Genomic DNA, 275,980 nt, shown 5'->3' with positions numbered 1-275,980 from the left:
GCATAATAAAATCTAAAGATAAAATAATGTTTTGGTTCAGGCATTAAAGGGTTAACTACTTAACCCACACACCTTGCTAATTTTTGATATTTACATTTACATTTAAGGCATTTACCAGACGCCCTTATCCAGAGCAACTTACAGTCAGTAGTGACAGGGACAGTCCCCCCCTGGAGACACTCAGGGTTAAGTGTCTTGCTCAGGGACACAATGGTAGTAAGTGGGATTTGAACCTGGGTCTTCTGGTTCATAGGCGAGTGTGTTACCCACTGGGCTACTACCACCCTACGTTCTGGTCCACTAGGACCCCCAACTATGAATACAGTCTTTCTTTTCACTCTGTTGTAGTTTCTATACACAAGTAAGACAATAAGAAGGTTACAAGTTCATATAAATATTCTCTAAAGAGGAAGGTCTTGAGCTGCCAGTGTAAAAAACATACTATAATAAAAAAATATTAAAGAAAGAAAAGTTTTTTCCCCATTGACATTTTTCTCTTTTCAAAAAGGTGCGTGATCTGTAAGTCAGACTGACTTATTTCAAAGCGTCGTTCTTGACCAGATCTTCGACTGCAATTTATCTTTGTACACCTAACTGTCTTGCCGCAAAGCCTGAAAAAATAGATTCTTGGACTAGAATAATAAACGCATTCTGCTGCGACCCGTAGACCCCACCAATGCAAGCAAGATATCAAACTGTGCTTAAAGTGTCCAGAAATGCCGTTGCAATGGCACACATGGCCTTCCATATGAGGTGGCCATTCGGGTGGACAGGAATAAGCGTGAGGTGACCATGGCCACCCCACAGACCCACCACTGTGCGCATGTCTACGTGTCATTGGCTACGGAAGCACGGAAATGAACATTTGTATATAAGAGCGCAATATTTTACAAGAGACAGAATAACATCATATGTCACAGACACATTTCTCATTAAGTAGCATCTCAGAGAACATTTTACTCAATCAGACTTTATTGAAGGATCACATTACTTACAAATAGCAATAAAAGGTGTCTGATGATGACACGACCAGGTTTCTTCAAAAGGCTCTTCAAGATTTTGGTTGTTCCAGATCCTTTGGCAGCAAATGCTGCCTCCCTCCTCTTATTTCATTGTTCATACCATAGGGAACCTCAGGAGACTCCAAATAGCATCTCCGAAATGTACAGGAGCACAGGCCTGTTTAAATACGTGTGTATTCTCCTAATAAGAATTATTGTAAAGGGGATACAGGGCGCCATCTGTAGGTTAGTAATGGAACTCTCCACTCCTCTCATCTCCCCCACTCAGGTAAACCAACAGCTCATGAATACTGTGTATTAATATACAACTATTTAGAATATATTACTTTATATATGTATGTGTGTGTTTTGTATGTATATTCCATCTCAGTGTCTGCGTACATTTGACCCACTTCTCTCCGCTCACACCTCTCTTCTGGGGGCCAATCAGCAGACAGCGTTCGCCCCTCCAGAAGTTCCTGCTCGCACTCAGGAGAACCAGCCCCCCAGACGAGGAGTTCGGTCCTGAAGGCGGAGGAGCTGACTGGGGCCACGGCAGCTTGATCAGGTCATCTGTCCCATGCGAATGGTGGGAAGCCATCTCTCAGACCATTTCCGTCAAGTCAAGTTTGATTGATAACGTGCACGTCCCTCATAAATTCTATTAAAAACAACTTTGCACCATACTATATGACATTATTAGACATCTGAAGTATGTGTGGTGAAATTTACAAATGGCAGCTATTCATTTTAAATCAGAATGTTTGAGGAGTGGAGTTTGAGCAAGACACTTAACCCTGAGTGTCTCCAGGGGCATTGTCCCTGTCACTACTGAATGTAAGCCATAAATGGCAGAAATGTTAATGCCCTAAACGGTTTGTGACTTTGGATTATACATTAAATGACCAGTGCTAATATTTAGTGGAAAATTTCGAAAAAAATCTAAATACTTAAGGTATTAAGTGATCTCATGGCAATAACTCTTTCATTGCACCTTGCACACTCGCACAATGTAATAATATATTGCCCCTTAAAAAGCCCGTCATTTTCCAATCATCATATTAATTAACATAAGTGAAATACAGTGATTGTCATTGTGAAACACAGCACACGGTGGCACAACGAAATGTCTCCTCTGCATTTAACCATCACCCTTGGTGAGCAGTAGGCAGCCAGGACAGGCGTCCGGGGAGCAGTGTGTGGGGACGGTGCTTTGCTCAGTGGCATCTTGGCGGGTCGGGATTCGAACCGGCAACCTTCTGACTACAAATAAAAAAAAGGAAGAGAGTTTATTTGGCTGCTGTTATGTTAAAATGCAAGATTTCGTTTGGAGTGTAGACCTTAAGAAACATTGTTCTTATATCTGACAAAAAGTAAAAACGGCAAAAAGACCGCACCCGGTGCAGGTCCTCTTGCCATCACAAATTGGCAAGAAAAGTAGGAATCCTGAATGGCACCGAGTGTGAAAATGAACCAGCCCTCCTGCTTGATTGTGGGAGCCTGACATGATGTTTCATCGTTCCCCTGTGCTCAGACGACAAGACCTTTGCATGGAAATGAAACGTGTCATCTTTGCCCTTTACAAGTACTGCCTCTCCAGAGCCTATGACGTGGAAAGCGCACTCGGGGTGTCAGCGCAGAGCTGACAAACTCTCACCTCCCTCCGACCAGAAAGCTGGCGGTGTGACCGCGTTCACCTCCGAGTGGGAGGTGACAGCAGCAATCCAGGCCTGGCCAGTCAATCATGATCGATTCTGATCGGCCACAGAGGCTAGGACGCTGGGTATTTAAAGTGAAGTGATTGTCACATGTGATACACAGCAGCACAGCACATGATGCACACAGTGAAATTTGTCCTCTGCATTCAACCCATCACCCTGAGTGAGCAGTGGCCATGACAGGCGCCCGGGGAGCAGTGTGTGGGGACGGTGCTTTGCTCAGTGGCACCTTGGCGGGATTCGAACCGGCAACCTTAACCGCCAGGCCACCACTGCCCACTATTTGTAGATGAGTTGGCTTCGGTCTGGTGACTTGACTCATCAATTCATTCCCACGTGCGCTGCCGCCCGAGTGTCACTCGAGCACATGGCTCTGTTGACTCGCTCTGCGCGTGGCCACATCACCCGGCTCAAGCACTTGAAAGGCGCCGCTTACCTGGAACCCCTCTGGGCGCCGCGTTCCTGGAAGGCTCCTGGCCTGGTGCAAAAACATGTTGTTTTTTTTTCCCGTGAATTGAATAGGGGCGCGGCGCCTCCACGTGGCGCCACACAGGCTCAGGTTCCACATCATGGACAACATGCAGCATTCAAAACGTTTCTAAATGGGCTACGGTGTTTTTGCACCGTCTGCAAATGCTAGTAGCTCATTTATTCACGATGCAAACGATCTTTTCCGATTCTTTGTTGCTTTTGTGCGTGATACCAACCTCACTCTATTCAGCCATTAGTTGTCTACGTTCCTTGTCCGGTTTTCTTCATGTCTTCGAAACGTCTTGTTTCGTGACTGATTGGCCAACGCGTACGTGAAAAACCTATAAATATATTTGCTCTGTGCTTGGAAGATTGTTTAGTAGTTTTAAATGTTACAGCAAGCTTTAGCCTTAAGAATGAATTGTGATTAGTTGTGACTAAGACAACTCATAATTAATAGGGTGAACTCATAATTAATAGGGTGAACTCATAGTAATAATAACCATAATGTTAATATTCTTTTTTCTTTACTGGTAGTAATATTAACTCTGCTATTAGCATTTTAATAGCTAATAGTTATTTTTTTTTCTTCATTACTGTGTCATGGTCTTTTTCCATTGAGAAGGTGAGTCAGAGGGATCCATTACCGTCCCGGACGCCAGGCAACAGCGGAGCCCGGCCGGGATTCAGGATCAGCTGAAGCGCTGCGGAGATGGATGCCGAGGAGTGCACACCACGCTGCCGCCGGGCAAACACCTTGCATAACAGCTCCGCCTCGCTTCGTGACCACTGACCTGGTCTACCTGGTCCACTGGCCCTCAAACGTAGAGCAAATCTGAAACTGTTTGGCTCTTCGAGCACCACAATTAAATGCCAAATTTATTCAACAACCACAACACTTCATGGAACTCTAATACACTCCAGCACTTTCAATCACTTTCAATCACTTCTGGACTCAATCCCCCCACAATTTTTTTACTTAATTTTTACTTTACTTTGAAATTTGCACACATTCACCCTACCTGTTACACATATTTTATGTTTTATGTTAAAGACATAAAAGTGTGATATTTGGTTATGTTTGCAATATTTGCATACTGGTTCATTGTTTACTTGCAATATTTGCAAAACTATGGTCTGTAGCAGTCGCTAAAGCATTTCACTGTATATCATTCAGTGTATGACTGTGTATGTGACAAATAACATTTTTACTTGGAGTTTATTCCTGACATGAATATTGTTCATTATTGACTGATCGATCCCTCGCAGATACATGCACCACTTTCTGACGAAAATTGTTGCACTTTATTCACTGACAACGTGCAGTTCCATACAAAACGTAGGAAGAAATTCAGCACATTTGATGCACGTTGGTTGGATGCGATCTCCTGCAGACGTAGAGTAAACAGGTGCACCGTACGTGCACCGAGTGTGAAATCCAGCACGAGAAGAGTCTAACTACTACTGCGTGGATGGCGTGGAAGCGTGGTGGCAAGAGCTGCTGCCAGGCAACAAGGAAAAAGCAGCGGCTGGTGTTCTCCTTGCACCCTCTCTTCTCTCCTGGATCTTCTGCCCAGAGATGTACAGTGTGGCTGCATGTGGCTGCATGGGCGATGCTAATTGGCTCTGTGATGGAACAGGTTTTTTTTTCTAGGATGAGAAGGTCTAGACGATGGATTGATAAGACAACCTCGAATTCCTTTTAGTCTTCTGCGCAACTGAAATCAAGGAATGGAACCGGTTCTCTAGGCAACGTTCCTTCGTTCCTTCCTTCCATGAGATGAATAAATGCATATGAAAGAAAGAATAATGAGAGCATGGAGAGAGAAGAAAAGAATGATTGGGAGATACATCTAGGTTACGTTGAAGGTCATAAAAGCACTGGAGGTCTGTTCTCTGTAAGTATTTCTTTTCATCTCCTTCATGGAGCTTTCACTGGAAGCAGGCTCCACCAGGCTCACAGTTTGAGCTGGAGGCACAACATGGACCCGGTTGACCACCCTCTTCCTCAGCGCACAGCCGAAGGTCTTCTGGAAGCCTTTGCGGAAGTGTTTGGACACCAGTGCGTAGACAATGGGGTTGAGGCAGGAGTTGGTGTAGGCCACCAGGTGAGACAGGATGCGGAGGACGTAGGTGGTGTGGTTCAGGGGAAAGTGTCCAAACCACATGCACAGGATCACCAGGTGGTGGGGCAGCCAGCACAGGCAGAAGAGCACAGCCACGATGATGATCATCTTGGTCACCTTCCTCTTGGCTCGCCGAGACTCTGACATGTTCTCCATGGGGTCCACCGCAGTCCACAGGTAACGGATGGTCCGTGCGTAGGTCAGCCCCAGGATCAGGACAGGGATGAGGTACCCAAAAACGAAGGTGCACACATCCATCACACGCCGATGGTGGATATCCCAGGCTGGGATGCAGACGGTGGTGCCGTCAAGGTCCATCTGCTGGTAGTAACTGAGATACGGGCCCGAAAAGACCAAAGACAGCCCCCACAACACAGCGATGGTGGTCAGTGCGTTTTTGGGTGTCCGCATCTCCCGAGAGCGCAGGGGATACCGAATGGCCAAGTACCTGGAGCAGAGATACATAAGCACATGTGTTTCAGCCTATATTTACCGTTTAATTCAATTTAATACAAAAGCATTATTAGTAACATAACCTTACCTCAACACTTCAAATAATGGGAAAAAAATGGTTTAGCCAAAAGTTCACGCCCTAAACCAGCCGCAATAGCTCAGTCGGCAGTGCTTTAGACTGAAGATCTAAGGGTCTCTGGTTCAGTCCCAGTGATTTGCCAGTGCTAATTACGCGGCAGTGGCGGCCTAGCGGTTAAGCAAGCGGTCCCGTAAGTGGCCGCCCACTGCTCAGGGTGATGGTTAAACGCAGAGGACACATTTCGTTGTGTCACCGTGGGTTTCATTTACATTTACATTTACAGCATTTATCAGATGCCCTTATCCAGAGCAACTTACAATCAGTAGTAACAGCAACTTAGGGTTAAGTGTCTTGCTCAGGGACACAATGGTAGTAAGTAGGATTCGAACCCGGGTCTTCTGGTTCATAGGCGAGTGTGTTACCCACTAGGCTACTACCACCCTTCACTTTCACTTATTGCCATAGCTGCATTTGTATGAAGTGTTATATAAAGTGAATGTAACACTTATATAAGTGCGCATGTGTGTGAATGTGTATTTACATATATCAATGTGAACATGTATGCATATATTAAAGGAAATCTACTCCGAATCTACACATAAATAACCTACTCAGGTTCTTTTTTAAACCATTATGCACCTCACTGCACCTTGTTGCTTCTGTTATGTGAAGTTACTTATCATTATTTATTCCTAGTGCGATATACAGAATCTGTTGTGTCCAGTGTGACTGTCATACGTGTCATACGCTGCTCCGCTGCGATTTAAAGGTTCTTTGAATTGAATTGAATTGAACATTAAATTTAGCCAATTTGAATGATTCAATAAAACCATATCAATGAACTAACGAGCTCATCGACATAATTATTACGAATAATATTAAACGGTGAACGGTTCAGATGATTATTTTTTTCAGCCGTATTTTGGCAATTACTTTGCATGAATTAGTCCGTGTCTGGTGGGACCCACCTGTCCAGCGACACCGCGGCCAGCGTGAAGATGCTGGCGTACATGGTCAGGTAGATGACGAAGTGCACGGCCCTGCAGGCCACGGGTCCGAACGGCCACTCGTCCATGGTGTAGACGGTCGCCTGCGGCGGCACGCAGAAGACGATGAAGCCGAGGTCGGCGACGCCCAGGTTCAGGATGAACAGGCTGGTGCTCTTGGCGTTCGCCCGGCCGCCGCGCAGGAGCACCGCCAGGACCAGGCAGTTCCCCGCCGCGCCGACCAGGAAGATGACGGAGAAGAGCAGGGAGAGGACCACCGCCTCCGACCTCCAGTGGTCCTGCTGCGAGAGACTCATGTTCGGACTGAGCCTCCGATCATCTCCACCCGCCCCCGAGAGGATCGAGTGGAGGGCGTCTCCGATCCACCCAAATCCGCCCGAGTAAGTAGGTTTTTTATATTAATTATCCTTCAATTAAATCACACACAGTCATTAATTGCCATCTACGTCTTGCTTTTGCATTTACAGCATTTACTTATCCAGAGCAACTTACAGTCAGTAGTGACAGGGACAGTCCCCCCCCTGGAGACACTCAGGGTTAAGTGTCTTGCTCAGGGACACGATGGTAGTAAGTGGGATTTGAACCCGGGTCTTCTGGTTTACAGGCGAGTGTGTTACCCCACTAGGCTACTACCACCCTTTTCATTGCGTCCCGCCTGCTCTGTTGTGTGTGGATGTAAATATCGGAGATAGAGTAACTTTGTGGAAATTCGTCTTAAACACTGCAAAGGTCAAAAGGACGTGTGACCCTCGTATTGAGCTGGGCGCGGGAACAAAGGAAGCGTGGGAGGAAAAATGGCGGTAGATGGACATGTACGATGCAGGTTAGATTTACCGTGGGCAAAAAAAACCCTCAAAAGACCCCAATCACTTCCATGTCCAAATGTCCCAAATGACTCTGTGAGATGGATGGTGGTACCCTAGTGAGTAACATACTCACCTATGAACCAGAAGTCCCAGGTTCAAATCCCAGTTACTACCAATGTGTCCCTGAGCAAGACACTTAACCCCGAGTGTCTCCAGGGGGGACTGTCCCTGTCACTACTGATTATAAGTCACTCTCGATAAGGGTGTCTGGTAAATGCTGTAAATGTAAATGAGATGAGGCTGAAGGGCAGAAGCAGATGGTGCTGACCCGCTGGACGGGGCCATGGAAGGGCAGACACCCGGCCACAACATTTACAGGTAATTGCTATTAAGTTCATCCACGCTCGAGGTTTCTGGTGCTCTGTGGGTTTGGAGGCTGGGGGACGGGTCCAATCGGTTTTCCTGAGCCGGTTCAAGGTAAACCACAGGACTAGCTGCAGCCAGAAATGTCCTACATTTACATTTACATTTACATTTACATCTACATTTACCGATTCTTTCAGGGTGGTAGTCACGGGTTCAAACCCCACTTACTACCATCGTGTCCCTGAGCAGGACACTTAACCCTGAGTCAAGGCTAAAATATTCGGTGTGCCAGACGGTGTTTTCTTTTTCCAGTGTCGACGTCACCGTAGCACCAGAGCCTGTAGACTTACGTAGCACAGGACAAGGTGTCCAGGGTTGGATGGGTCTTAGACGATTGTTCCTGCCCATTCCGGGGTGGGAGAAACTCCCATTTCTCCCATTATCCAGCTGGCCATAAAGTACCCTTAAACTACACTTAAATGGGCGCTTAGGTTTACGGCACATATATTACAAGCTAAAATGCCAGGTTTTGTCATGTAAACAAATGAAACATTATTTCAAATATTTCTCAGATGGAATGTGACCTGGAGCAAAAAAAAAGCACTACAGGCTGCCTGCGTAAGTGTGCACACACGTAACAAATCCAAAGTTTTACGTGCTTTGTTGAAACACGGTCATGGGACAGTCGTGGGACAGTCGTGGGACGGGCAGGGAAGCAGCACCAGAACCAGGTAGGACCAGTGGAGCTGCAGTGGCCCCTCCAGAGTCGGTCCATGACCAACACACGTCGTGTTAGTACGTTCTGTCTGTTGACAAGAGTTGCGTAGCTGCGTCATCTTTTGCTAGGAATTTTGACTGATGTCCACCAACCCTACTGAACCCGGACTGCTCCGCTCAGCTACAGTCTTATGTGACCAGGAATGACAGCGCAGAGGGACTCGAGCTGTCTTCCCATTCTTCAGATGTCTGTGAAATAGACGACCTTGAGCTTCATAAGATGCTGCGCCTGGCGGATTCTATCAAAAGGTCACGTTGCATACCTCAGAGCACACTCCAGAGCTTTCTTCTTTTACCACTAAACCCTGAACAATGACTGGACTCAATTAAAGAAGAATTTGCAGGGCCGATACGACACGTATATGCCTCAGTTTTCCTCAGAGATGCCTGGTTTATTCAAACCACAAATGCAATCACGATAAAGGTTGCACTGATGCACTGAGATGTGTGCTGAATAAGGATTTTGATTTCATACTTTAGTAATTAATTGTATTATAATTGTAATTACAAATGCACGCGAACAATATAGCAAGATACACAGTCATTCAAATTGCAGATTGCCAGTGCTTTAATTCAATAATTCCGATTGGTCAGTCGCATATTGCAAATGAGCCAGGTTATAAAATCACTGTCTCTTATATGGAGCCAGTAGCTCATATGCAAAGAGACATAAAATAATACAGTCAATATTCCATGGAGCCTTAGACAATAAAGCATTTGTTGTTGGCAAAGATATATTATGGGGCTGCACTATTAATCACAATCACGATTTTGGCTGCCAGGATTAAGATGATCGTCGACAATGGTTACATTAAAATGACCAACCACCAGGGGGCGGCACACACATGTAAGAAAGTGTCCTTGATTTGTGGAAAAAGTTGTCAACCCTAATATATATATATATATATATATATATATATATATATATATATACACACACACACACACACACACACACACACACACACACACACACACACACACACACACACACCATAGATATATAAACTAGATATCGCATTAAGCATCTAAGCATGCGTCTATACCACCGTCATATTCTAAGCCCATTGAAACAAATGCCAGATACGTCTCTAACAATGAGCGAATGAAGAATCAATGCATAACATTTCATAAGTAAAGTTTTATTTTATCATGTTGTATGTTACGAAATTTTGTTTTCAACAAATAACGTTATTAATGTTAAAGACCAGAGCATCTGGCTTGTGGGAGTTTTAGTTACTCAAAGTCTGTCTTTCCACCCCCTCCCCATAGTAAAGACACATAGTTAGTTCATTGTCTATAGTTCTTGAGAAATCTATACAAAATTTTTTATAATAAAAATAAGCAGGTAAATGGATGTTCATCTTTCAAATTAAATATGAAAAAGTATTTTCATAGTGACCTGCCTTCAATAAAAATGTTCAATAAAAATGTTATTTATCTGATTGATAATCGTGATTAATAATCATGATTACAATATTGATCAAAACAATTGTGATTATTATTTTGGCCATAATCATGCAGCCCTTGTATATGAGCACTTATAATTGTATGTATTGAAAATTTTGAAACAAAGTGAACAACTGCAAGTTCTTCAGTGTATCAAAACACTCGTTCACTTATTACAATTTGAATATTGAAGTCTTTGTCATAATTGCAGTGGCATCAGTAATTTTATTTTGGCTTTTATATGTTTTAAGAGATGACAGAAAAAAGACCAATCAAATAGTTTACAGCATTAAAGTTTAAACGTTAAAATGTACAGTAACTGTGTTTACAATTGCTGCAATCAGTATCAAGTTGAAGGCACTTCGACTGCCCTCTAGTGGCCAATCAGGCGTAGTGTATGCGATTGTGGGCTATGTAAGAAATAAATATTGTTGATCTTCTTCTGTAGTCAGGAAGGATTTAATAAGGTGACATTGCCTGACAAATATTTCACCATTTGAATATTTTAGTTGTTGAATTTAACTATACGAGTGATTAAATAAATTCTTCCATGTGAAGCCCTCTTTTTGAATTCAATTTAATACAAAATTCAAAAAGCATTTTCATCATCATCATCATCATCATGGAATTAAATATTTTAATAATTATATATTTTTAATTCTACATAAATTTATATATTTTGCTTGTAAAGTTGTCGGTTCACTCTCACCACAGAAAATCCACTAATTTTTTTGTCTCACGTGCTCCTTCTTTCCAATAAATGAATTCACATGCTAAAAAATGTCATATCTGGCAACCCGAGTAACCTCTCATTTCTTCAGTTACAATCAAAACATTCAATGTTAATGTCATTTAAAGCCTCCTGTCTTAACCGAGATATTTTGGAGTGGAGATCAGGTTCCAGTTCTGTCCTGTCAACCTGGGTTCCGCTCCTCGACCCTCTGTCTGATGCCCCTTTACTCTGACCCATTTCCCCCAAGCAAACCCCGTCCCAGACAGGCATGTCATTCCAAATCCCCCTTCTACCTCCATGAGGCACGTTTTTCCACTGCTGTATTTAAGCACAAGGACACACACACACACACACACACACACACACATACACATACACTGTGTATTCATGTGCACTTAATTTAGCTCCAGCTTCCTTTTTTTTTTTTTATCTTGGAGTACCCGACATTTCCTTCTGAATGCAGTAAGCTAACAAGTCAGCTGACAGCTTAATAATAATATTTTAAAAGTTCATATTGTTAATTATAATAATCATTTAGAAGCCACATTAGCTTATATAGCTCAGCTGTTTTTATTGTGTTAAAAAAATATTATTTTTAAATAGATTTAAACAATAATTTCATAATAAAGGAACAGAATGGAAGCAGCAATTGTTATTAAGGTATACTAGTAATTTATAATATGTTTAAAAAAACTTTTAAACGCAATTCTGAGAATTAGCAGGACCTGAGAGATCAGCCCAGGCTGGTGGTTATAATGTCCGCCAGTAAGGGGCGCCACCACCTCAGTGAAAGGGGACTGAAGCTTTAATGATGTGACCATGTTACTGATCACTACCTAACTCGTTTAAACAATTAGCTGTTAATGTTACACGTGCACCTTCCTTTCAGCTGTTTATGTATTTAGCGCAAGTGGCGTCCCACTGAGATTATAAACTCTTCTGCACGAGAGTCCTGGCTTAAACGTTACATCTGTTTATAAAGTGCTCTAATTACTGGCCATAGAAACCCCTATAAAGACCCAAATAAGCAGACTGGGGATAAAATCAAGGCAGAGGCAGTTCGGGATCAGACTAACATTAAAATAATGAGCGGAGGTTAACGGGGGTTAAGACTAAAATACCGAAATGCAGGCATTTTAAAAAGGGGCTTTAAACAATGCGGCGCAGAAGGCCATGATTTCATCCAGCACGGGACCTTAGAAGGGAAAACGAGGTCTCCGGGGTGCGCTTCGGTGAGGATTAGGCTTTTAACTGGCTGATGAAGTCACTTGAGCAAATATGGGGGACCTTGGAACTTAAAAAAAAAAAAAAAAGTCTGGGATTGCAAGTAGCCTAGGTGGTAGAATCCCAGCAGGCAACACACTCGCCAATGAACCAATCAAACCCCACCGACTACCACTGTGACCCTGAGCAAGATACTTAACCCTGAGTGTCTCCCTGGAGGGGGGGGACTGTCCCTGTAACTACTGATTGTAAGTTGTGTGAATAAGGGCATCTAATAAATCCTGTAAACGTAAATCCTTCTATTTACATTTCTTATCACTTCCTCTCGAAATGTAAAAGTAACAGATCTTTTTTAGCAAGGTGTGCACATACACACAGAGAGAGGCAGGAAGTGACATCACTTTGTTTAATTTAGACTTTGATCAAACGATCAACTGAGACAGACTTTAAGAACAAAAAGGTGCAGCTTGACTTAATATCCAACTTCACATTCAACAGTATTTATGAAATGATGCTGAAGTAACATTAACATGCATCATGAAAACAACCATAAGACTGTACAGTGCAGACTCCCCTAATTCATCTGTGGGTAATAATCTAATCATTTCAGATTTTCAAGGTTCAAGTCACGGTGGTTGGAGCCTAGTGGGTAACACACTCGCCTATGAACCAGAAGACCCGGGTTCAAATCCCACTTACTACCATTGTGTCCCTGAGCAAGACACTTAACCCTGAGTTGCTCCAGGGGGGGACTGTCCCTGTAACTACTGATTGTAAGTCGCTCTGGATAAGGGCGTCTGGTAAATGCTCTAAATGTAAATGTCTTGGAGATGCGTTAGGACGTAATGAGGACTCTGACTTCCAGGTCAGCAATGGGGCCAAGATGAAGAAAGGTTTCATCTGCGCAGAGCGGGAAGGTTTATTTCAACACCGGCATTATTATTTGAAGTTTTTTTTATGGTGAGCAGCGGGACCAGAGCATGAATGGCAGTGGCGCTGAATGCGCCACACCCCCCTCAACCCACACACCGTGGCCCGTTCATTAAAGCACGAGTCCAGGCCGCAAGTGTCAACACTCAGCGAGAGGCTGATCGAAAGCCATGACGTCAGAACATCTGCTTTTCACAACGAGAGCGAGGGAGTAGTGCTCTCTCTTATGTTAATGGGCGAGATACGCAAAACTGTGCCATACTCTGCCATGACGTGGGTAAAAACGGTCCCCGTTCTGCCTTAAAAGCCCCGCAAAAAGTCCCCACTTGACATTTGTGATCGTCCCACACGTTATGAATAGCGTGAGCTTTTTAATAATGCTGCGCGTGTCCAGCGGATAACGTCATCGCTCAGAGTGGAAGAGCGCAGAGAAGGAGTGTTTCATTATAAACCTGTGCCATTAAAAAAAATGGCCCTGGCAGGGTCCCACCTTTGGCTTTCAATATCCTTCTTGGGGCTTTTATTTTGGTGGGATTTTTGTAGACGATGTTAAATCAGCAAAACATCAGCACCACCGGCAGACTTCAGGTTCCACTGTCTATTCATTAAAACTGTTCATTTTTTTTAGAACCTGGCATAGATCTACATGCACCAGATATGCTACATCTATTGCTGTCCTCACAACTGATGGCCTATTTGTGTTGTATGGGAATTCTACATGAAGTAACATCGACAAGATGGTTGGGATGAGAGCAGACAGTCTTCTACTGTACAGAAAATGTCTGAAGCGAAATGGAGCTGATTTAGGGACAGTCCCCGTTGAGACACTCGGGTTTACAGTAAGTATCTTGCTCAGGTAGGAAATGGTAGCATGTGGGATTTGAACTTGGGTCTTCTTCTGCACTGGTCTGGTCATTTCTCACAATAATTCACCCATCATTAACATAAGAAAAAAATACCAGCGGTCTCTTCTAGCAATAATGGGGTGTTAAGGTCATGTGGTGCTCCGCTCCTTCTCAACCTTGTAATTAATGAAAAGGTTATAGTACCACTAACTATGACAATAAAATACGCTTTCAGTAGTTCAGAAATGAAAAAGAAAATACTGAACAATAGTGGATATTTGGTGTCCAGACGTAGAGTGGAGCTGACAAAAAAAAAAAAAAAAAAAGTGCCGTTAAGCGCAGAGGTCACAAGGTCAGGTGTTCGTGCATGCAGGTGCTTCTGGGAGCTTGGGAAAGCACTTTGACGGGGGAAACTCACATGGCTGCGGCGAGGCCACAATCACGCAAGCTGCGTGTGGTTTCAGCCTCGCCGCCAAGACCTCTCACTCTTCGCATCTCGGCTTCTCCCCCCCCCCCCCCCCCCCCCCCCCCAGCCCTCTCTGTTACAAAATACAGCCCCATCAGCCCCCCCCCCGTCCTACGTCCACACACAAATGGTTTGAATAAGGGTCCTGCATGACTGGGCCATGGCTTCAGATGAAATCCCGAAGACTGATAGTTTACTTAGCCTAAATACCCCCGATTAGACGAATTGAAACATTGTTGTTGTGCGGTGGAAACTCAAGGACCTATTGGCCGATCCAGTTAACCCCACTCCGGAAAGGACGGGCTTGCCGGCTTTCGTCATGCTGGAACCGCAGCGTCTGGCCTCGCTGGAAAAGAAATGAGAGCAACAACGGAACATCAACAACGCACCCAAACAAACACGCGAGGGATGAAATATGAAATGGGACGGGGGCGGGGCCGGGCCGATTGGCCGACGCGGCACACGCTACGGCCGGCTCCTGTAACTACTGGAAAAAGCCGCCACGTAACTTTTTCCTTCCCGGCCCCTCCGGCCGGCATCCATCAAGCCCCGCGCCGCTGCCGGGTTACGAAACAGTCGGCCGAGCGCCGGCTAACCTGTGCGGGGTCGCTTCGAAAACGAAAAACAAAGCTACGGCGCGCTGGAAACGAGTAACACACGCCGGACTTACTGGAAGGCCCCTTTATTTGGGGCGACGCCCAAAAATACCCACCTGTGCCAGAGACCCTCCACTGTGTTCCTAAACCGGCGTGAATAGGTCACAAAATGTGGCATAGGCGGGTCCGAACGCCGGCACGGAGCCAATCAGAACCATTACACCGATGCTGGGAATGTTTCCTCACGAACTGGAGCATCGTCTGTTGCCATAACAACAACTACAGAACTTGTTCTTCGCTACATTTACGTTCTCAGTACAACTGACATAAATAGACTTAAATACTCAAACAACGGAGAATTTGGACACATAAACTTCATTAAGTAGCACATAAAGTAATACATTTCAAAAGTTTTGCTAAATATTTAACAAGATTTTAAAAAGTTAAAAGATTGCCACAGCACACGGTGCACACAGTGAAATTCGTCCTCTGCATTTAACCCATCACCCTGAGTGAGCCGTGGGCGGCCATGACAGGCGCCCGGGGAGCAGTGTGTGGGGACGGTGCTGTGCTCAGTGGCGCCTCAGCGGATCGGGATTCGAACCGGCAACCTTCTGATTACGGGGCCGCTTCCTTAAGCGCCGGCTGACGATGTTGGAGTAATGTTGGAGTAGGATGCTGACCAATTTCCACAAAACGGTCCCCCAAGAAGGAGAAGCTATATAACCTATATATATATTGAACCTATGTAAAAATAAAGGTTATAGATTCTGCAATAAAGGGGGGATTCTGAGCAAAACTTTTGGCGACCTTTGACCTACGGAAAAAGAAGCAAGGGCAGCCAATGCCACGTGATGGAATTTGCCTCGGCGACTCCACTTCGACTGATGTGATCCGGTCCGATGCCGTACAGCTGCAGGTGTCTCTGGCCGACTTTCGCCCTGATCGAGGCGATCGCGGCGATCGCGGCCCCGTTCCCAGCCAGCCGGCGCTTTGAACTGCCGATGCCACGGCCCCGGGAGCCCTGAGCTTGCACGGATTTGGCCGGCTCCTGATTTACTGACGCAAAATTACACTGCTTCGACGGCGATGTTAAAAAGCACCTGCACGAGTCAAGACCTGGCAGGCGTCCCTCCTCGAACATTTTTCTTTCCTGCCTTTCCTTGCCTGTAAAACGCTCCCTCTTTTGACTGACAGGCGAACCCGAGGCCCGGGGGGCGTCAGGGGCGCCTGACAGCGCCCGGTGGTGCGACGAGGCGGGGAAAGGAAGGCCCTCGGGCCTCGGCGGTGCAGGAGCAGCGTTCTCACGCTAGCCGTATGCTGATTACCGGCCCGCTCATCTGAATCGCTTCATTCGCCGATGATCACAACCAGAGCCCCGTTCCAGTGACGCGTCCAGGGTCCACACGTGCAGACTGGAGTTAACGTCTGCGATCTCATGTCACACCTAAAGCACATAACCTGAACGTTATCCTGCAAAAGTGAGCGGCGAATCGCAGCACTCAGAACACGAGGCCCGTCCTCGCGTCGGCTTGTCTCCTCATGTCAGACATGTGAACACGCCCCAGAGCTCCGTTTTTCTTCCCTCCACAAATGCCGCAGCCACACGCACCGGATCGTGTCTCTCAGCAGTAAATCACTCATCGGCCCCTCCACTGCAGGGCCCACATGGTTCACCGGGGCAGCTCCAGCTCATGAACTTTCCCTCCCAGGGCCGAAGAAACCAGCCCACCAGAAGTGGGTTGCTGCCTGTGGATCAACTGTTGCTCCAAATTGGAATGCACATTGGGTGAAACTTTACAACGTGCAGTGCATTTGCAGTACATGCATTAAGCGCATTATAAGTGCATTATTTGTACTGGCTAGCATATAGGGCCTCAACATGCATGTGTATTACGTGCTGTGCCTGCCATATAGGGCATCAATTTTGTCCATGAAACCCTGGAACACACCAATAAAAAATGCATAAAATAAAAAATTATGTAAATCATGTTTGTATTCTCGTGCATGCTCTTTCTCAAATTTTTTTTTTTCTGGAATATTATGCATAATATTATTATGCGTGCAGTTAAAAGCGCATGGCAAACCAGTATATACACAAAGCATATAAACACATTAAATAGAGTGGCCAGCATATAGTGCAAGAGCGTCTATGTGAGAACATTTTACGTGCTACTGGCAACGGACACCGCGCCAGAGGTCCAAACCCCTCCAAAAAACAACAACAACTGAAAAAGAACAAAAAAAAAAAAAAAAAAAAAAGAACAAGTAATGAGTTTCCTTTTCGCCGTGGTTCTCTCAGTTACACTCTTTTCCTCACAACCAATTAGCCCATAAAACCTAAGTGCCTGTGATCCCATCCAAGGCCCTTGGCCTCAGCTATGCTTCTAGGAAGCGCCGTCTTATGAACCCCGTGAAAGGAAATCGTTTGCGCTTCCAGAAATTGCGCGGCTGGAATTGCGCGAGAGTTGAATTCTGCAATCCTGCATCATTTATGTCGACATTTTCCATTGTGTCATAATAACGTTTGTGCCATTTACGTGGTCCCTCTGAGAAGATGTCTTCTTCAATTTCTTTGAAGTTAACCACTAGTACCCTCGGTTTATTCACTGACTCAGTTGATACCCGAGACAATCAGAGTCTCATCAGAATCATTTAAAGAAGCACTCGCACCGTTGCCATGGTATTTTCCCGACTCTGCATGGAACTCTCTGTCTAATAAATAAAGGAGTGCCCGGATAATTCCGGCACTTGCTGTTTACCCACAACAGTCCACTGTCCACGGGTTACTCCTGCGGCAGTAAACAGCGCCCTCGGCGTCCATATTTGCGGAGACGCCGTTCCCTTTTTGACCTGAAAGGGAGATTTTCCATCGGGGGTTTCGGATCGGAAAAGACATACGTGCGCTCCTCGGGTCCGTAACGACTCCTGGAGAGGAGACGAGAGGACCGACTGCAAGGGACGAGGAGCCCTCACGGCAGTCACATCCACGGGGGTAACTGTGCTCGCGGTGCACTCGGTGACCCCCCAACCTCCCCTTCCTTAACCGAATCGCATGCAACCCCCTTGCTCCCGTGTTGGTATGGAAGAATATATAACCTTCCTGCCGGATCCGGCGCGGGCCGTTTTTCCACCCTTTTTAATGAGAGTGACAGGCCGCAATAAGGAAACGCTGAGGCGGGAGGGGGGATATTTATAGAAACAGCTGGAATGCGAGCCCCCCTAATTGTGCTTAGTCTATGGCTCGCTGCTCTAACTCTGTTTTTGCAAAGGCCCGAGGGTGACGAAGGAGGGAGGATAGGAGTAAATTGTGACACGGGGGTCAACTCCTGGTGGTCCTCTGGCGTTTTGTTCAAGCGTTCTTAACGGCCCTTTCGAGTCCCAGGCGGCTCCTCAGTATTTGACTTCAATTTAAACACGTTTCTGTTCCACAGATCACCAGGGCTCTCTTCATATATCGCCGTGCCGCTTTACAGTGAAAGTGAAGTGAAAGTGAAGTGATTGTCATTGTGATACACAGCAGCACAGCACACGGTGCACACAGTGAAATTTGTCCTCTGCATTTAACCCATCACCCTTGGTGAGCAGTGGGCAGCCATGACAGGTGCCTGGGGAGCAGTGTGTGGGGACGGTGCTTTGCTCAGTGGCGCCTCAGTGGCACCTTGGTGGCTCGGGATTCGAACCGGCAACCTTCTGATTACGGGGCTGCTTCCTTAACCACTAGGCTAAAAAGTGACCGGCCTCTGGTACCTACGCGACTGTATATCGGCCGATCTGCATATACAGAATTTACCAGATGCCCTTATCCAGAGCGACTTACAATCAGTGGTTACAGGGACCATCCCCGCCTCAGGGTTAAGTGTCTTGCTCGGGGACACGATGGTGGTAAGTGGTATTTGAACCTGGGTCTTCTGGTTCAAAGGCCTGTGTGTTACCCACTAGGCTACTACCACCCTTGTAGAACCTTTCACTATCCACATCCACTCTCCATTCCAAATCTATGAGAGGGCGTTTGTCTCACTGGTGTTAAGGCGAGACTACTTGTCTGCTGTTACCCGTAGAGAATAGGAATGCCGCGCTTTATTAAGAGGCTCGCAGTCAAATGAACCTACAATCCAAGCGGAAAAACTGTGTCATCTCCTCCGGAACCTTCTCGCAGGAGCTTTGTCACTTTGCATGCAACTCGCGTTGCACACCCACATCTGCGGCACACAGGTCGGCCGTGGACGCTTCCAGACGCAGAGGTCACTTTTGTTTGCATTTCACCGTGATGACAACAGCGCGCTTTAGTCTTTTCATGATCACTTGCTGTAACAGACGTGCTAGAGGTTCCTCCCTTTGGGTGATCACACACACATCACGCGTCTGTTTACAGCAGAAGGTCCCGCACGGTTGTCAAGCCCTAAGCTGCCGGGAGAAAGAAAGACTGCATGTTTTGTATACAGAAGCAGCGTGCCGCTGTTTACGTCCCCGCAGGGGGTGTCCACGCCGTCCCAACTTCCAGATCTCCTGCTGTCCCATGTTTTGAACCGTACTTCACTTGACAACATGCACATATGACTCTCACATAAAGCCTGTCTATCAGCACATTGAGGAATCTGTTACATTAATATCCTAATGACCTGCTGCCTAATTTTGACCTTTTATAACATCTCATGTCTCTGTTTGTTAGGATCGTAACCCTCATTGTCCATATCTCCAACATGGCATCACACCAGCTACCAGGCTAGCGGCGCATTAAAGGTGCAACGTGTATGACTCTGCTGCAAGGAGAAGAGCATACAGTAGGTGGCAGTATTTTACACTGAAAGTCTGTCCACTGTAGCATGAGAAGCATAGAAATAAGCAGACCCCGATGTAAACAACAGATTTATTCCCTTTCAAAAGTGCTCACTATCACCATCACAGTTGCATTACATGCTCATTAAATATCTCTGCAATGGAATGATGTAAAAGTGATTTATTTGCATAAAATAGTTCATCATTAGTTAACAAATGCATATATGTGGGCAGTGGTTGGCAAAATGGATAAGGAAACAGCCCCATAACCGGAAGGGTCACAATCGTCACAATCACTTCACTTAAATTAATAGAAAATAATGAACTTGCCTGATACTGGTAAAAAAAAATGAGTAGGTCACATTACCATTTTAACTACACAATGTCACAAGATGATGAGCATGAAAGCAACAACAAAATCCAAGAACTCTCACACCGTTTCAGCAGAAAATAAAACTTCTGATAGCTGGGTGGACATGAACATGTGTCATTTAGTGTCAGGAAAGTGCCAGTGCAATGAGGAAGTGACTTTGGCATTTCCTGCTCACCACAGTGCTTTGGTCCTCCATGCGCTCATAACATCCCTCGATATAAAAAGGAGTATTATTTCGACTTGTACTTTTTAAAAGCCCATATAATTTTAATGGGAATAAATCAAAAACAAACACAGACTATATTTTTATAGAATGAAATGATTGCACAGTCATTTTTTAATGGTTTGTTCTCAGACCTCCTGGTTAAAATGGCCCTCCTCCCAGCATTTTTTCCACTATGATGCTACGGGGCCCTGAAGGGTAGACAGGTTGAGGGGCCAGTGGCATTACCGGCGAACCAGGCGAGCTTGACGGCATTGTGGTAGATTTTTCTTTGATTGATTACTAATAAGTAATTCTATCGTGGATCTGGGTCACTCTGCCCCAGAGGATCTAAAGATCTTCTGTGCCCCTCCTCTCTAAACGAAAATCAGAGTCGGCTAATGCCAATAGCCAATAATATTATAGCCATACAAAAAAAACACTATGTTTTCCTGGACGCAGCACAAGCAGCACTCCTTCTCTTATAATTGTAGTTATTATTAGTATTTGTTTGGTGGAGGGGCTTGCGGTTCTTTTAAAACGTTTCATTCTCGTTATATTCTCTTTGATGGGATCAGCTCAGGTCACAGAGCTGCACGGCCCAAAATATGACTTCAGCAGGGTTCATCAAGTTCAGCGACTTAAAAGACTCCATGCCTTTTTTTCCCCGATTGCTTATCACACCGCACCATAAAAAGACAAGGGTAAGCTGGTTCAGGGTAGGTTTTAGATCACCAAACTGTTGCCATAATTAGTAATTAAAGTACAAATAGTCTCTTAAATACTTTTTTGATTGCAACTATTTTTTTTTATCAACAAAAACTAAACAACTGCTAAAAGTCGGCCATAAATCCTTGGTGTTTATCACACCAATATCACATCAATAACCAATCGGCCAAATTTGAATATATTTAAAAGCATTATCCGGATCACTGGGGGTGCTCAAACCACACCCCATTTCTCAAGTGTTAATTGCAACCAGAAGACACTGATATACTTGACAACCAACCAAATTCTTCTCAATATTTTCTCGAATTGTTTTCATTGAGAGTTGGCAATATGAATTACTGACTAGCATTACCTGTTCGTACACGTATTTCGTACACGGCTGTTGGTGAATGAACAAGAATGGAAAAGGAACCATGTAAATAATGTCAGCAGAAGGGTTTGTGTTATTCAATCTCGCCATTGTCCGACCCATAAAAAAAAAAACCCCAGAGACCCATTAGAGGACCGCGGTGCTGCATCCAGCCCTACACTGGTTCTGCTACCTCTCCTGGGGTTATGGTCACGAAAGACGCCAGGTGCAGTTCTATGAAAATAGAACGTACATCTGAACATGACCTGCACAGGATACATCTGAACTTGGAGAACATGGAGAAGAGGAGCACGCCAGTGGAGACAGGGTCTTGGGTCTTGTTTTCATGTGGCATGTTGCAGACCAAATACACACTTTCATGGTAAATATAATACCTAATGCCTCTGTGAGCATCACACTGAAGAATGGTTTGAGGAACATGATTAAGAGACCAATTCATGGAAACCTCACCTCACATCTAACAGGACAACGTCTTAAAAGATACTAGATACCACAAGTCACCTTTATAGGGCTTGTGAAGGACATGCATGAGCTGGTCCAAACATTATTTGGAGGTACGATGAAGACATGAATTATAATCGCATCTAATAAATACAAATGAATTAAACTGAAAACCTTTCACAACAGTAAGCGATTTGTTTAGCTTGGGTTTTCAGACAGGTTAAGATGAATCTGTGGGAAGAAAGGTAGAGATCTGATGCAAGCCCTGGGCTTTTGTGGTGCCAGGCTGAACAAATTACCACCTGGTGCCACAGCATCCCACGCTGGCCTCTGCGAACCCCCCCCATTAGACTTTGTTCTTCCTGTACGATGGTCAAAAATGAAGTCATTCTCTCCAATAAACAAAAGCTGGTCAAAGCAGCCAAGCAATAACTCCCCACACCTAACTGTGTACTTTCCTCCCACGTCAAATTTTTTTATTTGCAACTTCTACATTTTGTGAATTCGCATTTGGCAAGGCACTTTAAATTTTGGTCAAAAAAGTCTCCAAAAACAATAAAAAACGAGCAAAAAAAAAAAAGCACAAAAGCCTGAGTGCAACCTGAGTTGCCGGCAAACACACCTAGTCAATAAAACGCTGTCATTTGCTCTTAAATTATCATTAGCAGAGACCCATTAGCCAGCATAATCAGAGCCTGCTCCAAAGAGAAGGCCTTTCACAAGGCTCGTCCTTTAAGGATGGAGCGATAGAGAAATCTGCGGCCAGCACTTACAGCAAAAAGCCACAAAAATCTCATGGCCGGGATGATGCCAAAACGCGTTCTTAACCCCCTACGGTTGATTCGTGGCAAAAAAAAAAAAAACACCGCAAACACTGAGTTGAAAACACTGCAACGATTTGTGCAAAAAAAAAAAAACAAAAAAAAACATAGAAAGAAATCAAGAGGATGACACGACGACCTATTTTTCCAGAGGCGCTTGATTTCACAGACCACCTCCAGACCCCGGAAAAAGACGGCCCACCCGGGACGCGCGGTTATTCAACGTCTCCTGTTTTTTCCGTGTTTACTCGGCTTTGCCCAGCGAGCTCTCGTGGGCTCGGCCGGGGAGGCCGGGTGCGGAGTGGCCAGACTCTGTTGACTCAGTTGCCTCGCTCAAGGCAAGACAACAACCCCTGAGGTGGCGGGCGGCGGGCCCTCTCATCCTGACCCCGGCACCACGGGGGACTGCCCCCGAAGCTGGCCGCGCCGGCTTTTGCCGGATCCAGGGGTTTTCGACCAGCCCGTCGTGCAGCTCCACGAAACGCTCTTGAAGGACTTTTTTTTTTAAAGGTGACCTTTGACCTCATACCCACCAACAACCGAGTACTGTGGTTTTCTGGTCATGTCTAATCTAGATTTAATTTACACTCTTGACTACATACTACAGAAACATTGGTGAAATGAAGGCATAGGACAGATTTTTTTTGTAGTCATATCTGGCCATAAAGATTTTTCACATTTCTTTTACTAAAACCACCCCACATAAGAACTAAAACTAAACGCTATAAAACATAAAATGTTTCATGTTCTAAACAAGTGAAATTGTGTTATGCAACTCGTTGTTCTCGCTGATGTTATTGCCATAAAGAAAATGTCCAGCATCGCTCACTTATTTTAAACTTTTGAGAAACGTTTCCCACTCTGGTAAGAAAATCTGAATCACTCCTTGCCCTTAAATTGACATTTTTTATGGTTTTGCCCGTGGAATTCTGTATATTTCCAGTTGGAAAAGAGATACTTCCTGAAAGCCCCTCTGTTAGTTTATTCAGCACTGTAACCACACTCACGCTGTGGGCAAAAAAAAAAAAAAAAAAAAAAACAGTGCAGCCAGACCCTGGGTGTCACCCCGTGACCCTGTCCACCTGGCACCAAAAAAAGCCTTGCATCACAGATACATAAAAAAAAGCGACATATGGCGATTTGGAGATGGATCAGGTCTGAAATCCATCCAGGACTACCAGCCCTTAAACCGATCCATTCGTTCAGCTGGGCAAGGCCTGGAGTGTCATCCTCTTTATTTGCATCGTTGGCACCATGAGGACAATGCTGAATGACATTGCACGTAGGTAGCTCCAACCAGTCACGATAAATTGTGCGGCTTCGATGAATTTAGGATTCATGACCAGCATACAGGCCGGTAGATGCACCCAGTTGGCTTGTTAAATGGCAGGTGAGATTTTATTTTATGTTTCAATCATGCAAAGGTGACCGAATAAGACTAAAGTACAAGTACGTCAGGATCAGGTGTACTCACCAGGAATTCAGTTGTCAAGATGTTGGATGGTAGCCTGTTTCACCAGTGGGAAACCAATGATGGTGGACTGAGATGGCTGGAATTACCAGCTGGTGCTCTACTGAGGAACCCGATGGTGGTCGAGTAGGTCAAGTAGATGTCTAGGCCATGAATGCAAAATAAGTAAAAAAAAAAAAGTGAGGCAAAGTACCATCACCCTCGGGGATAAAGATTAATAAATGTAGGAGTAGGTGCGTGACATGAAGCTTTTTATCATTCGATGCAAAGGTCCTCCTGGATACTTAATTGTTTACAGATTACAGATCGGTAGTAGCCTAGCGGGTAAGACACTCGCCTGTGAACAAGGTTCAAATCCCGCTTACTACCATTATGTCCCTGAGCAAGACACTTAACCCTGAGTGTCTCCAGGGGCGGGGACTGTCCCTGTAACTACTGACTGTAAGTCGCTCTGGATAAGGGCGTCTGGTAAATGCTGTAAATGTAAAATGTAAATGTAATATTTGCACGTACGTTTGACCTCCATTAACATCAACTAATTGCCGGATCAGTGATCCTCTGGAGAACCACCAGGTAGCAACCTGAAATGAATGCTCAACAATTTAAACATTTTTATCTGCCTTTAAAGGGAAATCGATAATTGAACGCGCTCCTAATCGATAATTAGAAAACAAAATGACCTAACCCTGCTGAATAATCATAAAGGAAACGGTTTTTGGGCCGCTTGAGCTCTGCATTCATGGAAAATGATGCAAATGATGACATCCTGGATCGGCCCTGATCATAGTCTCATCTTATTTCTGATGTGTCTGATTGCCTTTAATTAGCACGGGATCCGAAACAGATCGTAAAAAATCCGGTTTCTGTTGTCTGGGTGGAAACGACCGGGGTGGCATTTTTTCCACCAGCTCGCTACCAGAGGGCCGGAGAGCGGCTTTATGGACAACATGAATCACATGTTTGATTCAGCCGCGTGATTCAGCCTCGGAAATAGTTTCCTTTGAGACATATTGAAAACAGCACCTTGAGAAAGTCCGAGGGCGAAAGCTACGGCCGCGCCGCGCTCGGCCCCCGGCTTCGAGGAGCCCAGCCCGCCCTCGTCGAAAACAGCTCCAGATGTTCCGCTCTCATTTTTCATGCCGCGCTGTGTGTTGATAAAGACCAAATCATATTTAACTCCAAATGCCATCAGCGCGGTTTATTAATGGATTTTGGTTGCGGGGCGAACACCTTGATTAATGTAACTCGAGTTCAAGTCCCATTTTGTGCGTTTACTGAGCGGGGGGAGAAAAATGTGGCTTTAACTTGCAGGGTTTACGATGGGGACAGAGCGGTGACACAGGCCTCGCACGAACGCAAGGACATAAGACATAAAAAATAACACGCAGCAAAGCACAAGCTGAAAGGCCAGATCAATGTCCTTGCGGGAGCCCATCATTGATCTGGACTCAAGCTGTACCTCACAAAGGAGGTCATTCAGCTGCCATCCTAAAATGAAAAAACTACAGGAAGTTGGGATCACTTTTTATTTGATTCATTTGCATTAAAATAAATTCCACACTGACAACTCGACGACGACTGACCCAGGTTACTAAAGGTCGTGAACAAAGGCTTCACCAGCCACAGGCAAAAGACAAATGGAAGCCATGTAGATGTTACCTCACATGCCGTCTGTGGATGATTACTGCCTGACTTTCAAAAGATGCCCAAATTTACGCCTTCCAGGCTGTTAGTCAGCACCCCCCCCCTCACGCAAATTGCACTTCGTCAGCCTCCCTCTGGGTGAAATGAGGTCATGCAGCGCAGGATCTGATAACGGTCACAATGGATCCCACCAGCACCAATCGGCATCCTGGGAACGAAGCGCAGAAATGGCGGCGCACTTCCTCTCGCAGCTCGGTGTCCTGCCGTTGCTGGGGAGGGCATTCCTGGACCTCAGCGGTGCCGCATATTAATGAGCAGTGAGTAACGATAAGGCCCTACGTGGACGGAGCGCCCATTGCTGGGAATGCTGCCTTGATTTAGTATTCCGGAACGTACCTGATACGGCCACATGAGCCAACAATTGAAGTGTGAGTTTGGGTCACGGGGTAGTAGGAGTAAGATTTTCATCGGGCACCAAACTCATATTAACTAGAGTCAACCGAATTTAAGTGAAGTGATTGTCACATGTGATACGCAGCAGCACAGCACACGGTGCACACAGTGAAATTTGTCCTCTGCATTTAACCCATCACCCTGAGTGAGCAGTGGGCAGCCATGACAGGCGCCCGGGGAGCAGTGTGTGGGGATGGTTTTTTTGCTCAGTGGCACCTCAGTGGCATCTTGGCGGATCAGGATTGGAACCGCTAGGCATCCACTGCCAGTAAAAGCATCAGTTGCGCTCCTAGACAACTGAAGTAGGGCAACATGGTCTCCATGGTATCACAGACCTCATAAAATCACGACCATGGACATTTAAGTAAAAAAGAGACATTATTAAAGTGGTCACCTTCATGTGAAGGCTGAGAGAGACAGAATAATGAACTCAGACAAAGCTCCTGCACCGCTGAATTTTACACGTCATTCTCTTGTGATGAAACATGGGCAATCTCTTCTACCAAAACACAGCTGTCTAATGCTAAACTGTGTGTTCACATTTTTTGGTATGTATGGTTTATATTTTCTGCATTTTTATTCTAGTCTATTTGTTCTGTGTACTGTAAGTGCTGGACTTTTATGAGTCAGCGTTGTGAAATCTTGACCCTAATCGTTCTTTAAAGTTGTACAGAGATTAACATTAAGGGCACTACTTTAAAACTGGTTCTAAGTGCATCACTGAGCACTAAACGTGGGATTTACGTGAACAGATAAAAACCAAGAAAGAACTGCTTTGTAGTTAAACGTATCTTGAAGAAGAAAAACTACCCTTTTCATTAACATGTAAATATTTTCATCACCCAGGACACGATCATAAAAGGGGCGGAGCCGATCAATACGCCACATTGGTTCTTTGTTACTCAAGCTATTTATTTATGGAAATCCCGAAGACACCTTTGACCTTCCACCAGTGAACAGGCCCTAAGCTTAGCATGTAGCACTGATCTTAGCGCAAGTTTGAAAACAGTGCTGGGCGGAGCAGGATGATTGCTACTTCCTCGTTCTTGATGAAGCCTGAGCCGATCAATACGCCACATTGGTTCTTTCTTACTTCAACTATTCCTTTATGGAAATCCCGAAGACACCTTTGACCTTCCACTAGTGAACAGGCTTAGCATGTAGCACTGATCTTAGCGCAAATTTGAAAAGAGTGCTTTAAGTGTGTAGTGCAGAACCACACCCCTTATCATTTGGTATTGAGTCCTTTCAAACAGTTCATTTGCTGTGAAACTCTTCAGTCAGACTTTTCGTGCCTTGTGGGATGGGGTCATAAAAAGAGCAACATGGCCGCGTCCGGCCGTTTCTGTTATCTTGTTGCCGTTAGTTCTCTCAGATGAACTAATTCCGACAAGACTCTCTTGTTTTTGTTCTAGTGAGGCTTAAGACTATCCTGAGATAAAAGCTAAATCGGTCGCGTCCTTGATCTTCAAAGCCGGGACGAGCGCAACCGCTGGCAAGTGTGACAGAGCAGATTAATAACGCCCGTGCGGGATTATTTGCACACGAATGCCCAAAACGTTCCCCGAATTTTCTGTCAGCGTCACGAATGAGCGCACGCATCCCAAGACCCTCACCGGTCCAAATACGTTCACTGCGAATTTATTGAGTTTAGCAGACAGCGCCGGGCCTTGTTCCCTTCAGGCTCGGCAGCCACCTGTGTTTGGTTCCTGCGTTCCACCTGTTCCACGCGGAGCCTGGAACAGATGTTCCGAGACGCTGCGCTCGTGTGATTCCTGCAATTTCATGGGCGTGAGCCAGTCTGGCGGCACACCTTGTTTTTCGCTCAATTAAAGCGTTTCCTGCATTTACATGCAACGCTTTAAACTGTCCTGCTAAAACACAAGTCTTGCGTCTGCAGAAAGAATGTTCGTTTTCAGGCCAAACGGCACCACAGATCCGATGAGCAGACAAGGCCAGCAAACTGGATGACAACATATCAGATTTGCCGTGTCTTGGTGGCTACCTGTCTTTTGCCTGATCCTTATGTCGTCCATTGAAGATAATAGTGTATTAAAAGTTTTAATTGTTTATCTTTCACTCTTTTATTAATGTCGTTTGCATTGTTTTAGCACACATGCCGCTGTTTGACTATAACACTCCCCGATCTGGCCTGGCTGCCCGAAACAAATGTCCCAACCTTATTCCTACTTACTGGATCTGCTCAAATGTGTGCTTGTGTAGGACAGATTGGGCAGAAAGATGCAAAAAAGTGAGTGATGCACACAGTTAAATTTGTCCTCTGCATTTAACCCATCACCCTGAGTGAGCAGTGGGCAGCCATGATAGACGCCCAGTGTGTGGGGACGGTGCTTTGCTCAGTGGCACCTCAGTGGCACCTTGGCGGATTGGGATTCGAACCGGCAACCTTCTGATTACAGGGCCGCATCCTTAACCGCTCGGTCACCACTGCCCCAATCTAGGCCACCAATGCATGTCAGGTATGGACTCTGGTGTCCACGGAGGCACCGTGTCGTGAGATGCTCCTCCTACCTTGACCATATAGGGATCTGCCTGAAGAGTTGAGGAGGTGACGGCGAAAACCTGAATACAGGTCAGATCCAAAAGAATCCACTTAGGTGGTGAAAGACAAACAAACGGCACAGAAATTGCGGAAATCCAGGACACATGTCCACCGACACACATACAGCTCAGCCATATAGTGGACCACGCCGGTGTCATTCCAGCTGGGTCTCGTTCGAGTGGTTCTTTATTATTATTTTCATAGATATTTCCCCTTTGCGGTTATGTTAATATCTGGAAATGTGCTCGCGCCGCCGCTGCAGAGCCTCGGCGAGTGTTTGTGCGCGCTGTGATGAAGGCCGTCTGGCGCGTCTGGGGCCGAGCCCTTCGTGTGGGGAGGCGCACGCAGCACCGGTGGCGGACTTTCCAGGAATATCTCAAATAAATCAGGTGTGACAGGCGAGTGGAAAAGTCCGGAGACTGCCATGTTCACCTAGTTTTTTAATTCCACTTTCCAAACATTCTTTTAAACAGTGAAATTAGCCCCCCGCCCGCCCACCGCCCCCCCCATTACCACACAGCGCCTCTCTTGGCAAAATTAAAAAGAAAAAAGGGGGGAAAGAAATGGCTCAGTCAGAAGGCATGAAATCAGATATAGTCCGCCGCTGTTTTCGCTCTTTTTCCTTCTTCCAGTAAGGGTCTGGGCAAAAACAGGGTCCTCAAGCAGGTTCTCACACACACACACACGCACACACACACACACACACGCACACCTTGTATGTTATTCTCAGAAGAGCGCCAGTTAGCCTGGGATGGCCGACTGTCCAGAAAAGCGCCTGGAAGTTCGTTTTAATTGTGGCCATTAGAAAAAAAAAAAAAAAAAAGAAGGTGGGAGTCGCGGACGGACGGAGAGAGTGTGTGAGCTCATGGTTCCCTCGCAAAAAAAGAAAATCGCAAAAAAAAGAAAAAAAAAAAAGAAATCCTGCAATATTTTTAGCCCTGGACAGACGTTCCGCGGTCGTTTCCTCGGCCTGCGGGGTGCGTAGCGGACATGGCGGGGTTCACCAGGGTCCCGACCACGACTGCGTAACGGGAGATTAGCGCCTGCTTATTGGTGAGCGTCGGCCCTCTGGCAGATTAGCCGTTTAAATGTGAGATGCGAGAGGAACCATTGGCCTGCTTTGGTGTTCCGAGCCTCTGAACACTTTGGGACACTGCGGCCAGCGCAGAGGCCTTCGTGGCATCAGACCAGGAAGACCACACCAGGAACTGACTTGAGGCCTCGAGCGCGGCCTCTCCCCGGTGTGTCATGCTCAGTTCATGCAGGTGCTCGCCGTGCCTTGTTTAGTTGAAATGTCGGAGGCTCGACACCTGCAGTATCACCCCTGAGTCAGTGGATGAAGTTACAGGCCTCCAACGGACGAGCATGCGTCACCTGGCCATGGTGCGCCTTCGGGTCGGTGGCAGGCAGACAGATGTTGCTCGTGAACTTGGTGTGTCTCAAAGTGTCATCAGCAGACTTGCATCAAGACACAGAACTACTGGCAGAGTTCATGACAGACCGCAACGATTACCAGAACCTAAGGACCTGTGTACTCAGACATCTTATGCAACTGCCACGCAGCGGCAGGCCCGTTTACGAGATGCGAGGTGTACCAGGGTTTCCAGACAAACCATTTGCAATGACTCCACGGCTTTGGCTTGAATGCCAGACGACCATTGCAGGCGACTCCACTGACACCTAGACGCCGACGTGAACCCGTCCCTGCCGTACCACACCCCCACGTGACCTGGCAGAACTGCGTGTAGCACTTGTGGAAGAGTAGAACGCATTGCCTCAGAACAAAATCATGAGGTTGGTGAGGAGCATGAGATGTCGCTGTCATTGCAGCAAATGGTGGAAACACCCGCTACTGACATGGTCAATTTTTGTTATTTGGGGCCTTCCCTGTTATTGTCTAAATATTTGGTGTAAGAAATTTTAAACTAAAGAAGCTCCACCTCAATTCCAACTTGTCAACATACAGGTTACTGTCAAGCAGGCATCAATGTGCCCAGTAAAATGCACATCACAATCAAAGATGGCCCAACTTCTCACATCTACAGACATCTACAGGCGGGACATTCTGGGAAAGGGATTTTATTAACACAGAAATAAACAAGGCGCGATGGCCAAAAACGTGGAACACGGGGAGAACAAAAACTTGCCCACAAGCGTGTGGCGACTGCCAGAACATAAACTATACTCATAAGACATTGCCAGGTCACATTCCCACAGCAAGTTCACTAAAATGTCATCGCTGCAGAGGGGCGGAGTCAGAGGCTTTTAACAGCTGTCCGGATTGGGCACAGGTGATGTGTCCAGGTGCCGTCAATCCTGACACTCTGACCTTTCTCAAGCATTGAGAATGTATGGGTGACACCAAGCTGCCTTGTTACCCCTGAGCCCCAACCATACATGGTTTTCTGACATGGCAGTAGCAGGACAGGAGAAAAAGACACATCACGAAAACAGGGGATTTACTAATAAGAAAATCACATTATGCAGGATATGGTACAAAATATACTGTAGCGTCGGGTGTCAGAAGGAGTAGTCGGCTTGCACAATTGGAACAGATCCATCTTTATTTGACCCATTGATGGACTTATCAAGGTTAAGTCATCTAACAACCTGCACCTCACAACACGTTCCCCCAAGCCCATTACAGCGACATGTCTTCTTCAAGACAGTGGGTAACTCTCCAACTAGCGCGTCTAACTAAAGCCGGGCACGTAGTGCATTCTGGGAATCATGCATAATTCCTCAACGATACAATACAAACATAAGTTGAATGAACACAGAATAGACAACAATCAGGAAATTGCGACAACACCATCATCAACAGGAAACTTTGGATCAGTGCGTGGAGCCATAGAACCCCACCAAAGTCAGGACCATGTCATTTTCTTACACCAGCCTCCTCAATCAGTTCCACCGACAAATCTCCAGCCAAATTTGAAATACATGGGCATTGTTTTTGCAGGAATATTGACCGTGGGACTGGCGGGAAGAGTTGGACGGACGGTCCAGGGGGTGGGCAGCAGCGTTGACTGGAGAGGGCCTGGAGCACAGGACAGCTGTGAAAACAGCCCGGCCTCGGTGCGATGCGAAGACCTGGCGCCGAGCACGGCCCGTGTAGTCCGGCGAGGCTACAGGTGAGGCTCGGGCCCTCCGGGGGCAGAAGGTCACATCCTGTTCATGCACCGCACATGCCAGGCCGACTTTGAAATCTACACATCGGCCATGGCCATCTATCAAAATGTAATAAAGAATCAGAAATGCCGACTACATATTTTTAAAAGATCAAAGAGATATTTTAACGGACCAGATGCCTGAATTTTTATTATTAAAATGTAAATACCATCTCTGAATGGACACCAGCAATGAAAACAAATCTCACCAGGCCGATGTTCTACAAGAAAAAGCACCCTCAACTCATCAACAAAATCATTTTTAGTAACTCATTTTGCTCTGAAACCTTGACCTCAGAGTCTAAAATAAGCCCCAACAAGCAGGGAGAAAACAAACCGCGCGCCAATCCAAATGAGCGGCCAGCTGCCGAAACACTGAGGACTTGGGTGACTAGCATCAGTCATGCCACCTCCCAGCAGGAACACAGTCAACAAGTCTGACAACGATTCGTTTAAATTAGGAAAATATGCATATGTGACTCACCATGGCCACACTCCACTGTGTGACCTCTGGGGTCACATAAGTGTCAACCCTCACTGAGGGTTATCTTCATCCAGCTTCGAACCCAGGTCTCCAGGGTACCTAACCTGGCATCAGCATAGCACTTGTCCGACCACAAAAAAAACAGTTCTCCCAAATCTTCTTCATAATCTGTTAAAATGACCCAGAAGAACCAACAGCTGAAATCATCAAGCAGCATCAACCTTCATCCAGCTTCGATCCCACGTCTCCAGGGTACCTAACCTGGCAACAACATGGCACTTGCTCAACCACAAAATAAACAGTTCTCCCAAATCTTCTTCATAATCTGTTAAAATGACCCAGAAGAACCAACAGCTGAAATCATCAAGCAGCATCAACCTTCATCCAGCTTCGATCCCAGGTCTCCAGGGTACCTAACCTGGCATCAGCATAGCACTTCTCCAACCACAAAAAAAACAGTTCTCCCAAATCTTCTTCATAATCTTTTAAAATGACCCAGAAGAACCAGCGGCTGAAATCATCAAGCAGCATCAACCTTCATCCAGCTTCGATCCCACTTGCTCAACCACAAAATAAACAGTGCTCCCAAATTTTCTTCATAATCTGTTAAAATGACCCAGAAGAACCAACAGCTGAAATCATCAAGCAGCATCAACCTTCATCCAGCTTCGATCTCAGGTCTCCAGGGTACCTGACCTGGCATCGGCATAGCACAACCACAAAAACCACTTCTTCTCCCAAATCTTCTTCATAATCGGTTAAAATGACCTGTAGCTGTAGCACCGGCAACATTACATAACTTTTCAGTTTTACTAGTCTATACTCTACTGGTTGCCTGGCACCTGCCCTGCTCCCTGTCTTCTGCCCAGTGTCGCACACCGCTCTGTCCTGACGGAGTAAGAGGTGATGGACATTGTGTGAGAGTTATTTCCTCTTTCCAATTATTTTGTGGTCCTCTAACTGTTTAGAAGATGATCATAATGCCACTCTGACCCCTCAAAATGCCTCTGACCATACGTTTCGCCAGTTATCAGACACCTGTGGTATCACCAAACCTCCACCCTTCACCATGCAGGACGTGAACCTACGAGATGAGCCCATATGCTCTTGATTTGGAAGCATTCTGAGCGCCGGTACTCACTGAAAGGAAGCCCGCGTTCCACCGACCGGGCAAACTTTGTGCACCTTTGTTCGTTGCAGCCTATTTTTATCCCCAAATGTCCCCGTCCCTTTAATGAGCTACCTGCCACGTAACGAGGGTCCACGGATTCAAACGTCCCGCAGGGAATCGGTTATCATTTTCCACGGCTGCACACTTCAGTGCATTTCTAACCAGCACTCCAGCCGCAGCTCGACTCGTTAAGCGGCGTGTAAAAGTCGGCGCTCGCATTATTCTTTATTTAATTGTTTTTCTGTCGAAAATCGTTTGTTTTCCCGCGAGGGAGGGGAGATTTCGGAGAGTTTATTGAGGGGCAGACGGGAGGCCTGAGCGGCTTGTGATTGGCTGATGCGGGCAGCCCGGTCGTAACGCCGGTGCCTGAGAACGTCCCGGTCCAGACCTGTGTGATGGAAAAAAGAGACCTGTGACAGAACATGTGTGTGTTTGTGTGTGTGTGTATGTGCGAGGCATCTGGTTCTGATCTGCTGCTCGTATTGAAACGCGAAGGGTCTGGACTGGTCATGTGGTCTGCTGCGACTCGTGGACGGGAAAGCGTTCGCGTGCAAGCACACACACACACACACACACCTTTTACATCCATTTCATTCAGAAATGGCTTGGACAGGCGGAGAGCACGCACTCGGTGTTCCAACGGGGTTGAAGGAACACTCACCGGCCCAGAATGCAAACAGCAGTCAAACAAACACCGGCAGACCCGAACGCCGGGTCGAACTTTAGCTCGTGAACTTGTGGGAGAAACCTCACGCCCAAGTAGCAGATCCGGCGAGAGGCGGACACGCAAGCATGGCTGTTTCTGGACGCAGCTGTTGGGACTCGTTTCCGTCCAAACCTCTGCAGATGTGTCCTAACTAGTAGCAGAGCGGCCTGTCAAGGCGCGGCCCACCAACACACAAACACACCCACACTGGACCGTCACCTCCGCTTGTGCGTTATCTCGTCACGCGTGCGTGTGGTTTGTGTACGGATGGGGCCGCATTTACGCAGCATACGATGGACTCTGTGGACGAATGACTGAATATAACATGTATTGTTTGTATTGAGATCCACCCATCATCAGTTCCCGATTGATTTGCATGTCGAAGATGGCGAATGTGGAAATCACACTTGCTGATGTTTGCTGAGCTACGCTAGGCTATGCTAGTAGGGTGGTAGTAGCCTAGCGGGTACCACACTCGACTATGAACCAGGAGTCCCAGGTTCAAACCCCACTTACTACCATTGTGTCCCTGAGCAAGACACTTAACCCTAAGTTGTGGTGTGCTAATTGTGCACACACTTGAGAAACCTTGGTTTAAGGATTGCACGTTCAGGTAGAGATGCCATTTACATTTACGGCATTTGGCAGACGCCCTTATCCAGAGCGACTTACAACGTGCTTTCAAGTTACCATCGATGAAGAGATCAATTCCGGTTCACCCCCAACTATGAATACATCTATTTTATTCACTCTGTTGTAGATTCTGTACACAAGTTCGACAATAAGAAAGTTACAAGTTCATCTAAATATTCTCTAAAGATGAAGGTCTTGAGCTGTCGTTTGAAGGTGCTCAGTGACTGAGCTGTTCTGACCTCGAGGGGAAGTTCATTCCACCACCGAGGGGCCAAGACGGAGATGAGTCTAGATGAGTGTCCTCATACCTTCAGAGATGGAGGGACCAGGCGAGCAGTACTGGAGGCTCGGAGTATACGAGGTGCAGTGTGAGGTGTAATAAGGGCTGTGAGGTAGGATGGTGCTACTCCATGTTTGGCTTTGTAGGCCAGCATCAGTATTTTGAACCTGATGCGTGCAGCTACTGGGAGCCAGTGGAGGGAACGTAGCAGAGGGGTGGTGTGGGGGGATTTGGGAAGGTTGAAGATCAGTCGTGCTGCTGCATTTTGTAGTAGTTGTAGAGGTCGGATGGTAAATAGTAGTACATAGTAGATGCCAACATGGTCCAGTCGATGTGTTGTCCATGCAGTCCATCCTGCATGTTGAGAAGTGTTGGAGAACTTGGATCATCTCTACCCTCTTGTGGTTTTTGCACATGTACAATGACACCATGCTGTGATGTCTGTGAGTGTCTTCTTGTTAGTGAAACCAGACCTTCAGACTGCTGGACCAGCGAGATCTGAACATCAGGACGCTGGAGGCAGACATCAGGGCCACTACAATCCCCCCAAAAATATTTTTATGACACGAGTGGAAACTATGCACATTCCACAGACTCCTGATGGCAACCAAAAACCATCTGAAGGTGTGAACCAAACCTTCTGCTTCACCCCCAACCCCCTCGTTTGGGCACCTTCTCAGCCCCGACTTTGACCTTCATGTCCTCTACGTTCCCTCGCAATCTCTCTGTTTCTCCAGCATCCCTTGGCGTCACTCTCTCTGGGGTCAGCTCGTCATTAAGCTCGCCCACCAGAATGTGGAAGAGCTCCACTTCATGCAAGAGGAAAAGCCGCAGGTCTGGAGCGTGTCCAGCGCGCCTCCGCGTCCCCCCACTCTGCAGAGCAACTTACGGACCGCTCTCGATTCCGAAGACGAAACCCCCCCCACCCGAGTGAATGGAAACTCGACGACTGCTCACTGTCTCCCCGCTTCCCCTAAACGGCGGCTTTCAGGATGCTGGCGGGGCGCTACAACTTTATCGGCTTCCTCCGGCCGAGGCCAAAACCTCCGAGTTGGACGCGGGCCGGAGCGCACGGTGTCGCGTGCGGTCGGAAAGCAGCGGCCCTCGCCACGCGCTCGCCGGAGGAGAATTCCCCGTCCTGTCCCCCCTCCTCCGGCCTGTGGAGAGGGGCTAGTCGGGGGTCGGCTGCGGGTCGGACCACACCGCGTGGAGTCGTCCCGCGCACCGTAAAAAGCGCGTCCAGACGCCAGGGGAGGAAGCTGGCGAGGCCCTCGCCTCCGAACCACCGCCGGCGACACGCTCCAGCGTCCGCCCCGCCGTTAACCCTTCACTCGACGCTGCAGGTACTCGCTCCCGGCCAACACGCCCCGCAGCCAACACGAGAACTATTTTTATGATTTTATTTCTTATTACGTTATTTTTTTTATTTGTCTTGTGACTACAGCGATGAAGAATTTGCTTTTTCCCGAGCCAAGAAATATATAACAAAATAAAAATAAAATAAAGGGCAGTTAGCAGTTGTAGACGTTTCGCTTATACTGATTCCTGACAGAATAAATCAAATGCAATAGCCTGGCATTAAAAAAATACAGATTTAAAAAAAAAATTGAATTAATCCTGAAATAACAACCTGAAGTGGGTTATGGGATGAAATATCTGTAATTGCTGAAGGATCATTATCCCATTGAAAGATGAAGGCAAGGAATGAATTACCCCCCCCCCCACAATATTCTTCGGCCACGGTTGAACGAGGAACACGAGCGAACGAGCAGTGCTTAATGAGTGCCGCTTGTCTCCCGCACCGTTCTAGTGGGCAAGATTTACCGTTTGGTTGCAAGTTGAAAGCCGCGGCCACAAATGGTTCGTTTAGAAGAGGTGGACAGGAGAAGTGAACTGTACCCTTATTACCGTCTGAAAAGCTGGTGTGTGTGTGTGTGTGTGTGTGTGTGTGTGGTTTTCTGTGTGCGTTTTATTGCATGAAACGAACAGGACAAGAACTGGAACGTCCTCAAAGTGTTATTATTTTATTCTCATTTTCTTATGCACCTTTGCAAGAAAAAGGCTCTGGACAGATAGATCAATACTTTATTGATGGCAAAGGGAAAATCTGGGAATTTGGGGAATTTCGTGTGAAGATCAGAAGGTTCAGGCAAGGCAGACTGTGTAAGATTAGACTACAGTCTGGTTCTCAATAGTTCACGACAATACATGGCAGAAGAATGTGGTAGTAGCCTAGTGGGTAACACACTCACCTATGAACCAGAAGACACGGGTTCGAATCCCGCTTACTACCATTGTGTCCCTGAGCAAGACACTTAACCCTGGATAAGGGCGTCGCTCTGGATAAGGGCGTCTGATTAATGCTGTAAATGTAAAATGTAAATGAATGTATATGTTTTCTAGTCTATATATATTTTTGCAGTAATTTTTTAAATGCACAATGTGAATCTCCAGCTTGAACATGTTTCCTAAAGCACACATATCCAGTCACCCCGGTCTGCCACTAATCCAGTACTGCAGCAGCGGTCAGCTAAAGCCAATAAACACAAATATAAAAACTGCACACATTGCACAGACGAAAATGGCCACTGCTATTACATTGTCCGTCCATCGTGAACAAAGAACAAAAAAAAAACGTGAAATTGCAGCTTTATGTTTTGCGGCCTGCCCTGTGCACCTCTAGAGGCGATGGGGCCTTTCTGCAGCACCAGCTCCTTCGAGGCCCGAGATAATGTTGAAGGTACTGCGCCTGGTTATTAACAAGCAGGTAGTCAATGGGCAAATTTAACAGCTACTGTTGGAGTTCCGTGTGACTCCAAGCTCTTGTAGCTCCAGTCCTTGTGTAATAATGACGAGTAGACAAAACGTTAGGTAGAACGTTCTGGTGGTAGTGGCCAAGTAGATAACACACTCGCCTGTGAACCAGAAGGCCCAGGGTCGAACCCCACTAACTACCATGGTAGTAACAATGTAGTAACGTAGAAACTTAACCCTGAGTGCCTCCAGGGGGGGATGTCCCTGTAACTACTGACTGTAAGGTGCCCTGGATAAGGGCGTCTGGTAAAAGGCATAAATGTAAATGTAAGTTTAGTACGACTATCACTACTCAACATAGACACGCAGAGTCAAACATGAACGAGCATCAAGTGCTCATAAAAAAAAAAAAAAATTACCATATTTATTAAGTCTCCAATCATTTATTTAAACATAGTACGTGGTAAGATTGTTTAGCAAAATTGTTGCTTGAGTCAAAAATAAATTGGTTTGGCAAAATGGTTCAGCAGGTGGCATGAAGAACGTTTCAGAAGGCAAGATGGCTTCTGAACACTGGCTACTTCGTCCACAATTTAGCCCGGCTCACAGACCATAAGCTTTGTCCTTTGATCCGTGTTTAAATAAGTAAATCACTGAAACTGAATGCACGGCAAAAGGGTCCTAGTTAACATCCAGAGAGATACCTTTGGCTACGCTTCAAAAGTCCACTGTTGGAACGTTAAGAAACCACTGATAGGCTTTCGCGATAGAGGTTATTGACAGCCGTTGCTGTTTGTCAGTGGATCAGGTAAAGGGTCACGAGGAGCGAATTTGCCCAAACATAAGACAGACTTTTAAACGTACTTGTTACAAAACATACAATCCACTATTTTAGATGGATTTCCTGTCTTTTCCATGTGGGTCAGTAAGGTCAAGGATATCTTCAGCAAAACCAACGTCGAGATGAACAGAAACTTCATATAAAAACAACGCACACTTACTTTTTGCACGCTGTGCACCGTGTGCGTCTTGTGCGGACGAGCGTCCTGTCTGCAAGCAGCACCACTGTATACACCGTGGAAAGGTCAGCCACAGGCCCACTGGACCGCCGAACGCGTGGCCGCTCTTCATCGCTTTGAACAAGGTCACATGAAGAGGAATTACAGGCCAAAAAGTGATTTATCGGACAGGTGGTGCCCTCGCGAAGAAATGTTGCACAATTAAGCGATATAAAGTGTACTGTGGCAAAATATCATGGAAAGTATTAGCCGCACGGAAAATATTACAGGTACTTTGGAATCAGAAAGATATTGTAATAATCGAGCGCGTTCTGTGTTCGTGATGACAAAAAAAAAAAAAAAAAAAGAACTCGGCTCCAGACTTTCTCGCACACACACACACACACACACACACACACACACACACACACAAAACATGTTCCTCTAATGAGCTGGTTTGGCTGTGGGTGAATTATGGGCAGGAGCAGGGGCTGTTGCTCCACACGTCCAGCGCAGAGACACGCCTGTGCCAGAGGATGGCGCTCTCCCCGAGGTCAGGCCCGCTGTTTGTTTGCGGCTTGGTAACGGGCGGGTTGTTAGTGCCTCGTCTCGTCGCCCGTCCTTCATCCCTCGGGATTTGTTCTGGATTCCCACATTACGTCACGTCGCGGACAGGCAGAGCGAAAGTGTGGGAGAGGTGTGAGAGGTGGGTGGGGGGCGGGGCCTGAGGAAGAGGAACAGCGGCATAAGAGAAAAATTGGGTAATTATCTGCAGCTGCTTTGCTTAGCAGGGGGAAGGTGTGTGTGTGTGTGTGTGTGTGAGTGTCAGGAGGATATAAATCTGTAACCACATCAGAAATTGTCCATAAAATTTACAGCTTAGGAAAACCACGTGTGTGGCTCCGTTTTACACACATGAAAGCGTCTGGGGCTTCTTTAAGATCGCTCTGGATTACACGCGAAGGCCAATTGGACCTTCAGCTCGTTTCGTTTATTCCTTTGTCTATTTATTTAAGACGCACAGCGCACTCATGCCACACTTGGTATTTTTTATATGCCAAAGTGGCCCCTGTGCAGCGGCCAGCGCCACAAGAATTACCTTCAGTCCGGTGAAAAATTTCAGCCTGTACCCAGTCGATCAAGGTAATGGAGCAGCAGGACTGGGGCACTTATGAGATCCAGACATAGGACAGTTCCCAGAACACAAAAAAAAAAACACAAAACAATATTGCGATAATGACGCCATCGATAGAGGTGTGCCATGCAAGCTTTTATGGAAAGGAAAGCCCATATAAATGGAAGTGGTCGTGAATGTTGAAGATGAATGGGAACACAGTTAAAGTCATTCATTAATGAATTAAACACATGTCCATTTGGTAATAATACAATCCGTATAAATTTCTAGATTGTGTGCATGCACGTCCAGGTAGGCTTGACCTGAGTTGACATACAAACGGTTCATGTGGTGGAATCCTTTGTACGAGCTCCACAGATGATGAAGAATGAACCCCGTGACCCGGTGAGGAAGAATACTGTTTCTGACGTTTTTTTTTTTCAGGCAATCTTGCCCTTTCAAGTACCTACGCTGAACCTATGACATTTGCAGCATTTACCAGACGCCCTTATCCAGAGCGACTAACAATCAGTAGTTACAGGGACAGTCCCCCCCAACCCTGGAGACACTCAGGGTTGAGTGTCTTGCTCAGGGACACAATGGTAGTAAGTGAGGTTTGAACCTGGGTCTTCTGGTTCTTAGGCGAGTGTGTTACCCACTAGGCAACTACCGGTGAAGATGGTGCATTGACTGATCAGTGCACCGAGAAGGCAGTTCCTCTGTCAATCGCCTGTAAAGAAGACCCTGACATGCTTGACCTTCCCTACCAGGAACAGTTTTAATTTACAGCATCTAGCAGGCGCCCTTATCCAGAGCGCCTTACGGTCAGAAGTTACAGGGACAGTCCTCCTGGAGACACTCAAGGTTAAGTGTCCTGCTCGACCGAGTGTGTTACCCACTAGGGTACTAACACTAGGCTAGGTCTCACGCTCCTTCACCCTCCTCAAGATACTTTGCATCTGAAATGAAGCTACTGCCTGCTTCCTCTGCTGACTTGACAGTCCAGAACCTGTTTCTCCGACCACCTCTCCACGCGGCGGTGGCCGTCCCATGTGTCGGGCTGTCCTCAGGATGATCCCCCCAACTAAATGGCGTCAGCGGCCAGGAGGAGGTAATCATCGTGTTTGTTGTGGCAGGTGGGCCCGAGAGCAGCGCGCCGTGCTGGATATGCAGCTGCAGGGGACCCGGGCCGCCCGAGCTGCCGCCTGAGGCCCGCGACCCCTGACCCGGTGCGACAGAGGGATCGTACGGGGGGAACAGGGCCAGAGGACGGGACGAGTCGAAGGAATCCGATGAACTGTTGCTACACAAATTACCCTCAGCTTTGGTTTTCCACAAGGGGGAAAGGAACTGTGAAAATGAAGGAAAAAGTCCATCTCCTAATACCAGAACTGAAGAGCTGCAGAGTAAACGGCGGTTTTCCAAGCCATGATACGTCTGAAAATTGTTTAATGTTATTGACATATTGGCAGGAGCAGGACTGTCATGTGAGCAGAGACACACACAAAAAAAAAAGCGAGTGAGGGCAGGAGGGAGGGAGGAGGAAGACGGAGAGCAGAGTGAAGAAGAGAAGGTTTCCAGGCAGTGTGGTCGGCCTTGGCTCCGACGTTTTCCCTGTGGCTGACCTCCACGTGTCCTCGTCTAGGGCACATTTCATAGTTCATCTCAGGATAGGAGAGCCCTGTCGATACGGCCATAAAGCGGCAATTGAATGAAGACAAAATTCTAATTTGAGGTGTGTGGCAAATTTTTTCAGAATCTGTTATCTGTCGGTTGTCCAGGCGCGGAAATAAACGAAGCGTCTCAGACGAAGTACGGTGGCCACGTGGTCCATGTCAGTGAAGACAGGATTTTTAAAAGGACCTGGGGGTGATTTCACCAAAGAGATTGCGCTGATTGGTCAGTCATTATTAGTCCCGTTAACGTGAAATAGCTGCTTGAGACTCTCGATTGGGGGGTGGTAGTAGCCTCGCCTATGAACCAGAAGACCCAGGTTCAAACCCCACTTACTACCATCGTGTCCCTGAGCAAGACTCTTAACCCTGAGTGTCTCCAGGGGGGGGACTGTCCCTGTAACTACTGGGCTCTGGATAAGGGCGTCTGGTAAATGCTGTAAATGTAAATTAAAGAGATAAAACAACATAAACACCTGAAAAATTTATCAAAGCAGATGAGCCCCATCAACTCTTGACTAGTTTGTAAAACTGAAATTGATCAAATGGAATCATGGAGGATCAAAATGAATCCTGGAGGAAATTGCTTATGTAATGACTGAAACAAATTAAGACACAGAAAGACATAAGATCGATATAAAATAGCACGATATAAAATAAGGTTTGTAAAATTACTCCTGGTATGAGCATTGCAAATAGAAGACCTTGAGGAATGGGTGAGCTGCATTGTCCATGATGGGCTAAAGTCTGGACTTTCTTCCTGTCTGCCACTTTCATGAAACCACCGCAGCACTGGCCAAAGACAAACATGGTGTTGCCGGCTCTAAAAAATCTACGTTAGTCTACCTAGGGAGTACGGCCTGGAAGCTAACATGCTAACAAAGATGGCAGAGAGGCAGCTCCAACAAAGAAAAAAAATCTGTGAGGGGTTCTGACGGTTGAGGGCCTTAGAGAGCTAAAAGGGATGAAGAGGAAGAAGAAGGGAAATAGAAAGTGTAAATGTATGTGAATTTGACTAGCTTCCATAACATAACACTGATCTGTCAGTCTAGCCATCTAGCTGGCATCAAACGCGGTACTGCTGGATGTTTTACGGCCTTTCCCAGCTTGCAGGGTGCAATCTATCTATTTCCAGATAACTCAGATCTTTGTGTCTGACCTCCTCCTTGCGCTTTACGCTAATAAAAAGAATCAAAAGACAGTAAGGATTTTACATTCATCTGGTATTACTGTAGGTTATAAATCAGCCCACAGCATGTACAGTAATTGGTCGTAAATTTCAAACAGAATTTTTCATTTTACGTTTATATGCAAACCTCAGTAAAACAAACCCATGCAAACATTCGTTTCCACAATACTTTAAAAGAGAAAATTGGTTAGCACAATTGCGCAATAGCTTATCGGCGACGTTGCATTAAAGCGGCATTCAAAGTTGTTGCATTCGACCACAACAGACGGCGAGAAGAAAGCATGGAAAAAAAAAAAAGATGACTGGAAACATTTACATGGCCACTCCTCACCACTGTTCCTAACGACAAATACACCCCGCCGCACTTTCCAATGCTCGAATGACAAAAGGAGAAAGCGGAGCAGGATGAAGAAAATTTTATATCGCCTATGAACCAGAAGACCCGGGTTCGAATCCCACTTACTACCATTGTGTCCCTGAGCAAGACACTTAACCCTAAGTTGCTCCAGGGAGACTGTCCCTGTAACTACTGATTGTAAGTCGCTCTGGATAAGGGCGTCTGATAAATGCTGTAAATGTAAATGTAAATGTAAAATGTCTGGATCTCAGGGACGTCATCAGTGATGTACTGTGGAAACACCTTATTAACCAGTGAAATTCAATGCGTTTTCTTTATTTTCGTGACCATTTACTGGTAGATTCTCACTGAAGGCATCGGAACTATGAACGAACACGTGTGGAGTTATGTCACCTCCACAGTCCCCGGACCTGAACCCAATGGAGATTGTTAGGGGTGAGCTGGACCGCAGAGTGAAGGCAAAGGGGCCAACAAGTGCTTAGACACCTCTGGGAACTCCTTCAAGACTGTTGGAGAAGCATTTCAGGTGACGACCTCTTGAAGCTCATCGAGAGAATGCCAAGAGTGTGCAAAGCAGTAATCAGAGCAAAGAAACTAGAATATAAGACATGTTTTCACTTATTTCACCTTTTTTTTGTTAAGTACAGAACTCCACACGTGTTCATTCATAGTTTTGATGCCTTCAGTGAGAATCTACCAACGTAAATGGTCATGAAGATGAAGACAACACGTTGAAGGAGTAGGTGTGTCCAAACCTTTGGCCTGTACTGTATGCATGTTGTGGTATTAGCGCAGTGTGCGTCTTCTGCCAGGCAAAAATGTTGCATCACAGCACAGAACGTCCATATTCGTGGAAGGTTCCCGTCACAAGGCCAACAGGGGGAGACTTTTAAATGCTTGTTATTGACTTTTGATGCTTCTCTGCAGCATCAGAGCAAAAAAGGGTGAAAAACTCGTAAAAAAAAAGTCAAGGGGAGACGGCAGCCAGCGCGGAAACAAGCGAGGAGTAAACAGAGGAGCGAAGGTAACGGCTGAAGAGAATAGCAGAGGCCGTGTCAAATCATTAAAGGTCCATTAGACAGCACACTGTAAACAATAGCCTTATCTTGGGCGAACACACACACACACACACAAAATCCCGCGGAACTCACGACAGGTCGAAATAACCGCTCAGAAATGTATGTGGGCGTGGCATTAGTGAATTGGTGAACGCCACGCCCCGAGAACTGGTTCAGTTGGACAGCCCTGTTTCCCACGCGTTCTGATTTCATGCAGTATTCCAGATTTTCCCAAGAAAGAAAGTGATGAGGAGCGGGACGGAGCGGCGAAGAATTTCGGCAGCATCGCGTTCCAGGAAAGAGGCAACGCCGAAACGGCACGGCATGTGTTTCCACTTCGGAGTCACCAGAATAACCTGACTTAGATAGTGTGCTGGGGGCAAAGCTTTAAAAATAGAAGCCTCCTAAAACGGGCTTTCGGGCCTTTTTTTCCCAGCAGGCCCTGCCCCGGGTGCCAGGAAAAAGTAAACAGGGGGCCAGGCCAGCACCTTGAATCGCAAGAGGCGCAAAGTCCAGCACCTGCCGTCCCCACCAAGCCGTAAGACCACAGCTAAAACGCCTCCCCCCACACGGACTTTTACTGGCTGGGGTTGTAAGGCCACCGTCGGTGTCCTCAAGTTACCTTTTGCAAAAATACTTTACAGCGATAATGAGCATTGGTTCTTGTGACATAAAACGTCTCAATTACTTTGCCAGGATCTCATATGTCTCTGGTTGTGTTAATCTGCTCGTTTTTTGGGGCGCAGGGGTAATACATTATGGCGAATCCAAATGCCGCACTGTACCGAATGAGGCTGATTAGGCTAACGGTTAATGCTGCGACGCCCAGAAGTCACGTGGGACGGGACTTTGACCATGGAAACGTGCCATCTGACTGGTCGAGGTGAAGAAATCGCTCTCGCTGGGCTCTGCTGGTTTTCTCCGTTATGGCGCCATACAAGGAGAACACGTCCCCGTCGGATTACGCCGTAACAATCCTGGAGCCGAATAAAGAACGTTTGCTTTCGTTTAAAGAGAGGAGGTGAGTGATTTCTGTGAAATGACAATGTTCTACTACATGACACACTTCATGGCCAAGGCTCCCTATTTGGACTGCTGCTTTGGTGCAGTGGTGGCCTTGCGGTTAAGGAAGCGGCCCCGTAATCAGAAGGTTGCCGGTTCGAATCTCGATCTGCCACTGAGGTGCCACTGAGCAAAGCACCGTCCCCACACACTGCTCCCCGGGCACCTGTCATGGCTGCCCACTGTTCACTCAGGGTGATGGGTTAAATGCAGAGGACAAATTTCACTGAGTGCATCGTGTTGCTGTACTGCCGTGTATCACATGTGACAATCACTTCACTTTAAAAAAACTTTGCTATGCCCTTGGTTATTTTAACTTTCCAGGTCTGGAATTAAATGTGGGCTCGTTTAACTCATTTAACTCAGGACTACCCCAAAAATGTGTGGCTGATTCGAATCTGTCAGATATGAATTCATGTCTGAGTAGGGTTCAATTATCAGATTTGTATTTATTAATACATACATTTAAGCCCCTTCCTTTTATATCTACTTTGTATGTCTTTGCCCCCTCTTTGTATTAATTAATATGCCTAATTAATGAAACTTTTGGTCAAATTTGCTTAAGTGCATTTTGACACCATGCATCGAGGAGACAGAAAAAATGGAGATAAAAGTAAACCATATTTCTTTATTCGAATACAGACGGTTGACGGTCTAGGGCAGTGGTGGCCTGGCGGTTAAGGAAGGTTGCCGGTTCGAATCCCGATCCGCCAAGGGGCCACTGAGGCGCCACTGAGCAAAGCACCGTCCCCACACACTGCTCCCCGGGCACCTGTCATGGCCGCCCACTGCTCACTCAGGGTGATGGGTTAAATGCAGAGGACAAATTTCACTGTGTGCACTGTGTGCTGTGTATCACAAGTGGCAATCGCTTCACTTCACAAGAAAAGTCTCTCGTGCGGATGCAGCCCAATGATTCTTGCATCTGTTGCCTGCCATTCCCAACCCCTCTCTTTGCAAATTGTTTTTCGATTAGTGTCTTAAATGACTTAAAAAAAAAAAGCACGAAGGCAATTCCTCGTTCTCAAACGCCACAGATACGTTTACACTGTAGCGTGCTTTCGCGGGACATTCTTTCAATCTGCAAGGAAGATCGAGTTCTGTTCAGCGCGTCCAAAGCAAGCGAGTGAAACCCCGACCGCAGAGACACTAAAAGGAAAAATGGTATTTTTAGTGCAGCCTTATATTTACATTAGGCCACGTCCAAATCGATGGTGGCGGGGGGGGGGGCGGCTTTTTATCCTTTTTTCGTTAAGTACTTCAGAAAAACACTTGTGAACCTGGCTGGATGGAGGATAAATTAAATGTTAAAAAATGCCAGCGACCCTCGTATATCTGCACATCTAAGCAAGGAACGACCTGGCTGGATCGTGAATGTGCACTAATTTACACGTAATTAAGCATATTCGGACCCCATTACCGCTCACCAGAGGTGGTCAAGCGGCCCAGGGGCTTTAACCCAGGCCCGGGGACGGGTGTGGAATGTCTACAGTCGCTGCTTCGTGTTTTAGGCGGTGGGCCTCCATTCATGCTCGAGCATTTGAGTTCTGTTAGCTTTCACTGGGAAATGTAATCAGATGGGATTTTGAGCCGAAGAAGATGAAAGATAGGAGGGGGGGGGGGGGGGGGGGGTTGAGGAAGGATGGAAAGACAGAAATGTGAAATGCAACATGGAAAAATGGGGCTGGGATGGAAACACGCTGCCAGGAGCCAAGTGGTCAGGTCTCGTTGGGGCGCTGTCTGTTTCCTCTTGAGCTGCTCGCTTCGATTAGCATCATGGAGGCGCGCTACGAGCTCTGACACGAGAATCCGCCGCGAGCTCGAGCTGGAACTCACGCCGGCTTCTGAGCTCCAACGTGAACGTGTGAGGCCTTCCGATCGCGTGAACGTGCCTCCACGTCTGGGTGTGACAGGAAGGCCTCTCCTCTCTCGCCCGCTGTCACATGATCGGTTTCCGACCAATCGGAACCACTCGAAAGGGTCTAGTTATCTGACAAATCAAAATTCACCTTATTATTTTGTTGTAAGCCACCACATTCATTAAATGGGGCCAGATCTGCAGACCACATTTACATTAACAGCATTTATCAGACTTACAATCAGTAGTGACAGGGACAGTCCCCCCCCCCCCCCCCCCCCCCCCCGGAGACACTCAGGGTTAAGTGTCTTGCTCAGGGACACAATGGTAGTAAGTGGGGTTTGAACCTGGGTCTTCTGGTTCGTGGGCGATTGTGTTACCTGCTAGGCTCCTACCACCCATCTAATTAGGTTTAGGGGTAAATCGGGATTTAAAATATCCCGACGCGCCCCCTCCCGTCGCTCAGAACCAGGAAAGAGGACGTCAACGCTTTGAACCTCGGATACTGAGGACTGGTGACGCGCAGCCTCGCTGTCGACGTTGCGTAACTTTGGGAGGTTAAAATTAGAAAGCGGCGCCACTAAAAGCCGATTTTGAATGATTCACGTGTGAGGCTTCGCCCGGTGACCCTCGGCTCCCAGGGTGGCCTGCCAGGTGCGTGCATCCCGCCTTGCTTCATCCCGTCGCTTGTTTGTTTGCTCGTTGGCGGGCTTGTCGGGCGGTGGCCCCGCGGACTTTTAAAAGAGGGACGGATGCTTTATGGGCCATTGGGCGCAAAATGTCCAGCGCAGAGAGTGCAGGTCAGTGAGCCAGAGAGACGGCCGCAGGTTCTGTTGCGTCTTTAAGGAAGGCTGAGATAAGAGCGAGACTTCAGAGACAAAGTTAAAGAGCCCAATAAACATGTTTCAGGGGCGACGAATACTCATTCTCATTAAAAAAAAAACGAAATAGAGGTTCAAGTATGAGCAGTGGTACTTTTTGGTATTATTTGGAAAATTCGATTAATCGCAACGCATTGCGAGCGTTACTTTAATATATGGAACTGAATGCTGTATCGACTGTGTCCGTTTTCGTATCGTCCTTTTGACTTTTTAAACCCTAACAACTTAGGAGCAAAAATATTTTTGAGCCATCATGCATCGCACTTATCATGCCAGTTCTTTTCATTCAAAATTATTATTATTTCTCCTTTTGTCCTTTCAGACTGTCGTGATGATTCAGGCCGGGACTTGAACTCCATCCCGGGACGCTCTGAAAATATAAGATAACACGTTAAATGAATTAAAATCCCGGTTTCTCCGCTCCACTTTTCCTCTTTTACTTGTCACCCATGTAACCGTGTGACATTTGTGAAATACTATCAGTTAAACGAGGGAAGAAGAAGAGCTCTAAAAGGCCTTTCTGGGACTTTCTAAAAGCCTCTTCATATTTTTCTGGCAGGACGGGTGAGAATGGCACCTGAGAACCCAGCAACTGTGTTCTGTTATCGCTGGTCCATTTCCGGATGAGGAATGTCGAAGAATCTCAGTCGGCAGACGCGGCTGTGACCGAGGGGGTCAGCTCTATTTTGAAAAATATGTCACTTTGCTTCACTGGAAGCTGAGAACCGCGACCTCTTCGGTGAGAATATTTTCCCCGCGAGGGAGAATGCGTGTCGGTTAACCAGTAAACGCATTTGGTCACGCCAAAACCATGACGGGTTTTTATGTTGTCCATCATGTTCAGCTTCATACGGCCGCCTAACGCGCGCACACACACACACACACACACACACACACACGCACGGATGTGACAGAAGTCAATCTGCAGCCCTACAGACTGTAATTGCCTCTTCGCTCAGACCCGTAACCCAATATGGCCTCCCTTATTGTCCCCACTTTAACAAATTCCTTTAAGAGGCTGAGGCGGGACGGCTTGTGTTTCTTTGTTTTCATTTCCCATTTCACCAGCCAACGTTATTACCCGCTGCCCTTCCTCGGCGTCCAGTCATAGATGAAGGCGACAAACACAACTAACCTTTCGAATCTTTTCCTGCGGTCTACGGCCCACCATAAATCAATTCAATATATCGATATCAGTTTTTTTTTTTTAAATGTGCTTTCTCACCAATATACAGTACAGGCCAAAAGTTTGGACACCTTCTCATTCAATGTGTTTTCTTTATTTACATGACCATTTACGTTGGTAGATTCTCACTGAAGGCATCAAAACTATGAATGAACACATGTGGAGTTATGGACTTAACAAAAAAAGCTCAAACAACTGAAAACATGTTTTATATTCTAGTTTCTTTGCTCTGATTACTGCTTTACACACTCTTGGCATTCTCTCGATGAGCTTCAAGAGGTCGTCACCTGAAATGCTTCTCCAACAGTCTTGAAGGAGTTCCCAGAGGTGTTTAGCACTTGTTGGTCCAGCTCACCCCAAACCATCTGGATTGGGTTCAGGTCCGGTGACTGTGGAGGTCAGGTCTCCACTTTTTGTTGAGTACATAACTCCACATGTGTTCATTCATAGTTTTGATGCCTTCAGTGAGAATCTACCAACGTAAATGGTCATGAAAATTGAATGAGAAGGCGTGGCCTGTACTGTATGTCCAGACTAAATTTCAAGAGGTCAACTTGCTTGAAGGACGAAATACTAAAAACGATGAAGCGTAATCGCCATTTTTCTTTTCATGAACGAACTGTGCACACCACTCCAAACTACCCACACACACACGTGCAAAACACCACACATCCAACTACTCAACGCAATGCTTCACATGATTCCTCAATTTCCTCAAGCAAAAAAAAAGATCAAAAAGGTGCAGATGTGCACGTTGTGTGTGGAAACGACGCGCGACGTCCTGCTTGGTGTTTTAGGCGACTCCGCCTGGTTCAGCGGTAAACAAGTGAACAGGGGCCGTGAAGATCGTATCTAAAGTGCCGAAAACGTTACAGGACAGAGCGTGTGGCGCGGTGAGCGACTCGGAAAAACCAACGAACCACAGCGTGTCACCGACACACACGCGCGCACACACACACACACACACACACACACACCTTCTTTGTCCTTGCTGCCCGTCACTCGGGGAGGCGTCAGCGGGACGGCGGGCAGGCCAGGCCGCGCTGGTGCTCCGAGAGACGGATGTGTGTACGGGTACGCCTCACGCAGCTCGGCACAGGTAGGCGCTCCGCTCGATCCCTCTCTCTTCCCCGCTGCCCTCCGGCAAAAGAAAAGAAAAGAAAAAAGGAGCCCGGGGCCGAGTGTCGCGCGGCGAGTCCTTGCTCCGCGGGTGTTTGCTTGCGAAGCGTTTGGCCGCATGGGATCGAGCGTGGGATCTAGCAGGTGGAGGTCTACGAAATCCACAACGAACCCCGTATCCAGGATGCTGAGAAACGGGCAGGTTAAATCGCGTCAAACTTTCATTTCACAATAGCGGCATTAGAGGCGTCGGTTTACAGACCGGGTTTGTCCGACGTCCTCGTGTGGCATTCCAGGATTAACAGCAGCACGGGGAGATCAGATTGAACGTGTAGACCCGTAAACAGAAGGCCCGATCTTAGAAAGCAGTCACCTTTGAAACCTACTGGGCCGGAAATCTGAGAACGTTACAGATTTTTGCCCATTCATAATCTCACATTTACATTTACATTTAAGGCATTTGGCAGACGCCCTGATCCAGAGCGACTTACAACGTGCTTCCATGTCACCATGGATGAAGTGATCAGTTCCAGTTCATTAGGACCCTCAACTATGAATACAATCTTTTTATTCACTCTGTTGTAGTTTCTGTACAGAAGTCAGACAAGAAGAAGGTTACAAGTTCATCTAAATCTTCTCTAAAGAGGAAGGTCTTGAGCTGCCGTTTGAAAGTTCTCAATGACTGAGCTGTTCTGACCTCAAGGGGAAGTTCATTCCACCACCGAGGGGCCAAGACGGAGAAGAGTCTAGATGGAGGCATTGAGCAGTCATGTCTTGTTGTCCTGGTCTTGGTCTCCAAATTGTGGAATTGACTAGGACATCTGACCTTTTCCTAGAACAGGTTTACTTTAGGTTTCTTGTGAATGAATGATGTGAAGATGGACTTGGTCTCGCATCCCTCGGTCTCATGCTCACCAACAGACTTCCAAGCCTCGATCTTGATCTGGCCTCATCTGCCTCAGTCTCCTTTAAACTCGACCTTGGTCTTGGTCTTGACTTCACCAGGTCCCCTCTAAAGTTTGGCCTCAACTCCATTCCCCCAGGTTGTGGCCTTGACCAGGATCCTAAACTGTTGGATTGAACAAAAAGCTTTATAAACTTATCCCCAATATGGCTGCCTCAAAACCCCATAAGTCTTTGCCAAACCTTTGGAAACATGGTGTTCTTCTAACCTTCTGAACGCTCTGGTGAAACATTAGCCACAGCACCTTGTTCTGAATCTGAACAGGTAGGGAAGAAAACTCTGGAGACGCTGAAGGTCACGACAGGAACCAGATTTGCCTCGCACGCGCAAGGTTAGACGCCGGTGAACCGTGAGCGGTCGTGTAATGGGCTTGTAAGAGCCTGGAGCAGTGCAGGAGGTGGCCTGCCCAGCGCCGGTCAGGGGTCAACCTAAACAGTTTGGTTTATTAGTAGCTAGAAGGGCAAATGAAGCGTAGACAACATGGAGCTACCAGAACTAACCCCCCCCAACCGCACACCCGCACGCATGACTACACATGAGAGAGGTATGCAGCCCACAAGTACATTACATTTTTACATTTACAGCAGTTATCAGTCCCCCCCTGGAGACACCCAGGGTTAAGTGTCCTGCTCAGGGACACGATGGTAGTAAGTGGGATTTGAACCTGGGTCGTCTGGTTCATAGGCGAGTGTGTTACTCGGCCACAGTGTGTTACTACCACCCACAGTACAGATATAAACTGATGTCATTGATAATTTACAATAGCTTTATTATATGATCTTATATACCATTTTATTTCAATCTTTACTTATTTGTCTCATTTTGATGTGAAAATGATAACTGATCAGTGGAAATCCCATCAATCAGCAGCATTAGTATCATTAGTATGAAAAGCATAACATGCGTTTATAGATTTTTATCGTGGGTGTTTTTTGAGTAATAAACATTCCTGTCTCCAGAGCTCAGCACCTTCTAGACTGGTGTTGTCAGAAGTTCCCACACAGAACAAGTCCCAGAAAAAAAAGTTGGAAGCTGCAAGTGTATATTTGTGGAGCCAGTGCGATCGGCGGGGAGCGTGACCCGCCTCGGCCTCGCCGTTGCTGGTGTGTGAGAGTGCGCCCGTGTTGATGTGAAGCCTGTTATCCTGTTTTGTACACAGTCTGTTCTCAGACCAGTGCAGCCGCAACAGGTTCTCTTTACTGTGGAAAAAGTTGCTCTGTGTGGTACTAGGTCGTCATCCTAGCACACAAAGGGGGGGTGCGAGTCATATCGGTGAAAATTCTGATTATTTTTCACATAGAATAACTAGTGCAAATAGTTGTGTTATGATATAATATGATATTCTCTTTACTTTTCGGACTTACTTATTATACACAGTATTCACATTGCATATGTGTGCTAATTTAATCATATGACAATATTTGCATTATACATACATACATTACACATTAAAGGCATTCATCAGACACCCTTACAATCAGTAGTTACAGGGACAGTCCCACAGGAGACACTCGGGGACACATTGATAGTAAGTGGGGTTTAAACTTGTGACATCTGGTTCATACTGTTTTTCCCACTAGGCTACCACCACCCCAAAAAACTTGCATATTGTAGATGTTATTCCCAATAGTTTTCCATTTTTTTTTTAACCAGATGTCCAGGAGTTTTGAGGTGTTGGGAGGCGGCCTGACCAAACCTTCTTTGTGGGACGAACAGTGTCTCTTTCACCATACATTTTTCCCCCAGCATACACACACAGCAATAATTAGGCCGTCTAATAATTTGCATGTATTTAGCATGTAGAATGTAATATTAATGTGCATCCTACATATAAGATTCCTTCAAGCAATTCATCTGAAGTTACCATGATCCATAATTAGAACAATTTAGTCGTCCTAATCTGGAAACCTCAAACCCACCATATTTGGCCTATTTTCTGCCGAAAACATACGTATGAAGTACGATTTATGTGAATGTATGAAATCCTCCTACCATGCGTTTTACATTTGCATATTAACTGATAACAATGTAACGGTGTTTCTTCTATCATTAACAACACAAAAACGGTACAGAGACCCACACAGACGAGCGTGGTCTGATATGATCCCACGTGGTGACGAAATTCATGCCGAACTGCGTCTCATCATGTTTTTACAGTCTCATAATCTTGACATTTTACAATAGGCCTGATCTGATCATTGTGTCCAGGCATCAAAGGATGGTGTTATCAGAGCTTCCATACAGGGTTGAGGGAAGGGACGTGGCCTCACAGATCACATTCCCCGCCCTGGCGGTGGGGTCGAGGGCCTTTTCCAGGCTCGTTTTGCCGCTGCCTTGGCCTGATAGCAGCTCCTGGGTGGAGGGCCGCTTTACGCAGAGGATGCTAGCGGTGGTTTGGCCACGGTCGGACTGTCCACTGGCCAGATTCCCAACCCGAGACCGATTGAGCACGGTGACGCTTCCTCTACTGGCGTCCGGACAAAGCGCTGGTCTCCTCCCAGGGAAAATGCCACCACCGCCCTGTTGGACAACCTCAGGCCTCGCCCTGAAGCCATTAGAGCACTTTATATCTGACCAGACAGTGGGAAGCGGCGAAGTGCATAGCGGAAAGGATACCGGTTACTAAGGTAACTGCTCCATTATGATACACCATGCTGTACTGACACATGGGATGAGGGACTTGCAAAAAATAATGATCCTAAATATTGCCGGAAATCAAGGCAGGAGTACCAAACCAAAAAGGGGGAAAAAAACATGAATCAAATAACAACGGAAACCCACTTACGGACATTACAGGCATCTGTTCTGGGCTCTGAACGGAATTAATAAAAGATGTTCGATAGGAAAGGGGTGGAGGGAAGAGGTGGAGTATGGGCACATTTTGACTGATACACGGACGGCATTTATCTCCAAATTGCTTCCATTGACGGCTATAGGAAAAAATCAGGTAGGAAAAGGGTCGAGCCAGAAGCCGGGTGAAGGCAAGGTCACTTGATGCCTCCCAGTAGATGTTGAGCCGAATGAGCTGATGGCTCTCTCGGAACTCGGAAGAGGGAAAAATCCACATGCTGCATTGGAGTAACGTTGCATTTCTAAAGGCCATTTAAACGTTTGCTCGCGTGCAGGTTACTCACAGTCTTAAGAAGCCCAACAACATAATTTCATCAACATACGCACACTTTGAAGGAGATGAAGAAGGGATGCAAAGAGCTGACAAATCAAATAAAAATGATGCATGCATGGAAAACTTGGCAATAAATTGAGCACCACTCGATATCTGGCTGCAAACCTACAGAAGACTTGTCAGTTGATCACAACAAGCCAGAAACATTTCATGTCACCCCTATTTTGGACTCCAAAAGCAATTATTCCAAACTTTAATGAACAGAAAGCCGACTGAATGAATCTGAAAGCACACATTTTATTAGTCTAAGTGAAATGTTGGTTTATGTGGTGACAGGGACATGTCACCACCCCCAAAGTAAGATTGCGTCTGTTCTATGCTCTGCGCTGCACTCTCCTCACAAACTACCATCAGTAGTAGTGTTGTTTTCGTCAACGGAATTTATGACGAAATACACGTAAATGCTGCTCATGTGAAGATAACTATAACGAAATATATCATGTAATGTTGTTGACAAATAAAAACGAGAGAATATAATTTACAAAATAAAAAATATACCAAATTCGTCTCTTCATTTTCATTGACAAAAACAAGACATGACATCATTTCTTCTCGTTTAATTGCATTTTTATTCCTGTTTCCTGCGCATCCCATTCGATACTTGTGAAACTTGTGACGGTTTTAACAGATGAGTGGGAGAAAATGACAAAGCGACTTTTGGACGTTCTTTCTTTACCATGAAGTGGAAAAGAACGCAGAATGTTTGGTCGAAAAACATGGAACAAATGTAATAATAAGATAACTTTGTTTTAATTATGACACGGGTTTGACAAAAGAAAAGGGTTTGTCTGTTTTAAGTACTTATATTGTACGTAATATATTGACTGTGTTAAACAGAATTGCATTACTAATAAAAGACACTAAAACAACATTTCCATTGATTAAAACTAGACTAAAATATTCATGGATAATTGTGACTACAATATGACTAGACTGCTCAGATTTTTAGTCGACTGAATCCTGACTTGACTAGAATGGGTCTGGACGTGACTAAGACTGCTAAAAACTAACATGACATCTTGACGCAAAGACTAGACTAAAGCTAAAATTTTGACAGGCTGCCAAAAACAGCTATAAGCTGCAGGTGACGTGCTGGTCCCACATAGCACAACACCCCTCGATTAACAGGATGAGTGTGATTGGGTGTTTGTCCCCTTTGCTGGTCACAATCAGTATTTGGGCAGAAAGGCCCTGAGAAGTTGGACAGTCAAGGTCAATGTTCTTAGTTGTAGTTTATATGTTTACAGAAGTCTGAGACAAACCGTGACCAAACCCCCTACACAAGTCTGTGTGCATCCACAGAAGATCAGAACAGGGTGTGGACAACACCTCAGTGTATGACAGTTGTACAGGTCTACCGCATCAAAATACCGGACACTTCTATCTGCTCATTCAGACCAGTGCCGTCTTCAGAAGGAGTCTGAAGTTCAGCTGTAAATTAGCATTTAAAGAAGTGGACTTATAATCGGTCAAGGGGCCACTGAGGTCCCCTTGATCAAGATGCCATAAAATATTGTAAGTAATTCTTACATTTACAGCATTTATCAGACGCCCTTATCCAGAGCGACTTATAATCAGTAGTTACAGGGACAGTCCCCCCCTGGAACAACTTAGGGCTAAGTGTCTTGCTCAGGGACACAATGGTAGTAAGTGGGATTTGAACCCGGGTCTTCTGGTTCATAGGCGAGTGTGTTACCCACTAGGCCACTTCTGTGTATCTTTTTGCATACAGCCTCAAAAAAATACTACCTACAGTCAAAAATGATTAACAAAAAAAAATTATAGAAAGTTTTTCATATGTGCTACATATAGCTGTGATTTGCTTGATCTTCTTTATGTTAGTATTTTTTTTTTAAGTGAAGTGATTGTCACTGTGAAACACTGCAGCACAGCACATGATGACACAACGAAATGTGTCCTCTGCTTTTAACCATCACCCTTGGTGAGCAGTGGCGTCCTGGAAGCAGCGTGTAGGGACAGTGCTTTGCTCAGTGGGGATTCGAACCAGCAACCTTCTGATTACAGGGCCAGTTCCTTAACCGCCAGGCCACCGCTGATATTGAGGTTTTCAAATTCCAATTGTGAGAATCTCACAATTTGCCCGTTGCCCCTCACAGATCTTCCACGATGAGATCCGGCAGCACGCAGTACAGATCAGTGCGGTGCGGGGATGACGGCGTCGGCGTGAGACGGGAGGATGGACGTCTGTACAAGAGGCGATGTCACATCCGCAAGGACGGGGGCTGCAACATGGTCTTCCGCCACATCCCCGAGGGCTGGCTCCTCTACGTGACGGACATCTTCACCACCCTGGTGGAGATCCGCTGGCGTGTCATGATCCTGACCTTTGCCCTCTCCTACATCCTGTCCTGGCTGCTCTTTGGGATGCTCTTCTGGATCATCGCCCTGAGCAACGGCGACGTGAAGGAGCACGTCAGCGAGCCCTGCATGTACAGCGTGCACAGTTTCACCGCCGCCTTCCTCTTCTCCTTGGAGACCCAGACCACCATTGGCTACGGGTTCCGGGGAATGTCGGAGAACTGTGCGCTGGCGATCATGTTGGTCACGGTGCAGGATGTCCTCAGCGTCTTCATCGACACCTGTGTCATCGGCATAACTGTGGCCAAGATGGCCTCGGCACGCAAGAGAGCGCAGACCGTGGGCTTCACCAACTGCGCGGCCATCAGCATGCGCAATGGCGCCCTCTGTCTGTCATGGCGTGTTGGCGATTTCCGGCGCAACCACATGGTGGAGGGTACTGCCCAAGCACAGATCATCCGGACTCTGGTGGACCCCGCCAGCAAACTGAACATCTCCTACAAGGACCTGCGCATCGAGGAGAGCAACGTCATCCTGGCCACCCCAACCACCATCGTCCACCACATCGGCCCAGACAGCCCCCTCTACAGGACGGGCCTTCAGGACCTGCGGCGGGAGGACTTCGAACTGGTCGTGTCCTTCACCTACACGGACGACACCACGGGCATCCTGCACCAGACCCGGACCTCCTACGCCCCCGGCGACATCCTGTGGGGGCGCCACTTCCAGGAGATGCTGCGGGTCTCCAAAAGCGGCCACAGGGTGAACTACGCCCTCTTCAACAAGACCACCAGGGTCGCGATGCCCACGGTGAGCGCGGAGGAACGCGACCGGAGGCGGCCGCCCAAACGCCCGCCTGACGCGGCGACCTTTGAACTGGCCAATGGCAACGCCAATGCAGAGGACGACAAGGCAGCAGACGCCGATGGCCCACGGGACACAGAGGAGAAATAACGGAGGCCCCGTCGAATTTCAGCATTAATTACCGCAAACGCCGAATCAGCCCTTCATTTACCAAATGACATATTTTACAAAATTCCTATTTATGTGCGGCACCCATGTCTGGTCTAGAGTTGCAGTGTGCATTATGAACCGAATATTTCCTGCAATAAAAACTGTTCATATATAAAACATTTACTTGCGTTTTCTTTTAACCCTACAGTCACCACCCAACACACTTGACCCTTCTGCACACAAGTTAAAACTAGGACAGAGAGAGAGAGAAAGGAAGAAACCTTGCGAAGGGGTGATACAGAGAGGGACACAATGGTAGTAAGTGGGATTTGAACCCGGGTCTTCTGGTTCATAGGCGAGTGTGTTACCCGCTAGGCTACAACCACCCTAATTTGATGATTTGTCCAAGAGGAGAAAAAAAAAGTCCTACAGTCGTAGTGGTGGAAAAGTCCATAGTGCAGTATAGTGGACATCTGTCCATGTTTGGAGGTACTGGACTGTGCAGTGGAGGTTTTAGTCCAGTGTCACGGTGTACATTACGTGTCCATTATAATGCTGGTGGTCTGAAGCTTCAGCTGTTACGGTGCGTGGTGGCTGAGGTTCGTTCCATGCCGAGTTGTCTCGTCAGTAGTTCATTGCCAGGAACCCGGATCCCTCTGGTGGTCTCTTCACTGGAGTCTGGAGGTGGTCTACAGACAGAAGCATTTACAGCGTTTATCAGATGCCCTTGTCCAGAGCGACTTAGAATCAGTAGTTAAAGGGACAGTCCCCCCCTGGAGCAACTCAAGGTTAAGTGTCTTGCTCAGGGACACAATGGTAGAAAGTGGGATTTGAACCTGGGTCTTCTGGTTCATAGGCGAGTGTGTTACCCACCAGGCTACTACCACCCTAAGCAGCGGCAGATGTTGACATTGTACGGCCGGTACAGAAACAGTACCCCTGCAGTCATGGTTCTGAAGTGGAGGCGATAAATATTGATAAAAAAAATGGGTCTGGACGCCGAGGAATTGTAACAAGCGCCTGATCCCGTGCACCTCGTACCCCACCCTTCACCTGCTCTCAGAACACAGAACACTTTGATGCATGATTTGATTTTTGTTACGTTTGAAGCATAAAAGGAATCGCCTTTAGAAGGAAAGGGGCCAATTAGATGGTGATGACGACCAGATGGCCAAAGAGACGAGTTTGGTCCGACGGATCCTCTGGTCCAAGAACTCAAGTTACACCTTGTGTTACACTTCACTCGCCTCGATAAGTCAGAACAGTCGAATTAGGGCTGCCATTTACGTTATCAAATTTGGAAAATGAATAAATAAAATTGCAGCACACGGGTGGATTGTGGAGGGGGCATATGAGGTTAGGAACATACTGAACCAGCTCTCCTCAAATGGCAAAAAAGAAACGTGTCCCACCCACCATGGAAAAATTGTAATTTTTTTCCCCTCCTTAATTGCAAAATTATTTTCATGTCCCAGCACAACATGATTTAAATTACTTTTATTTCAACAAAACAAACGCAATTTTTGGTTCTGGAAAGGAGGCGTGGCTGAAAGGAGACGGAACGCATTCTGATAGGTCAGACCGGACGGCCCGCACCCGGCCACGCCCGCTTTAGCGCGCCACCTCGTGGCTTTCAAATTGGCCGTGAAGAAGTAAAAAAAAATTATTTTTCTTAAATATATATAATTCAAATTAAACCTAGAACCGGTTCAGAGACGGCACATTTCCGATCATTATGACGCTGCTCTGATACACAAAACAATCATCATAATAGTATTAACAATCCTATGGTTTAGATTTTTTTTAGCATTATTAATTTAGTTTACCATCGTCTAATTTCAATATTAGTCCGTTTATTTATTTTTCAGAGTGGGATAAGGACCCTCCCGGGGACCTTCTGGACAAGCGTGATAAAAAGTTGGACGTTAGAATATTGCGCCGCATCCGTCCTGTTTACCTAACCTTTGCACGGCCGCTCTGAGTTGTAAACGCGCGTTTTCTCCTCCCGCGCTGTTTATTTGCTCTGAACGATCATTAAAAATAAAAAAAAAATGTAAAAAAAAAAAAAAAACCCTCCATCCGCTCGCCTGTCTCTGGTCTACCTTCCTCGCTCTGCTCCCATTGGCCGGCCGAGGCGCGATGGGCGGGGCCACGGCCGGGGGGGCGGGGCCGCGGCGGCCGTGCGCGGTTTAAATGGCTTTGGCGAGGCCAGCGGCGGCGCACATTGTCGAGCGCGGTTCCGACGGGGACGGACGGTGGCGGTGGCGCGGCGACGCCGGACGCCGACTGGTGGGATTTTACTGCGGCCGGCTCTCTCCTCCTCCTCCTCCTCCGGATGACGGGACAGGTGAGGTCTTTTAAACGGCTTCCTCTCTGCTGCACGGCGACGCAAGAGCATCGTTCGTAGATTTAGACTTTTTTTTTAATCTGTTAAATTTTTTTGCGCAGAACGCGCTAAAAGAGAGTAAAACTAAAGGAAAAATGGGTATTTAAAGTCATTGAGGTCTTGATCTGGATGAAAGTTGGGTTTCCGCTGCCCCGCACCTGTCACCATTCGTCCCCGAGAAAATGTGGCGTCCGAAGGGGGGCTTCGGGTTGCGCCGTGACCCGCGTCCTCCGTCAGATGGTCCTCTGGGGGGGTCAAGCAATAAATAATCGCCAACAGAAAAAAAAAACAGCGCCTATAATGAGTTTCCGACTCTTATTAATTATTAAGCATGAATTAAAATCGTGGAAAAGACGGTGAAAGCGTTGAAGTTCGTTTCGTGCAGCCTTTCTGGACCCCAGTGAGCACCCAGTTCTGACATTTTTTCTCACTGTTAGTAGGTGATGCTTCCTCGCCATCTCAACACATCTTTTGTGGCCCAGCGTGCTCTTACTTTACTTTACTTTACTTTACTTTGCAGACGCTTTTATCCAAAGCGACTTACAGGAGGAAGACACCAGCAATTCTCGTTCGATTTCTATAGATTTTGAGTTTACAAAACTTAAGAGCCCTGATAAGTCCGAACTTGTCAGGAAAAGAACATGCTCTGGAAATGGTAACATGTATATGTGCAGTGTGTGTGCATGTGCGTGTGTAAGTGTAGATTCGTCTGAAATACTTTTTGAACAAGCAGGTTTTCAACTGCTTCTTAAAGGTGGTGGTAGTCGTCTCGGCTAGTCGAATGGAGCAGGACAGGTTGTTCCACCAGCCAGGGACAACAAAGGAGAACAGAGTCGATTGGGATCGGAGACCCCGTGAAGAGGGAGTTTTCAGTCTCGTTTTGTTTGCAGATCTGAGAGGGCGTGACGGAGTGTAGCTCTTGTTCAAGTTGTTATATCACACAAAAAAAAAAGACCTTTATCAACGACCCCGCAGATGCAATTCCATTTGTGTGTTACGAATGCAGGACGACAAGGTGTTTCTCTCTCTCTATCTATCTCTCTCTCTCTCTTTTCTTTATTAAGTTGCACCTGAATGTCTGAGATTCCCCGCATTCGAGAGCGACGCCTTAAAAATAAACGGCGAGGCCGAAACTCCTGGGCGCCGGTTGCCAGGGCGGCGGGGTCTACAACACGAACCCGAAGCACATGAGTAATGAGCGGCGTTTAACCCGGGCGAGGAATCCCCCCGGCGGACGAGATGAGATGATGAGGCCTCCCGGGACAGGGCTGCAAGTCAACAAGTCCTGCCTGGCCGGGGAGACGTCTTCATTACACGCCGGCGCGTTCGCTTGAGCAGGCCGCACCACGTCTATGTCGAGACCGGAGAGGGTGCGAGCAAATCCACGCGAAAAGAAAAAAAAAAAAAAACCCAAAAAGGTTTTTCCCCTTGAAGAGAAAGCAACTCTTTCAGACCCGAGATGTGGCCCACGAAACAGACGTGATAATTAAATCACAGTCACAGGCCATAAAACGAAGTCATTAAGACCCCAGAGCGTGTTGGAAAAAAAAAATGAATTAAAAAAAAAATGGTTTCCGGAGCCCCGCCACTCTGCGGGAAGGTAAAGAAACATTTTCCATGGGCGTTAATAACGCGTCGGTGGGCAATAACCCCGGCACGGGCGGGTTAAATAAAACCCGACACGTCCAAATTGGCGAAACTGATGTGTATGTAAATGTATGCATGTCGCGTAATTACTCTCGAGGACGGAACATCCGGTACCGCGGGCCTCCTTCGTCGCACGCGTTCGAGATAAATGGACCCGAGTCGGGGAAAGTCGTATTTTTTTGGAACTCGGTCCTCGGCGGAAGGCCGTGAGCCTCGGCCGGTCTAACTCCTGTCTCTCTCTCCTGTCTTTTTGCGTTTCCCCCTCGTCCCTTTTTTCAGGACACCGGGTTGATGAGGTCCAGGCGCCCCGTGCGAGAGGACTGAACGGCCGCCCAGACCTTCTAGCCGAACCCCCGAAGGCCGGGCCAGGAGCAGCGAGACGCCCCGGGGCCGCGTCTTGGAGCCCCCTTCCCTTTTCTCGCTGGTGTGGGTCCCCGAGAGCGCTTCGAAACTGTTTCTCCAACGCTTCTTCCAGAAACTCAGACTGTTTTCCAGAGCAGAAGCAGCACAGCCCTCCCAGGCAGAGGTGATGGGAAGTGTGCGGGCCAACCGCTACAGCGTTGTGTCATCCGAGGAGGACGGAATGAAGTTGGCCACCATGGCGGTGCCCAACGGCTACGGCAACGGCAAGGGCAAGGTGCACACGCGGCACCAGGCGCAGAGCCGCTTCGTCAAGAAGGACGGCCACTGCAACGTGCAGTTCGTCAACGTCAGCGAGAAGGGCCAGCGCTACCTGGCCGACATCTTCACCACGTGCGTGGACGTCCGCTGGCGCTGGATGTTCTGCATTTTCTGCCTGGCCTTCCTGCTGTCCTGGCTCTTCTTCGGCTGCGTCTTCTGGCTGGTGGCCATCTTTCACGGGGACCTGGAGAACAACGGCCCGCGGTGCGTCTCCAACGTCAGCACCTTCACCGCCGCCTTCCTCTTCTCCATAGAGACGCAGACCACCATCGGCTACGGCTATCGCTACGTGACCGAGGAGTGCCCCATCGCTGTCTTCATGGTGGTCTTCCAGAGCATCGTCGGCTGCATCATCGACGCCTTCATCATTGGTGCCGTCATGGCTAAGATGGCAAAGCCCAAGAAGCGGAACGAGACCCTGGTGTTCAGCCACCACGCCACGGTGGCCATGAGAGACAACAAACTGTGCCTGATGTGGCGGGTGGGGAACCTGAGGAAGAGCCACTTGGTGGAGGCTCACGTGCGGGCGCAGCTCCTGAAGTCCCGCACCACGGCCGAGGGCGAGTTCATCCCCCTGGACCAGGTGGACATCGACGTCGGCTTCGACAGCGGCATCGATCGCATCTTCCTGGTGTCGCCGATCACCATCGTTCACGAGATCGACGAGGACAGCCCCTTCTACGACATGAGCAAGCACGACCTGGAGAGCGCCGAGTTCGAGATCGTGGTCATCCTGGAGGGCATGGTGGAAGCCACGGCCATGACCACCCAGTGCCGCAGCTCGTACCTCGCCGGCGAGATCCTCTGGGGCCACCGCTTCGAGCCCGTCCTCTTCGAGGAGAAGAACTACTACAAGGTGGACTACTCGCGCTTTCACAAGACCTACGAGGTGCCCAGCACACCGCTGTGCAGCGCCCGGGACCTCGCCGAGAAGAAGTACATCCTGTCCAACTCGAACTCCTTCTGCTACGAGAACGAGGTGGCCCTCTCCAGCAAAGAGGAGAAGGAGGGGGCCAACACGGGGGTCCTGGCCCCGGAGGGCATGCACACGGACACGATGACCGACCCCGACCACAACCAGGCCATCGTGCCCCTGGAACCCCGACCCCTGCGACGAGAGTCCGAAATATGACTTTTAAACACTTTCTTTTTTTTTTTGGCTTTTCTTTCGGCGGACCTGGCGCGAGGTTTTTGCAGACACCCTCTCTTCAGAAAGGCACATTATGCGGAACTGGGCCCCGGAGGGCGGACAGATTCGAGTTGACGGTACTGCCGTGGGGGGGGAGGTTGACCGGGGCGTCCCGCCGCGGTGCACGACATCGGATGTGAAGCGGTTAACCGAGCACTCGAGTCTAATTCTTCTTTAGTTGCTTCTGTATGACTGACAGCGGAGCGGGAGCACGGGGACGGCCGTGCGACACTTGAAAAGAGCAGGCGTGTCTCTCTCCCTCTGCCCGGCAAGACTAGAACAAAAAAAAAAAAAAAAAAAGAAATAAGAAAAGTCAGATTTGGGATATTTTATCAGTGTAGTAGCCCCGTTGTTTTAATGCTGCTATGGAAAGATAAAGAGGGCCTACCGAGATCTATTGCGTAATCCAAAGGCAGATATGGAGTCCAGTAGGAACGTTTCGTACCGTCAGCTGTGACCCCCCCCCCCCCCCCCCCCCACCCCCGCACACTTGCACATTAATTGATCCCTGGGTAAATAAAACCCCCGACGCGGTTTCACAAGTCGTCGTTCTTGAAATGGCAAGGAGGGGGAGAAAAAAATGCAGCCGTTGGGGCTTTTCTTACCTCATCCTAATTGGGATTTTGAGCGAGATTCCCAGATAACAAACCCATTTTGCTGTTAAGTGAGCTGGTCTCGAAGAAACCCGATGCATTTTGCGCTGATTAGTTTGACGTTTGACACCTAGGACACGTACTATGTTGCGTGCAGCAGTCCGATTTATTTTGCTTTTAGCAAGCGGGACGCAATATGAACAATATGTTTGAACCATGTTTGGAACGGGGAGAAGAGAGAGAAACAAAGAGTAAGAAAAGAACGTGTGAATGATTTCGATAAAAGTGCTGCTATGGTGCACATTGTGGGGTTTTTCAATACAACACTGAAGCCAAAGAGTATTAGTTTTTCGCATAAAGACGCATTTGGTAGTTATTCTAGTAGGCGTAGCCCATAAAAATGAGAAAATAAAAAAAGCTGCCAGGTTTGATAAAACCTTTTTTTTGGTAAAAATTATGTACAGAGATGGCAAGAAACGTGCAAGTTAGGCCGTAATTCAGTGTTTAAATCAGTATTCTCGAGACGTAGTTAGAGTGACAGTGGGCAGTGTTTGAAATGACATGGACCTGTATTCAATCTGGTAACCTTACGGTGAAAAAAATCGATCTATTTTGACAGAAATCGGTCTTAGATGAGCTTGTGGGTAGGAAACCGGTGTTGTTAACTCCAGACACACCTCCCTGGTGTTTTTTCTTCTTCTTTCTGTATAAAACTTTCAAAATCCTGAATAGCCTTGACTTGACTCCAGTATGGCGAACGAATGTCATATTGCGGGACACGATTGGACAATCAGATCTCGGTAGCAGAACTCAGGGCCGTGGCTGCACGTGGAGCACGTACCCGTGATATCGCGCGTCCCGTCCGATCTCATCATATCAGCTTCTGACCAGGGCCCATGCCAAAGATGCCACCTGACCCCACGCACCCACACACACGCCTGCAGACGCCAGAGCACGGGGGTCTCCACAGCCCTCTAAAACTTGGGGACGTACGGAAAAAGACACACGCTGACCGCAAAAACGCAGTTTTGTTTTTCTTTTTCACTAGAAACATATTTATCACGGCATGCACAGAAATATGACAGATTGGCATTTATACTGAACTGAGAGAGTAGCATTATTTTTCCAGTGGAAATATTTTAGAGAAACGAATGAAGCACTATACACCTGGTATGTGCTAACCTTTTTTTTGGGTTTCAGGTGAATAAAAGTGCCCCCTCTGCAAGGCCCTCAGGCCACGCTTTCCCCCTTTACTGTAAATACCCCTGTCCGGTTGCAGTATTTTTGTATCAGTCTTCCTATACTGCAAAAAGCATTGGAATGTACAGATTTTTATATTATGATTAATATTATTGATATTATTAATGTAATTATTATTGTACATGCTATTTTATTTCTTCTTTTTTTTTCAATAAAACATCAGTGAATGATCAAATGGATGTGCTCATGTCCCACTTACATGTAAGTCGCCCTTATCCAGAGCGACTTACAACGTGCTTTCAAGTTACCATCGATGAAGAGATCAGTTCTAGTTCATTAGGAACCTCAACTATGAATACAACCTTTTTATTCACTCTGTTGTAGATTCTGTACACAAGTTCGCCAACAAGAAATTTACAAGTTAATCTAAATATTCTCTAAAGAGGAAGGTCTTGAGCTGCCGTTTGAAGGTGCTCAGTGACTGAGCTGTTCTGACCTCGAGGGGAAGTTCATTCCACCACCGAGGGGCCAAGACGGAGAAGAGTCTAGATGAATGTCTTCCTCGTACCTTCAGAGATGGAGGGACCAGGCGAGCAGTACTGGAGGCTCGGAGTATACGAGGTGCAGCGCGAGGTGTAATAAGGCTTCCTAAGGGCCACTTTCTTCATAGACACTTTCTTAAATTTCATTTAAGACAAATTATGCAAGGCTGTCTGACTAGTAGTCATATTTCTGATAATGATCATGCAATTTCTGTGATTAAAATAAGAACAAGAGATAATTACACATCTGGAAGTGGATTGTACGTATGCCTTTGTTACATTTATGAATATTCAACAAGACATTTCCTGTCTGTCCAAGCTCATGCTTATTAAAGTACATGAAACACGCCTAATGGAGCCCGAACATCTGCGGCTTCTCTGTTCCTGAAACAGCGCAGACGCCACATTAGCGTGCGCTAAGAGGATTAATATCGACCCTCGAGATGCCCCGCGTACTTTACTAAAAAACCCCGCCCGCCCCGCAGAGGACACCTCCTGCTCTCAGCAGGCACTCCATCAAGCGTTCCGGTGTGTTCCTCGCACGAGCGCAGACCGACAACAGTATTTACATTAGCCGGCGCGGCCCCGGCACACGTTATTTCATTTGCCTGACAGCGGGAACGGTCCAGACTGGACGCAGAACAAAGAAGCCAGAAGATCGGCCACAGGTGACCTGGTGCTGGAACATCGGCGCGCTTGCACTGATGGAAGGCCGCGTCACGGTGAGGAACCCTAGTTTGTTGGGAAGGGGACATGGAAACGCTGCCGATGACGTCTTGGGCCTCGAAGGTTTCGGGTTTGTCGGGTTAAAGCTGGAATCGAACCCAGCTTGAGGGAAAAGGCTGAAGCTAAGATCAACCATCACAGTCCGTATAAGTGATTAAGTGTGTGTGTGTGTGTGTGTGTGTGTGTCTCTTCCTATTTGTCATAATTTGATTGACTCTCATGATGAAGACAGAACAAGGGAGCGAAATTAGCATATATAATCTATATAATATAAAATAATTCACATTTTAAACAGGACTTAAACAGGAACCCATATGTTACGCACCTCCAGCGCTTAGATCTTCGGTTGTCTTCATCCTCTGCCAGGTCTTTTTCTACGAGTGACAGGGTCCTGCATGTCACTAAATGGTCATATGATTAAAAAAAAAAAAATACTGTGCCAATGTTACACAAGGCTCCAGGAAGCAGGTGGATGAAACCTCAGTTTAAGAGCTTGTCCTTGTCTTCAGCGAACCTGTTGATCCAGCGATTGGAGCAGAGCAACAATTATGAAGCTCGAATTATGTTGCATCAACAGAACGTGCCGCACCGTAATCGCTCTTCATCAAATGACAGAAAGTCTTCTTAACATGATGAAATGTCATGATTGTAATAACGGCCAGCAGTACTGCTACAGGATCCCATGTGTGATTGTGTGTATCAGTATGTGTGTGCGTGTATTTTGCGTGTGTGTTTGTGTGTGTGTGTTCCTGGGAAAATAAAGGCTTAGGAGGAGTCCGTTTCCGGTCACACCATGTAATGTTCGATTTATTTATTGAATTATTAATTCTGACGCTGCGATCAGGAAAAGCACATTGAAGCTTTACTTCCTCTGCGAAAGGAAAAGTTCTTTTCCCCCCACATTGTTAAGCGAGCCCCATATAGCTGCGTAATTGTATTCCCCCTCCCTTAGTGTGTACCCAACAAATTGAATAACAAAATTTAAGTTGGTATAGAATTTTGTTTAACTCTTACTCCTTTGATCCTATAATTCCATATGTAAAAATAGTAGATGCACCTCGGGCAATGTTAGACCCGCATATAATGCGCCCATAACATGCACCATCTTGCATTAGTCAGCGACTTGGGTGTTGGCAATCGCTTTATAGGCTCCTTGCTGTGATCTGACAAGTGCAAACAATACAGAGGCTTCAGGACCCCGTCCAGGCAGCACAAAACATCCCCAAGCCAGACTATCCCCGGAACACCCTCGCAGAAGCAGGCCGCCTGGGAACCTCGGCTGGGACTCACACCCGAGGCCAGACGGAGTCTTCCTGCTTCACACGGACACGAGCGCGGTCGTATCTGTGGACGCCAGTGGAGAAGAGGGTCAAGACCCCCCCTTTTCTCTACATTTATATATATATATATTTTTTTTTTACATCAGTGCATTCTGCAGAAAATGTGCTTGAGGGGAGAAAGGTTAGAGAGTTCGCGTTTGTCTTTCAAATTTTAAACTGAGAATTACTAATTACCAATTACTGGGGACATTTTACAAATCAATCCCAGTTTTCATTGATCATTATTTACTACTATTGATTTGCCTCGATATTAACGGGAGGTTAAATCTTCAAGGGGCAGGAGCGCTTCTTCATGATAACAGCATGTTAACATCGACATCCACGGCAAGCAGCATGGCCAAAGGGTAGAAATAATTACAGTATGCAAATTCCTGAGGGTACAGCAGATGTCCATTTTCAGGGTGCTAAGCAACCGGTGCAACCTCCGAACGCAGTATTCCTGCACACAAATAAACAAGATAGCTCAGGGCGTCCTGCTGGGAAGGTTTGTGTATGGGGAAAACAGTGCCGTCTCTGTCAAAATGCCTCTGTTTTAACACTCTTCTGCTGAGAACAAACCCCAGTCCATTAAAAGAAGAGCCATGGACTGGGAATGAGGTGTGTATTTACAGACCCATTATGTAAATGAGGTCTAAGCACGTGTCTGCATAAAAAACTGATAATATACATCAAATTAAAAAAATATATATATGTTATAGTAGTTGCATGTTGTCAGTGTTTGGGACTTTTGAATTAGAAGAGTCTTCCAGTGTCATCCTTACATGTTCCAACCACAGTGCAGGACACTCTCATTCTACAGACTATAGGGTTTCCACAATCCACAAATACATAAAAAGCTCATGCCTCCTCCAATAAGGCTTTGACTGCTCTTATTGAGGCATCCAGAAAGATTATAAAACACCTTTTTGGTCTATTGGTACCTTTCAAACTTCCAAAGCAGAGCCCCCTTCATCCGGCCCCCATGGTCCAAGTTCCTTTGGCATATATATACATCACATATACTTGGACTCAAGGAGTAGATTTTGGTAGATTTCGATGGTCAAATGTCACTATCATGATACATACCTGTATACTGTGTGGAGGCGTGGCCATTACAGCTCTTGTTTAATCTGTGCATGTTGTATAATCGCCACAAGCTGATGTGTGCAACTTTGGACCAACAGGCTGAATAAATGGTGGATTTGTCCATGCGCTACACTGAACTTCTAAAGCCTCACTTTGATGCTCAGCCAACCGCTTTGATGCCAGGCCAAAACATGAAAAACTGTGGCTGAATCGTGGCCGTCATAGGCACGGATTTCACAATACAGAATTTCTTCCCTTCCGACAAGAGATGTTTTTCTAATTCCACTTTGGTTTCAGTGCCTGTGTATGCCATTCCTGCAAAGCCAGGTTTAGACCACTGTCACAGAGCACACTGGGTATTATTTGGCAATAGCCCTTTTTTGGCACAACATGGGGTATGGGGGCTTTCTTCGGTAAAGGGCATGCCAAAGGGCAACAGAAATGACAGTCACAAAGGGGAACAGAGTCCTCTTACAGAGTTAGTCTGAGCCCTTATCTTAAAAAAGGTCCAGCAACCCACCTTACGTCATTTACTGTCTGAAAGAACTTCATTCCTGACCAAAAGGAAATCAATTCTGCTTTGGTGGTAAAAAAAAATCTAGACCTTCAAAGAGGTTCGTGTCGATGCTTGAGGTAGCGCGGCCAGGGTCCCTTTTGGAAGAAAGTGAAGAGCGACTGGTAGAAGGCCGAGTGGCAATTAATGATTATGAGCATGCAAGCCAAATGGGGGGTTAAATATGATCTTGTGCAAACCTTGACTCCAAAACAGACTCCAAAACATCTATATACAACATATAAAACATCTTAACTGATCCTGGAGGTGCAACCAAACAGACAAACTCTGCAAAACTAATATTGGTATCTAAAGCAAAATGCTTACACTGTGATTTATTACATTCATTGAATATATTGAAATGGTGGTGGCACCTACATGTGCACACCGCGCTGTATAAGACGTGGTATTTGGGATTCTGACCCCCCCCCCCCCCCCCCCGATGCCTGACTTCTAGGCTGGCGCCAGTTCAGTCTGGTAAAGGCCTAAAGGCTTCCTGTGAGGGAAAAGTTTTGGTGGCTGTCCTGAGACATGTTGAAAGCTCCTTGCAACTTTGTCTGCTCGGCACCAGAACAACCAGTTCCGTAGACTTTGGCATGTGATAAAATCCAATAATGCAGAAATGTGCAAATTTTGTCACAATATAAAGTTTTTTAATTTTCTAAAGGCTTGCGTACTATATATACAGGCGATATAGAGTACAGTGATTAGGTCTGTAGACAAGTCTTTAGGAAGTAAAGTGTGTGTGTGTGTATATATATTTTTTTTTTTTTTTCACCAAAATGCAGAACAGCTTGATTATTAGAGACCACACACACGGGAAGTCCAGTCTATCTGCAAACCCCACTCATACTAAAGTTCTGTCACACACAATGGTTCTTCCTGTTTGGAAATGCAACGCCGTCGCAAAAAGCAACCTAAGTGCATCAGAGAATGACGGCTGTGACATCCGTGAGACAGAATTGCTGGTTGGGAAGTGTGGACAAGGCCTTTGCTGATCTTACTCGGTGCTGCTGTTCATCTTAAAGTCTGCTTTTACCTGGAGACACAGGTGTGTATGCACGTGCACAGTTAGGGTGGTAGTAGCCTAGTGGGTAACACACTTGCCTATGAACCAGAAGACCCAGGTTCAAACCCCACTTACTACCATTGTGTCCCTGAGCAGGACACTTAACCCTGAGTTGCTCCAGGGGGGGACTGTCCCTGTAAATACTGATTATTAGTCACTCTGGATAAGGGCATCTGATAAATGCTGTAAAAGTAAATGTTAACTCGTTAAACACATTTATTTCAGCCAGTTACAGACTTAATGCCCCTTTAAAAACGTCTCCATTTACACCAAATACGAGCTGTATTCCTCTTTGTTTATTTCTTTTGCAGAGCGCAACACTGCGCCACCCCAGAGGCGCCCAAATATAGCCGGGATTGGCGGCTGCTCGACATGACACGTATGACACTGACTTTGATCAACCAGTAGTGGTCCTGAACGGATGACTGCGAACAGGATCCGGCTTTCGCAACCCGAGCTCACCGCCGGGGTTTAGCGCCCGACAAATGCTCCTCGCCATGCTAACATTTATAGCACCGCGGCCTTGGGTGAAAGGGCTTTGACCCTTAACACGACCCACGAGAGACAAGCGAGAAGCAGAAACGCTGCGAGCACAGCGCTAATCTTCCTCTTTCACGAGCCAGTTGGAGCAATCCGAGTGATATGGTGTGTCTGAAAATGGACGCTGAAGACAGAAGCCACTTACATTTTCCATCCCCACAATAACTTGGCAAGGCTGTAGAGCAAAAACAATATTTATTGAGAGCACCACACTGCTTCCAGCTGATGAACAAAGCAGGAAATGGAAATATATCGCCTCCTAGGTGAATAGGAACTCATTGACAATACAGAACAAACTGCAGAATTTTGATGAGTGAAATAAAATGCGAATTACATGTCACCCTAGCAATATCTCCAGGGGTCAACTACATCAACTACAACTACAGGGACAGTCCCCTTGGAGACACTCAGGGTTAAGTGTCTTGCTCAGAGACACGATGGCAGTAAGTGGGGATTGGACCTGGGTCTTCTGGTTCATAGGGGAATGTGTTACCCACTAGGCGAATACCTCCCTACTACCACTCCCAACCTTTTACACACATCAAATACACCAATTAAAAGAATAATAAAATGATTAAAATGATCTGCAATGTTCAGCTTTTTAAAAACCAGGCTTTCTTTTTTTGTGTGCATGCTACAAGTGCTAAACTAAGAGGGAAAGGAAATGTGCAGGTTTGAAAAATAATCGAAAGCTTCTAGCCTCCGTTTCACCTCCTCAGCATCCATTTTTACATCTCTCGCGATAATTAAACCATAATTAGAATTGCAAATTACCTTGATGGCAACATGAAACCATGTTTTAAGTCGCTCTGGATAAGGGCGTCTGCCAAATGCCACAAATTTAAATGTTAACAAATGGTCCTGCAGTGGCTAGAACTGGCAATAGGTGAAAAGAGGGTTTTGGTCATTCTGCTTTACCATGAAAGAGAGCGGCGGCACAGACGTTCGATTCTGGAATTCGTCCCCTTATGACGTCATAAGGGGGAAAGGTTCCCTCCCCGTTTCTCATGCTTTGTCCGGCCAGAGAAATTCCCACCCATCACCCTACAACATTATCTCCACTGACCATTATGGGTTGAAAACGTGTGAAGCTTTGCAGTTGCTTGGATGTAAAAATGAGGACACAAATGTTTTTTTGTTTTTTTTTCTGGAAAAACCACCGACACAACTTCCTGTTTGCACCAGACAGGATCCATGTGGGCCTGGATAAAAGTGGCTGTAATTCTGCACCAAGACTGAATTTCGGAAAGAGATGGGGACATAAAAAGGGAAAAAAAATCATAATAATGGACCGCACCTTTAATAAAAACAAATTTACAAGCAGCGAATTATACAGAAAGGATAGGTACTATAGACCGGAAGTGTGTGTTTGCTGACTGACCCGAGGCCAAGATTTACAGCTCTAGTCTATGTAGCATACAGGATTATGCAGAGTTTTGATTATTCTTTTGGATGTGTTGTCCCCCGTCCCCCCACAATAACTTCCGCCCCCTCAAGGGCCTGCATCATCCTGTTGGAAAAGTGTAAATTTGTTAGGTAATACACTCCAACTTTCAGAGTACTAGGGCAACAACGAGTGGGTAGATAACAGCAGACTGGTAGAATTAATAATTCAACAAGCACATTTCTGCATCAACAAATGTCCAAAAGAAGGTGGCTAAAGTAATGGGGACAAGGAAGTCCCTCCCAGCAGCTGCACTGGTAATTTATACCAGCTCCAAATCCAAACCCAACATTCATTTCTTCAGTCAGGTGAGCTCGAGCCACGATATCAGTGGACGAAGCCGCGACCCCCCTGTGACCCCAGTCAGGGCTGTAGCTGGTGTACAGCAGGCACGGTTGCAAACTGCACCCCGGGCAAAGCCCCGTGAATAACGGGCGAGCGCAGACGAGCCATTCAGAGACAGGAAGCACAAACGCCACAATCTGCTGACTGGCTGCCAGGACGGACCAAAGTCTAGGAAAGAGCCGGGGATCAGAACGCATAGACATGTTATTTCTGGGAGGCCGCTTTTTTGCGTAACGGTGGGGCAGCCACGCCTGCTGGAGGTATGTTGGAACTATGCGACCCGCTTACAGCTGATCAACATGGGGTCATTAATGTAGAAAAACACACACATTGAACGTCACAAAGCCGCGCATTGTCTCAAATGTCTGAAATACCAGAATAGGAAGTGAATGATGGGGCATGAAACATATCTATATGAGTGAGGGTGGTGGGGTTGCACATTAACAGCTCCATTCAGATTGTGGATTAACTGCCGTTGCATTGTGGGTAGTCTTCCCATTGAAATGTGCTGCGGAGGCCAGGTCTTTAAGCCCCCCGCACCACAACTGTTCAGAGATGTTCATGAGCCACAGCAGCCAGTGCAGACAGGACCCAGCAGGCTGGAAGGGGCGGGGCAACGGTTCGGCACTGGCAGGCTGTGCCGCCGACAGGTTACGTAAATCGCTGTGAAAACATGAGCACTGATTCACAGACATACAAACACACTGGCGGGTCAGAAAGACTGAATATGTATATGTGTATATATATATATATATATATATATATATATATATATATATATATATATATATATATATATATGTGTGTGTGTGTGTGTGTGTGTGTGTGTGTGTGTGTGTGTGCGTGTGTGTGTATATATATATATATATGTGTGTGTGTGTGTGTGTGTGTGTGTGTATATATATACATACATACATACATACATACATATATATATATATATGTGTGTGTGTGTGTGTGTGTGTGTGTGTGTGTGTGTATATATATATATATATATATATATATATATAGAGTGTCTTTACATGAAATAATCTGGCCAGCCTTTTCCCCGAGTTGCTCGCAATCATTAATTACAGACACAGTCACCCTGGTGCAGCTCAGGGTTAACTGGTCCTTTGGTTCATAGGCTGCTTTATTGCTTTGTTTTGTTTCATGGCTTGGGTACACCTGACCCCTTTGACCAGGGTTCTCCACGTAAGGACCTAATGGTTTGTTCTGATTGGCCACAGGGGCCCCTGTAAAGTAAAGGAAAGTGCGTGGCATTTAGGTGAGTTGAAGAAGAGTCAGCATCCTGGCACCCCAAACGTCCCTGTTGCATAACCTATAATACGGGGGTTGCCTGTTTCATGTGACATTTGCAGTAAAAAAGAAAAAAAAGTTAATTTAAGAAATGTGTGCTGTCGAGGACTCTGCAGTGGAGGCCTTTTCCTCGACACCCACCCACTTCCATGCCTTAATGAGTCCCGAGGGAGAGCTGCGGTTAGCAGCAGTCGAGACGCGGCCAGAGCACTGCGTGTACTGCGGAAACGCTGGGCGGTCGCGGACACTGGGCACTGTTCTGTTCTCGGTTCCACGCCTCGCGCTCTAGTGGGAACAAACCTCAAATCGAACAGCCAGACAGGCCACACACTTCATCATCCCTGGCTGGACTGGGAATAGCGTGCTGTGCCTGTGAACCGTGGGGCATCCAACCAGATGCATCATGCGGGCCGTGACCTGCAACCAATTTTCACCGATAACCCCTCCCGAAAGGTGCCCTGAGATTATGTAATAGACAAAAAGTTGAAGATTTGCCAAAGCCATCTCATATGCGCTTAAATGTGACAACTATTTAACAGAATAAGGGTTTTCATAGCCTGTTCTTGACAAGCAAATACTTCCCAAAATCCAATCTGGCAACATTGCGCATGTCTCCCTCCTTCCTCCCGCGTTCCCCTTTGTTTTCTTTGCTCATACTGCCATATGATGTCTGTTCCTGTCATCTCGGGACCACGCCCACTACCAAGCCCCAATGCGTTTATATAGTGCAACAAAAATATCATTTCTGAGCTACTGAACACTGAGGTGGGAACCCATGGAAACATGACAAGATCTGGACTTCTGAGATTGGGTTACAGTTGGTAGGCGGGGTCCACTCGTCAGACATGCTTTTCATTATCATATAGAAAAATATATACCGTCTGCCTCGGGAGGATGTTATTCATCGCCATGGTAGCGTTGCACTGGACGGCGGTCAAGTGGTCAAGCGCAGGCCGTACATCAGGGCTGGTGACAGGCCTGTGGTCTGGGAGCGTGCCTGGTGGCCTAGACGGCTGTGCGTGTTGCTTTCAAGCACAGCAGCAGCCAATTTGGAGCCACTATCATCATCATCATCATGATCATCATCATGGAGACGTATTCTTTGCCTAATTCAATCTGGCCACTCGGTCTTATTTTAGAAAATGACACAAGCTGTCTTTAGCAAATTAAAAAATGGTCAAACAAAGGCATGAGGTTGTCACATCTCAAGATTACATGAAAATGAATTATTTAGTTGGAACATTAACTTTTTGCTCCACCATTTATACCTGGAGCCAACCTTCCCGGTCGTGAACCTGTCAATAACCTTTCGCATATCTGCATCAACACGGGTATTTTTAAGTACTGGCCGTCATCCACATCCACGTTGTTCGGTGAGCCCTCAACCCCAAGCTCCGCGGCCTGGGTGCCTGTGGCCCTGACAGCTGAGAGTGCCATCAGCCAAGCTGGCAACGGGTGGAGCCAGGACGTCAGGAATGTCAGAAACAATGACCTGGGCTTTTTCCTTCTGTGGAGGCTTGACATTCCGCTGGCCGGGGCATCGTCGCTGCTGCAAAAAGATATTGTCATGGGATATTGTCACCATGGCAATAGTTGCCAGATTAGCTTATGTAGTTTCCAGCATTCACAGCAATGAATGTAACTTTGCTAATGTTCGGAACTGCTTGATGAAGACGGGTCAACGCATCACCTGCGCTGTTCTAGGGGCTTACATGCATTGCTGCACCACTATTTGACTCAAACTACCCTCATTTTCTTTCTTCCTTCAAGCCACCCATTGGAGCTTAAAGTGGACTTTCGGCTGGATGATAGAACCTTCATAAATAAGTTTTTATTTAATATTAGCCTATATATACAGTACAAGGCAAAAGTTTGGACACACCTTCTCATTCAAGGTGTTTTTTTTTTTTTTCATGACCATTTACGTTGGTAGATTCTCACTGAAGGCATCAAAATTAATGAACAGTTATGTACTTTAAAAAAGTGGAGACCTGGCCTCCACAGTAGGGGTGTCGAAATTAATCGTATAATCGATGCATCGCGATGCTGACGTGGACGATATTGCATCGATGCAGTGCAGAGCATAATCGATTATCATAATGATGTTGCTTGGTGATTTTCTGTTGGTGAATCTCGTTAAAAAGTAGTGCAGGTAGTGACTGTGGCGGCCTGTTCTACAGAATACAGTGCCGTTCCGTGTCGGAGTTTTACGCTGGGTGGCATGGCGACCATGACGTATTTTTGCGGGCGACCAATAGAATCCAAGCGGGGGTGTCTTCTTTCCGCCACTTCGAAACAGACACAGGAATGGAGGAAAAGCTGATCTTTCTCTGAGTGTTCAGAGATCTACAACACAACAATATCATCTTACCAGGATTTACAAAAACACGCATATTTTTCGTGCGTTGAGCATTCAGTTGCATTAAAAAAAAAAAAATTCTGTAATGAATACTATTTGGAACTAAGGTGTCAGAATTATTTGGACATTACACGTACCAAATATTACTGCTATATTAGTATATAGCATGTTTAGTGCAGAAACATGAGCGAGTGGGCGCTCTCACAATGGAGTTGTCTTTGACGCTTTGACGTACTTTCTCTGGAAATGTGAACGAGTGCTTCGGCAGAATTAGGAGAGAAAACAGCGCATGTACACGCTAAATGTGCCCTATGCGCTTGTGCCTTGGGAAACTTTCGTCTTTGTGAGTATTGATGTGTTCATAAAGCATGCAGATATGTATGGGAATCACTTTTTGGTTGTTAAAATATGACGCTAATGTAATGCAATGCGCATGTGTTTAAGCTAGTTAAGTGTGGCATTGAAACGTGTGTATTAGCTGGTAATTTCTTTTTCCCTTTTTGAATGTTTCAGTTACAATATAAGAAAAGAGTTCTTCAGTAAAAGCAAGAAAAGCAAGCCTCTTTTATTTGTTCGCTGGCTGTCTAGCTTCACATGGTCACGTGTTGTGAGGACGTAACAAGTTTTTCTGCTCTGGAGCAAATCAGAGCGTCCACACGGGCGAACGAGACCTTAACATCATGTGACCATGTAGAAAATGTCTGGGATGCATCGCGATGCATCGATATCGAGGCACTGATAATCGTAATCGAATCGAATCGTGATACCAGTGAAGGTTCACACCTCTACTCCACAGTCACCGGACCTGAACCCAGTTGAGATGGTTTTGGGGTGAGCTGGACCGCAGAGTGAAGGCAAAGGGGCCAACAAGTGCTAAACACCTCTGGGAACTCCTTCAAGATGTTTGGAAAAGCATTTCAGGTGACGACCTCTTGAAGCTCATCGAGAGAATGCCAAGAGTGTGCAAAGCAGTAATCAGAGCAAAGAAACTAGAATATAAAACATGTTTTCAGTTATTTCACCTTTTTTTGTTAAGTACATAACTTACGATTCATAGTTTGATGCCTTCAGTGAGAATCTACCAATGTAAATTGTCATGAAAATAAAGAAAACACATTGAATAAGAAGGTGTGTCCAAACTTTTGGCCTGTACTGTATGTGTGTGGGTGTATATATGCATATATATTTATACCAAGATAATGAATAGCAATGAATAGCAAACCTGCACTGAGGGATTTCATCTGTCAGGGTTCTGCTGAAGCCCATAGAGACACACTGTACCAGAAATGAACGCTGATTCCAGCAATGATCCAGATTTTTTGCTGTTTTGCTGGTCATCACAGACTCTCAGAGACGCGCAGGTTCGTCAGCAGGCCTGTGTTTACCCGCCTCTGGGTTAAATAACTCGAGCTAAATGACACTCTTTTCCCGACAATACCCAATGTCTGAGCGCCGTTCCCCCGTCTTCTTCTGCACTTGTTTGAAATCCATGCCAGCGCTCTATTCCACATTGGTAAATAAGAATAATAGTGGAAAATTTGACATCATGCTGCCTCTCCCGTACGTTAAAAGGGGTATCTAATTTCTCCAGCAGTCTGGCGCTGGTGCAGAGCCGGGCGGCCGTTACTTGAAGAGACCGCAGGGCCGCCTGTGTTTGCCTTTGCTGTTACATGCCCTGCTGCCTGCTGACAAAATGCCCAAAACGGCTGCAGATTCATTCATATAAACAGAGGAAGGCTGTGGGTGTGTGCGTGTGTGTGTGTGTGTGTTACAGTAGTTTGGCCATGCAAGGCATAAAGAATGGGAATCAAGAAGGAACGTCAGAGCCATAATTCAATTCTTCTTATTGCTCCGGTTCCTTATCGGTTCTTAAACAGTTTAAAATACATTTCGTTTCGTGGACAGGTAATATGACCTGGTTCAAAAAAATGCAGGCCCAGTCGGCACGATAATCCTGTTTAATACAAAGACGTAAATGCCCACACGTGACCAGAGGAAGTGAAAAAGGTGCCGGGATTACGTAGGTTTACAGTAAAGAAGGCAGTCATAGGCCATTTTTAGCCTTGAAAGCAGTTCTTTTATTAGTCAATCTTGTCCTGTACATGGTTGCAAATGCCACCACGCCTTGGACCGATTTCTCCACTCCATGATAAAGGATGAAGAATCGAGGAGCCGATAACTTCCAATGCTTTACAAATTTACAAAAGTGGTTCTAAATCGGATCCGGGCTTCGATTGCCAACCTTAATAAGGCCGGGCCAATGAAACGATACGTATATGGAAGCATTGGGAGTAACAGTATAATTCACTAAATCACTTTCATTCAAGGTGTTTGGTGAATTTGTGAATTTGACCTTAGCCAACGTGCCCCGCCCCAGAAATCCATGACCCCCCCCTGAAACTTGATTATGCTTTATAAGGATGTTGCACAGCAGGGGGTCTAGAATGTTCTTTCACTTGGTCACAGGTGAAGGAAAGCTGAACCCTGTCATACAGACCAACTGAGGTCGTACAAGGTGACAAGCGATGAAACCCAAACCCCATGTCCAGACAGGCTGAACTCTGAAGAGCATGTGACACATGGCCTTCCTTGAGCATGTGTGTGTGTGTGTGTATGTGTGTGTGTATTTTGTCTTTACCTACCTGCTGGCCGTGTCAAACACGTAATCCCGGCACCTTTCTCACTTCCTCTGGTCACATGGGGGCATTTACGTCTTTGTATTAAACAGGATTATCGTGCGGACGGGGCCTGCATTTTGTCACCAGCAGCAGCTGGGATGCAGTGTGTGCGCGTTTGTGTTTGTGTGTGTGTGTGTGTGTGTGTGTGTGTGTGTGTGTGTGGCACATTGACCAGGATCACTCAGCTATGGCAGCTCTTCTGTGCCACTCTCCTCGAATGCAAACGTCCTTCCAGTTCTGTCAGACTAACTCGGGTGAAGATAGATTGATCCCTTCTGACAGTGCAGGTGGTGGGTGGGGTTTTGAAGGGGCGTGTCAGCCGATTGGATGGATCTATGACGGGATTCTATTCTCATGCAGATGGATTTCACTGTAGACGCAATTTACGTGCCCGCCACAGCTGACATATCCCAGCATTCTCCACTCGTTGTGTTTGCCCATCAGGGTTAATTGCGGTTTCGAGGGCTGGAGTACGGCTGTTATTTGCCGTCACCTTACACGCCTGTCATTTGTCAAGAATCACAGGGCTCACACCGTTATTTACGATGCCATTACCGCGGAAGAATTACACAAGCAAAATCATGACCAGACGGCTAGAACTGGGGTGTTTGAAGGGAAGTGAAGTGACAGCAGCACAGCACACGATGACACAACAAAATGTGTTCTCTGCTTTTAACCATCACCCTTGGTGAGCAGTGGGCAGCCATGACAGGCGCCCGGGGAGCAGTGTGTGGGGACGGTGACATTAAATTTACCAAATAAATAACAATAATCATAATTATTCATGAAGCACCTTACATACAAAATAGATTATAATCAAAACAAATAAACGCAAAAAATAAAATGATTAAATAATAAAAAAGCAGCAGTAAATTAACATAGTATAGTAAATAATAACAAAAGATGTTGGACTCTTAATCATGGACATGCAGGAAGGAACATGCTGAACTTGCCATAGTCTCAGCTAAAGCATTCGCATTTACTAATCACACAGGTTCTTTGACCCGATTACTTATTATATAGAAGTTTGGTGGCCATAAGTGAAAGTGAAGTGATTGTGGGCGACCATGACAGGCGTCCACCGCCCACCGTATGGGGATGTATGGGGACGGACAGGCGCCCACCGCCAACCGTATGGGGACGGTGCTTTGCTCAGTGGCACCTTGAGGGATCGGGATTCGAACCGGCAACCTTCTTATTATGGGGCTTCTTCCTTAACCGCTAGGCCACCCACCATAGAATGTATGCTCCCATGGAACACAAATAGGACGCTACATTTTCCTATTGACTTGGGTTAGACCAGAGTCCATGTCAGCGGGCCCTCCGTCTTGTTTTACAAACTGATGCGTTTGGCAAAGCGAAGGGGTCAGGAACCTGAGCCACGTCCGTCTGATCAGCCCCAAAAAAACGGCCAACATCGGCCCTCCACGGATCAGGTTCCCCACGTCTGGGCTGAACAACTTTTGTTCTAATGACCGTTTAAAAATGATTTGACTGTGGGAGCGCCCTGGGACCCCGGCACTGTGGAAGTGTGTCCATTGTTATAAAAATAAACCCTTATAGTCGCTCTGATAACATAAGTGTAAACCCCTCCAAGCAGGCAAAAATAAACGGCGGTTACGTGCTGTTCTCGCGCCATTGTACAAGACTTTTATTAATAGCACGCGGCCTTGATAACCTCCTCAGAACATTTGCACATGCCTCGAATGCCAAATTTATCAAAAGTTTTTCTTGCGTTTTTCAACGTATGTGAGCCGGATGCTAGCGCTCTCGCTAACGCTTCCTGCCACCTTCTGTTCTCAAATGCGGCCCCTGGTCGTGCAACGGTCTTTCGCCGGTGTTCGGGGAACCGGCAAGTTCCGTCCAGAGACTTTTCCCAGTTCTATTAACTGGGACGGTGCAGAACAGTCAAGTTGGGGAAAAGTTCTGGCAAAAGTTCTGGTTGCAGCTCGAGAAGAATCCAATTGGGAGCTGGTTTTTGGGTCACGATTTCCAAAAGGGAGTGATATTTTGCTGCCGTTAATGATTTCCAGACTAAAATCGCTTTAAACTGATTGGCCAGCGCACATCCTAACAGTTTGGTACCAATCAGAATGTGCCAGTGGCAAAAGACAATCTAGGCACTTCGACTAATCTCATACAACCACGTACGACGAGTAAATTATTCACAACTAAGTCTGCAAATGGAGCCGCGAGGTGACTGGAGATCCGTAGATGCTGATCTTGGGCCGCCAGCACCGCATTAGCATTATTGAACGTGTCCATTCCTCCTGCTTTCAGTGGATGCAAAGATGCTCCAATATTAGAGGAAATAGTGCGGTTCCGATGGCGGGAAAGTGTCATATATTTGTTGGTTATATTTGTTGGTTGTGTTTGTATTAATATGTATTCTATATGGGAATTTGTGATGGTCCAAGTTGCTGGCAATAATATCAAGGCATTATTATTAGAATCTTTACACTTATGCAACAGAGAAAGGAAAAGTGTGCCAGGAAGAGGAAGGAGGTGTTTGGGGTGAATTCGGGTGGTCGGGGGGGAGGTTGGACAGAGGTCAGAGGATCGGGGGAAAACAACAGCTGCGTGGAGGATGGCATCAGGACAGGGAATGAGCGGCGTGCTGGCAGAAGGCTGGCGCTCGCCGCCATTCTCGCGCCTCTTGATGCATCCTGAGCACATTACGGCAGACCAGGGTGGTCGAGAGAGACGAGGGGAGAACAATATCCGCAACTTTCCTTCTTGTATAATTCCGCAGCGGCATATCTCAATCTGACGGCAGCATAAACATCACCGATCCGAGATCAGAGAGCATCCAATGAAAACACCACACACACACACACACACACACACACACACACACACATTGTACTGCTGATATGGTGACATAACGCTTGCCAGGGCAGTGGCAACAGCCTTGACCCACACCAGCTGTGAACAGGGGAGGGGACAGAGTGAAAAAGAGGACAGGAAGACAGAGAGCTGGTGTGGTCAGGATATAAATACATGAGGAAAAATTGGTTTTAGTAATGAGGTGGTGATCAAGCGAAAGGCTGCAGTTTGTGGTCATGTCAAGCATAAGCGTCATCAAACGTGACATCTCAGGACAATTACAATTATTTGTTGTTAGATTATGTCGTAAATACATTGTGTATTCAGGTGTACAAATGCATGTGAAGGCTTTTTCAGTGGTTATGTTCTTTATGCACCACAAGTCAAAAAACGTACTCTATGGAGGCTTTGGAAAACCTTTATTAGGGTCATCATCATAATCAGGAATTAAGGAAAAGCACCAACAACTTCCTGTTTTGACACCAAGGAAGAGGAGGACCCAGGTGCAGGTGCTTTGTACAAAAAAAAATGTTTATTCAATTATGGGATGAATAAACATGTAGGATACTGCTTTGGGGAAGTGGAAATGGAAAAGGAAAGGATCACTCACACTGGGGACATTCCAACAACATTTATTTCTTCACATATTTAACCCATAGTCACATACAGTACGTCTCAATGGGCTTTGACAGGCCCTACAGTTGACACTCCCCCACACTCGACCCTTCTGCACACAGGGAAAAACTCTAGGAGAGAGGGGAAAAAAGAAAGGAAGAAACCTTGGGAAGGCCTGAACAGAGAGAGGTGGACACACACATCCACGGCAGAAATGGAAAACCCAAACTCTCAAAACCGTTTTTCACGCACCAACACAAAGACCCCCTGAGTTACACGAACTCAGACGTGACCAGGACTCCCTAAATCCGCTCGGGGTCTGCGGGAATTCACAGGGCAGACCGCGGCCACGCCGGCCCACTGGCCATGAGGCTTACATACACACCACAGACTCACACACACCACACACACACACACACACACACACACAACCGGAACACTGGTGCAGGCACGCCTTTAATGGAGGGAACCCAGGTGCAGGGGATCGGGAAGGGGCATGGCCAGCACTCATATACCGTGGGACCGGCAATTACGCCCAGCTCACGCTGGCTGCGGAGGATGATCGTTACTGTCCCCATCGTCCATCAAGGAAAAACTGAAAGAAGCAAAGAGTGTGACATCACAGCATTGTTTTTTTTTTCTACGTAGCCTCACACATTATTTCATAGTCTTGAATCTTCAGTTTTCGACATAAAAAATGTTACATTTCATAATTTACTAATAAAAGACAGATAATGATAATGATTTATTTTTTCCTGTTGCCTAGCGGTTAAGGAAGCAGCCCCATAATCAGAAGGTTGCCGGTTCGAATCCCAATCCGCCAAGGTGCCACTGAGCAAAGCACCGTCCCCACACACTGCTCCCCGGGCGCCTGTCATGGCTTCCCACTGCTCACCAAGGGTGATGGGTTAAATGCAGAGGACACATTTCACTGTGTCCTCTTTCACTTCACTTTACATATTACAAAATTATACCAGAAATGATGGGAATCAGAACTGGTGGGAATCAGAATTGGTGTCTACAAGAAAAAAACCTGAAGAGCCAATTAAATTATGGGATGAATAAACATATTGGAATCTACTTTGGGGAAGGGGAAGTGGAAGTGGAAAACTGATCACTCACACTGGGGACATTCCAATTTACTAATGAAAGAAAGGTGTAATGATGTACACTGGACTTTCCTTTTTCCTGTTGCAAATATTACAAAACTATACCGGGAATTATGGGAGTCAGAACTTTCCAGACTTGGTCTCTATAAGATTGAATGAACGACCCGAAGAGCCGTCATGCAAAGTTCCACAAGAGTAAACCTTGACCTTTTGAACATGGTCGGTGTCACAAATTTAGGCTAAGTGTGATCATTTATTTTTAATGTGTATTACTCTCACGGATCCCAGACAGAAGATATTTTTTTATTGCTGGTCCTTTATTGCTGCCACTTTCCACCGGGACGAGTTGCTTTTGAAGGCAAGCGTGAAGGAGCCTACACAGCGCCCACCGCCTCCATCATCATCATCATCGCTATAAACCAATAACGCTGCGCAAAAGAGTGCCCCGCCCCCTCGGCAGGTCTACCCAACCCAATTATGGGGGCAGTTTTTAGCTCAGACAGCGCCATGGCGACGGCTCACAGACAGAGGCGGAGGAAACACAGAGTACTACAGGTGAGCTGGTGTAAACACACACACACACACACACACACACTGGGCATCATGACAGTGTGGAATAAAGGGGGAAAAAATCTGTTGGTTCTTGATGAAGCGGGGGCCACTTAAAGGGCCCCGGCAAGATAAACGATGACAGCCCAGTTCTCCGCGTGCCCCATTAGCTCCGGCGCGCTTGTTTGCATCTGTCACCTGACCCGGTGCCCCTGCTGTCGCCGACCGCTGGCAATAACCAGCACCCCCCCCCACCCCCGCGCTGCACCCGGCGCCATGGTAACGTGGGCGTGGGAGGACGCGGGTAAACATCTCGCTCTCTGCGGGCCCTGCCCGGTGCCCGCGTGTTTCAGAGGGCCTTCTGGAGGCCGGACTCACCGGTCAGTTTTGGTTAGACCGCAACGATTTACATTTACAGTTATATTTACAGCATTTATCAGGTGCCCTTATCCAGAGCGACTTACAAGACTTACAATCAGGAGTTACAGGGACAGTCCCAGCCCCGAAGCAACTTAGGGTTAAGTGTCTTGCTCAGGGACACAATGGTAGTAAGTGGGGTTTGAACCTGGGTCTCCTGGTTCATAGGCGAGTATATTACCCACTAGGCTACTAGCACCCAGTCGGTGTACTGAGTACTGACTGTACTGAGTTATCCGAGTCGGAGTATGGGGCTGGGGGGACGCTACAGATAGACGTCAGGGCTTTCAACCAACCCACAGACGGTGTGGAGATGCCCACATTTGTGAAATCAATGAAGACCATGTGGTGTGGGAGAGGAGAATAGAGTGTGTAGAAAAAACTCTTTCTCCCTCCACACAAAGCACTGTATTCAACCACTCCAATTTGATGTTACCTGGCAGAAAGAGGTATGGCACAATAGAGGTTAAAAATGTACAGTTTCTAATTTATTAACACCGGTAAATAATTATTGTAGTTACATGTGAATATTGAATGTAAAAAGGTACCAAGGTTGCAGAGAAAATAAACATGAGAAGAAAGAGTAAAGAGGGAGAAGAGAAAGAGAGGGGGAGAGAAAGTCTCAGAAGCCTTCCGGCTTCCGATGGAAAACCCCCTGAGCAAGATAGCTCAGAGGTCCCTTTTTCCACATGTGAGCAGACTTTTATACCCCTGGCCTACAGGAACAACTTCCTGTACAGGAAGTTGTCACTGACCAATCAGAACCTGTTGTTTCTGATGTCACGCCCCCGGTGCCTCCCATTTGGGGAAGACAAAGAGGGTGGGCGGTCCTGACGGCTGATACTTCACACGTTGCCATCGGACAAAAGTAAAAACCGGGGTGTCGAATCTTCACCGTCGACACAGGAATGTCACACCTCCCCCTGCAGACATCACGGAACATTCCCTCCTGTTACCTGACGTTCAGCCCCATTCTACCGCAGTGCTTCCCGAGGATCCTCCCGTTTCAACCAACCACGTCACGCCGCCAGAAATCGGGGTTGGTGGACAATGTGCCACGCACCCACCGATCTGATGTTATCGAGGGCCCCGTCGCCGGGGAATGGAGAGTCCAATTAGAGACGGAGAGCGAGAGCGAGAAACAGGAACAGGCCCTGTGATCTCAGCCGAGATAAGGGAACGCGGCCGAGTGCGTCCTGTGTGGTAAGCGGGGCCGAGGAAGTGGGTTTCACTCCGTGGCACGACACGATCAATGCCAACGCTTGTTCCTACCCTCTCAACCATGTCCCTGCCCCCATCCTCCGTCCACGGCTTCATCTGATACGGGAGATAGGATTCAGTGTCTGATGTGGAAAAATAAAGGGTTCGTCTTTAATTAAGCTGCACGCAGGGAGACACGGCTGATGTGGCCGGGCAGGATTCCAGCCGGCTTCATTACCTGAATCACAGGACAGATTACAATGGACCAAGAACAGAATACAATAAGGTTTTATACTGATTAGTATTAAATACCCGGCCTACAACTAAAGATCACAACATGTCCTGGTCCTCTATAGCCTAATTAGCACAAGTTGATTAGAATATTGTAAAAATTATATATATACTTTGCACAAAACCTCTGCTCTTTTTACTTGTTTTTTTTTATCTTTATACAGACTTTCACTCATTTGCACACCTTCACCCTACCTGTTACACATATTTTATGTTAAATACATAAAAGTGTAATATTTGGTTATGTTTGCAATATTTGCATATTAGTTTTCATTGTATACTTGCAACCTTTACAATATTGAGGTCTGTAGCAGTCGCTAAAAGCATTTCACTGCATATCATACCGTGTATGACTGTGTATGTAGACAAATTAAATTTAGAATTTATATGCAATACATTACTCATAATAATTATTATACAATAATAAAAATATTGTTATAACTGTGCCTCTGGTGACATTTCATGTTTTCTTCATAAATTAATTTCATTTTTTTTTCTCTCAAACATATTTTTATGGACTTTATGCAAGAGAAAGAAAAAAAATACAATGCAATTTAATATAAAAAATTATGAAAAAAGTAATTTAATTTAATATCCTTAATTATGCACCTGGTGACCTTTCACTCTTTCCTGATATAAAGCAGTCGGGACACATCAGTCACACAGGTGCTGGGGACAATATCTGATTTACCCACCATGCATTAGCCTTGTGTTCTAACACGTGAGTATTGAAGGGCTATGAGCACATGCTTAGAAAAATGCAAAGAATATGAATATGGACATGCATAGGACTTTTCTGTGAACCTTTCACTCATCAACACCAGACCTCAGTGGCCGCAGCAACAGGTGAAAACAAGGACAGCGTGGACCAGCGCCGGCCCAGGCGAAGCGAGCACCGCCAGGGACGAGGCAAAAAGGCACTCCGAATCTTCCGTCGCCCTGGCGACCGGCCTAACCCCGTGTTTGAGTGTCTGTCTAATGAAAGATAATGAGACATTCAGCGAAGCCACGAGATTAAGGCCGAGCGAGTGGAACACTTAAAAAGCGACGGCGGGGAATGAAAAACAAGCTCGGTTTGATCAAATTTGGACCCCTTCATCGCTGGGAGCCGCCGTCTGCTTATATAACAACAGGTCCCGGACTACACCTCCATATTTTATACATCCCCCTGCCTCACTACAGTGAACCCAGCTGGCATTTCCGCTTTTATTCACGGGTGAATCACCAACATGGCCAAGGCTGAGTCGCCGATGAATTCTTAAAACTTTCCCAGTTTTTCATGACGAACATAAGGGCATTCTTAATTTCCTGTTACTTCTCATTGCTGCTTTAGCTGTCAGTACATATGTAGGACTGGGCTGCATGAATGCAATCGTCCCCAGCAGTCCTCCTTCAGTAAAGTGAGAACTCCAGACGCTCATTGTATTTGTGGGGAAACTCAATCTGTGGTTTCCTGCATCCATTATGCTGAAATACTATAGTCGGTTCACTGCAACGCCGGGACATGTTACTTTTGCTGGGACGTTGTCCCCTGTAAACCGTCCCCTGCAAACAGACCAAATGCCTAAAAGTCAGTTTGACTGAAGAAGTCAAAATTTGGTATAAACTGCTGCAAGTCAAGGCATGCGAAAGAAATAAAAAGACAATAAAATACAGGATGAAAGGTTGAGAGAAGAACACACAAACACCATGCATTAAGTAATGCATTCAAATACACAAATAAAAAGTACAAAGAAAACAACATAAAAAGTGATTATTAAGTGTAATTTCATGAAAAACTATGAACAATAAAACATCTCAGCAAAGACTTGACATATAAAAAGACACAGTATTTAATGAACAATGGCCAAACACGTATAGGTTTGGATTTTTTTTTGTTATTGAAGCTGACATTTTATCCTCAGACCACTTGGTTTGGCAATTGCAGCACCACAGGCTATTACTTGTAACCCGCTACCTAATTACTTGTTCTGCAGTATTGATGTTACCACCATGTCCCCTCCAAAGAGGAGATGCACCTTCTATCTGCGCAGGAGCCTTCAGTTACGCTGAATAATGCTAATTATCTGAGTGGTTATATATTATGCATGGGAGCTTGAATCCGAACTGTCACGGTGCCCATTCCGCCTCCCTGCCAGCAGGGGGAAGCAGATGAGGACGAGATCGGCCCTCTCTATCAATTCTCGTCGGCCATCTTGAATCCTCTCGACTCCTTGCCGGCTTGAGTCTTAAAAGCGAAACGTGCAATTAGTTTTTTTTTTAAATGGACTGACTGCCATAATAAATATATATCCTTATGTCTGGAGTTGTATAAGTGAGTTAAAGTGACAGTGTGGGCGAGAAGAGACGAAAAGTGAGATGGGTGTCATCAGCTTATGGGTAGAAGCGGTGTCTCAATCTGCTGATGATGGGGGCTGGAAAAGCTAGCAGTTCAGTCCTGGTGAACACTCTTGAATTTTCTGGAGGAATCTTAGAACATCAAAAAACAAACAATAAGCATCAATAAACCTTCTTAGATCATAATAATCTACCGCAGAAAGACAAACGTTCTGCACATGCTAAACGCTCTGATGTTGAGCCTCTGAAGCTAGCCGGGACTCAGCAGTATCTCAGTTGCCTGGAAGGAACCAAAGGAGCTCCATAAGCCGCCAAAGACTCATTTTAAAGACAACGTGGCCTCGCAGAGCAGACAAAGACCTTAATTGGAGCGGCCATGGGAATTGAGGCGGTGTTACGCAACCCTTGCTCCGGCCCGCTTGTTCCCAAGCCCTCCTTTCTGCCGTGTAGCCTGGAAAACGCTGAGCGGGCAGTTGTCATTCTAAGGAAAAGGGCCGAGGGTTCGAGCAGGAACCGCTACAGACAGATTCCTGTTTCCTATCCGAATGGCCGTAGTCTCGTAAAAAAAAACGACGCGAAAGATGCTTTTCAGAACTATACTGACGCAGTATTGGCGGGGTCACGAGCATGAACGGCCTTCGGCTCAGAACGGCATTCGGCTCAGTTGCGTACAACAATTCCTGGAAGACGGGCGTCCGCCGCGGGGTCGCCCTACCAGCAAGAAGAGCGGCACTTTTTTAACGAGTGCCCGAAAGCCTTGTTTTAAATCTGTGTCCGATTTCAGGGCCAGCTGTCTCGACTTTCCAGCAGCCGCTCCGACCTCCCCTCCCTGGCAACTCCCCGGGAAGCCCGCAGTGAAAATGGGCCGGGAAGGAGAGAAATAAATAGTTTCCCTCCCTCCAGCCTCGTCTCTCCCACAGCTGTCAGGCCAAGCAGCCGGACGGCTTTGGGTCCGATGTGGAAAAACCCAAGGGTGCGAGAGAAAAAAAACCCCGGACCCCGCGCAGACGCCGGCCCTCGTTTCCTGTAAGTGACACTATTTCTGTGTCACTCGATGACTTTTTTTTCCCCCCTACTTGTTGTGTACAGAATGCACCTGACTGCACTTACACGCAAAATGGCGGGAAAACCCAACCGCAGAGCAACAACGTTTCTAAACACGAACTTCCAAAATACGGCGCTGCCCGTAGCGACCCGTCCAGGCGCTCTCGGCAGAGTGTCACACTCCTCCCCTGGGTCACCCAAGGCCTTGGATGCTTCCACGGAGGACAGCTGTGGTCTAAATATACGAGCCCACATCCTACCTTCAGGAAAAAGATAGCAAGGAGGTCCGGATTTGGCTCCTCCCGCCAGTTTCCTGCGATGCAAGCGGCACTTAGCCACCAGAGCTGTAGGCAGGCCCAGTAATCAGGAGGTTGCTGGTTCGAATCCCAGTCCGCCAAGGTGCCACTGAGCAAAGCACCGTCCCCACACACTGCTCCCTGGGTGCTGCAGTGTTTCTCAATGACAATCACTTCCCTTTCACTTCACTTCAGAGCAAAACACAGCAGGCACAGGGCACCACGTGCACAGTCATGTCGCTCCACCCGCAGATCTGCTCCATGATGTATTCATCCAATATAAAGATATATAGAAAATTAACAGTATTATTATGATTATTTATTGTAAAGAAGCATTTGTACAGGAAATGCAGTTAAAAATGCAAATAAAACACTTCATTCGAAACAAAGGATAAAAGTAAAGCAATGAAATGTAACATTTATTATAAAATGTAATAAAAATGAAGACATTAACATGAATGATTTTTAAGATTATAATCGTATAGCTGGAGCTGTTCCGGGACCCTTTGGAATCGTTTCCTTTCAACAAACGAAACGCTGCATGAATGCCACATGGCCGCTCATCACAGCACGGTCACTTTCCTGTTCCCATTTAGCTGCTGATGCAATGCCACGACAAGAGCTAATTGCATGAGCGGGCCAAATATAGGCCCTCCGGACCCTCTGCTCCTCTTCACCTTCACAGCTGCTGTAATGTATGTATGCACCGATTTGTTTTTATTATTATTATTATTGTTTTTATTGCAAATCACGTGCATCGCTGCTCTGAATAAAAACCTTGGCGTTTCCAATCTGGACTATTTCAGTAGGTGATGCCAATTAGCATCATCTCCCAATCATGTCCTAATTGGCCTCCCACTGAGCCTCATGTGTGGGGGGGGGCGTGTCTGTTCTTGTCTGGTTAAAGGACAACACATAGCTTGCAGTGTCTTTTACATGAATCGTTTAATTACATAAAATGAAAAAATGATTTATTAAGCATGGGCTGGATTTTTTTCAACAAGTGATATTAAAAGTGAATTCAGGACACTCTGATTGGCCGGCCACAAGTTAAGCTGAAAATAACCTCAGTTGGCCCAGGGGCCTGACTGAAAATTTGAATTCAGAGCTTCACTTTTTGTTCAGGAGTCCCCAAGTCAAATGTGTCATAATGCAGTGTGTGTCCTCTATACGTTGAAAGCATAATTAAAATGCTGTTAGACTACATTTGTTTACTTTAGGTCACTATTTGGCCACTGTGTGACCAACCTCCTTCTGCCACCGCAGTTTGTAGCCGCCTCTCCGGACTTCTGAGCAGGTGTGAAACGGGCCATCCGGAGCGATGTTGTGGAGCTGCGCGCCCGTAAACAGTGTCCCTCTTCACATCGCCGCCGCTCGCCCAGCACCTGGTTCCACCTATTGTTCTCAGCTCCTGCTGAAGGCAGTGTGACAGTGCTGCAGGACTGTCCCCCCCAAGGCTGTCTGTGGTCTCACCCAAGCGCACAGTATCCGTCATCACTGTGATTTGTAACGGTCCCCCCCAGAACGAAGGTCTGTTACCTGCAGAGCAACGTTGCCTACACCCCCCCGGAAACAAAGACCGTCCTCCATGGGGAGCAGAGCACCTTGCAAACTACAACATGGAAGCTCAGTAGGTGACGGCTCACCACTTTTCCTTCATCCAGAAGACTTGGCTAAGGTCGCTTTTCCATACCGATGGGCATGTTCCGCTGAGATGGTTCTTTTGGGCCATTGCATTGGAAAAGGAAGCATTCCTAATTATTAGTATAATACAGCAATAGATGGAGTCTTTTTAACAGAATATCAATAAAGCTCTTAATGAAGTGCACTAGTCTTCAAACAAATTACTGTATTTTTTTTTTATCAATAATAACCTATTGCCACATGGATGTACTGGATCATGATCACAAACAAGCCTCAAAAAATACCGTGTGGTGGTGCAGGGTATTGCGAGGGGACAATTGAAAGACAGACAGGGAGACAGATGAAAGCCATGATGGGAGCTGGGACAGGTAGACAGGGCAGAGGGCGTGTTGCCCCTTATATAAGAAAACAGTGTTTTGATCACCAAAGAGTTGGTCAATTAACAGAGATTAATTAAAAAAGTGGCATCACTGGTGGCACAAAATACTGTACGGTCAACACTCAACATAAAAGAAACGTCTAATGTCATATAACAATACACATATTGTCTTTATTTACATAAATATTCTCCTGTTTGTCATGAAATCCATATTGCTAAAGATGTTTTGCTCTCTTGACATTACTGCAGAAAAAGGTTGCAGCCAATCTGCACATGGCCAGCGTCGGCTTACCCAACCAGGGCCACAACACACCCGTCTCATTAATGCCAAGACTCCACTAAACAACTCCGAGGGGACCGATGAAATATTCTCAGCTCAGTGGCCCTCGGGCGCGTGGCCAGGGCCCGATCCCTGCCCACGAGGACACTAATGAGACTGTATTTGCGGCCCAGGAGGTATCAGGTTTTTTTTTCCCTGATAGCCGACCTGTCATGAGCAAACTTTAGGAGAAGGTCAAGCCTGTCGTCAGCCCATAAATCGAGCCTGCTGTTATCTGTGCCACTCAAAGACGACCTGACCACCTTCAACTTCAAGTGTACACAGGTTGGGGATAACACGTCCCAAACAACTGGTAATCTGGTCTTCGGACGAACTTTCTTCCTCTATAATGTGTTTATTAGGACTAAAATGAGCTGGGAAAACAGTGTCCTACACTACAGGATGCAAGGCTCTTTTTATTTGATCTTTTATCTATTCTCAGGGTGGTAGTGGCCGGGTGGGTGACAAACTCACCTATGAACCAGATGAGGGCACAATCACAGTCAGTCTGAGTAAGATGAGCGTCAGCACAAAAAATTCCATACTTTATCAAACAAAACTCACTTAATAAAAATGTGATAAGCGTACAGGCGGATAATTGTAAAAATGTAAATATGTTTACAATAATTACATAATAACACGTGTAATTAATTATTCTAAATTTTAAAATGGGATATATACACATTACTGATTCATTTATTTAATTTGGGCACATTAAGCGCATTATGAAGTAAGTCAGCATTCATGTCATATTGAATTAATTCATTATGTTTTTTGATTTGTTATAGCATCCATAAGACAATTGTCATTATCACTTTCCAAGGAACAACAAATTTAAGGTGTAAACTCAGAGTAAGTTTAAAATAAAATATACAAAAATACAAATTGCACTGGATAGCATATTTTATTATTTCATTATTGATGTATTTATCTATTTACTTTTGGCACTCACAGCCCTCCATAGGTTCATAGACAAAGATCTGTGCAGATATTTCATAATTATAGCCCACACCAACGATACATTCATTGGGTGCAGCACACTTTAGTATAAACTGCACTAAGCCTCAGCCGCTGTTCCGGAGGTCGGGTCGGGTGGCGGCGTGGTTACGATTTCTGTCCCTATTGTCCTAACACCGCGTGGTTCTGATGTGGGTTAGGGAGTAAGGGCGTGTGTCTCTCCCGTCGTACGTAAACAAGCCGGCCCTTTCGTCCTCCGAAAGATCCTTTCACACACTTGCGGAACCCGGCCTGTCCTTCGCGCCAACGCAGCGTCTAACAATGCAAGCTTAACCGTGAGGTCAAAGGTCGTTAGAAGCACTGGAAACAGATATGTGATTATTGTCTCGTGTGGGGGGTTCGAAGAGCTTGTGGCATCTCGAACGGGGAAAAAGATGGACAAGCTAGTGGAGCTGTCGGGTGACATTTTGATGTTCTTACATCGATTTGCCGGCTTCTAGAATTACGTGGCCGATGGAAAGAACACGCCGCCGCTGCCAAATGTTTGACTCTGTGCTCCAGGCGGAGTCGCCGGGCAGAACTCCTCATCCGGTTTGTGAATGGAATCCGCCGGGATGGGGAGGGCAGGGGCAGGAATAAATTCACACCGGCTCCCCGGCCTCCCGCGCCTTTTGGCTTCCTCCCCTCCCTCCGGCTTTTAAGAAAACGTGTTCGCCGCTTCCTCCGGGCCCCTCGAGCGGCTGCCGAGGGGAATTCCTCTGTGTTCCATCGAGCAGAGGGCCCGACCTCGCCCCGAACTCCCAGTGTAGGGCCGCCCCGGCCGAACGGGAGCTCCCCAGAAAGCCCCAAATAACGTAAATCACCTGCTCAAACCGAATATTTATAATTCCCCCGGCGAGGTGGAGGTTTTTTGGAGGTAAATCAGACAGTAGATTACGCCGCGTTGCGTAATGCGACAGGGGCGACCACTTCCCAGAAAAAGGTTTACTGGGGTAGATGTCCACGGGTTCAGGGGCCCGTCCCCTGGGTCTAACTGCGGGCTCCGTGGCTTTAGGGAGGCTAAAGAGCAAGTGCGAGGAACGCCGGGTCCCCAGCAGGACGTGCAGAGGCTTCGTCCTGCAAGCTCGCCATCTAGGGGGCACAGAGCGGGCATCACAACTGTGGAACTGGACCAGGAGGTTCGGTACATTCAATGTCCCCTTAGAAGGAACAATTTGCACCAAAAAACAAACAAAATGTTTGTATAAAAGAAACTTTTTATTCATCTTTTTTTTTTTTTATTTAAATCACACAGAACAGAAGGGCATGGGCCGGCTGTGGGCTGGGCGCAGCAGGTGTAACTTTTTTTTTTTTTCTTTTTACTTACATGCATTTTAAGTCAGTCTCTAACTGGGTTTTTTGTGGGCGTGTTATTATTATTTAATGGCAAAGTACGCCTGTGTATGTCCATATGCTGATGTCTTTGTACATGTGGATGTGGGTTTCTGTTTGCAATTTGACTATTCAGTTGTTACTAATTATTGCTATGTTGGTTTGGTGTGTGTGTAATGTGGATTCAACCTCTGTGGTGTATGTATATTGATGATTATTGAACAATAAATACAGGAAACAGTATGTGTAAGTAACAACTTCTAACCCCCACGACATAAGAGTCTGTACAACGGCCGATAAACACGATACGGAATCGCGTGATGTTCTCCACTACTGGCAGCGGGGGAACAGAGAAGTAAAGTGAAGTGATTGTCACATGTGATACACAGCAGCACAGCACACGGTGCACACAGTGAAATTTGTCCTCTGCATTTAACCCATCACCCTGAGTGAGCAGTGGGCAGCCATGACAGGTGCCCGGGGAGCAGTGTGTGGGGACGGTGCTTTGCTCAGTGGCACCTCAGTGGCACCTTGGCGGCTCGGGATTCGAACCGGCAACCTTCTGATTACGGGGCCGCTTCCTTAACCGCTAGGCCACCACTGCCCCAAAGCGGTCCATCCGTCATCGCACGCCGGCGTTCGTCTCATCGGCACCCGCAGCAGGAACGGCCCGCGGTAAACCGGTTTGGTTTTGCCGTTGGTGCATCCCCCCAGACACACACACTGGAAGCTATTTATTCGGTGTGAGAGTTGTAGTGTGTGTGTGTGTGTGTAAATACCGGCATTTGCACCATTGTCTGTGTTTTCAGACAGGCAACAGCAGCTGCACCTGACACAAGCATTGTGTAGATGTGTGTGTGTGTGTGTGTGTGGGGACAGACCTGGCACAGACAGTCGAGGATGGCAGGGCTGCCTCTGGCACCGGCACCGTCACGTAGCCTCCGCCTCGCTGAAGGCCCCGCCCGGGTTGCGGTGTCCCAGACACAGGAGAGAGGCTGGAGCCTTGCTGGCAGTCTGCCCTCATTTCCTTAATTATGTCGATTATTGATAATCTATATCGGATCAGTGCCGCCGACGAGGGAGACGGATCTGGTGGCAAGGGGTCGACCAGTGGTCCCAGCAGAAGTTTCTCTGGAATGGAACCCAGCAGGGACGGGTCCAGGAACGGTGGCGTGTCAGTCATCTCGAGCTCTTACATCATAAGCTGTTTTCGTTTAATCAAGCCATGTAATGCGATCAGACTCGTAATTGGCCGGACCAGTGGTCAAAGGGGTAGGAATGTCTTCGTCTCCGGACTCCATCGTCCAGGGACGGTCACCATGTGGACAATCCCACTAAATTTAGCCGTATGAACCGCCCCTCAAGCCACTAAGACCATCACCAATCCAACACCGGCCGTCTGCTCGGGTCCTCTGAAGAAAACACAACGCTGAGCACCCACCCTGTTGTTCTGTGGTGTGGAAGTGGCGAGTGGGAGGGGGGCGCTCGCAGGAAGCACTTGTTGTGCACAGGATGGACCCTAAACACCCAGCTCCCTCTCGGTTAATAACTTTAACACTTCGCCTTCCCCGGGCCGCACACAACCGGGATGCATTCACTTCCTGTTTCGTAGGCCGCTTCCTCTGTGGTTAGAGCTGTGTGTGAGTGTGGGAACGTGTGTGTGTGTGTTCGGGGGGGGTATTTAACCCTTCCCCGTCTGACATCATGATGCATGACATCAGCTGTGGGGCTACTCCACTATCAGGAGTGAAAAATTATGAAATTTATAGTCACTGTTTGAACAACTGCTGCTGAACGGTGTACCACAGAAACAGATCAGTTTCATTATTATCTGATCATCGTGTTTAATTCATGAAAGTAATATATTTTGTCTGCAGCTCAGATTATTAATTGTTTGGAGCCAAAGGGTTAAAGTGGCACATTTTTTATTATTAAATTACGTAGAACGAATGACCATTTTCAATATATTTTTGATATTTTTAAAAATGCACTAGAACCCCCCCCCCCAAACAAAGAGCAAAACAAAAATAAAATGTATAACAAATATTAAAAAATGCTCCAGACACAACTGGAGCATCTTATACTAGACGAGGGGGGGGTGATTTACTCAGGATGGAAGGAGAACATGGAGTCTATGCTGCTCTGCTTGTGGAGGACTGAAAGGAGTATCACCCCTGGGGTGGTAGTAGCCTAGTGGGTAACACACTCTCCTATGAACCAGAAGACCCAGGTTCAAATCCCACTTACTACCATTGTGTCCCTGAGCAAGACACTTAACCCTGAGTGTCTCCAGGGGGGACTGTCCCTGTAACTACTGATTGTAAGTTGCTCTGGATAAGGGCGTCTGGCAAATGCTGTAAATGTAAATGAAAAAAGGGGTTATTCTTTTTTTTTTAAGGGAAAACTTTATGCTCACAGTTAAAACAATAATAAATAAAATCATTCTTACATTAAGTTCATCTTTATTTGACCCCCATTCATATTCACTCCATCTGAAATAAAGCACACATACTGTGTGTGTGTGATAACTAAAGATTTAAATAACACCACACATCACACAATGGGAATTAAAACATCCTCCAGGATTTTTAAAAACCTTATCAGATAATGGGTTGTAGAAAATCATTATTATTTCATTTTGGAGCAAAATAACACAAATAAAAAGGATGTAGACCATTTCAACTTCATAATAAAATATATAATGATAAGATATAAGTCCCTTTTTACATTAGAAATAAAACTGCATTTACATTTTTGGTAATAATTGAACATAATAAGGGAGGGGGAAAAATCCATAATGCTAAAGGCTGCAAGTGCACACTGTACACAGATATCCAGTCCTTCCACTTTCTACACTATGCTCAAAAAAACAGTCTCTCTCTCACACACACACACACACACACACGTAAACAATCCGAAGGTGAGAGGGAGGGGGGTGCAACAGGATGTTGTTCGGGATTTGTGTCCTGTTTTCTTCCCCTGTCCCAAAAGAGCAACTTCAATGCAGGTGCACCAGTCGGGAAAAAAAAAAAAAAACGCCCCGCCCACAGACCCCCGACACCGCCGAGTTTCCATAGGCCTGCTTATCTGTCCTCAACTTATTTAAGGAACCATATGAGGACACACACACTTCCAAACACAGTTCCAGAGTAACTCTTATCTTTCCTCAACCTATGTGAGAGCTGTGTGTTTTCTATTACAAGCGACACAAACACACACACACACACACACTGCTGGTATCCCCTTGACAAAGCCTCCTATTGTTCTGGGAATCAGTTTCTCCCCAGATCCCCCGGACCCGGGCGAGACCCTGCGAATGTTGGGCAGCATTTGGGATTTTCAGCCATCACATCACCCTGTGACATGTGCTTGTCTTACATAAGGCCGGGTTTCCACGGCTCGACAAAGTCAAAACTAACACCCGCCCGGCGTTCTCATGTCCCCTCGCTATGCGCCCATTATATTTGCCCGGCCTTGCATGAGAACCGGAGGATTTTTGCACAAGGGTCCAGAGAGGCCCGAACATCACGGGTCAACAGGCGCTTTGTTCCCCCGATAAATTTATAGTGAATGTTTAGAAAAGCCGCAGAGACATAAAAAAAAAATGTGCATTAAGTCTTTGGTTTTTTTTTTTTTTTTTTTGCTGGAGGCGGAAGGGCCACAACGGCTGCTTTTGGTTACATAAAGGCATAAACGTCGAAAAAAGTGTGGGTTCAGTTCAGGTAGATGTCCATAATGAACTGAAAGCCTCCCCTTTCTCCTAAGGAAAAAAAAAAAAACGAGAAAGAAAAAGGAAGGAATAAAGGAAAAGAGCAGTCGAGAACTGTGTTTCATTACAAATCATTCTCCAATTTTTAAGTGCACTCATAACAGTTTCCATGACATCATCCGCTGTCAGAGCGGGCAGCCAGTTGCATGCACCATATCGGGCCGGGGGTACAGAGCCCCACGCAACGCAAACGTCCCGCTGGGCGACGGCCGGACAACGGGGGCAAGGCCGGAGGGCTCGGAAAAAAAAATAGTAATAATACATGCAAGAGCGACCTGAAAAACCTGAAAATTGTTCCTGGCTCAGTTCGAGAGAGCAGCAGAGAAATGGCAGTAGTGGGTGGTAGTAGCCTAGTGGGTAACACACTCGCCCATGGACCAGAAGACCCGGGTTCGAATCCCACTTACTACCATTGTGTCCCTGAGCAAGACACTTAACCCTAAATTGCTCCAGGGTGGGACTGTCCCTGTAACTACTGATTGTAAGTCACTCTGGATAAGGGCGTCTGGTAAATGCTGTAAATGTAAATGGGAAGAGAGAGAGAGAGAGAGAGAGGCCGTTCTCAGTGGCTCCAAGGACACAATTCCAGAGTCGGTTCATCTGAAGAGAGCAAGGAAGCCACGATCCGCCACGTGCATCCATGATGAGCGAGAAAACGGGCCCTCTGAACGGTCGGGTTAGCAGGGAAACCCGGAAAGTTCAGCTAACCAGCCAGTTTGGCGGCCATTTCCCCGCCGCCAGGTACGAAGATTCACTGCACCAAAGACTCGTCACACCAAACCAGCCTGCAGATCCACCAGCGTTGGGTCAAAACCACTGCGCTCAAGCATGCATCATCGGCGGCGGGCAGTGCGCAAAGGAAGTAAACAGTGGTAGCGGCCATGGCCACTTTGGAGCTACTTCAGGCCTTATAAACTGTGGCTGCGTACCGTAGTGGCCTGAAGGTCCTCAAAAAGTGTCAATTTTGTAGGGCGCCAAAATGTGTACTGAAACAAGTGTTTTTAATAGTCTCATATGTAGAAGGCCAACTGATATTTGCATCGATGCGGTACGCGGTCGGGAATTTGCAACAAAGAAAGGTGCGGTTAGCGTGCCGAAACGGACCCTTTTCCAACCGGCGCGTATAAAAGCAAAACAAGGGTCCCTGACACCAGCTCAGGTTGACCTGACAGGAAGCCAGAAAGTCGGTGTGGCGAGGAAATGGCCCGAGCTGCTCACACGGTGACACACGGAGGCCGACAAGACAGGTCGGGGGCAAAGGTCAGATGAGCTCAACTTACAGGCAGATGACACTCGTGTGGCGGAAAAATCCCAGCCCCCTCCGACAGTCGCTTCCTACTCCTCGCCGGCCCGGGGATCAAAAACGCGTATTTTTAGCCCCGAAAAACATAAAGGTTCCTTCCTTTTGTAAACACGTGTCCAACGCGGCAGGCTCGTCTTAAAACCGAACTCCCCGGGGGGGGGGTTGGGACTCTCTCTCTCTCTCACACGCTCTGATGTGTGAGGAAGGAAGATGTTTGAGGCTTCTCTGACTAAAATTAGCGCCTACGGCCCAAGTTCAGAAGGAAGGGATGTGCGTCAAAACAGTGAGTGTGTCAGGACAGATGGTCCCGAAAAAGGGGCCACTGCCGGAGAGGCGAAATGGGCCCTTGGGGGCCGCAGGTAGCAGAGAGGAGGTGGAAGGGTCACAGGTCAACGTTTCCAGCTCATAAAAGTGCAGCCAAAACACACCGAGACAATGTGGTGCAGGTGGAATGGGTTCCGCCATGCTGCTGGGTGATCTGGAGTCTATCCTGGCAGTCCCACATCCGCCACAGACCTAACCTGGGTTCAGAAGAGGAATGGGTCGATGGCTGGAGCGGCGTGGAAGAAGATGCAGCCAACGTGAAGTCAAGGCGCCTGCAGGAACCAGCAAACTCTTTTCATTGTTGTGGTTTCAGCCAATCAGATTGCAGAAAATCCCTCAAACGCGTAGGTCCCTGGGAAACCTCACGTTTTTTTTCCCAGGATGCAGTAGGACCTTCGGACACACACTTTCTCTCACAGGTCGTTCTGATTTATATGCTTAGTTTCACTCATCAAAGCTTCGAAGTCTTGTGAGGTTTTTTTTTTTTTTTTTTTTTTCCACGACATTATAAAGGTTCAGGGAGTTTAGCCCCTGTCCCCCATCACCCTGCCACCACCACTACGTGACCAAAAGAGATTCTTGGATTATAGCCACCAATGTGGTTACCTTCAGATGCATTTGTTTGAGATCCTAAATGTATTGGTATGAATGGTGGATACCACGTCCACTCTAAAAACAACTACCATAAATCACATGAATTAACATAATGATGCTACAGTGATGCATTCACAGTCGAGGCTCTTCCTGCAATTCTTCATCCTGGTCCATTATTTTCACAGGTAGTGTGATCACTTGGTTTCCAGTAAAGTCGCTGCTTCAGCACAAACATCCTCCACTACTACTATTACTGGCAGATGATGAAGTTCTTGGTGGGAATCGCTAATAGTCTGACCACAGCTGGACCGTGCTTCATATTTAGGCAAAATCGAGTTTGTTCAGATTGGAAGAAGATATGGAAGTGATAGTTTTGCATAATGGACATATAGCTGGAATGGGTGGTAGTAGCCCAGTGGCTAACACACTCGCCTATGAACCAGAAGACCCAGGTTCGAATCCCACTTACTACCATTGTGTCCCTGAGCAAGACACTTAACCCCTATGAATGGTAGCTAAAAGGTCTCACGTGCACCTTCTGATCAATATTGCCTTCAGTAGACACTAGCATGGTGCCATATTAATTAATTGATAATTCCCAAAACCCTATTACCAGCAACTGAAGGGCAAAACAGAACCTATGATCTCACCAGATTTAAATATATGATCATTTGAAACACTCAAGACAGCAGAACCCTAACAATATATGATCTTGAACAATGAGGTGCAGAATGCACTGAATCTTAAAAAAGAAGCTTTGTTAGGTTTTGAAGTCAGCAGCATTATGGAATTAGACGAACAATGTCATCCCAACTCATAGTCTGAAGAACAAGAAGTTATTAAAAGTGGCAGGAAGCATTCACGAAATGAAGACATCTGAGCACCTAAGAGGAGCGCCTGAACACCACAACCAGTCACTCCAACTAACTAGGGGTGAGGAGAGCCTGGCAGGGACAACACAAGTCGCAAGACAATCACTTCACTTTACTTTACTTTAAGACTGACCGTCCGAGCCAAACTCCCATCTAGAAGTCCTGTGGGGCGGGGGTTTAATCCTCCATGCAGCCACTGCATCTGAGGTTCAGTAGGATTTTAGGTCCATGATTTCAATGACAAAAATACGACAATTGTAAAGCATCTCTGGTAGCTCATCTACTGAGGTTCCAAGTCGGTAGAACAGTGACCAAAACTCCACACAGCGTCAAGCATCATGCCGGAGTACACAGTTACCCATCTGTTGGGGCACCAAAGTGCAACAAGCAAGAAACAAAAGGTGGAGGCCTTGATGTCTACTGGTTGATCGAAGACATCTTGCTGCCAAAGGCTAAGCTCTTAGATTGTCTCAACTCCGCCTACAGAAAAAATTCATACTTCCCATAACATTTAAGTTTGAGGTTGTAAGGTGAGAAAATGTGAAAAGGTTAAAGCGGTGTGAATACTTTTTCAAAGCCACTGTAGGTAGCAGGTTGACCTTTCTGGTACGGTACAATATCCACCGCAGAGAGGAAACAACACTAAAGTGGAATTTAAAATGGCTCAAGAGCTAAATCTTCCTGGGTGAAATAAGCTATGCTTTCATGCTTATAAATGGAAGAAAGACACTTGTCTTGATGAAAATATTAATGGTCAAATAAGCAGCATATAAAATGGCACTATGAGATCGGAAGAGGGAATTATTTTCAGCGTCAATGGCCGCAGTTTAGCCAGTGTGGCTAAAGTCCCTTCCAAATTTCTACCAATCAGTATTGTCACGGGGCAGAGGACTTCCCCCAGGCCACTCTCTGAGCATGGCCATCCTCAACATGCTTCGTGCAACTCTTGTCATGAGAAATCTCGTCAAAGTGAGATTGTACTTACAGCAGTGGGCAATAAATTAAATCTTTTCCAAAGGTAAAAACTAATTGGGTAATTTGGTGAAATCATTAGTCCATCCCCAAAAATGTGCTTCTGGTCATGGGTTATTACATCGTTTCTTTGCATTTCCTGAATGACCATTTACAAAAACAAGGCCGAAGGTCTCAAAGCAGCAGCCAGTGGCGTCGCAGTGACCATTTTAACCAGTAGGGGGTGGGTATTGGCAAGGACCTCACGATAAGGTACACGATACATAGATCACGATATGATTATATCAAGATATATTTTGATACTGTACATATCACTGAAAATGTAAAATCAGAGCTGATATACAAGACCCTGCGATCTTGTACGATCTGTGTCAATCACATTACATTAATAATCGGCCAATCCATAACTTTGGACAAAAATATCTATATTTGAAGTCCTTATATCGATACAATATTGCTGTATTAATATTTTCTAACACCCCTATTAACCAGATAGTGCAGACAGCAGCCATGATCACCATGACAACCATGATTTTATGCCCTAGAGAAACAGCTCAGTTGTAAAGGCTTTATAACAAAGTTTTTGTCATCGTGATGCACAGCACAGCATCCTCTGCCCCAGTGGTGCTACCACCTAAAAAAAATATTCAATCCTTTATAAAACAATTTTAAAGTCATTATTAACAAATATATTATTACATTTCAATTACTGCAATATGGTGGTATTCTAGGCTGAATTAACTGGGCTCGACCTTTAACCTGCATTGCCATGATTTCAGTTGTTTACTTTTTCTTTTTGTACAGCATTCGTACCAACCCAAATTGAGGTCAGAGGTCACCTCATGCAGTCCTACCTTCACGTCTTGCATAAGACGTAACGGAGAAACTCACTTTTTAACGAATGACGTCTGCTGCCAGTGAGGGTCTCATGTTGGGAGCAATTTCTGGAGTAAATAATAAATTCCTCCCCAGATTATGATGCCACTGCAGTGTTGAGAGAACTCGTCATTTCAAATGAATGTCTTTGGTTGAGACAGTAAAGCGCACCTGCACAGTAAACCGCTCTTGTGCTTTATAAAGACTTTATAGCATTTCAGAGTAGCAGAAACAGCTGAATACGAAGAGACAGATTGAACACATTTCCATCAAAGTCCAAGGAAAATTGAAGCAAAAAAATAATAATAATAAAAAAAGTTTTTTTTTTTCTCTTTTTTTTTTTTGCAGGGGTGAGACGATGAAAAGGCACCACGCAGAGAAACATCATCTCAAAACACACACACACACACACACAGTCAGCACTACATCATCACTTGCTGAACATTCTTGCCGGTGCTTCTCGGCGTCGGGCGGGGTTCTTTGCAGCGTATGGTGAGGTGTGAGCGTGACCTCTGTGCCGAAAAATTGTTTTAATGCACTACCTATACTGAGTGGTCACACAGGCCTGAAGCATAACAAACACAAACCCAACATTTCAGACTTTCCCGTAAAAAAATAAAAAAAAATAAAGAAAGGAGAAGCTCGGATTACAGCATTCCACAGAAACAGTCTAGAACAAACAGCATTTGGGAATTTTTCTTTTTTTTTTTTTTTTAAGTATCTTTTGATTTTAATGTTCTAAAAAGAGGCACAAATCAGGCTTGGGAGTCACAGTGAGGCTTTCAGAGCAGTGTGCGTGCGCACCCACACACACACACTTTTTCTCATTCACACACACACACACAATTCAACACAGACGGCGCACACAGATACAGAAAAGCACTAAAAACAATGTCAAGTTTGTTTTTTTGTTTTTTCTGAAAAGGGAAAACAGCAGTTACAGTAAATACAGAAACTGCAGACCACCTCAAAGGAATAATAATTATAGTAATAATAGTAGTAATTCGAAATCATCAGAATCATGTTTCCAGTTGCTCTACAGCGTGAGGAGTCCTTACTTGGCTCAGGACAGAAGAGTTGGTGAAGCAGCAGTTCAGGTGTCCCTCTCAGAAACTGCATACATGAAGCGCTTTCTCTCTCACGCACACTTTTACCAAAGCAGGGTCTTCAATCTCAATTCGATCTCAACAGGTCTTCAATTTGTACGTATGTTCAGGTAGGGGGTTGTGTGTGTGCAGTGTTGTCAGCAGCGTTATTGGCTGCAATAGGTCTCTCTCACTCACTCACACACACTCTTTCAAACAAAAGTGCACACAGCTCACAGGAGGACATGTGTTTCATCAGAGCCCCACCCACTCCAACAGTGTGTCCTCTACTGGCGTTCCGTAAGCAGACCTGTTAAATACTTACAGGAGAACATCTATACACTTCAGATTATATATATAGATCTTCTATAGCATCTTCTGACATCTCCGCAAAACCACATTCTGTTTTTAACTAAAGAAGTTATGACGACAATAAATTGATGTACACACACACACACTCACACAGGGCTGTCAATGTGTACTGGAAAATGTCCAGATGGTGTAAAGGTTCTGATCCAAGTTGAGATTGGGGAACTGTGATAACCACACATGCATACATTTTTATATATATATATATATATATAAAATGCGTAATTGCCACGCCCACCCGCTGTGTGTTAACACTGACAGCCTAGCCACCGACAGAGAGGCAGGCTTTAGTCTCTTCATACCACTCAAAAGTCAGTTTGTTGCTTTCCATAGGTTGGGTCCAATTTCAATTCATTTCTCTTTTTTGGTGAAAGGGTACCGCTTCTCTTCTGGCAATAACGTCAGCGCTGAAGAGAAAAGGAGGCGATCCTTAACCGAGGATGATCTTGACAAAGCTAGCGACATCGGTTTCTTTGGACTCGTGGTGGGTGAAAAAGGGAAGTTGCTGTGATAGGATAGAACAAATGTTAGACAATTAAGAAAAAAAACATCTAATCACTGGTGAGAGGACAAGAACGAAACATGTCTGGAAAACCCATAATTCAAGAGACTACATCTACTACAGCTATTAACAATAAATGTGGCACCACCGAAAAAAGTTTTATTTCATTGTTATTTACAGTTAGCACCATTAACTGTAAATGAAACCCTATGCAAGCAGGGATCCAACTAAACCCTAAATCACAGAGAGATGAGATTGCACCCGCGTCTTCTTCAGCACTTGCTATGACAAACTTGCTTTATTATGGGATTGGCATTAATGTAAAAAAAAAAAAAAAAAAAAAAAAAGTTATACACTATTCATGCAACCATATGCGACTCATGAAAAGAAGTCACATAATAAACTTACTTACTTATTTAAGTAATAATAATAATAGTAATAGACATACCATTGCTAATATTGTTGTAATATGCCATTATTACTACTTTCAGAACTACAACAAATTTTGGATTTCGTCTGACATCTTGTGGACATCACACGCCACTACAGTAATAAGAAGAACTCACCATGAGCTCTGTGTAGGTTGGCCGGTCTTTGGAAATCTTCCTTAAGCTGTGGGAGAGAAAAAAAAAAAAACTTGAAATTTCCACCATACATACATACATACACAAAATTCCCTACCATACATGCATATAAATAAATAAAGAAATAAAATAGAATAAAATAATGCAGGGTGGTGAGGCAAGGGGGAACCAATGCTGCTAGCCTGACCTGGCTGACACGAGGACAGGATATATAAATATGTTTCCTCTCCGTTTTCCCATCACCAGTAGACTACAGCGGCAGTTTTTTCCTTTTGTGCATCAGACGGATGTTGACTATTCTATTGTGTCGCTCTGACAAGGAATACATTTTTTTTTTTTTTAAAGTTGTCTATATTTATACATCGGCGTTGAACGGCTAGCCTTCCTTCATTACGGGGGGGGGGGGGGTTGACTAATCGGTGTTCATCCGAAAATGTACGTGCTGCTCTACCAACGATCAACGACGCAAGCAGGATTCCCTTCCTGACCCACAGCACAGCAGCCCGAGGTCAGCCAGCGCTTCCTTGTTGTGATGCAAAAAAATTTGGCACGTGACCTTTCACACAGAGTTCTGTGATTAAACTTTTATATTTGAAAACTGTAGACCCCAACGTAGACTCGTTGTGAAGATGTAATAAAAAAAAAAAAATAAAAAAAACCAATGGCCCCTATTTTTTTTTTTTAAACTAAGAGTATAAAATGGCTTCACACAGGTTGATAGTGCCGGTGGGAAAATGGACAGTGAACGCACCACTGGGAAGTGAAGTCGACGAACTCCGGGGAGAAGCGGCCGGCGGGAAGTTGGGGGGACGGCTCTTCTACCACCTGCTTCAGCTGCTGGAAGGGCGTCCCCCAGGAGTCGTATGGAAAGCGCAGAATTGCCAACTCAATCTTATTTGCATAAAAAAAAAAAAAAAAAAAAGATCATTACCATCATTAAAATACACATAAAACATAAACCACATTTCTAATAACCACTGATAACCTTAAATTACTAAAGACAAGGCACCAAAAAGTACTAGACAATATTTCTCAAGTGATATTGATCATAATATACTGTAAATTATGCAATAATACATTGCTTATCTTGCAGATATTACTATATATAAACATTTTGTTTGTGATAAACAAAACTATTTGGGTGTTCACACCAATTCAGAATGTAAATATGAAGCTGCTCTTAAGAACAGTATATTTAAATAAATGTATAAGTCTGTGTTTTTTGTTGGTAGCCAGTTCAATTTCCACATTAAATTTTGATACGGGTCGTTAATGAAACATCATCATTTCTAAATGTAGACTTTGTCCCCTTTACCTCAGGTGATACCATGATATTGTTATAATCGACACCACAGCCCATACAATTAGCAACGGTAGAAAGACACCCATGTCGAAGAAACGTGTGAAAGTGCTGAGGAGCATTGACCCACCATGGTGATCCCTAAGCTCCAGATGTCGGACTTAACGTTGTAGCCTTTCTGGTTGGTCTCTGGGTTGATTCTCTCGGGCTGCCGGGGGGGTTAAATGAGAGAAATAGAAGAAAAGGCCACGATCACTACAAACAGATCGCGAAATACACACAGTACACCCAGTTGGAAGGATCTACGTGATTACAGGCTGCTTATATAAATGTTGGTTTTGTACAGTTAAATGTGGCGCCACACTGTACAAAAACATATATATATATATAAAAACATTTTTTTATTATATTTCTCATATTTGTCAAAAGAGAAATCCTGATGCAGAGACATGCATCACACAATGAACTTCACTTTAAAATTCGTGTGCTTCTCACCGCCATGTAGGGCTTGCAGCCGGCATCCATGGTCTTCGCCACAGAATCCACCAGGTAGCCGCTGATGCCAAAGTCACACATCTTCACCTGTCCCTGTATGTTGATCAGCACGTTGGAAGGCTTCACGTCTGAAATTAGAGATACAAACTGACCAAAAACCCACGAGCAAGGTAACAATCTTGCAAGGTAACATACATTTACATTTACAGCATTTATCAGACGCCCTTATCCAGAGCGACTTACAATCAGTAGTTACAGGGACAGTCTCCCTGGAGCAATTTAGGGTTAAGTGTCTTGCTCAGGGACACAATGGTAGTAAGTGGGATTTGAACCCGGGTCTTCTGGTTCATAGGCGAGTGTGTTACCCACTAGGCTACTACCACCTAGGCTACTACCATCTTATAAGTATCTCCTTGGTACATAAATGTAAGAATATTGGTGCATTCGTACATCTACATTTACGGCTTTTTTTTTTTTCAGCTTTTACCCAGACCGACTTCCAATCAGTAGTGACAGGGACAGTCCCCCTGGAGACACTCAGGGTTAAGTGTCTTGCTCAGGGACACAATGGTAGTAAGTGGGGTTCGAACCCGGGTCTTCTGGTTCAGGCGAGTGTGTTACCCACTGAGCTACGGACAAGAGCGACTGCTAAATAATTTTCAAACATTAATGGAAACCTTTTTGTTTACAATACAAATCTCAACAGCAAACAAAGGAGAATTGGTGGAAATTAGTATTATAATTAAGGAAATTGTAAAACAGAATGAAGTTTATGTTACTTTGGTCACAGGACAACAGGTTGCGCCATCTAGTGGTGCCTCCTTAAATTACACTCTAAATTTAGAGTTTGGGTTTGTCTATTTATTCCTAGCTGAAAAAGCTGGCATTTCTTCAGATGTCACCAGGAGATGCTTATGATCAATGATGCCCAAAATTTCGTCTGTGACGTTTGTGCGCATGGGTGACGGAATGCAGTGAAAGACTACGCGCACTGCGGTGACATGCAGATCTGCTCAAGCTGCGATGCCTCCGGGCCGCTCACCTCTGTGTATGACGGACAGCTTGCTGTGAAGATGCTCCAGGGCTTTGACGATCTGCGGAAGAAAGCGGACGTGCGAACGTTACGTGACCAGGCGGTCTTTTCGTTTGTAAATCCCAGCAGGGCGTTGCAGCGTGGAACAGAAACATCCATTACTGTACTGAGCAAAGCACACAGATGGCGGTCCACTTATATTAACAACTTGTAAAATGTGACTAGAACTATTATGCAACAGACTTTGTTGGTTGTTGCTGAATTAGTGCTCAATTCACACTTTCACACACGAAACATTTGTGACTTCACATCACTGACGGCAGGTGGATCTTTTTGGTTTTTGACCAGTATACCATTTTCAAAATTAGAACATACAGCAAAAATATATAGCTTGATTAGTCATTGCACAGAGACAATTTCAAAAATATAATTACAAAATACCTTCTCAAAATTTTGTCTCCATTTGAATGGACCAAATATGATATGTTTTAGCATCCATTTTAGTGAAATATATTTTATAATGATATTTCATTTTAGTGTTGCTGTATTTTTATTACCTCAAGTGGGCAAAAGAAGTAAAGCACTGTGATTTAATACTATTGGTGGATTTTGACTTTTGAAATTCCCCATTTGAATCATAACGCCATCATACTAATTAACTTTATTAATCCCAAAGGATATTGCTTCTGTGCATTTAACCATCACCCTTGGTGAGCAGTGGGCAGCCATGACAGGCACCCGGGGAGCAGTGTGTGGTGACGGTGCTTTGCTCGGTGGCGCCTTGGCGGCTCGGGATTCGAACCGGCAACCTTTTGATTACGGCCACCACGGCCCCGTTTTAATATATGGATATTGGATTTTGGATGCAACGACAACATGTGCATTCTGCTTCATTCACTGTTACATCTGAGGTCATGGCTGCCAGTGCACAGACGCCCACCACCTGACGTCTTAGTCACATCCGCTGACACGTTTTGCGCCGTATCTGAGAAACCACTCACTCCACACGAATGACTGTAGGTGCGAAGTGAAAGTAGATGGAGGATCGAAAGTGAACGTGTGTGCGGTTGGACTGTTGCTTACAGACACGGCGATCTTGCCCAGGATGTCCTCGGGTATGGTCATGCCCTTCTCGATGACCTGCCGGTAGAACTTGTCTAGGGACGTGTCCATGAGCTCCATGCAGATCCACACATCGCCCTGGCAAAGGCAAAACGGACTCCGATGAGACGGCGGGAGAGCAGGTGGCGAGGGGAAAGGGGGGGTGCATTCTTGACACAGATGCTGACTCACAGGAAGCCAGTTTCCCCTTTTCACTCTACTGTGGAATATCCTGTGTAAAAATCCCCGAAAGGCACCAGCATCCGCACATCATAAGACACACTGCACCAACGGCGGAGCGGCATGCGATTAAAAACTATTTATTTCGCAGTGGAATCAGCCTATTATTCCAGACCACGACTGTGAGCGTTTTGCATGTGTCTGCACTGGCCACTAGAGGGCACAGTTTGACATAATCCTTGCTGCTGCGGTTTGATTGGCTGAAAGGAATCTTGGGAGTTCCAATAATAACATTATTTACGGTCTCAATCACTTGCTCTTGCCGGAATGACACTGCTTAGGAACTTAATGTCTATTGTGACAAAGGGTTGCAGCAGGGGGGGGGGAGAGACTGTCCCTGTTACTACTGACTGCAAGTCGCTCTGGATAAGAGCATCTGATATATGCTATAAATGTACAATGGCCATACATGAGCATCAATGGAACTGCTGTCGTAACCTACTGAACCTAACCTTCAGGCTCATGATGAGACCAAAGCTCAGTATAATATAATCTGCAGTGTACCGAAGTGCAAGTAGTAATTTTACGCATGAACTGTAACGTGTTGTAACTACAACGCCACCACCGGACACATTACAATCTTTGTAATAGGAATTAAGAGTGCCTGCTGATCGGTTACAGGGTTGTACCTCTCTGAAAAGCGCCCCGTAGAAAGTGACCGTGTAGAAACAGTCCACGGTCCTCATGGAGATGTCCAGGTCCATGAGCAGCCGCTTCTGCTCCTGAGTGTTGACCGTCGCTCGGATCCTCTGCAGATGGGGTGGACAAGTTCAAGTTATGTGTCATAGCTATAACTCACAGAGATTTATTAACAGCCTAGAGTAGATCCATATCATCTGAAATAACAGATTTTGGAGACCACAAGGGTCTACAAGCTTCATTATTAAAATCATTATTAAGGCTGATTAGTATGACACTGGATCATGACCCCAATCAGAAAAGCTCCATCTTGTGGTGATTCCTGATATGAATCCTGATTTGATCCTCTATAACAAAACTGACAGATGACACAGGTCTCAAAACATGAGGAGCAAGATTACAATTTTGATGTTAATGTCATCGTGTGTGCTCCCTATAAATAAAAAGCATCTGCAATCTGCATACTGACGTTCCCATCACAAGCGAGAACCAGACCCACCTTCACAGCCATGATGACCCCGCTGGGCACATGTCGCATTTTGTCCACCACGCCATACGCCCCCCGGCCCAGCTCGTCTATCTGCTCGAGGTCATCTGCTTTCACCTCGAAGTTCTGGACGGGGGGGGGAAACAAAATGAGAACTGAGCACTTCACTTAAAACTTCCTGTCAAAGATGCCGAGCAGGTAACATCAACTGAAACAGATTCCATTTTCTTGGTCGCATATTGAGAAATCCTTGTGGACCATGCATAAACAATAACTATTATCCGAATGCTAAATAAACCGTACGTTATTAACACACACTCACTCCAGGCGCAATAGTTTCTCACATTAAAAAAGTGCAAACACACACACACTTGCATATTTAATGCACGTCCTGGCAATTTAACACACAACACAATACGCTGAAGAGCCAACGAGATGTGGTTCAGGCCAACTTCCTGCCAGACAGAGGGAGAAGCACTTTCTAACTAATAATGTGTCATGTGTCCTCTACATGAAGGTCTTTCAGCCGAACTACAAACTTATCGTGTTCTTATCTCCACCCCCGAGCAACCCTCCCTGCCCGCGACCAGCACACCCTTTCCAGATCGCACACACACACACACACCGCACATTTTTACCTTGTTTTGCCTTCGAACCGTTGACAACACACCGCAACAACATTGCAGCCTCTTTAGTCACTCTCAAATATGCGACCTGCACCCTCGGAGCTTCATGCCTGGGCCTGGCCCTGGCGCCATTCTCGACTGGAGGAACCCGGCCTGGGTCCTCAAACGTTCAACGTATAACATCTGCATAAAACCCTCAGAAATTTCACGAGGACGCCATACATTGATACGGGCAGATCTCGGCCCTGTCTGCTCCTACTGGGCCGATATAATGGGCCGTACGCTGGCATCAGAGGATATCTACCTTAGTACAACTCAGCGGGCCAAAGTGCCTGAGATCTTGAATGATCTTTTATTGTTATTTTAAACGTGGGTGCCATCCTGTTACAAAGAGAAAGGGACCGGAAAAAAAGTCTATAAACCTGCCGTAGGAAGGAGGGGAGGGACTGCGTAGAGAGAGAGAGAGAGAGAGAGAGAGAGAGCCCTCCCCTTTCTCCATACCCACCCACCCACAGAAAAAAAAAAAATTACTAATGCACCAACATATTTTCAAAAATAGCACACTAGTTTCTGCCGGACACATTCTGACCGCCAAATGACTACCCAGAACCGCCAGCACACAGACGTATCGGACATTATGTCATAAACACATTAGCCAAGGTCAAATTTAATTACTGTAAAATGAAGCAGCTTTCGATTGACACTATAGGCTGCATGGTCTGATATTTGATGAGACATTTTGTGGAATTCAAACCTCACCAGTTTCAGAATCGTGCAAATATGGGGCGTGTAGCCTAGTCACATGACCCAAAACTGAAACCCTGTCTCACTGTCGTGGAGGTAACTTCTACACACAGGATCTGCACATACACATATATGCAGATATTTGTGTGTGTTTTATATATATATATATATATATATATATATATATATATATATATATATATATATATATACACACACACACACACACACACACACACACACACACACACACACACACACACACACACACACACACACACACATATATATATATATAAAAATTCTGAAATGTTGGGTGTTGTACTGAGATCCCGGTCATTTAAACCCAGCGCAATAATTAATCCTTTTCCATTAAGCCTCACTTATTTATTTATTTTGAACAAAATTCTGAAGAAAAAAAAAAAAAAAAGTTCATTCACTCTTTTTTAAAATTATGTAACGTAAACCGCGCCAAATATTGTGGGCAGCGGCGGAGCTCGGCGAGCTTCTTCAGTGGGCAGCGCACAGAGCTGAACGCCGCAGGCAGAGACAATCAACGGCGCTGTTTTTACGGCTACAGAATGACGTTCGTCATTCAAATATTTGACTTGAGGAAAAGACTCTGGACTTTCGGGTCCCCGCGACACCGAAACAAACCAAACTCAGGTTAACCTTAACGTAAGGGTCAACCTGAAGACGGGGCTGACGACGGAAGAGCGCGGCATTCCTCCCTGCCTGCAATCAGAAGCACCCGGTACCGTGGCAGTAATGTGCACCCGAGCGCTTTATACAACGCCGCGCCAATTAATAGCTTTTACGTCCAGAACACGACACACACACGCACGCAACACAACAAAAAACGAGACACACACACACACACACACACACGGCGAGAGTAACGTTAGAGAAATACAGCAGGGGCCCTGTTCATTTCTGCCCAGCAGCGCGGCTCATTAACAGCTGGCGGAGAACCAGCAGCACGTCAGCAGAAGCCGCTCTGGGAACGTTAATATGTCACAGCAACAGGCGGAGTTCTCTCGCTTTTTTTTTTTTTTTGGACAGGCCTCGGGGGCGGAGTCTATATCGTTAAGTTTACCTTGTCTCCAATAGTAACGCAGGCTTTGGAGTCTAAATCTCTTGGGGGTCTAATAAAAAAAAAAAAAAAAAAAAAAAAAGAGGGGACAAAAAGTTATTAAAATCATATGATGCATGACTTTCATATATCATATAACCGTAATTGCACTGTAACACATAACTGCCGATATCATTACACTGTGTCATGTCTAACTATTATTTACATTTCAACAGTTAAGTTACTGTGCAGTTCTATTAATCTCCACATATATAGATTTTTAAAAATGTATATAGTAAATTTATCAGAATTAATCGTAATCAGCAATTAAACGCAACTTAAACCGCAACATGTACCTCATGTTAACTGAAACGTATGATGCATCGGTATTCATAAATCAATAAATTCATCTTACGTAGCTGCTGGAGGCGGCTGCTCAAACACCTCCTTCGGGATCTTGAGTACCGGCTTTGGCTTCTTACCTGAAAGGGAGAAAAACGTGTTTCCAAACGGAACTCACACGCTCGTATCAAGAAACCGGCTCGATCGTTTTTTTTTTTTTTTTTTTTTGGTCCTCCCCACGTTTCCAACCCAACACGTCCCGGACGAGGCTTACGGCTGGAGAGGGCAGGACGCTCCAGGTCCTACGGCCGGGGGAGACGGACGCGCCGCGAGCACTCTCCCCCGTCTGGGCGCCCCCGCCGACCCGCTTGCCGCCGGGTCTGCGCCGCCATGGCAACCGTGTGAGTGACGGCTGGGCGCTCAGCGAAGGTTTGGCCCGATAGCCACGATACAGACTAAATACTTCAGGACGGTCGCCGCCAGGAACTATTCGACTAGTTTTCCCGTAAAATTAAACCGCATTACTGCGGCTATTATTATATTAATAACCTGATCAACATTATTTCATTTGATTGCGGACTTTCGGAACGGTTCCTGGCGATGTTCTTTTAATGGCATCATTGCTTTACAATGCTCCGTCGGAATAACCGCACGAGTGGAGGATTGTGGGTAATTTACCAGCCTGTGAAACTGACCAGTGACGAGGAGCAGACGTAATATGACAAATCCACAAAACCGCCCGCATGTCCAGTCCAACCGATCCGTCCAAATTCCAATACCTGTCCAGAATCCCGTGAATAACCCGTCTTACTGTAGGGAGGAGACTTAATGCCATTTACAGGCTCAATATAATAAAAACACAGTCCGAAACAGCAAATTAACTCCCCATAATTCATGATGCTTCTAGATGCGCCGATGCTGCCGTCCCACAAAATAACGCTGCAACTAGCAAGATGGGTGGCAGTAGCCTGGTGGGTAACACACTCGCCTGTGAACCACAAGATCCAGGTTCGAACCCCACTTACTACCATCGTGTCCCTGAGCAGGATACTAAGTGTCTCCAGGGGGGGACTGTCCCTGTAACTACTGATTGTAAGGCGCTCCGGATAAGGGCGTCTGGTAAATGCTGAAAATGTAAATGCGATATTTTATTGTGGGCCTGTTGCGATACCAAAACTTGATGCCACTTTTTACTTTAATGTTTTTTTAGCCAAATAAAAAGCACTCCTCAGTTCTGACGCCTTATGAACTCGAATGAACGTCGCGCCTAAGCTGCCGGCTCCACAGCTGCCTGAAACCAAAGCAGCTTTGCTCCCCTGAGACGTCCGGGGAGAGGGTCTCGGTATCGTTGTGGTTTCTGGAGACCATTTCAAAGTGAAGTGATTGTCACATGTGACACACGGCAGCACAGCACACGGTGCACACAGTGAAATTTGTCCACTGCATTTAACCAATCACCCTGAGTGAGCAGTGGGCGGCCATGACAGGCGCCCGGGGAGCAGTGTGTGGGGACGGCGCTTTGCTCAGTGGCTCCTCAGTGGTGGATCAGGATTCGAACCGGCAACCTTCTTATTACGGGGCCGCTTCCTTAAACGCTAGGCCACCACTGCCCCAGTCTTTTCCGCGAAATAGTGTAGAAATTTGTAATATACCCCTGAAGAGATTATTACGAAGGGTCCCAATTCCTTGATTGGTGGAGGACAAGCCACAGCATTTCAGTTTTTTACATACAGACTATACAGCAGGTCACTGAAAATACTGATATAATAATAATATTTTTTAAAAAAAGGCTTCTGCTTCCTATTTCTCTGCAAGGGGACGCGTTGTTCATTAACCCAATACAGGAAGCGTGGCTCCATCACGTTGCCATGTCAACCCTGACCTTTGACACGCAACCGAGCCTCCGGGCACATGCTTCCAAAACCAGTTCTTGTCATCTGAAAGCGCCGCGCCCGGACTCCTCCCAGGAGCATTTTACGCAGACAACAATGGGCTGAAAACGGACGCCGGGGCGAACAATGACCCACAAAACTTCACGAGCCGGCCAGTGTTTCGGCCCCAAAGGGCAGTCATTCAAGACCGCTTTTGTGTCCGGGCAGCCCGAAAAGATTCTGGACAAAAAAAATAAGTAATGTCATTTTATTAAACAAACCCATAGACGTCCACTTTTATTATCTCCGGAGGCCACTGGCTCCGACACTGAAAGTGAAGTGATTGTCACTGTGGAACAATGTCCACTGTATTTAGCCATCACCCTTGGTGAGCAGCGGGGCAGCAGCGTGTGGGGACCTCGGTGGCTCCTTGCCGCCTCGGGAGTCGAACCGCCAACCTTCTGATTACGGGTCTGCTTCCTTACACGCCAGGTCACCGCTGCCCAACAACCATTTACGGATGAAGGTGACTGATTTCATGATTCATATTTACGTTCAGAACGATGACCTGTAAGGCGTGGCCAGCGGGTAGCGAGAGGAGGGAGAAAAAAAAAAAAAAATCTTTTAACTTAGTAAATAATGAGTCCATCCTACATCCTACCATCCTAGGTGGTAGTAGCCTAGTGGGTAACACACTCGCCTATGAGGAAGTGGTGACCTAGCAGTTAAGAAGGTTGCCGGTTCGAATCCCGATACGCCAAGGTGCCACTGAGCAAATCACCGTCCCCACACACTGCTCCCCGGGTGATGTCATGGCTGCCCACTGCTCACCAAGGGTGATGGTTAAATGCAGAGGACACATTTCACTGTGTGCAGTGCTGCTGTGTATCACATGTGACAACACTTCACTTTACTTTTATGAACCAGAAGACCCAGGTTCAAACCCCACTTACTACCATAGTGTCCCTGAGCAGGACACTTAACCCTGAGTGTCTCCAGGGGGGGCCTGTCCCCGTAACTACTGACTGTAAGTCGCTCTGGATAAGGGCGTCTGGTAAATGGCGTAAATGTAAATGAAAATCCTACAGCATGGTAAACAAACCCCGCCCACTTTCATACATCCTACTGGTAACACCGTATGGATGCTCAACTCGCCCAGCAAGCGCGAAACAATCCGGAAATTAGGGGAGGAAAAATCACTTTATAAATATATATAATATTTAAAATGTTCTGCGGGTGTGTACACTGACATCACACACCCGCGCCGGGATGGAGGGAACTCGTACACAGTAGACGAAGACGCACGAAGACGTCTCTGCCTCTGCCGACGTGACGCGGCATGTTTGGAGGCGCGAGAACACGAAACCAAACACACGCTCGCACGCTCAGGTACGTCCGCTCACCAACCGCCACGCGCGGCTCGGCGTACCAGTTTAAAGCCCTTCTGATAGCGCGTTGGCTCGGGCTTCCCATGAGCCTCTTCAATGAACCAGAAGACCCGGGTTCGAATCCCACTAACCACCACTGTGTCCCTGAGCAAGACACTTGGGAGACTGTCCCTGTAATACTGATTGTAAGTCGCTCTGGATAAGAGCGTCTGATAAATGCTGTAAATGTAAACACTCGCTCACTCCTTTAAACCCTCTGTTCACCGCGGCGAATAAACGGAACGCGGAAAGCCCGTTGCCGCAGCGGCCTGTGTGTGAGAGAGAGAGAGAAGACCCATGGGTGGAGCGAGCGAGGGCACGATCAACGGATGATATAATTGAGGTCCACGGCAGGAAAAGCCAACGTGTTGCGTTGTTGGGTCTTTTTTTTATATATTTTAAACAGCTGCCGTGTCTCCCGATGACGCGTGCAACTCGTGCTTTTGTCAAATCCGTAGAAACGACGATTCCGGTTTTCAATACGCAACTCATTTGCAACTTTTTTCCTACACCAAGAAAAAAAAAAAAAACTTTGAGGACAAATGACAGAGTCCACACCACAAACTTTGGCAGCACAGGCAGGCCCATTCCTGTCCTTCCCTGGCCCCCCTCTTGTCCTCTACACGGAATGCCAACAATTCCAACGGTTCTTCCGTGGAATTCCGGACGCCCGGAGGAGGAAAAGCGAACTGCAGCGAGATGAAAATAACCCCCCGGCTGCTCTGACCGCCCTGGCAGCCCGCGAGATATTCTACCCCTCCGGAGATGACGGACCCTTTTGGACCACAGCTGTCGGGACACTCCTTTGGGAAGCGCGTTGTCCGGCTCGGCTTCCCGGGGGCCGCTGCGATTCTGCCGGGTTACACCCGCCCGGTCCGGATCGAGCCGCCAACAGGAGCGGTCCGCGTCGAGACCGGGCGGAGAGATCCGGCAAACTCGGGAACTATTTGACATGATGTCCCGGAAAAGCCTTTCCATGTCTGCCTTGGCTGGGGCTCCTGGAGATGAGCGGGGGGCCGTAGTGTGGCGAGAGGAGGAAGGAGGGGTTAAAAAAATAATAATAATTAATAATAAAAATAAAAATTCATCTAAAGGAATATTAGATGTCGAGCTGTGGACATTCAATCTGTACTGATGTCCTCCGCCGGGCTCCTGAGACGAGCATGCGAAAGGGGCCATGTTTTATTCAGGGCCAGGCGCTAGCGGCTCGAGAGACGGGCCGCTTTAAAGATGCAACGGGTGCCTCAACGCGGACGTTTCGAAACGGCAGCTGCCGTAGCAGAGCTTCGCCGCGACGGCGCCAAGTCAGTTCGGGTCCCGGTCGAAGTACAAGCTGCAACCGGCGCACCGATTCTCCACAGACTCCGCTCCTAGCAGGCATGCTAACGCTAGCATTGCAGCCCGCAGAACGTTGCGCCCGCCGATTCATCGAAACTTAAATCGAACCATCGAGGAGTAGAAAAATGTTCGGGAAAAATAGGTTGTGCAGCTTCAAACTTGCGTCATAACCAAAATGGTACCTTTTTCCACGACAAATTCTGATTCCAGTGTCACGGCCGCTTCCGAGTTCGGCCGCTTGAAATGAAAACACCGACTCTACGCGTTTCCTTCAATTAAATAAAAAAAATCCCCAAAATGTGCTTTAATAACGGTAAAATGTCAGGTAAAATGTGTAGGTGGTTTAGCGGTTAAGGAAGCGGCCCCGTAATCGGAAGGTTGCCGGTTCGAATCCCAATCCGCTGAGGTGCCACTGAGCAAAGCACCGTCCCCACACACTGCTCCCCGGGCGCCTGTCATGGCCGCCCACTGCTCACCAAGGGTGATGGTTAAATGCAGAGGACAAATTTCACTGTGTGCACAGTGTACTGTGCTGCTGTGCATCACAAGTGACAAACACTTCACTTTATCGCTTTATCAAATTAGCCGCGACACTGATTTGAGGACACGAGGCCCCGCCGCATTCGCTGCGCTCGCCCCGGTGCTTTGCGCAACCGCGCTTCGGGGCAGGGGGGCTTTAATATCCACCATATTGCGCCGCCGCGGTGACGGCAACAGCGAGTTATTTATCGCCTCCAGCCGAGCGAGGGAACGAAAGTTCAACTCCCGTCCCGGTGGCCTCGGACCTGCAACGGACGCGGCGAGGGGCGGGGCCAGGGCCGCTGCAGAAGCAATTTGTGGCACGGCGGGGCGCTTTATACCGTATCGATGGCAGGGAGCTGCGTCAATCCCGTCTCCGGGGCGGCTTTCGCTTACTGCACCGTGCATCTGATGCGATTCCATGCTCACGCTGGGACCATTTCGCAAAAAAAAAAAAACACGTCGACTCTAAATTTGCCTCCGGCACACGGCAGGCCTAATATTATCCACCCATGTCAGACTAAGGACGTTCTCCTGGGAAGTCCTTCCGGCATTCCACAATCCGGCAACCAGAAATACGGGCGTACGTGCAAAGTCGGAGCGAGCGGGGCGGGCCGAGACAATGTGGTGGACAACCTACCTTCACAACCGGTACAGGCCTAAAAAAAATATTAAAAAACAGGCCGTCGAAACGGCAAACTTATTACCGCACACGCAGCAGGCGAACGTGGCGATTGTGCAGCAAGGAGGCGGAGGAGGACGTACGAGGGTCAAATGCGCCAGGGCGCGGAGGGTCGGCATGCAAGTACATATTTTACCGTATCAAAGGCAGAAGTTCAAATTTGCACAGCAGGCCATGGTTCAGGCAAGCCCAGTGGGGCTGCGGTGACCTCGTGGTTAAGGAAGTGGCCCCCGTAATCAGAAGGTTGTCGGTTCAAATCCCGATCCGCCAAGGTGCCACCGAGCAAAGCGCCATCATTTATCAGACGCCTTTATCCAGAGTGACTTACAATCAGTAGTTACAGGGACAGTCCCCCCCCATGGAGTGTCTTGTTCGGTGACACAGTCGTAGTAAGTGGGATTTGAGCCTGGGTCTTCTGGTTCATAGGCGAGTGTGTTACCCACTAGGCTACTACCACCCGTACCCCACACACTGCGCCTGTCATGGCTGCCCACTGCTCACCAAGGGCTACGGTTAAATGCAGAGGACACATTGCGTTGTGTCGACGTGTGCTGTGCTGCAGCGTTCCACAACTTTCAGTGCAGCCTGGTGCCTTCGACCTCTGTTGCTGCACGATATCAGCTGGAATGAACACTCTCCAGCTCCCATGACCCCGCCTCGACGTGGGCGCGGCCGCAGGTAAACACGGTGTTCACCTGTGGGCCCAACTGCGGCAACATCCTGCACGGCCACTCCCAACACTTCCTGCATGGCGCCCCACATTCCGGGTGCATCGCCCACAAAACTGCGATGCGTTTCGTGCAAACTTCTTCAGGGCCACCGGTTGATCGGAATGTTAAGGCCCAAGGTGCAAAAAAAAAAAAAAAGTGCCATGCAGGTTTTTAAAAAAGGTGAAAGCGTGACGAACGCACGTCCGTGTGCGCGCCACGCAACCTCGTCCCTGCAAGCTTTTTATTTTCTTAAAGGGCCATCATTTCCCGACCCCGTTCGAGGCGGTAGACGTTCGCAGCAACGACGACAAAAACGCATTATTTTTAGCGCTTTATTTTTTGCACGCACGAAAGCTCGCTCGACGAGGCATCCGAATCATTTTTTCCATTACGCGCCGTGACAGCGTAAAACTGCAACTCTCCTTCTGCGACCCCCCCCCCCCCCCCCCCCGCCCTCGTCTTCCAGCGACGTCCACTTGATAGCGTGCGACTGGACGTGGAAATGCATTCCTCCTCGCAGACGATATCTTGCGAGCAAAGTTTACGATGCACCCTGCAATCTTGTTTGCAAATCGGGGGGGGAAATGCATTCGTTCCCATGCACGATTATAGGGTGTTTGCACACGCTGAATTTGCTCCGGTGACGGGGGGGGGCGGCTTTGTATTTTTAGACGGATCGTGTTGGCGTTGCACAATCAATTACACCGCGTTGATTAGTTCCCGAACACGAAGAGAAGGTGAACGCGATCTCCCGGGGCATGCAAATTACGCCTATATCTGCAACTCCGGGGAGCGTCGCCTTACCAGGAACTCTGCAAAAAAGGGGGCAGATCTTATACAGGAAATGCAACTGACCCTTTCAAAAAAAAAAAAAAACACACATCAAACTTTCAATTGCATCGGGCGAGCCCGTTCTGCAACCATGCACTTTGCAAAGAATGCAACCCCGAGTGCATTTCGTTTTTTTTTTTTGCACGGATCGCTTTAATAGACTTACCTCCCTTTGGCATGGACATTTCCCCTTTGCTGTTGTTGGGGGGAGGGGAGGCACAAAAGACTTTGCCTTGTTTCTCACTCCCTCCCTCCATCTCCCTCGCGCCGGAGCTTCGGCGGGCTTGCTTTGCAACAAAGGTGCAAAATACAAGCCCGATTCCGCATGCACTTGGGCTGCCTGGTCGCCGAGTCCGCTCGCTTCCGTGCACGGGGTGCAAAGGGAGTTGCGCGCGGCGCAAATCTGCCGGGGAACCGGGCCAATTCCTGCAATTCGCTCTGCAAAGGGACCTCGGCGGCACTTACATGATGGGCCGAGGCTAGCAGCTGAGCGCTCCTAACTTGGATCAGCGCGAGCCCCTGCGAAACGAACGTTCTTCCGACTCGCCGCGCGGGGGGCGCCGGGAAATGTAGTCTTGGCGCGAAACGAGGCCACGCCAGCGCGTCTGAAACAGCGGCGAGAAAGTCCGGAAAAAAGGGCTATTTAACTCAAAACGGCAACCGTCGAGCCACAAGCAAGAACTGACTCCATAAATGAATTCTGAACATTTTTTTTATTCCGATTGTAATATTCAAATAATGTGACATAAGGGATTTCATAATCATTGCGTAAAATATGCATATATCAGATATCTTTGTTACATGTCCGAATTAAAATGCGACGTTTTTGCGTTATGAATATGATCAAGATGTCATCGTGTACGTATGCTTTATGTGTCTCATAATGTGTGTTAAGATGGAATCTAAACGTTTAAAGTTTCTGTACTGACGTCACAGTGCGCCATACACTGACGTCACAGTGCGCATGATTGGGCGGGTACCGTAGATGTCTGGCGTTAAAATCAACCCCCCACCCCCCCAATACTAATACTAACCGAAATACTAATTTCACTCATTTCTCCCACAACTGCACTACAACTGCAACAATCTCTAAAAATATTTTTTTTTAGTTGATGGTAAATCAATAACCAAAAAAACATGAAAGTGAACAAAAAAGTTTCTGACCCTTGAATGTCCCAATTCAAGCCGATGGGAGGAGGGTCTTGGTACACGATGTTGTTTTACTGTGGTGAAAAAAACACGTTTTTGTAGTATCGCGACAGGTTAACGTGCTAATGCAGGGATAAAGTACCGGAATCGCGGTCATGGGCCCGATATTAACGAAATAGCACCAGGTGACAGGGACTCTGCATTCGCGCCATGTGAGCGTCTCCCAGGGTTCCCACGGGTCAGGGAATAACTGGAATAATGCGGAATTTCGTCCAGGAATTTGATCATTTGGGCGCCGAGTCAGGGAATTTAGTTAATGGCGTATAATGCAAGTGGACTAAACCCGATCTTTGTTTCAATTTCAAGATATTTGGCTTGAAAATGATGAGTTTTGAATTGTTAAAACCCAGACGTTAATTTGGAAGTTTTGGGAAGTTTGGCAAGTCTGACTTGGAGTGGGAACCCTGGTCTCCGCCGAGATGAAACACCGATATGGATGTAATGCTACTAGCTGCGAGTCGGGGTTCAGTTCTTTGCGGCGATGAGGCCTTGGTAGAGGGGCTTGATGACGACGTGGAAGTGGAGCGAGCCGTCGGTCAGGTACTCGGACGTTTCGGCGTCGACGTCAGCCTCAGCCAGGAAGTCGGTGGTCTCCTCGGTGCTCTGGTGAAAGTTGTAGATGTGGCGGACCACGGCCGTGCCATCGTGCCCGGAGGACAGGATCAGGGTCTTCTGGAAGGCCACACCGGCGAAGTCTGCGCCGGAGGTCGCGGGCGTGACGATGACGCGGGGTTGGCCTTTCGTCCGCGTGCTGAGGGGAAGCCACCGCGGCGAGAACAGCGCGTTCCACGTCACGCGTCTGCCGGCGTCGTGGCCGCTGGGGCCCAGCTGGGTCTGGAACGTGATGCTCCGGTCGTCGCGGGCGGGGCTACCGACGACCCACGGGGAACCCCAGGCCGGGGACAGGTAGTTGCGTGGCGTGAACAGGCTGCAGTTGACGTGGAGGAGCTGGGCGAGTTGCAGGGGCGGCGCCGAGTGGAACTGGTACGACGCGTACAGCAGGCTGCGCACCGACTCCTCGTGGCGCAGAAGCACCGGCGAATGCCGCTGTATCCGGAAGAGATCTTGGGGTGGAATCATGGCGTAGCGCACCGACTGAAGCAAGGTCTCCGCGGTCAGGCCGTCCGGCCGTTGCTGCTCCATCCAGGCCTCCAGGGCCTCAAAAAGCTCCAGTTCCTTCTCCAGAACCAGGTCGGAGCTCCGAAGGAGCGTCGCCAGGAGCTCCGCGCCGAACCGGAGCCACTCGCCGCTCCGCAGGACGGACGAGAGGTTCCACGAGAGGCGCCTCAGGCAGCTGTGCCTCAGGGCCTCGTCCTTGGCCCGCGCCGCGTACTCGTACCACGCCGCCACGCGGCCCACCGGCAGGTCGCCGGCCACGCGCCGGATCATGTGCTGGACCAGGCCCTGCCGCAGGCCCCAGACCCCGTACTTGGTGGCCAGTTTAAGCAGCGGGACGGCCTGGTCCGGGCTGAAGGACATCTCCCCACAGTACAGGTACCTGTATGGGCACGGGAGGAGATGTTATCGCTGGAGGATCTCAATCATAAAAATAAATGCGTGGGATGGCGCTGCGCAGCTGGACAGAGCCGGATAGGCTCGGCGAAGCGGCGATCAATGCACTGCTTCGCTTCCTGCTGATGAGGCTGGCTGGATTATTGATCTCTGTATGTCAGGCATTTCTCGTTTCTCACCGCTAGAGGGAGCACTTGCCGTTTCTTTCGCTGGAAAATCCGATTTGGTTTTTGTAATTATTGAATTGAAAGCGAAGTGATTGTCATTGTGATACACAGCAGCAGCACAGCACACGGTGCACACGGCGAAATGTGTCCTCTGCATTTAACCCATCACCCTTGGTGAACAGTGGGCAGCCATATTTTTGTGAGAAATTCTGTGCAGCATGGCGGGCCAGGCTTTTACGCAATATTTTAATAATCTGATTTAATAAGCATACTTAATATCGGAACTATTGTAAATATTAAACATAGCACATTTGATTTCGAAAGCAAATAAGGCTTTTTTGCAGTATTAATATTTTTGATGCGCTAAAACAGCAAATGGATGTAGCAGCAAACACCAAATAAGGGTCTGCTTGCTCACTCAGCTGCAATGTCCACATAATAATAATTGATATAATTTAACATAATTGATGAACACGGCTTTGTTTAGGTGTACACAAGCATAATGGATGTAGGCAACTTGTGATTGTATTGATTGTGAAGTCAGACATTTTTAAAATAGATGAGTTACTAAAAATATGTTTTCTAGGGATTAGAGAAGCCGACGTTAACTATAGAGGAACAGTTCACGGGCCACCTACACCAATCCCGTAAACCGACCCACTTTACTCTCACCTGATGAACTGGTCAAAGACGGCCGTGCACTCTGCGCTCTCCCAGACGACGAGATCGGTGGCGTCGCGACTCTTCAGGAGCCCCCGGAAGACCTCGCTCTGCAGGGCTAGGACCAGGCTGTGGGCCCGGACCGTCTTGGCCTCGTCCGAGCCGAGCGCCTGGACCTGCAGAACCACGTCACTGCCGTTGCCCTGCTGCAGGAGGCCCTCCAGCCGAGCCACCAGGCCCAGAGAGTGGCTGAGGGTGAACGTCCCGCCGCCAGGCGAGCTGTCAGCTTCAGGACGGCGGGACAGAGCGAGGGAATAAAGTGGAGAACATCATTAAGACTTCCTTACAAATTACGCCCTGGAAAACATATACTGTCCTGAGGTCATCGGTGATATTCAAAATTAAATTAGTAGGAAATTTAGCGCATTCTGGTTCCTGCAGATGCCACACAATGTCACTTCCTTTTACATTTACATTTCCACATTTACAGCATTTATCAGACGCCCTTATCCAGAGTGACATATAATCAGTAGTTACAGGGACATGTCCCCCCCCGGAGCAACTCAGGGTTAAGTGTCTTGCTCAGGGACACAATGGTAGTAAGTGGGATTTGAACCTGGGTCTTCTGGTTCACAGGTGAGTGTGTTACACACTAGGCCTTTTACAGACCCACTACCCACTTCACTGACAGTGCGCGCCATTCACCGCTTGGGCTGGTTCTTCCTGAAACTGCCTTCACCTTCCTGTCTCTGAATGCCATTAAAGGAGAAACAGCCAATCAGTGAGCTGCGTTTGCTCCCCAGTTCTGAAGAACCCACCCCCCAGGGCTCAGGCCACAAAGCATGATTACTAATAATTTTACATACTGCTGTAAATTTCAATTAATCCGGGAAGCTAATTAACCATAAACCCTGGGTTCTTTGCACATTGGGGCTTACAATGTCCCTCACTGTTCAGCCATCATAGAAAAAAAATCTAATTATATATTGACTGCATAATTATCCTGGATTAATTAATGGTTGACCCACTAATTGTGTTTCATTTTGACATTCCGTCTGCTTATACATACTGCGTATACATTTTGCATATGCTGCTAATAGATTTGTTGTTCAGTATATTGAGCTTAGTTTGCATCTGCATTACTATTAATTTTACTATTATATAATAAAAATGTCGATATATCAGTAATATAAAAAACAATCAACGTGTGTAATGTGAGGAAAGAAAGAAGCAGTTAGTGTATGTAAAGGAACTTTTTTCTGTTTTTCACCAGTGAGAAGCAAACTCCATGCTGTACCATCATTCTGTCATTGAACTCGTTATTAAGAAAACTTTCAGAAGTTGGAAACGAATAAGTAAAAGTAATATTCTGAAAACGAAGTTGGAGATGCCGCTTACCTCCACCAGCCGGTCCAAAATGCAGACAGGCCGCCAGCAGCAGGGCAGCAGGGCACGCCTGCCCACAGAGCCTCCGTCCATCCGCCCCCATCCCGTCCCAAGCTCTCCTGCCGCTCTGCTGTCTCGGCGTGTCTCAGGCCCCAGACTCGGCGTGCGTGTGCTCGTCTAGTTATTGTGTCTGCCGGCGTGGGCCCTGTCCGGTTTGTGATGCGAGATAATGTAGGGCACGCGGTTCTTTAGTGCCATCCGCAATCGATTGGCAGGGCAACGCGGGGCTGTTGCCGTGACAACCGCTTTCATCCCGTGTCTCTGTCAAGTTCTCGCGTGCAGCAATCGGCAGGGGCTCCCAGCTGGAGATGAGAAGCAGCGGCTGGGGTACACGAGTAGTCATTTACCATCAACTGGGATCATCATAGATCCCAAGATGCAGAGGTCTGGGTACTCCATCTCGAAACGCGTGGTACCGTGAACAGTTAAATAGCAGGACTAGCGTTAGATGAAGGTGACACGTTTCAACTCCCGACAATTACAGGCACAGACAGGCACACGGTTAAACGCCCCCTTGGTAATGGAGGAACTCCTCCATTCAGCCTCTGGTGAACTTTTATCATTTCACCATTATTGCAGACAATGTGATGCTTGCTTCCACAATTTGCTGGTCTGTTGACATGTTTCTGGTTCCACTGGCACGATCGATCCACCCCCCATCCTAAAGCCAGCTGCACGGTGCCCCTCTACTGTATATATATATATATATATACACACACACACACACACACACACAATCACAACACACAGACAAATTGACAGGATAACAAGGAGCAGTGCAGAGCCACAGGGAAATGAAGCGATATTGAAGCGTTTTTTATGTACGTCCGTGACGCTGGGGACCGGCCGGCGAGTAACTCTGTGTGTTAAACAGCAGATCCTGCTGCCCGAGGCCTGAGCATATTTAATTAGCGGCCGGAAATCAATGCATCCCTTTCGCTAGTGTATGTTTTTCACTTTGTGTGTGTGTGTGTGTGTGTGTGTGTGCAACTCTAGGCACAACCGTAATCTTACACGTCATGGCTCAGCTGGATCCGTCCCACAGCAACAATTCCTCTGTTCCTACTGTATACGAATCTCACCGGTCATTCCTGGCCCCGGCCAGGCTGCACCGTGTCACGGTATTGACACTCGCCCGTCAGTTTCCCTGCTCTGTGCACCGTGTGCTCCTAGCTGACGGCGCTGGGCCTTTTACTCCATGATATCAAATACCCAGCTGCCCTAAAGACACAGCTGTCTGACCCACAATTATATCTGCAAGATCATTTTATATAGATCTATTATTACGGCCCGGCGAATAATAGAAGCGCTGATCACACACAAACTACAGAACCCAATCCCATAATGCAGACTTTTTACAGAGAAAACGGTCACATGTGTCATGGAGGGTCGACCTCTTAATACATGCAGCATGTATTATGCCCATCTGAAGTGGAAAAATCCTGGGGACCTGGTTCTGAGGTCTCGGCCACAGGGGGGCAGCACTGAATAACTTTTGAAATGGGACCTTTCCTTGCCCCCTGTGTACCTTTGGAGGCCACCACCCTCGCCCGTGAACTTTTGTTAGCGTCCCGCTGGTCTACTGGGGCGTCAGGAGGCCAGGGCAAGAATGTCTGAAGTAGCGGAGTAGATGTCTGAAAGGAAAATTAGGGATAGGAAGCATTTCATTGTGGATATCTGAAATGTTTGACTAGGAAGAATTCAATAGTTGATATCTGCAATACGTATCCATTCTAGCTATTAAATGTTAAAAGCACTTGCCATAAGAAACAGGAGGTAATCTTTCCCTTTATGATGACAAAAGGGGACCAATTCCAGATCCGACCATCTGAGCTGCCACCCTCTGAACAGAGAAGCACTCTTTACACCTATCGCCATTTCTAACCACTGCTGGACCATAGAGAGGCCAGGGGAACTCGTATTAATGTTGAATAATTTCAAAAGGGGAAATTTTCATAATAGGGGACCTTCAAGTAGCTCTTCTATCCTTCACTCGTTATCTGTATTAATGGCACCAGTTTCCAGCCAACCAACAACCATCCATCCATCAGTGAGAGCATTAAAGATGAAACTTGTCTGGATCTGCCAGCATGACAACGATCCAAAATACACCGCCCAGGTAATGAAGGTGTGGCTGCGTAAAAAGCTTTACAAAATTCTGGTGTGGCCTAGCCAGTCTCCAGACCTCAATCCAACACAGAATATGTGCCCAGTGACAGCCCCAAAACATCAGAGCTCTTGATGAGATCTGCATGAAAGGAAAACCAGCCACAGCGCAAACCCGGTGAAGACCTACAGGAAACGTTTGACCTCTGTCATTGCAAAGTTTTGAGGTGAACTTTTGCTGTTGACCAAATACTTATTTTCTGCACCATTATACATATAAATTCTTTAAAAATCATTCAATGTGCTTTCCTCACAGTCTCTCACAGTTAAAGGGTACAGACCTCTCTCATATTTTTAACTGGGACAACATACTTTGCCAACATACTATGTTGATGATTCGTGCTATACATTTACATTTACATTTAAGGCATTTGGCAGACGCCCTTATCCAGAGCGACTTACAACGTGCTTCCATGTTACCATTGATGAAGTGATCAATTTCGGTTCACTAGGACCCCCAACTATGAATACAACCTTTTTATTCACTCTGTTGTAGATTCTGTAACTAAATTAGACTATAAGAAAGTTACAAGTTAATCTAAATATTCTCTAAAGAGGAAGGTCTTGAGCTGCCGTTTGAAAATACTCAGTGACTGAGCTGTTCTGACCTTGAGCGGAAGTTCATTCTACCACTGAGGGGCCAAAATGGAAAAGAGTCTAGATGAGCATCTTCATTTTACCTTCAGAGATGGAGGGACCAGGCGAGCAGTACTGGAGGCTCGGAGTATACGAGGTGCAGTGTGAGGTGTAATAAGGGCTGTGAGGTAGGATGGTGCTACTCCATGTTTGGCTTTGTAGGCCAGCATCAGTATTTTGAACCTGATGCGTGCAGCTACTGGGAGCCAGTGGAGGGAACGTAGCAGAGGGGCGGTGTGGGGGGATTTGGGAAGGTTGAAGATCAGTCGTGCTGCTGCATTTTGTATGAGTTGTAGAGGTCGGATGGTACATAGTGGTAGACCAGCTAGAAGGGAGATACAGTAGTCCAGTCTTGAGATTACTAAGGACTGAACCAGTAGCTGGGTGGCCCATAGATAAGGATGGATTTATCTGATATTATAGAGAAGGAATCTACATGAGCAGGAAAGGTTGCTGATGTGAGTCGAGAAGGAGAGTTGGTTGTCTATTGTTACTCCAAGGTTGCAGGCTGTTGTAGAAGGAGAGAGCTGTGAGTTGTCCAGGAAAACAGCAAGATCCTGGTGTGGTGAAGAATCTGCTGGAATGAATCTTAGTTCAGTTTTGGTGGGATTGAGTTTGAGGTGATGGGCTGCCATCCAAGATGAGATGTCGTTAGACATGCAGAGATTTTGGAAGCAGCATGTAGGTCCGAGGGAGGAAAAGAGAAGATGAGTTGTGTGTCATCGGCATAGCAGTGGTAGGATAATCCATGTGAGGAAATAAACCTCACCAAGTGATCTCGTGTAGAGGGAGAAAAGTAGAGGACATAGCACCGAGCCTTGAGGGACACCAGTGGAGAGTCTACGTGAGGCAGAGGTGGATCCTTTCCAAGTCACTTGGTAAGATCGCTCATCAAGGTAGGAAGCAAACCACTGCCATGCTGAGCCCCGAATTCCAAGCCTCTTCAGGATTGACAAGAGAGTCTTGTGGTTAACTGTGTCAAATGCTGCAGAGAGGTCAAGGAGAATAAGAACCGATGACAGTTTTGCCAATCTGGCCGTAAGTAACAGCCAGAAGGGCCATCTCTGTAGAATGAGCTGTTCTGAAGCCAGACTGGTTAGGATCCAGGAGGTTGTTCTGTGACAGATGACGTGATAGCTGATTGTAGACACAGTGCTCAAGGATTTTATAAAGAAATGAGAGGAGGGAAACTGGTCTGTAGTTGATGATGTCTGTAGGATCAGCGGTGGGTTTCTTTTGGATTGGAAGAACCCTGGCTGTTGGTACATAGCCAGATGACATTGAGCTGTTTATTATATAAACAAAAACGGTATACTATTACAGGAGGGAAAAAAAACTGGCAGCGGTGGCGTAGCGGGTAAGGAAGGTTGCGGGTTCATGCCTCGACCCGTCGAGGTGCCACTGAGGTCGCCTGGATCAAGGTACCGTCCCCGCACACTGCTTCCCGGTCACCTGTAATGGCTGCCCACTGCTCACTAAGGGTGATGGGTTAAATGCAGAGGACACATTTCGTTGTGTGTATCACAATGGCAAAAATGGGCACTTTCACAGACAGCAAAGTGCACCTCTTTTTTACTGCACAGGAGGAAAGATTTCACTTCGGTACTTCTGGAGGCTCGTGTTGCCTTGTTGGCAGGAGGGAGGACAGATGAGCTCCGTGCAGCCCCAACCATTGTGAAGGAGTCGGAAGGGATATCGGAGAAGAGCGCGTTTTTGTCGACAGGCACAGCTAAAGGGCCACGGGGCGAGAAGTGATGTGTCTGATGGAGGCTGGCAACCCATGCGGAGGAGCAGGACAGACTGAAATAGCTCGGGGAAGAGGAAGGGACCAGCAGACGCAGCCAGGTGTTCTTACAACAGAGCTGAACGCCGATTTGTTTTTAAATGTCCATAGTCCTGGACAGATGTCACTTGGAAAGGGAGTCACCAAAAAAAGCCCTGTCCCCTTTGCATTTCAGCCTGGACGTAGGAACATGTAGAAGATCTGCAAGACGTTAGGACGTTTCAAAACCAACAATAAAACCTTAAAATCAGTTCCAAAATGGGCAGGAAGCTGATGCATGGAAGTTAAAATTTGAGTAATATGGTCATGCCACCAATGAATGAGCATAAGGAGATACAGATGCACAATCATATTGATGGACAGGTGCATATTTAGCATTTTTATGGAGGCCATGGCATGCGTGTTTATCCATCTCCATCTAAAGCATTTACCAGATGCCCTTATCCAGACCGACCGACTCGGTAGTTACAGGGACAGTCCCCCCCTGGAGACACTCAGGCTTAAGTGTCCTACTCAGGGACACAATGGTAGCAAGTGGGGTTTGGACCAGGGACTTTGTGGTCTTCTGGTAGCCCACTAGGCTACTACCATCCCCCTATGACTGCTTGTCTTTACAGTTGTGTGTGAACCATATTCACAGATGATCAGTCTTCGCTTAAACACACCCCTCCCTGTGTAAACAGGACCTGGTCTAAGAAGATCTGCAGCACCACCAATCACCATCGTGGATTTGGGAATTGGGACAAACAGACCCCCCCCCCCCCCCCCCCCCCCCCATAAAACCATCTGCTGGTGAAAGTTTGTCTTTGTTAACCACAAATGTCAAAATGTGTTATTCAGAGCGCGACCGTTCATACGATTTTAATGGACGGAACGTGCCGATGCTTATGTAAAGCTGCTGACGACACTGTGTTTTTTAGAAACATTTTATATCGTACAGGGATGTCTTTAACACCTTTCCTTCTTATGCACATGAAATACGCGCTTATTAACATTGTTTTAGCGAATGCACGTAGCTTGAACACAGACTCATATCGGAATGTTCGTGTTAATCATATTGTATGTCTGCCAGGAGTGAGAATATGAGGCTATATTTGGAGGGTCGTTGTGATTCCGGTCACAGATGGAGACATGCTCCACAGCACGGCCTCATGGGAAGGCAGGTACAGCTCTTTGCAACTCTTTAATGATCCCCATCGTTCCAAGTAGAATGCCATTCCACTCCTCCATCTGCGCTTTCTCTCTTTCTTCTTTTTTCTCCGTCTACCTGAATGCAGCCACTGATTAAATCCTGCAAGTTTGCTGCCCCTTCTGAGGCTCCGCCCCCTCTCTCTCTCTCTCTCTCTCTCTCTCTCTCCCGCCTCCCATTCTCTCCTCTCTTATCTTCCACAGCTTCCCTGCTCCTCCTCTCACTCTCACACTGGCCGCAGTGATGTGTGTGCTGCTGAAAGCGCCCAACTCATCTTCCTCCTCCTCCTCCTCCTCCGTGTGGGACCGGCTCTTGGTGGGCAGCGGCCGTTGGGGAACCAGGGGCCTGACTGGCAGTCAGATGGGGACACGAGCCTGGCACTGAGGGGTAGGAGTGATGCATCCACATGCAAACGCACATTTATCATTCAATCTTTCAAACAAAGAAGCAAAATGTTTATCTTTTTTCCCCTATTTGCATGAACATCTCCTGCATATTTCATATTTAACCAGACTGCCTAAAATGAGTTAATCTGTCTTTTACAATCTGCCAAAACTGACATATAATCTTACACTCAAGATGTATATGGTTTGTTATACTGGATGTGGTTTTCACGATAATTTAGCATGCATGTTGTACTGGTTACCGATGCTTCATTGGCCAGCAAGTTCCCCGCTGGATTAATGTTTAATGTTCATCCTTGGCCGACTGCATTCGCGCTATTCAGACTCAGGCGGATGGAGGTATGACGGACAGATCAGCAGGTAAAAAAAAAAAATGCACCCCTCGCTGCGGCCTACTGGGTCACGCCACCCTAACATGTGTTGGGACAGAGAGAACCAGAGAATTCTGGGTTCAGATTGTGAAATTAACATTACATTTAGAGCATTTATCAGACGCCCTTATCCAGAGCGACTTACAATCAGTAGTTAAGGGACAGTCCCCCCCTGGAGCAACTTAGGGTTAAGTGTCTTGCTCAGGGACACAATGGTAGTAAGTGGGATTTGAACCTGGGTCTTCTGGTTCATAGGCGAATGTGTTACGCACTAGGCTACTACCACCCTGTGGTATAAAATCCTCCTTGAGGGCAGTGAGATTGTGTCTTATTTAGTTTAGTATCTTGACGTTTAAAGAAAGAAATGACCACTGTTGACCGTGACTCAGGTAATGCTCAAGCCAACTTGAAAAATATGGTTTAATTCAAATGACATTCTTTCACAATTAATGTCCCAAATATCACGGATGTCTTAGTTAAAATAGAATTTACTTCCCTGGTGTGACTGGACATTTATTTCTGTGCCTTTGTCCTTGAGCCCAACGCTTCTTGTTTCGGGTGCACCGGCTCGGCATGAATAATTGAGCGCTCTGTGGGGCCAGAAGACAGAGTCTATTTCAACCACACACACCGTGGACACACTCAACGGGGCCGTTGAAACAGGGGCTCTCATTGGGTGAAGGCCCTCTTTCCATATCTGCCAAAGGGCCCAGGCTCATCCTTAGACTGCGCCTTTCAATAAGACAGTCAACGATTGACAAGGAGATCCCAGAAGGACTCCTGCAGACAAGAATTTCCCTGTTCTAAAGGATAAAAAACGAGCCACGGGGGAAACAAATTGCCCCTTCTTGTTTTTATAGGCGGGTGAAGGCTGTGATGGGAAGCTCTTGCGCCACGTTCTCCACATTATTCAGACTAAAGGATCAGCTATTGCAATATTTACATTTACAGCATTTATCCAGAGCGACTTACAGTCAGTAGTTACAGGGACAGTCCCCCCCTTGGAGCTTAGGGTTAAGCGTCTTGCTCAGGGACACAATGGTAGTGGCGTTTGAACCTGGGTCTTCTGGTTCGTAAGTGAGTGTGTTACCCACTAGCCTACTACCATATTTCTACATTTAACGAGTATTTAGAGGCTTAGAGTGTTCAGGAACAAGTCTGCACTGCACATCTGACCAGATTCTATAGACAAAGGTCATTTGGTTATGGCTATTCCTATTTCTGGGGCATATCACCTGACTCCAGACTAGACGGTTCCAGAATATTCCTGAATATTCTCCATAGTTCCTGGCATCTTTGTAGGAGAAATGGCGTTATTGATTGGAGGGGCTTGGATTCATCAGGTCTGCCTGCGCCTGTTGCCCCAGACAGGGAGGTCAAATTTCACCGTTCCCCAGACTGCAAAAGAACCCGAACCAGTGCATTTCGAGCACAAGGGCGTGTCTCGAAGGTCAAAAAGTTTAAAAAACTCCTAAACTTATTCAACCCTCGGTCTGCCTTCGGTCTCACATTGCAGAAGGACACGGAGTAAAGAGGAAACGGTATATTTTTCACGTTGAAGAATCATCTGTTCCCGCCAGGCACAAAAAAAAAGCCCCCATGAGCAAACTTATGAGCTGACAACCTCGTCCCTGCTCTCAGGCCAAAACCACCCTTAGTGGAGCGCAGCAAAACGACTGGCTTACGAAAGTGTCTCAGAAACCATGGCGCTCTATCGTGGGATCAAACAAGTGGTGGGAGAGCCCCCCAACAATCAGATAGGAAGTAGGGAGCTTTATAAAAATAGCTTATTGTTTCGTCTGTTTGTCCCGCTATCGGACAATGATTTAGGAGACTTGTTCAGCACAAATGTCAATGAGGTCAAGATCATTAAAATGTGTTCTTTTCCCATCAGAAACTTCTAGAATGCCAATACTAATTCCCATTGTGACACAAGTAATTGCATTAATCCAAGGCCCTGGGAAAAGAGACCGATCAAAAATGTCCCCCATTCGTCACGTCCGGTCCGCTCCCTGGCGTCCGGAGCAAATCCTGATCTGCGCTGTGCATTTTTTAATGGCCTCGCCTCGCTCATCATGCTCTGTTACCTTCCCGGGGAAAGGCTTTATGATGCGATATAAAACAGCCATTCTTTGGCACGGGTTCTGTTTGTAGAGAGGGGTATTTAACCTACATTTGCGCCGCAGGGCTCGATTTCCAGGAGCGTTTCTGTAATGGAGCCAACGTTCATTAGGGTTATTAAGCTCTTTATCTGAGACGCCCGGCTTTTGGTCATTTGGTGGAGTGCCGAGGGCAAACACACACCTCGCCGGTGACGGAGGCGAATGGGTGGGCGGAATTAAGGCGAGAGGCGTTTCTCGGCGGCCCATCTGTTGTTGTGCGCCCGCTGCTAATTGACTCGGACCGGCCACAATTCATAACGATCATTAACACAATGGCTGCGTTCCGAGCAAACTCCATTTCCCGACCACTTACCTCGCTGACCCCTTTTCCCCACAAAGAGGCGAGTGGCAGCGGCTAATGCACTGGCAAGTCACCATCTGTGAGATATTACTAAATAAGACTTCCCCCAAATCCCGTCTCGTGGCTGAGGGGACGAGCGTTGCAATTAGCTCGAGGCGGTTTACACACGAGTGGCCGTCACCGACTATAAATGTGCGTTTAAAGATGCGCTTTTATTAGCTTTAATCAATCGCCACATGTTCCTTTTCCGCCCAGATTTCTGCTCCGTGCCTTCACAGGGCTTTCCATAGCCCTTCAACGTGAAGGAGTGGGAAATGGAAAATAGTTCTCCTCGCGCACGTTGCCAAATTCGTCTCGAGGTCTCATTTGGGAAAAGCCAGCAGCGCCTTTTTCTAAAAGGAAAACGGTTTTCTTTTCACAGGTTGTACGCTTTGCATCAGCACATGCTAAGCATGCTAATCTCTGTACGTATGGCACCTGAGTTTATTACAACAATTTGTCTCTCTGGACACGTGACACAGGTGAAACGTCATGGTCATGATCCACCGGCCCAATGTGACGGCGCCGAGCCGCCCAGAGGAGGCCCAGGACCAGGAGGGGTGGCAGAAGTCGGAGTGTGTCCTGGGCTACGTCCCTGTGATCTACTACAGCGCCCTGCTGTGTGTCGGTGTACCGGGTACGAGCACCCCCCCCCTTGCACAGTTGTTGGACATTGTGATTGTCACTTGTGATACACAGCAGCACAGCACACGGTGCACACAGTGAAATTTGTCCTCTGCATTTAACCCATCACCCTTGGTGAGCAGTGGGTGGCCATGACAGGCGCCCGGGGAGCAGTGTGTGGGTACGGTGCTTTGCTCAGTGGCACCTCAGTGGCACCTTGGCAGATCAGGATTCAAAGGGGGCCGCTTCCTTAACCGCTAGGCCACCACTGCCCCAGTGCTTCGCAAATTTTTATATTTTGAGACCCTGTGTGACCCTGAATCATCTAAGGGTCTAACATCAGTAGTCAGTAAGGATGGAACCCCCCTTCACTCACACAACACGCAAGCCAGAGAAAACCGGCCCTGGCCGGTTCATGGCCGTCTCCTGGTGAACTAATTAAGTGACCAGGGTGCTTATACACATACCAACAGCCATTAACTGAACATCACTTGTGTTAATGACGAAAGTAAATCACAGGCCGACCCGGTCCCTGGCCTAAGCTGAGGGCAGCAATAGCTCTGATTTGGTATTGATCCGACAAGCTCGGGGATGAGAGGGACTCTGGGACGGACGAGGTGTTGATTGCTTAGTGTTCCGTGGCCCTGGGCTGACCTTTGCAGTTACCCTGGAGACAATCAAAGATTAGTACTCTCTTGTGAGGATCAAAAGCCATCTTTAGGTTGTAACCCGGGCTGAAGATTATGGGGAGCTGTATTGAGGTTGTTGTATTTGTTATCTTCTCCTTCTGCAGTGAACATCCTGACCTTGGTGGCTCTCTCTCGTCTGGCCGCGCGAACTAAGAAGGCGCTGTACGTGTACCTGATGGCGTTGACCAGCTCAGACATCCTGACGCAGCTCTTCATCATCTTTGTGGGCTTCCTGTTGGAAACGGCGGTGTTCCACCGGGACGTCCCCGCCCTGCTTCTCCACGTGGTGAGCGTGCTGGAGTTTGCCGCCAACCATGCCGCCATCTGGGCCACAGTGCCCCTCACCGTGGACCGGTACGTGGCGCTGTGCCACCCACTCCTCCACCGGCAGATCAGCTACCCGGAGCGAGCGCGCCGCATCATCGCAGTCGTCTTCAGCCTGGCGCTGGCATCGGGCGTGCCCTTTTTCTGGTGGTCCGACATGTGGAGGGCCAGCCACTCCCCCACGGCGGTGGACAGTGCTCTGATCTGGACCCACGTGACCATCATCTACTTCCTGCCCTGCAGCATCTTCCTGGTGCTCAACTCGCTCATCATCCTTCGTCTGAAGGAGCGCCAGCGGCAGCAGGAGGGCCAGGAGGACATCGGGCAGCACTTGGGCACGCGGAAGAGGTTGGGCAAGACCACAGCCATGCTGCTGGCCATCACCTCAGTCTTCTCGGTGCTCTGGGCCCCTCGTACCATAGTGGTCATCTATCACCTCTACGTGTCATCTGTCCACCGGGACTGGCGGGTCCACCTCGCCTACGACCTGGCCAACATGCTGGCCATGCTCAACACGGCCGTGAACTTCTTCCTCTACTGCTTCGTCAGCAAACACTTCCGCTCAGCCGTCCGGGACGTCCTGCTGCTCCGGGGCGGCCCGCTGAAGCCCGAACACGCCCTGCGCCACGCCCAGGCCCACGCCAACGCCTCCAACTCCTCCATCTCCAGCAACACCAAGCGCTCACAGCGCTACAAGATGCCTCTGCCAACCCACAGGTCCACCGAGGTCATGTGACTTTTTAACCAGCCAATCACACACATCGAAGCACTTACAGTACCACTCCTGTGAAATAATAGTGTTAAATCGTGATTTTTATGCAGTAATACCAAAACCCTGAGAGATAAGTACCAGTCCAATTATCGTTAATTTTAATAAATTAAATTACGATTTCACTTTTAAAAAGTCGAACCTCGGGTCTCACAGCACAGATTTGGCTTTTATGTTCATGTATGCTATTTATTCCTCTGTGGAATACAGCCATTTATGTGCGATGTGAAGACGTCTGTCTCTCTTGTGAAAAGTATTCATTTTATACGACAATCAGTCGTTGTACGTTTGTGACGGTAAACGTAGAAGCTCGATACCCAGGAGGTGGTGGCACCAATTCAAGTGGAAGTCAGGAACAACACCTGGATGAGGTACAAGGCAAGATATTTAGTACTTAATAAATTCACAAATATTAAAATATTTTCCCCACAACGCAGGACTGTAACAAAATCTTCTTTGTATTTCCGAAATGGGAACACTAAGGTTGCATGAAGGGGGGGGTTTGTTGAGCTTGAAGTTTAAAGTGCGTGCTTTCAGCTATGGAGTGGACAGCAGTCAGAAATCATCGTCATTTCATAATAAATATTACAGACGAATTTCGCCACTTGAAATGAGGATCCCTAAAATCTGCGAACGCTTCGCTTCACGCCACTAAAACTGCACTCATAATAAGCCGAAACACACAAGAGAATCACGTTGACCCCTCCAAAGAAATCAGTCGAGAGAAGGTTTAATATCACATATCACATATCATATCAAGGGGCAGTGGTGGCCTAGCGGTTAAAGAAGCGGCCCCATAATCAGAAGGTTGCCATTTCGAATCCCGATCCGCCAAGGTGCCACTGAGGTGCCGCTGAGCAAAGCACCGTCCCCACACACTGCTCCCCGGGCGCCTGTCATGGCTGCCCACTGCTCACTCAAATGCAGAGGACAAATTTCACTGTGTGCACCGTGTGCTGTGCTGCTGTGTATCACACGTGACAATCACTTCACTTTCATTTCACATATAATATTACATATAAATCTCTGGCATGTGATTTATAAAAAATAATTACCTAAAACATTTGAGACAACTAAATAAAAAGGACCATTCGGCAGCCATAAATGGCAAGAACATCAAGGCACTGATGCTTCGTGCTCAGACCGATCTGATGGATTTTTAACCAGCATTGCGATCGATATACAGTATTCGCGGTCTGTCGCAGCGCCAGACCTAATAAAATGCGGAACACCAAGCACCAGAGGTCGAACAGTGAGTGGACGCGCCGAGTGCACCCGACCGCGCCGAAAAGCGGCCCTTCGCCTGGACGTCGACGGCCGAATCGCAGCTGCTGTTTACTCTTCATGAAATGTAACTCAGCAGAGCTCTCAATGAGGGCTTGTTGTTCGAGCAGCGGGACGAGACCACCGACCACCCCCCTCCTTTAAACAAACACTCTCCCCCATGCGGCTTTAGCCCCGCTGAACAAACGGACCATCAGACAGCCTGTCGGCATTGGCCAGTATATTTCCATCAGCCGGAGAACCCCGAACGCAATCACAGACGGACCGGTGACAGCTTCTTTGTACCATGCTGAACGGAAATGTGTCAGGAGCGTCCGTATTCCTCGCTATCACACCTTCCTAACGCTTTATAGTCCAGGCAACGAAACATTCGACAATCAGATCAGATGCTGAGTTCTGTTTCTCATGGCAACGGTCGATGCGGATGGTCATTCGAATTCTTTTTATCAGCTACAAACGTGCCTGCACTATGCTCTATTTTAGCTGGATACGCAGGTTTTACCGCAAAGTCTGTGTCTGAACTCGCAGTTTTAGTCCAGTATATAAATTGTTTACGGCGCTGGGAATTCGTGCACATTAGTGCTCGAAAGCGTCTTTCATTTATTTACAGAATTTGGCCTGTGAAGTGACCTGCCTGCGGTCTGCACGAGTCGGCCGTTAACAGCATTCAGAGAAGTGGATCATCATTCATCATCATTTTTTAATCGCTGCTGAAAATTAATTATAATAACCATCAATGGGCTATTTTTTACATTATTTTCACGGTGGCACCGTGATTCCCTATAATTTGGGCCAGCTGTCCCAAATGAGCTCATGGCAATATTCGGGGTTTCCTATTGGCTCGTTTAATAACTCATGTTAACAGTCGTACCATGTTGTTGCATCACTGTACTGAAAGTGAAGTGAAGTGACACTGAAACCCCAGTGAAACCCACAGTATGCCAACACCAGTTTATACATGGGTTCCAACCTCTACGCCTTCACAGCATTTACCAAACGTCCTTATCCAGAGCGACTTACAATCAGTAGTGACAGGGATGGTAGTAAGTGGGATTTGAACCTGGGTCTTCTGGTTCATAGGCGAGTGTATTACCCACTAGGCTACTACAACCTTACCACCCACTAGTGGGAATTTTTCATGGTTGCCCACTGTGAGGGGTGAGGGGTTTAATGCAGTGAACACTTTTTGCTGTGTGACCCATGTGCTGTGCTTCAGGGTATCATAATGACAAAAACAATCACAGTGGTTGGCCTAGCGGGTCTTGTTTGGAAGCAGAATTTTCATTCTGCTTCACCATTCATATTCGCTGAACCGCTGCCTTGCTGCTCAGTCACATCTCAGTCGCTTTGTTACAGCAAATGTATAGATACTAGGGCTGTCAGTTGATTTAAATTCAGACGCTTACAATCAGTAGTGACAGGGACAGTCCCCACTGGAGACACTCTGGGTTACATGTCTTCCTCAGAGACACAATAGTAGTAAGTGGGGTTTGAACCTGGGCCTTCTGTTTCATAGTCATTCCCGCTAGGCTACTACCACCAAGGTGAATGGGATGTATGCATCATTAATTGCCTGCAGTTCCATGTGTGTTTTTACAATAAAAACATGCAATTGGGGGAAAAAAGACATTATGTGAACGACTGGTGCATTTTTGACACTTTTTAAAAATTAATCAACTGATTGCGTGTAAGGTCACAATAAACTATTAAAAATCTTTCACAAACATATTGTATTGGCCAATCAGTAGGGTGTATTATGGGTATTATGTTGCCGCTCCTGTGCTCAATGCATGGCAGACACGACCATCCTCAACAAAACACCGAACGTCACCAGCGTTCATTTAAGTTTTTTTAATTAATCCCCGCAATGAATAAACAATCTACATTTCTAAGTTGCTTATTAGAGAGAAACATTCAGTGAATAAAGGGTTTGTGTGTTTGTCTGCTCCCGACGTATAATCTGAGCTTCGCACACAAACCTTGTTCTGGCACATGGGACGTGTGAAGCAGATTCAGTCCAACAACGGCTCCACAGGATGTTAACTCACCTTCTGCTGGAGCCGACGCTTTGCTGGCATCCTTAGTGTCACGCCCGTAATAAAGCAGCGAACAGAAATGAAAAATGTGCAAAATAAACAAAGAAATGCTTGCCAGCCTGTTCACCGGAAGACCGGCTATATAGATACAGGTGTGTGTGTGTGACTAAGTAAAGTGTAAAGTGAGAAAAGTGAAGTGATTGTCACATGTGATACACAGCAGCACACGGTGCACACAGTGAAATTTGTCTTCTGCATTTATCCCATCACCCTGAGTGAGCAGTGGGCAGCCATGACAGGCGCCCGGGGAGCAGTGTGTGGGGACGGTGCTTTGCTCAGTGGCACCTTACCGTCAACCTGCTGATTACGGGGCCGCTTCCTTAACCTCTAGGCCACCACTGCCCCAGGGTGCATAATGAAATAATTAACCATATGAATAAATAAGAGGTTTTTAAATATATATATATATATTTTATATTTTTTCATGGTCATCACTTGGTCAACACAACAACACAGATTATTTCAGAGCCCTTTTATTTCATTTCAACAATTTTTACTCCAAAACGTCCTTTTTTCAGAACCAGCCTGTCAATCAAGAGAGACAGGGCGGTGCTATAGTTGTGTGATTGGCTGCTCCTTTGCTCGGACATAAGTGTCATGCTTGCCACCCATCCCCCGGGCCGCCAGGGGGCGCCAAGGCAGCCCCGACCTCAACAGCATAAATGGCGGAGCAGAAGAAATGCGCGACGCGAACCCATGCACTGAACCACATCTCCTTTGCTGTGAGCCGTAAACCACGATTGCAGCTTCCTTCCTCCACGACTACCCTGAAGTCGGGCACAGCCGCGCCCACTCACCCTCGCTAGCATACGCGTATCCCCGGTCCAAGCGCCAACACTCTGAGCCTCTGACGTGGGTCCTCGTTCCTGATAATAAGCAATAGAACTTGAAGGTCTTCTGCTGGAACACGTTCTCCTATGCAGCTAAATAAAACTGGGAATAAGGCTACACGGATAATAACGCCCTTATCCAGAGTGGCTTACAATCAGTAGTTCCAGGGACAGTCCCCCCCTGGAGACACTCAGGGTTAAGTGTCCTGCTCAGGGACACGATGGTAGTAAGTGGGGTTTGAACCTGGGTCTTCTGGTTCATAGGCGAGTTCTCGGCTACTACCACCCTACTACCACCCATCATGAGAGAGATACGAAAATCGATGCTGAAGCCTCTGGCGATTCTTTTTTAAACCCGCACATTTCCGTCCTCTAGACTCTTCACCAAGCAGACCGGTCCGGGCTCCTGCGGTTCTTTTTCATCGTACATATAAACCAGCAACATTTGGTACGGTCTTATTTATCCATATGATTTTATTTCATTATGCCATATTTATTTCATTTTGAAGACTTTGGAGTTCCATACATAAACACCTGATTCATCAAATTATATATAAGTTAATATTTAATATTTATATTAAATTGTACATTATATTTATTTCATTGCAAATTATTTGAACTTCATGGGCAAAAAAAATGGAAAACTATTTAAAACAATGCAAAAGTACAATACAAAAAAGAAAGAAAAGAAGCAAAGCAACAAAATAAAATTACTACATAAACTCTGCTTTACTTAAGTACTTAATGCCAACATTTACTTTAACGTAATGAAACATTGTAGATTGCTGACTGTGAAGTTTTTTGGATTTACATTGCCCTCTTGTGGTCTTCACAAGCTACATCAAATTGGCAGAGAAAATATTTGAAATCAAATTTAAATGACCTAATATACCCATAAAAGAATACACCGATGAAATAATGTTCCAGTCAATAGACGATGCAATATGCACACATTGCTACAACATTATTTCCTAATACAGAGAGTATTTGTGAAGAGTGGCGTGGTGATGACGGCACACCGCTTTCTGCAATGAAGGACATCGTGGAGGACAGTGACCATCCGGCAGGAGACAACAAGTGCACAGCACGTTTTACCGCAGACCATTCAGCACACAGTAACAGGATGGGGCTTAATCCTTCTCTCGGCAAGAAAAATGAATGTGCAATGCTGCAGCACACATTGCTTAACTTATACACCTACGTTACTCAACTTTACTTGTACGGAGATATTTATTTCGTTCCACCATTGCAAGTTAAAAGTGGTTTTTGGTACGGTTGCACTAGTTTGTCTTCTGTGTTCTGTTCGAAGGCTTATATGTCTTGTCTGTAGAGATAGCACTCAATTAAAAATATCATTGTGCTTAATACATTTTACTTCAAGGAAAGTCACGATTTGAAGGGATTTCCCCCCCGAATGAAAAACCCTGTGAAATGGGATTCCATAAGCCCGATCTACATGCTACGGGCGATAAAACTACAACCAAATTACAGCCCATTTGAAATACCTATGGTGCTCTAAAAAGTAATCATGCAGTTTTTAAAGCTTTTAAGCTCATTTAAACAAGCATGTACCAAATACATTAACTTCAGAAACCCCAGAACCAATTAGTTAATTATGATTTCAGACCAATGATAAAAATGTCCTGTAAGTACAAAGGAAGACAAAAAGGCAATTAAAGGCAGTTTAAGGGAATAAGCATCACCGTGTTTTCATCGAATCGCCCATTACACCCTGCAGCAAACACATTTGGGTCAAGATGTTAAAAAAAAAAAAAATCACAGCTATTCTTGGTAACCATGAGTCCTGGTTCATCGCTGGAGCAGCGAAAACCAGGTCAGAATATCTCGATTCGGTCGCTCTGCTCAAGAGCACCCATGAAAACATAGACACAAATGCAATGAGTTTTAAATCGGTCCCACTTTATTTAATATAGTTTCTAAATCATACTAAAAAAAAAAAAATTCAAGTACTCAAACCTGTACAAAAAGTAACCGTTTCAACGCTATTTAAATTTAGAAACAGTATATGTATATATAGTAGATTTCATGAAGCTTGTGCAGTATGGGTCAGTCGCTGCAGTATATACACTTGCCCCCACAGGCTACGCTCTATGCACTAAAGTGGGAGTGGGACAGACGCTGTAATAAAGAGTATTGCTTTAAACCCCCCTCATTCCTGTCAGAGGGGTCCACAGGGTACGTAGGGAGCGTCCAGTTCCCCTGAGACCTACCTGTGCCCATGAGAAGCAAACATTTACAGCATGTGAATATTATTAAAAAACCAAAAAAAAAAAAAAAAAAAAAAACCTGCAGTATACCAACATTCAGAAAGGGGACAGACACACACACACACACACACACACACACACAGTCTCTATGATCTGGGTCAGAAAGAGAACAGCAGTGCGGGGAACGGGGAAGGGGGGGATGGGGAGTTGGTGCCGTCATTTTTTGGCCTTGCCCCCCTTGGGCGAGTTTCGAGGTGGTGTAACCGGTCTTCCGGCGCCGAAGCTTCCTCCGCCCCCATAAGAAAAAAGCTTCTTATCGGCCGGCTTCAGGATCTACGGAGGAAGTCAAAAGCGCGGTTTTAGGACAGGTCACGTGACACTTGTTCAGGAAGAGACATTGTGTCTACCCAAGGCTGACAAAATATCCACCTATTTCCTTAATTTCGTCTCTGCACAGAAATGACAGAAGACGGAGGTTAAACATCATGTACTCAGGATCTTACACATTTTCAGCCATGACACTTCAAATACTCGAAAGAAAATTGTGAAAAAGGCAACTCATGACTACGCTAAAAAGATGAAGTACTACCAGGGACGAGTAAAAGGCCGGCCGCCCCATAAATGGAACAGAGGACATTATGCACACGGACCTGGAAGGAGCACATGAGCGTCTCGTCCACGCTCATCATGGCGCCGGCGTTGTCGAACTCCCCGCAGTAGTTCGGCGCAGAGAAGAGCGTGACCAGCTGCCGCTTGGCGAAGAACTCGTAGCCGTCTTCTACCACCTGGACAGCCATTTAGAAAGATGTCCTTAGAGACACATGTAGAGCAGTGGCCTCCAACCGGTGGAACCAAACTGGGTTCCCTGGAGCTCCGACTTGCCTGATGGGCCCTGCAGATGAGGTCCATGTCGTGTCTGTGGAGGAACTTTGCCACCACGTCCGGCCCGAAGGTAAAGGAGACCCCGCGGTCGTTCTCGCCCCAGCCCGACACGTCTTTGTCCGGATCCGCCCACAGAAGGTCGCACAGCAGGCCCTGGTCGGGCACGTCGGTGGGCCGCATGACGCGCCGAACTTGCTCCATGGAGTGCAGGTCTGGTGACAGGCCTACACGGCGGTGACGGGCCGAGACAGAGGGACACGTTCATGGGCGCGTGGGCGACTGTCCTCTACAGGACAAGCTTTTACCAAACGCTCACCTCCGTGACAGCAGAAGATCTTCTCGTCGACGATGGCTGCCACAGGCAGACAGTTGAAGCAGTCGGTGAAGGTCTTCCACAGCTTGATGTTATACCGCCTCTTACCTACAGGAAGCCGGCGAAACGTTTAGAATGAGGAGGTCTTAGCACGAGACCAATTCAGGGTCACGGTCACTTACACTCGTCGTAGAAGCCGTATATCCTGTTGATGGAGGCACACTCGTGGTTGCCACGCAGCAGGAAGAAGTTCTCGGGAAACTTGACCTTGTAGGCCAAAAGGAGGCAGATGGTTTCGAGCGACTGTTTACCTCGGTCCACATAGTCGCCCAGGAACAGGTAGTTGCTCTCAGGCGGGAAGCCGCCGTACTCGAACAGTCTCATCAGGTCGTAGTACTGACCGTGCACGTCACCTGAGGGGTCGGGATAGGAAAAGGAGGAGGAAATAATAATAATAATAATAAATTGCCGTCTTGTGCCTGCGATTCAAACAGTTAAATTTTTTTTTTTTTTTTTGTATTCACCACAGATTTTGAGCGGCGCCTCAAGCTCCAGCAGGATGGGCTGGCTGAGGAAGATCTCCCGGGATTTCAGGCACAGGCCGCGGATCTCGTTCTCCGTGAGCTGTACATTCTTGCCGGGCCTGGACCCCTTCACTGTAACAGACAAATTTTACTGCGGACCCCAAATTAAAAATAAAAAGTTCCAATAAATTAGGTTTGATCTTATTTCACCAGGCTCAACAAAATAAAATAAAGTGAATAAATAGCTACTTTTGTGCATAATATATATATATTATAAAAAGAGAGAGTTGAGAATGTCCGAAGTACACTTCATCCATACTATTTAATATTAATGCTGTCAAGTTTTGGCACGGAGAGGATGCGTCGTAGATTACAGCACCGTTCAAAAAATAAAACTAAAAAAAAAACCTTCAGTATTAAACATAACTTCCGAGTTTAACGCTTTTCACTTCCAGACGGCGGTCTTGGCGCGACGCGTCGCGAGTGTCGGGTAAACGTCGACCGCCTGGGGCCATCTTTACCGAGGGCGCCCCGCCGCGCTCACCCTCGAGAAGCCGCTGGATGATCGAGTCGATGTTCAGCTTGTCGGCCTCCGCCATCGCAGCCGGGCTCCGGGCCGCTCGTCGCACCGAAACGCCGGCAGTACCGACGACCGGCTAATCGGCTAGCGCGGCTAGCGGCGGCGGCGGCTCCCGCCGACGAGCGAGTGTTTCCAGGCGACGAGCAGAAAGTCGTCCGCCCGGCAACCGGTGAGTAGAAGGTCCGGGTCCGTTCACGGCGTGGAAAGATCGACCTCGCCTGCCGCGCAGAGCACTTTCTTCTCGGGTAAAGATTTGTTTGAAAGTTTGGCGTCCCTCGTTTCGATGGGATAAGAGCCGGAGGCGGGGCGAGAGGCGGGACTAGGACGCGCGTCCGGGCCGCGATTGGTCGCACGCAGATCCGCCCACGACTGGTGAAATCCGATAATAAATTGTTTTGTTTGACGCCCGTTGCTTCCGGCACACGTCAATCAAATAAGAATTAATTTCATTTGAACAGCATCCGTTCACATTTCCCGAATTTCTACCAAATTAACGAATTATGTAGCTATGTCTTATTACCATCTATCCTGGAAGAACAAAATGTGAGATCATGAATGAAATCCTATGTTATATTAGCTTTTGAAAAAATGATACAAGGTTAAACATTTATTATTAAGTAAACAATGATAACAAATAATACTTAAATAACACTAGAATGCATAGAATGACGTCTCTCATCCTGAAAACGTAATCCTGTTGAAACGTATACATGAATACAAATTTGTTGTTTTCAATAAAGTATTTTTTAGCACATCTGATAAAAATACATGAATGGAGATTAATTTTTTAAACAAACCAAATGTCAAGGTTATACTGACGGAAGTCCTAACATGTTTTAGGGAGGAAAAATATGTGTAAATATTTTGCAACAATTAGATAAAAATAATACTTGCTCATTAACCTAATATATGATTATACTCAACTTAACTTAATTAAGTGTTATTAATTTGCAGCGTGGACACTAACAAAGTAAATGTAATCCGTTACTGTACTGTACACTGACATGATGTAATATTCCTTACCTTTATTCAGTGGTGTAATAGAATGATAGACGCGAACGAAACATGACATAAAAATGGAGAAAACGCTGAGGTCCAGCATGCCAGAACATTCATGGCCTTTCGTGCCTGCCTCATCCCCATATGATTTCGTCTTACAAGAACTCCCCATCTCATCTGAGGAAACACATACAGGAATTATTTAATTCTGATGGAAATTTCTGATGGTTGGTTCTTCAACAAAGCTAGCTAGATGGGTTTCCCTAATGACAGTAGCAGGCTAAAGGTATTTTGTATGTATAGAATAATAATATTCACATCCATAAATAAAACCAGTAAATAATAATCTATTGTTTAATTCATAAAATATGTCATGTTTTTGTATTCTTGAAACAATAATCTTTTAAGGATGCAGTGGAGCATTGGCAGAAGACATTCTAAGGATGTGATTCTATAAAGACCATCTTAAAGATTAATTCAACAATAAAATAGGACATAGTTAAATCACATTAAAAGTACAGTAATTTGGGGTTGGTGTTACAGTACCAGCTACATTATAACATCAACACGAACAGACCTGCACATCCTGGATGATCAGTTTTCAGTGAAAGCCTTCATACACGGTTTTGGCTGTTCATAGCTGACATCCAAGAGAGCCATTGTTGCCTTGTCAGCAGGTTACATCTTACGTGACAAAGGACCGAGCCAGTCCTCAGTTACCGACCCTGCAGGATTCATAATGCACACTGGACTGGACACCAGTCCAGACGTATACTCTCCATGTGTTCCAGACAGTTTGGACATTGATAGATTTGCCTTGCCTTGAATATGCCTGATTCTTTAATGTGAATGATGAAAAACTGATCAAAACTCACGAATGTTCAGCACAATGATCTTACTTTGTAAAGGTCCTTTATTTATCAGCAAGTTACAAAGGCTAGAACAAAGGACTTAACACATTTTTAAAGGACAAAAATCTTTCAGGAGCCATTAGTTTTTGTTCCCTTCTGTGTTCACTTCAGCCTTTAGTTGCAGGTCTATAACATCCTGGATTATCACTATAGGGAGGGGAAAAAATGAATTAAAATATGAGGGCAGTGGACTGGGCAGCATCACAGAACATTCACAGAACACCTTAATTACCGCTCAGTCTACATACGGTCCAGAAACATGCCCCCTCCCTACCAGATGGAACTAATACTAATCAATAAATCCCATCACCACACCTTCAGAAAAAAATAAAGACTCACTGTCCAGAGTAGTTCGGGCAACACAGTGGTTTTCCAAACAGTTACTAACTTCAGACATGAGGGTTGGGAAAAGCACAGTTTCCAGTTCTAAGGAGCAAAATGGAATTATCTCAGATGCACGGTTCATGGGAATACTTCCTTATGCAAAGCAGTGAGACTCGTTTGTCTAATGAAACATATCAAATGTATAAATGCTGGCATCATAAAGCACAAATGTAGGCTCATGTGCCATTAATGAGAGCTATGAAAACAGTCATTAGGATAAGAGTTTCACACTGACCTCTTTCCACTGGGTCATAAAAAAACCCATTTTCCTGCAGGCTGGAGTAGACTGACGGCAACAGGTCGCTCAGGTAACTTTGGGCAAAAGCCCGGGCCGCCACCTTCTCTGCGGTTTCCTTCTCTTTTGCAATGACTATGCGATGCTCTCGGATGCACCTTTCCTGCATTTTACAAGATGGACAGTGAAATAGTACATTAGTCCAGGTCGATTCATATATATATATATATATACACACACACACACACACACTCACACACACAGATGAGACTAACTAATCCCACACCTTACAATTAAAGCAAATAAACTAATAATGAGCTACGCCATCGTAAACCCTATTTGTGCTAAATATAAATAAGGGCAGGATTGACTCAACAAAAACAGGTAAAGGAAGTGGACCCATGATTGGAAGGTTGTCGGTTCGAATCCCAAGTCATTGAGGTGCCACTGTGCAAAACACCGTCCCCACACATTGCTCCCCGGGCGCCTGTCATGGCCGCCCACTGCTCACTAAGGCTGATGGTTAAAAGCAGTGGACACATTCCGTTGTGTCACCGTGAGCTGTGCTGCAGTGTTTCACAAAGACAATCACTTCACTTTCACATTTACAGCGTTAATCGTACGCCATTATCCTGTTCAATGTATTGAATTCGTAGTCAATGTATTGAATTTGATGTATTGAATTCGTATGTCTTTATCGGTGTTAATATTGTGCACGCTGTGCTGCGTTTTGGACTGGTTATCCAGAGCAACTTAAAATCAGTAGTGACAGGGACAGTCCTACTGGAAACACTCAGGGTTAAGTGTCTTGCTCAGGGACACAATGGTAGTAAGTGGGGTTTGAACCTGGGACTTGGTGGTCTTCTGCTTCACTGGCAAATGTGTTGCCCACTAGGCCACTACGTGATCATCTAACAGGGTAAATAAAAAGAAACACAGGGCGCCTCTCACCTTCTCCTCACGGCGGCGCCGCTGTTGCTCCTCCAGCCTCTGCACCTCCATCAGCTCTATATTACGCAGCTGATGGAAGGCCTGCTGCTGGGCCCTCAGGCTGGCCAGCTCCTCTTCCTCCATCACCTCCAGCTGTGCCTGTTCAACCGTCTTTCCCACCAACACCTCCACCAGCGGGCGCACCTCCATGTCAAAGTCGAAGAGCTGCACGAAAGGAACAGTCAGGGCTTCAGAGAGTATTTGGAACAAATGAAATGTTCGACATTTTTCCATGAATCCTATATTAATGCAGGTGGTAGTGGAGGTCTTGGTCTACCGTGTGTTGAATTGAACTTGTATCTCCGGACAATAATAAATTTTTTTACATGTATTAATTTAAATAAGAGTTTAAGATGCTCGTTTCTGGAATGAAAAACATGTTTTTACTTCTCCTTCTTCTATCTGGGTGGCTGCGTCCTTCCCAGACTTGGCGGGGACAAACAGGGGCGTGGCCGGTGTGTCTGTGAATGCGTTGGTTTGGCACTCGACACTGGCCTCATCAATCCAATTGCTGAGTTCCTCAAGATACAACTCTAGAATAATAACCATAATAATAATAATAATAATAATAATAATAAAGTGTGCCATGGGTCACAGTACGATTACATCATGATATATTGTGGTATTGTACATATTGCGATATTGTACAATTAATAGAAAATGTAAAAAACGCAGCTGAAATACAAGATGCTTTGATCTTTACTGTTGCTGCACGTTTTTACGATTTCATTCTGCCTGAAATGCCAGGCAGTTATTCAGAGTACCCAGCCATACAGCGCCATCTACAGGAGTGGAGGTTGTAGTCGCACGATGATTCTCATCTCATTGGCTGTGTGAGTTGGGTGAATGGAGGAGGCTGGCTACCTGTCTGGATGGTGGCATGCCTCCTGCCCTCCACCGGATCGGGGCTCCGGGTTCGTAAAAACGCGTCTTTGACACGTTTCCTCCTGGCCTCTCGCACCCTCTGAAGGTCAGTCGTGTCCAGCTGATCTGTCTGTCAAACACTGACCATCATCCTGCTGTACTGTACACGCTGGTTATTATATATATGCGAAATGCAATATGATTAAGCAGAAGAAAAGCCTGAAGTGGCTCGTTAACTCACAAGAGGTAAGGCGTGTTGGGCATAAGTGTTTCCTCGCACCACGCGTCGGTCATACATGACGTTGCCATAATTCACGCGAGCCTCGTTTCTGTTTCACGTGGATAAAAGGAGTCAACTTACAGAAGTCCGTAGAGAGCATGCATTTTCACACTTTTCGAAAGTTGTTATCTCTTAAGATCACGACTTAATTTTCTCACCATTCTCACCTCAATCAATTTGAAAAAATATTGCCTTATATCGATTTGTGTCTTTTTTTTTGTTTTTCTCATGCATGCCCGAATACAGGGGCGGCGGTGGCCTAGCGGTTAAGGAAGCGGCCCCGTAATCAGAAGGTTGCAGGTTCGAATCCCGATCCGTCAAGGTGCCACTGAGCAAAGCATCGTCCCCACACACTGCTCCCCGGGCGCCCGTCATGGCTGCCCACTGCTCACCAAGGGTGATGGTTAAATGCAGAGGACACATTGAGTTGTGTCACTGTGTGCTGTGCTGCAGTGCTTTACCAAGACAATAACTTCACTTTAAAAAAACATAAATGTAACGTGTAAAGATGTAACTCCCCCCCCAACTTGACAACATCATGTAGGATGCTTGGATATGCTGGATATTTCAAACAGGACACACAAGACAAGACAAATGTGCAAAATGTGCAGAAATCAGGGGCATAAGGCTGGAAATGTATTGTTGTTGAGTTTATCAGTTTTTTGGTGATGGCAGTGCATTGAGAGCTCTGACAGAGATAACCTGTACAGAATTTAAGTTTTGGTTTTGGTTAGTATAGTGTGTGTGTGTATATAAATATATATATATATTTTTTTTTTATTATTACACTATGGGGGGTCTGTGTGAAATATTATTTTAATACACGGTATACTGTGTATACTGTTGTACTGACAATAAACCGATCTTGAATCTTGTATCTTGAATCTTGAATACATAACTCGCCGCTAACTTAACAGAGGTAATAAAAAATGCGTTCATCCATGATGCTAACCAAAATTAGTTTTATAAAATAACCTCCAAATAACAACTTGTTATATCGAGATAGCAAAAAAAAAAAAAAAAGAGCGAAATTGCACGTCCTCCACGAACTTCCGGATGTATTACTTTAACTGAATTTAAAAACTCACTGGTCCACGGCGGGGTCGCGGTATTTGCTGCGGTTCTGGAGCGGCCTGGGTCGGCTGGAGAAGGTGTACACCTTCTGAGGTGACGCCATGGCCTCTCGACTCATCTTTCACCAAACGTACCCCAGATTCTCCCCAGATGCGGGCGCTTCGCTGTCGCCGTGGCAACGGGCGCCGTCACCACAACTTCCGGCTCCACTCTGCGCGCGCACGTAATGCACGTCACCGTCCGCGTCACCTGTGAAAAGTACACACTCAATCCAATGGATCAATGCGAATGTGTATATGTATGTAAAGACCAAAAACATAAGATTTACATGAATATAATGTTACCCGCTCTTATTTTGATAACCCCTTTGTGAGCGGAAGTACGGTAACGGAACTGAGCTTGAGGTAGGACAGAAGACGCGAGGTAAAGCAGGAGAGGCTCAGTGGGAACGCAGAGAAAAGGACAACCGAAAAAGTTGAAAGCAATAAATCTAGCATCAGTTGATAAGGGAACAAGGTTTGTAACGATGACTAAAGTATATTTGAGCAACTTGTAATGTTTGTGAGAAAAGACGTGATTTGTTATGTTAAGGGAAAGAAATATGCTAACGTAAGGTGCTGTGCATGACGGTGCATGTGATTGTAATTATTGTTATCTGCTCTTGCTTAGCTCTTACGTTGGTTGATGACACGGACGGCTTCAATAAATCATCATTTGACCATCAGTTCTGGCCTTCTCAATATTGACTGACTGCTACAATGTATATATGTAGAAATGATTAGTCCTCTGCTTACTTATTGTAATTCTGGTTAACTTTTACAGCATTTATCAGACGACCTTATCCAGTAGTTACAGGGACAGTCACCCCCTGGAGACACTCAGGGTTAAGTGTCTTGCTCAGGGACACGATGGTAGTAAGTGGTAGTAAGTTACCCACTAGGCTACTGCCACACTAATACGTATTAATGATAAAGTGGTGACTGTCCTGTATGTCACTAGCACAGCCTCCTCTTTTCTTCACCCATCACCAAGGCGATCAATTAGGCTGAGATTCCCCTTCAACTTTCTGCAGACCCTCTGTCTTTTGTTTTTTATTTTCTGTAAAATGTGAGAGCTCGGCAAGTGCTTGTACTGTTCTGTGGCAACCAGGCAAGTCTGATCCATATCCAGTTGGTCGATATCCAGATATTAAGAGGGCTGAGTAACAATTTTATAGTTAAATATAGATAAATCAAATCTGTCCGCATAAATCAGATTCTGGGTTTTCAAGTCATGGTAGTTTATTGCCATATGTACAACGTACCAAGCACAATGAAATTCTTACTTGACTACCATCTCTACAGACGTATAGGACATCTAACAGGACACACAAGACATACTGGCACACAAAACTACAGTTAAATATTGTGTGTTGAATAGTCTTACAGCGCTGGGGTAAAAGCTGTCTCTGTGCTGCGAGTCTCCTGTCTACTGGCAGAAAAGTGAAGAAATTAGGCACTTTTTCTTTTGGAGACACCATGTGGCGTAAACGTCCTTTATTGCAGATCAAGTTTGACTGCATTTGCAGACATCTGTCACGGCTGCCGTTCCACCACCAAGGCCCCAGGGGGCGTACAACCCAGACTCGCCAAGTATAAAAGGACTGCACACACCCGAAGACACTGTGAACTCATCATCGAATCTTCTTACGTTGCTGTAAGCCTTATCTAGATCTGATCACTTCCTGGACAACCGACCACAATTAATGGATGGTCTTCACCTGCTCTTGTTTGCCACCGATGATCTTTGACCTTTTCTCCCCTCATGACACTGCTTCTGCAGCATCCAAGACGGCGTGCAGCATCCGAACGTTCATGCGATGTCTCCACAGCAACGCATGACACGCCCCCGACGAACTGTGGGCTCACACCGGACACCTTCTGTTAACATCAATATCTCGATTTGATGTGTACACTTCACAGCTGGTGCATTAGATCTGCTGAAAAAGTTCTTTGACAAAACTGATGATATAAAAAATAACTTGATCCACGCTGTGGTGTCCAGAGGACGGATTAATAAATATAGTTAATTTTAAAAATAGCTATTTTGATTGTGGAACTTTAATGCATTTTAAACTGCACCTTTATTTGGACAAGAAGGAAATGCACAGCTGGCTGCAAAGTCTTGGTAGGTCCGTACAGCCACCGGGTCTCAGGTGGTGGAACCAAACTTGGAGTTCGTGTGTATTTTGTAGGCTCAGACCATTGTGTCCCTGAACAGGACAATATAACCTTTGTTATGTTCAGTAATATTTCCTATCTGTAATATCATCTATTAATGCACCGTTCCATTTTGCACAGCAATATTTGCACTTTTTTTACTTTGCACATTTATTATTCATTTCAGTAGTTTAGACAACAATGATTTCAGTCATGTTTTACATGTTTTAGTTAAATGTTACTCTTGCACTGCCTGTGTCCCCCATTTGCACTTTATGTTGGCCAGTTTGTCTGTCGCACATGTGCACTTTATGTCACTTTGTCACTTTTTATAACTTTGAGAAACGTTATTTGGTTTCACTATGTACTCTCTAACATGTATATAGCCGAAATGACAATAAAGCTCAAATAGGCCAAATGGTTTTATAGAATTGTCTGTGCCACAAGTCTGAGCAATAAATGGCACGGGAAATAAAATTGTTTATGAAATCCTTCCCTTTTGACCCCCTGAAATTGTTACTCTTACCTGTCTTCAGAACATGACCAGAGCCTTCATTTCAGAGTATTCTATAATATTTTTCAGCGATAAACGTGATAAAAAGAGATTAAAAGCAATAAAAGTGATCAACCATCTCTTTCACAACTGATTGTAAGTTTTTTTCTGGATAGGGGCGCCTAATAAATGTGAATATATGACCGTTTTAATGGTTGTCAGTGGCAAAGAAATTACAATCTATTAAACGTTCGACGTCAGAAGTGAAATTAGACAATGAAAACACAGTAAATCGCTGCACTTTTACTTTTTGTAAGTACACTTGAGGAAAGGTACGTATGTACTTTTACTGAAGTGTAAATTTAAATGGGTGAAGAGTGTGTTTTTTTTTTTTTTTTCGCTCCCGGAAGTGACGTCACGAACATGCGACGTGGTCGAGTGGCGACTCACTCTTCGGCGGCGGCGCAGCATGGCGTGTTTTCTTTTGTCGCCTAGAAACAAATGCCGCGCCCGTGTCAGTTGTATGACACGTTAATGCCGCAATAATATCTCGGGGCCACGCGAAACACGACGACCAGTCCGGCCATGAAGCTGCTGCATAAAGACATCGAGAAGGACAACGCCGGGTAGGTGACAGCGCGTTGTCGCGTTAATGTTAGCCTGACGTGTAATAGCGTGTGTTTTTATCGCTTTAAAAAATACATTTACGGCATTTACCAGACGACCTTATCTAGAGCGACTTGCAGTCAGTACAGGGGACAGTCCCCCACTGGAGAAACTCAGGGTTAAGTGTCTTGCTCAGGGACACGATGGTAGTAAGTGGGGTCCGAACCTGGGACTTCTGGTTCATAGGCCAGTGTGTTACCCACTAGGCTACTAAAAATGTTGATAAATTAAAATTCGTTGAGGTGTAGGTTAACATGGATATGTAGTGCTGGTGGAATAAGTGCGGTTTGCAGGCAGGTGACCCTGGTGCCGGACGAGGCGGAGGACATGTGGCACACCTACAACCTGCTGCAGGTGGGCGACAGCCTCCGGGCCTCCACCATCAGGAAGGTGCAGACCGAGTCCTCCACCGGCAGCGTGGGCAGCTCCCGCGTCCGCACCACCCTCACCCTCTGCGTGGAGACCATCGACTTTGACTCCCAGGCCTGTCAGCTGAGGGTGAAGGGGACCAACATACAGGAGAACCAGTATGTCAAGGCAAGAGACCCGGCTATTCCCACTCAAAATGGCGGCGCCTGGAAAATGCCGATTGCGTCTGTAGTCACGCCGCCGCTGTCTACCCTGTTCTGTTTCCAGATGGGAGCCTACCACACCATTGAACTAGAGCTCAACCGGAAGTTCACTCTGGCCAAGAAGGTCTGGGACAGTGTCGTGCTGGACAGGATTGGTAATTCTTTATACATCATATGTGCAGTGCGGTTACTAGGGATGCACCGGTCCAACTTGATCTCGTACCGATCGTGTTCGATTTAATGAATTAACTCAGATTAAAAACTTTTATCATCCTTAAATACTTGACTTTTGGGGGCCAAAAAAACATACAAAAACAAACACACAACATACATATATACAGTACAGGCAAAACGTTTGGACACCTTCTCATTCAATGTGTTTTCTTTATTTTCATGACCATTTACATTGGTAGAACACATGTGGAGTTATGTACTTAAAAAAAAAAAAGGTGAAATAAGTGAAAGCATGTTTTATATTCTAGTTTCTTTGCTCTGATTACTGCTTTGCACACTCTTGGCATTCTCTCGATGAGCTCGAAGAGGTCGTCACCTGAAATGCTTCTCCAACAGTCTTGAAGGAGTTCCCAGAGGTGTTTAGCACTTGTTAGGGTCCAGCTCACCCCAAACCATCTGGATTGGGTTCAGGTCCGGTGACTGTGGAGGCCAGGTCTCCACTTTCTGTTAAGTACGTAACTCCACATGTGTTCATTCATAGTTTTGATGCCTTCAGTGCGAATCTACCAACGTAAATGGTCATGAAAATAAAGAAAACACATTGAATGAGAAGGTGTGTCCAAACTTTTGGCCTGAACTGTATGTTATTTTAGCATTATATTAGCATCATGTTCGAAAACATGCGATTTCACCAGCGTTATGATGTTTTTGAGTCATTATCTGAGCAACATCCCATAATCGTATCAGACCGGTGCATCCCTAGCGATTGATCAGATTCAGTCCAATTGTTTCTTGGTAGTTGGTAGAGAGCCGATTGGGCCTGTTTCTGACCCACAGAACAGGCCTGTGACCCCGCGCAGAAGGCGGACGTAGCGGCCGTGGTGATGCAAGAGGGCCTGGCCAACATTGTTTTGGTCACCCCTGCCATGACCTTGCTCCGGGCCAAGGTGGAGGTCACCATCCCGCGCAAGAGGAAAGGGAGTTGCGCCCAGCACGAGAAGGTTCGGACTGCAGGGACATCATTAAAGCACAGCGGTTCCAGAAAGGATCTGTGATGTGTTTAAAATGTAATAGCTTATTCCAAGCGTGTACAATTCTGTAATATGCTGCGTGATTTTATGATGCTGTTGTGATGTAGGCTTTGGAGCGGTTCTATGAGGCGGTAATGCAGGGGATTCTGCGTCACATCAACTTTGACGGTGAGTCTCACGTCTGCCAGCCGACTCGCTCTTGCGTTATTCTTTACAATGTAATTTCTCCAGGACGCGCAGTTTCTGTGTCTGTAGCTTTAAATGCTAATGAGGACGAGAGGGGCGGGACGAGGAGGAGAGCGGCCTATAGAAGTTGAGCGGGATTTCGCGGTAATGACGTCATCAACACTCTTCACCAACCACAATGTTTGGTGCGGACATGAAGTCATGTAACTTTTCCCCTTAAGAGGACATATGAGAACCGTCTGAGCTGCCGCTCTCTGAATAGCCAAGCAGAATGGCCAAAGCTCTCTTTACACCTATTGCCATTTCTAGCCACTGCAGGACCATAGACAGGCTGGCGGAACCTGTATTAATGTTAAGTAATGTCACAAAGGGACATTTTCTTGATGGGGGACCTTTAAGTGTCTTTCTCACGGACACAATGGTAGTAAGTGGGGTTTGAACCTGTGGCTTTGTGGTGTTCTGGTTCATAGGCGAGTGTTTTTTTTTTTTTTTTTTTTTTTTTTTTTTTTTTTATTTTACCCGCTAGGCTATTTTTACCCGTCCATGCGGTTTTTATAGTTCACTCTTCTTTTTTCATCCTTCAGTTGTCAAGTGTGTGCTGGTGGGCAGCCCGGGCTTCGTGAAGGACCAGTTTATCAGCCATCTCTTCAAGGAGGCAGTCAGACAGGACAACAAGGTCCTGCTGGAGAACCGGCCTAAGTTCATGCTAGTGCACTCCTCCTCTGGACACAAATATTCGCTCAAAGGTGAATGAAAATGAATGCATTTCCTCTGGCTCTTAAGTGCAAATATTTGCATTAGTTAAGGTATTACCAAATTTTATGCTTGTATTGTAGGAACATAAAGGAGTACTTTGTTGTAGCTTCAAAATTTAAATCTATAAATGTGAAACTTGACTATTGTTGAGCGTACCCCAAGCCTTTGTCATAACATTGGTAATATTTGATCCAGTAAGTGTTTGATCAGTAAGTTGAAATTGTGTTGGAGTTTAGGAAGTGACTTGATTTTTTTTATTTTTTTGTCTACTGACAGAAATCTTGTCTGATCCTGCGGTGACCAGTCGCCTGTCTGACACCAAGGTCTGTTCCCTGCGGGTTAGTCCCCCCCGCTTCTTACAATTCAGCCCGCTGACCCCCTGATTCCCTGTTCCGCAGGCCGCAGGAGAAGTGAAGGCCTTGGAGGATTTCTACAAGATGCTACAGCATGAGCCCGACAGAGCTTTCTACGGGTGAGATATTTTTCGCCACAATCCATTACGGCCGATGAAAGCGGTGCTTTATCAGCCAGTAAATGTGTTTCACCAAAGCAGGCTCTTAAATAAACTCTTTTGCTCGTGGTTGCAGGCTGGCTCACGTGGAGAAAGCCAGCGACGCTCTGGCCATCGATATTCTGCTGATCAGCGATCAGCTGTTCAGGTGGGTGTCTGGCTCACGGGTAACCAGGAGACCCCCCCCCCTTCATTTTCCCATGAAAATGACCATTAACATCAAATGTTTGTCACTTTGGAAACAAATAATCCAGAGAAAGAAGAAAAAAAATATTAGCCCCCTGGCCATTAAAAGTCAAGAGTCACCAATCTTTTATAGTAGTTATTTATTACGTTGGAACAGGTCTGCCGAGGGACTTTGGACTGTTCTTCCATTACAAATTGTACTAGCTGGTCCAAAATGCATGGTTTCCGATCATGGATCTTCATTTTCAGCACCTGCCACAGATTCTCAGTAGGATTCTTGGTTTTGGTGTCCTTGAGGAACCGTTGGACTCATTTCGATGTGTGTTTGGGCTTATTGTCTTGTTGGAAGACCCAGCAATGAACTAAGCCTGAACTACGAGCAGATTATTGCATGTCATCATTTTCTTTTTTTCATGATGCCATGCACCTGAACAAGGCTGCAAAACCGCTCCACAGCACCATGTTTAACTGTGGGAACTGTGTTCCTGAGGCTGAAGGTCTCTCCCTTACTTCACCAAACATTAGCAACATCCACGTTGCCCGAACAGTTCCAGTTTAGTCTCATCAGACCAAAGCACAGACTTCCAAAACACTTCTTTACCTTTCATATGCTCACGGGCGAACCTCAGTTAGGCTCTGATGTGCCGCTCTTTGAGTAGAGGGGTTGAGTTGTGCCCACCATGATGAAGAGAAGGTCATCTTGGGAGATGTCCGGGGCTCCTCACTGACATCTCTGACTATTCTCGAAATCTCGTTCATACGGGCACGGCCAGGTGTGTTCCTTACAGAATTTGTCTCCTGGTGCTTGACGATTACAGCAGTAGGGTGGTATTAGACACTGTGAATGGCTTGAAGATGGCAGTGTAGCCTTCCCCCTTAGCGTGAGCCTCGACTATCTTCTTTCTGAGCTCCAGACTGATTTCCTCTGTCTTTGGTACGGTGAGTAACAGTCGTCCCTGTCAAGTGCCCTGTTCCTTTAGCGTTGAGTTTCTTTATGCTGATTGAATGTTGTCAGGAAGCCGATTGGCTGCACGCGTGGTTTCAAATCTTGACTGGTTCATTACTGTAAGTGTGTTTTGAAAGCAAACATTCACATCACCCCATTTTTTGCTACAACCCCAGTTCCAATGAAGTTGGACCTGCCTGCGGTGCAGAGCTGTCCATTAACATTGAAAATGTGTGGCGCGTTATGAAGGGCAGAATAAGACAACGGAGACCTTAGTCCTCAAATGCTTAATTAGTTTTGTTAAAAGGTGATTCAACAGAGCCATAAATTTGCCCCGGTCCCTGCTTTTTGGAACGTGTTTTCAGTTTGAACATTAGAAATCTTTGTGCTGTATTCAGTTGAAAATACGTTGAAGAGGATTTGGAAATCATTCTAGTCTGTTTTTATTTACGTTTTACACAGCGTCCTTCAATGGAATTGGGGGATATATAGCACGTATATATTATTACAAAATGTACCAAAGCTACTAAAAGCACTGGTTGATTTGATTATATCAAGTTTCATCAATGCCGCAAATGTTGGGAAGAAGTTCAGGAAAATGTTCCATAATCCCTGGGCGGCTAAAAATTCTGCCCTCAACTGTATATACAATCAAGTGTTTGCAAATGTCACCCCGAGAAATATTTCTGATTGAAGTTCTGTGGCGCACAATACGCGCTCTTTACATATCTACTTAATTCACTGAATACTTCATGGTGAATGTTGGTGAACACGGTCCCACTTTCGCTTTTCGTCAGACATCAGGAGGTGGCGACGCGCAGTCGATATGTCAGACTTGTGGACAGCGTCCGAGACAACGGAGGGACCGTCAGGTACGCAGAAAACGGGGGAACTAATGATATGAGTGAAAATACTTTTCCACCGACTGACATCAGAGACGCCTCTGAGCAAAATAAGCCATGAAAAATGCACCATGAATGTAAGAACCAAATTGACTCAGTATATTTCCCCGTCCTTCCTGCAGAATATTTTCCAGCCTCCATGTGTCTGGTGAACGTATGTATTTTTTAAATGTAATTTTAATCCATATAGACCTGTATAAATTTATAGATGTGTACTCTTCCATTTTTTCAGTACCATGTATTTATTGTATATATTTATTTTGTTTGTGTATGTATGTATTATCTTTCACCCACACTAGAGCTGAATCAGCTGAGTGGCGTGGCAGCCATCCTGCGCTTCCCCATCGCTGGCCTGTCAGAGGCCGAGGAGGAAGACAGCGACTCCGACTGACACCGCCGATCTCCATCACTTCCTGTCACCGAATCTCACGCCTCCACACGCGGTGAGAGGACGACGCTTTATCAAGCATCAGTAGCAGCTGCACAAGGGGTGACATGGTGCCTCTTCTCCAAATGAATTATGGACGGTGGTTTATGAGAGATTAAGTTAATACAAAGTATGATGAATTCGCTCTGTAGCTCTATTAATAATGGAGGTTGGTTTTCAGAAAAATACCAGACTTCTGCTTTCAGTTGCCTGTAATTGGGGTGAAACTCGATCAATAGCCTGGTTTAGGCAACTATTTACCTCTTTTTGATAAAAAATTTTTTTTGGTGCCAAAATTAATATGACATTAATATGACTGCATCTGAGGTGTATCATGTGGAAGATTTATAAAACATGCAGGTAAATTTTGTGAAATATGTACATTATTTTAAATGTATATAAGAATATATCTTTCAGCAGGCAATGAAATCTGTAGCAGCACAGATCTGTGCTCGTCTTTTTTTTTTTTTTTAAGCCTTCCTTTCATTTTCAAAAATAACACAGAATGCTGAAAGTGTGTCGTAGAAAACTATTACTAAACATTATTAAATTTAAATTGGTCATGGTCTAACATTGTCTCTGAATTTTTTTTTTTTTTTTAACCTCTGCAGATCAAACGCGTAGTATACAATTTTACCCAACTGAAACTGTTCAGAATGAATAATGATTTCCAAATGTATGGATTTTATTTCTACATCACATCTGGCAAGTTGCGAGGTTCGGCATAAACCAGCCGCGTGCATCAAAACTGACTTGAAAGGATTTTATTCAAGGCTTTGGGTGACATTTCCACTGTAGCCAAATAAAAGTTTGAAACACCACATTTGGCAACATTAACTTCTGTTAAAAATGAGCCCTATTTTTTTTATTTATAAAATGTAAGTGTACAAGCAGCTTTCAGTCATGGTTTTAAAAAAAGTTAAATTGACTTTCTGTGCGTTCAAATAAATATCATACTTGATTCTATATGCCACAGGATAATAACTATAAAAATAATAATAAATAGAGCGCTTCAACGATAGAGACTGTGGTGTAAAATTGTACTAAAAATGCTACATTATTAATCTTATATCACATGATTACTGTTCATTTGTCTATAGTCCACAGTGTCACACTAGTTGTTGCTTTTGTATGGTAATGTCCATGTTTTCCGCCATCCTCCCCTAAAAGCATCATAAAAATAATGCATGGGGTGTTTTTTTTTTTTTTTATGATTATTAGTATTATGCAAATGCTAACCCTTTCAAATATAACAAAACCACACGGAGACAAAAACTAGTGACTGCGGGGATATTGTGAGATCATGGTTACAGGAGAGGCCACGATGACCTCTAACCGTGTGTGAGGTCATCACTAACAGCGTTATTCAGCATTGTTGTACCGTATAAATATTTCAAAAGTTAAAAAAAACGACATCAGGCGTCGTTTCCAGGCCTTCAGTGGTTGGACGGGTCGCAGCGGAAGCTCTGCAGCCAGCGCAGGTCCTCCAGCATCCCCCAGTGCAGGTACACGATGGCCAGGGCGACCAGCATGTGCATGATCTGGTGGCTGTTGAGCCAGTAGTCGAAGCGGCCGGGCCTGAAGCGCTCCGGGATTCGGGAGATGTTGACCAGCCCCCCCAGCAGGGCCAGAAAGTCCATGGTCAGGTACAGCCTCAGGGAGGCGGGGCTCCCCGCGCCCGGGCCCAGCCAGCGCAGCAGGAAGAGGAAGAAGCGGAACAGGGCCTGCCAGGCGAAGGCGCGCAGGCGCCGCACGTTGCTGCGCGCCGTCACCGCCGAGTAGATCCCGTATCCGGACAGAGACAGGTAGGCCGCGGTGGCGGCGCAGCGGTACACGGGGAAGCAGAGGAGAGTGATGTGGACTATAGGGAGAGCACCTGCAGAGAAACAGAGAGAGGGAAGGAGGGAAATGGCAGGAAAGGTGGAGAATGAAGCCACATGCTTCAAGTGACAGGGTCAGTCTGCCTTTTTTCCACTGATCCAGGGTCCACACTGAAGTGGCTTCCATACACCCGCACTGCTCTTTGGTCCCAGTCCTCCAAGTTCTTGTACAGTGCGTGTGGAAATCTGTCTTAAAATCCAATTGGGACTGGTTTCCCACCACATTCGTTCAGGTCATATGATGGGCCGTCATTCTTTTAATAATGCGGTGGGCGGTTCCTAACGCAGTTTTGGTCATTTCAGTGATCTCCTTTTGCTGATAATTCTGACCCAGTTGACATTAAAAGGTCTTAACCAATCAAAGGCTCAGGCCTATTTTCTCATTTCTGGGCAGGACAGTGTATACAGGGAGTGCAGAATTATTAGGCAAGTTGTATTTTTGAGGAATAATTTTATTATTGAACAACCAAGTTCTTAATGAACCAAAAAAACTCATTAATATCAAAGCTGAATGTTTTTTGAAGTAATTTTTAGTTTATTTTTATTTTGAGCTATTTTAGGGGGATATCTGTGTGTGCAGGTGACTATTACTGTGCATAATTATTAGGCAACTTAACAAAAAACAAATATATACTCATTTCAATTATTTATTTTTACCAGTGAAACCAATATAACACCTCCACATTCACAAATATACATTTCTGACATTCAAAAGCAAAACAAAAACAAATCAGCAACCAATATATCCACCTTTTTTTGCAAGGACACTCAAAAGCCTGCCATCCATGGATTCTGTCAGCGTTTTGATCTGTTTACCATCAACATTGCGTGCAGCAGCAACCACAGCCTCCCAGACACTGTTCAGAGAGGTGTACTGTTTTCCCTCCTTGTAAATCTCACATTTGAGGATGGACCACAGGTTCTCAATGGGGTTCAGATCAGGTGAACAAGGAGGCCATGTCATTAGTTTTTCTTCTTTTATACCCTTTCTTGCCAGCCACGCTGTGGAGTACTTGGACGCGTGTGATGGAGCATTGTCCTGCATGAAAATCACGTTTTTCTTGAAGGATGCAGACTTCTTCCTGTACCACTGCTTGAAGAAGGTGTCTTCCAGAAACTGGCAGTAGGACTGGGAGTTGAGCTTGACTCCACCCTCAACCGGAAAAGGCCCCACAAGCTCATCTTTGATGATACCAGCCCACCTCCACCTTGCTGGTGTCTGAGTCGGACTGGAGCTCTCTGCCCTTTACCAATCCAGCCATGGGCCCATCCATCTGGCCCATCAAGACTCACTCTCATTTCATCAGTCCATAAAACCTTAGAAAAATCAGTCTTGAGATATTTCTTGGCCCAGTCTTGACGTTTCAGCTTGTGTGTCTTGTTCAGTGGTGGTCGTCTTTCAGCCTTTCTTACCTTGGCCATGTCTCTGAGTATTGCACACCTTGTGCTTTTGGGCACTCCAGTGATGTTGCAGCTCTGAAATATGGCCAAACTGGTGGCAAGTGGCATCTTGGCTTAACTTTTCTCAGTTCATGGGCAGTTATTTTGCGCCTTGGTTTTTCCACACGCTTCTTGCAACCCTGTTGACTATTTTGAATTAAACACTTGATTGTTCGATGATCACGCTTCAGAAGCTTTGCAATTTTAAGAGTGCTGCATCCCTCTGCAAGATATCTGACTATTTTTGACTTTTCTGAATCTGTCAAGTCCTTCTTTTGACCCATTTTGCCAAAGGAAAGGAAGTTGCCTAATAATTATGCACACCAGATATAGGGTGTTGATGTCATTTGACCACACTCCTTCTCATTACAGAGATGCACATCACCTAATAAGCTTAATTGGTAGTAGGCTTTCGAGCCTATACAGCTTGGAGTAAGACAACATGCATGAAGAGGATGATGTGGACAAAATACTCATTTGCCTAATAATTCTGCACTCCCTGTATACGGTACAGGCCAAAAGTTTGGACACACCTTTTCATTCAATGTGTTTTCTTTATTTGTGTGTGTGTGTGTGTGTGTGTGTGTGTGTCTTCCTGTTGTAAGTCGCTTTGGATAAAAGCATCTGCTACGTAAAGTAAAGTAAAGTGTGTGTATGTGTGTGTGTGTGGTTGGCAGTGTGAAGGATAATATATATAGGCCTTTCTATTAGACCATTTAGAACTTTTGTTCTCTGCCACTGACCGAGGGTGTTGACCAGGCAGACGCCGAACATGTCGAGGGACAGCAGGATGTCGTAGATGGCCGGGCCGCCCTTGTGGTTCATGAACAGGTGGTAGAGCACTGAGCCCACAGTGGGGGACAAGCAGGCCATGTAATGGACCACGCAGATCCAGCCGGCGTCCTTCTGAGACCACGGGATGCTCAGCGGCATCAGCAGCAGGAAGCAGACGAAGGGGATTCCTGATGCAGGAAATAAACAGGGAAAAGCAATACAATAAGTTGTTATAAGTCCAAATAAGTCCAGAGCAGTGAAATAAATATGCGAATTTCGAGTCCACAAGTTGTTTGATGAACAGTCCCAGCTGTCAATTTTACCACCACACACACACACACACACACACACACACACACACACACACACACACATATATATATATATATATATATATATATATATAAAATTTGGTCATGTGACACTGGATGTGTGTTTGTGGTGTCTCTCCTATTGCCATTCGTAGAAAGATGATGCATCATGTCAATAGCTGTAAAGGACTGAAATGACTGAGTGACTGATGACACAAAGTGACAGGGAACAGAATCTGGCAGGGAGGACATTCTTGTGCCATGAAAGAATTATTATATGACCATGCTTATACTTATATACTACTATGAACCATAAGTATTATTAATAGTAGATATAATAGTATGAAATATCTTTAGACTTGTATGCTTTTTGAAACTTATTTCCTACATTTGTTGGTAATTTGATTACTTTTTGTTTATCCATGAGCATAATTTGTCATTTTAAGATGTTTTAACCTCTTGTTTTCCCTGCATCTTATTCTCCTTTTCACTTTGGTGCAACCCTCCTACCGTCGATTCTGCTCCCATGTTCATGTTTTACAGGGCAGAATCTGGCATGTAGGTGCATTCCAAGCGTGCAACATGTGTGAGGTGCTACACATCGGCGTGTGAAAGTCTCCGCTGGCCTTAAGAGCGTTATCGGCTCCTAATGATGGTAATGTGCTTAGTCAGGAGACTGGAGGCGGACATGGCTGTCGGTTCAAGGGCGTGACACTGGATCAGTGGAACTTTGGGAGGGGGAACCGCTCTCCACGCTCACGCCGAGGCGCAAGGCCGCGGTTCAGACTGAAGACGTGGATTTGAAGACTTTGTTGAACGAGCTTGTCAAAGTCTCGCATCCACGAGGCCAGGACTCTATTCTGAGACATCACACCACTGTTAACCCCGATTAAGGTAATCCCTCCGGCTGAGGGTGAAGGGTGGGACAGGAGGAAGTTCCCATGTCAGTGGGATTTTACACACTGTGTGTGTGTGTGTGTGTGTGTAACGGAATTGACTCATTGTTAGAATAAAACACTTTAATGCCCTTTGAAAAGACGCTGGCACGTAACACGCGCAATCTTCCGAGTTCGAAAGTCATTCTAAATACAGTGATGCAAATACATCGAATGCTTTGCGGTTCCGTTGCGTGCATGGAACCTGAACAGAACTCACCGTGCGTGTAGATGTTCCCAGACTCGTTGTGCACGTAGAAGAGGCTGCGCAGGCATTCTTGGAAGGTGGAGACGGGACGGTAGCCGCTCAGGACGTACCTGTTAAACTGAAGGTGGGGAGGCGAGTTCTTAAAGTCGAGCAGCCTCGGCCGATTAAAAAGCGCCATCGCGCCCCCGCCAAAAAAAAAAAAAAAAAAGAAAAGAAAAAAGGAACGACTTCACCAAATCATGCTGGACAAGTCTGGAAGAGGTCCCACCGTGTCCCCGGCGCGCGCGCGGCCGAGGCGACACCTGTGCGGGGCGCGCGCCCGGCGCGCCGCCAGGTGCGGCGCGTGCGAGCGGGGCGCGCGCTCGACGCAAGGATTTCGATTACTCGACTAGCGAGGAATCGAATGTTTTATTTTGGGGAAAATTAATGATTGTGGGAAAAAATAACATTTTGTCTTCATTTTTTTTACGTTTCTTTTACAATCTAAAAGTCAGTTTTACACACAACGTACGTACAGAAAATAAAAACTGTTCGAGTTGTTTTCACGGACACTGAAATATGAGCTGCTCGGAAATGGCACCCATTAAACATACTCTGCATTTAAGTCCTATTTACCCTGGCCGATCTTCTTTTATACCCCCTGTGGAGGCAGTTCTGCTCTCCCGCCAATCAACTCGCCGTTGTTATGGTTACGAAAAAGTTTAGGAACAAAGTTTAGGAACAAAGGGAGCTTAACGAAAATCCATGTGTAATTTTTATCAGATCCTCTTTGGGTGAAATACGTGGTTTGATTTTTTTCATCACAGAATAATGTGTTGATGACAAAAACGATGAGACATCGATTTGTATCAAGTGTTTTTATATCAAAACCGTCCAAAACAATCAGACAGGTGCTTGCCACAGGAAATTAAAATTGCACACATTATGCCAACATGGTACCAAACATACATACATATAAACATTCTACATCAGGTCTGAGATATGAAAGTATAATCAAAATTAATAAAAAGCAAAACATTAAATATTTAGATATTTAGGGTACAGTAAAATTAAAATTAAAATAATAATAAAAAAAAAACAGAACATGCAAGGTTCACAGATGCTTGACGGAAAAGCGGAGACAAAAGTAAAAGGTACACTGGATCCAAGAATTAAATATACAACTATGTTACGATAGGAATATTGAAGTTACGGTTTTTATCCTGCATGGCTTCATGAGATGACTGGATTCATCCTGGAAGGAAAAGGAGAACCGGAGACACGTCATCAGTCATCAGTGTTTGAGAGCAGCAGCAGTTATTATAACCGAAAGGGAAATTTTAGTCCTACCTTGGCGACCATTTCCAAAGAATCCAGCAGGATCATATTTGGACTCCTTTACTTCTAAAATGAGTAATAGATGAATAATTACAGAACATGCAACATACACAGATTAAATTGACAAGGAAAAAATGATTTAATATTATTGTTTTAAGTTTTGTTGATGTCGCTTGAGTTTAAATGATGCCACTCCACCTACCTTTACCCCTCCACGACTCGTCCTGGGGTTGGAGGTGGAGTTTGAGGTTCTGCTGGATGTGGATGAGGTGGGACGGAACCTGCGGCTGCAGCAGCTCGGGCGTTTGGTAGACGGGCGCCACCTCTGGCCGTGTAATGAGGGGCGGGGCCGAGGCCAAGGGCGCTGCAGACAGGGAGGGGTCGTCAGGCAGGGAGGATGAGACAACAGGTACAGGAGCCAACGAGGGGGCAGGCTCAAGCATAAGGGCGGGGCCGGCTGAAGCAGCGGGAGGCGAGGAGCAAAATGAAGACAACAATCGGAAAAGAGTTGAATGTGAGAAGAAAGGATGCGGCGGTGGCAGAAAGGAAAGCAACAGCGTGGAAAAAGGGCAACATCGCAGCACGTTCCGGCAAATTCCCCCGCTCACCATACTGACTGGCAGGTCTGATTCCTCCCTCTCCCTGCACCACAGGAAGTTCCGATTGGGCACCAACCCTACCTTCACCTGCTGTTAAAGCACAGAATTAGATCCTATATATGATATATATATACACACACACACACACACACACACACACATCAGAGAAGCATAAGCGAAACAAAAGCTAAAGGAAAAAGGGAGGTGTGAGCTCACCAAACTGATTGGCCGACTTCACACCGTCCGTTTTAGCCACAGGCTCGTAGGGCCCTGTTTAAAAGATTCGGGGCAGTTACTATGGCAACATGCGTTCAACATACAGAATGTGGTGCTGATTTCAGAGGAAGGTGCGTACCGTACTGCGGCACTGACTGGCCCTCGCTTACTGGGCCAAGAGACGCGGTCTGGTACGCCAGCGGTGGGCTTCCTGTGGGTTGTTGCCGCGGCAACCGTGGGCAACACCCCGAAAACACAGTGGGAAAAAGTTAATTATGAAGGGGAAAAAGGTGCCAGAGTTGACGGAAATGATGATGCTAACCTTGTTTTCCTGATTTGGCTCCAGACCCCAGCGCTACAGCCTCAGGAGTGTAGGGCAGTTCAGGAGCCCCTGGAACAGGACAGGTTATGGACCGTTAGTCAGCTGGACAAGCAAAGAGCGGTTCGAGACATACAGTCCCCGACCGGACTCACCATATGGAGTATCCAAACCCAGAGGCTGAGGTTCATGCGGCAGTCCTTATGAAAAGACAGAAATGCATAGATAACATCAGCATTTACATCTCATAATGATGTTTTAACGTCTAACGGGCTTTCAATAATCTAATAATATCATAACAACTATAAACATCCTTTGCCATTCAAACCTGACCAAAATTCTTGTCTGATGCAAATTCAACTTTTCATTTGGTCTCATATTTTTGTGTGTTTATTTATTTATTTGTTTGTTTTATTATTCATTATTTTATTATTTATTATTATTTCAGGTGAAAGAAACAAACGTTGCATTACATTTTGACGACTGACTGATCAACTAACGAATTATAGGAATTATTCATTTACTTTATGATATAATAGAGGGCTGATATGAGTTACCATATTTGCCAGCAGATTTTCCATTACCGCCCAGTCCGAGGGTCTGACCTCCATATGGCTGACCTGGGAAAAGCAAGAGAAAAAGACCAAAAGCTGATCTTAACTTCTGCACCCCTTTTTTTTTTTTTCAGAACTCACCATATTTGCCTGCAGATTTGCTTTCACTGCCCATCCCAAGTGTCGGAACTCCATACTGCTGTCCTGAAAAAAGAAAAAAAAAAGAAAGATGTCACTAAGGATGTCTCTTTTAATCCTGGAAAAATAAAAATGCTGTGATAATGCTGTCACACCATAATTTGAAGGAGATTTTGCTGGAGGGCCCCAAGCCAGAGGCTGAGGCTGATAAGGAATGCCACCATTACCTGTGATCGTTTCAAAAAAATGATTGCAAAGTGAGGTCGAATCGGATAAAAAAAATACTAAAATGAGGGATAAAACAGGGATGCAGAAAGAGAAATGAGAGACTCACCATATTTACCACCAGATTTCCCGTTATATGGCATGTTTCCTTTACCTGACGGGAAGAACACAGCACAATGAAATAAAAATTACATAAACAGTGAGGCATTACATAATACTGTATTTGCCTGAAATATGACCAACAATATAACACACTTTTTTCAAGGCTTCTTAAATATCCTATACATAGAAACAATGAAAATCTGTGCAAGTTATCTTGCATTGAAAATCTCGATATTAAACCAGCATCTCCAGAAGGTCCTACCATATTTCCCAGACGCACCCGGTCCCTGTGGCATTGCACCAAATGGAAGACCCCCAATACCTGAGTCAAGCCAGAGAACAGGGAGACCTCAGAGGAGAAGGGGGAGGGGCTAGAGAAATTTTCGAGCTCGTTCTCTCGAATTTGGGTTCCCGTGCATACCATTTTGTGCCATACCGTATTTGAGTGGCGATTTGGCCTCAGGGCCCTGTCCCATTGGCTGAGCACCATAAGGCATCTCACCTATCAGAAAGAGACAGTTAAGGTCATGAAAGCTATATGTAGCTATATAAGTCACCATCACACAACAGATCTCACCATGCATTCCAGATTTCACATTGGCCCCCAGATTGGCAGTGTGAGGTTCAAAGGGCACCTGGCTCTGTCCTGTTTCACAAAGCATCATTGTATTGCACATTGTGTGTCTGTTTTGGTGTCTGTGTTCCTTAAAATCATGGCATCATACCATCCAGTCCAGCAGGAACGATCGGAGCTCCACTGTAGGGAAGTTTTCCAGCTCCTACGACAAATACAGATATAGCATCACTTTCACTGCACTTTAAACTGAAACTCCAGAGATGTAGTAGGACTTCATATTTGTAACAGTTAGTTTTACCGGTGGTGTCAGCCCCTGCTACTGCTCCAGCTGGAAGAGAAGCACAGCAGTCATAAGCCCCAACACTGCGATGTCTGAAGTACAATAAAAAAGGCATGCAACTCACCAGACTTGCCTTCTCCAAACCTTTCAGCAACAGCACCTTCAGAAAAACACATGAGGGGGAATTTATTAATAAAAATGAGCCACGTGTAATCTATCAAAGAGAGGACAGTAGTGTGAGATTTTACCTGCATAACCTGGCTGTACAGGTGCCCCATATCCATTATTGTAGCCTGAAGGGGGAGAAAACTAACACCATTACCACAGGACATTGTGCGGATGCAGCCAAAATTTAAATATGCAACATCAAACGTATCTTATCATCGAATCTTACGTGAAGTTTCACGTTCACTGTTGTGTGCCCCTGATTTTCTCATTGTGTGTGCCTGTTATTATGTGTATGAATGTACCCTTGATTTGTCTTGCTCTTTACATTTACGGCATTTGGCAAATGCCCTTATTCTTCTTCTAAGCATGTTGTAAGCGACTGTATAGTGTGATACGTCAGACTACAGGAAAGAGCAAACCTTTTAAGCTGCCATTTGAAAATACTCAGCGACTGTGCTGTTATGACCTTGAGGGGAAGTTCAGTCCACCTCCTTGTCCGGTCATTGTGTGTTTTACATGTATCTGTGGCATGTCCAGTTGAGTGATTGCATCCTTTTTTGTGCCATGCCATGCGATCCAATATAGTAGTAATAGTATTTAAAAGCTCAAGAAATAGACCATACCTGCCCCATATCCCAGTCCCAGTGGAGCTGTGGGGTAACCTCCAGCACCTTCACACACACACACACACACACACACACACACACACACACACACACACACATAGATCCACATGAGCAAAGTCCTACATGTTAACTGGTCTGACCAGTAATTAGAGGTTAAAGTAGGTTACCTGCTTTGGGACCTTTGGTTTCTGATCCATATCCAACACCTTTTCCATATCCTGCAGCACACACAGCATAGACAAGCACCATTTATTATAACAGTTCATTCGACACCGTCAACTCTCATGTATCAGCATAGAGGCTGGCAACATGCAAATTAAAATAATGCAAATCAGCAAAATAATTAAGGAGATAAATGCAAATGCCTAAACCACAAAAAGGAGATTGCAAACATTTTTACCGTTCGGGTTGGCGCCATATCCTTTATTTCCACCAGCTGCTGCCGCATAGCCTGTTGACCATTCACAGAACAGTAGGAACATTAGGAAGCTCATGTACAAAACTTGAAGAAAGTACCTCTTAATATGACAGTACCTGTTAATATGACAAAAAAGGGCAGAAAGTTGCCATTACATGTAGGAAACAGCAGTTGTTATGTTGGATATGAACACTTATGTTCATATTCTGAAATTTGTGATTAAATCATTTGGAATTAGTTCCAATCCAAGGACGACTGGGTTAAAGACTAACAGAAAACTGCCAGGACATTCTTTAAAATACAAATGCACATCACCCATATGAATATTAGATTTCCAATCGGCTCAGATGGAACAAAAGAGTGCATGCGCACAAACCAGGAGCGTTAACATGAAAAAGATGAAAAACCATCACAGACAAAATTTAATAAGTAACATTTTATTCCAGAAAGGAAGACGCGACATGAATACTGGGGGCCAGAAAGAGTTTGTGAGCTTTTACCTTTATTTAGCAGATTAACCCACTGTCCATTAGGCCTTCCGCCTGGTCCGCAGTCTAAATATTCATTACACACGACAGGCACACAGTTAAACACAATAATGAAATGAATGCAAGGTTTCCTTATAAAACGTGACATGGATTAGAAACTTAGACAAATTTAAAAGGCAAAATCTAGACCAAGCCTACCCTTATTCCTCATGAATAAATGAAAGATGTCAACTGAAAGCAAATTTTTACCGGGTTTGGCTGCCAGAGGCTGCTGGTTGTTGGAAAATCCAGGACCACTGACTTCTGTTGGATAATAAAACAAGGCACCGTGAATCTCTTTTGCTCATCTATTGGCTTTGAGGACTGTCGGGTGGATAAATTGAAGGAGTTAATGCAATGCCTAAGGCAGATTAACAACAGGTCCAAATTTTGCTGTTGGTATACTATATATTTGCTGAAAAGGAAGACCAAAGAAGCTCTCCATAACTTGTCATCTATTGATGGTCTGATCTCCTGTCCACCTGTAGGTGGTGCTTTCAGGCAGAAATACACAGAATTTACAGGCATAGTTTATATCTGTATGACCACTGACTATTGAGTGCCACAGAAGGAACATTGGACAGCCGAGGACATGCTGGTTCCCCCAGTTTCATTTAATCCCATGCTTTACATACCTTGTCGAGCCTCAGGTCCTTGGCTGATGGGCTTCTGAGGTTTCCCCTGTGCTAATGGAACAGATCCTGCACCTTCTGGCTTCTGGGGTTTTCCCTGGTGAACCAGTGCAGGTTTAGGGGCTTTGCTCTGAGGGATTACTGAGGGCAGCGATGGGTAACCTGGCTTTGGCCCCTTCATCTGTGGAAGAACTTGATCAGGAGTGCCAGGTTTCAGGGGTTGTCCCTGCAGGTTAAACTGAGGTTGCACAGGGGCCGCGGGTTTAGGAGCTTTTCCTTGAGGAGTGATTGGGCCTTCCTGGAATGGTTTCAGTGGATTTCCCTGCAGGATTCCTGGAAGCAGTTCTGGGGTGGCCGGTTTGGCTGGTCCTCCAGAGGGTCCGAGTGGACCCAGAGTTACTTCTGGTTTTAGGCCCTTCCCTTGAGGCACTGGGGCTCCTGGAGTGGGCTGTGGTACCAGTGGTGTTCCTTTGTTCATGGTCTTGATCCCCTTTGTGTATTCTGGAACTGTGGGTATAGATGGTGCTGCCGGACCCAGAGATTCACCTTTGCCACCCTTTCCTTTGGCCCCATAACCTAAAGACCAGACTAGAGTTAATCTCCTCTCCTCCACAGAACAAACACCCATGGAGAGACACAGAGAGGCAAAGCAGCAAATTTGCCAGAATTGACAAATGTCATTTGGCAACCAACTGGATAGTGACTCCAACTTCAGAAGGCAAGAAGAAACTTGGGCCTCGTCCTAAGTCCTGTTTTTTTTTCTAAAACGATGTCATCCACATGGAGATGCACACAAACACTGTTTTAACCCCCCTCCACACCATTAAGTGGCGCTATATCTCCCCAATCTCCTTGTTCGGCGTCTAGTTTGGTGTGGTGAGTTAAACACGTTGTAGTTCTCCAGCGTCCAGTCTTTTCTTTAGGAACAAGCACTATAGAGAGGATTTCTTGTAGTTGCTTAGTAACAGGGGTCTCAAACTCAAATATGAATGAATGTTGAAGAACATGAACGGTTCATCTGAACATGACTTCTCTTGCCTACTTCACGTCATTTCAGTGGATGTCAAACATGCTTTTTTCAAACACAGTAAGAAGTATTAATTCTATGGTGGTTATGTTACACGGGTCCTCTGTTGATATTGTGAAATGTTTCTCTGCTTGCACAAAAGACGGAACCTTCCACATAAAACGCGGTCATTAAGTGTCATTAGGACCAGGGGGAGTTATTTTCCAAAATAAATAAAATAAAAATCTAATTTTACACTCTTTTCAGCATTTTTACAATCAAAAACTCTAAGACATTGAATGAAAAAAAAAATCATATAAATCTTGTAATCGACATAAAACATTTATATAGTCCTGCAGGCCAGAAAATATCATCCCACAGAACACGAGTTTGAGAGCCCTGCTGTATAAGGTCCGGTAGCTGCTGCAGCACAGCCATGAACGTGTTATCCCCCATTCTTTATATATGATGCGTTTGGGGTTATTTGAGAGATTTGGACAGATTGGAGGTTGGGCTAACATCTTTTCAATTTTTTCACAAAAATTACAATCCTGGTCCCCCGAAGCACCGCCTCCATGTGGACGCAATAGAAATTTTCCCCTTTTCGAGCAAGACATCCTTGTGTGGACGGGGCATAAAGAAGGGCGAATGAACGTGGACGCTTACCGAGGACGTTAGCATTATTATAAAGGCCTTTGGCGGCTGTAGCTGCTGGCAGCCCGTTTCCTTTGGTGGGATAACCTGCCGGTCCAGCAACACCTGACAGGAGGCAGTAGACTTAAAAACCAGCCATGATAGGATGTGAAATACAAAAAAAAAGATAAATCAAAGCGCCACGCTGTTCAGATTTAACATGTGTAAACTCACCTTGTTTGGGTCCTTTTGCACCTCCACTAAGATAACCCCCATTCACTAACAGGACAAAAATTATACAGCATACTCATAAAATGGAATGTAGCTACGCATACATTCATATCTGAATAGAGGAAGTAGTTGTACCATTTGGTTTGGGTCCTTGTCCATTGGGCGTGCCACCATAACCTGGGGAGGAAATCATTTTTTACTACACTTATCAAACCAGGTGTGGTTGAAATTGTAGTCCTTGTGACATGCTCTCGTGGAAGGTCTACCTTGGTTAAAACCTTTCATTGCCCCTCTGCTTGGATAGTTGGGATGCCCTTTAGGAAACACACAGAACCCCAAAGACGTGTTTTAAGCAATCAACTAGAAGACCATGATATCAGAAATGCAGCGTGAACAACAGTATTACCTGATTTTGGCCCTTTTGCTCCTACATTGGGGAACCCAGCAGGTCCGCCGTACCCTGTAATTAAAGAAATCATTAGAAGTTAACACACAGACAATTTGAGAGGTTTCATTTGATCCTGTGTGAAAAAGGGGTTCACTGACCTGCTTTCAAACCTTTTGCAGAATTTGGGTATCCAGTTCCTTTTTGTTATTTAAAAAAAAAAACATTATTACATGTGAAATATTGATATCAAATATTGATATGCCAAACTCTCACCTGGACCAAAGTTAGGCCTGGGGTATCCTTCAGGTCTGAATCCTGAAATCCAGCAAAAGCAGTGTCAGTTTTAGACAACACATATGATGCATGCAAACGTACAAAAGTTCATTATGAAGGTTTGTCAGAGAAGAAGGAACCATATTTCACCTCCAAGGGCTTGTGCTCCATATCCATAGCCTGCAAACAGCAATTTAGGTTCAATAGGAAATAATTAACAACCGTGAGAAACATTGAAACTAAAGCACTTTCCACTTGCCTTTCTGCCGGGCTCCAAGCTGAGAGGACCCTGCACCCTTGTTGAGACCCGGGCCTGAACCTGAAACAGCCATCATCATGAGTTCACAACAGATTTGTCACGTTGCTCCGTTGCTCGGCAGATTGTGCGTCTCCATGTAAGCAACTGTACCGTATGCCGGGCGGCTGGCGTACGCCGGGGCATTGGGCTTGGCGCCGGCGCCTCCGTAGCCACCTGTGGAGAGCAGGCACTTGTTCAGTGAAACTGAAGTGATTCTCATTGCACAGCGCAGCACACTGGTGCCATCATCATCATCTTGGTGAGCAGTGGGCAGCCATGACAGGGGACGGTGCTGTAGTGGCACCTCAGTGGCACCTCGGAGGCTCGGGATTCGAGCCGGCAACCTTCTGATTATGGTTGGCTTCCTTACCCTCTAGGCTAACCACTGCCCCATTAGAGGTCTGTTTGTGCCCGGTATCGAACCGAGGACCTTTCGCGTGTTAGGCAGCTGCAGGCGACGCGGGCACGGCATTTTCTGCTGTTTAATGAATGCTACACAATGAAACTAAACATTGGCTACCTTTCGATTTGGCTCCTGGTCCACTGGGAACACTGGCAGCAGCACCATAACCTGAGTGAGACAAATGCACAAAGTTGAATAAAAAAAAAAATACAATTTGTAAAAAAAATTTCTAATCAAATTTTATCTGATTAGTTCCATGCTTATGGATGTTTTTTTTGGTATTTTTCTGTCATTGCATTGCTTATTTTGCTGGTCTTGGATGAAAAAGACAGCCTATGAATTAAGTCTGATTAATTGATATCTATCAAGACCAAAAAAAATAGGAACAATTCTGTTTTATATTTGCATAAATACCCAAATCAGTGAGGAAAGTGTCCAAATTTCAGATTTCATAACGCAATATTTACCTTTAGTGTTGGGGTTACTGGGGTGTACGCCATAATGTGGCGATGCGCCGTAACCTGAACGGAGGAACACATGTCATCAGCCCACTTCAGGTACATCACAGCCAGATCACCCAGAGGCCTCTGTCCATGGAAATCTGACGATATACCTTTCATTTTTGCTCCTTGTCCATGCTGAGCCCCAGCTCCGTAACCTAAGAGAACCGCGAGAGATTTTGAACACAACAAGCTGAGGGAACTCTTTGCGTGCCACCTGGTGGACCGTCTGAACTCACCCTTCACTGCCTGTCCAGCGGGAGAAGCTGCAGCAGCGCCGGGACCTAAGCATTAACCAAGTGTACCTCAATCAATCTCATGTGCCGTACAGGACGATTAACAACATGGCCAGCCTGCATGAATTAACGAGGCTATTAACGGTAATTTCATTACAACAGCATGGATTTACCGTTTGGTTTGGAGCCGTATCCTTTGTAGGCTGGCACTCCTATTTAAAAGTAAAATTACAAATTATTATGTATTTTACGTATAAAATGATGTATGTATGATTGCATGCATGGCACTAGACAAGATTCTTTGTACCTTTGGTATTTGCCGCTGGTGAACCGTAACCTGTGCAAGTTAAGCAAATGAGACTTTTGTTCAGTCTTATTCCAACCAATTATCAGTCTAACAGAAGATCAGTCTATGAAGATTGCTATGATTGGTCACATTTATTTCCTGCAGGCAAAGCTGCTGCGTTACCTACAAAAAAACCACAGAATATTGAACACCAAGGCCCATGAAGCACATGAGCCAAACCCCACTTACTACCATCGTGTCCCCGATTGTCTCCAGGAGGGGACTGTCCCTGTAACCACTGATTGTAAGTCGTTCTGGATAAGGCCGTCTGGTAAATGTCGTAAATGTAAATGCGAATGTTGCAAGGTAATAACACAGAAATTACCAGGGATTGTTTGCTCGCCGGCAGGTCCTTGGCCTGGAAGTTAAATTAATGCAGGGATGAAAATCAGACAATAAAATGAATGTCTGACAGTAGGCACGGATTAACAAATGCGACCGGCTTTACCGTTGCCTTTAGCTCCATTTCCTTTTGCAGCACCGGCACCATAATCTAAAAAAACAAAAAAAAAAACCAAAAAAAAAACAGCTGATGTCAGCACAACATTTTATAACCGTTTCAAATGCACAGAACTACATTTAAAGGGGTGTCTCGTATCTGTATTGTCCTGTAAGTATTAAAGGTGCGTGTGGAATTTATACTGACATTTGTCCTTGAGGTTGGCGTTCGCCGACTGAGGTCCCAGAGCTTGACCTAAGGCAACGAAAGTGACAGTTTTACGGAAAGCACGACAAGACGCAGAACGCCTCATGAACGATTACAGTTACCTGCTGAGGGCATCAGCATCCGTCCGACGCCACCATTTGGAGGATTATATCCTAAAAAAGAAAAATGGTTAATTTACTGTCATTCACAAACACCTTTTTTTAAGCAGCCGAGGCTACGCAACAGAGGCCTCTGTTGACCCATCAGAACTCTGGACGCAGTAAATTTGATGCTCAGGCTGTGTTGGCATGTGGACGGGGGCGGGACTGCATCAATGCCGCGACTGTGCAGGGGCAGTAAAACCCCCGGGCCTCGCAGCGGCATGCCAAATTCAGACGCCGGATGATACCAGGGCTTAACTGCCTTTGAGGAACAGGACGTTTCATCCCGGGGAACACACACACACACACACACACACACACACACACACACACGTAACTTTGTTAAAATTCAGACCGGCTAGATATGTTTGAAGATGTCAAACAGAATCTATGGCTGTGGTACTCAGCAGTCCAGACCTTCATCTTGTTCACACGCTCATTGAAAGGTTAATGAAGAAGGTGGCCAGTTGGATTGAAAACGTTCCAGCAGTATATTCATGCACGGGTGGGGGGGGTCTGAATAAAGAAGCGATGCCCGTAATGGTGGGCGGCGGGACACGGTCTGAACTCTGTCCCAACAGGGGCGCGTGGAGAACATCTGGACCCAGTTCAGCCTCAGCACTGCTGACGTCATGTACATGACGAGCGTATCAACGCGCACTGCAGCCATGTCTGTATCCACGTACCGGATTTCAAATACTTTCCCCTTTTTTTAAGTGTTGGATGCTTCAAATTCCAATGAATCTCCAATTATTCCCTCAAAGAACCGATTGTCTGTCTAGAAGATATAAATATGCCCAAAACAGCTCTTTTTACTTTTTACCATTAGCTTTTGGACTTCTCTTCCAGACGGTGCCAGGCTGGAGATCAGATTCACAGAATCTTCACCTACCACACATCTGAAGTGAAGTGATTGACACATGTGATACACAGCAGCACAGCACACGGTGCACACAGTGAAAATTGTCCTCTGCTTTTAACCATCACCCTTGGTAGGCAGTGGGCAGCCATGACAGGGACCCGGGGAGAAGTGTGTGGGGACGGTGCTTTGCTCAGTGGCACCTCAGGACCGGCAACCTTCTGAATACGGGACCGCTTCTTTAACCCCACGCCTAACATACATCCTCGGTTTTCTGCGCAGGCCACCCTTTCCACACAATCTAGACATTTCCGAACCTTGAGCAGATAGAACTACGACGCAACGCATGAATCCCATGCAAGAAAAACAGCCTTTAAGCATACAGACACTGAACCATCACTCCGCCGAGCGATACCGTCCCGGCGCACTCACCTGTGCCCCCCTGCAGCGTGGCACGTGCCAACCAGAGCAGCAGCGCGGCGTGCATCAGTGTCCGTCTCATCCTGGACACGAGGGGAGGCGGGAGCCAGAGGACAGGCTGAGCATCCACTCCAGGGCATTTATCCATCCCCTGAAGTGGGCTTCCACCGGCCACGCCCACGCCCCAGCAAATCACACCCCTCCTCCCCGGCCTGTGCACACGGCCGCCATGAAAACGGGTCGTAAAAAGCATTAACACTTATTAGCAGTTACAAACACTTTCACTGATGGAAGCCACATGTTGGCCTTAAAAACCACACCATATTCACTACTAATATCATTACAAATTAATAAAATGGTTTTATAAGCTTTGTGTGTAACACGCTCGCCTATGAACCAGAAGACCCCAAAGTCCCGGGTTCAAACCCCCACTTACTACCATCGTGTCCCTGAGCAAGACACGTAAAGCCAGAGTGTCTCCAGGGGGACTGTCCCTGTTACTACTGACTATAAGGTGATAAGGGCGTCTACTAAGTGCCATGAATGTAAACTCATACCGGAGGAGATGCATGAAAACATGAGAAAACATGTATGGCTAATGCTAATGCTAACATGCTTTTTACTACCAAAATGTAAAATTTCATTCAAACGAAAAACGGCGCAAGGATGCATTAGTGCTAAGTGGCGAAGGAAGTCAGGCATTTCAGTCAGAGAATGTAAACACAGGCGTGCATCGCCTGAACGCTAACGCTTAAGAAAACACACGCATAAATTAGCTGAAAAGTCCGACTTCCCCACAAGAAAGCTACACAATTTACGGCCAACGATAGTCAGTTATCGCCAAATATTGCGGTGGATGAGTTGATCTAATAATAACAAATCCTTGTTCGCTACAGGCCTAATAAATAATGACATATATTACATTTTGGAGGTTTCATTTATAAAATTAAAATGTTTGCAACTAATTGACCCGTTAAATATTAAATATTTAGTCAGACTAATTGATCATCATGTTTTGTTTGCAGCGTTAAATTAACAAATCTGTTAATTTGCAAGGATAACCAATCATTAAAACAGTTCTTATCCACGGGCTTGATTAGGGACTAGTTACAACCCACGTTGGGGTGTTCGGTGATGGTTACTGGAGGTCAGCTGCAGGCCTGTCGACTAGTCACATGCAATGGCTACTAGGTAGCTGGATAAATGGACATTTTATTTACCACAGCCAAGTGAACAATATGCAGTGTATAACATTTACATCATTTATCAGACGCCCTTATCCAGAGCAACAATCAGTGGTGACAGGGACAGTCTCCCTGGAGCAACTTAGGGTTAAGTGTTTTGCTCAGGGACACAATGGTAGTAAGTGGGATTCCAACCCAGGTCTTCTGGTTCATAGGCAAGTGTGTTACCCACTAGGCTACAACCACCCATAAGAAAAATATAATAAAAATGCAACAAATATATAAATGGTGCAGAACTTGTAATGTAGGGTCCGGTTCCCAGTTGTGATCAGATTCCTTTTTCTTTCCTCGTCATTTGTTCAAAGTCCGCCACCTCAGTCTCGGTCGTGAAGAATTTCCATGATGTCAGTTGACATGCACACAGGGAAAGGGGACGACCAGAGACAGAGAGAGCGCCGTTGTGTGCCGAGGAGGAGGAGGAGGAGAAGAAAAGCCCAGCGGTGTCTCTCACCTCCGGCAAACATTCCACACCGTGCACCCAAATCCTCCTCCAGGGGAGTTTAGAGAGCGAAACACCGACCTCTCACCCAGCTGGCCTGTCCCGGCCATAGATACCCAACATAAACCACACATAACACAGACATGCCGGCAGTAACGCTGGAGTCGTTTAGGTTCAACTATGCCGTACGCCTTACTCGACCTGGCCTGTGTGAGAATAATTGCAAGCACAAGACATTAAAACGTGGTTTAAATTTCATTTATTTGCATATTTTAAGCTGTTTAGTTAGCAACTTTTTTTTTTTTTTTTTAAATAAGTCCAAATTTTAGGGGCAAAGAGTAACTGGTATTTTTTATGCATTCATGCTTCTTCTAAATCAGTAGCATAAATGCTGTGAATCAAGCTTTACATTTTAGAACAGTCAACCTGACAAGAACTTATTCCTGAAATATGCTGTACATTTCCGGCTTATGTATTGATAACCTCTACTTAATTCTGGCCTCTACTTAAATATTAAAAAACCCTGTTACATTTTAAAGAAAATACCATTTTCTTTGTGTGGCCAAACATTAAGGGGCGGGAAAAAAAAAAAAAAATTCTTGAAAAGCAGGGATCCCCCACCTGAGGGATTCTCCAGCAGTAATGAGACATTTGAAGCGCTTGCATTTCCAGCAGTTACCCTCACCTCAGTGTTAAAACCCCAGACATTGCTGCAGAAGGTACACACACGTGCACAGCCCAGCTCTCCTTGGCACCAGACCACGCTGATGCTCGGCCAAAATCAAACATCACCTTCCAAAAAGGTGCTGAACAGACGCACGCTCTGCGCAAATTTCTAGAAGTGACTTCTGTCTGCCCTATTCCAGGCTTCTCCAGCACAACTGTAATTCACACAAGTCATCTCCCCCGTTTAAATGGTCCACAGCACTATCCACATACCGGACAGAATATCGGTTCGATGAGATTTATTTTCCCCATCTCCAAATATTTTAAATCTGCATTTAAAAAAAGAAAAGAAAAAAAAAAAAAAAAAAAAAAAAAAAAAAAGGGGGCTCATGCAAGTTAAGAAACCATCTTATTTAAGTCCTGGTCGAGGAGTTCCGGTTCGGTACGTTTCCTCATAGTAAGAGAAAAACACCAAATAAACCATATTAGCATTCATTTTAAAACATTTAAAAAGGTCTTTTTTTTTTTTTTTTTTTAGAATTTTATTCTATTGCGAGTGCTTTACAATAACAGTGCATATTTTACATATTTATAATCTGAAACAGATTGAATTAAATATAAAGGAAAAAGGACAGAACAGTCAAATTACTACAACATTTCCAATAAAGAGCAAAAGCATATATCGTTCAGGAAAAAAGGAGGGGAGGGGGGAAACAAAGGGGTTCAGTAATTCACACATTTTATATATTTTAACACTCCTCTGACATGGAAAACAATCTCCATCCTCGTTCCAAACCTGCTGGCAAAGCTCTTCAGGATGAGCTTTTTTTTTTTTTTAAATTACAAAAGGCAAAAAGTACATGATACAGGAAAAATAAAGGGCAATACTGTACACAAAACCAGATGAGCGCTGGTGCCACCTGGTGGACAGGGGTTAAAAAAAACCTGACATTTACACAAAGAAAATAAAGTGGAATTACACGCTCAGCGAAAGAAAGAGCGAAGATATTTGCTGAAAACCGGAGGGGGTTCCCCTCTACAGCTAATTTAGGAGACAAAACACTCTCCTATCTCTGGATCTTCTTCCCTCAGACACACACACACAAAAAGACAGACAAGAAAACAGGCATTTCCAGCAGCCCAATTCTTCCTATGAAGCCACCGGCCGGTACCCAGTGGCAGACCTGAGAGGGGTGAAACGGCAAGACCCAAAACATATTAGAAATGAACGAATGATTAATACTTTATTGTAATATTAAATGTTTTGTTTTTATTCCGTTTTGCTACTTGGGGACTCACCCCAAGCTGCTCTTGAGCTGGTGGATGGTGCGCTTGTCCAAGTAGCGGCAGAATAGCGGGAGCAGGTTGGACGGCAGGAACAGTGGCTCCACCAGAGACGTCTTGGAGAGCTGCTGAGCCACGTGGAACACTGTGTCTGTCCTGTAGTACAAGGTACAGGTTTAAAGGATCAAATGAGGTCCACAAGTTCCTTGTGTCGAGGGAGACCCTGCAAAAACCTGTTTTCGCCCTGAGACTTTAAAAGGTCATGTGACACTTTGTGGGATTCATTTAATTAATACGAGTTCCCCTAACCGGTCTATATTCCTGATGTGGCTAGAAATGGCGATACGTGTAAAGAGTGCTTTGGTCCTTCTGCTTCACTGTTCACAGAGCGGCAGGTCGGATCTGGAATTTGTCCCCTTATATAGTCATAAGGGGAAAGGTTACCTCCCATTCCATGAGCACAAATGACATTTTTCTTAGTTCAGTCACGCAAGACTCTGAAGAACCAGTGTGTTAATTTCATTTAATTTTTTTCCTGGAAAAATGGCCACACGGCTTCCTGTCCACGCCAAACATTGTGGTTGGTCAATGGTGTTGATCAAGTCATTTCCATGATTTATTTAATGTCAGGGGATCTTTGCATAAATAAAAAGTAACTTAAGGCACATCTTCAAGAAACTGGTGGACATACCATGTCTCAAAGTCTCCAATGCCGGGCTCCATGGGGGCGTTTGAGGACAGGAGCCTCTCTCCCTGAGACAGCAGTGCATACAGCAATGACAGGCCAAACTAAGGGAATCCACGACACAAAGCAGCTTATTTTAACGACGTACTTGCATAGTAAAACATCTGTACTTGTCTTTAGCAAGCCTGACCGCTAATAAAGGCAATATTTTAAGCAAAATAGTCTACCCCCCCCCCCCGGGCCCCCCATGTAGTTCTGCACAATAATACAGAGGGTCAGCAGCAAACCTCATTCTGGCAGGCAAGGGTGAGGATATTCTCTTTGCAATCAGGCAGTGAGGGGGTGAACTTCTTCAGGACCCCAATCAGCTGACTGAATGACAGGCCCCCAATCACGGCACGAAGTGGCGGGTATAAGACAGGGAGGGCCTAATAGGTGGGAGGAAACGGGGATCGTTGTATGTGCAGGGACCACGTAAAAAGAAAGGTCACACCAACGTGCGAGACGCACGCGCACCATATCAGTGTCTTTGCTCATCAGCACGGGGAGGTGTGATGCCACAGAACTTAGAACGTGCAGCGCCGCGTCACGGCAGAGGAACGGCAGGAGACGTGCCAGCAGCCGCTTCCCCTTAGCAACAAGCAGACAGGGCAGGAACTCCTCACTAGTCTCGCTGAAAGTGGAGAGCATTGATGAGCAGTATTTCATTTAGCAAACAATATTATTCAAACATGTAATTAAACAATTTTAACATTTTAATAAAAAACAAAAAAACAAAACAAAAAAAAACAAAAAACCACACAAACCCACCCCACTCTGGCTCCATCTGATTTGGAGGACAAAGTGAGAAATGGTGATATTTATGATCAAATAAGATTTAAAAAAAATATTAATAAAAAAAAAAAAGGTCAATCGGATCACCAGTAAATAAACCCGGTTACATTAGTCTCCGTTTGAGAGTTGACAAAATGTCTTTCCTTCTATTATTCTTTCGTAATGAAAATCCTTTTCGAAATGCTGCGCTCATGATGAAGGTGGCCTTAATAGGAAGAGAGACATACATACGATACAGTTTCTTGTATCTCATTGGTTACATTAAAAATAAATAAATAAATAAATAAAATAAATAAAACTCATTAAGTAACTTTCTCTGCTAATAAAAGGTCCAAGCAATACACAATCTTATTAAAACCACTGCAATAATGCAATAATTAGGGAAAAAAAAAAAAAAAATGTAAAAATCTCAACAAGCTAAGATTCCGCTTAATTATGGACTTGAAGTATTAAGTCGTGGGTGGATGGGTGTCGCATGGGTGTACACTTACTGGGTGGGTGGGTGTCGCAGCTGGTTGTAGATTTGCACAACCTTCCTCTGCAGTTCCTCCATTTCGCCGTGTTCCTCGTCTGCGGCCAAAAACGACTTGCTCCTGGATTTTTCCTCCACCTCCAACATCACCGTGAACAGCTGGGCCAACACACACAACCATCCACAGGTCCACACAGATCACAGCACCGCGTCCATCGGCGTCAGCGGCGAGACGTGACCTCACCTTCTCTATGTGCACCTCCCACCTGGGCTGACGGGGGTCCTTCTGCTGTTGCTTTAAGGGAGGAAAAAAAAAAAAAAAAAAAAAAACACACACAGAGCAGAACAAACGGGTGTCAGCAGCCAACAGATGACCAATCACCAACTGCTGATACAACGTCGATCTGGTCCCCACGATCCCACTCGAGCCCAAACCCCGCCCACCACAACATATCTTTGGATGTCCAACCTCATCGGTATTGTGAACGTTGACCGCGTCAATTGCCCGTCGTGGAGAGAAGCACGTAGACACGGCAACCTGTCCCAGTGATCCCTCAATATGGACAACTGCATACATGCACAATAAAATTATTCTTTTATTTATTTTTTTTTTACCTTATATACACATCTTAACCACAAGAAACATGTAATGACCCGGTGTGTACGAGTCGCTCTTGGCAACAAAGGGTGTAGTAAGTTTGGGCAGCTCCCTCTTGGACCGTTCCCCCTTCTGCTCTTCCTCTGCCACTCTGGCCTCTTTCCTTTTATAGTATTCCTACAGGGATGACCGAACAGCCATGTGACAGTTGTGACAACACTAGACTACGTGCATGTTTTGGCACAGCATCATTATTTTATTTATTTATTTAAATAAAACTTAAAACCCTTAGAATAAAAAGAAAAATACATGGTCAAGAGGTAGAGTAGGGAGTGGAGTCAGAGTGCCAGTACCTGATAGTAGTAATCATCCACACTCGGGTTGTCACTGTGCAGCTGAATCATCTGCAGGCGGATGATCCACTCCTTCTCTTTCTCGGTCATGAGCTCAGCATACGGGTCCCAGTGCTCGGACTTCCTGCAAGACACGCACCCTTACCCGTAATTTACTGCACCCACAAACCATTAATGGGTTAACAGCCCTGATCGGCCAGTCACCTGCGCAGCCTGCACTGCCTCTGATTCAGGAAGCGTTTGTGCATTGGATTCAGCTGAGTCATTGAACCGGACAGACTGCAATATATTAAAAAATAAATAAATAAATAATTTATATAAAAAAGTTTATATAAAATAATTAATTAAACAAACAAAAAAATAAATAAAAATAAATCATATACACATACCGGAGACGTTGCACTGGATTTGCTGAGGGGCTGTAGAAAGGTGCAGGCCTTGGGGAGACTGGACCAAAGCGCAGCTGCATTATTTTTGGTGTGATGGGTTGAGGAGTAGATGGGTGGGGCTGCAGAATTAAAAATAAATAAAATAATTCCCCTCTTGTCCAATTAAAAAATTAAAAAATAAATAAATAAATAAAAAAGTGAGCTGATTTAAGGCTAGACTGAAAAGTTCGGACGCCACCTGGCTCATGTGCGGTGGGGTGAAGGGATGCTGGGGGCTGAACGAGTGTTGGGGCCGAAGAGGTGAGCTTGGCATCATGGGACTCATCTGCTCTCAGAAAAGAAAGGATCATCGGAGGGGGGTTTATGAAATTGACAATATTCTGATAAGAGTTGTACCGGAGACACGCAGCGGACGGGCGGAGGAGCCCTTAACAGCCCTCCTCGACCCCGCACGGGGGAGTATGGGCGCATTGGCGAGTACGGCCGCATCTGCGAATACGGCCGCATCGGCGAGGGTGGAGACATCTTCCCATAGGCAGTTCTGTCAATCACTCTGACAATGGCATCGTCCTGCAAGCAAAGGGGGGGAATAACGTTGCAAACTCGATTCACGTGTTTGAGCATCCCTTACAAGTCAGGCACTGTCCAACGATCCCCACAAAAAGACAGAAATCCTGGCGGGACTGACTAGGTATAAATCATTCTCACATGTTAGCATTAGGTGCAGATGTGGCTCGTCTGGTACCTGCAGTATCGACTCTGTGAGCTGCTTTGATTTCACGTAGGGCATCAGCCACTGCAACATCGCGAAAAGAGCTGTTTTTGTAACGTGGCGTGGCGTGGCACAGGAATAAAAAAAAAAAAAAAAACACCACACCACAGGAGCAGCACTCACCGCGTTGGAGTTGACATCTTCCCAGTAAGAGCTGTAGCAGTAGTCCACTATGGCACTGTCCAGACTCTACAAAGCAAAAACTGCAGGGTCACGACTCCTGGCATCCGGGGTTTTGAACTGTACCAAGACACAAACCTTCAGACTTAGTCGCCTCTCGATGGTCTTGACCACCGCAGGGTCCTCAAAAATCTGCACCCTGCCGCCACGGCCCCGGGAAATACTTCTCACGTCCCTCTGCCGGACTGTAGCCTGCATCTGGACTTGAGGGCTTACGGCAGGAGTGGGACAGGGAGGGGGGCTCGAAGGATGTTCTGGAGCTTCCTCTTCACACAGGAGTAACAGGTTGGTGGGATCCACAACAGCATCTTCTTGCACCTTCTCTGCATCCTCGTCGTCATCTGAAAAGCATGCACATCTTGTGAAAAATAGTCATTTTAAATTACCCCCCCATCATTAATCCACCTAATACACTAATCTTCGATTAACATGCATTATTTAAAAGAAATATTTAAACTGGAAGTATTCCAGAAGTGTCAGTCAACTAAAAACCACAGCAAAAAAAAAAAAAAAAAAAAAAAATCTACTTACACCTAAAGAACATAGTGGTGTTATTACACAGGGGTCTATTGCATCATTGGGATAGTTACTCAAGTAACTGCAAACCGGCGATCAGTAAGGTCACTGGGACTATATTTGGCCGGTTCATCAGAGGTGGGCACACTACGGCCCGCTGAAGATTGGTATAGAATTGCAGAGATAAGTCATAATTATGACTGCTCTCATTTGAACTCGTCCTGTGATATCTGGCACCGTGATCTTAAATGTATAAACAACGTATTCTTGACATTCATGACTACATTTGAATCATTTTAATTGTACAAGCTTGTAAACAGAACCATTATTTATTTATTTTTTTAAAAAACTTACTTACTAGCAATTACGCAGCTGCTCACCTACACAAACCGCCCACCTGCAATAAGCTTAATTTATCCCCCACTTAACGCACATCTTAACATGCAACATCCAACTATTTACATCCAACCCACTCGTCTTTCTTTTTATTCTTTTTCCTTACCAAAAGGAAAGTAATTGTCATTGTGATACGCGGCAGCACAGCACACGGTGCACACGGTGAAATGAGTCCTCTGTATTTGAGTGAGCAGTGGGCAGCCATGACAGGCGCCCGGGGAGCAGTGTGTGGGGACGGTGCTTTGCTCAGTGGCACCTTGGCGGATCTGGATTCGAACCGGCAACCTCCTGATTACGGGGCCACTTCCTTAACTGCTAGGCCACCACTTAGTTTATCAAGCCTTCTTGCAAAGCAAAGGCTGATCAGCAACACAGTTGATGTCATTTTTTTATGTTTATGTCTGATATGTATGTTAAAATTTGCCCACCCCCTGCAATATCTTGTGTTTTTATGACTGGGGAGAAGACACTGGTGCAATACTGCCCCCTATCTGTCCGAGCTGCCCAAAGCTTCATTTTGCACCTTTAAAAGCATTCCTACCCAGACCGAACGTCTCCTCGTTATAAAGGTCGATTTCTTCGTCCTCCTCGGCCATCTCCTGCAGCAGGCCGCACTCCTCCATCTCCTCTTCTCCCTCACTCCACTCGCCGCCGTTCTCGGGCCACGCCGGCTCGGGGACGGAGTCCTCTGGCGCCCCCTTTCGGCAGACAGCACTTTCAAAAGCCAGCTGCAGAATCCCTAAACGCTTCCATCCCGAACAAGGACACGCTAAAACGTTCAAACGAGCGCGCAAGGAACGTTTAACACGTACCGCAAACGGGCCACGTGGTTTTAAGGAAAAGTTTAATATTTACGCATATTGAATATCAACGCGGGCGGGAAAACGCACGAACACCTTTCGCCTTTCTCTGGCTACGTTTTCAGGCCGTACTCACAGTCTTTTCCGAGTCACTCATCGCAGCGCCCTGAACGAACCTTCAACTCTCGTCACGTCTCGACACCGCTCCGTCCGCGCCACGCTTGCCGGCCCATTTAAACGCGCGCACCTGTAGCCGGTGGGCGGGGCCGGTGGCACGTTGGCGCGATGACGCAATCGCGCTTTTTTTTTTTTTCTGGAACCGTCCGGCTGTGAATACATTTCCTTTATATAACATTCTTGTATGAATCATTTTATCAGTTTGTATTCATTGTTTCTTCCTCTATATTTAATTGTGCCCCCAAGTAGAGTGGATTTAGAGTACTTTTTTTTTCCTGTTGTTGAATGATATTGTTATTGAGGGTTTTTCTAAATGTACCACAATATGTAATTGAAATGATTACCGTTTGTAGACACATAACGTCATTAATTCCACATTGGACATTTAAAGTCACACCGAAATAATTTTTTTTATTATACATTTGGTAATGTTGCATATTGAAAAGAAGCAATTAACAATATCCTTCTTGTTTAATTGCATAGCAAAGGTAAATAGTTTTGGCAAATCTTTGGCATGGCAACGTTTCTGAAAAAAAAAAAAAAAAAAACACAACAGGAATGAATAGAATTGGAATTACAATTTCGTGTTGAGTTGAAAAACGTATATATTAAAAGGTCCTTCACTGGAAATGCTGAATTCTTAATTCTTAATCAGCAAACAGTATTTTAATGGCCCCAGAGCTCAAGTGCATTTGTATAAGGCAGATAAGGTAATTGCGGTGATAATGCAGCTTTGCTGTGTAGCTTTGGCAATGTATTTAAGTTGACTATGTATAGTAACTTCTTTGGCCAATTTCTCCTTGCTCCTCATATTAATATTCCCTGAAATTCCCTGAATGTGACAGGTTGCCTGAGGAACGGGCTCTTTTTGAAAATCTTGCTGTCTTTTCAGCCGAACAGCTTGAGGTGGCAGGGGTGGCAGTACGGTTTGTTGTCCTGCTCCTTGAAGCAGCCCTTGCTGAGTGGCTTGAGGCAGAAATTGCACACAAGGTGGTTGGGGTGGAACTTGGCGCCCATGGCGGTGACGCAGCGCCCGCGGATGGGCTGCTGGCAGGCCTGGCACACGCTGCCGCGAGACTGGTGGTAGTGAGCTTCGCACAGGGGCTGGCCCTCGTGCTCGAAGAAGCTGCCGTTCACGAACGGGCTGTAGCACTCCTGCGGGGAAATAAACATGCAGAAACTAGGTACGGTGGTCGAAACAAATCGAAAGGGGTCAGAAGGTCGACTCACTCGGCATACGAAGCACTGCGGATGCCAGAGAGCGTTGAGGGCGGAGATGTAGTTCTCCATGATTGGCTGGGAGCAGCCTTGGCAGCGGGACGCGAAGAGAGACAGGAAGCACTGCTGGCAGTACTGCTGCCCCTCCCGGTCATGGAAGCCTGGAGACGCGAGAGGGAAAGTTAGCAACGTCCCCTCGGGCTTCCTTACGGCCCAATCGACAGACGACATTACAGGTCACATGCTGCACAAGCTAAAGCCACAGCACACAAAGAGAGTCCTGGTAAATGGCTGGTACCTTGCACAAATGGCTGGTACCATGCACAAACTTTTAATTTAATTTTTAACTCTTTTTTTTTTTTTTACCTTGCACAATTACCTTGTTATACTTTGACTCCACCTATTTGCACACCTTCGCCCTACCTGTTACACATATTTTATGTTTTAGGTTAAAGACATAAAAGTGTAATATTTGGTTATGTTTGCAATATTTGCATATTGGTTCATTGTTTACTTGCAATATATTGCAATACTATGGTCTGTAGCAGTTGCAAAAAGCATTTCACTGCATATCATACCGTGTATGACTGTGTATGTGACAAATAAAATTTGAACTTGAACTACCCTGAGAGGCTGAGATGCTGATGCTGTTGCCAAGCAACACAATTAAGTTAACGCCGTGACCGATAAAACAAACGAAACGCAGTGGAGACTATCGCGGGGCGCGATTTACCTTCGTCCCCAAACGTTCGGCTGCACTTCACACAGCTGAAACACTCCGGGTGCCAGTTCTTATCCAGGGCGGTCACCATTTTCTGCGGAGCAGCACAGAGCAGACACTCATGAGCACCCGCGGCGAGCCCCCACCACATACTCATGGGCTGACCGCCGAATACCGACTACCGACATGCAGTATTGGCTTGTTGCACTGGGCGCAGTGTGGGGAGTAGAGACTGAAGTAGTCCGGCTCGCAGTACGGCCGGCCGTCCTTCTCAAAGAAGTTCCTGTTGCCCAGCTCGCACTCACACTCTGAGCAGACAAAGTGCTCCGGGTGCCACACCCGCCCCAGCGCCGTCACCACCTGCCGGGGAGAGAGAGAGAGATGCTGAATTCCGATCGGCCCCTTGGGACGACTGCTGAACTTGTCAAAGCAAAATGCGGCAAGCGTCACCTGACCAACGACGGGCTTCTGACAGGCTGAACACATGCCCTTCGAAGAGGTGGGGACGCCTTGTCTACTCAGATCCGATTGGAGGAGCCCCAGCATGCTGTCCAATGAGCCTCCAGGCTGTGCCTGAGGGGGCGGGGCCAGCTGCTGCAGCGATGTCACCACTGGATTTCCTGCAACGGGCGGCTGTTCGGGACATACAGAGATTGTCACACCCGGCCAGCATGCGTTCATAACATATGGTCCCCGAGGGGAAGTGGGCGGAGCTTACCGTGCTCTGAACTCTGAAGTCGGACAGGGAAGCCATGAGCTTATCCAGTTCTAGGGTGGCGGACGTGGCCGAGGGCTTCGCTGAACTGCAGAGAGTAACAGAGGCAGTTAAGGCCGTCCATGATATATTAAATTATCATCGGGGTAAACAATCATTTCTTTAGGGGTGAGAAGCATATGGGCGTAGCTCATATTTTGCCAGCTTTCCAAGAGAAAAACAATGAAAAAACATGATCTAATTTTGTGTGTGTCTATTTCAGTTTTAAAACACGTTTCTATGAACGTGTGGATGACAATATATTATATTTTATTATTCAAACCCCTTTTTAAGTTTAAACAAAAAGTGAAGGAAAAACTGCTTCTGTGTTTTCTGAGTCACACGGTTCTCTATTTGGGCACAGCATGACAGTCACTTGGGTATCAGATCTTTTCAGAGATGAGTCCGTAAAAGTTTAAAGGAGGGTGTATGGCGGCGTGCTGATGGGTTTTGTCGGTATTCTGACCCAGTGGATGAGGAGGAGGAGGACCCTGTTTTGGAGTTGTGGAAATCCTTCATCTTCTCCCTCTCATCCTTCTTAGTGCTGGGGAACTGGGCTAGAATCTCATCTGATGGAGACACGGTGAGTGAGAATGGAATGAGGGAAAAGGGAAGTAAACGAAGGAAAACCTTCACACATGCACGGTAAAGAAACCCTGTATCAACAGACATACCGATTTCTGAGTTAGACACAATAAACGTACAAATATGCGACTTTTCTTGTCATTAATATAGCATGAAGGTTTAGCTTTGTGACTAAAATGATGACTAAAATGATGTTGGACATTCAGGATGTTGAAGATGCACCATTAAGGCGCACACACACACACACACACACACACACACACCTGTGATGTTGAATTGTGTGGCGTTGAGCTCCTGCAGCAGGTGGTCGAGTTCACTCAGCCCACCACCCAGCACCGACGAGGAGGAGAACGCAGGCGGCTCGGGGGTCCGCGGCGAACGGGGCTTACACACCGTGCTGCACAGAGGGGAATCATTTAACGCTTCCGATTTACCAACCATTACACTCAAATGCAAGCTAAACGCCTGCGTTCCCCTTTGGGGGTCTGAACCACCTTCGTTTGAGGTGTGGCTTAAGGAATCTGGTGAAGTTTTACAAGTGATGCGCTTTCTGATATTTTGTGATAATGATTGTACATTTCCTGTATGCCAATCACATGTCTTTAAAGTTGTACATGTGTTACTGCAATTTTGTAAAATTATTGTTAATAGTTCATCTAGGTTCTGATTTGTTGGTTTCTGTATTATAAAATATTTAGAAAAGATATCAAACTTTACTGAAATATGACTTAAATGTGGCTTCATATTAACATCAGCCAAGGAAATCACAGAGAACAGAAGAAAACAGAGGGAATGATTTCATTAAAAACTGCTTTGCCAGGCTAATTCAGTTAATGTCGGTCCCCACCCCATTCTGCCCTGTCATTACCCATCGTCATCATATGCTTATGAAAAAAATAACATTTATGTGAGAGATAATACAGTTAATTTCACTATTCCCTATAACAAGCTGTTATTTAGGTTTTCTTGGCTAAAGAGAGAAAATTATGAAGTGCTGACAAAAAAAAAATTGGTGGGTGAAGGGGTTCCTGTGTTTTCCTCATGAAGGTGCTGACGATGATGATGAACAGTGTGAAGAGCAGCTCAAAAAAGTAAAGACTCTGAACAACCTGATTCCAGCAGGACGCAGATTAATCAACAGCATTAATAAAAGTCACTAAACGCACGATGACAGGACTGTAACATGGGCTGATTAGAAGATCTGAAGCTCCATTACGGCCTCCAGTATTCACTCATGGATCTTACAGTACTGCACAGGAACGATTTTTGCCTCTTTCCCGAAATAAAAGGCTTCATCCGTGTGCCCCCCCCCCCCATAATAACAGTGGGATTTTTATTTAGGACCTGGTTGTGGGTAGAAGTATTTTTTCATCCTGGAACCCTGTCATTTTGTTGTTAGTCTACAGGGTTCTCAGGTCTCAAGAGAGCTGAGGAAAGGTGACTCCCTTGGCCACAAGCCATTTGAGGGTGAATAAGTAAGAAGTTTAATGTACTTTCTCGGGCGCTCGGGAGAAGTTTCATTTGAATCGGATTTACTGTCCACTCCTCCAAAGCCTTTCATCTTGCATTCGAACCGATCCTGCCAGGACACGGCGTACCTGTACAGCTTATCCGCGTTGGCGTTCTGAGGTCCGCTGGACTTCATCGCCGTGGAAACAGTCTGCAGAGTGGCACAGGCGTAAGGGCGCATAATGCAGCGTTAAAGACGGCGTGTGAGGAAGGTGAGGTGGACGTTTCGCGGCTTACTTGCGGCGGCGTGTACGCAGGCGGTGGGGGCCTCGCTTGGGCAGGGTCCTGGTTGCCTGCAGGTGGAGGGTCAGAGGTCGCCGGCGGATCGGAGGTGAGGAGCACCGGACATCTGGCCAGCGGAGAGGTGGAGCTCTCCAGATCGGCCAAGAGGGCATCTAACAGAGAGGGGTGTGGATAAAGCGGGGCGGTGGGGCAAAATAGGGCAGAATGGTGCCAGAGGGTGAGGTTACAAGGGACTGCAGGGGTCAAAGGTTAAAAGAATGTGTGAGTCCTGGGATGTTTTATGGCAACTGGGCCCTCTGCCATTTCCTACGATGTTTTCACACAGTTATACTTGGGTGAGTTGCAGGCAGAGGCGTGACCACGAGGGGGTTGGAGGTCGTGCCCACCCTGCCAAAACGCTCTGTCTGTCCAATGAAAAAAAATACAAGCGGAGCTGCTTTCCAATTGGTCCGTTTGAACTGGGGGCGTGTCCGTCTCTGCCTCCTCCACTAGACAGCACCGTGCGGCTCGCAGTTCACTTCGCCACATACTTAGCAGCGTGTTTTAAACCTGCTGATTGCATTTTTAATTAAAACAGCATATAGGTTCCATTCCTCTTTTATTTATCTGCTTGGCACATGGCGCACCCATGTCGGGAACCGAAGCGCCAAAACATGTAGATGAACCTACAAAACCCTCCAGCTCCGCGCCCAAACTGAGTCTGGTCCGCCCGACCTGAACAGCCCATATTAATGGTTCCTCCCAAGCACACGTTCGGAAAGACACTCAGGAGTCTTAGTGCGAGCTGGTATCAGCCTCGAATCAGTCATGGTTGGAAAATTCGCCTTTTGCTTCGCCCGCTGCGGACATCTCCGCGAGGACATATTCACCAAACGTGGCTGCACTTGGTGGAAAAAAGAAGCTCCAGACGCCGGCTTCCACAAACAGGCGTCTTGTATAGCGCCAGAGCCATGTCTGCACGGCAAGAGTATCGGCGTACTACAACATACATGTAGTCAGAATTGTTTCTTGGTAATATGGTTATATGGTATATAAAAAGTTATTATTATATAATAATAATCCCACTTGTGCCAGATATCCTGATTTTTGGGGCAGCAAAGCACCGTCCCCACACACTGCTCCCCGGGCGCCTGTCATGGCTGCCCACTGCCCACTCAGGGTGATGGTTAAAAGCAGAGGACACATTTCGTTGTGTCACTGTGTGCTGTGCTGCAGTGTTTCACAATGACATTCACTTCACTTTACTGATTGTAAGTCGCTCTGGATAAGGGCGTCTGATAAATGCTGTAAATGTAAATGTAATTCTATATTAGGGCAGTGGTGGCCTAGCGGTTAAGGAAGCGACCCCGTAATCAGAAGGTTGCCGGTTCGAATCCCGAGCCGCCAAGGTGCCACTGAGGTGCCACTGAGCAAAGCACCGTCCCCACACACTGCTCCCCGGGCGCCTGTCATGGTGCCCACTGCTCACTCAGGGTGATGGGTTAAATGCAGAGGACAAATTTCACTGTGTGCACCGTGTGCTGTGCTGCTGTGTATCACATGTGACAATCACTTCACTATTAAATAAATAATGGGGGTGGGTATTTTTTGCCCATGACGTTCTGGTCACACCTCTGGTTGCAGGTTAAAAAACAAGCAAGCTGACACATACACACACACACACACACACACACATAAGTGCTAACAAACTCTAGCACAGAAGAAAGACAGACACATGCAGAAAGCTACGTACCAAACATAACAATACGAGGACTGAGGGGATAATTAGGCGAGTCAGGCATTCCTACAAGGAGACAGACAGGTTCAGTGACCAATCACAGGCATTGCAATCAGATCAACCAATCAGCAAGCATGTAACTCACACGCGGCAGGGCGAAGCAATTAAAGGCAGAAAGAGGGAAGGAGACGAGGAAAATAAGCTGAGCTGCTGACGGACGCTTGGGCACAGGAAGAGGAATGTTCGGCTGCTGATAGCGCCTCGTCCCCGTCTGCCCCCCGCAAAAAAAAAATTTTAAAAAGGCCCAGCGCCCTGAGAACAAAGAACACACTACAACCTTTATAGGAACGTTCATATTTGAATCCTAATTCTTTCAACAATCGATGAGACGTCAAAGTGACTTTGACAGTTAAGGAAACTTTGGTAAAACAGGTCGAATTTTACATCCCCACACTTTACATGGGCATTGTGGCAAACAGAAGCTCGATGATTTCACAAGTTTGTATTGACGTATTAGCAGCGCATGGTACATAAACTTTTCAGAATGAAACTCATTCAAATAAGTATTTATGCATATTGGGTGGTAGTAGCCTAGTGGGTAAGACACTCGCCCATGTACCAGAATACCGATGTTCAAATCCCACTTAACTACCATTGTGTCCCTGAGCAAGACACTTAACCCTGAGTGTCTCCAGGGGGGACTGTCCCTGTAACTACTGGTTGTAAGTCGCTCTGGATAAGGACGTCTGGTAAATCTGTAAATGTAAATATTGCAACAAAGCGGGAGCGTTAAAATGAACGCTGTCGTTTGTTTAATGTGCTTTATCATAGTGAAAAACTAAACTCTCTAATTAATGCTCATGAGTAAATCTTTTTTTTTTTACTTTACTATAACTATTTATTCACATCACGCTGAGATATTAGGTGTGACAGATCACTGTTTGCAGTGATGCCTGCCGTATGATGGGGTTTTTTTTCTTCTTCTTCGCTCAGGGCATTTCAGGCAACCTTCATTTCCGAACCTTCATCTCTGAATACGAAGAATAAGCTCGGCCTGTTGCAGCGAGTCACGTGGGGTCCGAGCCTCGCTGGCTTACGACCGCGGTGGAGGGCCGCCGGAGTCGGCCGGTTTGCTCGTGTGGTCCTCAACACACCCGCTATTTATTTGCTTTGTTAATAAATCATTTGAATGTCCTGCAGGCGCCGCGGCCCCACTGATGAGGTCGATTCATCGGAGTTCGGGCTGTTTGCCTCTTCACATTTTTTAGTGACTCATGCTGTATTAGACAAGAAACATGCATTTGGATCACACACACACACACACACACACACACAAAGGAGTGGTCATATTTGGAGCTCGGCTTCGTCTCATTGGGAACTCTGACCATATTTAGCATTGGCGCGCAGTTGGCTTGGCCGGGGCCGCCGATGACTTGTACAAACCGCACTCTCCCCCCTCCGACATCAGTGCAGCAGGAGGGCATAAACACAGCAAGCACCTCGCCGCTGCTGGAGGAGCCACCCAGGACGTAGTCGCCTCCAGATGTGGAGGCCCCAAGGGCCCAGAACCACACACACACACACACACACACACACACACATACGCGCAAAAAATAAAAACTTTCCCGCCGTGGAGGCTTTCACTGCTTCACATTTGGGGCCTTGGCCGTGTCTAAAAAAAAAAAGAAGAAAAAAATCCTCCTGTACCGCCAGCGTGTGACCAACATCGCCGCAGGGGGAGAAGGGGGGCGAACGAAGCTCTGCGTGAGAGTCGAATGGACGAACGAACGGATCCTTCTACGCGTCTCGGCTCGTCTCGCGCTCACACCGAGACGCGCCGATCCGCCGAAGCGTTACGGTTCTAACGGGCCTAACATCTGGCGGCGTGTTTTCAATAAGCGCTGCAGATGTGCGCGTCGCGGACTTAAACACGTTCGTTCGAACGCGCATCCGTGGAAATATGACACAGAGACGAATAAGACATCGGGTCGCTGAGGGGGACCTGAGGGAAAAAAAACCTTTAGACAGAAAATCTACTGTGGATACGTACCTAAATCTTCCATCCCAAGTGTAGAATTCCACGAATATTCCCGAAGGGGAATTAAAAATAAATGGAAACAAAAATGTATGAAGTGTGTATGTTTCTTCCCCGCTGCAGGAAAACGACAAGCAGCGCTAGTCGTGAATAACTTTTTTTTTCTTCCTCCGGACAAGGCGTTATTCCCGGACTAGGCGTCCCGTTTTTTCCCCTCCTCCGGCTCCCGCGGCGCGGAGGGCGGGGCTACATGACTGCGCGTCCCCGCCGGTGACGTCACCGCGCACATTCCTAGCCCATATTTGGGGTTGAAAATTGCTGTGTTGAGAACGAAGTTTGCGGCTCCTCGCCACCTTAAGCGGGAGAGTAATTTAGCGAGAACTACCTTAAAAATATTTTATAACGATACATAATCAGATTTTAAAAAGTTTGATCTGCATATGGTGAGAGCCATCATAATGCCATCATAAGCTGTTTTTCAGCATTAGATGCACCGCCAGAGTTTATATGTACATTTGTGGTCATCATGTGTAGATTTTCAGACAGAGGACTTCACTTTGAAGTCCACCTCACAACATTGCGCATTGTTTCCATCAAGCAATAGATATGGTATTTATTCCATAAATAAAGTCACTCACTCTGGGCTGCTAAAAACCCAGTTAACATAACGTTGTTGTAATAGTATGTCGTGAAGATGACAAAATGAATGTATTTCAACTGGTTCGCAAAATTGGCTAGCTGAGGTCGCCTTTTTGTGTGTGAACTACCTGCTCTGCTCTTATTATTTATCCTCGATCAATCATCATTTTGTTAAAAATTCCCACGCTCCAGCAGTTGGTGCTGCTGTCCTTTTCGGGAAAAGCGGATTAAACATTTTTAAATGCTCGATGTATACTTCCTCGAATGTCCGGATCCACGACATTCTCACGATTCTCATTTCACAGCTCCTTAAATCGCCGCTCGAATTATATAGGCTCGAAAAATGGAAATGGTTTCCGGTCACTGGGCAAATTTTAGAATAAAAGTTTTGCGTGGTAGAACGCAGCATCATCAACTATGCAGTTCATGGGCGTATTGATCAAAAGTTTTTTTTATTTAAAATTATTTTTATTGCTATTATACAATAATAATAATTCGCAACGCTACATCGTAAAACCTAACAAAACGTAGAAGACTTTTGTTTTGTTTTTTTTCCAGCGTTGGCCTGTCACCCGAACCGGAAGCACTAAGCTCGGCGGCGCCGGTGTTGTCGCACGGTCCTTGCGGTTCTCACGCAACCTCCTTGTCCTTTGTGCGCCGTGACAGTTTACGCGGTTATAGTTGGGTAAAGGGTGGCCGCCGCTTCGAACGCCCGGTTGCATGGCCGCCGCCAGGCGTGTGCTGCGACTGTTCAGAACGCCGGCGGCCAAGCGCGGTTTTTGGCGCCGATCCCTTCGTCCCGTCGCGGCGTTCGTGTCGACGCACCTCGTCTTGTGAGTGATGGCGCATGGCTTTAAAAGCGGCTCTTCGGGCGTGTCTCCTCAATCTTTTCGCTCTTTTTAAAGCATGACCGCCTTGTCCGACAGTGAGCCGCTCAGGAAGAGACCGAGGCTTGAAGCTGCGGAGGGGGACGGCCGCCCTGACCAAGGCACGCTGCTTCTTCTCACGGTTCTCGTCTCAATTCGATGAATTCTTTAAAGTCGTGCTTTTTAGTTGACTCTTTTTTTCTTTTTTTTTTTTTTAAGGAAAGGCGAAAGACACGTGTGCCCATGTGAGTTTTGCTAAAATGGACAGCTGCACAGACACTAAAGAAAGGTAACAAACGCCCGTGTTGTTGTTCAGCTGTCTTTATGTGTGTACACTAGGGGTGTTAGAAAACGGCGATTATCGCGATATTTTACGTGGCGATGTTGCATCGCTTACAGGGCCGTCATATATGGGGCAGTGGTGGCCAAGCGGTTAAGGAAGCGGCCCCGTAATCAGAAGGTTGCCGGTTCGAATCCCGATCTGCCAATGTAACACTGAGGTGCCACTGAGCAAAGCACCGTCCCCACACACTGCTCCCCGGGCGCCTGTCATGGCTGCCCACTGCTCATTCAGGGTGATGGGTTAAATGCAGAGGACGTATTTCACTGTGTGCACCGTGTGCTGTGCTGATGTGTATCTCCTGTGACAATCACTTCACTTTAAATTCACTATATCGACGATTTTTTAAAATACACATTTGGTCCACCGGATGGTGCTGTCGAGCATCTTCATTAGCGAGGTCAGCGGAGACCTGCACGCCTGTAGATGGGTGCTAGTAGCCTGGTGGGTAACACACTCGCCTATGAGCCAGAAGACCCAGGTTAAAATCCTACTTACTACCATTCTGTCCCCGAGCTGGGGCAGTGGTGGCCTAGCGGTTAAGGAAGCGGCCCCATAATCAGAAGGTTGCCGGTTCAAATCCCGATCTGCCAAGGTGCCGCTGAGGTGCCACTGAGCAAAGCACCGTCCCCACACACTGCTCCCCGGGCGCCTGTCATGGCTGCCCAGCCCACTGCTCACTCAGGGTGATGGGTTAAATGCAGAGGACAAATTTCACTGTGTGCACCGTGTGCTGTATCACATGTGACAATCACTACACTTTAAAAAACTTTAGCAAGACACTTAACCCTAAATTGCTCCAGGGGGCGACTGTCCCTGTAACTACTGATTGTAAGTCGCTCTGGATAAGGGCGTAATTAGATGGCGCTGTACGGCCGGCCACTTAAAATTACAGTGATGAAACGTGATAAAACCAATCACAGCATCTGTTTTTTTACATTTTCAATTAATTGTAGAATATCGCAGTACGTACAATATCACAATATATCGTATTGTGAGATTCTTGCCGACACACGTCCCTAGTGTACGTACACACGTGCGGTGACGATCCTGTTCTGCAAGTGACCAGGAGTGAATTCTGACAGGCCGGTGGACGAACCAGCGGCCGAGCAGAAGTCCCTCGGAGAAAACAGGAACAGCTCCATCAAAGGGCGCCGAAGCTACCCGGCGGCGCAGCAGTCGCGCGGCTCCCTGGACTGCTGGGTAGTGAAGAGGCCCAACTTATCCACCGAGAGCCAGGAAGCAGCGCAAGACGATGACGTGGATCGTCCCACCGGCCCCGGCAACCCCGAAGATCCGGTCGCGGAGGCCCAGAACAACCTGTCTGAGGAGGAGGAGGATGGCGGCGATGCAGGGAACCCGAACAGTGACCATCGGCCAGGCCACAGGGGACAGGAGGCATCCTACCACGGTCCGAAATTACCGACTACTTCTGCAAACCTGGATCGGCAACAAGGTATGTGCTGTTTAATGCCGTTTTGATTTGATTTGAATGTTTTTCTTTTGTATGAAATGTTCAATGTGCGGTGCTGTGGTTCCTGTGTAACCAGTAAAGCTGCCATTTTACATTTACAGCATTTACCAGACGCCCTTATCCAGAGCGACTTACAATCAGTTGTGACAGGGACAGGGACTCAGGGTTTGGTGTCTTGCTCAGGGACACAATGGTAGTAAGTGGGGTTTGAACCTGGGTCTTCTGGTTCACAGGCGAGTGTGTTACCCACTAGGCCACTACCACCCTTGTGGAGCGCTAGACGTCCATAGAGCTTTGCTGGATTTTTCACGAAAACAAAAACCTAGAAGTCCCCACTTTCTTACATTACACACGTTGGTTGTTCGATCGCTGTAGCCGATTAAACAGTGAAAACGCATTATAATACAGCCGCGCCGTACGTACACAACGTTTCAAAATAAAACCCCTAACCCTATTATCCACAGAGGTCACAAGCGGGGAAGTGCACGATGTGCACGGACGTAAACGTGTAGTTTGACCCCGAGCTGAATGGCACGTTACTGAATGTAAACGAGATCGTTCCGTTTTTTTCCCATCGGGAACTTTTATTTTGAAATGTCGCATATCGCCAAAATTTGGACGAGCGGCTGAATTAGTTAGCATTTTGGCAACTTCATCGGCTGCGGCAAAAAACCCAACTTGCGTGTGTAAATTGACAGACGTTCATGACTTTGTTGAACGTAGGGATTTCTGGGAAAATCCGCAAACGACCGTCAAACACAGAACTCAACTTTACCGAAAGCATCGTTGTAAAAGGTTTCTTTTTGCCCCTTTCTTAAAGTTTGAATGTAGTTTGCTTTAGTTGATGCTCTTCGCTCTGCTTATCTCCGCGTGGGTCAGTGAAAAGGGACAAGAACGCGTCTACCGGGGAAGCGGCGATGACCCTCCACGCAGTAAGGTGACGTGGCTGGGGACCCCGATCGGCGAGCTGAAGCGGACGCCTGACTGCGGGCCCGTGCTGTCGCCGCTGAGCTCCTCCGACAGCCACACCGTCATGATCAGGGTGAGACCTCTTTCAATCCGGTGTCAGAAGATGAACTACATGATTGACAGGTACATTTTTTTATTTTTTTTTTTTAAACTGACTGACTTGCCTCTCGCAACGTTTCAGACCGACCTGTTGCGGGCAGGGCGGGCCCAGGTTCCGTATCCCGGCAATCCGAGGGATGCCTGGGATGATGCTCACGTGAAGATGCCCTGTTCGGTCAAGAACCTTTTTCCGGGCAGCACCGAGGTAATGAGCACGCGCACGTACACGTACACACGCACAAAGAAACCCGCCGTGGAGCCTCACGACTGGCTCATTTTTCAGGATGGAGTGCAGAGCCGATGGACACTCATTGAGAGCGCCTTGAAAAGTGGCTTTCAGAACTCTTCTGACATCAAGGTGACATTGTGTTCTTATTGTTACACATTTTGTTATACACTTGAAATTAGAGGTACATGGAACCCTTAATGCCTTTTATTCCTCAAACACCAGATGAATTCCAGATGATCATGACCCCTGCAACACACTTTGTTGTTTGCTGCCGTTGCATGCTTCAGGCAGCAGATGGCGCCAACACATCAAATACAGTCCCAGAATTAAATTATGGGGTCCAGGACTGTTCGCCGTCTGTGAAATACGGTGTAAAGTTTTTGACCAGTAAAAGTGAACGTCTTTTTAAGGAGGTGATTCTGACGTATAACGCATCTCAGGCCAAGAGGTGGGATTTTACCGCCTTGCATTCACTTGTGAAGGTAGGCCATGCTTTATTTTTTTCAATTTGTCAGTACCTGTCAGTCATTTTACTATAAATTTGCCTGTCGGTGTGATGTTTACTGCAACTTCAGTGGTTAGTGAGTCGGCATCAACGATTCCATTAATTAATAATTTTTTGTTCAGGGAAGCGAGACCGAGAAATGGCTTCATAATTGAGCTCTCTGTTACCCCTGCAGCCATGTAAATGCGGCGTAAAGTTAAACCGCTAAAAGGTCGCGCTCGTCAGCCTGTCAGAAGTCACCCGCTCCCGCTCCTCTACCGGCTCGGCGTGTCCGTTTAGGCTGATGAATTCATTCATAAATCGGTTTCGGCATCGATTTAAGCTCTTTTCCAGAAAGGTGGCCTTTTATGGTTGCCATTTTTCTTTTTTTTTTTTGCACAGGAACATAAATCACGTTCAGTATATACCTCGCGTCATACCTCTCCCTCTACGCTGAATGACAAATTTCTTCTTTTTTTTTTGCGGCTGACCCTTTAAACAGAGGCTCGGGTTCGTCCGTTCTTAATCTTCTCTCAAGCCGCGGCTCTCTATTGATTCAAATGAATCACGTTCAACGATCACCGACCCGGAGCCGAACGCTTTTCCTGTAACGCCTGCAATGAAAATGTTTAAAAAGGTCATAAACCTCTTCAGGTCTAATTGGCTTTCCCTGGAAACTGCGCCCCCGTTCCTTAACGGGTCTTTGGGGCGTCTGGGAGGCGGGGGGGTAAAGCGCGGAGCGTGGGTTTTTTTTTTTTGGGCCGAAGCGGTTCCCTGAAATGAGCGTGTCAGCCGCTGATAAATGTCACAGTGTTTTAATAACCCCTCTCGCTGGGGTTTTTCTTTTATACTCACCCCCCCCTCGGAGGCAGTGGAGGGGGGGGGTGCGTAAGTGGCCACCAGGGCTTAAAACTGAATGGCATAAAATCGGCTGTTCCCAATCCAGTTATCGTTATCTAGACCTACTAATTGCTTCCTAATTTCTAATGGTCTCGGGCAAACTCGGTTAATTCCAGCGTGGGTTCCCCCCCAATTCAATAAAGACATGTCCGGTGTTGGCATAATTAAATTCTTAAACGATAATTACAACCGTCATAAGTACGAAGGCCTACACCACCTGTCCGGTGTTTATATTCACCGGTAGCTGAGAATTAAAGGCCGTTCGAAAAATGGCCAATGGTCGAATATCGGAAGTCAGCTCAGTCGGAAAAGATTTAAAAAAACGTTCCTGTATTTCTGGAAAACAGACATTCGTGTTGATACTTCGTGATTTTAATACTTAAGACGGATGTACAGAATGTCAATAAAAACGAAACAATAAATAAATAAATTTGTTTCTGAACTTCAGCCGTTGAATATTTTATTTCGATTCATGCCGCACCCACGCCAGGAGATAATATCCATCCGTTTTTGTCTTGTCTTCTCTCGTCTCTCCTGTATTCCCTGCTCCTCTCCGGGTGTCTGCCAGTGAAGTGGAGGTGCGATGGCTGTGATTGACGGCTAGAGGGAGACGTTGGAAGGCCGGCCTCGTTGAATATTCATGTCTCCCGCTCCGGAGCTCTGCCTCGGCTCCTTTTCCCGCTGTTCTTCTTACGGCTCTGTTTATGGCCGGAGCGCGGAACCCGTTCGATTTATTTATTTATTTATTTATTTTTTACTGTCTACACCTTTCATTGTCGCCGAGGGGACGGGACGGCGGCGGTAAATCTGCACTCCGCCCGTCCCCCTGCCCCTCCCACTCATGCTTGATTACTTTGTCAGTTTTGATGTGACGTATGGCGCTGTTCCGCGCGGCCCTGATTCGATGCGCTGCCGGACCTTTTTATTTAGCGCCCGCGGGGCCATGCTAACCTCAGCTGAAATTCGATCCGCTCTTGTCAAAAGTCGTCTTTCATTTGCGAGCCGGCGAAAGCGGTTAATGATGTCAGCCCGGCCATTACTTAATGACGGCTTTTGGAAGAAAGACGTATGGACGTTTACGGAGTGCCGGTCGCTGGATGGAACGTGCCGTTCTTCCTCTTTCTTCTCATTTGCATCTGTTCCAGGGAGCCCATTTAATCAGGGCTGACGGCCCACTGACCTTGGAAAAACATCGGCGGACGTGGGTTATAAATATGTTTATATCGATGATAAACTATATGTGCGGATTTGAGTGTTTGGTCATAAACTCCATGTATATTTGACACATGCTGTGTTACCCAGTGTCTGGACCCTGCTGAATGGTCCCCGTCTTTTATAAAAAAAAAAAAAAAAAAAGGGAAGTGATAGTCACATGTGATACACAACAGCACAGCACACGGTGCACACAGTGAAATTTGTCCTCTGCATTTAACCCATCACCCTGAGTGAGCAGTGGGCAGCCATGACAGGCGCCCGGGGAGCAGTGTGTGGGGACGGTGCTTTTGCTCAGTGGCACCTCAGTGGCACCTTGGCAGATCGGGATTCGAACCGGCAACCTTCTGATTACGGGGCCGCTTCCTTAACCGCTTGGCCACCACTGCCCCGTGTATTAATTAGGTTCCAAAGAGGAAAATAACAGATTCTTGTTTGGAAGGTCCACATTAAGTGCCGACGAGCCCGAGCGCTTCCATCTGTGTGGGCGCGGCCTGCCGTCTGCCTGAGAACAGCTGTAGGGCACCTCAGAGGAGACGGGCCAACAAACCCACGCCCTCATTTTGCTCTCCCTCTGCAGAACCTGGAGCCGGACGAGGCTCGGCATCTGCTCGGGACCCTGCTGCCAGACATGGCCCAGTTAGCACTGAGGGCTCCCGAGCTCCTCGCGCAGGTAAGATAAACTCCGCCCGCTCCAATCGCACGGAGCCCTGACTCGTTGTCGAGGGCAACAGTCACCGTTTGATGATGGACCTGAGATACCTCGTTACCGAGTGAATCGGTCAGGCTGCAAGAGAATCCGCCGCTGGTCTGCCCCCCCCCCTCGAGGGTTACGATGAACGACGCGGTTCCGCCGGCTGCCCGGAGCGCTCCGGTTTCATGCGGCGCTTGTATTTTTATCCCCCTTTGCCGCCCGTTCCAGCAGTGATCCCCCCCCCCCCCCCAGTTTGGCTGCTTTTATCTAATACCTCACTAAAATCACCCAGGGAAATGTTGGAATTTGGGAAAGGACCAGAAACTCTGTGCCAACGCAGTGCACATTAATTAAGAACCCGGTTTAAAGAGACACATAAATATTGATTTGTTTGCCTCTCTCTGCCCTTGGGATGAGACGAGCAACATGCCGCCTTTGAATTTTTGCTTCACGAATCTCCGTTAGCACGACGGGGGGGGGGACTCGAGAACAGGCAACAGGATTCCGGCTAACTGAGGCTTAATGAGGGTGAAAATTGAGGAACCCAAACGAAGACGTGGCCCGTTGAAATCTGCGCTCGGCCAGTACGAATGGGGCCTGTAGGCGAAACCAAGGTGCTATTCACGTAACAAAGGTCATGGGGGGTAAAGAAAACACTGCTGCGAATGGTCACAAGAACGTGTTTTTATTTGGAAAAAAAGCTTCACAGTTTTAAACTTATCTGGTAGCCGGTTGGCGTGCTGATGTCTCTGCAACAGAACTTGTGGAGACCACAAGGGGGCGATCTCCAATTAAGACATACTTGATACTTTTTTTTTTATTATTACTATGCACGAAGTTTGTGTTGAATCAGATGATTTCCCTTTTTAAGATTAAGTTAATGAGGTTAATTAATTTACCATGGATAAGGTAATCAGAAGAATAATTGGAATGAGCACTCTCAGATGTATATGGATGACCGGTGTGAAATGGTCCAATTGGGGATTCGGGGAATCAGGATCCTTGAGGATAATGATGACTCCTGATTAGAGGATCCCAGAGGGCCCAGAATCAACGCTGCCAATTACATGAATCTCCTTAAGGAGTCTTGTTAAGGAGTTAATGGTTTTGACCTCCGTCCATCCATGCTTTTTGAAATGCATTTCTCCCCCCTCCTGCCCTCAAGCCAATCCCCCTCCTGAAGGCGGACAGGAATCACTCGGTGACGTTCTCCCAGGAGCAGATCGCTTGTCTGTTGGCCAACGCCTTCTTCTGCACCTTCCCCCGGCGCAACTCCCGCAAGTCCGAGTACTCCAACTACCCGGACATCAACTTCTGCAGGTGACCGCTGCCCTTCGGCCTAGCCTAACAAAAAAAACGCAAATCTGATCGTCGACGTACATGTTTTTGTCACCAGAATGAAGCGTAAAACTGGGAAGTTGTGTTTTTATAGGTTCCAGTAGGGATGCACCGATGCCGGTATCTGGTATCGGCCTGGATACCACATTTTTTTAAAGTACTCGTACTCATGAAAAGTCCCCCGATACCACGGTCTGAGAAATGTCTATGTTTGATCGACGTGTAAGGGGTTCATCACAGGCGCCGAGTGACCGCCCCCAGGCCCCGCCTCCAGCTCAGAGAAGGCAAGACGGGACATTTTTAAAGTGAATGATGACAACAAAACAAAAAAATTGAGTGACCAGCCACTCTCGGAGGTAGAAAATGTGGGATTCCTGTGTCTCCTCCATGTTCATAACCCTCCGGTGGTTAAAGACGAGAGTTTCACGCCAAAACCGTACCGTGGCTCACACACCAGCCAGGCTATAGCGCATGTGTGGGGTATACAGCACGCTTTTCATTTTAAATAAATGTTCTTAATTCCAAACTAGTCCCTTGTTTTGTTAAATTATATGACTAAAGCTCTCGTACTCGTGGTACCGGTGCACCCCTAGGTACCAGCACCCAATGTCATGGTATACAGACACTTCATCAATCCATTCGTGGAAATACCCAACCAAACAAGTAAATGGGCAAAAAGAGCCGACTGCGGTATTTTAATCAGCCTCGTTGCCCTTGAGAAGTCTCGTGCCACAAATAGAGCTTCCTTTCTCGTTTTATTTGTTTGCCCGCTCTTCTCGGCGGCTGCCTTTGCACGAGACTGATCGACGTTATAGAATTAATGTAATGCGATACCCAGCCGCAGTAATTTGTTAAAGGGGGGGAGAGCGTTGGCGTGCCTGCTGCAGGACTGCACTTCGCCATGCCGGCCCGGGCCTGATCAGCTAAGTGGACGCGGGAATCCAATTAACATCGATTCTGATGGGGAGCCCTGACAGCGCGGCGCAGGGCGGGGTTTTCTGCATCCTGAAGGATAAAACTTGGCATCGTGGCGTGTTCTCGTCACTTCGCTTTGTTCTTTATGTCCGAAAATGAAGCTTTTTAGTTCCTGGAGTTACATCTGTGTTTCGATACGTGCCTTGTTTTGCATTCGTTTGTGTGAATATAATGGAAATATATGCGAATTGTGAAATTAAAAATAAAATTATATTTAAAACTTATGTATGTATATATAAAAAAATTATATATATTTTCCGCAATTTATCCTTAGAGATGATTTATTTCTATGTGTGCATAACTCTTTCTATAACTATTTCTATGGGTTGGAGTGCTAGTTTTAGATATTTATTTATTTTATTTTTGCACATTTAATTCTGATTTTTCTGAACTTTCTAAAGCATGCATGAAAAGATTTATGCTGCTCTAGTTTGTGATGAATTTTTTTTTTTTTTAATGCAATAACCCAACGCGGCCCTCCCTACAACACTCAGCCCCACTTCCTTTCGGGCCAGCGGTCATCTTGCGGCGGCAGTGGCGGTAGAGTGGCGTTGAAAGCCAGAGTGGACTGAGATGAATGAGCTCCCTTCTGCCCCGAAGGGCTCTTCCTCGTTGTTACTCCGTGGTCCGCCTGATGGTAATGGCACGCCGAGCCTGCTGGGCGTTCGTTGGCGCAGGCTTTTGATTCGCCGACAGCCTGCATGGACATCGCGCCCAGCTCTTAGTTGCGTCACTCAGGACCGGCAGAGGGGAAGAGTCGGGCGGCGGGTTAATGTATCCCGCGGGCGCGTCTTGAGCCTGCCTCTCGGTCCGCAGCTGCTTTTTCTCTCTCGGACTTGAATGCTCCGGTGGGATGCCACGCCCGAGGCTCGTCTGCTGTTCCTATCCACTCCAGTGTCAACTAGAAGTAAATCAGAGACCTAATGAGGGAACAGGATAAAAAAAAAATGCAGGAATGCCGGCGTCAATGACCGTTATCAGCATTTATTATTAGACATTTTACGTGAGCATGTTGGTCTTGGTCGAAAGAAGACATGACTCCACGTGCACAAGGAGTATTATGAGGAGAAAAGAAGGAGATGGGTGCTGCGCTACACCAGGGCATGTGACAGGCGGGGGGTTTCAATCCTCCAGAATGAGGAAGTAGGGAGTGTGAAAGCACTCAATCATGCCATTCAGACTCCTCCCCTTTTCTTTATATATATATAAACATACAGATAACCAGCAATCTTTTTTTATACCCCATATTTTAAATACAGTGTCACAAAAATATAGCCCAAAGGCATAACTGTAGAAATGCTTTGAATGCATCCCTTTTGTGGAATGTTCTCACCCCTTGGTTCTGTGGTCCATGAACGACTACTCCGTATTAGTAATATTCATATACGGGTGAAATAGCTTCCTGTGTTAAATAGGCCTGCTTCATGCTGGCCGTAACTATTTTCGGATGATTTACTCATCATAAAAAGTTTGCGGTTTTAGAACTGATGTGTGTGTGTGTATATATATATAGATATAGATGTGTGTATAGTTTTATATTTTTATTGACTATGTAGTTCCCACTGTTACATTTATGCAGGTCTGAGTTGAATGCCGGAATGAAATTTCACGATGGGACTCCCACCTCCACTCACTGAAGAATATGAAGCTGTAATTGCAGCCCTGTTACGGTTTCATCGTTCGCTCGGTGTTAAATGTTAAAAATGTTGCCTCTCTTTCTCCAGGCTCTTTGAGGGCTCCTCTCCCAGGAAGGTGGAGAAGCTGAAGACCCTGCTGTGGTATTTCCGAAAGGTCACAGAGAAGCGTAAGACCACGTCTCCACTTTGCTTTACTTTTTCTTTTTTTGAAGGAGGTGGGCAAATTGTTGAACGAACTAAATGGCTGCCTCTGTTTAAGGACCCACCGGACTGGTGACATTTACCCGCCAAAGTCTGTCCACAGTCCCGTCCTGGAGCAGGTGGGCGGTCCTTACACTGACAACTTTATTAAGATGTTGAGTGTAATAAACAGAACTCACTGAGCGGTTTTCACTTCCTGTTGTGCTTCAGGTCCACAGCTAAACTGACGAATCTGCACATAACGTGCGAGGGGACCATCGAAGACCAGGGTTACGGGATGCTGCAGGTACAGCATCTAAAAAAAATTGGAATATTGTAAAATACTCTGTACCATTGCAGCAAAATCAAGAAAAGACTTTTAGTGCATTTTTCTCTTATAAATTTTTTTCCGCTAGAAATGTGATTGGAATTTCTCAAACTCAGGGTTTCTTAAAAAGGGTTAGGGTTAAATTCTAAAAAAAAATTCTAGTAATTCTTATGTCCATAGTTTAAATGTGTTAAAAATACTGTAGCCCCACTTTCGGGTTTACTAAGTGCAGCGCGCGCATGGAAATGATCTGGGGCGGTCCTAGCCCGTTTGGTGCCTGGTGCAAGCCCCTCCCCCCGAGCTGGTTATCACATGCAGCTCCGACCGCCCGGCGGCCGCGCCCCGTCTCCTCGCTCCGGGGCAAGCAGCAGGCGCACCTTGCAAATGGAGGGCAATAGAAGAGAGAGATGATCCTTTATTATGTCTCTTTAAGTGTCCCTCAAATGGGACATTTAGAAAACTGTGCCCAAATACTGGGACCCCATGGGGACCGTATCAAAAACCACGGCTGGAAATGACTCACAAATAGTACAAGCCGAAAATATCTCAGTCGCCCTCTACTGGCTTGCAGTAGTACAGGTAATATGAGTCTGTTAACATTGACAAAGGCTAAAAAATTGGGAAGGAAATAATAATATAATAAGATAAAATACAATTAATATTGTCTGCTGAGGCAAAACTGGCCCTCGAACAAATGTTGTTGACTGTCCCAGTACAGGGTCTTAAATTTGGCACCTTGAACCCACAGAAACCCTGCCAGCTATGCGTGTGGTAAGACGTTTTATGCAGTGTAGTGTTAATTTTTGTGTGCTTGAGCGTGGTTGTCCGGAATGACAGCTGAGGGGCTGCATAGCCGCCTGTTTGGGTGGGGAGGGGGTTTGTCGGCTTGCCCATGACGGCCTGTCAGCCTGGGTGAAAGGAGCTCTCCAGCGTCCCTCCACACGTAGCCCGGAGCCACACGCTGCCCCGCCCGCCGACCCTCTCTGGGAGCGGGAGGCGCCAGTGACCGGAAGTTTTTAAAAACTTCACCAAGTCTCCGTTCCTGGTTAAACGGTTAATGGAAGAACGCTGTTGACCTCTGTCCTTTTTACGTTCCGATCAATACAGAATTGACCTTTCTTGTGTTAGTGTCGACAATGCATCCTATTGATTCATAGCTTTTCATGTCAGAATTTTTCGGTTCTTAATGTTAAATGTTTTAGTACACCTAAAACTGGTTTATTCCTAGAATAAATAGGAAATAATATTGTATTAGGCTATGGCTGTACTTTTGGTAGTATTTTCTATTGTAAACATATTTCAGAACGTGTGTAGTCATGGGGTTTGAAATGTTCCTCAGGTGGACTTTGCGAACAGGTTTGTGGGTGGAGGAGTGACCGACTGCGGCCTGGTTCAGGAGGAGATCCGCTTCCTGATCAACCCAGAGCTCATCGTCTCTCGCCTCTTCACCGAAGCGCTGGAGCCCGATGAGTGCCTCATCATCACAGGTGTGGCACCCATCCATCCACACACAATCTCAAGCATTGGCGACCTAGCAGTTGCAGCTTCTAATCCACCAAAAGCCAAGGTGCCACTGAGCAAAGCACCGTCCCCACACAATGCTCCCCGGACACCTTTCACGGCTGCCCGCTGCTCACCAAGGGTGATGGTTAAAAGCAGAGGACACGTTTCGTGTGACCAGGTGCTTCACAATGATAAACTTTCACACTCCCTGTATTGAAATCCCAGCTTCTGGTCCAGCCAAATTAGAATACAGAAGAGTTGAATTAGCGTTTGTCTGTAACCTTTGTGCAACAATAAGGTGGTACAATGGTTATGACCAGTTGAAAGTGATTATGGATCCAGGGGGTTGGTGGTCTCAGTGGGATTTGTAGAGACTGGCTGTATTTAGGGGTGTTCTTTCTGACATTGGGGGTTCTGATGCTTCCAGACCCACATGAACAGAAGCCAAATTCACCTTCAGAAGGAGAATCCAAGAACTGGTTTGGGATTGTTTAGTAGTTGAACCTCACAGGACAGCCTAGATGAAGGTAGTTGTGCGGACTTGTAAAGTTCACTGCCATCTGGATAAATCGAGCTCTCCCTTGAGTTCTTTTTATTTTTTTGTTGTTGTTCTGAGGACTTTTCTTGATTGGTTTGATTCAGAAAGGTCTGTCACTGCAGGCTGCTTTTTACAGTCACACCTGCTGTGAAGGCTGATGTTCATCAGTCACCACTCAGCGTGTAGTCCACACACACACACACAGACACACTCGGAGCTGTACCTACACTTTTCCCCATGTTACGGGGGGAATAAAACCGCATCAAACGTTGCATTTTTACCTCCGATTCACCATTGGACCAGTTACAGTTAAAAATTTCAACGTTATCAGACCGTTAACTTTCACTCAAAGTCACTGCTTTTATATTCACCAATTAAGTATGTATGTTTCAACCGACACCGTCCACGCGCTTGTCTACGCCGTTTGGCATCTATGTTAAGAATATATCCACTAGAGGGAGGTTCACATACCAAAAGTTTCGCCTATGAACCAGAAGACCCAGGTTCAAATCCCACTTACTACCATCGGGTCCCTGAGCAAGACACTTAAACCTGAGTGTCTCCAGGGGGGGGACTGTCCCTGTAACTACTGATTGTAAGTCGCTCTGGATAATGGCTTCTAATAAATGCTGTAAATGTAGATGTGCCAGTTTCAGGCTGTAGATCAACTCTTCCGAATGTCATAGGTCAAAATATAAATGACATGGAAAGGCTATCTCCATTTGCTTCTAGCGGTGAAAGGGCTAGCATAGCTACGTTTAGCTACGTTTTATATAGCTTAAATCTGAACAATTAATTATGCTGAACCTAATTTTCACTTTACATTCACTTTACACATTTGCACACCTTCACCCTACCTGTTACACATATTTTATGTTCAAAAACATAATAGTTATGTTAGCAATATTTGCATATTGGTTCACCTGAATACTTGCAATATTTGCAATGTTGAGGTCTATAGCAGTCGCTAAAGCATTTCACTGCATGTCATACCGTGTATGACTGTGTATGTGAAAAATGAAATTAGAATTTTACAGCATGGCCAGTCGAGGAGGTGCAGATGTTCTCCAGTTTTCTCCACTGTTCCCCTGTGTGTGTCATGTTGAAGATGTTATGACCATATGTGCAGTTTGGTGGATAAGAGCCAGAATTGTTGAAATACCAGTTGCAGTACTATGAGTCTGTTAACATTGACAAAGGCTAAAAAAAAAAACAGAAATTGGGAAGGAAATAATTATATAGTAAGTTGAATATGATTTTTTTTTTGTGTACAGAATCTACAACAGAGTGAATAAAAAGATTGTATTCATAGTTGGGGTCCTAGTGAACCGGAATCGATCTCTTCATCGATGGTAACTTGAAAGCACGTTGTAAGTCTCTCTGGATAAGGGCGTCTGCCAAATGCCGTGAATGTAAATGTAAAATTTTGATGTTGTGATGTTGGGTGGTAGTAGCCCAGTGGGTAACACACTCGCCTATGAACCAGAAGACCCGGGTTCAAATCCCACTTACTACCATTGTGTCCCTGAGCAAGACACTTAACCCTAAATTGTCCAGGGGGACTGTCCCTGTAACTACTGATTGTAAGTCACTCTGGATAAGGGCGTCTGGTAAATGCTGTAAAAAATGTAAAGGAATCATATTGCTGATGTTGAATATACTTCAACATCTTTGTTAGTTAATACTCGCGTGAGATGAGTTGAGCGGAAGGTCTCCGGACAGACGTTGGCGAGGATGGTCTCCTTGGCCGCCTTATCAGTATTCCCCTCTTGCCGAACGTCTCTCCGACTGAGTGTCACCTTCAGCTGGCCGCCTCGGCCCCCGTCCACTTACACTACTTAACTTTATTACCACGGCCCACAATTCATTACGGCAGGAAGACCTGCCCGAGACCTGCCCGGCTAATGCACTGGGCCGTTCCATCATCCTTATTAAAGCGCCGCAACGTTTACTGTTGCCTGCGTGCGCCCGCGTCTCGAGGACCACGCCGCTAAATCAGATCCTCCCGGCGATTTCGCTCCACATGGGAGGGGGGGCCTAATGGATCTCCCCGCCCCTTTCTAAAACGCCGCCTAATTGAATTACGCTTGATTGCTTGTCTTCTGGCTGCCGGTGAGGGTCAGCCAGAAATATAAATAGGATAAAGGGAAACGGGAATGGGGATGAGTCACCGGCGGCGTTCCCGAGCTCAGAAGAACGTGACCGGGACGGCCGATGTCCCGTCTTCTCGGGATTCGGTAGTTCCACCTTTATTCGATGAAACTACTTTTATAGACGTGGTGACATTAGGGTTACAACAGTGACGTCTCCTGAGAGAAGCCCCTTTGTGTTGGACGCTTCTTGTGGTGAAACTCCGTCCCTGACCTTTCTTTTCCACGTCCACCGGGCTTTCCGGCACAAATTGGAAGGCGTTGAATCAGCAAGGTGGCGCCGCAAATTCTGTCCACTCATATTTACACATGAATCAACGCGTCCTTTAAACAGCTTTATTTTCTGTTTCCGAGGAATTGAGGGGACGTGAAAATCCACACATGTGACCTTCACCGTTTCACCGATGTCTACATCAGATTCGTCTTGTGTTTTGTATTGAGATCTTCTAAAAATGCAGAACCGTTTGAATCGTTTTCCTACTCGCAATTTGTCCCGGTGTCCTCATAAGTTGAAAGAACATGGACAATGTCCAGAGAGCATCTAAGAAAAATCATATTTTGAACAATAAATTATTATTTACTGTTACTATTATTTCGAATGTTCACTATATGGCCACAGAACCAAACCCAGGATTCATTTGTTTTTTTTTTTTTAGAACACTTTTTAACTTTGGCGTCCCCATGGCCAGGGGTCTTAATTCAGATGAAAAGGGAGTTTTTTTTTAATCATTCTAACGCTCTCCGGGATTTGGGTTTGAAGGATGCTTCGTATCGTTGTTCAGGAGTAGCACTATCAGTCCCCGGGCAGGCAATTAGATTTGACTTGAGCTCCTCTGGCCGAACTGGAGATAAGGCTGGGGTTGAGGCCGATTGTATCGACTGATCGTCTGATTAGCAGGGGAGGAAGTGTTCTTCCGAAGTGACCCTCCGTAATTTGGTGTTTGTCCTGTCGGCTGGGTTCTTTTCCGCTGTGCTTTTGAACCAAAAATAGTGTCGCGTGCAGTGTTGTTTTTGTCTTTCGACATGGTTACCATGACATCTTTCATGACCTTGCATGTCAAAGGTCAAGATGGCCAATCATGGCCATCAAGGTGTATCACAGGCTTTTTTTTGCAAAAAAATGCAATTCCTGTTTCTTGTTAAAATGTATGACCAAGTCGAGTCTTCGTGCTGCCTTCCATACTCATTTGATAAAAAATAGCTCTATTTGATAAAGAAATAATTAGCTGTGTGTGTTTTGTATCTAATAGTGACACTAATGACCCTAATCAACCAGTGTGAAGGACCTCAACTGTTCGTAATGAGCCTTAATAAACAGTGTGTGTGTGTGTGTGTGTGTGTGTGTGTGTGTGTGTGTGTGTGTGTGTGTGTGTGTGTGTGTGTGTGTACACAAACTCTTGTTCTCCCCTGGAAGGTCTCTCGTGAGGGTGTACTGTTCTTCATCTCATCTTCGTAGGGGGGTAATAAGTTGACCTTCCCCTGTCTGGGGACAAACCATTGTAGTTTAAGTTTAGCACACAGTGATTTACAGGACTGTGTGTGTATGTGTGTATCGAGTCACTGCATTTGAATTTGTAGACGTTCATATATATTATAATAAATATAGAGAGTGTGTGTTTGTTACACAGGTACGGAACAGTACAGTAAATACACAGGATACGCTGAGACGTATAAATGGGGCGGTGACCATGACGACAAGACACCCAGGTGACAGCTGCTCCACAGATTTTATTCCTTCTTTTAATCTTGTCATTAGTAACCTGGGCTAAATGATATGCCAATGAATGTATTATATTCTTCATTATGATTTAATATAATAATACATGACATGATGTAGATGAGTTTTGGTACATTAATTCTACATTAAAATCTTTTTTATTTGATAAATGTTGTTGAAATGTCACAATTTAAAAATGCTCTATGTTGTGAGGTGTGGTGTGGTGGAGGAGCACGAGGGGCTAAATTTCACCGTTTTTGTCCCTTTTAGTGACCAGTGGCAGCGGCGGTGCACAGAAATTGTTGCTATCGATGCCCTGAGGTTCCGGAGCTTCCTGGAACAGTTCCGGCCGGAAAGAATGACCCGAGAGCTGAACAAGGTGGGTAGAAGAGCGAAGACGAAAAGCCTCATTGCCTGCAGTATCATTTCATTCTTCATTGTTTCTCAATCACTTCCTTTGTGTGCTGTGGAAATACAAGAATTCTGTATGAAAGCACTGCAGTGAAGCAGTGAAGAGAAAAAGTTCAAAATGAAAATTCCATCACAGGACCAACATCCACGCCGAATGGAGATCTGAGGAATAAAAAGCGCTCTGCTCATTTAGCCGTTTCTTTGTGCGCGTCACGTGAAGCGGGTTTGCGGACACAGGCACCCCAGCCCCTGTTTTATTAATAAGGCTGGAAGTGGGACGGGCGGCGGCTCTTTGATGTGGCGCTTTGATCTCGCGTAGACGGGCGCATCGCGACTCTCGCAGGGCCGCCGCGCTACGCCACACAATCTAATTGGTACTTAAGCTCAAATCTGACGCGTGATGGTTTAATTGCTTTTACTGTCGGACAGCGAATAAACATAAATCCTGGAAGGGTGTTTACAGCCGCTGCACGACGCCCATTATACTGATACATATACCGAGGTGTGCGTGGTTATTATAGCCGCGCTGTCACATGCATTGCTGGAGTTAAGCCTCTAAGAAGCTGAGCAGATCGGAGCTGCACGTAAAGAAAGAACAGAAAGCCCCGGATGATATTCGCCCTTTTTTTTTTGTGAACTCGCAGTGTCTATAAGGAGTTTTAATGATGATAAGATGATGAGTTTTTATTGTTATGTTTTCAAGCTGCTGGCTTTTTATTACCAGCGCACATTTTGATTACTTCCTACTCATGAGCCATGATATGGAAAGCAGGTACGGACAAAAAAAATCAAATCTTCCCAAATCAAGACGTTGCTGTTGACTATTCTCACTCTTCCGTTGTCCTTTTCTGTTCTTTTTCTTTATAAAGTACACGTTGAAACATGTCAGTGATCAGCTTTTGTGAGGCTGGTAGATGCTGCCCACTCAAGTGGATTTTGTTTGATTTCCTACATGGAATTAGAATTCAACAAGGTCTGTTGGAAACGGGATTGGATTTGAATTGGAGCTGCGATTCCGTTCAATTCTCACAGATTCCTGAATGCTATTTGATACCAGTATATGTTGATGCCAAGTACAGTATTACAGTTTTTAATAACGTTCATTCATGTGATTCATTTATTTCATAGGATATGAATCTTCCTGAATTTATGAACACTAAACAATTCTGTCTGGGACAGTCAAATTCCATATTTCACCTTTTACTACAGTAATTTGTGAAGTGAACATTCATCAAATGCACGCACGCATGTCAAGTATGCATAAAACACCACAAATGATCTTTTTTCGAATTCAAGTCTGTTTTCTATTCAGTTTACCTTCAAACGCATACAAGTCTAATTCCAATTCCATTTCTACTGTGCACTCTCAATTCAATTTTTCAAAGCTCAACCGCAAACCCTGTGATCTCTGCCGTCGTTTTTCATGTCTGTGGCTTTGCTTGTCTGTGTGCAAGAACCCGGCGTCTTAATCGATGCTTGCTTTTTTTTTCCAGGCGTTCTGCGGCTTTGTGAGGCCCGGCGTTCCGAGGGACCAACTCACCGCCGTTGCCACCGGAAACTGGGGCTGCGGCGTGTTTGGAGGAGACGCTCGGTTAAAGGGTACGACAGCCCCCCCCCGTACTACGTATCAAACCAGTTCTACCATCTCCCGGCCATTTCCTCTCCGGCCGTCCTATTGATCCTCTGACACCTCTCACATTCTCCATTAATAGCGCGATTGATCTGCTACGGCTACAGGGCAGCCTGTCGTGGAGTGTAACAACATTCGTACAGTCGGAAGTATTAGTTATTTTTCCTACTGAAACCGGATCGCTGTTGCAGTAAATCAGCGTGGTGTGTGAATGCCTCGGATAATAAACACAGTAACCAGTAACGTAAGGCATGTTATTAGGTTAGTGGGATTTCTCGCTCTGGGGTAACGAAACGGGAAGAAACGATTACAGTCCTGGTTTCCCTCGGCATAGATTCCTGCTTTAAGCTTGGATATTTTGACCCGCTGCCTCTCAGCCCCGGTTCAGGTACGGCGCTCCGACAATTAGCCGGAGTGCCCGGAGAGGCGATTAGGAAGTGGACGGCGGGAGTTAATTAGAGCGCCGCAGCGCTGACAGGCCCAACGCTGCCCTCCTCGCCGCTGTACCTGCCATCACAGGAGAAGGGATTGAAACTCCTGCGATGTGTCCTGCCGCCAGCGTGTGGGGGTTTGTGAGCGAACGAATGTGTGTGTCTCATTACTGAGGCGCAGAACCTGTTAATCAGCACTTTTACTTCCTCACTATTTACATTTACGGCCCTTATCCAGAGTAACTTGCAATCAGTAGTTACAGGGACTGTCCCCATGGAGGGTTAAGTGTCTTGCTCAGGGACACAACCTCCCTAGTAGTAGGGTGGCTCTGAATCAGTTTCATCTGAGCGAAAATGCATTCAGTATATGTCTGTCTGTTGTGGATCTTTTGACGTTTCCGGAACGTTCCCCCAGCCGTCCTGCAGATGCTGGCTGCAGCGGAAGCCGGGAGAGACATAGCCTACTTCACCTTTGGTGACGGGTCACTCATGAGAGACGTCCACAACATCCACACCCTCCTGACAAACAGCGACATGACTGTGGGTAAGAGACGCTCAACACACACTTCCAGCCATCCATCCAACTGTTTAACAGCCCATCTTTCTAGATTGGTGTTGCCTGTTGCCAAGGAAATTAGAAACCACCAATAATATTTTACTAAGCGAATGGTCAGTTTTGGCCAAACCCAATACTGAGTGACCTTTACAAACATTATCTTTCTCTATCTGATTGTTGCATTTCTTATCACTGCCGGACGAAAGAACATTAGAGCATGAATAACGTTCTGTTGCACCCCCTGCAGAAATGACAATAAAATGCTCTAATGGTTCAGATTCCATTATACTGGTTCTTGGTTGTGCTGATGGTTTGTGTGTGTGTGTGTGTGTGTGTGTGTGTGTCTGTGTGTTCAGGTGCTGTGTATTCTCTCCTGGAGGAGTACTACTTCAGTGAGTGCAGACCCTGCACCAGCCGCCGACCTGAAATCAGCCTCTACCACTTCCTGTCAGAGAGGATTCTGGGAGATTCTTCATCCCCATAGGAAGTGTACTGACCTCTCAGCTGCTCTTTGTCTGCCAAATACAATCCCACTGCTCCAAAACTGCTTTTTTTTTCCCTTTACTTAAAGAGCATATTCACTATATTGCACTATCGGTGCAATTCGTGCTGCGCCGCTGTCTGACTGGGGTCCACGATGGCCGCTGTTGCTTCTTCCCTCCATTTCTGCTCCGTTGCCTTAACTGAATTGGTCTGGTAAAGGGACGGTTATTAATAATGCTTGATATGAGAAACACAAGGAACCTCTCTTTTTTTTCTTCTTATGCACACAGCCAGGGCGTAGATATTGATTTAATAGATCTTTGGCTACCATTTTGAGGATTTGTAGCATTTCTATGTTCTGTTTGTCAAAAGGGTTAAAGAGACCAATAAAGCCCCAATAATGTTTCCCCATCACGGTTTTCCATAATCAGTCTAAAAAGAGAGAATAGTGCATGAATGAGTTTTTTGCACTAACTTTTTTAATTTGCGTAGATTTCTTGTAATAGCTCTGTCTTTCAGAATAGTCTCTTCTTATTTTTTAAAAGATTAACGGTTTGTAATTTGATTTTGTGATTTGTATAATAAAACAAAAGGGTTTTGATTGGTTCCGTCTTGTAAAGTCTTCCTTAATATCGTCCTCATATTGATTAGTGGCTTCTTCACTTCCTGTCGTAACTTTTATGTAAGTGTGGGGCACCACACCGGCTCTAGCGGGCAAGGCAGCGGACCGCGCCGCAGAGGGACCGTCCCCACACACTGCGTCCCGCAGCCCTCAGGGGAAGGGTTGAAAGCGGAGGACATTTCACTTTCAGCTTCGTATTGGGCTTAATTCATCAGAATCGACTTTGGTCCTTATTTTTTCCCCGTGAGGCTCTTCATATGCGAATATTCCACTAAAATCTTTTTTTTACGTTAATCTACAATCGTTTATAAGAGACGTGGCTGGTGAGGGCCTTCGGGTTTTTCCTCGTGCACCACACAGCATTCCCACAGAACATGTAAGTGTGTTTCGTGTCTTGCGTTGATAGAACAGCTGGGTTATACCCTTTGCGGGGATGAAAGTGGCACCTTCCCACTGTGCCGGGTATTGACTGGCGGCAGGGCACTGGCTTGGGTGGCATCCCTGCCTTTGTGCCTGGCTGATTTCAAAAGGACGCGTGTGATGCTCACTGCCACCCCCCCAGGGGCCTGCGGGGAAGGCTGGATCATAGTCACCTGCACCCCAATTTGAGCATGACCTTTCACACATCACCTGCCACAGGAAGTGCTTCTCTGTTCCCCCATCCCCTCTCTAAAACCATCAGATATGAACATTCTTATCGGGAGTGACATTTTTCAACGCCGGTCAAATGTCAGCTGAACCGCCCGTGCCTCTTTCAGCCAGTCACAGCGCAGTATTTACCCAGAAGCTGACAGCGTGCCGTCATGCCCATCACAATTCTGCATATATAAATAAACATTTATGAAAATCAGCCGCGTATTCGAAGTATGTCCTGGAATGAATGTCAATCCTGGACATGAAAAACAATCAAAATTTTTCATAATGATTTTATTTATGGTTGTTCTCCCAAGAGGTGCCCGTTATTCAGAGGAATTTTGGACTGGATTTTTACTTTCTGAACCTGAAATGTATTCTTTTATTACTCAATACTAGGAAAAATACAGGCTGCCCAGTATATAGCATTTATTTATAAAGCATTTTTCTCCTGTGTTTTTTTTATGACAGCACATTACCCTAGTCCTCCCTGCCCTCCCACTGTTTCCGTCGTCCCTCCCAGCGACACGCTCTTATGCATCCGGTTAAACTTTTCAGTATCGGCCGGAAAATCGCTGACTAGTTTCCAAGACTGAAGGCGGTTCCTCTCATATAAACGCAAGGCCGGTTATTCACACGCCGCTCTGCAGGAAAACAATACCGAGTTGGCAACAAATACGCTGCGTGCACTCGCTTTACCATTTCAGCCTGTTAAAGATGCAGTTGAGAACATTATTCTAAGCAAAAAAACTAATATTAGGAACCCAATATGAAGCAATATCGCTGCGTATTGCGTTGCAGAAATAACTGCCTGCAATACCACTGCGCACCACTGGGTGAAGTGTGAGCTGTGAGAGGAATAGAAGCGTACGATTGCACCTTTAATGCAAGTGACATGAAAGATAAGAGGATCGTTTATTAGTCCCACAAGTGAGAAATGTACATTGTACTGGCGGAAAGTGGACAGTACAACCAGCAAAAAATAATAAATAGCATAAAGACTATGCAGTCAACCTGCAATACCACTGTGTGAAGTGCGAGCTGTGAGTGGAATAGAAGCGTACGATTGCACCTTTAATGCAAGTGACATAATAAGATAAGAGGATCGTTTATTAGTCCCTCAAGTGAGAAATGTACATTGTCCTGGCGGAAAGTGGACAGTACAACCAGCAAAAAAATAATAAATAGCATAAAGACTATGCAGTCAGCCTGCAATACCACTGTGTGAAGTGCGAGCTGTGAGTGGAATAGAAGCGTACGATTGCACCTTTAATGCAAGTGACATAATAAGATAAGAGGATCGTTTATTAGTCCCTCAAGTGAGAAATTTACAGTGTCCCGGCGGAAAGTGGACTACAAGCCGACAGTATATTATATAAAAAAATTCACTATCCTGCTTTGCATTCATTCTAGTTTCTGCCATTGCCTGTATTCATGGTCACAGTGCCACAGAAACACCCCCCATCCCACCCCTGTCTCTGCTCACGCACCCCCACCCCCCCGGGCCTTCCGGTACGTGTCTCCTCTCCTGCTCTTTAGCTCCAGTGTCAGATGCCACATCACACAGGGAGACAGCAGATTGATATCAGCGGAGCGGCTGTGAAATATTAAGCAGCGCCGCGCTGCTGACTGCTGTCTGTCTTTCGTGCGAATCCGTTCATCCGAAACGAAAAGTGCGGTCTGATTCCGAACCCGCCCGACGGCCCCTTGTGCTCTGGCCTTGTGTCCCTGGATCTGAGGTGGACGAGTGAACGAGTGAATGAATGAATGAATGAATGAAGTGGTATCGATCGGCTGAAGCGCGTGGGTAAATTGGTCCTGCAAAGGAGGTGAGGTGGTCAAGGTCCACACAACAGCCCATTTAACTGAAGAGCCTCCCTGGCTCGTTGGACGTGTGTCTCCACGTGCACACCGGAGTTACCAACGACCAGCCAAATTGCTCCTTATTTATCGTAGGGCAATGAATGAAGTGTTTGACGATCGCGTTTTTATTTGTTGAAACGGCTACGTCTGGGCGCCTCGCTACTTTGCATCCCGTTGCGGGGGCAGATGGGAAGGGGGGGGGGGGGGGGGGGCGCGTCCACCTTTCATCCCGAAATGAACAGTCGTTTAATGAATTGGCCAAACGAGCATTTTCCCCTGAGCCTGGTCCCCAGAGGGGTGTAGTAGCCTAGCAGGTAACACACCCGCCTATATACCAGAAGGCCCACTTACTACCATCGTGTCCCTGAGCAAGACACTTAACCCTGAGTGTCTCCAAGGGGGGACTGTCCCTGTAACTACTGATTGTAAGTCGCTCTGGATAAGGGCGTCTGGTAAATGTAAAATGGGTCAGGTTGTACTGAGTTTTTAATCTGAAGACGTGTTGGGAAGTCTGCCTGTCTGTCCATCCCTCTGTCTGTCTTCTGGCTGCTTGACCGCCCCTGTCTGTCTCTCACTTCATCTGCCTGCTTGTTAACCTGTCTGTAACTTTATCCATCTCTCCCTGCGTGTCTGTCTGTCCCCTCAGTCTAATTCTCATTCTTTCTGTCTGTCCTGCCATCAGTCTGTTTGTCCCTTTCTCTGCCTGTCTGTCCCTCTATCTGTTTGCTATTCTTCCCGCCTGTCTGTCTGTTGTCTGCCCATTAGTCTGTCTGCCCGTCCTGCACATCTGTCCGTTTCTGTACGTTTGTTGCGGGAACCTCGGCTTGTCGTGCTGCGGGAAACTCCCATGATGCCCCTGCTCTGAACCGTCTGGACGCGTCTCCGGTTTGTAATTGAACACTTGTTGCAGCGCCGTGCGGCATGCGGCCCAGCACAGCGCCATCTGCTTTGGGTTGCGAGTCTTCTCTCGGCCAATCAGAGCCTCCGAACGAGAAAAATAAACTCTTCTCCCTGGCAGAGGTTTCAAAGTGCAGACAGACAGATGTTGGCTGCACATTCAAAGGGTGCATTTTGCAAGGTTTTGGCCCTTGATCATGTGTGTGTGTGTGTGTGTGTGTGTGTTTTGGAGGGGGGATGGGGCGAGATTTGAACAGGGAAAAAGCAGACGGCCATTCTCCTGCTGAGTCACGTTTACTTACCGCTGCACCTTCTTTTACAGTCTGGCCTGTGTGTGTGTCTGTGGGAGTGTGTACGTCATGGAGGTCCCCAAAGGGTCTAGTATGATGACGCATCACACACACCGGGCTGGCGTTCAGTGTCAGGTTAGGTCTGTGTGTCTACTTGACACCTATATAATGTTATATACAGTACACATACATTTGTAGTGCTCAGTGTGTGTGTGTGTGTGAGTCCATTACAAATGTATGTATATTATGTACAATAATTTATATATGTACAATAATTTATTCACGGGCTATGTTTAATATATTTACATAAACAGTACAGGCCAAAAGTTTGGACACCTTCTCATTCAATGTGTTGTCTTTATCTTCATGACCATTTACGTTGGTAGATTCTCACTGAAGGCATCAAAACTATGAATGAACACGTGTGGAGTTATGTACTTAAAACAGGCGGAAGTCTACAGCTGGGGAACAATATTGTATTGCTGCTCAGAGTCTCGTTCTCCTCACACGTCAGGTCACAGATTCATGGCTTTTGTCACGTTAATAAAATTGGATGACCAGCGGCTTTTTTTTTCGTGACATAATAAGCCCTTTGCAGAGTGCTGTATATATTATTTTCCATTGGGCTGCTGGCTTTTTTGGCTCTTTGTCCGTGTGTGTGTGTGTCTGTGTGTGTGTGGATATATTTCCTGTGTTTGCAAGTTGAACGTGTTTCTGTCTTTGTTAGTTGTGTTCATGCTGTTTATGTGTGTACGTTTCAGAGAGAGAAATATCTGTGTGTGTGTGTGTGTGTGTGTGTGTGTGTGTATGTGTGTGTTCTGCCGTCTCTGTGACAGTGCTGCTGTGTAAACAGGGGTCGGCTGAGCTGTCAGTCGTGACATGCTGAAGTGGCCCTTCAGGCCCTCTGTGGGCCCAGGCTCATTATGGAGCTGTCAGGGGCTCCAGCCGGCCCCCACCCTGCCACATCAGTACACCGCAGCCCTCTGTCAGCACCGGGCCGCTCTCACACACTCTCCGAATAATGACGTCCCCGGCCGAATATTGCCAATATCTCATGATGTCAACAAAAAAACCCGTCCACTCTACTCAGGTCTCGCAGATGAAAAGAATTCTGGATTTGGTTCATATTCATTCACATTCATGCTTTGTACTTTCAAATAACAAAATATATTTCTATGTAAGTTCATTTCAATGCCATGTCTTATGGGGTGTTCAATAATGACTATTAATAGTTAAAAGTTTCTAAAATGTGTCTGGTATTTTAAATATTCAAGATTGCCTTATATTACTTGTGATTGCGTATGAAATGACATTTTTATGATGAAGATTCATCTGGTAGGGGGTGGGGCATTACTGCTGCTATTGTTTTTTTTTATTTGAAATACTTTGTGTTACTTTGCATTTGTATGAGTGCAATATAAATATATTTTGACTGACTGAATGATTGATTTTTGTTTAATCATATAGAACTATTACAATGAAAAATTATGATTAATCAATAGATTTTTGAAAAGCTGATTGTGATTCATTGCCAAAAAAATATGTGATTTACCACAGTCATTATTCAAATAAATTTGTTGTGCATTGATAATGTAAAATGTATTAGATTAGATGACCTATTGATGCCAGGTGTATGGATGCACCCGATATTCGTGCCATTTGATCAGCGGTGGCCAATTGGAACTGCTGCAAGGCCGGAACCTTCAAGCCAGGAGGTCATGGAGGGGGTCTTTCCGATTTTACATCCTTTAGATACGAGGAACCAGAGAAATTTGGATGGTGCCACCTCCTTCTCTGAAAGGCTGAGTCATCGTTCAATTTTGCAAGAAGCCATAAAAACCAGGACGCTCGCTCCATGGGGAGCATCTGGAGTCGTAAAACTGATTTAAACTGAGAGTCTCTCCACCACACCTTCATCCAGAGCGGGGGAAAAAAACGCACTCATGGCCCGTTAGCCAATCAGGGTGAGTCTAGATGACTCTCGCCGCCCACTGTCCATCGCTTTCTCTTCTCCTAGACAGGTAAATAAAGCCGTCCGGGGTCCATTGGCGCCATAATGTCTGCAGGTGAGGCGTGCTGCAGCACGGCCTCATGGGAGCTCTTCTGATCAGGAGCCACCATCAGTCCTGCCTCCCTGCAGACTCGCCTTTCTCCTGGCCGGGCCATCGTGTCCTGATGTTTACTTTTCCAGCAGGAGCAGCACTTTCCCCTCCACTCCCCCTGCCTAGTCTTATAATGTTCATTCATTCCCAATGTGATTGCAGGGCTGTTTAGAATGATCTTTCAGAAAGTCATTTAAAAAGTAACTTATTTTTATTTAGAAAAAAAAATAAAAATTTATGATCATAAATCATTATATTATGAGTTACAGTCAAATGTTGGGAATTTGTATTCAATTTGAAAAAGCAGGAAAAACACAGTATACATTAAACCGAATTTTCCTTTGAAAATGTGAATTACTAGAATTATGCTTCAAATAGCAGTTTATTCATTTTGAGAAACAGATAAATTACTGTAAAAAATTACATTTGATTGCTGGTGCTGTGCTGATGCCTGAGGGAGTTTTTTGCCTCTTCGCTGCATCATTATTCCTTCGTTTCTTGACTGTCGCAGGGTGTCATCAGTTCGCACTTCAGACCTACATGGCAGGATGTTTGATGCGTGTATCCGTGGAGGATGACTGACGGACTGATGAAGTCATCCACTCTGGGAGGAGAGTCGAGTTGTCTTCGGTATTTACCACCGTCGGCGACTGGGAGCTCACCTTCCCCTGAAAAATGAAAAGACGAGTACTGATCGCCACTGATAACCACTGATCACCACAGACTCCTCTTCCATCCCACCCCACTGATTCAGCCCCCAACCAGGCTGTGCCTTCCTCCAAACTCTTCTCTTTAGGTCTCCTTTAAGGACCCTGTTTGCTTTCCACCTATATCTCTACCACTCTTCATATCTTTATGGTTTTAAATGGAAATATTAATATAGTATTTTTGAAATACTTTCCTTCTCTTTACTCTCAGGGATACGATAAAATATGGAACCGCAGGTCACGTGACAGCCGATGCTCGATATTGCTGGCTCATGGCTATGTTCAGAAAATAAATTTAAAAAATCTGAATAACTGACCACTGGGACCCTTAGGCCAATTAGACCTGGCAGTGGTCAGCCTGGTCACGGTCACTTGAGGTTGACAGGCGCGCACCTTTTAGGCATTAAAATTGATCTGCTAATAAAGTAATGCGCAAGGCTGCTGCTTCGAACGGCAAGCGTTTAAAAAGTGCATTTTCACATGCATTATGCAAAAGCAACTTAGAGGGAGCGGGACTGGACCGCTGTATGGGCTCACTGTCTTCAGATTGCTAGGAAGTACAAGAAGTGGCCCTGTTCCAGAGTGAGATGCGTCTCTTGCATCATGCATTGTCCCTACTGTACAAGCCTGTGGACTCCGAGCTCGGTCATTCCTTCGTTCGGCCATGAAATCGATCACCGGTTCATTTCTAGCAAATGTCTCTGTTTGTCTGTCGGTCTCCTCTCCTTTTTAAACTCCCTCTGTTCTCCACTTCTGTCCCTTCTCCTTTTTCCTCTGATTCGGCCGGTTGCGGTATAGGCCTGATTCACCCCCCGATTCCCACTGTGCGCCTCAGTCTGCTCCCTTCCAGCAGCCCGGCCTCTGATTGGCTATTGATCTTACAATCAGCAAGCGGGCCTCCTCCCTTTGCCAGGGTCGGACTACCATTCGAATATTTACAGCGACCCATCCGGCAGCTAAAAGTAAGACGGGGAAGCAGCGGAAAACAAGACCTCTTAAATTTTTTTAAAAATTCTATATTCTACAGGCTGGGCCATTTATATGGATACACCTTAATAAAATGGGAATGGTTGGTGACATTGAACACATTTTATAAGTGTTCAGAACCTTGCAAATAACTCATGAAAGAATAAAGTTATGTTAAAAGCACACCATTGTTTATCTTGTGAAATTACCAATAAATTTGATGTGTCACATGACCCACTTCCTAATGAAAAAACCAAGATGACCGACTTCAGAATGGCCACTATGGTCACCACCCAAAGTTTGCCCCCTCACATATACTAATGTGCCACAAACAGGACATTAATATCACCAACCGTTCCCGTTTTATTAAGGTGTATCCATATAAATGGCCCACCCTGTAGATTATTCCACTTCAGGGATCAGGGTGACTGACCGTGACTGATTTCACCTCGCTGATATCCGACCTTCTGGCATCGAATGGTTTCTCTCTGGCACCAGGGAGGCTTTTAATTCGAACCATGTCTGAGCCGTGATGTCATTCCCATTCATCAGCCACGACACGACAATTATTACACTCTCCTTCTTTCTGATAGGGCCAGAAATGGTTTACTGAAGCTGCTTTATCTGCCCTGTTGCATTTCCATTAATAGGTTGGATATGTGTGTGTGTCTGTGTGTGTGCGTGGGCCTTTCATGTGTGGTGAGCAGGGAGCGTCTCTTAAATGAAGCAGGAATCTCTCTCCCTTTCTGACAAGTTCGGGGGACTAGTTAATGTGTCCCCGTCTCCCGGCCAATTAAGCTGCGGCGCGCGCGTGGAACGCGTCCCGACCACCTCCTGGCCAGGAACGGCGTTCTAAATGCCAGCCAGGTTCTCGACAGACACCGACAGGCTGGGACTTCCTTAATTGAGAGGTTTTAAAGGGGGACAGCGTCGCGGTATTTTCTTCAAAATATGAGAAATGTCAGTGTCTGTCCTCTTCAAATATGAAGTATACACATGCAGGGAATATTAATGTCTCCTTTCCAGAATCCCGTTGTGTTCCTGTATTAGAGACTGTCACGATTAAGAGGGAATCCCTCTATTCCATGACCTCCAATATTTTGGAACAGGCTTTTCGTGACCTTTTCTAAAAATCTCGTTCTGGTAGACTTCATTGGCTTCGAGAACCTGACTGTTCATTGTTCTAGATGGTCTAGGCACGAGCTCCTCAGATTCGAGAACCCAATAAAGAACTCCAGAAGCCTTCAGAGGATTCTAGATCATCGCAGAAAAATCTGTTCAAAGCTAATGGTCTGGAGAACACGGCATCATGGGAGAACGCGTTCCATTGTACCCAACAGAGTTGGTCCAATAATGAAATTAATTATTGATTCTCCATAAAATTTCGAATGCATCGATCTAATTAGCTAAGGGCTCCCTTAGTTAAGAGTGATGATACGGCTCCATTCTTACAGCATGTGGATCACAGTTCACCATTTTTCACCAGACAATTACACACGGTGGACCAGGGAATAGGATTGTATTGATACTATTGATTATTTGCATAACCTTGGCTGCCAGATTAACTTTAAGCCGTGAAATGATGGTCTGCAGGAGCAGGACCACCGCTGGAGAGGTAAACCGCTGGAGAGCCGGGGTGTTCATGTGTGCATGAAGTTCTCTGGGCCCTCTGAGCACTCGCCGCATCCCTGAGGACCGCGTCATATGCCGGCTCCATCTGTTCACTGGGACAGTGTGTGTGTGTGTGTGTGTGTGTGTGTGTGTGTGTGTGTGTGTGTGTGAAATAAATAGCCCGTGTCTTGTGTTATAAGCGCATGACGCAGAGTTGAGTGTAAACACGTTTGGTTAAATGTGCTTCTTCTGTCTACTGACCCGCATTGGACGTTGAAACCAGGTGTCCCCGACTCGTGGACCCCCACTGTCCCCTCAGCTCAGATTTAAACGTGCCTGATTGAACCCATTAGGTAATTATGAATGCCTTCATGTGTGCTCTCCAGCTTTGAGGGGGAAGACGATTGTTTGAGGGCTAATTAATATTTGCTTTAATTATGGTTTAAAAGTGCTGTGGTATTAGAGACTGACGTGGTGGTCATGGTGCCAGATTTTCATGGTCAAATCCTGATTAACCAAGGGTGAGGGTTAAATGCAGAGGACACATTTCGTTGTGTCACCGTGTGCTGTGCTGCAGTGTTTCACAATGACAATCACTTTTTTAACTTTTCTTTTCGGGCACAATGTCATACAGCCAGTTTTTTCAACACCTCGGACAATATGTCACTTCGACAAACTTTCAAACACTGATCCAGACTCAAGTTTATTTCATAATAACACTTTTTCTTTTTTTTGTACATATATATTATTCAGTGCATCACAATAAATACATTTATCAGCAACTTGTTTATACTTTGGGAAAAATAAATAGACTTTTAATCTATGTAAAAAAAATAAATAGATGTTTTTTGTAATTAAGATGGTTTACACTTTAATGTAGCTGAACAAATTCACATTTTTTAAGGGTGTTGCAGCTTATGATTTACATTTTTATGGGTCCCTAATGTGCAAGATAAAGCAGAAAAAAGTTGAAACATGTGAAGAGGTATTATTAAAATAGATTCAAATAAATAATAAATAAATAGATATTTCTCTACCTGATGAAAGCATTAAGACATAGATATACACTGCAAATCACTTGGGGTGTAACCGATTTACATTTACACAACCTACCTAACATTTTAGACAATATATATTTTTCCTTTTTTTGTTGAACAAAACACTAAGTCACTTTATACACATTTTTCATTATTTTTTTCCAGTATTATTACTGGCCGAACACTTCACTTTACTACATTCACTTCACTATATTATTGCGATATATTACATGTAACACACTGAGCGCCTCTGTTTAGATATATTATGATTTGTTTTTAATTTTAAACAAAGTGATTGTAAATTAAATTCAGAATCAATGGTAATAATATCCATTAAAGTGGACATATTCATCTGGCTGCAAATATCTTTGGCTGCTGAATAATAAAAAATAGGAATTTTTGTTCTGTTTCCATTCAAGATTACCCTGCACAATGTTGTCTATTGTTAAAATAAGGTTAAACATATATAATTTTAATGTATGCTTCTTTGTTACATATTCCACTGTAGAGCCGAACACGGTGTGAATGGGTCTGAATTCTGAACTTGCTCGATTCTGCAGCTTTTAACTGGACGATTTATTCGACCCTTGACCCTTGCCGCTGTCACAGACATCCCTCATGTCCAGCAGAGCTGCCTCCAGGGCCTTCACGAACGCAGCCGAGGAGGTCTCGGTGCTCTCCCGGAAACTGGAGACGCTGAACAGGATGTGGCTGGGCTGGGGGTTATAGCAGGCGCCATAGCCATTGGGAACGACGGGCCCGTAGCAGCAGAACATCTCCAAGTTGGTGGGAACCTGGGAAAAGAGACATTTTCAGTCCGTGGAAGCGTATGTGATGTCACGTTTAGGTTTTTACAAATATGACGAACCCACCTGGCTTGTGGACAGGATGAATTGGTTGCTCACCAAGTAGCTTTCGTCTGAGAAGATCTTTGGCTTCTCCAGCTTCATTTCCTGAGCGATCTCTCGAAGGCCAAGCAGATGATTGTCTATCCCATTCCCTGTAATTGCCTATTGAAAAAATGCAACGAGTGTGTTTATCCGTCGTCAGTGGTGGATAGTAACGAAGTAAATGTAATTCGCTACTGTACTTATGTACTTTTTTGTGTATCACTAAAATATTTACATTTGTAAAGATTTATTGCTCAAAAATGATACTTTTTGCTCCAGTACTTTTTCAGAAGGCAGTTGTTCCTTTTCTTCTGTTTTACGCCGCTACTCATAATGGCAGTAGCAGACTAAAGCTCTTTTACCCATTTCAGTTCGTTGGCTGTGTCAGTCATTTCTAGTAACAACTCACACTCAGTACTAGCATTCAGTCCTACAATCTTCCAAATATAAAAAAAAGACATTACTGTTACATTAAATCACCGTACTTTTACTTTTGTAGTACATTTCAAGGCAAATACTTTTGTACTTTTACTCAAGTAGAAATTTAGACTTTTACTGGAGTGAAGTTTTACCCTGGGTAAAGTACATAGTTACATTTACATTTACGGTATTTATCAGACGCCCTTATACAGAGTGACTTACAATCAAGTTACAGGGACAGTACCCCTGGAGACACTCAGGGTTAAGTGTCCTGCTCAGGGACACAATGGTAGTAAGTGGGATTTGAACCTGGGTCTTCTGGTTCATAGGCGAGTGTGTTACCCACTAGGCTACTACCACCCATCACGCATCAGAAAAGGCCCGTGAACTGAATTCCTGCTTCTCTTTCTTTTTCTGCTCCATTCACCACCAGTAAATTTGCACCAGGGGCATGATGGGAAATCCTCTCAAAATGACTCTTAATGAAGTCTAGATCTTCTCGCCTTAAGGTGTGAGAGGCCAAGCCGGCTCAGGCGCTCTGTTTGTCCTCTAGCTCGCTTTGTTCCCTTGGTGATGCTCAGGACCAACATCGCATGAATCAGCGGAGGCGTGTGTTAGTCTCCGCCCACCAGGATCGATGCAGGTGATCCCGGTTCGGCCAGAGATCCATCAAAAGACTCGGTAGCTGCTCTGGATGACTTGACAGAGGGTAATAGGGTCACGGAGATGCCAGCTAAGAAAAATAACTATATTTCTACGAACCAAAGCGGTGCAGTCGGCCTGAGCCTTCACAGCGTCCAGCAGCAGCTGCTTCTTCTCAGCGTCCTGGAAAAGAACATTTTAGCCCGTCAGCAGCAGATATGCTCCTGAAAGCAATGCAAATTCTGACCGGTACATTAAAAGAGATCTATTTCAGAGGTTTAAGGAGAATAACTCCCTCTGGTCAGTGTGGTTCGGTGTATAAATTGCAGGAGACGGTATCTGACAGGCCTCAGATGGATCCTCCCGGCCGGGGGCGGAACAGGCTCCGCTCTTTAGCGGTGATGAATAGCGATCAGGGAGCTGCGCAGTAATTGGGTCTAACTGAGAAAAATGACTCGCCGAAGGAGAGACCCTCTCATCCGTCATGGCGCGGGCGAAGGCCAGGGCCTCGGGGGTAGCCGAGCGGATGTTGTCCACTCGTCCCTGACGGAATCGGCGGATGGAGGCGCTCTCGTAGGTGGACACCTGCCGTCCATTGCACCTGTGGGAGGCCCATTTATTCTTATTCACCTCATTATTATGTTACTCATCAATATCTGTAAATGAGTGCAGGTTTCGGGTTTTGATTTGTTTATTATGGGAAGACACCGTATTGGTAGCACAACTTCTTGGGTTTAAGAGTATGATGCATATTTACACAGTACATCCAAAAACTTTTTCATTAAAAAATGGACACAATGTCACTTCGTATCGTGAATTGTATCATGCATGTTTATATATGTAATAGACTTATATTTTGGAATTTGGTGTTTTTTAGGCTTTCAGTGTGCAAGGAAAAATGATCTTGACATGCTCTGCAACAATAAATGGGACGTTTGTACAATACTTTAAGCACTACACAAATGTAAGTTAAGTGATTGTCATTGTGAAACATTGCAGCACAGCACACGGTGACAAAACGAAATGTGTCCTCTGCATTTAACCATCACCCTTAGCTATTGATGATAATATATGCTTTATAAAGATGTTGTCTATGTATAAAATGTTATATATATATAATATATATAACATCATTATATATTATCATAAATAGCTGGATAAAAAATATAAGATGTTTATGTGTGTGTGTGTGTGTGTGTGTGTATATATATATAAATGTTTAAAAAAATATGTTTATAAAATATATAAATGTTTAAAAAGTGTATACACACACACACACACACACACACACATCTACATGTACATAACATCTAGAACATCTAGACTGTTATATATAACATTCTATTTCAAGGTCCTTTGTCCCTGTGATGTTGCTTATCTCACCTGTAAAAGGCAAGCTGCAGTGCCACCTGTATGAAAGCGTCTGGACTCATCTTCTGTTTCTTGATGAACTCTTTCCCGTAAAATGCAAACTTGAACACGTCCATGTCGAGATTGCGGACCAGCCTAAAGAAACGACGTGAAAATGAGACAGACTGCCGGGGTCCAGCGCTGGCCTGGGTTCGGGTTCTCTCACCTCTGTAGTCGTTCTGCGGAGGAGGTCAGGAGGCTCTGGATTTGTGAGGAGCACCTCCAGGGCAGTCGACGTGGGGGATGCAGGTCCTTTACTCTGGTGGCTCCAGATAGATTCAGTGGCTTTCCCATCCTTGGTAGACAACGTGAACAGTCAGACACGGCAGTGGCATTTCTGGCTATTTCAGGAACACGAGCTCTTTGTTTTTCTCACATGAACTTCAGCAGGTATTCGGTGAACTCCACCAGAACAATCCCCTCCAAGGCGGAGTGTTCGCATACTACGCCGCAGACGCCGTCCATGCCGACAACAAGCTAAACAAGGAGGGAACGGGTCAGAACCCCAACGCACAGCAGGTGGACACATTTCCTCGACAGTCTCTCTCTCTCTCTCTCTCGCGCTGACCTGCACGGACTTGTCGTACCAGCGGTTCGCCCCGTTCTTCTCGCGGCCTCCCCCGTGGAGCAGGAGCTGGGCCAAGGTGCTGTCTGTGGTCTCCGATCGACACGGCTCATCCAGGCAAACAACACAGACGCACCTCTCTAGCACATCCAGACTGCCTCTGTTCACCGTGTCTGACCAATCAGAAAACATTCATCTGTGATCGATTTACATGAACGAACGTGCCAAAAGACAAAATGATATTGATAAAGTGACAAATTGCCAGTCCCGTCTCCATTGTCGAATTCTGAGTAATATTGAGGCCGCGCCTACGACCCCATGTTCCCAATGAAGGTTACTGATACCCTCGTGACCTGAGGAGGATCTTGACACCAGGCGAGGCGGGGCAGCTGCTCGCGACCCCAGGCTCCAGCTTCACGTGATGGTGATTAACGCTAATTTGAAAGGTCCCCTGTGAGTTTTCACCGCTGCTCATGTGATATGCGGTCGTGCGTTATTTTAGTGAATTGAAATTTTACAGCAGTATTCTCAGCGCATTATGCCAGCGTGGGATTGTAGTGACGGTACCCTGCATCAGAACCTCCCAGGCCTGAGCCCACTCTGTCCGGCCGTCTGATGTCAGCAGCCCAACTGGGGGCTGGCTTTCCTCTGCGTTCTCTGCCATCTTGCAGATCTTCTCCAGCTGCGCCACGATTTCAGCCTCGCAGAGTTTCTGGGAATTCAGCACCACGTCCAATGTGAAGAACTGCAGCAGAAAGAAACAGTTGGAAATGTGCGGAGATTAGTAACCGAACAAGAGAACTTACATGCCATTGTGGTTATTTCATGCAACTGTTGCATTAATAAAGTGATGTAGCGGAGCAACAGATCACCAGCAGAAAAGAGATCAGTTTTCTTGCAGATCTATTTTTTCCCGATTTCTATGAAACTGCTTATTCTGTTTAATGTTGCACCATTAAGCCACCAACAAAAGGAAGTTCTCTGTAGTTCCACAATCAGACCTCCTGTGCCAGAAGATTGGAGTCGCATAATGGGGCCTAATTCGAACACACATCCTCATCGGATGAGGGATGGTGTGTTTGGCTCGCCGAGACTCGCTCAGGATGGCAGGGCCAATCAGAGACGTTAATGTGATTTAGCCCGCCGGCTGCATCTGTGGGCGGGTTCCAGGTGAGGCTTCCAGTGTTTCCTCTGGTTCCTGTCCAAATGCGATGGGCCGTTGGAGTCATATCAGTTTGGATGAATTGAGAGAATCACAAAAAAATCTCAAAACTGAAAACAACATTGTATATATATATATATATATATTACATAACAAGCACCACGATATCAATAAAATAATAATTTAAAGACTAAATTCTGATAAATAAATTAATCTGACGTATAATTCTGAGTAATGCCAATGGTCAGTTAACTTAACCAATGTATTACTCTGATTCTTTGTGCATCATAATGTTAATATTCACATGATATAATGTGTTTAATGTTGAAAATGTAACAGTGTGAGCCGAACAAATCCTGCATCAGCATCAGAGCATTGCTAATAACGCTAATGAAACCATAAGTATCATCAGTACCCAGTCTGTGGGGGCTGCGGTGTGTTTCGGAGGGTTTTAGGAGAGTTTCATGTTCTCTCATCCAGTTAGTTATGTCGAGGGTACAGGCCCTTAGTAATTTACAAGTAGAGCGCTTGGATGTGGTCTATACATTTACATATTACACACAGCCTCTTATCTGATGGCATTCAATAAAAAATGTCCGCCAAATATCATAGATTGCACCTTTAAACTATGGAGTTAAACCACAATGAAAGGCGACCTGGCTGTTGCATGCCACCACGATGTGCTCCGACTTGGGCGAGGCGCTGCTCCTGTCGGTCAGCAGGGTGTCATGTTTGAGTCCAGGCCGCCGGTAGGAGGAGAAGAGTCGGTAGTACTGCTCCATACACAGTGGGTCCAGCTTGGCTTCAGACAGTAGGCCTCGGGCATGGTCCACAGGCACTGACCTCCTATTACAAATCACACTTACGTAATCCCACCATACTGATAGAGAGACAGGAAGCAAGTCCACTATTAAAATCCACTTTTTTTATTAAGTGTGTTATAAACGAGGCTATTTTTATTATTGCAATTAAAAGTGGATATACGTCTACACTCCGCATCTGCATGTATTTGTGTTGATTCATATTCAGCATTATTGCCATGTGAATGCATCTGATGAAAAGATGCTTTTTAGTTGGATTTTGCTCCAATTAGTGAACTCCTGGTCTGGACAGTACCCAGATCTATACATGCACAGGGTTGAGATTCCAGTTTTCTGGTGCTCCGGTCCCATGTATTCCAGATTCCCTGGTTGACTAGACTGTTTTCATCTGTAATTTGTGTAAATGTATATTTGCCGTGTCCCTCGTTCTGTCATTTTACCTTCGTTTGTGTCTGTGTATTGGCCCATGTTAATATATCCGTTAAATCATTGTCTTTTAAAGAATAAATCATGCTTCTGAGGTTGTATTTCAAGACCAGATGTGTGACTGTTGTTGACCAGGCTGTCCCATTTTTGGGAAAATGCCTTCAAACACGTATACCATATCCCAGAATTCATTGCATTCGTAGACCAGATTGTCCACATTAAGAAGACTCTTCATAGGACATTTCCTTTGCAGGCTGTAGCCCCTGAATTGGGACACACACATTTAAAATGTACATTTTACAGCTTAACACCAGAGGACTTACGCATCCAGCATGGCCTTGTACTCCAACGTGCCCGACACCAGACGAGCCGCGAACCTGCAGAGAAGCACACAGAACCGGATCGCATAGAACACAATTTCACAACGATGTCATGTTCTCTGTGCAACATTACATGTCCATCGCTGGGACCACTTAATCTCATTTTTGCTGGGTTACCGGGATACACAGGAGCATTGTGTGTGTGTGTGTGTGTGTGTGCGTGCACATTGTCATTCGTCTTGTCAGATCAATGCACCGCGATCCTTGCCACGCCCCTCCAGGCCAGCCAGCCGGTGCTGCTGTCGGTCTCTCAGGGGCGCTTAGCGCTGTCACTGCCAATCTAATAACAGCATCCACCCGCGTGCGGCCATGCTGTAGCCCCACCCCCCTCGCCGCAGCCTTGCGCCCTGGAAGTCGTCACTTAGAGAGGCACGAGCTGCCAGAGGCGAATGGGACAGCTGGACGGAGTCCAAGCTTGAGGTATGACAAAAATCCGGTCCCCACCCTTAAGAGTGTCCCCCCCCCGAAGTGACTGGAGTACCCCGAGGTTAAAAGTGCCTTCACTGCAGGAGCATGAAAGTAGGAAAGGAAATTGAATCGTGTGCTCATCGACGTGACCGAATGGACTTCATTCGTGGTGGAGCATCTTCATTCAGCTTCCTGCAAGCTTCGTGTCCATAAGGTCTTTAGATCTCAAGTCAAAGGTTGGTTTCGCCAAACCTTTGGATGGCACGAATGATGATGTAATATATTTCATGTAGACATGTACCTGAGGCAGTCTGCCCGGTCTCTAAAGCTCTGCTTCGGCAGGACCATGGCAGGGCTGGAGTTGACCGGCAGCGCCAGTCTGTTGTTGAGATACATGTCCTGGAGCCAGAAGTCATAAACCTGGGGACGTCGGGAGAAAATGGAGATGAAACGTCTGTTGTGGTGAGGACGCGCGAGGACGTGCCGTCCCTGTAAAGTCACGCACCCAGTTGTCCGTCTTCTCCCTCCTCTCCAGCAGCTTCCTCTGGAGCAGCTCGCCGGCACCTCCCGCCCTCCCAAACTCCTCCACGGCGGCCCTGGTGGCCCGGAACCGCTCCTCGGACACCAGGGGCTTCACGCACGCCAGGTAGGCGTCCAGCGTCCGCCGCAGGCCCGGGACCGGCAGCTTGGGCAGGACCTGGCGGCGCAGAGGAAGCGCCGCTGTCAGCTGGTGCCGCCCGTCCCGGGGAGGGCTTCCTTTTGAATTTCCACTTCGCACGGCACTTTTTTGAATTTTTAATTGAATATTGCTTCGGGTCGGGAGCCGATGTGGGACAGAAACGTTCATTTCCTGCAGCCTTTTGCCACAATAAAATGCAAATGACGGCCACACTCCCCACAAAAATATCTACTAATAATAAAATTGAAGAAAAGGAGACAGCGGCTCGTTAAATAAAGACATGCTGTGTGTTTCTTCCGTATCTAATGGACGAAAATGCACCGGAAAATGCCTGAACCTGTGCTGATTCCTCTTTAAATGCAAGCCTGCTCGCGGCATGCCGAAAACTACCGCCCTGTCGGCAGCACAGGCCCGGAAATAACGGATGCGGAGTTTAAAAGAGGAGAAACTTCGCCCGCCCTCTGCAGTGCCCGCTGTAAACAGGTTCAAATTTGGAACTACTGTGAATATCAAAGCAATTTAGGTTCAGGCCATCTGCGGTCGCCATTCCTGGGTCCGCAGAACTGTACTAACACAAGGCGGCTTTCTACCCTTCACGTTTTACAACCTTCTCTGTGTGTTTTTCAAGAATCTGCTGATATGTAACATCAAAGCATCTTCCCTTCACATTTACGGCTTTTTACATTTATAGCATTTACCAGACACCCTTATCCAGAGAGAGTTACAATCAGTAGTTACAGGGACAGTCCCCCCCTGGAGACACTCAGGGTTAAGTGTCTTGCTCAGGGACACAATGGTAGTAAGTGGGGTTTGAACCTGGGTCTTCTGGTTCATAGGCGAGTGTGTTACACACTAGGCTACTTTGTGTCCCTGAACAAGACATTTAACCCTGACTGTCACAACTTATAAGTACATAACGCTCTGTATAAGGGTGTAAAACTCATGCACATTTATTGCAGATCAACTGCTTACCTAAAGTGCGTTTGTGACGTCATCAGCATTCGTTTCTTCGTAAGTCAAGCCCTACCAACTATCTACCAACTATTTCATTAAACCCTCAGCACCACGGACAGCGGCACGGAGAAACTCACCGCGCCGACCTGCTCGGCTTTCTTCTCCAGAACGGGCATCTTCTTCCTCCGAGCCGCCGGTCAGCAGACGAGGCTCCCGGTGCGCGTAACTGGACGGTGAAGGAACCAAACGCGCAACTTTCAGTATACGAACGCACGTCACGTCAGCGCCCCCCCCCCTCCGTTTTTTTTTCTATGCAAAATAACGAGGGGGGGGGGGGGGGGGGGGGTAATAATTAAAAAAAAAAAACGGACCTGAGGAGTTGCAGCGCGCGCTCCCGCCGTCCTCCTCCTCATCCCCTCATCCTCCTCCTCATCCTCTCCGGTCGGGTGCCGCAAACTTCTATTACCGGCGTCAACTTTTCCTTTTCCCGACGCGCCTCGTCTTCCCTTTTTACGCGCGCGCGCGCGCGCCGGGCACGTGAACGACGCGCGTAACGCGCGTATCGCGCGTAAACTCCTCCCATCCGCGAAAGACACTCGTTTATTTATTTTTTTTTACTTCTGCCCTGTTTATTTATTTGATCTCAGAAATGAGAAGGAGTGGGAAGATTTATATTATAATTTACTTTTTTTTTTGGCGATTAAGTGCCAAGGCGTGAATGACCGAACGGCTCCTTCAAGCTTTTATTGCTCAGACACAAAATATTGATCTCTCTCTCTCTCTCTCTGTTGCATCTCGGGATGTGTTGCAGTAGCCGTCAGATCCTCCCGACATCGGCGCGCAATATATACATTGCAGGCGACGTGCGTAATATGCGTGGCACAGAATTTCATATTCCGAAAATGTCGCCGAAATGAACCCGACACGTTTCGTTCCGTTTCAATTTCGTCTTTATTCCAACAGACATTATCGAACATATTTTTTACTGTTACTATTATTATTATTACTATTATTATTTTTGCTTGCATGTTAGAATCACAGACCCCCCCCCGTCCTTGCAAAGAAATGTCATCGATTCAGACTTTAAAACGTCATTAAAATATAGATTTTAATGCTAAGCACGCAACGTAAGCAGCGCTATATCCAGTGTACGAAATACATTTTCAGTAAAATAAATCCTTCTTTTCACAGATATTTTCTTTTTTATTATTATTATTGAAGCTACTTCTTTCAGTTTCATACAATTTAATACAGTACATTTGCACACAGACTTTTCTTTACAACTGGATTGAATGGCACGAACCAGCTGAAAACCACGGCCGATCTTTATTCAGTCTGTGCGTGGGTTCAACTGTTCTCGGGACTCGGGGACTCGTCCTCCTCGCCCACGGGCCTCTCCCCGGCCCGGCGCTCCTCCATCCTGATGGTGTCGTACAGGCCCTGCGGACCCTCCTCCAGCAGCACGTTCCTCTCCGAGTGGGAGGCCTTCATCTGGCACACGTGGCGCAGCAGCAGCAGCGCCGGCGCGTACAGGACGTTGGCCAGGCCCATGGCCAGGTTGAGCTGCGCGAAGCCCAGGCTGTGCACGATCTGGCCCGCCGCCACGGGCCCCAGGGCGTACGCCACGGAGTACGAGATGTCCGCGATGGCGTACACGCTGCCGTACACGGACGCGTGGCGCACGTCCACCAGGAAGGCCAGCGTGGGCAGCAGGGCCGTGTCCACCAGCGCGATGCCGAAGCAGATGCCGCACAGCGGCAGGACGAGCTGCCCGAAGCTCGTGCAGGCGGGCACCGTGCACGAGCTGGCGCCGATCACCACCATGCCCAGCGCCCCGTAGAACCACTGCAGGTTGGGGTATCTGGCGGCGAGCTTGACGGTGACGTAGACGCCCAGCACGTGCGGGAAGAATGCGGGCAGCCAGGTCAGGCCCATCTCCCACTGCGTGGCGTGCATGGTCCTCTCCATCCAGTTGGCGATGGTGGGCTCCAGGAAGGCCAGGGGGATGTTGCACACGGTCAGGGCCCCCGCCACCACGGCGATGTAGGGGTCCGCCATGAGCCTGTATATAGGGGTGCCCACGGGGATGTTGTCGCGGGTCCTGCTGGAGAACGACTGGATGACGCTGAGGAAGAGGAGGCCGTCCGCCAGGCACACGGCGGCCAGCACCAGGAACGGGACCCTCTTCCCCGCGAACTCGTACAGGATCCCCCCGAACGGCGGCGCCACCAGGCTCCCGAAGGAGATGAAGGCCAGGGCGATGCCCAGCGCGCGGCTGCGCTCCTCCTCCTCCGTGTACTTGTCCGCGATCATGGCGAGGCCCGACGTGTCCGCGAACGCCGAGCCGAGACCCTGCAGGCTGCGCGCCACGAACAGCGTGGCGTAGTTCTCCGCGAAGGCGAACACGCAGGTGGACAGGAACATCACCGTGAGCCCGATCAGCAGCGGGAGGTCGTAGCCCACGCGGTCGATGAAGGTCCCGGACAGCGGGTTGACCAGGAGCTGCAGGATCGCCTTCGACGCGAACAGGACCCCGATCTTCACGTCCAGGTTCTCCTTGGCGCCCTGGGCGCTCGAATTGGGCCCCAGAAGCGCGAGGTCGTGCGTCCTCAGGTCGGCCAGGTAGTCGGGGATGATGGGCACGATGACCATGTACAGCATGTTGTCCAGGAGCAGCGCCACGCACACGATCACCAGGACGAGCCGCCGCTGCCGGCGCGGGTCCTGCATGGCCGCGCCCAGCCGCTTAGTTCTCTGGCCCATCTCGGAGAGCTTCTCCGCGGCGGTGCTCGCCAGACCCCCGGTGGCCTCCGTCTCCATGGCCGCGGCGGACTCGGTCGTTCGTTTTTTCCCACGTCTCCCTCTACCGCGTCCCCATCGGAAGCGCGCGTTTTTACGCACCGTTCCACGCCAAGGAACTTGGGCAACTTTCCTCTAATAACCCCGCGTCCCCGGACGGACCTTTATTCTTCTCCTCCGCGCACGCAGGGTGGACGTGTCCCGAGGCTGTGTCCCTTCCCCCCCAGCCGAGCGTCCAAGCGACGTTCCTGCGCGCCGTGGCGGTTCCGCGGCTCACTGACGCGCGCGACTCCGCCGGTCACCTGTGGAGCGCGCGCGCGCACGCCCCGGGGACCGCGTCACAGATCACGTGTCCTTCTGGCCACTGGCACCAGCCTGACATGTGGGGGCTGTCTGGACGCCCGGTTCATCTCCCGATTACGCATTTCCGGCTCCCCCCCCTTATATCTTCATCTTCATCATTCAATACGAGATCTACGAGAAAAAGTCCAAAGCCGACGATCTAGATTTAAATGGTCTTATAAAGTATATATTATAAAAGTACATGGCACGGGACTGTGCCCACGGGACATCCTCGTGGGAATGTAGTGGTAATGCAATCACCTCTAACATTTGAGGCGCCACCTGGCGTTCAACGCGAGAGTCGAAGTCATAAAACCGGTAAAGTGCTGCCACCTAGCGACAGCTCAGGCCTTTGCTCTCAAATTCACCTTTTGTGAGAAAATAATCCTACGGTACTGATCAGTGTTTTATTTTGCAACAGTCCATTTTTAATATCATGCATTTATTGCATTTAATGCATATATGCATTTCTCAATCAGTAGTTACAGGGACAGTCCCCCCCTGGAGCAACTGAGGGTTAAGTGTCTAGCTCAGGGACACAATGGTAGTAAGTGGGGTTCGAACCTGGGTCTTCAGGTTCATAGGCGAGTGTGTTACCCACTAGGTTACTACCACCCATGTGTTCGTGTGTACATGTGTTTGTGCGCCTGTAAGAGTGCAGTTTTTTTTTTACACTGGAAAATATCACTGCCACACCTTGCCACCCACCACCACAAATCACAACTTGATGATTTTCAGGGCTTATGTGTAATCTTCAAGTGGCCGTGTCACCCCTCAGAGCCACTTTTAGCACCGGAGCGTCCAGATTCATCACACACATTTCATAACTCAGAACTTTTATTATGGTTTATTATAAAAGGCTGACCATAGTCATGGTTGCAATCAAACAGTATAGAAGCAATGACGAAATTTACAACTAAAGGCAATAAACATGTCAATAAAAAGCAGTTCCAAACGTCCAAGCTTCTGAAGACGCACGTGGCAGGGAAATGCAGGGATTCTCTGGAGTTGGTCACGCCCAGCCAGCTCTGTTGTAAATGAAGATTTGCATTTTGCTACGGTATGGACAGTGGCGTTTAACACCTACTTAGCAGAGGGTAAACCCATGCTGATTTATGGCAGACTGACAAAATGTACAAAAAATACAATAAATAAAAAATACATGGAAAGTAGTAACTTGAAAAGTCTGGCTAAGGAAAACAAGTGAGTTTCAAGTCTAGATTAAAAAGCAGATGTAGTGGAAGCATCTGATTCCATGTATCTGATTCACCCTTCTACTTAAGGCGAGATCGGGGGATGTGGAGTATCGGAAAGGTATGGATACAGACCCCCTCAAAAAAATATTACAAACTGAATTCTAAAGGCTGTAACCAGTGCAACTGGTGTGACGTGTTCACGTTTTTTTTTTTAAAGATTTTATTTTAAAAAGCCCCCAAAAGGACCCGAGTGCGGCTCCCTCCACATGACTTTACCCATGGTACAATGCAATCAAGCTGCTCCAAGCGTATGGTCCTTCTAGGAATGGGCTGTGCCCTCAGCGCAGTCAGAGGGTTGCGACCTTCTGGACTGTAACCCCTTCGATCCACACACGTTTCCTCCAGGCTTTCCCTCCTCAACACCCTAACTTCTCATCTGGCCTGAGAACGGGTCGAATTTCCGAGTCGGCTTCTCATGCGTCTCTATTTTCATTCATCTGTCAGCACTGTGCCTTCTCGCTCCCCTGGCCATCTTTTCGCAGACCCTAATAAGGTGAGGGTGATGGAACAGACAACATAATATAGAATAACAGCCACGAAGCTGGAGTCCGAATGGACATTAAGCAGCTAAAATCCCCCTTCATCTCCTTTAAATACCAGAAGGCGTGTGGAGGGATATGGAGGGATATAAGGAATGGGACTCCATGTCCAGGCCCGACTCACCCTGTTCTCCCTGCGTATGTTCTTTCTGTGAGGGTGTCTGGTTTGGCTCGGCATTGCAGGGTGTAAGGTTGCCATGTGTGAGCTGCACGGTGCGGTATCACCCATCATGCCCTTCTCGTCACCTGTGGGTGTGGCTCCGAGACTTTTTTTTTTACAATTAATCCCATAATCCCACTTTAAATCATTCCTAGGTATTAGAGTAACGACTTAATAATTAATCATTTATTAATCCTTAATTAATCATATATATTTGCAGCTAATAATACATCAATATTCAAAATCTATAAAATGACACTTTCAATAAAAAATCATCGAAAGGATTTTCTAATAATCAGTAAATTCCACTTACGACAATCGTGTCCCTGAGCAAGACACTTAATCCTCAGTGTCTTCAGGGGGGACTGTCCCTGTCACTACTGACTGTAAGGCGCTCTGTATAAGGCCGTCCAATAAATGCCAAAAAAATGTAAATGTTAAGTTCCTCTTTACACATATGCAGATATTCCTTCATTAACAGCCCATCTCCACCTTCCAGAGTCATTGACAACATGTCCAATTTGATGTCTTTTTAACGCACCAAACAAGGACATTTGTAAATGACCCTAAACTTCTGAAGGGTATTGTATATGACGGCTCGTTTCAGACAATTGGCTTCGGAAATGGTGCGGGAAAAGCTGAGATATTTAAGTACATTTTAGGGCTTTAAAAAGTATGGACGCTGCTCTAAAGGATTTCTGGTGATTGTAGGGCCACCCAAGTGCAATGACGTGGCCTTATTATATGACATACAGTACGTGGGTTATGCTACGTGACATGGAAGCAATGAACAAAAGGAGTGAACGGCATCACCGTCCTGAGGTGCGGCATGCATCTGCTTTCAGTGCGGCGTCTGCGCTATTCTTACTGGTGACTTCATCTTCAGCCGCCGCTGAAGCAAATTGCATAACCTCCCAGCTCCTGGGCATATGATGCCATCAAAGAAAGAGGCCTTCGTCCTGCCTTCTGGACGCACGCCGCCCTTGTGAATGACCCCACTTTTGTAACGAATAACTGAAAATGATTCTTTCTTCTGATTCCTGCGACGTCCGTAACTTTACAGCATTGTTTTGTCTCATTTTTTTGTCTTGAATCCTGGTTTTATTTCTTTATTGTGACACTGGCTGTGACAGTTATCACCCCACCATTAGCATTCAGGATGACAACTTGACAAATTTGGCTAATAGTGGAAAGAAGCACAAATGTTGAAGGCGGGATGCAGATTTCTGTCGGGCTGAACGCGCCGCTGTCCCAAACTGCCTCTTTATGAGCCATCGCCGGCGATTGAGGCGGCTGTCCCCTCAGCACGTGGCAGCGGGAGAGACGGGACTAGGACAGTCCTGGCACGGTCTCGTCACCTCAGACCCGCTTGGGACACAGTGCTGCTCCAGGAGCGAAGGGGAAACCCGATCCTGCAGGGGTATCGAACTAAATGTCACATGGACCCTGTGAGAAACACCCCCCACTGCCAGCTCCTAGAGGGCCGGGGCATGAGAAACGTGCGTGAACCCACAGGCCTTCTCGTTGCAGTTTATTACAATAAACTCAAAGTAAATGGTCAAGAAATCTCAAACTTTGACCACGATCTTGTCCAGGGTCGTCCAACTCTGTTCGTTCCAAGAACATCTGAGGACGTTGCAGGAGTGGTGGGTGATTAGGGTCAAACCTACAACCTGTAGGACAGTAAAGTCAGGCGAGTCACTACTTTATTTACCACAGTGGGTTGAGGTGATGATGACGATTCGGTCCTCGGCGTTCTGCTGAAGAATTTGTAATAGCCGCATTTGGCAAAATGTCTCTATTTTCAGGTCCTGGGACATGCACCAAGTCTGCACGTGCGGAAAACCGGGGCTGAGGCTTTCCAAAGAGCAGGTCAAACGGCCGCCACGTCCTGCTCTGGTCGCCGCTGCTCTCATTCTCGTAGTCACATCTGCTCATTAGCATTTTTACGTGGTCCCGTGAAACGGATCAAGGTCTTAAGTAAAACAAAATCCTGGAAATCGACCTGACTGCGGTTAGCTGAGGAAGCCCGTGCTTGGAGAGCTTCATCAGGGGTTTCGGAAAATCCTGGGGTTATTTATGGTGCTGATTTGAAGGTTGACAAGTGCAGTGGCTTCGGTTTGAGAGGTCAATGTGCGGAAAGTTTGTTGAGATTGAGCTCAGGTTGGGATGGTAGAAAAGCTTTGTGTCGGTTTGTGTCTAGTTTTGGTTCTAGTTCATGGTTTCAGCCACGATTTGGATTGTATAGTGATTGTATGGAGGTGTGCAACTCATGGGAACAGAGAAACCCTGGAATCGGTGTTGAGGACATCCTTGAAGTTCGGTCATGGTTACCTGCCTCAATTCGCTTGCAGTTACGGAGGAAAATAGCTTGAATTAGATTTGAATGTCCAGAAATGTAGTAGTATGCAACTATATATACAAAAACAGCTATGGACAAATCGACAGGTTCAAAAATTCTGGTCCAAACACTGTGTTTCGAAAGTGAAGTGTCTCCCGTTTCAGTTCCTCCTTTTTATTTGGCAGTAAAAAAAAATCATCGTGGTCTTCATTACGCAGACCTTTGGGTTGAATGACACCCCAGCGTGTTCCCCCCTTCCATCACCCGCCTCCCTGTCTACTCATCTTCTCCCTCTCTGAATCTATCAATTCATTTCTTCACCAATTTTCCAACAGCCACATTCGAGCCCTCTCCTCCTGGTGGTGCTGGCAGTCGCAAAAATTAACTTTACAGCATTTACCACAATCAGTAGTGACAGGGACGGTCCCCCTGGAGTGTCTCGCTCAATGGTAGCAAGTGGGGTTTGAACCTGCGGCTTTGTGGCCTTCTAGTTCATGGGCGAGCGTGTCAACCGTCCATTCTGTTGTGTATCTTCGATCGTAGTCTTCGTAATGTATCTCACTGGGTTATTATTTCTTTCTGGCACCCTTAAAATACTTTTATGATTATGATAAAATGCGATCCTTGTGGGTCTTTTCAAGCGTGGCAGCCCCTCTCTTTCTACGTCTCTTCATGTAACTGCGCCCAAGTAATTCATAGACAAAATTAACCTCCTACCAGCCTTGCAGCCCGTCTCTCACCCTGTTGCCCCCCCTGCCCCGTCTCCGCTCAGTACCGGCCAGTTGGGCCATCACTCACAGACCCCCCCCCACCCCCACCCCCACCCCATCCTGCTCTCTCACCTTCTCCTCTCTCATGATTCCACTGACCATGCATGTTCCAAAAACAGAGATCATTTTCATTTCGATACACCCCCCCACCCCACCGCCGCCACCCTTCTCCCCATCCTAAAACCACCACAGTTCCTGTCCAAGTGTGAGCAGCCGGACCCTTGCACCCGGCCACCAAGACCCCGCCCCACGGGGCCATATACTACGTACTGGCATCTGGAGGCGTGGCCGTGACCAACGATGGCCAATGGGCTCGCAAGCGGGGGTATAAAGTGCGGGTTCTGTCTGGGTTCGTTCGCTCTTTCTGTCAGTCCGGAACTCCTGATCGGAGGGGGGGGCAATTTTATTTTTTTTTTATCAGCGCAGGGAGCAAAAAAAAAAAAAACACAACCCTGAACGGCACGGATAGGCGCCGTCCCCAAACCTTCCTCTTCCACTCCTGAAGTCCCTTCTGTCCACACAGGATGGACGACGCGCACACCAAGGCGCCGGCAGAATGCCTGGCCTACTTCAACGTGAACGAGGCCACGGGGCTCAGCCCAGACCAGTTCAAGAAGAACCTGGCCAAGTATGGCCACAACGGTGAGAACGGCAGGATGGAGCGGTGAAGGTTCATGAAGGCCTGTCTGCTCTTGGCATGTGAGAGTGGCGCTAAATCGCTTGAAAGCAGTAGAGTAGCCCCTTCTGAAAATGGGGACGTTAATGTGGCATGGCCCTGGATGGAGATGACAACATGTTTCACCGCGGAGGTTGTAATACTTCGCTCTAAAATAGCTCAGAGAGACAGGTTCAGGGATGGAGAGAGACAGGTGACCTGGAGAAGAGTGAGAGCTGGGTGATTCGAGAAGGAGACCGCAAGGTGGATATTTTCGGCTGTCGGCGGGAGGGGGAAAGTTCTTGAAGTGTTTGAACCACCAGACAAGCGCTCGAAGCAAGCAGAATGCGTTCGCCACATTTGAGGGTGCAAATCAGCAGGTTTCAGCATTCACATTCATTGGTGTCTCCGCCATGTGTATACTTAAGGTGTTGGTTACATCAAAGTGACCTTCGGGCCTGTAAAATTCAAAATCAATTCAGACTGAACATGGGTAGATCAGTGGAATGAAGGTGTAGGTTTTTCATCACCGGCTGGACTTTTATAAAGGGTTGTGTCTGCAAGAGATGCAATGAGATTTTATGTTAATTCCATGACATGATGTTGATGTGGAAATCTAATGGGTTGTCCTGTTCTCACTTCCTTGGTTTCCTGCCCATCGGCCATCAGAGCTCCCAGCTGAGGAGAGTAAGTCTGTTTATTTCTTCACATCATTGCTGCCTCCCTTCTTCCATGTACTGTACTGTTTGAATGGACCTAAGGCCCACAGACAGAAGCAGAGTTTGATTTTCTGTCTCTTTTCGGCTTTGTTTGACAGGAAAGTCCATTTGGGAGCTGGTTGTTGAGCAGTTTGAGGATCTGCTGGTCAGGATTCTGCTTCTGGCTGCTTGCATTTCCTTCGTAAGTGAATAGAACAAGCGGTTGTGTGTCTTCTCCAGTGATCGAGAACAACCTCTGCTGTGTTCAGGCCTTGCTTGAGCACCTCGAGTGGCTGTCATTGCAGCTGCTCTTGAATATGGAGTTTGAGAGGTCATATTACAACCAGACCTGCTGCTGTGGTCAGGCAAACGTGCCAGCCAAAATGCATCTTCAGTGTGCCCTTAGCCTCTAGTTTATTGGTTCATGATGCCCATGATCTGAGATAATGTGCGAGGGGTGGCGGCATAGAGGGTAAAATACTCGCCTATGACCCAGAAGACCACAAAGTCATTGGTTCAAACCCTACTTACTTACCATTGTGTCCATGTGCAGGACACTTAACCCTGAGTGTGTCCAGAAGGACTGTCCCTGTAACTACTGGATAAATGCTTAATGCTGTAAATTTCCACCAAAAAAATTTTTGTGAAGTGTTGAGTTCAGAGTGTGAGGGTTAAGTGGCTGGAGAAGATGTTGGGAGTTGTGACCACTTCCCCCCCACGCCACCTTCACACCCTGCCAGCTGTCCTGATCGCCTTAGAAGGCGAACACTGAGGAACGGGAGAGCAGGAAAGAGAGGGGGGTATTTTAAGAAAGACTCAAGCCATGAGGGAAACTGTATCCTTCGGGAAAGGTCAGGACCAAAGGAGCATGGGATGCACGGCTTGAGGAGGAGGTGGAGATGGACAGAGGGACAGCCTGAATGAATGGACGGAATGCCGATTTCAGGGAACAGATGAGGCTTTGATTGCTCAACCAAATTGTGAAATACACGTTCAGTGTTGCAAATGGCCGGTTGCCCAACAACAACTGAACCCAACATTGATTTCCAATAAACTGCAAATCTGACCCCCTGGTGGACAGTAATATGAGGCGGGGTGATATTTAATGACTTCCCAGTGAACCCAAACAGGACTTAATCACAGATTTTACAAACCAGAATGCTTAAGATGGCTCTAGAATAATTGATTTTAATGTTAAATTGTTTTCAGTATTTTTCTGTATGGAAATATTGACTTATTCATATCTAAAATGTTATTAATGATAATGTGTCTACTTCAATGTGGAGTGCAGGTGCTGGCCTGGTTTGAGGAAGGCGAGGAGACCGTCACTGCGTTTGTCGAGCCCTTTGTCATCCTTCTTATTCTCATTGCAAACGCTGTCGTCGGCGTGTGGCAGGTCAGGTTCCTATATGCACATCACTTAAGCACATTCATTCAATCAGTCGTAACCTTAATACTGTCCCAAATAGTCCAGCCTGAATGCAGATAGTGCACATACCCAATTATAGTACACATGCAAACAGCTTTGCATCCCTTAGAGTTGATGTGTGTGTGTGTGTGTGTGTGTGTGGCGTAGGAACGTAACGCTGAGAGTGCCATTGAGGCCCTGAAGGAGTATGAGCCAGAGATGGGAAAAGTTTACCGTGCTGACAGAAAGAGCGTCCAGAGGATCAAGGCCAGAGAGATTGTCCCCGGAGACATTGTTGAGGTGTCCGGTAAGAAACCAGGGCCACCCAGTCAACTTTACAGCATCACTAAAAGTTCTGCAACAAGTTCAGTTTGAAAAGACATGCCATTAAATTGGGGAGGGGGGGGGGGCACCGCATCGTCTTACAGCAACGAGAGAGGGAGGGTGGGATAACAACATCTTGGGTAAAAATACACTGTAGCAGTCACCCTCTTCTCGTCTTTCTCCACTGATCCAGCCCCTCCCTATACACCTGATGCCCTTCACGTTACCTCATTCTGATTGGCTGCAATACGCTTGCCCAGGCCTGGCCTCAGACTGGTCTGCTGTTCCCCTCCTTTTTCATAACCTGAGCAGACAAATTTGACATCTAATGTCAATGTCATACTTCAAATAGTTATTGTGGTAGCAGCCTAGTGGGTAACTCACCTACAAACCAGAAGCGCACAATGTCACAGGTTCAAACCCCACTTTAAACCATTGTGTCCCTGAGCAAGACACTTGAGGCATGAGGCTTAGAGGGCTACAGCAATGAAAGAGTGACATTCATAGACCAACGCTTGTATCCATTTCCCCACAGTTGGTGACAAAGTCCCAGCTGACATCAGGATCACCGGCATCCGCTCCACCACCCTTCGCGTTGACCAGTCCATCCTCACCGGTCAGCAGGCAACCCGTAACACTGACACACTGTCTGCCTCTGCAGTTCTCAGCTGTTTCATCCCTTTCTCCCTCTGTCTCTCGATCAGGTGAGTCCGTCAGTGTGATCAAGCACACCGATCCGGTCCCTGACCCCAGAGCTGTCAACCAGGACAAGAAGAACATGCTTTTCTCTGTGAGTTTCTCGCCCACTTTTAACATTTTCATTCTGCAGTCAGTCCCTGTGCCTTTTTGTCCAGGGTAATGAGACTTTGCTTATTTCTCCCCAAGGGCACCAACATTGCCGCAGGAAAGGCCGTTGGCGTTTGCATTGCCACCGGTGTCTCCACTGAGATTGGTAAGATCCGTGACCAGATGGCCGCCACCGAACAGGAGAAGACCCCCCTGCAGCAGAAACTGGACGAGTTTGGCGAGCAGCTGTCAAAGGTCATCACCCTCATCTGCATCGCTGTGTGGATGATCAACATCGGACACTTCAACGATCCCATCCATGGAGGCTCCTGGATCCGTGGCGCTGTCTACTACTTCAAGATCGCTGTCGCCCTGGCTGTGGCTGCCATCCCCGAGGGTGAGGAGAAAACGCAACACAAATCTAACCCAACACCGGCCCACTCAAATAAAACACTGGCTTATACCGAAGGGTTGTTGTGAGCATGTTGTTGTGAGTAATTTGTCATGTGTCCTGCTAAATGGTAGTTATAAGGTGGATATAGGAGACCACAATGTATCTTAAGGACTGGGCCCAGACAGGGTTGGGTGTTTCTAGCTTATGAACTAGAAAGTAGCTTAAGAACTAGGAAGTCACAGGTTCAAATCCCAAACTGCCGAGGTGCCACTGAACAAAGTACCGTCCCCACACACTGCTCCCCGGGCACCTGTCATAGCTGCCCACTGCTTACCAACGGTGATGGTTAAATACAGAGGACACATTTCATTGTGCCACCGTGGCTGTGCTGCTGTGTTTCACAATGACAATCACTTCACTGTTCACTACACCATGAGTGTCTCCAGGGAGACTGTCTCTGTAACTTCTAATTGTAAGTAGGCTAGGTGTTAATGGGCTAAACACTCAGGCAACATTTAGACTGTGTTGGGGGCTGGGTTAGGGTTTAAATGGCTGTAGTCCATGCATTTGGGCTTTAGACTAGGGTTTCATATCAGGCAGCAGTTTTTGCTATTGGGTTGTCAGGCTGTGGAAATAATATTGGTACTTTTTTCAGTAGGTTTTGGAATTAGGCTATAGTGGGGTTAGAATGTAGTGGTTGCTCGAGGGTTCAGTGTTGTTGATGTTACCCTCTGCTGTCAGGTCTGCCCGCTGTCATCACCACCTGTCTGGCTCTGGGCACCCGTCGTATGGCCAAGAAGAACGCCATTGTTCGCTCCCTGCCCTCTGTGGAGACCTTGGGCTGCACTTCAGTCATCTGCTCCGACAAGACTGGCACCCTCACCACCAACCAGATGTGTGTAACCAAGGTAGATAAACACAAATACACATTCGAGACACCAGAAAGACATTTCTTAATCAAAATCTCAAATAAATGTTCATGCTGTTCTCCTCTGTATGTATGTAGATGTTCGTCATTAGCAAAGTTGATGGCGATCATGTTAACCTGGACATGTTTGACATCTCTGGCTCCAAGTACACCCCTGAAGGAGAAGTGTAAGTACGAGTCCACAGCATCAGTAATGACACTTGTATCTCAATTACGCTCCATAACTTACACACTGTGTGACATTGCAGCACTCAGGGTGGGTCTCGTGTGAAGTGTGGGCAATATGACGGTCTGGTTGAACTGGCCACCATCTGCGCTCTGTGCAACGACTCCTCACTGGACTTCAACGAGGTCTGACAAATGAACACACACAGTCAATAACTGACACGGATCACTCTCCTGTATCATGTACATTTACCTCCTGCCTTTCTCTTGTCCATCAGTCTAAGGGTATCTATGAAAAGGTGGGCGAGGCTACAGAGACTGCCCTGTGCTGCCTTGTGGAGAAAATGAATGTTTTCAACACCAGCGTGAGCAGCCTGTCCAAGGTGGATAGGGCCAACGCCTGCTGCTCTGTGAGTACTTACATACCACTTGGTTCCAACACTATGAAGGGACACAAAACACAAGAACATGGTCACGTAGAACTTGCTCATGAGTCTGGTAATAAGGACAACAGGTCAAGGTTAATAGTGGCTGAGAAGCTCATGTTTTTCTTGTCGATGGGTGAGAAACTCATGTTCTTCTTGCATAAAACACGATCATGTAGAACTTGTTGAAACCAATAGGGGGCAATACATCATGCTAGCTGCATGACCACAGACAAGTTTCCGTTGTCAGCTATGGCCAGACATTGCGTGACCTCTCATCTTTGACTCCTTTTACTCTGCAGGTGGTCAAGCAGCTTATGAAGAAGAACTTCACCCTGGAATTCTCCCGTGATAGGAAATCCATGTCCGTGTACTGCACCCCAACTAAGGGCGATGGTGGCAGCAAGATGTTTGTGAAGGTGAAGCTCCCCTTCTTTCATCATTCTTCTTAATTATGTAGGTTCCGGAAATGACATCAACATAGGTTCTCTCTCTTACTTTTCCACCTGACAGGGTGCCCCAGAAGGTGTCATTGAAAGGTGTGCATACGTGCGTGTTGGCACCACTCGCGTGCCTCTGACCAACTCCGTTAAAGACAAGATCATGGCCATTATTAAAGAGTGGGGCACTGGCCGTGACACCCTGCGTTGCCTGGCCCTGGCCACCCGTGACACCCCCCTGAAGGTCGAGGAGATGAACCTTGAGGACTCCACCAGATTCATTGACTATGAGGTAAGTGACACTTGATCAGCGGTATCAGTCGGTAGTTTTGGACAGGTCAAGTCCGTGCTCAGCTCCTCTCCGACTCCGCCCCACCTTTAGACTGACCTGACCTTCGTTGGCTGTGTGGGTATGCTGGATCCCCCTCGTAAGGAGGTCACTGGCTCCATTCAACTGTGCAGGGCTGCTGGAATCCGTGTCGTCATGATCACTGGTCAGAACTGCTATGCCACTTCCTGAGCTGTGGAGTTTTTTTTTGTTGCATTGTATGTCCATGTTCCGTACAATATTTATCCTTTTTAACACAGGTGACAACAAGGGCACTGCCGTTGCCATCTGCCGTCGTATTGGAATCTTTGGTGAGGATGAGGATGTGGCTGGTCGCGCCTACACTGGACGTGAGTTTGACGACCTGCCCCACACCGAGCAGAGCGAAGCCGTCCGCCGCGCTTGTTGTTACGCCCGCGTTGAGCCCGCACACAAAAGCAAGATTGTTGAGTTCCTGCAGGGCTTTGACGAGATTACTGCCATGGTGAGTTTGCATGGTTTCCGCATGTGATTCCGCAATCAGCACTTCTACGGTGGGGTCAGTGTCCATTATTCCTGTCTTCTCTGCAGACCGGTGATGGTGTGAACGATGCCCCCGCCCTGAAGAAGGCCGAGATTGGCATCGCCATGGGCTCTGGCACTGCCGTTGCCAAGACAGCCTCTGAGATGGTCCTGGCTGACGACAACTTCTCTAGCATTGTGGCTGCTGTAGAGGAGGGTAGAGCCATCTACAACAACATGAAGCAGTTCATCCGCTACCTCATTTCCTCCAACGTGGGTGAGGTTGTCTGGTGAGTTGGTAGTGACGGAAACACCTTCCTGTTTGTTACTTTCTTTTCAAATTTTCCTTTCTTTAATTACCCTTTTTCTGACCACTCAGTATTTTCCTGACTGCTGCTCTGGGCTTGCCCGAGGCTCTGATCCCAGTTCAGCTGCTGTGGGTGAACCTGGTCACTGACGGTCTGCCTGCTACTGCCCTTGGCTTCAACCCCCCTGATCTGGACATCATGGACAAGCCCCCCCGTTCCCCCAAAGAGCCCCTGATCTCCGGCTGGCTGTTCTTCAGATACATGGCCATTGGAGGTGTGCCCATGATCAAATTGCAGATTGGAGTGAAGACATTTTCTTACCTTCGAAACAGTGAGATTTCTCTAGTGTGGTTCTCAGTGCCCTTTCTCTGTAGGATATGTTGGTGCTGCCACCGTTGGTGCTGCAGCCTACTGGTTCCTGTACGACCCTGAGGGCCCCGGTGTTACCTACCACCAACTGGTGAGGCTTTGTGACTCACCAATTCCAATGTTTCCCAACACGATTTTGCCGACGTGATGCCATTCTACAGATGGAAGATGTTTATCTGATCCAAACCTCACTTGACTAGGCATGCTAGCCATCCCTGTTTGCTTGAGATGAGGATGTGGTCCTAGGGAGCTTAATCATGTTTTTTCCCACTGTCCTTCAGTCCCACTTCATGCAGTGCCATGATGAGAATGAAAATTTCACTGATGTTGAATGCGAGGTATTTGAGGCTGCACCACCCATGACCATGGCCTTGTCTGTGCTGGTCACGATTGAGATGTGCAATGCCCTGAACAGGTGAGAGAACACTAGGAACCTCACGCAGGACTAAACGTTTTGTGCAGAACGTTTTGTTCAAAGCACCGAACAGAACGAACACCAGTGCTGTATTTTCCCCCAGCAGGCTAGTTACATAAAGCTTCAAGTTCAGTAGGTTAGCTTGCTAACATCCTCCTGTAGCTAGATATAGTACTTCCTGTAGAGCCTGATGTAGCCTGTTAGCAAACTGAAAAAAATCTCCTCTAATTAAATATCATACCTTACATAAAACTAGCACCAACACTACTTAGCAACACTAGCTAATAGCTATCAGTGGACACATTTGGTTTACTTAATAAAAAATTGAAAATGTGTAGTTTCTACTCCTTACCCTATTTAATTTTTTAGGTAGGCAACTTTCAGCCCATTCTGCTTCATTGCAAGTCATCCAGGTCTCAAGACACATTTCAGCGCAATTCAATGGGGCTTAGAAATAAATAAAATGTACTTAGAAACACGGGTGTATCCTTCCTTATGTGTAATGCACATCGAGATAACAGGCCTAGAATTTCTTTAGGCTAAGAAATGCCACCACATAGAGCAATTTTTAGTCACGTCCACTTTCTTTTTCTAGGTTTGCACTGCATGCTTTAAATCGGCTATTAAATGAAGTTCCAATTGCTCTACAATTTCTGCAATGTGAAAACGCGTTTTATCCTCTGCAGAGTTATATTATGCTTGAATACATTATTTTGTTTCAGAGCCAGTCATTTTTCACTTTAACTTCAGTTAAGAAGTTAAGTCCTAACTTTTGTAAACTCTGGATAACTTACATTCCTATTTGGCAAAAATAAACCAATTAAATTGCAATAATCTTTAACAACAGCCTGTAGCTGTGTCATTAAACTTGGGTCTGCTCCACTCCTCCAGCCTGTCTGAGAACCAGTCTCTGCTGCGCATGCCCCCCTGGAGCAATGGCTGGCTGTTGTCCGCAATGACCCTCTCCATGTCCCTCCACTTCATGATCATCTACGTGGATCCCCTGCCTGTGAGTTGTCCGTCTCTGCGTCGCGCCCTCGTTCGTGCCGGGCTACTGTACATGCGTCGCTCATCGCTCTCCGTCTGAACCCGGAACCCTCATCTCCCCCTCCTGCAGATGATCTTCAAGCTCACCCATCTGAACGTGGATCAGTGGTTAATGGTGTTGAAGCTGTCCTTCCCTGTCATCCTCATTGATGAAGTGCTGAAGTTTGCAGCTCGTAACTACGTCGAGGGTACGTCTTTCTGTACAGCACGATCACATGACACACACCTTGAAAACAAAGAATTCATTACTCGAATCTTTTTAAAATCTAATCTCATATAATGCCATAACTGTTTTTGAAAATGTTTTATTAACAGTCCCCTAAAATTGCTAAAACTTCTCTTTCACCATATTAATTATATATTTTCTGTCCAGTTAACACATTCTTTACATATCCTCGCCAAAAACAACCCTTAAACAACTTTAATCCTTTATTTAACACATTTATTACCTTCCGCGTTAGTTGTATTTTTCTGAATTTCTCTGTATTAATCATAACCATCACTTGGTCCACATGTCCATCATCCCTAGTTTCCTCCTCACCTCTATCTTTTATTGACTTCCAGGCTAATCCTGTCTACCTCCCTCCATTATCTAACAAATCAAGGTATCCTAACAGTCCTGTGTGTGTGTGTGTGTGTGTGTGTGTGTAAGAGAGAGAGAAATCCATAATGAATGCACCACATGCGTGTTGAGATTTGTATTGTTTTATAAAGATTACTGCCTTGACCGGTCTTCGCCTTACCGGCTCACTTGTTGCATAAAGACCAGAATCCTTTTGACCCACTGAATGCATTTTTACACCTAACCGTAACCCCAAACAGACATAACTGCCACGTTTTTCCAACCATAAGTGCAGCGCTCTGCGCAAAGCGCGTGGCTTGTTTGCTAAGGTCAAAGGCATCCTCACGATTTACATATTTAAATAAAAAAAAAACTAATATTCTTTTTTTAATCGGTGTGCATTTTTGCCTGTCACGCAGAACGTGGTCTTTAATTCTGTTAAATAATGATGATTAACAGCACTCACATGTTGTTTCCTCATTCTGGATGATTTAAAGCCACAACCATCTATTCATCACGTAGACAAAGACTGGGTTTCATTATTTAGAATTTTTTTTTATGTAAATCCTGAGGATGTCTTTGACTTTACAATAGCAAACAAGCCCTGCGCTTAGAGCGAAGCCCTGTTGTAGGGGCCAGCTTCTGAAACCAGAGGCCAATGCGATCTTGATAATCCTAATGATCCGGATGAGTCCAGTTGGCAAGTGCATGTGGAATAAACAGTCCTCCGGCTGCATGCTCACGGCAAGATGGATGTAAGGCTGCCGTCAAGACCTTTAACCCCCGCGCACGCGCTGCTCACTCACAACCCCCAGTGACCCCGTCGGCGCTGCTTCTCGCTTTTAAACAAGAACGCCTGTCAGTCGTGGAAGAGGTTCCAAGCCGTGCCTGGTGCCAGCGTCCGCCGAAGTCGCCTTCACACGGGACACCGTCTTGCAGCATGGCCCAGACACCGGTCCACCCGCAGCCTAAATAAACATACGCGTCTTCTGCTCCTTCGCACAGGTACTGAAATTAAAATCTAAACTTTTTTGGGAAACAAGTGGGACTGAAGAGAGCGAGAGAGGCGGAGGGTTGAGAGGTGTAAAACAGAGACAGAAGAAAGATCCGGTGTGAGAGGAAATGCCAGCCGTCTGAAGAGAGAGGACAACGCAGGAAAATAATGGGGGAAAGAAATAAAAAGGAAAAATGAAATCAAAACTCTTTATGTGAAAAACGTGTTGAATTAAATGAATATGTATAGATCAACCATGACAAATAGTGCCAGATAATGATCAACTTTATTCTTAAAAATGGTAATTAATGTATTAAAAAGTTACTCTTTTTTTTGTTAAACTTGTAAACTCTGTGCTGTCTTTGTCCTCATTTTTTTCTGATTACATCACATATCTTTTTGCATTCAGGTTTTTCATTATTTTTTTTTTTTAAACCAATGCTTCTTTGTTTTCCTTTCCCACACATACATGAGAAGACGAATGCATAAAACAAGCACAGCATGGTTTATTTATTTGTATGAGCTACATTTGAAGTTACTGTAGTATATCATTCTGGACAGTTTTTCCCCGTTGCCCATATTTAACAGTAAAATCCTGATTGTGATTCCAAGCAATTAGTCTTGTTGTCTTTGGGTCGGCAGTGGCTGTCCGGAGCTTTGGCATTGACTTTGAGTGGCACGCGCCCAACCACGGGGGAGGGGGGTCGGGGGGTGGCGGCGTCTTAGATGCTGGTCCGAAAAGGAATGTCAGTCCCCTCCATCTGCCTGGCATAGTCTTCATCGAAAAGCTGCGACTGCTCAGGAGTGAAGTGATTGGTCCAGTCTCCGACCTCCCCTGCGGAGCATGCACGTGGTTTAACAACAACAGAAAAAAGAAGGGGCAGGAATAACTGAATGTGTGTTGTGGCTGTAAGACGTAGACGATGACCTTTTCTCATAAAGGGTGAGATGGAGTGGTCGAACACGGGCTTGGGAATGAAGGAGTAGTTGGTCATGGGGTTGTCCTTCATGGCCTTGAACGAAGTCAGCTCTACGACACGGCCGATGACATCACCAGGGAGGGAAAGGTCCAAGTACTTCATGATGCGCATGACCTCTCGATGAGGATTCTGGGAGAAAAAAAAACAAGACGTGTTCAGTTGGGGTTAAATGTAAAGAATGTAAAACAATTATTTGGATCTAAAGACAAGATGTTACCTACACTTTAGATAAAAATCCACTAGGCCATGTGTTTAATTAACAAAGTAATAACATGTTTACCTTGATTTCAACATGAATTTGACTAAAGTAAACTTTATTGTTATCTCTGCTATATACAGTACAGCATATAGAGAGGCAACCAGCACAGAAAAACAATAGAAATGGTAGGAAACAATAGAATAAGAAAATAAAGGACTCGGGATGATGGAATAAAATACACACTTTAAGCTAGAAAGTTAATATGATATGTGCAATATTTAAAGTGACCAGTGTAGTGTGTTAACAGTCGTGGGTCAGGAAAGTAAACAGCAGTGGACGGAGAACGCAGCCCTGAGGAGCTCTTGGGCTCAGTCTGATGGTACTGGAGGTGTTGTCGCCGATTCGGACGGACTGAGGCCTCTCGGATAGGAAATCCAGTATCCAGTTGCATATCCAGTTGAATAAATCATTTCTATGGTAATTACATGCTTCATTCTTTTTCATTAAACATGACTCAAAGAAAATTCTGATGAGTTAAACTCATTCATGCCAATCTAATCCAAAAATTGGTTTGGGGCAGTGGTTGGCCTAGTGGGTTAGGAAACGGAACGGTAATCGTAAGGTTGCTGGTTCAAATCCCAAGGCTGCCAAGGCTGATGGGTTAAAAGCAGAGAACACATTTCGTTGTGTCACCGTGTGCTGTGCTGCAGTGTTTCACTATGACAATCACATTCTGTCAAATATAATCATGACATAATCAGTTGTTGAGCATGCTCCATGCCCCCCGGATGCAGAAGAGTCAGGTGCACACTGTGCATCCTGTGGCATACTTGACTGGAGTGCTGCCAGTCATACGATAATTATCATATAATTCCAAAAATACAGATAATTTTACCCCTTTCTCTGTTTTCATCTGACAGAAATTCAAACTCACGACCCGCAGGCCACATTCGGCCCAGCATACAATAGCATATGACATATTACCAGAGTTGGTGCAATTCCGAAATGGTTTTGGTGATTTTGAAGTGGGTTATGATGCTCTACCTAGAATTGCTGTTTTTGTCACTGGAGGTTGGCAGCATTGAGAGTTGAACTTCAGTGTGGGACAACGGCATTAACCCGGCGAATGAACGGTTTAAGAGTTCCTTAAGGGAAATAATAACAAGGAGCAAGATAAAACCGTTCACTGTAATTGCATGTGCATTTGTAATTCCCGTGGAATATTTTTTTCTCTGCTCTCTGGTGCTCTGCATTAAGGCTGATTTACTCCTTTTTTAGTGTATGTAGATATATTAACCCAACACTCGCTCTCTCTCAGCCATTTCTCTGCCAGAAATACATAAGATAAAGACACATTCCCATGCTCTGAGATTTTTATGCACCAATAGTTTACAAAATTATTATGTGTCTTTAATTTATTTCGGCATTATGCAGAAGTTTAATCCCCCTGACCCAAACCCAGCCTTATCGTTTGCTAATGCAGATTTCATTTACTGTCAGTGGTGTGACAGTAGGTGCGAATTGCTCCAGCATTACAAACTACATCGTCATTATGGAATGGCCAACGTTGTCAGTGCAGTCAGGATGTGGAGTGGACTAAAAAGCTCATTCGTCTCAAAAGTCCTGAGATGTTTTCACCTAATCAAATATCGAACCATATAATTAGTCTGAGATGAATAAGTAAGTGATGATAAAATCATATCAGAACAGAATAAAAAACACTAGCGTCGGTGGTTGCCTCATTTTGTGTCAGATAGATGAGCATGTGCCTTTTGGTCCTTTTTTTCAAACTGCTGCCTAAAAGCTAAATATTGTCATAATGGATTCCCTTTCACTACCAGAATATAACACAATACGAAGTGGAAAAGTGAAAAGTGAAAATTGTCATTGTGAAACAGCACAGCACACGGTGACACAACAAAATGTGTCCTCTGCTTATAACCATCACCCTTGGTGAGCAGTGGGGAGCCATGACAGGCGCCCGGGGAGCAGTGTGTGTGTCTTGCTTGTCTACATATAAATATAGGCATGGCTACCATGGCTTTCAAATTTCCACCAACTCTTTGGCCAGGTTCCTTTATGTCCTTCAGCAACACGAAGACTTTGCTCCGATGTGCCAAATTCCATTGAGGATTTCATTTGGCGTACTTCACACACACACAGCATGTCCCTCTTCCTTGCCTTCCAGGATTAAAAAAGGTTTTAAAGCTGCGACCGGGAGAAGAGAGTTCAGTACCTCCTTCATGTCCTCATAAAAAAGGTACAGGATGTTCCTTTTCTCTCGCTCCTTCCAGTAGCCTTTCACATGGTCGTACCAAGAGCCCCAGGCCACTGGAGAGAACAGAGAGATCTCGTTCACCATCTCCTGAATGAACTGTTCATTCGTTTATTTTCTGAAAACTCTCACTCACGTTCGCCTCTCATGAATTTGTGGATGTACTGATCCCAGGGTCCTGGTTCTGGCTGGGTCAGATTCATTTGGTCGAAGTGGAAGTAGCTGACCAGGTTATCCTTAGCATTGCGAGCAACGTAGATCACCTGATGAAATTGTGACATTTGCATGAATTGTATTTAAAGTAACGGCCTTCCAATGGCTTTGCATGAAATGGATCTCAATAACACGACATAAAAACCTTGCATTTGTTTTCCCAGAATCCCTCTGGCACCAGCTGCAGCGGCAGGTGTGTTTTAATGACTCTGGGAGGGGCCATCCGTTTGAGGAGGTCCAGGCCTGAAGAGGCAGGACAAGCCAAGCTGCAGCTTCATCACCGGCGTGCTTTTTCACAATCGTGCGTGCAACACGGCCCATACCTGATGGGATCGGTGGCGGGGAGAAGATCTCCAGGAACGGGATGCGAGCGATGATGGGAGCTTTCTTACAGACCTCAGCGTCGCCGTTATTCAGGAGCAGGTCAACGATCTCCTGGGTCCAGGTGGTTCCTAGAGGACAGAGGGTGGTGGAAGCTGTTCTGCGTCACACCGGCACCGTGGGGCATAAGGAGCTGGCTCTTACCTGCTTTGGGATAGGTGGAAATGAGGATGTCGGAGGGGTCGGGCCTGAAGGCCCAGATGGAGCTCCAGTTATGAGCGATGTGCTCCATGAGAGGGACCCCCTGGACCTTAATCAGCGGGAAGCGGTGAATGGCACCCTGCGCCTTCTCAATCGCTTCAGTGTATGAGGGTAACTCTTCCATTTCTCACGCTCCCGCACCTCAGTCGACAAAGCTATTTTTAAATCCCCCGTCGGTTCTTCATTCGGGTTTCTTATCCTTCCATAGTCTTTCTGTCACTTCTGGCAGCGTGACCCTCTAGATTCGGTCGCGCTATTCTCTTATCTCTGTCCTTTAATGTTTAACAGATTTTCGTCCTTTCCCTCTGCCTCCCTCCGTAACTACCGTTCGGTACTCACAGCTGCATTACCGTCCAAAGTCCGCCCTTATCTCGCTTCCTGTCGCGCCCGCGGAAATGCCCCAACTCGTATCCCTCTCTTTTCACGCTGGCACTGCCGCCTCGGCTTCATGCACGTTAGAGAGCGTTGGCGTGTTCCTTCCTGCACCGAGCTTAAGACCGGAATTCCTCACGCTCAACAGACCTTATGTAACGCCCCACAGGCCAGAAAGTTTTGACTGTATTATCTTACCCCTCAATCTAGCATTCCACCAAAGCTCAAGAGAACAGGACAGGAAGTGCTGAAAAAATTGTGGGGCGCCGAGGGACGGGCAGCTTCCTGTCTGATTTCACGGTCCAGATGTGATTACATGAATCATTGAAACAAATCCTTTTAAAATGAGGTGTCCTGTTGGAGACACTCCTCAGGTTTCATAAAAAAAGATCAAGTTTAATCCCAGCCTCTCACTCACACACATTGAAAGACGTGCCAGAGCCATGAGCCCCGCACGGTCACCTTCCGTACACACAGAGGAGCGTTGTACGCCCCAAAGACATCCCACACAGGCTAGAGTCTGTCTGTCAGGGTAGAGATCAAGGTTAGTATATAGCAAAAAAAGGCAATAAAACCATCTTCCATTAAACCTTTGGAAGCATTAATGTAAAACTATGTCTTGCACAACACGCCGGTCTGTTGATTGTTTTGGCCAAAGACCTCTGCCACAGTCGGCGAAGTTCATTACACTGCACCAACAGCAAATCGAAACGTAGCAGGAACGTAAATGCATGGACTGAATTTTTAGTACACAGTGTATAGAAGGTTATAAGAAACGTACCATCTGACTGTTTCGGCTGATGACTCTGGGGGGTGCTCTGGCTCCATGTTCCATGTTGCTAATGTTGTCACCCTGACTTCCTGATTGAGTGTGTCAGGCATTTAAATGTGTGCCTTGTGTTGTATTAAATCCCCTTTTCTCTGGTTCCTGTTAAATACCAATTGCACACAGATTGTTTTGATAATTCGGTCAGGGACCACGGGGTCCACAGGGATTTGTCCAAAATCAGCTCTGATCTATGAAAAGGCTATCCAGGATTTATGTCCAATTCATGTATTGCACTAGTCGTGGCTACTCATTTTGTAAAAGTGATAAAATACATTGTCCTTGATAAGCGAAATACATCTGTGTTTCAAAGCTGATACTTCTCCCTTTATTTTATTTTAAATGTTTATTTAATATGCATGTTAATTTAATTTCTTACATACAATCCAGATATAGTGTGTGTGAATGTGTGTTTTTTTTTTTCTACGTCTCTCTCTCTCTCCATACCTCTAGAGACACACCTGTCCTCTAAGATCCAGAGAGAATCTGATTGGTGGACAGCCGCATCAATATTATCAGTGTAAATGGACATAGAACTGTCAACACATTAATTTTACATTGAGGAAAAAAAATTATTTGTACTCTCTAAACAAGTAAGTGTCAAATCTGTCATATTAGACAGTTTTTTATTGGAAAAATTGTCAAATACAATAATGTTGTTGCGTTAAAGTTTCCCCTGTTAAACAATCAGAAAGAGGGAGAGAAACGCCACAAACGTTTAACAATGTCATTTAATAAATTGAAAGCAGGACCATTCAAGCCCTGACACAAGACAACAAAGCAGTCAGGCCACGAAAAAGCACAGGGTAGGCTACTATGAACAGGGCATCTGTCTGGCGTATTTCCCCTCCTTCTCTCCTCTCGTCTCAGCAGAATTACCCTCCTTCTCTCCTCTCGTCTCTTTAACGACCTCACTCCGATAGGAGCGCAAATCTGTGTCAGGTATGGGAGGAGTTCTGTAAATTACAGGCTCCTCCTACAAAAAGGAAAACACAAACAAGACAGAGAACACAGAACACATAACATGACCATGGGACCCCCTCCACCAAGAATCAACATCCCGTGTTGATTAGCACCACTTCCATAATTCAAAAGGCCTCTGACAGTGTGTCTGCTAAAACATTATCCCCTCCCCGCTTGTACTTGATCTCTAGGTTAAAACCCCACAATGCTAGGGTCGTGGACCCAACATACAGTACAGTACAGGCCAAAAGTTTGTACACACCTTCTCATTCAATGTGTTTATTTTTATGACCGTTTGGTTACGTTTAGTTACGTCTGAGTTATGTCTGTTGAGAGCTGGGAGCATATGGGCATCCTGTCTGGGGGTGTGTTGGGTGGAGTGAGGTGAGGAGTTGCACCACCGGGCTGTAATTGTGTATGAAACGCGGGTAGAACTTTGCAAAGCCCAAAAACTGCTTTAGCTGATGGATGGTGGTTGGCACGGTCCATTCGGTCATGGCTGCAGTTTTGGCAGGGTCCGTGACGACCCCATGTGGGCTCAAGCCCAATCTCCAATTTGATGTAGAGACGGTTGTCTTGGAGGTGTTGCAGGACAGAACGGACATGTGTGATGTGGGTCTGAGGGTCTGGGGAGACGATGAAGATGTCATTGAGATACACAATGCATATTGATTGAGGCAGTCGTGTAGCAGTGCATGACCCGGTACTTGTAGTTGTTAGTGGGGGTGGTGAAGCTGGTTTTCCATTCATCCCATTCCAGATGCAGACAAGATGGTAGCCATTTTGTAAGTCTTGGTCTATATACTTGGGTACAGTTTTTTCTTGTTGATGGCATTGAGGCGTTGAGGCAGTCAATGCACAGCCACAGCCTACTGTCCTTTTTGCCCACGAAGAAGAAAGGGGCAGCTGCTGGCAAGGTGGAGGGGCAATTGATACAGCGGGCAATGGTGTCCCGGATGTATGACTATGGATAGGCCTGGGCAATATATGTAGTGTTTCATATCGGTCAATACTGATAATTATTGATATTTTTTATGACCCATTTAAAATAAGGACCAGGAGAAATATATAACTTTTAAACACTTATTTTAAACTAAACCTTCCTCTGATCATTGCAAAAATATGAAACATCATGTCAATGCACCATGCAGAAAAGTTGGTCCATGCCTTTATCATATCAAGGTTAGATTACTGCAACGTATTACTGTTTGGATGCTCAAGTAGGTGCTGTTCAGAATGCTGCAGCCAGAGTTCTAACTAGAACTAAAAAAATTGACCACATCACCCCAGTCTTACAATCACTGCAGTGGCCACCCATCAAATTTAGGATTGACTACAAAATCCTACTCTAAATGATCTTGCTCCATCTCACCTGAGTGCACTATTAGTTATTTATGACCTGCCACGCCCCCTGCCATGGGACTTTGAGCCGGCTGCGCTGCGAACGAAAACACTAAACCCGGTGCCGGGTTTAGTGTCGGCCAAATCAATATCACTTGTGCATTTTTTCGTGATGGTGAAAACACGATTTTATGTGTAAGCGGGTACTTGTCCGCGCACACAGCAGCCTGTGCTAACGTGGAAACATTTTGGTGGTTTTGATGAGTTGCCACTGCTTCAGGAGTGCAATTCTTAAATTCCTCAAGCAACAATAACAATAACAATAACTGTGGTTACTTTACTAGACACACACCATCGGGCAAATAAAGTTTCCTTTTCTCTGGTGAACTCCACGAGCATAAGCTGATTGGTTTTTCGAAATTTTCGAAACTTTTGTTTTTTGTATGCCTCAGCAAATATGCGTTCATGATTATGGTTTTGACCAGGATGTAATCAGAGCTTTGCTGGACAGTAAGAGAGGAATAATCCTCCTGAGCTTTTCCAACCAGCACGCACCTCAGCAGCAAGGTACAGACCTCTTCAGGCCACTTTAACATGGTCGCAACGCACTAAAAATGGTTGAAATATTTCTCCACTTCTTGTTCAGAAAACGGAGGTACCATTCTAATGTGCTGACCGACATCAAAAGCAGGCGGTGTGGGAACAGATGAGGGCAAAGAATGGGCAGATTTAGAGGACATTTACATTTACAGCATTTGGCAGACGCCCTTACATAAGACGCCCCTGTACACAAGTTAGACAATAAGAATGTAACAAGTTAATCTAAATATTCTCTAAAGAACAAGGTCTTGAGTTGCCGTTTGATGGTGCTCAGTGACTGAGCTGTTCTGACGTCAAGGGGTAGTTCATTCCACCACTGAGGGGCCAAGATTGAGAAGAGTCTAGATGAAAGTCTTCATTTTACCTTCAGAGATGGAGGGACCAGACAGGCAGTACTGGAGGCTCGTAGTATACGAGGTGAGGTGTAATAAGGGCTGTGAGGTAGGATGGGGCTACTCCATGTATGGCTTTGTAGGCCAGCATCAGTATTTTGAATCTGATGCGTGCAGCTACTGGGAGCCAGTGGAGGGAACGTAGCAGAGAGGTGGTGTGGGAGAATTTGGGAAGGTTGAAGATCAGTGCTGCTGCATTTTGTATGAGTTGTAGAGGTCTGATGGTAGGACAACTCTAGCTCCACATTTTAATTCTTACTGGATTTTCTAGCTTTCTTGTTCATGTCGACGCTCATGTTCCCTTTCTTCCCCTTCCCACATTTTAAGCTGAAGATCATGTTCTAACTTCTTAATTTGTATCTGATGCTCCAGCTCCCACTCACGAAGTGCACGAGCTTCCCATTCTGCACTTTATTTGGCGGCGTCAAGATGCATTTATTTCTCCTGCAGTGACATAACATGGAGGTGGTAGTAGCCTAGTGGGTAAAACACTTGCCTATGAACTGAGCAAGACACTTAACCCTAACTTGCTCCAGGGGGGGACTGTCCCTGTAACCACTGATTGTAAGTCGCTTTGGATAAGGGCATCTGATAAATGGCATTAATGTAAATGTAAATGTAATGTAATTTCCTTAAGCCACATCTTGGTCGCTACACTGTCTGCAGAATGTAACAATTCCTCCACCGGATGTGGGCTACTAGGCTTTGAACTTGAACCAATGACGCCCTGCTCTATCAGCTTTTAACACCGTGTTATCCCCACCAATTAATGGAATTTGAGAAAATATTTCGCCACCACCACTAAATGATCTTGAAGCTGTCTGAAGCTGTCCAATAATTAGTCTGATGGACTCTCGAGATAACCCACAAATTCTGAAGCCACGTTAATCAATTTAACGTCGTAATGTCTACCTGATGAACAAAATGGCACTGATAAAACAAAACAAACTGTGCGCTACAATAATACCAAAAAAAACCAAAACAAACTGCGTGCTGGGTAAACAACCAGGACCTGTGGCCCTCGCATCAACCCGGAACTCTAGCCCCTAAACTCACACACCTCTACCTGGGGTTTTCCTAAAAAAACAAACAAACAAAAAAAACAAGAAACTACGCCTGAAGGACACATCTACCTAACTGGAGTTTCCCCGAGTGTATGTGGTATGCGAGGACGCAGAGTGCAAAGTACTTACCCAGCCGCAGAAGAACTAGATTAATCACTGAAACAGTGATCCCGGACGAGCCCCCATTTGTTATGTCCTGGTTTAGGTCAGGAACGTAAACAATCAGAAAGAGGGAGGGGAAACACTACAAATGTTTAATAAATCAAAAGAAGTACAATTCAAGCCTTGACACAAGACAACAAAGCAGTCAGACCACAAAAAAGCACAGGGTAGACTACTGTGAACAGGGCATCTGTCGGGCATATTTTCCCCACTTCTCGCCTCTCGTGCAAGTCCTACTTTCAATATCAGTCGTACAATGCCACCGTATGCCTCTGCTTCTGTTTGTTCTCTCCGAGTCACTGAATCAAGCACACAGACTACTGGCACACACCAGTGAAGAGACCAGCAGATAAATCCTGGTTCCTGACAACTGCTAAATGAGGACTTAGCATGAAACGAACCACAACTACCACCACCGTAACAACTAAAGCTTCAGGGACTTTCAAATGGACCAGTAGCATCATATTGGACACGTTTTGTACACCATGACACTGGACTACATTTTGGACTTCTCCACCTCTACAACTGTAGGACTCTTTCTCTTATTGGACAAATCATCACCAACCCTGCACTGACACCATTTGTAGGCTCACTCTACCTTGGAAGGGGGTCCCTCTCTGTAGCACTCCTTCCCAATGTTTCTTCCTTTTTTTTCTCGGTCCAAGAGTTTTTTTGTGTGGAATTTATCCTTGTGTACAGAAGGGTCAAGTGTGGGGGTGTCAACTGTAGGGCCTGTCAATGCTTATTGAGACATACTGTATGTTAAATAAATGTTGTTGTAAGATGGAACATTCTGCAGGACCACAATACTTTTGCACCTTTTATCTTGTGGAGAGGCAATCACCTCTTTGTTCTCCATGTCTTTGTCAAACGGCAAGAGGTGTGAAATGCTAGCCATGTGTTTGTGAGATGACTCGCTCTCTTTGTCTGCCCCAGACAGGAGACACCGGGGATGTGACGACAGAAACATCAAATTCTGATTGGTCTGTGACAACTTCCTGTGAGCCAAATGTATAAAACAATGTTGACTTGTGGTCGCGGGACTTCCATCTTCTTTTCCATCGGGAGCTGAGGGGAATCTTCCCATCAGTACCCGAGTCTTTTCTATTTACCTATTTTTCTAATGGTTTTTCTTTCTTTCTCTACCTTTTCTCCTTCTTTTCTTTTTGGTTTTCTCTGTTACATTGGTACATTTTTACATACAATATTTACATGTAACTGCAATAATAATTTACTGGTGTTAATAAATTAGAAACTGTTCATTCTTTTAACCTCTATTGTGCCTTGCCTCTTTCTGGCAGGTAACATCAGGTTGGAGTGGTTTTTAATACAGTGCTTTTGTGTGTAGAGAGAGAGTTTTTTATTCCATTCTCCATGGTTTTACATTGTTGTTTATCATAATCCCCTCAGTTATAAAGACAGAAATGTTAACAACCATGGAAAACAAATAATTAAAATGTAAAAATAAGACTAGTCACAATGAACACATAACAATTATCTCTTAAACATTTAAGGTGCAAAATGAAAGAAGATGTAAGAAGTGCTTAATAAAGGGCCAATCCAGCCGGTTCTCGAAATCCACTGTTTAGCCGCAGTAGAAAACCGGCACTCGAAACACGAAAAGTCAGTCACTGAAGCTTTGGTAGCCGGAGGGGCTAAAACTACATGAGCTGTACCCACAGTCCTTCGCAGCACCTGCTACTGCCACTTTGAGAAGCTCTAAATAGCTCTCTACTGCCACTTGGAGAAGCTCCGGTGGATTGGCTCCCTCTTGGCATGTTCTCTCGCTCAGCACTGTCCATCAAAACACACAAGGAGGTTAAGCAAGTCTTTAAGCACACATTTGAACATGTACACAAGCATAGCAGCGTGTTAATAGTCTGTTGGCCGCTGGTTGGGGTGGCCACGCACAGAACTGTGGGTCCATGTCCCTTTTCTACACGCACACACACAGAGACAACCAATCGTTCAACATATCGTATTATAAGATGGGAAGTCACAGGTCCATGACATTCTGCAGTTTTGTCTTGCATATAGGTTCATCACCGTTGTCAAACGGCCTTCTCCCGAGCAAGAGGTGTGAAAGGTCAGTTTGGGACCCCCCCCTTTGCCTTTGTTGGGCTGCAACACCCCCCAAAACAGGAGACACCAAGGGTGTGACAGGGCAGAAACAACAAATTCTGATTGGTCTGTGGCAACCTCCCTAGGGGTCAAATGTATAAAAGAGTTTTCTCTTGTGGTCTTCTTTTTCCTTTCAATTGGGAACTGGGGGTTTTTCCCTCAAGTTTCTGGGCCTTTCTTCTCTCCCTGTTTCTCCTGGCTTTTTATATAGGGATTTTCTGTAACATTGGTACCTTTTTTACATACAATATTTACATGTAACTGCAATAGATTACTATTGCAGTTACATGTAAATATTGTAACTGCAATATTGTAACTTTCTAATTTATTAACACCAGTAGATTACTACTGGTGTTAATAAATTAGAAACTGTTCATTCTTTTAACCTCTATTGTGCCACGCCTCTTTCTGCCAGGTAACATCAGATTGAAGTGGTTTTAATACAGTGCTTTGTGTAGAGTTTTTTTACAGTATCACACAGCAAACAGGCAATCACTTAACTGGAACAAGACACACGAATTAGCTAAATGAGACCAGCTGGGCTGCTCCGCTACCGATAGCCACTCTGTGCATTTTAGTAGAAGCAGCAACACTGCAGAAGTTCAAGGTGCAGAGCAGCCAGACAATGGAAATGAGGTTCAGGATAAAGACCCTCTGACACAGTTACAAAAAGTGCATTTTAGTACAAGCAGCAACACTGCAGAAGTTCAAGGTGCAGAGCAGCCGGACAATGGAAATGAGGTTCAGGATGAAGAGCCTCTGACACAGATACAAAAAGTGTAGTTTAGTACAATAAGCAACAAGGCAACGAGGCAGGAGCCAGGCAAAAAGAAGTCCTACGCCATTGATGGCTGTAATGAGGCAAGGTCTGTGCTGAAGAAGAGGACTCTCAGTGCTGAATGTCACAAGCAATTTGCCATTCTCACAAGCTTCAGCATGCAAAGAGGTGGCAGCCTTGAGAAAAAGACACACGTGGACTTGGGCTAAATCAGTAGCCAAGCAACCCAGCGAATTAGCTAAATGAGACAAAATGGGCTACTCCGCTACCGATAGCCACTATCACCACATCACATGACGTCATCACTGCGTGTCCAGGGCTGCACGTGGTTAAAACTCAGGCGACAGGCTCGTGAGGGGGCGACTCTGAGGCGGACCAGACGTGACACGGACGAAGAATAAAAAATAGCGAACATTTTATCAAACACATTTTTATTGATACTGTGTCTATCACGAGTCTAGCATCGATTGCAACTAGGAAATTGGCATGGGTATGGTTTGAGGTGGGGAGCTTGCCATGTGAGTGGCTTGCAACAAGGGGCTCGGTGGGGGCATGGACTGGGTGGGTTTCCAAGCTAACTAGCTTGGAAACAGATTTGATGGGAAAGAATATTTCAATCTTTAATATTGTTTTTTTGCTTGTTAAAAAAGGAGATGTATATATACCTATTACTCAACTTACCTAATCTACCTTAAATATATATATGATCATGGCATAAATGCTATCGACGAAGACGACTATCGCAGACATAATCGGGTACAAAAGTCTGATTTATGTTGGTGCCACAGCTGTAACCGGAGTGGCCTGTTATTACATATACAAGAATATGAGTGAACAACAAGAAGAAGAGTCCCTGAGACAGCTGCTGCACCTTAGTACAAGCAGCAACAATGCAGAGGTTCAAGGTGCAGAGCAGCCAGACAATGGAAATGAGGTTCAGGATGAAGACCCTCTGACACAGATACAAAAAGTGCATTTTAGTATAAGCAGCAACACTACAGAAGTTCAAGGTGCAGAGCAGCCAAACAATGGAAATGAGGTTCAGGATGAAGACCCTCTGACACAGATACAAAAAGTGCATTTTAGTATAAGCAGCAACACTACAGAAGTTCAAGGTGCAGAGCAGCCAAACAATGGAAATGAGGTTCAGGATGAAGACCCTCTGACACATATACAAAAAATACAGTTTAGTACAATAAGCAACGAGGCCCGAGCTGAAGAGCTAGCATTGCTACTCTCCCATTGTGATGAGTTGCATAAAGGTCATATCAGAGAAAAAGAAGAGGCATTCTTCTTACTCCATCGCTACAAAACAATGTATGGTGAAAACCCTGAGTTTTTGTGGCGTTTGGCTCGGGCCTACATAGACATGCATGACATCACAAAGGAGCCAGACAAAAAGAAGTCCTACGCCATTGATGGCTGTAATGAGGCAAGGTCTGTGTTGATGAAGAGGACTCTCAGTGCTGAATGTCACAAGCAATTTGCCATTCTCACAAGCTTCAGCATGCAAAGAGGTGGCAGCCTTGAGAAAATCAATACACACTACGTGCTAAAAGAGCATTTAGACAGATTCTTCATCCTGGGTGGTGACGATCCTGTCTGTTTATACCTGCTGGGTTGTTGGTGCTAATATATGTCCGCACTAATGTGAAAGCAGTCCATTTTCCCACATTATAAGCAGTTGTCCTCAATGCACAATGAAGGAGAATGCTCCCCGCTGGAGGGCTCTTGTCAGAGAGCTGCGGGTCGTTCACTAGGTTGAAATGAGCTCAGCATCATAACCAGTAGTTGCAGGTAGCACAGAGTGAGAGGCAGGAAGACATGAAATGGTAGGAGAAGGAAGGAACCTCCGTATGCAGGCACGCATTAAATAGATGGGGCGGTTTTCTATATAACACAAACAAATAAACATTACATATATTCTCATAACTACAACACACTCGTAGCAATAACACAATTATCAGTATCAATTACATATGCATGTAGACGAACATAGTGTTATACAGGACTACGGAATTTGCACCCCCTGAACGCTCCCAAAATGGCGTACACTGCTCCACAGAGCTTCTGTGAAGCTATCGTAGTATGGATTTTAACACGTGGATTTACGCTAAAAACACGGTTTTATGAAAAAAAAAACTTGATGGTGGAAAGAAGCCATCTTTGGCAAGCGGTCAGAAGTTCCAATGGCGAGGAGAAGGTTCATTTTGCATTGTCTGCCGCCTCCTTGACAAGCACACGGTTTTGTTGAGGGAGGAGGAGTGGGCGGGTCAGACCAGACGTTCTGGGCCAGGCATCTGCTAAAACAGACCACTCGTGACGTCAGAGAACAGGCGTTGCAAATGCAATTCAAAGATGCGCTTCTTTCATAAAAATGCGTGTTTTTAGCACAAATCCGCATACGTTACACAGAGGAGAAAATGACGTTTGTCTATAGGAAAACGACTGCAGAGGTGTACATGAGCTGCTCAAAGCTCGAGACTCCGCCTTCAGGAAGGGTGACAAGGTGGCCCTAAGATCAGCGAGGGCTAAACTGTCTCGAGCCATAAGAGCAGCGAAGTGTGCACACGCGCAGAAACTCCACAGCCCAGTGGTGACATGCGGCGCATGTGGCAGGGCATCCAGGCCGTCACAAACTACAGGACTCTGCCTGTGACGGTGACCCCTCGCTACCAGATGCGCTGAATGACTTTCACGCGCGATTCGACACACAGAACGACACGACTGCGAGGAAATCCAACCCTCTATCCAGTTAACAGGTGCTGTGTCTAATCACGGCAGGCGTGAGGAGAACTCTTTGCAAAGGCTGCAGGACCAGACAACGTTTCTGGAGGAGTGCTCAGAGAATGTGCAGACCAACTGGCAGATGTTCTCACAGAAATCTTCAACATCTAACCGAGCACCGCCGTTGTTCCTACGTGTCTCAAGGCCACCACTATTGTGGCCATGCCAAAGGAGTCTTCAGTGTCGTGTCTCAATGACTACCGTCCCATTGCACTTACACCTATCACGATGAAGTGCTTCGAGAGGCTGGTCATGAAACATATGAAGACCCTGCTGCTCTCCACCCTGGACCCACTGAAATTCAGACAATGCCATCGCCACCACCCTGCATCTGACCTTCACCCACCTGGACGCATACGCACAAATGATGTTCATAGACTTCTGTTCAGCAATCAACATCATCATTCCTCAGCACCTGGCCAAGAAGCTAAGCCTGCTGGGCCTGAACACCTCCCTCTGCAACTGGATCTTGGACTTCCTGACTGAGGGACCTCAGTCTGTCCGGATCTGGAACAGCATCTCCAGCACCACCACACTGAGCACTGGAGTTCCTCAGGGCTGTGTGCTCAGTCCAATACTGTTCACCTAGCTGTCCCACGACTGTGCATCAATGCACAGCTAATACCACACCATCAAGTTCGCCAATGACACGACCGTGGTGGGTCTCATCAGCAAGAACGATGAGCCAGCGTACAGAGAGGAGGTGCAATGACTGACAGACTGGTGTAAGGTCAACAATCTGTGTCTGAACATGGACAAACCGAAGGACAAATCCGTGGATTAGACTTTGTCTAATCGTTCAAATGTTACATGTAGCACCAGGATCAGGAGAAACGTTATTTCGTTTCACTATGTGCTGTCTAACACGTATACAGCTGAAAAGACCAAAAATTTCAACTTCACCTTCCAATGTTTCATGCATTGGTACATTTGCCCCACCTTGTTTTTGCAATGGTGATGAAATCCGAAAGTGAAGTGATTGTGAAACACTGCAGCACAGCATACAGTGCACACAATGAAATGTGTCGTCTGCTTTTAACCACTGGTGAGCAGTGGCAGATGAGGACAGAAACTCTGAGCGACAAACGGTGTAATACGCGCTCCCGCCGTGCCGAACTCGGCGTTGCAACATCTCGCGAGAAAGATGTTTCTTGCTAATTAATTACGCTCTT

The 275,980-nt window shown here is 46.2% G+C and overlaps 18 protein-coding genes across 28 annotated transcripts; 6 read left to right on the top strand and 12 right to left on the bottom strand.

The window, feature by feature from the left end:
- Positions 1–4,681: 4,681 nt before the first annotated feature.
- LOC114784605 (galanin receptor type 2) lies at positions 4,682–7,174 on the bottom strand. The gene is made up of 2 exons (XM_028970102.1): positions 6,817–7,174; positions 4,682–5,764 (listed from the first exon to the last, which is right to left on the bottom strand). The coding sequence occupies exons 1-2, from the start codon at positions 7,149–7,151 to the stop codon at positions 5,044–5,046; spliced, it is 1,056 nt and encodes a 351-aa protein (XP_028825935.1). The 5' UTR covers positions 7,152–7,174; the 3' UTR covers positions 4,682–5,043.
- A 38,178-nt stretch (positions 7,175–45,352) lies between these two features.
- Positions 45,353–58,171, top strand: kcnj16a (potassium inwardly rectifying channel subfamily J member 16a). Of its 2 annotated transcripts, none has more exons than XM_028969974.1 (2): positions 45,353–45,502; positions 56,853–58,171. In XM_028969974.1, exons 1-2 carry the CDS (start codon positions 45,408–45,410, stop codon positions 58,006–58,008), a joined length of 1,251 nt encoding a protein of 416 aa, XP_028825807.1. In that variant the 5' UTR covers positions 45,353–45,407; the 3' UTR covers positions 58,009–58,171. The 2 variants fall into 2 exon arrangements, with proteins under 2 accessions (XP_028825807.1, XP_028825808.1); XM_028969975.1 differs by lacking the exon at positions 45,353–45,502 and adding an exon at positions 50,471–50,567.
- Positions 58,172–60,226: 2,055 nt separating this feature from the next.
- On the top strand, positions 60,227–65,939 carry kcnj2a (potassium inwardly rectifying channel subfamily J member 2a). Its single transcript, XM_028969696.1, has 2 exons — positions 60,227–60,355; positions 62,321–65,939. The coding sequence occupies exon 2, from the start codon at positions 62,571–62,573 to the stop codon at positions 63,852–63,854; it is 1,284 nt and encodes a 427-aa protein (XP_028825529.1). The 5' UTR covers positions 60,227–60,355; positions 62,321–62,570; the 3' UTR covers positions 63,855–65,939.
- Positions 65,940–103,917: 37,978 nt separating this feature from the next.
- Positions 103,918–122,300, bottom strand: LOC114784561 (dual specificity mitogen-activated protein kinase kinase 6-like). Its single transcript, XM_028970047.1, has 12 exons — positions 121,892–122,300; positions 114,421–114,487; positions 114,030–114,078; positions 111,576–111,689; positions 111,067–111,186; positions 110,180–110,296; positions 109,106–109,157; positions 108,064–108,191; positions 107,699–107,776; positions 107,020–107,159; positions 106,251–106,296; positions 103,918–105,687 (listed from the first exon to the last, which is right to left on the bottom strand). Exons 1-12 carry the CDS (start codon positions 121,980–121,982, stop codon positions 105,613–105,615), a joined length of 1,077 nt encoding a protein of 358 aa, XP_028825880.1. The 5' UTR covers positions 121,983–122,300; the 3' UTR covers positions 103,918–105,612.
- Positions 122,301–122,534: 234 nt separating this feature from the next.
- Positions 122,535–126,863, bottom strand: LOC114784263 (BTB/POZ domain-containing protein 17-like). The gene is made up of 3 exons (XM_028969525.1): positions 126,672–126,863; positions 125,286–125,559; positions 122,535–124,432 (listed from the first exon to the last, which is right to left on the bottom strand). The coding sequence occupies exons 1-3, from the start codon at positions 126,760–126,762 to the stop codon at positions 123,400–123,402; spliced, it is 1,398 nt and encodes a 465-aa protein (XP_028825358.1). The 5' UTR covers positions 126,763–126,863; the 3' UTR covers positions 122,535–123,399.
- Positions 126,864–132,739: 5,876 nt separating this feature from the next.
- gpr142 (G protein-coupled receptor 142) lies at positions 132,740–138,598 on the top strand. The gene is made up of 3 exons (XM_028969526.1): positions 132,740–132,880; positions 136,253–136,407; positions 137,188–138,598. The coding sequence occupies exons 2-3, from the start codon at positions 136,263–136,265 to the stop codon at positions 138,141–138,143; spliced, it is 1,101 nt and encodes a 366-aa protein (XP_028825359.1). The 5' UTR covers positions 132,740–132,880; positions 136,253–136,262; the 3' UTR covers positions 138,144–138,598.
- A 5,687-nt stretch (positions 138,599–144,285) lies between these two features.
- Positions 144,286–147,412, bottom strand: ppp1cab (protein phosphatase 1, catalytic subunit, alpha isozyme b). The gene is made up of 7 exons (XM_028967347.1): positions 146,878–147,412; positions 146,334–146,465; positions 145,992–146,222; positions 145,813–145,917; positions 145,497–145,720; positions 145,265–145,399; positions 144,286–144,947 (listed from the first exon to the last, which is right to left on the bottom strand). Exons 1-7 carry the CDS (start codon positions 146,930–146,932, stop codon positions 144,831–144,833), a joined length of 999 nt encoding a protein of 332 aa, XP_028823180.1. The 5' UTR covers positions 146,933–147,412; the 3' UTR covers positions 144,286–144,830.
- Positions 147,413–147,693: 281 nt separating this feature from the next.
- On the bottom strand, positions 147,694–153,201 carry rsph3 (radial spoke head 3). Of its 2 annotated transcripts, none has more exons than XM_028967328.1 (8): positions 152,665–153,201; positions 151,538–151,625; positions 151,297–151,426; positions 150,820–150,965; positions 150,394–150,597; positions 149,443–149,605; positions 149,163–149,249; positions 147,694–148,089 (listed from the first exon to the last, which is right to left on the bottom strand). In XM_028967328.1, exons 1-8 carry the CDS (start codon positions 152,766–152,768, stop codon positions 147,857–147,859), a joined length of 1,155 nt encoding a protein of 384 aa, XP_028823161.1. In that variant the 5' UTR covers positions 152,769–153,201; the 3' UTR covers positions 147,694–147,856. The 2 variants fall into 2 exon arrangements, with proteins under 2 accessions (XP_028823161.1, XP_028823170.1); XM_028967337.1 differs by lacking the exon at positions 147,694–148,089 and adding an exon at positions 148,808–148,970.
- A 2,564-nt stretch (positions 153,202–155,765) lies between these two features.
- On the top strand, positions 155,766–162,269 carry pelo (pelota mRNA surveillance and ribosome rescue factor). Its single transcript, XM_028969982.1, has 12 exons — positions 155,766–155,967; positions 156,301–156,544; positions 156,644–156,734; positions 157,591–157,754; positions 157,892–157,952; positions 158,555–158,716; positions 159,003–159,049; positions 159,125–159,198; positions 159,314–159,385; positions 161,167–161,241; positions 161,394–161,425; positions 161,571–162,269. The coding sequence occupies exons 1-12, from the start codon at positions 155,927–155,929 to the stop codon at positions 161,660–161,662; spliced, it is 1,155 nt and encodes a 384-aa protein (XP_028825815.1). The 5' UTR covers positions 155,766–155,926; the 3' UTR covers positions 161,663–162,269.
- Positions 162,270–162,447: 178 nt separating this feature from the next.
- On the bottom strand, positions 162,448–167,432 carry paqr4b (progestin and adipoQ receptor family member IVb). Its single transcript, XM_028969983.1, has 3 exons — positions 167,259–167,432; positions 165,762–165,980; positions 162,448–163,574 (listed from the first exon to the last, which is right to left on the bottom strand). The coding sequence occupies exons 1-3, from the start codon at positions 167,422–167,424 to the stop codon at positions 163,135–163,137; spliced, it is 825 nt and encodes a 274-aa protein (XP_028825816.1). The 5' UTR covers positions 167,425–167,432; the 3' UTR covers positions 162,448–163,134.
- A 2,912-nt stretch (positions 167,433–170,344) lies between these two features.
- Positions 170,345–179,168, bottom strand: cmn (calymmin). Its single transcript, XM_028959621.1, has 36 exons — positions 179,027–179,168; positions 178,905–178,952; positions 178,707–178,751; positions 178,584–178,616; positions 178,220–178,249; positions 178,086–178,124; positions 177,916–177,960; positions 177,790–177,834; positions 177,644–177,697; positions 177,294–177,344; positions 176,885–176,947; positions 176,735–176,794; positions 176,626–176,655; positions 176,476–176,517; positions 176,361–176,399; positions 176,221–176,274; positions 176,081–176,128; positions 175,950–175,991; positions 175,818–175,862; positions 175,617–175,709; positions 173,948–174,520; positions 173,523–173,576; positions 173,286–173,339; positions 172,768–172,818; positions 172,535–172,585; positions 172,365–172,412; positions 171,822–171,866; positions 171,698–171,733; positions 171,592–171,621; positions 171,442–171,495; positions 171,294–171,362; positions 171,153–171,218; positions 170,979–171,038; positions 170,724–170,768; positions 170,545–170,616; positions 170,345–170,455 (listed from the first exon to the last, which is right to left on the bottom strand). The coding sequence occupies exons 1-36, from the start codon at positions 179,043–179,045 to the stop codon at positions 170,382–170,384; spliced, it is 2,307 nt and encodes a 768-aa protein (XP_028815454.1). The 5' UTR covers positions 179,046–179,168; the 3' UTR covers positions 170,345–170,381.
- A 4,085-nt stretch (positions 179,169–183,253) lies between these two features.
- patl2 (PAT1 homolog 2) lies at positions 183,254–190,172 on the bottom strand. The gene is made up of 19 exons (XM_028969988.1): positions 190,109–190,172; positions 189,714–189,870; positions 188,339–188,571; positions 188,204–188,269; positions 188,054–188,104; positions 187,705–187,878; positions 187,547–187,633; positions 187,309–187,427; positions 187,124–187,198; positions 186,920–187,043; positions 186,623–186,743; positions 186,438–186,535; positions 186,213–186,263; positions 185,988–186,127; positions 185,179–185,335; positions 184,950–185,090; positions 184,669–184,766; positions 183,993–184,133; positions 183,254–183,877 (listed from the first exon to the last, which is right to left on the bottom strand). The coding sequence occupies exons 1-19, from the start codon at positions 190,127–190,129 to the stop codon at positions 183,844–183,846; spliced, it is 2,088 nt and encodes a 695-aa protein (XP_028825821.1). The 5' UTR covers positions 190,130–190,172; the 3' UTR covers positions 183,254–183,843.
- Positions 190,173–190,705: 533 nt separating this feature from the next.
- On the bottom strand, positions 190,706–199,164 carry LOC114784710 (transforming growth factor beta-1-induced transcript 1 protein-like). Of its 7 annotated transcripts, XM_028970318.1 has the most exons (13): positions 198,947–199,164; positions 197,042–198,568; positions 196,912–196,962; positions 195,174–195,331; positions 195,026–195,087; positions 193,691–193,824; positions 193,309–193,411; positions 192,807–192,891; positions 192,539–192,721; positions 192,275–192,448; positions 192,101–192,182; positions 191,380–191,528; positions 190,707–191,304 (listed from the first exon to the last, which is right to left on the bottom strand). In XM_028970318.1, the coding sequence occupies exons 3-13, from the start codon at positions 196,958–196,960 to the stop codon at positions 191,038–191,040; spliced, it is 1,446 nt and encodes a 481-aa protein (XP_028826151.1). In that variant the 5' UTR covers positions 196,961–196,962; positions 197,042–198,568; positions 198,947–199,164; the 3' UTR covers positions 190,707–191,037. The 7 variants fall into 7 exon arrangements, with proteins under 7 accessions (XP_028826150.1, XP_028826153.1, XP_028826147.1 ...); XM_028970317.1 differs by having other exon boundaries at positions 190,706–191,304; positions 196,912–198,568; XM_028970320.1 differs by having other exon boundaries at positions 190,706–191,304; positions 196,912–198,173.
- Positions 199,165–200,652: 1,488 nt separating this feature from the next.
- On the top strand, positions 200,653–221,319 carry LOC114784444 (poly(ADP-ribose) glycohydrolase). The gene is made up of 17 exons (XM_028969853.1): positions 200,653–200,725; positions 201,862–202,232; positions 203,130–203,292; positions 203,401–203,523; positions 203,602–203,676; positions 203,958–204,029; positions 206,724–206,816; positions 208,003–208,157; positions 210,875–210,954; positions 211,047–211,107; positions 211,199–211,274; positions 212,635–212,782; positions 217,115–217,193; positions 217,474–217,582; positions 219,108–219,213; positions 220,091–220,219; positions 220,588–221,319. The coding sequence occupies exons 3-17, from the start codon at positions 203,284–203,286 to the stop codon at positions 220,713–220,715; spliced, it is 1,443 nt and encodes a 480-aa protein (XP_028825686.1). The 5' UTR covers positions 200,653–200,725; positions 201,862–202,232; positions 203,130–203,283; the 3' UTR covers positions 220,716–221,319.
- Positions 221,320–231,089: 9,770 nt separating this feature from the next.
- Positions 231,090–240,711, bottom strand: LOC114784643 (choline O-acetyltransferase-like). The gene is made up of 15 exons (XM_028970175.1): positions 240,571–240,711; positions 240,337–240,425; positions 239,072–239,263; positions 238,868–238,986; positions 238,102–238,155; positions 237,188–237,377; positions 235,937–236,114; positions 235,373–235,542; positions 235,181–235,281; positions 234,971–235,099; positions 234,778–234,900; positions 233,854–233,995; positions 233,515–233,577; positions 232,315–232,452; positions 231,090–232,236 (listed from the first exon to the last, which is right to left on the bottom strand). The coding sequence occupies exons 2-15, from the start codon at positions 240,373–240,375 to the stop codon at positions 232,006–232,008; spliced, it is 1,869 nt and encodes a 622-aa protein (XP_028826008.1). The 5' UTR covers positions 240,376–240,425; positions 240,571–240,711; the 3' UTR covers positions 231,090–232,005.
- A 525-nt stretch (positions 240,712–241,236) lies between these two features.
- Positions 241,237–243,343, bottom strand: LOC114784644 (probable vesicular acetylcholine transporter-A). The gene has a single exon (XM_028970176.1). It carries the CDS (start codon positions 243,017–243,019, stop codon positions 241,547–241,549), a length of 1,473 nt encoding a protein of 490 aa, XP_028826009.1. The 5' UTR covers positions 243,020–243,343; the 3' UTR covers positions 241,237–241,546.
- Positions 243,344–248,798: 5,455 nt separating this feature from the next.
- On the top strand, positions 248,799–259,507 carry atp2a1l (ATPase sarcoplasmic/endoplasmic reticulum Ca2+ transporting 1, like). Of its 2 annotated transcripts, XM_028970813.1 has the most exons (24): positions 248,931–249,048; positions 249,731–249,748; positions 249,879–249,961; positions 251,051–251,155; positions 251,336–251,474; positions 252,027–252,107; positions 252,196–252,281; positions 252,377–252,674; positions 253,413–253,579; positions 253,678–253,766; positions 253,848–253,950; positions 254,043–254,174; positions 254,492–254,608; positions 254,703–254,921; positions 255,012–255,123; positions 255,218–255,441; positions 255,528–255,748; positions 255,838–256,040; positions 256,141–256,226; positions 256,417–256,550; positions 257,442–257,559; positions 257,668–257,785; positions 258,162–258,202; positions 259,165–259,507. In XM_028970813.1, the coding sequence occupies exons 1-23, from the start codon at positions 248,931–248,933 to the stop codon at positions 258,164–258,166; spliced, it is 2,976 nt and encodes a 991-aa protein (XP_028826646.1). In that variant the 3' UTR covers positions 258,167–258,202; positions 259,165–259,507. The 2 variants fall into 2 exon arrangements, with proteins under 2 accessions (XP_028826645.1, XP_028826646.1); XM_028970812.1 differs by lacking the exon at positions 258,162–258,202 and having other exon boundaries at positions 248,799–249,048.
- On the bottom strand, positions 259,421–264,628 carry sult1st6 (sulfotransferase family 1, cytosolic sulfotransferase 6). Of its 2 annotated transcripts, XM_028970815.1 has the most exons (8): positions 264,556–264,624; positions 263,346–264,298; positions 263,144–263,272; positions 262,966–263,063; positions 262,744–262,870; positions 262,569–262,663; positions 260,082–260,262; positions 259,421–259,988 (listed from the first exon to the last, which is right to left on the bottom strand). In XM_028970815.1, exons 2-8 carry the CDS (start codon positions 263,524–263,526, stop codon positions 259,876–259,878), a joined length of 924 nt encoding a protein of 307 aa, XP_028826648.1. In that variant the 5' UTR covers positions 263,527–264,298; positions 264,556–264,624; the 3' UTR covers positions 259,421–259,875. The 2 variants fall into 2 exon arrangements, with proteins under 2 accessions (XP_028826648.1, XP_028826647.1); XM_028970814.1 differs by having other exon boundaries at positions 263,346–264,628.
- Between the last annotated feature and the right edge of the window lie 11,352 nt (positions 264,629–275,980).

This window comes from Denticeps clupeoides, chromosome 2, assembly GCF_900700375.1.
Source record: "Denticeps clupeoides chromosome 2, fDenClu1.1, whole genome shotgun sequence".
NCBI lineage: Eukaryota > Metazoa > Chordata > Actinopteri > Clupeiformes > Denticipitidae > Denticeps > Denticeps clupeoides.
This window is presented reverse-complemented; position numbering and strand designations above follow the sequence as displayed.

What these genes read in the sequence shown, in the direction of transcription:
- LOC114784605 (XM_028970102.1), bottom strand. Translation starts at nt 7,151, where the DNA reads ATGAGTCTCTCGCAGCAGGACCACTGGAGGTCGGAGGCGGTGGTCCTC. An exon ending in GCCGCGGTGTCGCTGGACAG is followed by an intron (nt 5,765 to 6,816) that starts GTGGGTCCCACC and finishes TCTCTGCTCCAG; the next exon opens with GTACTTGGCCATTCGGTATC.
- kcnj16a (XM_028969974.1), top strand. Translation starts at nt 45,408, where the DNA reads ATGGCGCCATACAAGGAGAACACGTCCCCGTCGGATTACGCCGTAACA. An exon ending in CTTTCGTTTAAAGAGAGGAG is followed by an intron (nt 45,503 to 56,852) that starts GTGAGTGATTTC and finishes TGCCCCTCACAG; the next exon opens with ATCTTCCACGATGAGATCCG.
- kcnj2a (XM_028969696.1), top strand. Translation starts at nt 62,571, where the DNA reads ATGGGAAGTGTGCGGGCCAACCGCTACAGCGTTGTGTCATCCGAGGAG.
- LOC114784561 (XM_028970047.1), bottom strand. Translation starts at nt 121,982, where the DNA reads ATGGAGGGAGGGAGTGAGAAACAAGGCAAAGTCTTTTGTGCCTCCCCT. An exon ending in TGGGCAAGATCGCCGTGTCT is followed by an intron (nt 109,158 to 110,179) that starts GTAAGCAACAGT and finishes TTTCTTCCGCAG; the next exon opens with ATCGTCAAAGCCCTGGAGCA. An exon ending in GCTGTCCGTCATACACAGAG is followed by an intron (nt 108,192 to 109,105) that starts GTGAGCGGCCCG and finishes CTCTAATTTCAG; the next exon opens with ACGTGAAGCCTTCCAACGTG.
- LOC114784263 (XM_028969525.1), bottom strand. Translation starts at nt 126,762, where the DNA reads ATGGGGGCGGATGGACGGAGGCTCTGTGGGCAGGCGTGCCCTGCTGCC. An exon ending in TTTTGGACCGGCTGGTGGAG is followed by an intron (nt 125,560 to 126,671) that starts GTAAGCGGCATC and finishes GCCGTCCTGAAG; the next exon opens with CTGACAGCTCGCCTGGCGGC. An exon ending in GTCTTTGACCAGTTCATCAG is followed by an intron (nt 124,433 to 125,285) that starts GTGAGAGTAAAG and finishes GTGCCCATACAG; the next exon opens with GTACCTGTACTGTGGGGAGA.
- gpr142 (XM_028969526.1), top strand. Translation starts at nt 136,263, where the DNA reads ATGGTCATGATCCACCGGCCCAATGTGACGGCGCCGAGCCGCCCAGAG. An exon ending in GCTGTGTGTCGGTGTACCGG is followed by an intron (nt 136,408 to 137,187) that starts GTACGAGCACCC and finishes CTCCTTCTGCAG; the next exon opens with TGAACATCCTGACCTTGGTG.
- ppp1cab (XM_028967347.1), bottom strand. Translation starts at nt 146,932, where the DNA reads ATGGCGGAGGCCGACAAGCTGAACATCGACTCGATCATCCAGCGGCTT. An exon ending in TCATCTGCAGGGCCCATCAG is followed by an intron (nt 145,400 to 145,496) that starts GCAAGTCGGAGC and finishes ATGGCTGTCCAG; the next exon opens with GTGGTAGAAGACGGCTACGA. An exon ending in CGCTCATGTGCTCCTTCCAG is followed by an intron (nt 144,948 to 145,264) that starts GTCCGTGTGCAT and finishes CTTCCTCCGTAG; the next exon opens with ATCCTGAAGCCGGCCGATAA.
- rsph3 (XM_028967328.1), bottom strand. Translation starts at nt 152,768, where the DNA reads ATGAGTCGAGAGGCCATGGCGTCACCTCAGAAGGTGTACACCTTCTCC. An exon ending in CCCAGATAGAAGAAGGAGAA is followed by an intron (nt 150,598 to 150,819) that starts GTAAAAACATGT and finishes CCTTTCGTGCAG; the next exon opens with CTCTTCGACTTTGACATGGA. An exon ending in TGCCCGAACTACTCTGGACA is followed by an intron (nt 148,090 to 149,162) that starts GTGAGTCTTTAT and finishes GTGTTTCCTCAG; the next exon opens with ATGAGATGGGGAGTTCTTGT.
- pelo (XM_028969982.1), top strand. Translation starts at nt 155,927, where the DNA reads ATGAAGCTGCTGCATAAAGACATCGAGAAGGACAACGCCGG. An exon ending in TGTCGTGCTGGACAGGATTG is followed by an intron (nt 156,735 to 157,590) that starts GTAATTCTTTAT and finishes TCTGACCCACAG; the next exon opens with AACAGGCCTGTGACCCCGCG. An exon ending in ATCAGCGATCAGCTGTTCAG is followed by an intron (nt 159,386 to 161,166) that starts GTGGGTGTCTGG and finishes GCTTTTCGTCAG; the next exon opens with ACATCAGGAGGTGGCGACGC.
- paqr4b (XM_028969983.1), bottom strand. Translation starts at nt 167,424, where the DNA reads ATGGCGCTTTTTAATCGGCCGAGGCTGCTCGACTTTAAGAACTCGCCT. An exon ending in TGGGAACATCTACACGCACG is followed by an intron (nt 165,981 to 167,258) that starts GTGAGTTCTGTT and finishes TTCCTGCATCAG; the next exon opens with GAATCCCCTTCGTCTGCTTC. An exon ending in CTGCCTGGTCAACACCCTCG is followed by an intron (nt 163,575 to 165,761) that starts GTCAGTGGCAGA and finishes GTTTCTCTGCAG; the next exon opens with GTGCTCTCCCTATAGTCCAC.
- cmn (XM_028959621.1), bottom strand. An exon ending in CGCTGGACAGGCAGTGAAGG is followed by an intron (nt 177,835 to 177,915) that starts GTGAGTTCAGAC and finishes CGGTTCTCTTAG; the next exon opens with GTTACGGAGCTGGGGCTCAG. An exon ending in GTTTGGAGAAGGCAAGTCTG is followed by an intron (nt 171,622 to 171,697) that starts GTGAGTTGCATG and finishes CTTCTCTTCCAG; the next exon opens with CTGGAGCAGTAGCAGGGGCT.
- patl2 (XM_028969988.1), bottom strand. Translation starts at nt 190,129, where the DNA reads ATGAGTGACTCGGAAAAGACT. An exon ending in GGGAGGTGCACATAGAGAAG is followed by an intron (nt 186,128 to 186,212) that starts GTGAGGTCACGT and finishes GTGTTGGCCCAG; the next exon opens with CTGTTCACGGTGATGTTGGA. An exon ending in TGAGCAAAGACACTGATATG is followed by an intron (nt 185,091 to 185,178) that starts GTGCGCGTGCGT and finishes CCCACCTATTAG; the next exon opens with GCCCTCCCTGTCTTATACCC.
- LOC114784710 (XM_028970314.1), bottom strand. An exon ending in AACGCGGATAAGCTGTACAG is followed by an intron (nt 193,825 to 195,025) that starts GTACGCCGTGTC and finishes CCCTCTGTGCAG; the next exon opens with CACGGTGTGTAAGCCCCGTT. An exon ending in CCGAACGTTTGGGGACGAAG is followed by an intron (nt 191,529 to 192,100) that starts GTAAATCGCGCC and finishes TCGCGTCTCCAG; the next exon opens with GCTTCCATGACCGGGAGGGG.
- LOC114784444 (XM_028969853.1), top strand. An exon ending in CTCCCGAGCTCCTCGCGCAG is followed by an intron (nt 206,817 to 208,002) that starts GTAAGATAAACT and finishes CCTGCCCTCAAG; the next exon opens with CCAATCCCCCTCCTGAAGGC. An exon ending in ACAGTCCCGTCCTGGAGCAG is followed by an intron (nt 211,108 to 211,198) that starts GTGGGCGGTCCT and finishes GTTGTGCTTCAG; the next exon opens with GTCCACAGCTAAACTGACGA.
- LOC114784643 (XM_028970175.1), bottom strand. Translation starts at nt 240,375, where the DNA reads ATGCCCGTTCTGGAGAAGAAAGCCGAGCAGGTCGGCGCG. An exon ending in GACCGGGCAGACTGCCTCAG is followed by an intron (nt 238,156 to 238,867) that starts GTACATGTCTAC and finishes GCTTCTCTGCAG; the next exon opens with GTTCGCGGCTCGTCTGGTGT. An exon ending in TGGTGGCATGCAACAGCCAG is followed by an intron (nt 236,115 to 237,187) that starts GTCGCCTTTCAT and finishes TTTCTGCTGCAG; the next exon opens with TTCTTCACATTGGACGTGGT.
- LOC114784644 (XM_028970176.1), bottom strand. Translation starts at nt 243,019, where the DNA reads ATGGAGACGGAGGCCACCGGGGGTCTGGCGAGCACCGCCGCGGAGAAG.
- atp2a1l (XM_028970812.1), top strand. Translation starts at nt 248,931, where the DNA reads ATGGACGACGCGCACACCAAGGCGCCGGCAGAATGCCTGGCCTACTTC. An exon ending in GGGCCAACGCCTGCTGCTCT is followed by an intron (nt 254,175 to 254,491) that starts GTGAGTACTTAC and finishes TTTACTCTGCAG; the next exon opens with GTGGTCAAGCAGCTTATGAA. An exon ending in ATGTGCAATGCCCTGAACAG is followed by an intron (nt 256,551 to 257,441) that starts GTGAGAGAACAC and finishes CCACTCCTCCAG; the next exon opens with CCTGTCTGAGAACCAGTCTC.
- sult1st6 (XM_028970814.1), bottom strand. Translation starts at nt 263,526, where the DNA reads ATGGAAGAGTTACCCTCATACACTGAAGCGATTGAGAAGGCGCAGGGT. An exon ending in TTTATGAGGACATGAAGGAG is followed by an intron (nt 260,263 to 262,568) that starts GTACTGAACTCT and finishes TTTTTCTCCCAG; the next exon opens with AATCCTCATCGAGAGGTCAT. An exon ending in CTCACCCTTTATGAGAAAAG is followed by an intron (nt 259,989 to 260,081) that starts GTCATCGTCTAC and finishes CATGCTCCGCAG; the next exon opens with GGGAGGTCGGAGACTGGACC.